The 288358-nt window shown below is 38.0% G+C and overlaps 1 long non-coding RNA gene across 1 annotated transcript; it reads right to left on the bottom strand.

Annotated features, from left to right (window-relative positions):
• Positions 1–101129: 101129 nt before the first annotated feature.
• Positions 101130–210053, bottom strand: LOC136058612 (uncharacterized). The gene is made up of 3 exons (XR_010623140.1): positions 209964–210053; positions 137988–138025; positions 101130–101198 (listed from the first exon to the last, which is right to left on the bottom strand). It is a non-coding gene; the product is annotated as an uncharacterized LOC136058612 (long non-coding RNA).
• Positions 210054–288358: the final 78305 nt, after the last annotated feature.

Raw genomic sequence — 288358 nt, 5'->3', positions numbered from 1 at the left:
AAATGCCCAGAGTGATCTGCTGAGATGGGATCCATCGTGGAGGAGCTGCCTGCCTCAGAGAGGATGGGAAAGCAGCCCCAAGGCGTCAGGTCAAGTTTTGCTGCCAGACATGGTCACTGCAGCCCCAACAGGGAAAACTGGGAAGATAGAAAGAGAAAGACCAGAAATTCATTTAAATATATACACATATATGTTTTAATGTGCTAGCTATTTTGCATGTCCATTTTGTAAAGCTACTTTTTATTCAAAAATAGTTCTGTAATTTTTGTTTTCTTTTTTACTGTTGTTTTTAAATATCTCATTCAAACAGTAGGTAGAGCCACTTTCAGACGCTGTTAGATTGGGTTCTTCTCACAGCTGTATTTTCCTGGAAATAGGTAAATACTTTTTCCTTAAAACTATATAGTCTGTTGACAGGAACAACACAGTATTATTCTATATGAGGGTTACAACTCGCAGAACATGTCACTATGACAGCATACTTTGAAAATACCTGCCATTTGATTAAATCCAGTTCAATGCAGGGGTAAAACAAATACTTATGGATCAGTATTTTGAAAAAGGCAAGGATAGGTCATTGCTGACAGCAGTGTTTTAGCCTCTGTCCAAAGTCAATGCGTGTGGGAGAGATCAGAGACAAAGGAAACATCTAAAATTTCCTTCTACTTCAGTTGCAAAATTTCAGACGGAGGCTGCCTGGATCCACCCTTAGCATGTCAGCAACCCTGGGATGTCCATATCTACATAATGAGTTGTTTTATTCTTTTTTTTTTTTTTCATTTTTTCTTGGGAAATGCTACAGAGCTGGATGAGAGCAATGCATACTGCCCTGCTCCTCCCCACGCCCCACGCAGCCTCTCAGTCTAGACTCAGCTCCAAGTGTCTTTGCCGTGGTCTTCAAGGTAACAGAGCAGAGTTGCTGCAGAGCTGATGCTTTCTGAGCAGAGTGAGGTTAAGTTTTGTAGAAAGAGGGTATTTTCCTGTATGCAACAGGATGGACAGTTCTGGCCAGCAATAACATGCATCCATTGTACATCATAAAAGAGGTTTCTCCACAAAGAGTATCATTTGTTTTCCTTTGAGTCTTAACTGCCAAACACAGGCTTCTTCTGCCTTTCCCCTATCATCACCAGCTCCCACTCAGCATGCCTCCTTAGCACGTTCTGTGATGGTGACACAAACTCCATTGAACCCTGCTGGAGTCTGAAATTCCCCAGCGTGAGACAAATAAACAGCATTTTTTTTCTTTTTTTTTTCCTTTTTTTCTTTTTTCTTTTTATTTTTTGTCTCACTTCCCGGGCTGACATGCTGTAAAATAAAATAAACAAGAATTTTGAAACTTACGTTGATCAACACTGGTGTGGTATGCAGAAACTATGTTGTGAAACAAATGCTTTGAATTAGGACAAATGCAAAGGCTCAGGGCTGATTAATAGCTACTGTAGTCAAAGACTTCTGAGATTCTTTCTGTGGGCCAGGATAGAATTTCAAACATATTAATTAGCAATAGCGTGCATGTTTGTTGCTGAACCATTAAGCAAAGGAAAGTGCTAGAACAAGCCAAGAAATACTTCTGGATACTCCGTCACAGAGAAATCAAAGCAAGAGTACAACTGTCAGTCTCTGAATTAGTTGCTCTGTGTGAATGGGTAACTTTGAAGATAGGAATGAAAGTCTGATAGACTAAGGATAGATTTCATTTGCTAGTCATGCACCAGTATTTGATTGATGGATTGATCCAGCTTGACTGATGAAAATCTCTCTCAGCCCCATACTTCATCAAGATACAAACGTGCAGTCTGGTAAAGAATTTCATCTGCACAAAATAATCTGGAGGTGTCTCAACAACATCTGTGAGAATTTCTTACCATACAAATAATTGTTTTCTCTTCAAGGCCATGAATTTTTGCACATGAATTTGAAAAATACTGATAGTATGTTGCTAACCTATCTATTAAGAATGAGTTGTATAGTTATTCTTTTTTACCTCCTTCTTGGACTAGAATTCCACACAATAAAGACTGAAAGAGAATAGAAAATTATTGAACTTCTAATAATCATCTTTTCACACAAAGTTGCTTGCAGGTAATAAATTGTCTGCCACCCAGAAAAAAATCACCTGCCAGTAACTAAGTAACTGATTGTCTGACAAAGAAATCTGGCAATTACAAAGGAAAAGCTCTTCTGTCATCTCATTTATTGAGAGGGAGAAGTGCTTGGCTACCTCACTGGTTGTGGGAGTAAGAAGGGATGCCAGGTGGTCAAGGCAGACCCATACAAGTCCTTATGCAAAGGAAAGGACAAAATCCTGAATGGCTTGGAAGATTTACGTAAATGCTTAAGAGTGGAGAGAAAAATCAGGGAGTGAGTGGATATTTTGTCTTTCAGTATTTGCATAGGATCTTTTTGTCTTTTAGCCTAAACTACTGGCTAATGACATAAAGGATGTTTGAAAAGTTGTTTTGTGCTTCACAGAGTCTATGAAGAGATGAACTACAAATCAGAGCTATTACGAAAGTGGTGAAAAGTTATGTGCTTAAACAACTGGGTCACAGACAGGGTGCAGCACTGATCCCATTGGATACGCTTCTGAATGACATTTCCCACATCATTTTGTATGTGTCAAAAGACTTGGACAAAGAGCACAAATTAAAAGAGTACTGAAACATGCTGGGTTCAAGAGAAGTAGAAAAGCATGCATGTCCAGTATGGTGAGACCCACCATCACAGACTTCGAGGTGTTTGTCAAAGGGCAGTTGTTGACAGGATTGAGGAGTTTCTACATCTAGTTTATCTCCTGTATGGAGCAGAAGCAGGTATTTTGATGCACTCTTGAGCTCTAATTCAGGACAGGAGATATATGCTGGGGATGAAAAATGTGCATCTGAAACTGTTCTGCAAGACATTAACAATGGGATATATCTGTCCCCATATTGTTATTGGTTTGAGACTTTTTCTAGCAGTTAGCAGCAGTAAGAGACCTATCATTTGCTTCCCCTGGGAGAAAAGAGTCTGGGAAAAAAGCTACTGCCTGTTTCAAGCCAAGAATTGTAAGACAGAGGCAGCAGTTACTAAAGATATGTCCAGAAATTGTATTGTTAAGGCTCCATCTCCTGGAATCATGAGATTATGCAAAACACCTGTATCATGGCTTATTCTTCTAAAACATGGCTGAAGAGACAAGCTGGAGATGAGAATAAATGACTGGAAAGCACAAGATAAGCAAAGAGAACTCCTGCGTTCATTAGCTGAATTTCCTGATTCAGGTTAGGGGCTCTGGGAGCATTCAGAGAGGCTGTTCTTTACAAGTAGTGAATGGTTCCATGAGTGGATTCCTGTAGCAAGACCTAGCAGCCACTCTGGTGATTTCTACCACTGTTCATCAGTTGTTCACAAGTCCATCACTACCAGCATGATGCTGTCACACAGGCTGGCCCTTCTGGTTCTATAGCTGAGCATTTTGCATCACACCTTTCTACCAGAAAAAAAATGGAAGACAACCTGTGATTACTCCAGTGCCTAAAAGATCATGTTGGGTCTCTGTTAGTAAGATCAAAGTGATGATGGGATCCTAAGTGTCACTTGAGGGAGTTCAAGTTTTATTACAACACAGGAGCTTTCTCATATTCTCTGTTTTGATTGGTATGCAACATACAGCTTGCTTATGCAATTTATAATCAAGACGCAAGAAATTGGCATCCTAATCATTTACCCCCTCACAGCTTTTCTCTACTGTTTTTGAAGGGTGATTGGAAATACACTGTTTTGCTTTCTAAGCTATAAAAGCATTTTTAAAAGTTCAAATATACTCAATCCATAAAACTAATTTACAGCTGTGCAAGAAGGAGAAACAAAGGTTACCAATTAATGGCCTGAGTTATTTAAAAATGACTGAGGTAGGCATTTTTCCTCCTTATTTTTGATGACTTTTCACATGCAAATGTTGGCCTACACTGTACATGAGCTTACAAAAAATAGACTCATGCAGATATGGAAATCCTTGCCCAGTTCTGTACAGAGAAATTTAATATGCACTCTGACTAAACTGTAATGCTATGGTAACCTAAAGTACATCTGTTATGCATGAGTATTACCCTAAGCATGTGAATGGCTGCAAAAAGTGTTGAGAAAAATTCTGGAACTAGTAAAATAAATACCAGAACTTCCCATTGACTTTGGACAAGGAACAGGTTTCCACTGCATTATAATGTTTAACAACTGGCACTTCCAATGCTAGATCGACCAAGAGCCATTTTATTTAATGAGTAGTGTTACTACACCCACCTGAAGTGGTATTTTGATTCTTTTTACTTCTTTAAATAGGATCACTTTTGCCTTCTGATATCTATTAAATATGTTATTTGTTAAAAAGACCCAATTCAATATGAGGGCTGCTTTGAAAGTAATGCCTCTTATTTTATTGTGTTGGCTCATTATGATAGAGGTGGATGTTGGTGGTATGGAAGTAGAAGTTGAACCTTCCCACCAATATTTCATTACATTTTGGTGCCTTGGGACAGATGGCAGCAGAGGGGCAGTCAGACAAATAAGCATCTGACATAGAAGAGCAAAGGTATGGAATTTAATCTCTTCATGCAGAAAAAATGACACTCACTGACATTCATTGCTGTTTGCTGAATGTTTATGGAAAGCAAATGCTGGATATGAGAACTATGAAGCAGTGGGTAGTGCATTTCAGCACTGGTGACAGTGACGGTCACCTCTGCCAGTGCATGTCTTTATGAGCATGACATGCAGGCTGTTGTTCATCACAGGCAAAAATGCATAGCTGATGGTGGTGACTATGTTGAAAAATAGTGTTTTGTAGCTAAGAATTTGGTCTATCAAATGGTATTACATTAGTTTCCATGGAAATAAATAGGAGGCATTACTTTTGGAGAGACCTATGTTCAGTATCTTCATGTGTGCTTAATAGCAAAGTTCACTGAAGCCCATCTGCTGAATAGTAGGCAACTGAAAAATGTTTTTATTAATTTAGGCACATACCTTATGATTTGGCTTGATTATAACCTTAGCTAACATAACAGTGACGGGACATAATAATGTCTTTATTTGATTATGTTTTCTTGATGATCACAGAATCACAGAATCATAAGGGTTGGAAGGGATCTCTGGAGGTCATCTAGTCTAGCCTGCTGCTAAAGCATGTTTGTTGCGAGAAGATTGTACAGGAAAACATCCAGGAAGGATTTGAATATCTCCAGAGTTGACTCCACAGCAGTGATAATGATTCTGAATATAATGATAAAGATCACTGAAATTTGCCTTAAATGTCTGGTTCTACAGGGATGTTACAAAAGAATCCTGCTGGGGAACACATATTTGGAAAACACTTGTAAGGGAGGTCGGTGATGGGAACTCAGTGTCACTCTTATCCTTCTGGCATTTGTATTTATAGGAGAAAGCAAGTTACACTGCAGAGCAGTCAACAGTAGGACACATCCTGAAATGAGAAAATAAATGCTTGCTAACAGTTTCCTAGATATACTCAAGAAGAACTTCTGTGACCCCAGAGAGTAAGCCCTGCCCAAGTATGTCATTTTACGTGAACAATATTGAAGCCTTGATCTGCTAATACAAGCTTGATTTTATCTGTGCAAACACTATTGCTTTATTAGGTACACTGAGCTTGAGATCACAGCCCAGGAGAGGGAGGGGGGAAGGGGTTAAGAGCTACTGCTTATTCACATCTTTAAAGGAATCCCTTATGAAATCTTTAAGACATTATGTTCAGGGAGGAGAAATTATCTGTTGCCCAAAAGGTTCGATGCAGAGTAGCTGAGCAGCTTAATTAGTAGAAATGTAGCTTTTTTTCTCTCTCTTTACCTCTCTTTCTTTCTCTTCTTTTTCTCTGTTATCTCTCTCCTTTCTTTTTTCTCTCCTTTTTCTTTTTTCTTCTTTTTCTTTTCTCCCTTCTTCACTGTAATTCTCCATCTTTTTTCCTTCCTTACCTTCTTTTTATTTCTCTTTTCTTCTTCCCTTCTGTCTGTTTGTATGTCTGTCTGTCTCACACAAGTTGTTGTCCTTTTTTTCCTACACCCTACAAAAAAATCACAAAATATTCTGGGTGGACTGCAGCCTCACAAGGAGAGTAATAGGCATAATAACTATCATACAGTTAGAAAGGAAAAGAGGCATTCTGGGTATATCTGTCTCCCTATAGATGCTGTTCCATTTTTATTCAAGTGGAAATTGCAAGAGTTGTGTAGACGGGTCCTCTGAAGATCTCTGAATCAAGCCAATTTTAATTAATCTTATCAATCATTTCAGAATAATCAAATTAATGAAAAAAATGTGGTTGACTCCTTGATTCCAGCAGCAGCTACATTTTATCATATGAAAAAATGGCTTTTTCCTTCGTATTTCAAATGACTGAAATTTGAAAAATAGATTTGTTAACTTCATAAAGGGCAGTAAATGTTATTACAAAAGTGGTTGGTTAACTTGTCACTGTTCTGTTCTGAGGCTTGGAGTAACACCCGCAATGGGAATATTGATATAAATAGCGTCTTTTTAGGAGGAGGAAGGCAACATGTTCCTTTGCAGCGGTTCATTTATTAAAACCTCAAGTAATCTTCACCCTTTCAAAAGACGGGAGCTCCCTGAAAGTAAAGGGTATATTAATGAGAGGAAGATAACTCATTCAGCTTGGAGATATTATATCACTCTTTAGGATATAACTATGGATTTTTGATGGAATCAGGTGTGTGATGGAGAGCCCCGATAGCTGTGTGGTACTCTGCAAAAGCAATGGGAGTACCTAGCCCATCTGCTAACTGCATTTTAATAGCTTGACTTCTGGCATATTACTGGCAGAAAAAGTGACAAGCACTGCTTTATACACCGAGCAATGTGCACTCTACACTAGTTCCATTTTATTTAGATAGTAAACTCCTTGGGGCAAGCTATCTTTGTGTGCTGTGTTTATCAAGCACTTTGCACGGTGGGGCTCTGCTTTGTGACTGGATGTTTTTTACACCATACAGAGATGCCCAAGACAACAGCACCTGGCCTCCTGTTGGGAGCAGAGACAGCAGCATAGTGCTGTGCCACATTGCTAAAAAACCGTCAGCTTCTTGCAGGCCTCTGACAAGCACCAACTGCCATCCCAGTGCCACCACACCACTCTGGGATCCATCTTGGTACAGCTGTATGGCATGGAGCTGTGACACATGGATTCTGTCAGCTTTGATCTCCAGGCCCAGTGTAGAATGGCATGTGACACCAAGCACTGCAGAAATGCTGCTAGTATACAGCCCTGCAAACATCTCTCTCTCTGATTTGGATCCCAAGCACTGGCAGGCCCTTTTGCTGAACTCGTCCAAGCCACTCCTGACTTCCCACCTGTCTGGGCCTTGGTTCTACCACATGCCTGACCTCACTAAACAGTTAGACATGGAAGTTGCAGGAGGGACTATCTCACCTGTCTAATCTTTTCAACTATATTACAGTGCTGTTTTGACTGTGGACCAGAGCATTCCGTGCTTTACAGAGTCTTGCTCAGGTTGGTTTCAGTGAGACTGAGGGGTCTTCCTATAGTAGGCTGTTTCTATAAGAATTTTTCTCAGTTTTTCAGGGTGCTTTAAGATTTTCAGTGCTCATAAGGATTTACTGATGTCCTGCAGATCCAAGGAGTACTGACTCCCCGCTGTGAACCTGTGTTCCAGGGCTGACCTACCAACACGTCTCCAATGCACATTCTGGATTTCCATTCTCTGTTCCTGCAGTAAGCATTTCACCAGAAAGCACCCTATCACAGTACCATTAAATATGACTCTACTCCGAGCCCTTAGGCAGTGGGATTGCAGTGCAGTCCATGAGGAAAAGTTCTTCAGTTTCTCCTTCATTCCCAACCAAAAGATCTTCCACTTCTTTACCCCCATCCAATCTGTTCCTTCTGAAGCCAGGTCCTGATCCTGAGGGACATCACTATGTGCACACACTGCAGTTTGGCAAGGTTCCACAGAGTTTCTGGCATATTTTCTACCTTTTTTGCTTAGCTGTATATTTCCCTTTTTGTTTCTACACAGTAAAATGCTGCATATTGTCAACATGGAGGAAATTTTCAAAGTAAAAGGGAACAGGGTGCCCAGGGAGGTGAGGGAGTCACTGTCCCTGGAGGCGTTCAAGACACATGTGGATGTGGTACTGAGGGACACAGTTAGTAGGCATGGTAGGCATGGGTTAATGGTTGGACTGTGTGATCTTAAAAGTCGTTTCCAATCTTAATGATTCTATGATTCTATGACTACATTAATGCACAGAGTTGTAACAAGCCTACTCATGGTTTTGTTTTTTCTGCTCAGCATTTTTACCTGGACCTTGCTATCGACCCTTGGCTCAGGAACATCCATCAGCTTGGACAAACCAGTAATGACATATGACAGTGATTTGCCTCCCTTGACTAAGTGGTGATGCCAATATTATGATGTGCTAACACTACAATAACACTCATGGCATTAGTTTTGTGTCCTTTTTTTATGACATTTACATTTTTCCAACTCTGATTCTCACCATTCCTATTGTTTTTATATGAGTTGCCCTGGAGAGGAGAGACTGCTACCTGCAGTTCTCTCCAATGAGAAAAAGTGGAAGAGAAGCTGAAGACAAGCATATGCTTCTATTCTCTGAATGGCTCCTCAGCTGTACCAATTTTGAGCTGCTAAGGGCTTGTAGAAAGAGCACGTGAGGGAAGAGCACCATGCTAGGGTGGGATATCCTGTGTCACAAGGGACTTGGGCAGAGACTAGGGTCCAGGTATCTCCAGTAACCATTTGCTAAAATCCTTTCCAGGGAAGGCTGCAAGAACTCAGTATTGAACAGTTTTCTGTTTTTGTTTTTGTATTTTTCTCTAAAGGACTCTAATATGACTTAGAAACACCATACCACACAAATATCAAACAGAAGTAAAATAAATATTTTTGCCATTTCCAGTCATCCTAATTGAATGTGAAGTCTGTGTATAGAACTGTAATTCTGTCCAGAGGCTGCTTGTCAAGTCATGTTTTTATTGTAATTACCTGATTTGTTCAGCTTTAATCATATTTACTTTTGAAGGTCAGCTGTCCTGTTCTGAAATGGTTAGTGAAGGCTGTGAGAATACGCAACACCCATTGGGAGAAAAGCTGAGGGCACATAAGCTCCTTTAACATGGACTTCACAGCAACAGAGGTAGTATTTTCCTTCACTTCTTAGCAGTTCTTGTTTCCTCATCAATACTGTTTGTTCCACAGTAACTCTTAGAAGTGCTGCTTGTGACTGTGTTCCAGTGCACAATGTGATACACATACCCACAATCAACCAACCCATACCTCAAAAACCTTATTGCAATTTAAAGCATGGAAACAAAGCTCGAGGGAAACAGTATCCTCCTCTCCATAACACTGATTATATCATTGAAAGCAATGGAAGTTTCTGCTGTAGCCTTCCAGTTCTGTTCAACAGCAAAATCACAGTTGTCTGTTCTGTTTACATCAGAGGAGCACATATGAAAATGCATCATGTTCACTCCTCCTGTCCTGGCAAGGCATGTACTCAAAAATGCTGAGTCTCTGTGCTCCAAAATCATTGCTATTGACTGGAAGAAGAAAAGAAAGACAGAAAAAGGGCACTTATACACAATCAAATATACAGTGTTTCCAAAGATGCTCCTAGATTTATTTCATTTGTTTACAGCATTACAATGTCATAATGTAGTTACTTGTCTGGAAAACCACATTTGTTTTTTTGATGAAAAAAATAAACTTGTTTCTCTGAGAAGATTAGAGTTATGCCTTCATTTCAGAAATAGCTCCAGTTTTAGAGTTAAGCTTTGAGACTCAAACTAGTGCTGGAACGCCTTGCAGCATAGACCTGTGATTCAACTTTCACATAATATGGAGGAGGGAGAACAGTTTGAATTGTTCTTTGTAAAACAAAACAAAACTCAACTAAACAAAAAACACCTCACAAATCCAACTTTCCTCTTTTTTTTTTTTTTTTTTTTTACTGTTCAGCACTCATAGTTTCTAAGCTCTGGCCATGCAATGGAAGATCACAATCATAAGGAGGTCTCAGTGGCTCAGCAGTTTTTCAGTGCAAAAGCCATTTTGTGCTAATTAACTGTGCTACAGTGTAAATCTATGAGAAGAAAGTCCTCAAATAACAGAAAAACCTAACATATAAAAGGAACAGCGTTAATGCCCTTCACTATTTTTAAAGTCCTTGTGTTCCTTACAATTTGAGAGGAACATCAGTACATTCATAAGGACTAAACTTAAGTCAGTTGCTGCATGCTCAAGCACAGATTCTGTTATCAGTGGATCTACTGCATTTCTCAGAAGAGGGAAAGATGCTGACTGCTAACACTGCTGGCTGCTTCTTGATGAATAAAAGCACTTTCCTAGAGCTCACCTAAAGGGAAAGAGACCTCTGGACTACCTTCTCCTACAACCTAACTGTATTGAGTATCTTTCTTTTTAAATTAAAACTTCTAAAAATTTTTAGATCTGTTTATTAAATTCTTCTTTAAAATAAGATTAAAGTAACAAATAAATAGTCTATATTATTAGGTTTCTCAGTGGGCTTCTTATTTATTCATTCATTTATTTATTTGCCTCCAAAGTGCTCATATGCTGTATTAGGATAAAATGTCTAGCTAGTCATTCAGCTCATGTAGCTGGACACTTTGCTGTTCAGTGCTAATACTGGTAAAAAAAAAAAAAAAGGTAATTGCAAAAATCACATGCTCTTCCAAAGTGGACAATGGGATTAATTGCTCTTGTATCCATCTTAGAAACATCTGAATTAAATTTTTCTGTATTAATCTTTGACTGCAGTACTCAGTACCCAAACCAATCCCAAATTTCATTTCTGAAAATTAAAAATAAAATGCTTATTGTAGTTTCTCCATTTCTCAGTTTCCATCATCCTACTGGCACTTCTGTTCCAGGAGACACATTTCCAGTTTCTTCTCTAATGGAGTTTTTAGAGGACTGGAATAACTATTTTGTATACCGCCAATCTGCAAATCTGAGAAGGGGAAATGACATCACACTTGCCTAAGCAAAGTGTATTTCATATCCATGTAACTGTGGGCACTCATTTGCAGCATCAAAGATTAACCTCAGATCTCTTCAATTAGAGGAACTGTGTGGAAGAGGGAGAATTAGATCCTTTACAGACCTTTACAGGGCTTATCCCAGTTCCCCAGGTATTAACAGCAACTCTAGAGCATCTTGAGTTTTATCAGAACAGTCCCTCTTGTGACAGAAGCCTTCCTAAACCCAAATATGACTAAAACAGCTCTAAAGGAGGCAGTAACAATTGAAATCATGTAAATGAAGATAGAGCAGTTAATCTCAGCTGTGATCTCTCCCTGGACAGGAAAACATACCCTAACCCAGCACTGGACTATTTTACCTTACCTTAAGCGTCAAACACATGAAAGTACAACTTAAATAAAATGGGGACCAAACCTGAGTTATTCTCTTAGCTGAGATATCAAGGAAATGATACACAAAACTCCTTTGCTTAGTTTCATTTTATCATCAGCCCAAGGTATGGAGTAAGATGGTACAGTAAATGACTCAATAGTAGGTAGGATAATCATGAGAAATAAGGGCTTTTCCTTTCGCTGAAATGAGATAGCAATGCTTGACCCACTCTCAAAAGAAGATATTCAAATTTGAGTTTTTTTTCCATAAAATCCCTTTGCTAAATTTGACTTGTATCTGCCTAATCACAAACAGTAACAGTGTACCAGCATTCCAATTTTTGACAAGGCAAAAATTCATCCACAAATCTGTTCCAATTCTGCATTTTTACATGTGAATATACAAGACCTTTCCTCAAACTTGAGCTGCTCCATAGTTCATCTGTTTTCAGCTCTGACCGCTTTTAAGAAAGGATACTCCATAATGTTCAGGTATGGGATTATAGGGTTAAATTAGGCAAGTTATATTAAAAAATCAAAACAAAACAAAACAAAACAAAAAAACTGTTGTAGACTCTTCCACACTTTGTTATCTTCCTTTCCAATTATAACCTGATATTCTGTTTTCAGGCCTGTAATTCTTTCTCTTTGTTATATTTTATGGTTAACAGTTTCAGATTATACCCTGTCTCTTCCCTCATTTACAAAGCTTTTGTTCACTGTTTCATGACTCGCTGCGTGTAGAGACAGGTAATCATAGTCAGTAAGCTACATTAATATCACTCTAGATAATATCATCAAATCAGCTACATGCCACAAACACATTTAAATTTTCCATGCTACAGTACTATTAGGAGGCCAGGTAATATTATGAGTATTAGGAAACTCTTCCTCATTACAATGGGATCAAGGTATGCCAAGAAAAAGTGGAGTATATGATAAATGATTCTGGATGTCTGCTTCTTTTTCTTGCTTTTATCCCTTTTAAATGGCATGTTACTTCATGGCCCCTTACTGCTCTCCAAGTCTGCCTGCTCTGCATGGAAAACTTAAAATATCTGAGAAAGGAGAGGAAGGGATAAAACACAGACGAAAAAGAAAGAAATGGCAACATAAAATTAGTCTCAAAAAAAAGAAAAAAAAAGTGGTCATACTGCTGATCACTTTAGAAGGTAGGATTTTTAACAAATCCTGACTGACTTTGTTAGGAGTGAGATATCCTGACTTAAGACAGAATCATGGAATCTGAATCCTTCGAGCTGGAAGGGACATTTAAATGTCACCTAGTCCAACTCCTCTGCAATTAACAGGGACATCTACAGCAAGATCAGGTTGCTCAGAGCGCCATCCAGCCTGACTTTGAATGTCTACAGGGACAGGGCATCCACCACCTCTCTGGTCCAAATGTTACAGCACAGAGGAGAGGGGCGGGATCATCTTCCTTGACCTGTTGGCCACACTTCTTTTGCAGCAACACAGGATAACAGTTGGCTTTCTGCTCTGGAAGGCATATTGTTCATGTCCAGCTTGCTATCCACCAGTGCTCCCAAGTCTTTTGCAGCAGGGCTGTGCTCTATCCTTTTGTCCCCCAGCTTCTATTGATAGTGGGGGTTGCCTCGATCCAGGTGCAAGACTTTTCACTTGGATAACAGACATAAAATAATTGACTTACGTGGAACATGGGATAGGAAGAGATTCGTTGTCTTTTAAAAGGCTAATGAAGCAGTCATTTCCCTTCTTCTCTTGTGTTTTCAAGAGTCTCCTACTGATCATGGCTGTTTCTTTCAAAGGTGTGAACTAAATAATTTTTATAAAATACGATCGGAGCCAAATGATTACATAACATTCATAGGCAGTTCATATGGGCTGAAACTTTGGAGACCTTAAGTCATGTATTCATTGAGTATAATGTCAGAAAGACTGCTAGAAAACTGAGCCAGATTTCTTCTATATCCTAGACTCTTCTAGTCCCCATGCATTACCAGGTATCAAGATAAATTATTTGCATTCTTCCCTTATATGTGCATAACAGTAGTTCCTTCAGCCTTCCAGCCATTCTGGAAATTTGCTGAGAGTTACTTCCCTCATATGCTTTATTTTAGTTGCATTGTTTTCCAGGCAACAATCTTTCCCTTCTTTCACCCTTGTGTTGTCATGAGATGTATTTTTCTTCTTAGATAAGACTAATTATCTGTATTCAAAACAGTTCATTTGAATAATCTTAGCTACAACTGATCCAGATCTTTCTGTGTGCCTGCCTCAATAATTTCTCAGTCACCTAGAACCTTCCACAGCTGGAATTCATTATTTTCCAATCACAGATGAAAATGCTGAACAATACTGGCCCTGTATTGATCCTTATGATAACCTCCCACGACTAGGACACAAATACTCAACAGTAACTCAGCATTGATCACTGTTGACTGCAATTGCGAGAGCTGTCATTTGAGCAGCTTTTAATCCATTAAACATATTCTTTATTGACGTTGCATAACGTTAGCTCTATAATCAAAATAATTCAAAAATGCTAAAATCTGTTACGTTTACAGAGCATCCTGTCAATCAAAGCTGCAAACTGAGCAGTGAAATCACTATTTCCATTCCCAATTTAGAAGATGATTGTTATCTAGAAGCTGTTGTTTCTATTCCACTAGCAATGATGACGGTTGGTAATACACATCATCATTTTAATTGAACATAAGGATATCATTCCCCTTATTTTGAAATGCAGGGACAAACATTTCTTGAACATTTATGTCCTTCTTTGCATCCTGAACAATATTGCCACTCCCCACCAACTCTGTTTTGTGGCCAGCCTGGGGGAGAAGCCTTTTCAAAAATGCCAGACATGCATTTCTTCCTAATTTTTTGTCTCATCACATTTCACTTTCTGACTTCTACTTATTTATCTAGACTTCAGTAAGGTCTTTGACATGGTCCCTTATAGGATTCTTCCCTCCAAATGAGAAAGATATTAATTTGATGGATGGATTGTTCAATGGATGAGGAACTGGCTGCAAGATCATACCAAGAGAGTGGTGGTCAATGGCTCAGTGTCTTTATAGAGATCAGTGACAAGACATGTCCCACATGGCTCAGTACTGGGACCAATGCTCTTTTAATACCTTTATACATTAATAGTGAAATCAAGTGTACTCTCAGCAAGTTTGTGGATTACACCAATCCATGAGGTGTAGTTGTAACACCTCCAGAAAGACCTAGACAGGCTTAAGTGGGCCCAGGAGAACATCAAGAGTTTCAACAAAGCCAAGTGCAAGGTCTTGCACCTTCTGTGTCATGGAAACCCCTACTATCATTACAAGCTGGAGGACATAAGGATAAAGCACAGCCCTGCTGAAAAGGACCTGGGATCACTGGTGAATGGCAAACTGGACATGAGCCAGCAATGTGCCCTCACAGTGCAGAAAGCCAACAGTATCCTGTGCTGCATTAACAGAAGTGTGGCCAGCAGGTCAAGGAAGGTGAGTCTGCCCCTCTACTGTGTGCTGGTGTGACCTCACCTGTAGTGCTGCATTCAGTTGGGAAGCTCTCAGTAAAGGAAAGACATGGACCTATTGGAATGCATCTGGAGGAAGGCCACAAAAATAATCCAAGGGATGGAACATAGGCTAAAAGTGCTGAGGCTGTTTGACCTGGAGAAGGCTCTGGGGAGACCTGGTAGAAACCTTTCAGTCTCTTAAGGAGGAATGCAAGAAAGAAGGGGACAAATTTTAACACAATCTATTGTGAAAGTATGAGGTAGAAATAATTTATAATAATAATAATAATAATAATAATAATAATAATAATAATAATAATAATAATAATAATAATAATAATAATAATAATAATAATAAAGTGAGATTTACCATAAATTTATATTGTATATAAAGATAAACATTTTTTACAGTAATGGTGGTGAAACACCAGAACAGGTTGCACAGTGATGTGGTGGATGCCCCATCCTTGGAGACATTCAAAGTTGGGCTGCAGAGGGCTCTGAGCAACTTGATCTAGTTGTAGATGTCCCTGTTCATTGTAGGGGAGTAGGACTAGATGACATGTAAAGGCCTCTTTCAATTTAAATGATTCTATGATTCTACTTTGTATTATGTGATATATTTTTGTCTTTTATTCTGATTATTTTTTCCTTATTTCTAACTCCCAGCATCGCTTAGTACAGTTTTATCTCCTCCTGCATAAAACCACAACTTCTGTCCATAGACTTTTTCAGATAATTCCTAATTGCCATTCATATATTTCATTTTAGATTTTGTTTAGGATTCATCAGCTTTGGAATTTTCTCAATTTAATCATGGTGCATTTGTGTGTATATAGACATCATTATTATCAATCATTGTCAATATGAGAGTTACTGGCATGATGAACTAAATCTCTTCCAGTTGTCTGTTATTAATCTTGTTACCTGATTGGAAAAATTGATATGACAAGAGACCTGAAATATATGGAGCATGCAGTTAAAATGATAGTCCTATGGAAGACCATCATTGAGGATGAGAGGAAAAAGAAGGAAGTATATGAACCAGACAAAGGACAGAGAAATTAGTAGAACTGAGGAGCATTGTGACTGCTGTGAAGACAGAACTGTGAAGGTTCTCTACCAAATCCTGCTCTTAGTTCTGTATATGGCAGTTCTCTTTACAGTTTTCTTCTGAAAAGAGTTTTCCTTCCTTATTTGTTTTCGAGCTGAGCCTTCAATTCATGATGAGTCTTGATCTGACTTTGTCATGTCTAATATTTTTTGAAAATCCCATTCATGTGCGCTATCCCAACTAAGGCTATACACATAAATGAGTTCCCCATTTGTTGAAGCTTGTATTCCTGCCAAGAATCCTGTGTTGTTCTTCCTCTATCAGAGATAGTCCCCTGCCAAAAGCTTGTAATTCCTCCGTGAACAAGGCAACCAATGGTTTTCCTTAAATTATTAATAAACTGCCTACCTGTTTTAATAACACTTTTTAGTAGTACTTCCTCATGGCTATCTGTGTCATGATACTAAAGAGATAAAGGAAGAACAAACTATAACCCTTTTTGGAGTACAAATTATTTTTATATTTTTTTTTTCCATAGTAATGTCAAGTAAACACATAATGTGTCAACTAATCATGGTGGACATCCTCTATGAAATAAAAACTTTTTCTACAAAATAAATGCTTTAAAATCAACCAAGAAAACATACAATTGCCAATACTGTAACTTTTTGACTTCTTGTGCCCCTTCTACATCTGACCAATACGTGCTTGACAAATGTTATCTTTTGCTTATCTTCCACACTCAACAACCTTTCTTTCATATGTGGCAAAGGAAGAAACTCCTCCTAGTTGACTTCCTGTGGTACCAGAATTTGTATTTATCCTACATAGTAATCTAATTTCATAACATATAACATAACTGCTTTGGGCTGAAGCCACCCTATGTTCCATGTAATTCAATTAAGTTCACTGATCCTTAGACAACCACTGGTAGTTCCAGTCAGCAAGGAATTAATTGCTTTGTTATAATGAAGTCTAGGATATAGTTCAAATCAAAAGCATTTGGAAATATCTGCAGTGAACATCCCTTGACTACAATAGGACCGAGATTTTTTCTTTGACAAACCTTTTTGTTTCCATTTGGAAATGCTGAAGAATGGATAATCCATCAATACTGTTCACACAGTTCAAGAACTATTGTCAGGACATGTAAAATATGTCTAAAATTGGAAGCCTTGACACAATGCACATTCATGGCAATAACAGAGCATTTTTCTACAGAAGTCATGGACTTTGGATCAGATTTCATCACAGAGGAAATGATAAAATGTTTCAGAACTCAACTCCTGTTCTGTTAAATTAAATTAAACTGCTCTAGATAAAAGGAATACCCGAATAGTTAGTACATAAAAACAAAAGAATCATGCATTCTTAAAGAAAATGGAAAATAGTAATCATATTCAGAAGAAAAATGCAATAAAGAAAACAATTTGACATAATATTCTGTTGGCAAAAAAAGATATCTCAATTTCAATTTAATATTAGAAAATTGCTCACATTAATTATCTTCAGTTTTCCAATATGCATGCATGAGCTGCAGATTGAGTTGCACAATTCACCATAAATGTTATTTGCCAATATAATTTCCAGAATCTGACTCTGACAAGAGAGAACAACTTACTTGCTACTTTACATCCTTCATACTCTGCATTCCTTGCTCCCTGTGTATGTTACAGTTTAGTAACACTATTTAGCAAATTAATAAATAAATAAAGGTATGTGACACTGTTGATAGTGCCTTCTTGAGTATTTTACAAGCAGTAGTGGAAGAAGTATCTGACGTTCAAAATGAGGTAATAATGTAGACTTAGAGTAATGTAAATTAAGCGTTACACGGTGGGTGCATGTCCTATCATGAAATATGCAGTTTGCTTGTTTTTCTTCAGCTAATTTCATTTTTTTTTACTCAAATAGTTCTCAGTATTGTGCAGATAGGATGGCAGATAGAATGACAAAATGGAAATATCGCTGACAAATAGGTCAGGACTAATTCAGGTCAAACTGATTCTCTGCCCAAAAGAACATGGACAAAATGATCTCATCACCTACAGCTGTCCAGGATGTCTTTTATCTTCAGTTTTTCATGCAGAATACATATTCATGTAATCTTAGCTTAAGTCCTGACTGTGCTGTCTGTCCTGACTTTGCTGTCTGTATACTTGTAGATTTTAAGGAAAGCTTTAACTGATCATGGGTATTAAAAGCATAGTGTGCAGAATGCTGGGATCCACCTTGAGAACCCAGCACACTGCCATAATAGAGACACACATTACCATTCATAATAGTTATGGGATACTCAGTACAGATCACACTGGAAATGATGTTTGTTTTCTTTGGGAGTTCTGCTATGCATTTGCTGTTCCACAGCCTTGCTGCTTCTCACCTACTATCCCTGTGTGTTCTTTAAATTAAAGTGATCACACGTATTGATGGAAATTTGACTATGCTACTTCAGAGGAAAAAAAAAAGACAATCATATATATATATATATATATATATATACACACACACACGTGCAATGGGAAAGATACTCGTGTTGCAGTTTTGCTGTGGAATAATGTATATCAAGATTGAGTGCCCACAGAATGCAAAGTAAGTCTAGGGTTGGATTTATTTTTTATATGTTTTTTCTACTTGAGCACTATCTGGTTGGCAGAACCATGGTTTGGACTTAACCCACCCATATCACAAGCATTACTGTAGCAACCAAAATGCTGGACTGTTGCTGCAAATACCACAAAAACAATATTAGGTGGGGTCAAAAAAAAAATCAATTCCTTGACTCAAGCAGGAGGACAGTTTCTAAACACAGACAAAAAGGGCAGTTTCACAAGGTAGCAGGCTACTAAACAGGAAAATGACAGAATCCCCACCAACTGTTTTTGCCTGCACCTCTGCAGAAAGACAGGTTGGCTGCTGCCCACTGAGAATCAGTAGTTTGGGGCGTAGCACGGTCATCTCAGCCATCCACTGCTTCTCATGCCCAGGTCTTTTTCCTTTCTTGCAGACAGACTGTTTGTTCCTAGTACTCAATTCTTGGTCACTACAACTAATTTTCTGCCTACTCTACTAAGAAATCTTGACTGGCTCTGCCACCAGCTTAGCTCTTACCACTTCAAAACCATTATGAATATATTGGCACATAACCCAGGCTAGAGCCTAAATAGCAATTTGTCTGGTTTATTCTCATTTTACTGAAGAAATTGTTTCTCTGTCTCTGCTTGTACCATATGATGGCTTCTCATATGTAAACAGTTCACTGGAAATAGAACTTAATTTAATCTCTTATTTTCTTTACATTAACCAAAAGATAATCAGAATAAGTGGGACCATAGTCTCCCAGAATAGCCCCAGAGAGCATTCAGAACATGGGAACTACACTAGTGCTCTTTGCCGAAATGTTACCACAAGAGAATGTTTCCTTTTGCTAACTCTTTATTTTTTAACCAGATTGTTTCTGAGGTTGTCTTCAGCAGCCAAAACTACGTGTGAATTATGAGAAACTCAAAATCATCATCATACTAAAACAGGCTAATTTTTGCATTATGTAACTTAGCGGGAAAGACACAAAGATAATATTGGAAGAAATAAGTGTAGCTGCATCTCACTGTAGTCAGAATAATTTGTTTGCCCTCATCTTGTGTATGATCAAAACGGGAGAGGATGTTTTATTTTTTCTTAACGGATCCAGCTGCGAGTAATTGTGAAGAAACTAAATGGAATCAGCAATGATGGTCTAGGAAAGAAGTAAATGGTTTTTGTTTGTTTCTTTCTGGGAGGAAATGAAATAACCAAATATTTCTGAATTTAAGACAAGTCAGGCTCCGTAAGCACAGATCTCTTGTATTTATTTGCTAAGATGTCACTATCCTGAGATCCAGCTCTCCACGAGACTACTGAAGAGGGACATACAGAAAGGTTAACTGAAGCCTCAGCATGACTGATCCCCTACAGCGTTGCCAAACTCAACGGGAAAAGACAGCTTCTTTCAGAGGACTGTTCAGAAAAAGAACTTAATCTGGCTACTCTGATTCAAATTCTAGGGTATCCTGTGTCACTCCTCTGGCATTTCCCCCACTAATTTATCTCTAGTGACTAGCACTTATTCCTCTTTTTCAACTGCTGCAGAAATTAATCCTGATGAACCTCATATAAACCTTCCCATTAATGAATAAAAACACTCTCAAATTTTAAAAGAACAGACAATAAAATCAGGTAGGAACTTCAAGCAACAACTTGCAAGACCCAAACCTGAAAAATGGCATCTCCTGGTTGAAACTGCATGTCTGTAATGGGTGTATTTTCTAACAGTATAGGGTCACTGGCTTCCAGTATGTCTTTTTCTTGTACCTAAGTTCTGTAGTGATCCGCAAACCAAGTAATTATCTCCCAGTATGTGCAGTTTTAGAGGACACTTACTAATCCTTCCACAATACATTGACATGGAGGAGAATGGAAATTGATTAATTCTCCCCAGAAGCTGTGGAGTATTGTTCCTTTTACCCCTCCAACTGAAAGCATATCAACTTGCATGGAGTGATTTACTGCATCAACCCATCCTTAAGGACCACAGTAATCATGTTGCTCTTTAGTGAAATGGAACTGTCACCTTTCCTCCACTGTCTTATAATATAGGGCTAGCTAAAACCATAAATACTAGAGAGAGTTTATGGCCGCGAATCTCCTCATGGTATAACATTAAAGTCCCTAACTCTTAGTGAAATAATCAGACGCCTCTTTTGCTCCTTCAGCACACCAGCCACCTCAGAACATGTCTTGTTGATTGTCCACTGCCCTTTTCAGTGCAAGGCAATGACAAGGCTCTCAGCACAAGTAATCCCACTGACAGCAACAGGACTGTTCAACTACTAGTATCCTCTCTGTATAGATGGGCTTCACCGATCCGTACAGTAGAACCATAATTTTCTTTGTAAAGTGCAGAAGCAGGAAGAGAAAGGAAAAGAAAGGGATGATAATGCAGGTTAATTTCCTACTAAAGAAGAAAGATTATAAAGGGTAATGTTGGGTATATTTTTGCAAACGTACCTCTGTAAAGAAGTAAGGAGGAAACACAAACTGTTACAGGAAATATTTTTGTCTTGGTCTCTTTGTTCACAAGGCTCCTACTTCATTCTTTAAGAGAAGAAATTTTGTTCTTCACCGTGGAGATAATTCACTCCACTCTAAAATTTGAAAATTACTGAAATGACACCCTTCGATGACACTGTGATAGCACAGTTTTCATATCTTCTTGCCCATTTTAATCAATAATAGTTCAGAAGCATCACTAAATCAGCCATCACTTGGTATGACCCCACTGAAATTAAATGTGGAGAAAGCCTAAGTTGTTCAGATGGAATATATTATGGGTACACCTAACTCTCATGATCATGATCAATCCAACATGTAAATTAACTTTTCTCCAAATGATAATGCATAGTGAACAGTGCAGACTGTGTTACTTTGTTACTGTGATAAACAGTATGAATTTTGCTGTACCAAATTCAGTATCCAAATATGCCAAATAAATTAAACTGCCAAGCAATTTGTAGACGATTTATTTTATGAATTGCAACCCTGCATGTGAACTATCAGCTACTAGAATTCTGATTTTTTTTTTCAGGTGCTACCTGTTTGAAACTTTATGATGTTTAAAGAGACATTCTTAGCCTGCCATTTGCTAAAGATTATCTCATTGCAAATACTGGCTGCTCTAAATTAGAACTGATATAATTGAAATTTAGGTCATATTTCACATCTCTTTATAGTAACAGATTAATTCTGAGTGTAGCTATGGCTTATAAAACTGGTCCTTATTATCAGAAATGCAGATTTCACTTTTTTGCAAATTACCTGAAGTACTTCCTTAAAATCTGTCACTTGGACAAACATTCCTGCCAATAAATCATTCATTAAAACAATCAGATAAAGTGCACATGAAATATGTATGAACACAGTTGAAATTAGTTTATTTAAAAGTTGGAGCGAATATTTGCAGACAGCTTTCTGAAGCATTCATCCAGCACTACTGACAACAGCACTGTTGTCGAATAAAAAGAAATGACACCTGAAAATAGGAGGGCTGAAAAACTCTTAGGAAACTGTAAAAGATATTGCTGGGATGGCAAAATTTTTCACAGGGAAAAAATACACCAAACAATTACTTCTTCATTGCATATTCCATGCTGTGAATGTTCATACTTGTCTGGGCAGACACAAACCTGTATTTTTAAAAGGGGAGTTAAAATCGGAAGGAAAAACACATGGTGGAGTCATCATAAATGCCAGTAATTCAAAATGAGGAGATGGAAGATCGTTTGATAGAACTGTAAATTACCAGGGTGTGTTCCAAAGCAGATTTATTCAGTCACTAGTTCTTTATACTCTACAGCAACACTGATTTCACATCCAACTTGTTCACTCTTGCTTCTGGATGGGAGAAAAAAAAAGATTCATATATTTATATTTTTTGTTATTTATTTCACCTCTGCTGCATTCATCATATTCCTCCTTTAAAGAAATTACTTGGTGACTTGATGAGGATTCAAAGCATTTTACAAACATGAACTAGTTAAATTTCACAACACTTTTCTAAGGGAGAAAATTAAGTTTTAAAATTCTCATTTGTCAGATAAGGAAGCTTAGAGACAAAGAATAAGCAGCGGAATAAGGAGCTTCTCTAGCCCATTCCTCTGGCCAGTAGCATACTGGGACATAGGATGAACTCCTCTGCATTCATAGTCTGCCGACCTTTCTACTTTCCCTTTCCATACAGATTTCTATTTCTGTCATCATTTTAGTTCAAACAAGCCAATTCTATACACTCTAACTTGTCTTTCTCTCGGGAATACAAAGTGCCAGAGGATACTGAAAACACTGCCAAATACTGTAGTGACCAAGAGCCACACTAACATGGACCACTAGTGATGGCTCCGCAGCTTCTTTGTCAGAGTAGCAATAAAATGGATAATTCCTGAATATATTTCTCTTATTTCACATATCTCCCTCCCGTCTTTCTTCTAGGAGTCCCTTTGTTCCATTTTCAAATCTTCCTCAACTTTGAAAGACAGAAAGGAAAAGTGAAATTGTGTGAATATACTACTACGCTATCCTGGAACATGGAGAAAATCAGGAAAAATTACAAAGATGGAGAAATCACAAAAAGTGATGTTTCATAACTTAAAGGATAACTTTTTGGGTTACAGTGACTTAGAAAAAAAAATATCGCTTCCAAACAAATTTGAAATGAATATTATTTTTTGTATGTATTGAAAATTCTGTATGAAACTTTTCTGAATAGAAGGGGAAGGATACTTTAGGCAGCTTTTTCCACACAGAAACCTGGGATTTTAAGGGAAGAGTATGGGATTATAAATGGAGTGAAACTTCCTAACACCAATTGGGGCTCTTTTATTGTGTTCACCTCTGATCACTTTCATTTTTCTCTATTCAGCTAGCTTAGATTGTTTATATAGAGCACATCAAGAAAAAGCAGTTATCAAGAAATTAATTGTGCTATAGTCCTTACATAAATTTGCTCTAAAAGGCCAAGGCACCATTTTTTCAATTCCCCCCTCTTTCTGCAGTCAGCTTTAAAATACATCCTTGAGGTGAGCAGTGTGGGTGGTTAAGGTTAATATAGGAAGTCTTTTCTGAGAAGGAGATGAAGACAGACTGTAAACTCTTGGCTGGATCCAAGTCACACTAAGACACCTGAACCACTCTATGAGATAGTACCATGTGATAAAGCAAAGCAAACTCAAGATGCTACGGAGAGGAGCACGGGACAGGAACCTTGGCTAACCCCAGAAGTACAGTTAGAGTTGCAAATATTTCAACAGTGGTCAGAGTTGCCCTCACACAGGCAGAGATTTGTTGAGAACATCTCATAGATGTAAATAACCCCTCAGCTTTTTCTCCCAAAGCTTCTGAAAGGTGCTGAACACCACACACATCTGAGGCCTTCAATTTGTATTAGATATATGTAGCTCTATCAACGTTTAAGAAAAAGTAGCTACCAGGAAAAATGCTTTTATTTTCATTGAAAATTCCATTTTATTGCCAGTTCATTTGAAAAGTGTATTTCTTAAATATGCTATCGCTGCAAAAAGCCAAATGGGACATAAAGCAGTCTGTGCTTGATGAAGTTCCTCTGCTATGATTCACAACAATATATTTTAAAAATAGCAAATTTCTGTCAGAAGCAGATCCATTTAGGTTATACCAGCACCACAACACACACACAAAAGAACTACCTGAAGCTCACACAAAACACTTGCTAACGCACGTGTTGGTTTAATCCAAAGATGTAGGTTAGTTTTAACAGGTAATTGGAACAACTTGCAACACACGCCAGAAAAATGCAGCAGGCTTCCATCTGTACTTTGCTTCAATCTGATAATATTCAAATGGATTTTCATGTGACCACCCTGACCTATCAAGAACTCCTGCTGACTTTCAAGATTGACAGTAATGCCAGGGAGAAGCTTATGAATCAGGGCACATCTGCTAAGGCACGTAAACCTCATTTTTAATAATGCCTGAAGCATTTAGGCACAGATCTTGGAAGGGATATTAGCAGTAATACATTTTTTTTTAAAGACCACATTCCCAGTACCTAAATTGCCCAATCTTCGAAATAACCTACCCTGCCAAGGATGTTAAGAGTCCAAATGATAAACAAGCTTTAAAGAGCTTTGAGATCCACAGTGCGTGCCATACAATATAAACCACAAATAGATGTTTCCTTGACATATCCCAAAAGTGTTCTAAAATGCTTTATGTAATAAAGTACAGCAAACTCAGGACTTTTCTGAGAAGCGCTTATATAGAAAATAGACAGTGAACACAGGGAGAAAGTAAACAAAGACTGCGATAGTATGGATGTATTTTTCTGTTTTGGGGGTGTTTTTCTCTTTTATGGGGGGGAGGGGGGTGTTGAAGGGTGGGGGTTACTTGGTTGGTTGATGGTTTTTTGGGGAGTGTGAAGGGGTTATAACTGTAATGTTGCATGTGATGGCCTTCAGCTGAACTTCTCTGTGACCTTATAGACAAAAAGTCTGTCTACATCACTAGTGAGGAATTCTTATTCCTAAGGCATCATGGAGTTAGTGTGGTGAGTTAAGAGCTGCCCAAGCTTTGCTCACGCTTCACTAGACCACTCACAAGTGAGTTTTGTAATTGAGGGTCTCTAAGAAATGTGTTAGGTGTTTTTAATCTGCCCTAAATGCATCCCAGGGGCAGGGCTGCAATGTTTTAACTAAACATTTCACTTAAGAATGCCTCTGCGGTTATCTAAGGTGTTGAGATCATGTTGATGAGGGAATCCAGGAGAATAAAGCGAGAAGAGACTGAGACATGAATGCAGAGATAATGGTGAGAGATAAAAAAGAGAATATTAAAACTAAAGAAAGAAATCTAATGGCAAAAGATAACTGGAGAGGGGCAAGTCTTCCTTGAAGAGGGAGTTTATTTTGGAATGATGCACTGAACCCGCCTCCATTTCAACTTACAAGCTGATTCAGCACTACCTGTCATTCAGATCATGTCTCAACAGCAAAGGCACTGTTGTGAGAAGCAAACTGTAAAACCAACAGGTGCAGAGAACATGCTGCTGCCGCTATGTCTCAAACAATAAAATGAAACACAAGTCTTACATTTAACATCAGCTACAAAATCTTGAGGTGGAAGAAATTGCTGCAAGAATAAAAGCAAAAACCAAGCATCTCCCCTGCTCTGGCAGTGCTTATGTTATTGGGGTTTTTATCTATCTATTTATCTATCTATTTATTTATTCTCAGCATCCTTCTTGTGCAGTATCTGTGTGTGTTTGTGCATGTATTTTTGCACTCTGTATGCTTTTTTTTCCCCTTTATCCTACCCTTTTCTACCCTATTTTTGACCGTTTTACTTATAAAAGATAGAATCTGTTTTCTTCTTCACATTACAAATCATATTTTGTGAGTTGCTTGGAGACTTCCTGGCCAAAAGTATTCTATTCATTTAAATTATTGTTATTAGTAATATTATTTTTTTCACATTAATAAAAGTACTAGTGCTGTGACTGGAAGTGCAGAATGCCTCAATCCACACATTTAGGGTAAATTTGTGTCTGTGTGCAAAAGTGAGCAGCTAACCTTACTAACTAGCACAGCTTTAGCCTTTCATATTGTAAACGGGAAAAGATTTTATGTAAGCACTTCTCCAGCATGAATAACTGCACTCTCCAGGTGCCAAAATACTGCCACCCCAGCCCTCCCCACTTTTTCACTGTGCTCCTCAGCAAACATCCATGCCTGCCTGTATGCATTCCCCTGCAGGCAGAAGACCTTCAGCAGAGCCTGGAAGCCAATTCCAGAGGTAACGCAGCAAGGGAAAACCTCGCAGGAACTGCAGTTAGCCAACTGCCATATGCCCTGACAAAGCTACCAACAGCAGTGGCGAGCCCAGGGAGTGCTTTTATCATTAGCCCCTCACCCAGCAGTAGAGGAAACTCATTTAGCCCCATGCTGGACTTTCATTAGGAGAGACTTGCATCAGATGGTCATAGTGTTCTGGCACCGGTGTCGCCTGGTCCGTTGCTGGAGACGTGGCCATATCTCACCCCAGCAGGGATCTCCAGATTGGAGCACTCCTCGTTGACAGATGCCAAGACAGCAGCAGTAGCAGCAACAAAAGCAGCCTGTCTTGGTGCTATCTATCTTTTATGCTGGCATGCTGCAGCCCTGAAACTTTTCAGAGGTGGCTTTTTAAAAAAGAGCTATTTCTGTTAAATAAGTGATTGACAGGTAAGCAGTCTGTATGGATGAGGAGAAATGAAGAAAAATAAAATAGCCCTGAAATTATAACTTGAAATGAAAGCAAGCAGCAAAGTCACTGACAATTCTTATTTCTAACCTTGGGACTGTAATAAAAAATCAATGAAGCAAAAGATGTCAATACTCCAATAACAAAAATGTGCAACCACTACATTCCCCTCATAATATTTAGTCACTTATGCTAAAAGCATTCAAAATTGGAAGCTGAGGTATCACAAACTACATTCTTCTCTTTCCATAAATATCCCATCATTTTAGGATGACTGTATTGCTTGCAGGAGAGGATTTTTGAGATAAGATGGACTGAAACATTATTTTTTGACACTGAGATGTGAGATTTTCAGAGTCCATACTGATTCTGTCAAATATGACTGAAAAGAAAGAACAAAGCCATTGGAGCACTTTGAGTATTTTCGCTGTCATCCTGCCAGCTTCTCAAAATGGATATTAAGTATTTAAATCCCTTTGCAGTAGACCACACTGTACAAATCTGCACTGTGCAGATACTTTATAAACTGAGTTAACAAAGAAACGCTTTAAATAAATCTTCAGATTTTATCAGTGTGTATCAGTATGATCTTCTGTGCTTAATAAAAACAAACACACCCAAAGTAGAAAACAAACTTTTACAAATCTATTGTCTCTCTCACTTTCTTTTCCCATCACCAAAGTAGAAACTTATTCCACACTATTCAGAGCATGTGCCTTACAACAGCCTTTGGGAAAAGTAAAATATTGGTAATTACCTTTTACAGATAGGGGAGAAAATAGGAAGAGAGAGCTGACATCCTGGCACCTTGAGTGAAAACTGTAGCCCTTCCATTACACACAGGCAAGGATGTAGAATATAAAAAAGTTGGGTGCTGTGGTGTACAGAATGAAGCAGTCAGGAAGATGAGATGCTACCTAGGAGGAAAGGGATCTAGCTTCATGTTTATGTTTGCTAAACTTGATGCCTAACTTCCCACACTTCTGGTGGGAACCCATAACCCACACCCTCCTAACATCACAGCTATGCTCTTTTGCCATCCAGCTTCCCACAGTCTTTCCCAAAGTGAATGCAAGTGAACAGGACTGGATTAGTAGCGATTTGTGTCCAAGGCAGGTGCTCTGACACCAGCATCCACTTTGCCTTTAGGCTTTGGTACCATCAGCGACTGCCACTGGTGCTCTGCACATCTCACCAATGTGTGTTTTCTGTGCTGCAAAGTGTTGTGTGAACAAAGGTATGAGCATAAATTTGATGGAACAACGGAGAACATTATTTTCTTTACTTAATGCACAAGCTGTTATTTTCTCACTTGTTATTTTCAAAAGGGGCAGATTCACCATTCTATTCAACCAGTTTTATGCCAGCTCAGTGCAACTGTGCTTTGGCATGTAAACACAGCTGATGTGAGAACGCAGTGACCTATGGGCCACACATAGCTGGAACTTCAGGTGGGAAAAGGAAAGATATACATGACACAGCTGATGTGAAATATTTTAATTAATATTTTTATAGTATTTCTGTACACTGGCAACCTGTCAGACCAGACTGCAAAGAGGGCAGCCCAGGCACTGCTTTCCGAACGCAGGCCTTGCTGGGGACTGACTGCTGCTTGGCTTTATAGAGATCACTCAGAAGAAGCAACCAGCATCTTCGTTCATCCAATTATTATTAATATTCTTATCATTCGTTTATTTATTTAGAGGCAAGGAATAGCCGTGTGTGATGCTGGCAGTCAGAGGAAGGCAAGCACGCTGCCCCCACCATCACACCACAGGCTTTTGTTCTCTCTTGCAGGCGGCTGGAGCTCCAACAGGAAACAAGTGCGAAATGAACAACAACAGTGAAATATATATATATATATATTTATGCCGAAAACACCGCGGTTAGCACCTAATAGTGCTGTACACGGGTTCTGGCCGCCGCCGGGCCGGGCCGGGCCGGGCCAGGCCAGGCTGCGCTCCCTCCGCCGGTGTTGAGGCGCCACCTACCGGGAGACGGCGGCAGCGGTCCCTCGGGCCGAGGGCTGAAAGCCTGGGGGAGACGGTCGGGCGGGGGCACGGGTATAGGCACGTGTGTAAGCACCTGTATCTGCGCATATATCAGTTAGGTCGTAAAAAGAAGGGTAAAATTTAACACACATGAGGTCAAATGAAAAAAAGAGGGAAGGGAAGGGAAGGGAAGGGAAGGGAAGGGAAGGGAAGGGAAGGGAAGGGAAGGGAAGGGAAGGGAAGGGAAGGGAAGGGAAGGGAAGGGAAGGGAAGGGAAGGGAAGGGAAGGGAAGGGAAGGGAAGGGAAGGGAAGGGAAGGGAAGGGAAGGGAAGGGAAGGGAAGGGAAGGGAAGGGAAGGGAAGGGAAGGGAAGGGAAGGGAAGGGAAGGGAAGGGAAGGGAAGGGAAGGGAAGGGAAGGGAAGGGAAGGGAAGGGAAGGGAAGGGAAAAGGAGAAAAGGCTGACAGTTTATTTTATCAGTAAGGCCTGAGTACTCCTGAACCCCTGCTTTCTGATCAGGCAATACCACACTGCCATGAGCTTCGTGGTCTCCTGTCAGCCTGTCCTCTGGAGTAGGTGAGAGGCCCAGAGTGGACTCAGGGTGTGAAATGGCAAGGGTTGGGTAATTTTACACCAGTGACATTGCAGCATTATGGGCTGGGTGGCAGGGAGGGGGCTAGAGGAGGATTCTTGTTTTTAATTACTTCCATTTGTCCTCCGCCTTGATTGGGAATGAAATAGATTTAAGCGAATGTGTCCTGACCACAGGAAGGAATTATGTTAAACGTTTTAATTATATGGAGAGTAAAACAAAGTAAAAGCAGAACAATAAAGTCAAAATATAAAGAAAGGAAAGCTAATTAATGGAACATTGACATAAGAATTTAATGTAACCAGGCCAGATCTGGTTTGTAGAATGAAAAGAAGGAAAAGAGCTCTATTGTCCTTAAAAGAAGTGATCACAATCCTGAGCTCAGTTCTCTCCATACACCCCAACTGCCTTGAAGTGGGTTGCTTCCGCTGAAAAGATGGTTTACAATTTGGATTCAACATCTTTAAGAAGCTGTGAAACAACCTATTTAGGCTTGAAATCAGTCGGAAAGCCAGGCATACAGTAATTCAACAAAATAATTACAAATCTCTAAGCAATATGTAGCTGTGGATGTCTTCCAAAGTACTCTTTAAGTAAAAACACTTGCCATGGGCCTATATGTGAAATAAGACATGTTTTGTTATGAGACAGCCAACTTCCAGGCATAGTTTTTCACACATGTTGTCTTACACCCTAAATGTAGACACTTTATACAGTGTGAGTGTCCACTCCCCTCAGCTCACACTGTAGTCAATGGAGAACTGAAAAAGAAGATGCTATGCTAATGCTAAAATTTGACTGCTGCTCTGAATCAAGCTAAGGAGAAAACCCATTCTCTGTCAGACAACTGACTTCAGAAGGATCCCAGGAAGCCCACCCACTTGGCTGGTTTAATTAGTCAGTGTTGGATTGTGGAGTTTCCCCAAGAAATTTCTTTCCTTTCAGATACCTCTGCTAAGATGTGTCCATGATGACAGTTGTGTTCAGTATGTCTCCCTCCCTCCATGACTCCAGCTGATAACAAATTGATGTATTAATCCCATTTCCTGGGAGGAGATATTTCAAGTAGATTCTTCTCCATTCAAAGTAAATTTCTTTGGCTTTTTCACACTGCTCATGCACATAATGTATGTGCATGAGCAGAAGAGATGGAGGTCATGTTAAAGATTCTTAATTATTTGGCCCAAATGATGTCTCAGCTTGTATGACAGTTGGTGTTCCTATGAAATTGTAATTATATTCCCTGACTTTTAGCCAAGTTTGCAGACCTGTTGATGACGCTTAGGTAAATGCAAGGAACTCAAAGCATTTGGAAGGTTTCACAAGTTGTCAGATAGAAATTTTAAGCAGAAACTCAAAGATCTTAACAAACTGTGACTGTATTAGTTAAATATTCATAAATACAAGCACAGTGCTAATATCCACGTCAAAAGTTTATCAGATTTTCACAGCTAGGCATGCAAGTGTCTGGCTGATCTGGCCAAAATTTGCAAAGTGGGTCAAAGAGCCTCATTCTGTATTTAAGATTTAATCTAAAGCGTGATCATCCTAAGGGTAGGTTTATGGTCGTCTATCACGTGAGACAAAGCCAGTCTTTCTCAAGGAGGGGAAGGAAACAAGAATCTTAGTGTAAGAGGGAGTATAGGGATTCCTAATTCATACTGTAGTCTCTTGGACAAGTACTTGTTTTGTTTTTTAAAGAGGCTAACTAGCTAAATACATTTAGTATACAAATAAGTCAATAGAGAAAATATAGCATGATTGTTTTTAAAATATATTTGTGCTTTGTATGTACACAGTAAATGCACTGCAGATTTTTAAAAGTACTGCTAGTGAATGAGATGTTACATTATGTGTATCCATTGAAAGTGATATTGTACTTTTCCGAACTTCATTTTAATATTCAGATTTAGATATTTCCCACTGAATAGTAAGAACTATTACCAATATCACTTCAGGATAAATGTAAGGGTGTTCCTTTAATCAATATTCCAAAAGTTGAAGTCATGAATGATATGAATGAGCCTGAGCCATACCTGACATTTATCCCATACCGAGGTTAGGGTCAAAATTAACCTTCCAGATCTACAAAAGTTGCAACCTAGAAGCTATCACTATACTTTATAAAATTTTATGTCCAGAAACATATGTAGTTCAGAATATTTCAACATTATCATCCAAATGTTCTGGATATGGGAGGAATCTAAGCAGTGGAGACAAAATTCATTATCTTCTTGTGTCTTCTATCTTGTAGGTAATTGCATCATAAATACCTCTACTGTGTGACATTAAATATAAAACTCAATAAAAGTTAATTAAAATAAGCTATTGATCAGACAAATCAGAGGGAATATAGATGGCCAAATTTTTGTGTTTCTACTGGAAATCTTATCTACTGATATTAGTGCACCATCACAGAAGGTCTCTATTTGCTCTGAGCTCCACATCTTCCAACTCTATCAAAAGGCAATTTCAGAACTATGCAGTCTATATCTTTTACTTTCCATCATCTGAATAAATGAAGAAGCGTGAAAAAAATTTTGGAATCATGGCCTTGTCAGGAACATTTCCTATGTTCCTGAGGATATACTTGTGAAAACTGCTTTCAAGTGAGCAAAGTTTGGAAAAACATTCTTCAGAAGTTTGCCAACTCCACCTTACACTCTCCTAGTATCCATAAGCTCTCCCCCACAATCTCCCCAGTGGAGGATTGCTTTCAAGCATCCCTCTCTTCCAGGCATTCTTGAGACGGCTGCAGGAAGCCAGACTTATGTCCTGATGACAGGAGAAGAAAAAACCCAGTGCTTAGAGGGTGAGCTAGGTCTGCTGTATATGATATAAGGCAAGCTGCTTTGGGGCACCACAACTAGAGTATGATGGCAGAAGAGGCCAATGTTGCATAACATTTTGATCTTTTTTTTACTTATCTATTTGAGGAAAAATATGCCAAATAATATTCTTCCAGGTAGAGAAGATCAGACCAATAAATTAACCGTGCAAAAATGTCTAAAGGAGAGTACAGATCAACATTCTAGGTACATAAAGATGATGTTCACTAAAATCCAAAATGAATCACATTTGAAATTGAAATGCATTGCATCAGTTGTCTCTTCTGGTGATAGATTTTTTTTTTTCCCAGATGGTTAATTTTCTGTAAATACAGAAATGCTAGGAAAAGTCAGAAGGGAACAAACTTTTTCTGGAGCTAGTAATATAAGTAAATGGTAATTCCTGTCATTCCTGGATACCCTGCTGTATTAAAATGTTCCTTCTGGACTGGATCAAACCTTCACTTTATTGTTGAGGATAGTCAGCATTCAGGTATAAATACACCTGGAAGAGCAGAGGGCTTGGTATCACTTCACTATAGGCCAGCTCTAATGAGAGATCGTTCCAGGCCTCAATGGAAGCAAACTATTTTGCTGTTTTCATATTTGTTTTACATTTTCTTTAGCACATGCACTGTACCATAATGTTATAATTATCTCAGAGTGTGAAAATGCAGCAATAATGTTGTCTTTGCAGTGACTACATACAACATAGCTAATTGCCAGCAGTAAGAAAAAGGAGCTATGCAAGGAATTATTCCTTTCCATTCTATTGTGTTGATAGTACATGAGCACAAAAGATGAGGGACATGCAAAGGCAAGAGTCTAGCCAGTATATCAATAATAGCTGATTTGGGTAGCATCTTCTCTTAGAAGACAGGTGAATCAAAGAAAGGTACTCAGATACAGTCTTCAACATCAGGGGTGCAAGCAACTGTGGTAAACTATAGCAAACTAAATAAAATAATAAAATAAATATAATAATAAAACAGAAGTGGTTAAACTCAGTTCAGAAGTCCAGAGGAGGTTGAAAGGCTACAAGGAGTGTTCTGCTTTGATAAGTATGCCTGTGGTCCTCAAGATTTTCTCTGAAGTAGACCATTGATGCTTGATCATTAGAAAATGACTTTCTTTTCTTCAGCCCACCTGTGCTTCAGTAACTGCTAGCAGGCACTGAAGTTACAGTACTGAGGAGAAATAACAGATTTGCAAATCCATTTAAGTGTCTCACACCTTTTAATGGTGGAGAATAACTACAAGGCATGTGCTGAAGACTACGATACGGATAGTTCTTTTTATTAAAGTGCTACTATCATATGAATGAAACATAGCAGTGAGGCATATGTGTCTGCATATTTGTATGAGATATCTATACATATTCCTACAAAACAGACTTACTGAATAAGCTTTCCAAGATCTTGAAATAATATATTATGGTGTTAAGCCCTCAAACACAAAGTAGTCACCACAGATATAGAGAACTTCCTTGAATGACTCTAATTTAACAGCTTCTGGAATGTATTTATATAACTCCAGAAGGATTTCTGTAATGGACATAATTTCATTTTGTCAGAGCAGATCAAAGTACATCTTATATTTGGCAGCTAGCCTCACCCAAACTTGTAGTGTTCTTGATTTAGAGAAGTTGGTTGGGTGAACCCTAGAATTCTTTCCATGTTCTGGTCTTCTCTCCATCCTCCATCTTTCTTTTTCCCTTCCCAAAGCCAGACCTCATCAGCTTCAAGACAGGGGTACTGTTATGGAAGTACTGACTTTCCATGAATACAGCGTAAGTCAAGCGTGCCATCTCAGTATTGCATAGATTTATTGTGAGATTAAGAGATCTTTAGCTTGCCACACATTAATATCAGCTGGTGTGATACATGGCTGTGAAGAGCTATGAATTTAAATAGGGACTGTGCTTGCTCCTACATATAAGAACTAGCAATCAGCTTAGGGATGGAGAACACTTATTCATTTCAGAGTACAATGAAAGCCAGGGAGAGATAGTCATTACTGTCACAGATGTCAAAGCATTACAGACTTTAAACAGCAAATGATGAGATACATGGGTGATTGTTGAATTTCTTCTTACATAAGAGTCATGACCAACCATAAGTTCCCAAGTGTAATTCCTCCAGGAATTCAAACAATAAAAACAAACAATAATTTTCCAAATGCAAAAGCTTGTCTGTCAGATGCTCAGTATTGAAAGCAAAGTTACATGCAGGAAATAAAATCTATCTGAAAAGACTAAAAAAAAAGAAAAAGAAAGAAAGAAAGAAAGAGAGAAAGAGAGAAAGAGAGAAAGAGAGAAAGAGAGAAAGAGAGAAAGAAAGAAAGAGAAAGAAAGAAAGAGAAAGAAAGAAAGAAAGAAAGAAAGAAAGAAAGAAAGAAAGAAAGAAAGAAAGAAAGAAAGAAAGAAAGAAAGAAAGAAAGAAAGAAAGAAAGAGAGAAAGAGAGAAAGAGAGAAAGAGAGAAAGAGAGAAAGAGAGAAAGAGAGAAAGAGAGAAAGAGAGAAAGAGAGAGAAAGAGAGAAAGAGAGAAAGAGAGAAAGAGAGAGAAAGAGAGAAAGAGAGAAAGAGAGAAAGAGAGAAGAGGAAAGAGAGAAAGAGAGAAAGGGAGAAAGGGAGAAAGGGAGAAAGGGAGAAAGGGAGAAAGGAGAAAGGAAGGAAGGAAGGAAGGAAGGAAGGAAGGAAGGAAGGAAGGAAGGAAGGAAGGAAGGAAGGAAGGAAGGAAGGAAGGAAGGAAGGAAGGAAGGAAGGAAGGAAGGAAGGAAGGAAGGAAGGAAGGAAGGAAGGAAGGAAGGAAGGAAGGAAGGAAGGAAGGAAGGAAGGAAGGAAGGAAGGAAGGAAGGAAGGAAGGAAGGAAGGAAGGAAGGAAGGAAGGAAGGAAGGAAGGAAGGAAGGAAGGAAGGAAGGAAGGAAGGAAGGAAGGAAGGAAGGAAGGAAGGAAGGAAGGAAGGAAGGAAGGAAGGAAGGAAGGAAGAAAGAAAGAAAGGAAGGAAGGAAGAAAGGAAGAAAGGAAGAAAGGAAGAAAGGAGAAAAAAAAAGATGAGAAGGGGAGGGGAAGGGAATGTCTACAAATCTGGGTCATAGCTGAAATTTTTCCTTTAGTCAAAAACTGGTAGGAATTGGAGAAAGAATGTGGAAATGTGCCAAAAGGGCTGTTGTGGTTTAACTTGGCAAGTAGCTCAGCATCACAGAGTCATTTGCTCACTCCCCTCACCTCCCAGTGGAATGGAGGAGAGAATCAGAAAAAAAGGTAAAATTCATGCATTGGGATAAAGACAGTTTAATAGAGCAGGAAAGGACAAGAAAATAGATAATAATAATGATAAAAGGATATAGAGAACAAATGACGCATAATGCAATTGTTCACATCCCACTGACTGATGCCAAAATTGTCCATGAGCAGTGGCAGGACCCCCCAGCCAACTCTTCCTCTTTTATTGTTCAACGTGATGCCACATGGTATGAAATATCCCTTTTGCCAGTTTGGGTCAGCGGTCTGGTTGTGTCTCCTCCCATCTCCTTGTGCACCCTCAGCCTGCTCACTGTCAATACTGTGTGAAAAGCTAAAACGTCCTTGGCTCTGTGTAAGCTCTGCTGAGCAATAACTAAAACATCAGTGTTTTACCAACATTGTTCATATCCTAAATCCAAAACACAGCACCATACCAGCTACTAGAGAGAAGATTGACTCTATCTCAGTTGAAAACAGTACAATATCCATCCCTTATTCCATACTATCTACATCATGCCTGGGTCCTATACTTTCCAAGACATCCCAGTTAATCACCACCACCTTTCCAGTCTTTTGGTATATATATACAGATATGTAATTCCCTTTGTCTGTGGAACATCCCTCGAAAATGTCCATGGAGTACATCTAGTCTATGATTGGGCTCTTATCTGTCATAATAGTCCTCCAGGGCAGGAGAAATGTGTGGGATCACATGTAAATTTAGGAAGTAGTGATGAATAATGCATAATTTGTTTGTTTCTAATGAAAAACAGTAGTTAATGGTTAAGTTTTGTCAGTGACCAATGCCATTCTGCTGAAGCCAGGCATGCTCTGAGGGCAGCTGGAGCCCAGCCAGAATGACATGACCGTGATCAAGGTCATAGGTCCTCACATGCCAAGTAGTACAGTCTGGTTCATAATCTTTACAAACTCTCTTTTTTCCATGGGGAAGCGAACTGGAAATGTACTCAGCTGTACATGTTAGCATTTTAAAATCCTTATCTCCTTTTGATATAAAAATAAAGCTACTAGTTATTTTTTGTTTCATTATTAAGCCCTTGGTTTTTACAGGGATTTCAGAACTTGCCCTAGATTAGAAGCAAAAATAGTAAGGGCTCCTTTTCACTAGAAATAAGATTTAAAGGTATTAAGGGGTCTCCTTTTTAGCAATCACCACAGGGAGTTATTTTTTTCTTCCCCTACCCTGAAAAAAACAACCACTGTAGCTGAAAACATTCTTTTTTTCAGTTTTGTAAATACTGTTTGTAGTAATATTCCACTAACACACATAGAAGAGAGTTATGACATAGAAGAGAATTATGTCCTTTCACAGCTTTTTTTTTTTTTCCTGGCTAAAATTGGAATTGCTATGAATAGTTGGTACACAGCCCAGTGCAGGGGGATTGGATTGAATGTTCAGACAGGTGTATTTTTGGCTCAACCACAGCCCCAATATGTAATTGTAGTCTCTTTGCATCAGTTTTCCTTTGTATCCTAGTTTGCCTGTTCTACTTATGCAAAAGCTTTAAGATGTAGCATCTTACAATGTGTTTATGTTCCAAACATCACTATATGCTTTAATCCTTCTGCTCTGTTAGTACTGAAATAACAGCAGCCTTTCAATGGCTGCCTCTTCAGAGTAGTTGGGCAGCTTTGACATCATGCTTTGTTCTTAAATTGAGCTTTGTTTCAGCGGTTAAAAACAAACTATTATGTGAATGCAGGAACAAATGGAAATGGCTACATCATATATGGGAATCATTATGTTCCCGCCATTACAGGCAGACAAATTTGTAGTTCTTTCCAGAATCAGGGCCTTAGCTTGAAACACCATTATGCTCTTCAGATTCTGCAGAAAGCAGAACTTGGCTGGTTTGGGGTTTTTTTTTTGGAGGTTCTTGGTGATTGTGACTGCATGTCCTGAGCCACTGCTGCTGCTAACTATTCAGTGACCTCATCAATCTCTAACTCTGCTGCCAGCCAGTTCCCCTTCCATTTCTTGGGGTTGGCAAACAAATTCTGATGTAAGACTCAATCAGTTATAAAGAGGCAGTCATATTTTCACTTGATTTCCCCATCCTGATTGTCCTAAGTAAAAATGTTTTTGGAAACAGATGAAGAGTCAGACAACATAAGATTGATGCTTAAATACTCTAGCACCTGTCCTCTGACACTCTAACACAGGTGTAATTCTCATCTTGGTCTCTAAGTTAGAAGAATTAAATGTTCATATGCAGCTTCGCGTGGTTTGATCTATCTTACAGAAAAAAAAAAAAAAAGTGCTATAACTTTGCTTATATTTATTGCTGATCAGAAAAATTCCCTCCTCTGGGTCCCCATGTTTAGGCATCATTTCAATCTGAAGTGTATTTGTTACCTTGCCATTCAACCATTGGTTTCATTCTTGCATTGTAAGACACTTAACCCAAACCTTTATCTAGTGTTATGAATATACACCATTTCCCTTTGTCTAATTAGAAAGAGAAGGGTTTATTTCCTCAGTAGCTGGTCAAGTTACCTGAGACCTTTCATCATGACTCTTCCCTTAAATATCCTTTAATCCTACAGTATTCTGAATATGACTATGCAATATGCAGCATCTTAGATCAGGCATTTTTAGTGATTTATGTAATAATATGACATTTTCTGTATTACTGTTCAGACTCACACTGGCTGCTTTTTTATGCATAGGTAACACAAAATGGCAATACTGATTACTGCTCTTTCTAGCAATTTCCTGCATCTTTTTTGTCTCAAATAGTCATTATTAAAAGCAATATATGAAGGCTAATGACTTTCAGAAAGCTCATTTCAGTACTAGTGTGTAATTTTTTCAACAAACACAAAAAAAAAACCAAAACTCATTTTTTGCTATATTTTTCTATCCCTACCTCTTATCTACCCTTAAAATGTGGGTATTTTATAATGGAAGTCAGACAATCATAGCAAATGAATTCTTTCTCTCTTATTCATCCACCCTCATCCATTACATCTGCTGGTTCACAAGTAAATAAAGTAATTCTATCTACTATTGCTACTATTGCCTTTTCATTCATTCATAGATTTTTACAACTTAAAGAACTATTTGTCATGTAAATTGCCTGCAATTCATAAAATACAGTGAAAAAAGTGAAAGAACAACAGAAAGACTGTTTTATCAGTAGATTGGATGAGAAAAGACAGCTACTTTACTTTTATACTTTAAAAATGTACCTGCTTTCTGAACAGACAAGGTAACCTGGTCTTGAACTTCACCTAAATCTCCATATGCTTCACAGAGACATATGAAAGATTTTGGTTGCTTCATGTTTGAATTACTGATCTTAAACTTTGGTCTTCTGGGACAACAGGGCTCAGGTCCAGAAGCCTAGTGTTATTTCTATTGCTGCACTGACATAAAAAGCAACTGGATCTCCAGTCTTGCACTGGAGACTCTTAACTGTTCTGCATTCATGGAAAAATGAGTCCCAGAAGCCAAGCTGGTAGAAAAAAAATTCTGCCAACTGTGCATATGAGCTTAATGCACAGTCAGTTGTACAACATGAATACATGCATGCCTACAGAACATGAGCCTGTGAGCCATAGAACTCACTAGTAAAAAGGAAAATAGTCACACAAGAAGTGTTTCAAGCGTCACTATTTTTTCATCATCATAATGCAGTTGGTTTCTCTAGAGAAATGGAGCAATTTGCCTTTTTATCCTCAATGGTTAAAATTACATTTCTCGGGAAAGGCTAATAAACTGAACAATAGAACCCTGGAGCCTGCAGAGATTGGGTCCAGTTTGTACAAAGAGAAAATAAAAGCAACTAAATACTAACCCAAAAAAGGCCCTCTTCTTAAATTTGCCAGAACAGCCTCATGCCTAGAATTGCAGGAGAAGGCCCACACATAGCTTGTTCATTAATTATTATTTTTATATCCTTTTGGCTGTGTCTGTTGGTGTCAGAATCAACTGGAGGAAATCAGAAAATCAGAAATCAGTTACGGATCACTCTTCTTTGTCACTTCTTGCTTTCCCTGTCTCCTCTTGGGGATTGGCATCCCCTGGACTTAATTCTGCAATTTTCTGCACATTTTCCATGAAGTGCTAACTTGCAGTTGACAACACTTACAGCAGTATGCAGCATCATGAAAAATCAGATCCCATGCCTGAATCCAGAAGTTAGAACTTGTCAGCAGTAATCCACTGTGAGCAAGGAGACAAAGTACCAAAAATCAGCATGGCTGGATGGTTGGCATATGTCCTTCATCTTTGAGGCACACACATGACCATGTGTTACTGTAATAGTCTTAAGGTAAAGATCATCCTCATTCAGTCTGTTCACTGTGGCTGAATGTTCACCAATGATCTGCAGGAGGGCAGGTACAGCTGTCTGTTAGCTGCTCATGAGAGTCTCATTTAGCAGTCTGTATGGTCAAATACATTATTAGCTAATTTAAAGTAGAGAATGTTTACTGCAGGTATATGTGGGAAGGGAAGGGAAGGGAAGGGAAGGGAAGGGAAGGGAAGGGAAGGGAAGGGAAGGGAAGGGAAGGGAAGGGAAGGGAAGGGAAGGGAAGGGAAGGGAAGGGAAGGGAAGGGAAGGGAAGGGAAGGGAAGGGAAGGGAAGGGAAGGGAAGGGAAGGGAAGGGAAGGGAAGGGAAGGGGTGGGAAGGGGTGGGAAGGGAAGGGAAGGGAAGGGAAGGGAAGGGAAGGGAAGGGAAGGGAAGGGAAGGGAAGGGAAGGGAAGGGAAGGGAAGGGAAGGGAAGGGAAGGGAAGGGAAGGGAAGGGAAGGGAAGGGAAGGGAAGGGAAGGGAAGGGAAGGGAAGGGAAGGGAAGGGAAGGGAAGGGAAAAGTATGTATTAATTAATTTCTAACTTCTTACTGGTAAATACAATATATTTCATGTTCACTAACAAAGACACAATGTCCATTACATCCCATAAAACCACTATTTCGATTTTGTTTCAGAAAATATATTTGCTTTAACACTTTAGAAAAGGCTCAAAATCAGACATAATGTTCCTTGAAATCCCAATGCAGGAATTTCATCTTAGTTTCATATTCAGCATTATTTCTCACTAGTTTCTTTAGTGCAGATACAGTATTAAATCTTTGCCATACTTAATATAGAGAGTGATTGATTTTAAGCCAACCTGTATTGCTGAAAATATCATGGGCACTTCTTCATCAGCCTTTGAAAAACAGTTGTTTAACAATGACAGATAAATAGCAAACGAGCAGTTGAAAAATAGCATTCCTTGGGTATGTGAAATAGTTCATGTCACGGCCCTGCGAGGACAGTGCTTTAAAGACATTTAAAGAGATCACTGAGATTTTCCAGGATTAAAAATATGTATGAAAGTCTATATCATCCCTTTTCCATCTTGGTGCCACAGGACATGGGAACCCACTCAAGCCTTACGGGTATGGAAAGATTCAGATCAGCTGGAGAGAGTCCAGGCAACAAGAACAGCAAGAAACTCAGTGTTCATGCACCATAAGGGAAGACTGAAAGTCTCGTGGTGGTCAGTCAAGTAAGAGAGACTTGGGTTTAGACTTCAGGGAAAATAATTTTTTCATGCTGAGAGTAACGAGCACTGGAATAGCTTGCCAAGAGAATGTGTTGAATTGTACTCGCCAGTGGAGAATTTTAAGAATAAGTTGGTCAGATACCATCAGGAGTAATGTACATGTACCTGTTTGCATCAGAAAGTCAGACAGACAATGTCCTTCTGAAATACAGAATCCTTAGAAGCAACCTATTTTCATTGCTTCTGTTATGGACATTGTTTTTGTCCATCTGGGAGTTAAACAGCCAGCAGTAGATCTGAAGAGTTACAGAGAAAAAAAATCATCTTTTTCCTTTTTCCCATTTGTTTTTTGTTTTTCACTCCTTTGCTCTCTTCTTCCATTTTGGATCACTTAAAATGGAAACACTTTGTCCTATAGCTATCTCAACCTTTAATAAACATTCTCCCAAATCAGTACATAGATGTACTCTTTTGCTCTTGTGTATTTCCAGAGTGTGTCTCTGCAAAGTTGTACAAAACCCATGCTGGATTCTGTATTAGAATTCTCCAGTTAACAACAGTGAAAACAAATCTGCTCCTGCAGAAGATGTCAAGATTTGCTCTGAGCTTCCAATCTCCAAATTAACAAAAGCAGAAGTTTTATTATATGCAACCTCAGACACCACCAGATTGGCTGTTAAAGAGGATTCTCTCTCCTGAACTGCTCTGGATCCTTTTAAAAACCAGATGTATGCCAAAACCTGAAGTTATCTGCTGCTCCTCCAAAAGACACCAGCAGTTTCATTATACATTTCAATAGCAGTGGGACTACTTTATTTTACTGAGAAAAGATTATTTACTCTCTTTTTTTCTTTGCATGACAGTTCTCATAGAATACTAAATAATGTCAGCAGGATTTAAAATCGAATTCAGAAATATTTTAATTACCTTAAATGTTTTATTTTTTTTTCAAGCTAAATGCATAAATAGGATCTGCTCAAACATGCCTAGCAGGATGCATTTAAATGCTTCATGCAGATAGGCTGTTCCCTGCTTTCTTGTTTGGTTTGGTTTTCCCTTTTTGTTTGAAAAAATCTAGTCATGAATGAGTGAAAAATAATTATGCAAATATGCTAAATCCAGTTGACAGGCAGGATGCCTGCAATGCTGAAGGAAAGCTGGTAAGCTGAGGGCAATATCTACATTTCATTATTTATTAGGGGCCAGATTTGAAAAGGCATTTAAGCACCCAGAGAGACAGTCAGCCAGCCAGTAATATTGTAAAGAAACACCCTGGGAAGTAGGTGTGTTATTCTTCTACTACTATACTGATGTCAAAGTGGGTGAATTAGTTGGTAAAATTAGTAAGCAGGGGCACTCCACACTAAACTACAGTATTATTTAGCAACTGTGTACCTTTCACCAAAAGGAAAACTTGAGTTCAAAGCAAGCGTCATATTGATGCATGCACATATACTCCCACTGTGTAAGACTACTGAATTCTATATTAAAGGAAAGAACATTTTGTACTGTATATGGAAACTCTACTGGTAATGGTTTTACCTGTTCTTATTGAAATACTGTGGGAAATTATAGATCATGAACTATAATTTCAGTGGTAAAGCCAAAAATTATTTCCAAGCCTCTCTGCAAAGGTGTGTCATAAATCAGGGCAAAAAGTATATGAGAAAGGGCTTTTGTAGTTTGCATTTTTCTCCTGGAAGTAACTGAAGAAAAAGTAAAAGGAAAAAGCAGTGACATTATTGTTTCTGCTTGCAGTTTAGAAAAGACATATTGGTTTTGACACACCTATTTACGGATGCTGACATTTGTAAAGGGATTTAATCATAAGAGTTACACCATAAGAATATATGAATTCCTATCTTGAGGTAGGTTGGTAATTATGAATGAATGAAATAGTTGAAGGATTCTAATCAAAATAGACTGTTAACTTTGTCACTTTTAGTGGCTTGCTATAAAACACACAACAGATTTGTGCTGGGTCCGTCCCAGCAAATAGTCAGATTTCTGACATGGGCAGTGGATTAAGGAATGTTAACACATAACACTGTCAGACGGCATCTTTCTAGGATGGATTCCAAGCACTTGGTTGGACAAGGTTAGCACTCACTATATTGTGATACTATATTGTTACTGAAATAGTCCAAGACCAACAGCATGAAAATCTAGGAAGTATATTTGGGAGAGTAAAAAGAAAAAAAAGAAAGAAAAAAGGCAGCTAATCAGTAAAACTAAAAAATGTAGCAGAAATAGTGAATTTAAAAATGTGACAGAAAATCAAAATAAATGTTTGCTTAGTTTGAAAATTCAGAAATTCAGTAATCATTCTCTAAAATGTAAAAATTTGTTACAGAGAGAACGATAATCAGTTGCTCTCTATGTTTGACCAGTGCAGGAAGGAAATCACTGTTTTAAATTTTGAAAATGAGGAAAGAGATAAAATTAGGTTATGTAAGATTAGATTATGCGTCTGTAAAGAAAAACCTTACAGCTGTAAGGATAGTTAAGGGCTGGAGAGGTTGCCTACAGAGGTTATTTAACCTCATAGGTTAAATAGTTGAGTTTGAAGGCATCTACGGACAGATTAGAGCCAGATCAAATAGATGGTCAGAATATATTTGACTTCTTAGGCAGGAAGGTTGAATATTTGACTTCTAAAGATACCTTTCAGTCCTAGCTTTCTATCACTTAAAAATTAATATTCGTAAATTATCCTAAATCCATTTATTTAAGTAATCCATTCAGCATTGATATTATTGGTCACTTCAATCTTAAATTTGAGATTTACACTCCAGTTTGGAAGCCCTCATTTAAATAAGCAGCAAAACCAAACCTGTAGATAAACCATTTTCAACTTTCTCAACAAAATGAAAAATTAGTTCAACGCCTTTTGAAATTAAAGGCATGATTTGTAGTGATTGCAGGAGGAGATTCTCTATTGCTCAGGATTCAGATTTTTCATATTCTGCCACAGAGAACTGAACTTGGATTCTCATCAGATTTTTGAAATTTCCAATATAAGCTGTAGTGGAACTGGCTAGTGAAATACCTTTTAAATACATACACCATAATGTATCTTCCAATTAAATGTTAACTTTAAATATTGTGATGGAACATAGCATTGTGATGGAATTCTATCAAATTAATCTGTGTATAGAACTTTCAGAAATATTTCTGGAAGGATTAGATATAAACTTGCCACTGAAGTTTAGTATCCTCTTAAACTCATGCAGTGGAACAGCATTTTCAGCAAATTCTTCAGCATGAACCATTTTTGACTGCTAATGCCAAAAATTCTTCTAAAGAAGTAACCTTACCAGAACCTTCATGTCACAACAGACACTTTTTGCAAAGATTAATGCTTGTAATCTACAGGCATTTGGTTTACAAACAGTAGGACTTAACAGAAGAAAACTTTTTCCTGGTAACAGTGTGCTTTAAACAGACTTCAGTACATAGCATGCTACAGATGTGGCAATTACATGCATTTCAAAAGGAGAAAAACACCTTTTCATTGTCACACTCAGTCAAGTTAATTCTTCCTTAAAATTAAAGGTAAATGTAGTTGTTCTTCAGACATCAAAACTATCTGCAGTGTTGATACCAGTACTCAGCTACAACTGGATAACAACAGCACCATGCAGATTCCTGGCAAGAGATACAGCAGCCTGCAAAAAATTATTTTTATGCCTGTTTTTTTTCCATCAAGAGCTGCCTCTCCTTGCTTTCTTGCAGTCTTCTCCTTCCCATAGCTGCTGCATTCAGATCGCTTCTAGAATAATGATGTTCTCATTGTGTGCACGTGTTCGAGACCTTACTTATACCTTATAAGCTAATGATTGGCTTTTCCCCTCTGAACATGGAGGTGTCAGTAGGTATTAATAATACTGTAAAAGAGATAACAGTATTTCCATAAATTGACCTACTCTGATGATGACTTCACCCCATTTTCTTCAGTTTCATTTAATGGCTTGAAGAGTGCTCAGTGATGAAACCATTCCCAAGCATGAATTATTCACCACAGGAAAAAAAAGAAGTTCCATTTCACTATTTTCCATCAGTAACTAAGCCTCGGTAGGTGAATTGTCTGGAGAGGAAGAGCAATCTTTTTGACCCTTGTAAACTTATTCTCATCCTTTTAAAAAACGAGAACACAATAACAACAAAAAGTAAGTAATGAGTAGAAAAAACTGTGCGGAATTTTAAAACATTAATTTCTGCTCTGAATAAGAAAGTATTCATTTTTAATATGCAGAAGGAAACCCATCTTTTTAATAGTTTTATTGAAGCTCATTAACAAGGAATTTCAAATTTCATCTAAAATATACAAATAGGAAATATCAAATAACTGGATTAGAACCAACACGACCATAAATATTTTAAGTGTTTGACATTACATACCAGACAAATAAACAGTGGAGTAAATTATATTTCTAAAGATAAAAACATAACCCATTCATGTATTCTGTACTACCTGTTCAGTTGCATTTCTGAAAGGATGCTTTCTCTAATATCTACTCATTTCTTTGTTACCAAAATACCAAATTCAACTGAAACTCAGTGTATGGAAGAAATCTCCAGGAAGAGATTTTTAATCTGCAGGAAGAGGATTTCCAAGAGGGACATAAAGGTATCAACTTTTCCCTGGTGCTGTCTCTGACCATTTACTTGCCCTGTCAGATCTGCTGACGGTGAGGGGGTGCAGCCATCGTGGTGCTGGGTGGCACTGTCTGCCACTGTGTTATTTCGTTCAGAGCAGGAGAAATATGCTCTGAGATGAGCCATAAATTCTCAGTCAGCAAATGAGAGTGTTTGCCATACAGGGGAACCTGTTTGCAGTTCCAAAAATCTTATACATAGGGATGTCTGTTTTCTGATTATTATTTTTTTTGACATACATCACAGCCTTACCAGATTGAAAGCGTGAGCCTTTAGGGGTACAGCAAGGTCTGCTTAAGCATATACACTGCCATGAATGCGAACTCGGTTTGAATTTATGCTGTGTATAATGTCAGAAAGCAGAGTTTTGGTTTTGTCGGCACAACTAGGTCTTATGATAATAAAACAATACAGAATGTAAATTTTGCAGAGATTTTTGTAAATTACTCCCCGTGTTGGTACATTAAAAAACCAAAACGTTTCCTTTCCTTTTAAGATAAGTTCCTTCAAATATATCTCTTTCCCTATTGCTATTGGGACACTCATTGTTAAGCCACTAGACAGAAGGAATGGCACGAGGAAATAAAAGGAGAGCTGTTGTATATATGCATCATAATCTTCTGATATTGGAGAGAGCATTGTCATGTATTAGGAAGTACCTGGCTGTTCCAAGAGGTCCCGAATTATGAAGATCTAAATCAAGTCGAGTAGACCATCATATCTTAGCAATTTGATGGATTTCCTTTTGCCTTTTACCCTTATTACTGTGTAACTGCACAGAAGTTGTAATTCCTGAAGAGTCCTGGAATGGTAAATGCAGTTCAGGTCTGGGCACTTGCTGGTTTCTGCACTTTGAAAGGTAATTGAATAGGAACAAGTACAAGTGCAATTGAATATGTAGGCTAGAGGCACTAAGTTGCAGCCTCAAAGAGGTCATGCTGAAATGAATTTTTAAAAAGGACTATAAAATTGCATCTAAGATAGATGGGGTGCAAAAGCAATATTTAAATGAAATTGTTATGGATATAAGTCACTTGCCAGGCATTCTAACTATTTCCAACATAAAATATGTTTTCACTTCATATATAAAACATTGTTATTATTCACATCCTGTGTCATGTTAACATATTAAAACTTAAATGTTTAATGCATATATTAAAATTTTGTGTCATCATTAACACCGCTGATGAATACCCTTTAACAAAAATAATGGAAAAGATATGTCAAGGAAGATAATTTTTACAATTAGAATAAAAATATGTAACTTAAAGTGTGATAAGATAAAACTGTTTAATTCAAAGTTTCACAGTCCCCTCTCCTTGCTCGTGGGAATCCAACTACCATTTGTTTTCCTATTAAATGACATTTCAAATACTTTATTATAAACATAAATCACATCTCCTTTTGAGAAGGCAAATGACAAACTAAATTTAAGGTCTGACTTGCATTTCTATGCCCTACCCCAGACTAAATAGATGAGCAGTTGCTTTATAGATTGTATTTGATGGATAAACAAAGAGAGGCAGTAGGTTATGGAAAACGTGTCACTTGGAACTGACGTCTGCCCTCATAATTCATGAGTGCCTTACCCTGCCATGTCACCTCCACAGACATCAGTTCCCCATCCTGATTCACAGCATCTAAGGTGAAAGATTTGGTCTCTTTTAAAGTAAAGCTACCTCTTGTAAAATGGATAGTCTCCCTTAACAGGGATTTTCTGCTTTGTGTGGTCAGGTAGGCAGTGAGAGATGCCCTTGGTACCAGAATGGGGGTGCAGAATGGCATACAGTTGCATGGAAAACAAAGTTGGAGATGCAGAGATGTGCTCAGAAAGAGTGCTCAGACTGTTCTTTCTAAGGGAATGCTATGGTCTGGGCCAGACTACTCCAGAGAGTGAAATGCTTAGCATGAGGAGGTACTGCAGGTCAGATCTGGAAAGCTAGCATAAGCTGACTTTGCCACCCCTTTGACCAATTTGGCAGTGATGCTGCATGGTTATGTTTGATTGTATTATTTCTAGATATGCTTTTGGATCATTCTCAATTTATTTGAATTCATGGAGCAAGAGCTAACAGTAATTAAAGCTCTACAAGTAAAGAAGCTAAATCAATTATCCTAAAATAGTTGAAACCTATTGATGGAGCTTCTTCACACAGAAGAACCTAGCTTTTCACTGCAGCATTCCCAGCTTTTACATTTTTATTTGCAGTTTTATGAGGATTGGTGTGTTTGGGTATTTTTTGTCTAAAAATAAAGTCTGACAGTCAAGTGTTTAAAAGATAATTTCTACTTATATTTAAACGTGGTGCATTTCCTGACCACACAGCTGCAGAGAAAAATTGAAGTATATGGCTCTTAAAGATCCAATCAAAATCACAAATGAATCAAACTTTAAGGGTCTATTTTTTGTTTGTTTGTTTGTTTTTGTAAAATTCCTGGGTTGTAATCCAGTTTAATATTTTGTGGTCTGACTCAAGATTTTTGAAAGCCTGGCATGGGCACTGTATCAATACTCTCACAATAAGAAGATTGTGTCAGCGCATATTTGGAATGACATTCAGCCCGAACACATACTGAGACAAAATATTCTACCACATCATTCATTTTTATTCGAGTGATGTGTGTTTATAAAGCATAATGAAGAAATACTAGTGTTTCTCCATCTTGCAAAACTGCAACATCCTTTTGAGTATCACTTCTAATTGTGAGGGACAAAATTAGTTTAGGCAGATTATTTCTGAATTAATTGCAGCGGTAAGGAGAATATCCCACTGAAGTGGAAAGCACAAACTTAATCTCACTGTTTTTATGATGCAAATTAACTAATGGTGTTAAATATTTTCTTTCTGCCTAATGCTTTTCTGTCTTTCACAAGCACAAAATGACTTTCAAAGAGCTGTTCAATGATATTTGTTTTGAACCCATGGATCATTTTTGTTTCGGGGAAAAGGACAGCCAGACAGCTTTGTTCGGACTGTAAAAGCCCCTGTGCATAGCTCCTATTTTACAAGTTCACTTTTAAAGCTATCCCTTAATACCTTTTTAAACTTTCCTCTGTTACTTAAAGATCTTCTCCAATTGGATCATCCTTAGAAAAAAAATTGGAATGTTTTTGTTGTTGATGTAGGTAGTACAAATGTCAGGAATGTTAAATTTGTGCTTATGAAGCAGGACTTAAAACTAGGTTTCTTGAGTCATTAATGTGATGTTGATATTCACGGTACCTAAAAAAGAATATCAACTACAACAACCAAACAAGAAGCACATAGGTACTTCCTCATCTTTTCTGAGATAATTTGGCAGAATGGTAGTTAATCTGAGGGGAAATAAAATAAATCATAATGACTAGAGGATGGGAGCCAGTTTGAAAGAAGGTTTCTTCTTAAGGAATTCCCCAATGTAGGAAACTGTGAACAAGTTAAGTAGGAAAAGAGGAATATTCAGTTCCCATAACTAGTGCTGAAAATGCCAGCATATACTTAAAACACCCTGAACTGTAGCAAAAAACATCAGATTCTAGAGAATTCTAATCAAAAGTACAATGTAATATATAAAGTTCTGACCCTTAAATCTTCTTTCTATTAAAAAAAACAACAACCTGATTTTGTAAATACCACTTTTAAAATCAATTATGCATAAATTAATGTTTTTTTTAAAGGAAGCTTTCAGAAAACATATACTCAGTATTTGCTATGCGAGCATTTCTCCTAGAAGCAATTTTTCTGCAAGTGAGTTAAACTGTTGTTTTCTTTTATCCTGCAATATATTTAAAAAGTCATATCTAAAATAAAATTAAATGGAAATGTTTACAATATATAAAAATAATACTTAAGGAAGGTATGCCAGCTGAAATCAAGTTACAGTCATGCAAAAGAAAATTTGGAAAATATATATCTGTAATTTTCACGTAAGTATTGCAATAAATATTCAAGAAACAAAAAGGAATGCATTGAAATACTGAACAAAAACAACAACAAATTAAAAAAAATAAAAGAGAGGAAATTGTTATGAAGCTTATAATCATGATAATGTTGTGAAAACAGGGTGAGTATATCAGGAAGAAAAAGGTTAATTACACAATTTCACATATTAATGTCAACTTGGGAAAAAGACATTTATTTGAAATACACTGAGTACATATCATTGATGACTGAAAAATTATGCATATTATGCACTTCCAACTTTGTAATATTTTGTCATAATATGTTAATAGGGTAGATTTCAAAAGAGATCAGGCAGTCATTCACTGTATATATTTTTCTAGAGCATTTATATACTAAAGCAAAAAATATTTTTAAAGTACATTAACAAAGACCACGAGGGAGAAACCATCACCACATCTTACTGAATTGGGATATGTATTCCCTTAGATTATCTTGGAAAATCCCAGCATAGATGATAAATACAAATTAAAACAACAGCTGTTCTACCCATTGCACTATTCACAGATGCCTGCTCTAGTCAGCACAGGCTCCTCAAGTTGTCAGTTGTGCAAACCATGGCTATGGAGCTCATGCATTTTATTTTATTTTTTTTGTTCCCAGAATGCAGCTTTATAGTGTTTCACAAATCACTGCTCAGCAACTACTCTCTACCACAGAATTTCACAACTGCCTTCTGTGCTCATAAGCACATATCTTTACAGAACCTGGCACACGTAGATGAATGTGACACACACCTCAGCTTCTTAAATACAATTGTGTGTACCTAGCCTGATTAACACAGCCCTAAGCACCTGACAGCCCAAATCATCCATGCAGCTTCTGGGCCAGCTTGGGTACTGGTGTGGACAGCCTCTATGCTGGTAATGGGGGCAGAGTGGGGACTGGCAATGACATCAACCAGTGCAATGCAGCCCTTTCTGACTGAAACAATGCCCAGTAATAATAGAAATGACATAAAACAATAATAATAATGTTTTTACCCTCTGAAACATAATAGCTGTATGCAGACAGCCTGTGGCTAATGGTCTACACCTCTCAAAAAACTCCTGCAATAACCTAGGATATATAAGGTGTATAGTATGACAGCAGACTGAGATGCTCTAAACACTGACAAACTGGGAAGGAAAACGTTCCTTCACATGATCTTCCATGTTTCTGAAGCTCATTATCTAATGTCAGAGCTAGAAAAAAATGTGCCAAAGTACAAACATGCTCTTTGGTGAACATGAGAGTCTCACAAGCTTGGCTATTTAAAAAGGTTGAGCTCAAACATTCAGTTTCAAACTTCAAACTGGTTCCCTCTTTCCAGAGAAGCTGTCTGTGCTCCTAATTTTCTCAGGAGTGAGAGCTAAACCCATCTCAGCCAAGCCAGCTGCATGCTCCTTTGCTCTTTAAGGTAGGCTGGCTACCCCAATGATGGCAGCTGCCACTTCCACTGTGTAGTAAGGAAATTCTGCTTGACTCAACATAGTTTGAGGGGGCCCTCAAACTATGATTGCATCCTCAAAAGACAAGGGTAAAGTACTTAGGGAGTGGATGAAGAAGTCTAAAGAGACCATGAGAAAAGAATGCACGAGTCATGGGGAAAGGGTGCTAGGAAACAGACAGCGTACAGTTAAGAGTAGAGCAAAAGATTTTGAGGTGTTCAGGAAGAATGTGAGATGAAATCTGTAAACTAAAAAACAACTGCACTGCAAACTTTCTGAAGAACATGAGGTGTTAATGTATATTAATTGCTAATGTGTACAAATACATGTAGGTATCCTCGTAAAATGTACTTAAAAATACATTACTAAGTAATACTTATGTACAGCATAATACAAAGCTTCTTGCTAAATATATGTTTATAGATAATGAATTTGGGGATTTTGGCAGGACAAGGTGTTGGGACAGTAAAGTTGGTCTAATTTTCCTCCCTGACCCACTAAACAAACAGAAAGGAAACTGCACTTCATTTAACTGACAGAATGACACACACACACACACACCAAAAATAAAAATAATTAAAAAAGGAGCAACAATGGGGTTAAGAAAGTTCATCTGTCTCTAAGACAAATGGAAGTGAATTGCTCTCCTCTCAAATTTGAGGGCTCTTCAAAGACCTGCTGAGGGCAGGCTGACAATAAAAGGTAGATGTCTGTGGCTTGTACAAGCTACCTAACCTGGGTACAGGGCAGCCGTTTCACCCCAATACAACCTGAGCACTGGCTTTTTCACACACAAGAATGTGAGTTGTCTGGAGCCCCCAGAATGTAAAATGCAGTGCAAGTGGATAAGCATTTTCCTTATGTCCATGTGCTTTTAATCCAATCCAATACCTGTATATAGAGACCTAACTTCATAAGGCATACACATATAGTTAGTCTAAAGCCTGCCAAGATTGAGTTCATGTATATATACAAAGCATTTAATGAGAGAACTATCTCCTTTTTATCTCCTTTCAAATTTTAATAAAGCTTTTTGCACTGAAAGTAACTGATTACGTAGAACATATTAGTAAGTCTCACCCATTTTACCCTAAACTAACAAACCAGAATACAGCTCAGCATTAGATTGTACTGATCAGGAAGACCTTAAAAATGTTCCTCCACCCAACATCATTTCAATTCATTTTATTTTTCTCTGCTAGAAAGTGTGCCTTTGTAACTCACGGTGCTGGGCGATGTGCCCTGCTGTGACATGAGACGTCGGGTTCTGTCAGTCACATCAACTGATGTGATGTGACGGAGCCTAATGTGATGTGACCAGTGCCCTGCCGAATGTGTACTGTGTCACTGTAGTATTCAGAGGTTGGTTTCTCTGTGAAGAAATGCAGTGACGGAAACCAGGCTTCCCATGGCAAGTAAAACTAAATAATCTTGTAAATGAGAATGCATTCAAGTGTTTGCTGTTTGTGCATATATAGATAACACTTGAGGTTTATTTTGCTGTTCTATTTATTTAAGATGGTATTTTGAGGAGATACAGTTAAGAATTTTGCACAAGACATCTGTCTATCCTATTGAACTCTATGCAGGGACTAAATGAGAGTGGTACTCGCACTCTTAGAGTGCTGTTCACCTTCCAACACATGCACTTTCTGGAAGAATCTCTCACTAATCCCTGGTGGGTACCACAGCACAAATTAGAAGATGTCCTTCTATCTCTTCACGTTCAGAGCCACCAGCAGTTGCTTTTGCTTTTCAACACCAAGCCTACCCTATTTCCCCAGACCTTGGCAACTATCTCGAAGTAGCTAATCCCACTGGTAGCTCCTTTCAGAAGGCAAAGCAAAAGCTAGGCAAAAGTTGACTCTGATCATAATATGTTTTCAGAATACTACCAAGGAAATAAACTTAGCAATCCTCCACTAACCCATCTAATTCAGCAGAAAGGCTGGCTGTTAGGAGCATGGCTTTTTCCACTCTCCCAGCAGTGCCAGCTCTCAGATCTCTGCACCTTTTTCCTACTAGTAGTCCTCCCACAAGAGCAATAGCCACATGAGTTGGTGAAGCCTAAACAAGAAAATCCTGTCCTTGTAATCTACCAGTGGCACAGCTCTGAGTGAAAGTGGATGATAAAAGTAAATTATCACTTTCTCAAGCTGACTCCAGGAGATAGCTCAAGCAATTATTACTTATATTTTTGCCTAAGCGATCAATTCTCTGTGTGAAATACTGACCGTACCAGCACTTCATTGTCACTGGTTTCACAGTAGCAACCTTAAAGAATTTCTCTGTTGTTACAGAGATATTTCAGTTTAAAATAAAGCCAATTTCTGACCAACTTTAAAAACAACTGTAATGATTTTGTTTATATAGGTCACCTAAATAGCAATTTATATATGGATTATATATATAATCATAAATTATACAGTTAAACAATCAATTTATTTTTTCACTCTAAGTTTAAAATCTCATAAATACTCTATTTTCCATCACTATGTTTTTATTTCTATTATTATTATTATTTCTTTTCAGAGCTATGATCTTTGCACAAGCTAAATCAGGCTCCCCCAAAAAGTTTGCTTTTCAAGAAAACAGCATTAGTCTTGTTGCCAGCACAAGAGCTGTTATCTTGGTAGAAAACACAAAGAAAGTTGAGAGGAGGAGCAAGTTGGGAGGAGGAGCAAGGAGAGAAACACACAGAGCAAACTTATTGGGAACTTGAAAGGGTTTTGAAACATATCCATTTCCCTGAGCAAAATTTGAAAAGCCAAGTTCCACAGTCAGCAAATAGGAAAAGCAGTGTGACTAGAAAAGCCAGTCCCAATAGTCCCAACATCAAGCTGACTGGCAAAGGAGTTATCAAAAACAAGCTCATAACAAATACTGCATAGAGCATATACATGAGACAATCCTCTGCCCCTGAAGCTGCCAATGGCACTAGCTGGAATTAAGCAGCTATTTCAAGCTCTTACTTGGAGACGAGAAACTGTTTCTTGTCATTAGGACCATAAATTGTTCTTTTGAATATAGATGGCTGACTCATTTCTCCACATGGGAAGATGAGCCAGTGGAAATGGCGTTCCTCCTGGGAAGAGAGTTCAAACAGTTTCCAAGTGGAGGCAAACCTCAGGTTTCCCAAACATGCTCAAGGATTATAACTTTCTTACCAAATCCCATTTTGCGAAAGGCAGGCTTTCCTTCATAACCCTGACTTTGCACCACATTTCTAAATGACAATGACTGCACTGCAGTAGTGCCAAAGCTGCTGGGCGCACACCTACCTTTGGGTCTATCAGGAGGTTCAGATGTTGGCATGGAAAGGCTGTGAAGCCCCAGAGGGCTAAGACTCTGTGATGCTCAGTCCAAATAAGATGATAGCTACTCTATATGCATGTAGTAACTTTCTTTTTAGGCTATAAATAAGCTTTGTGGTGTAAATACAGGTTCTTGAGCAGCCTCTCTCCCTTAATACTTAGGATAATTGTTATTTTTTTTTAAATCATTCTCCTTGATTTAATTGCCTATTTGCTCCCTAGGGTGCATTTTAATTGCCAAATTGCTACTATGGATCCTGCCTGTGTATTTAAATACAAAAATGAGTCTCAGTGTTCAGGAAAAATGGTTTCTTCAGTGCTGGACAAGAGCTGGCATTGGCCCATAATTTACATTTCAGGATTTGGAAGAAGCTATGAGTGAAATTCTCTCTTTCACAAGGTACTGATTTATCTGGGTGTGGGAAGACTTTTAAGAGGGCTTCTGTTATCTTTTGACATCTACCTAGTTCCTCCTCAATAAGTGGATGAATGTGTTGACCGTACTCTGACATGCAATGTCTGGTAGATGTGGTGCATCACATGAGAAAGATAGAGGAAGAAGGGCCATTTTCCAGCTACTTTTTTACATCAATTTCTGAAAAGAGACCAGCTCACAGGCAAAGGTTGGCAGGACAGATCTGTCACTGCTATCAGACAGGCAATGTAGCTGCTTGCTTTCGTGCTCCAACTTTGGAAAGGGAGATAGCAGCTTTATATTCAGGGCATCATTGAGCTGACTCTGGGAAATGAGGGGACATTTCTGCCTTTCCCTGACAGGGTGCAATGTAATCATCTTCTGCAAGCATCTTCTGAGATGGCTGGAATAGCTCTGGAAGGTGTCTAGAAGGTGGGACAGTGAGGGAATGGCCATGCCTTGGTGAGGAGACGAATTGCACAATCTAATAAGCGTCTTGTACTTCCAGCGTTTATGATTTCCTGGTAAAGAATGAGGTAGAGGAAGAGACAGCAACTGATGGATTAGGAGACTACTTAATTTTCATTACATGTCTCTTCAGCTGGAAAATGAGGCCTTTTCATCATTCCCATGCAAACTCCCCATTAGAAGTTCTGTTGTGAATTCAGTGAAAATGATGTTATTTAAGCACGGAAGTGTATTTCCCCACTCTTTGTGTGAGTGGCGGTTAAATGGTGCTATTATGTTTATATCTAGCAGTTAGGCAGTTGCATTCTGCTTATGTCGAGAGATCAGTAGCCTCTGCATGATAGGCTGTACTGCAGGCAGCAGTAAAGACATTTCTCTCTGTGTAGCTTGACTGGTCTTTGTTCATAGCAGGGTGGCAATTATAGACATAACATCTGAGGGGCAAATATAAACGGGACAGTTACATTTTTGCAAGAAAAAAAGAAGATTCTTTCCCTTGATTTATTTCAAGGCCTTCTCAAATAAAAGGTTTTGTGTTTTTTTTGTTTATTTGTTTGTTTGTTATTTATTTATTTCTAAGCTACTTGAATTTCTGTTGCAAGCAATCAAACAACTTCAGGACTTACTATGGCGTCCATTCATTCTGAGTATCTTTTCCATGCTACCAGTATATGCAGTTCCTCCATTAGTTTCAATCCTGGAGCAATATGTTACAACAGAATAAAATTTACTTTCTTTAGTACTTTTGGGTGCATACAGGCCTCAAGCACTTCGAAAAGGAAGGGAAAATACTGTTTCACCCATAACTCTTAAAAGGCAAAAAAAAAGTGAAAACAATTATATTTGAAGTGTGGACATTGTACATAAAATAATTACATTTCATGCCTTTTCCTTTTTGGGGAAAAAAATGCTGTTATAAAAGTAATTTCCATGGGGGTGAAATTTTCAAAAAGAGCCAAGCATCCACAATTGGGACCAGATTTCTAGAAGGCTTAGCTCTGGCATAGAAATAAGTGGCCAGATGTCCAAACAGCTCTAAACATTAGATTCTGAGCATTTATAAAAATCTGGCCTGTATTTAAGACCATAAATGAGAGCTGAGCTCTTAGGAAAATCTAGGCCCCATGCTGGGTGTTGAGCTGGCTTGAAAAAAAGTCTGGGTCTGAAGCTGTTTTGGTGGAGTGATTGTTTTTTGTTTGGGGGCTTTTTTGTTTTGTTTTCATTTGGTGTTTTTGGTTCGTTTTTTTGGTTGTTTTTTTTTTTTTTTTTCTGTTGTTTTTAAAAGAAAACTGATCTTGCACATCATTAAGTTGCTTATTGGTTTTGTTGAGCTTTTCACTACTGAGCACATATTTTGGTTTTAGCATCCAAATAGTCCAGTTGCCTTTAAGCAATATAGATGGGCTTAAAAATAAGCATGTGCTTTTCTGGGCTGAAGACTGAATTTACCATTTGAAATCCCACACAGTTTAGCTGTGAAATGGAAACTGTCCTTACCAACAGACCACAGGCTTGAAGGAGGAGTGATTGAATAGTGGCCAGTTGCTATAAGCAAAGCTTATTTAAATGACTGTGGCTACACCTCTGAAGTTTGGCAACACAACTCTGACAATGCCCTCCCAATAAGTACTCCTGATAATTCAACAATACTGCCATTGAGCCAGAGATAGCTTTTGAAATTTCTTTTAGATGATATATTGACAACAGTTCTTGTGTGACTGGCCTGATCAACGAAAGTAGAGCAGACCAGTGATGAAAATTCAGATTTACTGAGCTCATTATTTTCCATGCTTTTAGGAAGCATTTGAAAGGGGTTCAGTTTTATCTGAGATATAAGTTCAGTGACAAGCTAAGCTGTTTACCACACAGTCTGTATTTTGAGGCTTAGAGAAAGTTTCCAAATTGTTTTATCCCAGAATAAAGTTTCAGCATTTTATTCTGAGTCTCCCTGAAATATCTATATGACTATGACAGTGATCACTTCACTGAAAAGTATGATATTCCTCCCAATCTGAGTAAGAAATTTGTATACCCATCTGTACCACAGCACTGCCAGTGGACATTAGAACAAGAGAGTATGAGAGTACTGCATAATATATAGTAAACCTCATTTAAAGATGTGAAGGTGTATGCAATCCTTTCAGTAACCATGTGATAAACACATATATCCCGATGGTTTGGTCTTCTGGACACAAAAGAAGTTTTACCCGCAGAAGAACTTTAGCACAGTTTCATTACATATAAAGAGAAACTCTAGTCTAGATGGATGGATATTCTACTGCTTTTTCCTAGTGCCATAATATATTATTCTGAAAACAATTATAAAATTGGAACATGCTGCTCAGGAAAGTGGTGGAGTCGCTGTCATTGGAGATAAAGAAATATGTGAATGTAGCATCAGGAGACATGGTTTAGTGGGCATGGTGGTGATGAATTGACATTTGGACTTGATGAGTCCTTTCCAACCTTAATGATTCTATGATTCTATGGAAATACTAGAAATAAAATATATTCTGCTGTAAGTTATAGACTTCTACTCTGTGTAACCTGTGGAAGACAATATCAACAATGGGTCAAGTCAGAGCTTCGCAAAGATTTCTATTTCCACCCAAGCACTGACCTCTATCATGGGGCACACTACCACAGTGAATCCAAATGCCTCCATATTATGAAAGTGGTTAGAGTTGGATCTGTTTGTGGATGTATGCTTTTGAATTCATCCCACTTCCATGACTCCACTGAAGTCATAGGAATGATCAGAATCTTTTTCTGCCCATCATCAAGATAAACTAATGCCCCTATATATGCCCACATGCTTTCCCTTTTCACATTACTACACTGATGTCCTGTGTTCCCCCCAAATGGATCCATACCAAAAGAAACGGGGTACTCCTACCTGGAAAGCTATTATTCAGGATGTGAAATCTTTTCAGAGTTGTTCTAATGAACAGTAAAATGGGCAGCCTTCTTTCTGAAGTTGAAGTGTTGGTTAGAGCTTTGAAGGGTAAGGTAGTATATCTTCTGTTTCTTTTAGAGGAATATATATCTACCTTAGGTATCAATTCTACTCCAGAGAATAATTTAATCATTCTTGTAAATGGCATTCCAACAAAAAAGTCATAAGATCTGACAGCATTGAATTGACTTATGGAAAACTAAGGCTAACTTGCTAGTGTTAAAAATGTTAACCCTTTTCCAGGAGCTGCAGATGCCAGGAATCTGCTGCGAATTCACATGAAGACCAGGAGAGACAGGGACTTACAGCTGCTTACAATGTAAGGAAGTTCTTGCAGAACAGCACAGGAAAAAAATTGCTTTCAGTGTTTAATCCTATGTAGAATCCTGAAACTCTTATTAAATACTGTAAAGCCATGGACAACTCCTAGTATACAAAATTTCATTCCAGGTGATCTCGAGATTAGCCAATGGGTGAGATAAACACCTTTCTTCACTGAGACAGATCAGATCTTAGTTAAGTGCTAGATTTATGACTAAGGCTCCCATCCATTTTCAGATTTTTTCATTGTTTCTGCTTTGGCTCAGGGCCAAATTAAGTTGCTCTTCTGTAAGTCAATATTCAGGTCCTCAACTAGGTATCAGTTTCACAACCTCTGCTCTCATTTGAAAGAAAATACTAAATTTTTTAATTCAGCTTTTGTTATTGTATAACACATGCTGCTTTCATATGTCTAGCCACTCTTCTCATGGCTTTCAATCAGTGCATCACTGTCACATTTTACTCACAACAGAATATTTTCTGGAGCTGACATGATCTGGTTCTTAATTCCAATCTCCCCAATCCCAACTTATAGAAATGTAAGAGAGGGAGTAGTGCCCTTCTGTCACAGATAACTTACTGAGTTCTACAGCTGTGGCTACTGCATCCCACAGCCCCCATAATATTTTGAATGAATTTTAGTATTCTCCTCCCACAGAGAAACTGATATGCCACAGGGTACTGAGAATTGGAGTCAATAGGCAGCTACTGTGTTGAAATGTCAGTCATCCATGGGTGTGACCAACCTGTCACCAAGAGGACAGCATCAAAGCAGCTGCAGGTTTTCAGAGCTCTCTTTTTCTGTGAAACCAAATTATTTTCCAACAGAAAGCTGCTAAGCATTACCACATGGCTTCATTTTCTGTTCATCAGTGGCACACTGCAGGCTGACTGCTATGTCAGGCAGCTACCATGAAAACATTCCTTGGAGCTTCACCAACTCTTTTTCCCATTGAGAGTGTTGAGTTCTCCTTAAGGTACTGAACAACTCAGTAGGTTTTGCCAGAACATTTCGTTGAACAATTATTTAACAACACATAAAGCAGCTATTCCTCCAGCATTGGGCTATACCTATTTAGAAAGTGTCTTTTTATGTTAATTTAAAAATACATTGTCAGCTGTGAATTAAAATGACTAAAAGTGTTATCCAGCCTAACTGCTGACAGAACAGCATCCAACAGAAAGCATTTGAAAAAGAAATCCAGTCCAGAGTTGACAGGTGGTCTTATCACTGTAAAGGTATTAAGCATGCAAGTATTTTAGTAGATGGGTCAGTAGAGTATCTTGGCACACTTCTTTAATACTGCATCTCATAGAAGTTAAATCCATGCTAACCTTCTCTGGCTTGACTTGAAAAAGCTTGGGAGGAAGAGTAGAAGACTCCATGCAAATCTTGTGATCACAAAAATATCCTTCTAGTTGGACAGGTAACTGTTATTGTTAGCTCTCATAGAGAAACAAAATCTTTTCAGGTAATGCTTTGTATCTCCAAAGCATGGCTTCAAGTAGGAGTAGTTTCCTCTGCCTTTTCTTTCAGAAAAAAAATTACTATGGACTAAGTGAACATCAATTGCTAGTTTTGGATTTGATAGAATTTTCAAATCCAGAGGAAAATAGTTGCTTGGTAATATTACTAATATTACTATTAAAAGCTTGGTAATATTCACTTATGAAAACTGATCCTGCAAAGGACTGGGTATAGTATAGATGCTGAAAACTGTCCAAGGTTATTAGTTTCCTATCCAAAACCATAGATGCACTGGTATAAAAATACCTTGAAAGACTACAGTGTATCAACATGATAATGCAAAACGATATTCTTTACTCATTGCAATATAAAGGATTTTGATAAGGCCAAATGAATACCCAAAATCACATTTATTGGAGATTTCAAAATGATATTTTAATTTATGTGAGATTTATCTGAGAAGTAAATCAGTGTGCCAATCTGGGCTGTAGGAAAAATTCAAAAGTCTTGCGTGGAATTTGCAGACTGAGTTCTTGAAGCTAAGAATTGATGGAAATACAGTTATTCCTATGTGAAGTTGTGCAACACTGGGGCCTGCCTTCCACAATATGCTAGAAATGAACAGAAATGAAACACCTCAATGCTGCTACAGATTACAGTCTCTTTATAGGGGGCAACTCACCAGCTTCTCCAGTGCTTTAATCTGACATTATCTTTAAAGGCGTTTTAAGACTGAATATATCCATAATGATCATGTAATGGATTGAATAGGTAGTCACTTCTGGGGCGTAGACTGTACACCCACTTCTAGCTGAGATGCTGGTCCTGAGTATTTGAATTCCCTCTTGCCTTTCATGCCCTTCTTCTTTGCCAAATTGTAATTTCCATACTGGGTTGTGTTAACAGTGGTGGGAATAACACTTCTAACTGTATCTCCACTTCTATTAAAAACAAATGTTTCCACATAAATCTGCTAATGTAAGGCATGATATTCCTTACATTTTTTTTTCCCCTGTTAATGATGAAAACAAATGAGTAAGATTTATCTCTTTGACAAGTCATGTGGGTGTGAATCTTTAATTAGCATATAACAGGTTTAGACTTCAAGTCCCTATAGGCGTGGGAATCACTTAAATAAGAAAATCCCACTTGGTAAATATCTGGCTCAGAAAGCCAAGAATGTTATTTTAAGAGATACCTGTAAAGATGAAGATTGCAATCTACATGCATGTCAAGGTAAAAAAGCAAGCCATTTCATCTCCCAGAAACTCAGTGACCATACTTTGATGACAAGCCAGATGGCAGCTGTTCCCCAAGCCTAGTGCCAAGAAAGATGATTGGAGCTGCAATTTACCTTCCATGGTGAAGCTCAATGCTGGAGCATACCACAGCTGTGAATTTGGCTGCTGCCAGTAGGTGTGTGCACAGTTGGTTTCCTCCCAATTTGGATTCATCAGGTAAGAGGCTGTATCAGTACCCAGCAATTATGGAATTGGCATGCATTGGATTGTTTACTCACAGTAATATTCCTACTGGACTTTATTAAAACACCATCTGTTGTCAGTGCAGACAAAGAATCAAACCAGAAATATTCATGGAGAGAGGGAGAGAATGTGTGTGTGTATGTCTAGTTGTGTTGCAGGATTGGGTCACATTTCATATTCTCTTTTCTTCCTTCCTTTTTCCTTACAGATAGCATTTCACAATGCACCTAAAATCTGAATCGGTATTCTCCCTCTCTTAATTCCACCTAGAAAATAATATTACAACAGAAACGAAGTTGTGTATCTGTGAGTCATGCTGGAATGGAAACAAATGCATCTTTGCATGTGGGTGGAATTCAACATTAGCTTTACTACAAATTAAAGCTGAAATGATTGAAGTAAAAGTCATCTGACTGAATGATGCTCAGTTCGAACAAACTTCTGAGTGAATGCATAGTATATAGGGTGAGTAATAAAGGGTATCTGCCAATAATAATATCTTTGGGGCTTAGAAAAAAACTAGCTTTTACAATCAGCTGTTTTCTCTCGCTTTCCTTTTTTTTTTTTTTTTTTTAATTTCATATGGGGATCAGATATTCCTAATACACAGCTGGTCTCCACAAATGGCCAAGTATAATTTTTCATATACCAGCATATAATTCCAGGTGAAATTAATTAGTTGGAATTCTTCATCAGGTAACACACTAATAAAATATGATGCAAGTAATTAAAAATGCAAATACAGGGAAGAGAGTAGTAAAACTTAGATGTGTCATTTCAGTTCTACAAAAAGGCATCTGTCAATTTAGAACTTTAGTGCCTGTGCTCATACATACACATACACAAAAAAAGCCCTTAAAAATAAAAATGTAAACAAGTCCCAGTTCACATCGTAAGATTAAAGCTGTAATAAAGGGAGAGAACACAAGCCAAGAACACCCCCCGGGAGAAGAAGGAAAGTGTGTTAAAATGCCTGGGTTGTTTATGAACTAAGTGTTTGTAGATCCTCATTGCTGAATGAAGGAGTTGGGGTATTTTAGAGGACCCACAGGGAGGTTGTTTACTACTACAGGGAGTCACTAAAGCCTATTTTGTTCAGTATATCCAGCCATCAGAAAGAAAACGTTAGTCCTGATATAAGTGAGTGCAATCTACCACCTGCAATGGGATTGTGCATGGTCAAAAGGGAGAGGATTTACCCCACATATCAGCTCATTTTGTTGCATTATTTAATTTCATCTACACATGGGAGTAAATTCTTTCCTAAGTTAAAACCACAGAACTTTGCATTGCAGAAGTTTGACTCTGGGCAGTTTCCACAGCTAACATGTAATTTCCTGTTCTCTTTCTTCCTCCATGTAATCTTTCTATCTCTACCAAATGACTTGAGTTGTGAGCCATGTGACACTCCTGTCTATCTAGCTTTCGATGGATCCAATGCCTTAAAGCAGCATTTTCTAGAACAGTATGTGCCCCCCCACCCAAATCTATGCTCTTTTTCTTCATAACTCATAGATGACTAATCTCTTCAAGTTAATATCAATGTTCCTCACATCAAAAGGTTACAGGAGTTTATTTTTTTGCTTTGATTTTTTTTATTTATTTATTCTCTTAATGAGAAGAATGTAACATTTTGCCTTTGTTTTTCACAGAACCACAGAATGTGGACCTCTGGTCCAACGCCAGCTCAAGAAACAACACCCAGAGAAAGGCTGCTCAGGCCCAAGTCCAGGTGGCTTCTGAAAATATCCAGGGAGGATACTCCAAAACCATTCTGGGCAGCCTGTTCCAGGGCTCCATCAGCCACACAATGAAATGATTCCTGATGGTCAGACAGAAGCTCCTGCATTCCCATTTGCATCCAAGGCCTTTTGCCCTGGCACTTGGTACCAATAGAAAGAGCCTGTTTCTGACTTTGTCCTCACTGCATTCTCTCTTCAGATATTTATACATGTTGACAAGATCTGCATTCAACACCTGTCCCCTACCCCAAACCCCCGAGCCTTCTCTTGTCCAGGCTGAACAGTCCAGGCTCTCAGCCTCTCCTCCTAGGAGAGATGTGTGAGTCTCTTGGTGGCCCTACATTGGACTCTTTCTGGTGTGTCCCTGTGTTTCATGTAATGGGAAGCTCAGAACTGGCACAGTACAAGGTCTGGCCTCATCAACATTGAGTAGAGAGAACGGACCACCTCTCAAACTGCTGGAAGCACTTTGCCTAATGCAGAGGCAGAATGATTTTGTAAAATGTTCAAAATGAAGACTAACCAAAGTCCTGATTTAGGTTTCATAGCTCTGACAAATGCTTGAAATGAATACCAAACAGTGACTCATAACAGACTTTCTCTTATAGAACGGGTAAAATGAGGGAAGGAGACAGGATTCATATCAGTCTCCCCAACCCTCTGAAGTCTCAGACATTGAAGGTTTATAGAATGGCAACACTCAGTAAAAGGAGACGCTTGTATCAGGACTGCAACAGTTAGACCAGATGGACTTCCACCATTCACTGCATCATGAAGCATGAAATATCTTTAAGCTACTTCTGTTGAATATCTTAGAGGAAACTCAGCACTCAGAAACTGATTTTCCAATGGCTTATTCTTCCCAAATGCTAACATTTCAAATGCAGTTTTAGTTGACTTGGAGGTCTTCAAATGCTCTGATAACACTTAAAAACAAAAGACCAACTTCCCAGTCTTCCCTGTCTGAAGAAGGAGAAAGATGGTTCCCATTACAAAGTAAATTTTAATTCTGTTGATCCATTCAGCCTCCAAGCCTCCTCTATGTGAGTGGAGGGCCATGGCAGGGAGAGAAAAATAAATAAAAGCATAAAAGAACCTGCCCAAAATGGAAAGGTTTTTACGATCTACGAAGTCATTAGAAATTCAACGGAGGTAACTAATTACAAGAACCAAACAATCCCCTTCCCAAAATGCAGCATGAAGAAATGACTTGTTAGATAGATGGATGCCAAATATGTTTACCAGCAGCAGGGGCCAAGGTTTGCCCTGTGCTGGATCTGGAAGGGCACTGCTGGCACACACAACTGCCTTTCTCTCTACCTGTGCATTGACACTTCCAAAATAGTCTGCCATGCTGTGCAATGCAGACATGCTGAGGCTGTATAACATCTGTGCCAGCACTTCTGCATCCTTATAAATCATTTCCCAGCTCTTTCTGGGGCAAGAAGGAAGCAAATGTTGGCATTTAAATGTAAATCACAGTATGTCCTCTGAAATAGAATAATAATTACGTTGATTTACCAATGTTGCACTATTTCCAGAGATGGATGGAAAGTATTGGCAAAAGAAGGTCTTACTTCCAGTAAAAGAATAAATTTGCTGAACTACACAAAAGAGTTTGGAATAAACAGAGAGGCTTCTATCTATGAAATTTGTTTTCCATTAGACAGCATGAAAGCTTCACCTCATTGCAGGTGGATATGTAATTACTTCACCTCTGGTCATGTCCAGAATAAATGTGTACAGGGACATTTTTGAATCAGCTACACAGTGAGTGTATAAGGGCAAATTTCCCCTCCCATGTGGGGACCTAGACACCTCTGACTTCACTGGCTGCTTGTATTCCCAGGAAGAACTGAGGCATTCTGAGGTACTGAATAAAATAAGTGATTTTTCCAAAATTTTGAAAGCATCGTTCCAGGTAAGGAATTCACCAAAAAGAATAAATTACAATTTACTTCTTTTCCTTGCCTTTAAACCCAAATAGGAAATCTCAGTTGAGATCAAAGATAAAACTCACTTGGATCAAAATTTCACCTATCAAAACTAATGTAACTGTGACTACAATTGTGAAGACAATGACTCAATTCACAGAAGATTGTAAACATTTTTTTTTCTCACAATTTTTTATTTAAAATAAGCACACTTTTATTTAAGTAAGTGCACTAGTACAAGTACTACAGGATTAGTCTGATTACTTTGCAAGCATTTTTACTTATTTTACCTGTACATCTTTGTCAAATATTTTTCTTGAGTTTTCTTAGATCTCAGGGGTCCCAGCCCTTTGTTGTGAAAGCCCCAGACACTTTTTAATTCTTAAGTGACTACACAGTAGAACATAGTAATGTCCCAGATCCAAACTTCAAATGATACAGAAATCAACAAGATTTTTATGAAATCTGTATTAAGCAAAACCTGTGATATTACATTTGGTAGCAACATTTCCATATTATATGCAGATATCATATCAATATATGTTACACACTATTTCAATATTATATACTCTGCATAATTCTACTACATTGCCACATACTTTGTGATTACAGTCATTATTAGGTACTGTTCTATAATGGCAGTAGGTTATTGTGAACATCACTAAAAAACAACAAAATCAAATTTAAAAAATAGAGGAAGTCAAAAATAAGAATATATTTTTACGAGGAAAAACGTGCCAGACTAACTTTAAGGTATAGTGACAGCTTCAGTAACCAAAGGAAGAGCAACTGGAGTAATCTAACTGGACTTCTTCATATCAAGGCCTGTGATATGGTCCCACATCACATTCTTATTTCTAAACTATAAAGATAAGGACTTGAATTCTTTTAACTGTTTGACTGTTCCACTGGATGAGAAACTGCTTGGATGGTTATAGCCAGAGAGGATTGTGGTCAATGGTTTTATGTCTAGGTAGAGACTGGTGATGAGTGGTGTCATCTAGGGGTCCATCTTGGAATCAGTGCTGTTCAACATCTTCACCAATGACCTGGGTAGTGGAATTGAGTGCACCCTCAGCAAGTTTAATGATGACACCAAGCTGAGTGGTGCAGCTGACACAACAGAAGGCAGGGACGCCATCCAAAGGGACCTAGACAAGCTTGGAAACTGGGCTCACATTAATCTAAAGAGATTCAACAAGGCCAACTTCAAGATGTTGCACTTGGGATGACAAAATCCCAGATAAGAGTACAGAAGAACTCATTGAAAGTAGCCCTGTGGAGAAAGACTTGCAGGTCATGGTGGACAAAATATGGACATGAGCCAGTAGTGTGTGCTTGCAGACTGGAAGTCCAAACGTATCCTGGGCTGCATTAAAAGAGTGGTAGCCAGTAGGGAGACAGAGGTGGATGTCTCCTTCTACTCTGCCCTTTTGAGATCCCATTTGCAGTACTGTCAATGGTTTACAGGCTGGTTCAGCCCAGTTCTGTGAAAACTGGAGTGGGGGGATCCACTGACCCAGGTATGGGAGAAGGGGAAAAGGGAGATGGGCCTAAAAACAAAACAGCGGCAATGATCTGAGGAGGAAAGCTTATTTACTAAATGAGATATTGGAATGCAAAATAACATAATATAATACAATACAATTGGAATTGAAGCTAATAAATCAAATAAAATGAGAGAGGAAGTATCCAAAAAATGAAGGCCTTACACTAAACGCTGAAGGCAAAACAGCTAGGGAGCAACTGCTACTGGATTGATCCAAAAGGGAAAGAGCCTGTGTCTTGTGAGACGGGAACAGTTTATATCTTGTCCTCTGAGCGGAAAAAGGAAAAAATGCAAAGCAACGCAAAGTCCTCTGGGGTACATAGTTCTTCTCTTCTGAGACAGGTATACCCAGAACTATTGATAATCCATGGAACTGGAGCATTAACTCTTTAATGCACTATCTGATGTTATTATATGGAATACCAATAACAAAAATCATAAAACCACAACAAGTACCACATTCAGGTCTGGGCCCCCAGCACAAGAAAGATATGGAGCTGTTGGAGTGAGTCCAGAGAGCCCAACAACTAGCCTAAGGAAGTTATAAGAGCTGCCTTCCGGAATGAAAGGAATCATCTTGATACTGTCCCCCATGACAGCCTTATAACAAAGCTAAGGAAATGTGGGATAGACGAGTGGACAGTGAAGTGGGTTGAGAACTGGCTGACTGGAAGAGCACAGAGGGCTGTTGTTGGCGGTGTAGAGTCTAGTTGGAGGCCTGTAACCAGCAGTGTCCCCCAGGGGTCTGTGCTGAGTCCAGTCTTGTTAGACATCTTCATCAATGACCTTGATGAGGGGACAGTGGCCACCCTCAGCAAGTTTGCTGATGATACGAAGTTGGGAAGATTGGCTGACACGCCTGAAGGCTGTGCTGCCATTCAGCAAGACCTGGACAGGCTGGAGAGCTGGGCAGTCAGAAACCGGATGAAATTTAACAAAAGCAAGTGTAGAGTCTTGCAGCTAGGGAGGAATAATTGCATGCACCAGTACAGGCTGGGGGGTGACCTGCTGGAGAGGAGCTCTGTAGAGAGGGACCTGAGTGTCCTGGTAGACGACAGGTTGACCATAAGCCAGCAGTGTGCTCTCGTGGCCAAGAGGGCCAATGGCATTCTGGGGTGCATTAAGAAGAGTGTGGCCAGCAGGTCAAGGGAGGTGATCCTCCCCCTCTACTCTGCCCTGGTGAGGCCTCATCTGGAGTACTGTGTCCAGTTCTGGGCTCCCCAGTATAAAAAAGACAGGGATCTCTTGGATAGAGTCCAGTGCAGGGCCACAGAGATGGTGAAGGGCCTGGAGGATCTCCCTTATGAAGAAAGGCTAAGTGAACTGGGTCTCTTTAGCCTTGAGTAAAGAAGACTGAGAGGGGACCTGATCCAGGTTTATAAATATCTGAGGTGTGGGGGACAAACTGGCGAGGCCATATTCTTTTCAGAAGTGCGTGGAGACAGGACAAGGGGGAATGGACAGAAACTGCAGCACAGGAGGTTCTGCACAAATGTGAGCAAGAACTTTATGGTGAGGGTGACGGAGCACTGGCACAGCTGCACAGGGGGATTGTAGAATCTTCTTCTCTGGAGATATTCAAGACCCTCCTGGACACCTGCCTGTGTGACCTGGTGTAGGGAACCTGCTTTGGCAGGGGGGTTGGACTCGATGATCTCTTGAGGTCCCTTCCAACCCCTATGATTCTATGAGTCTATGATCTTCTAGAAGTATAAGCTTTCTTTTCAGGAGAACCAAACATCTTCCTTAGGTTACAAATTAATATAACCAAAATTACTCCAAACAGCAGACTGCAGGCATAAAATATTCTACAAAAGTAACATTGCTTTTAAGTGGAGACCTCATCAAGCATGACAAAAGTTCTTTTCAGAAGGCCTACTGAACAGTGACAAACACTATACAGCTTGTGGTTTGTGCTTTGCAGATTCATATTCCACAAATAAATATATATATATTTTTTAAATGTGTGTCCATTAATTCAGTGTCCTTAACCAAGAATTAAGTTATCAGAGTCAGAAAAATAGATACTAAATGTATGGGTCTTCAATACTACTACATCAAAGAAACCTGAAAGACTAGCACCAATCTTGGATCATCTTTTCCCAAAGGTAAAACTATTACATGCTTTTTTTGAAGTGCACGTACTGATGGTAATGACTATATCTATCTACTAATATCTACTAATATCTATCCATCACTGGATAAAAAGGTACTCCAAAGAGACAGCTTCCCAGCAATCACCCAGAATTCAAATTCCTTTTCTTAGTAAGAAACAATAATGAAAACATAACACTGATGCTGTATGGCTGATGTCTCAAAGCTCTGACAAGCAGATCTGGGGCCAAGGCTCAAGGATTTGAAGTTCTCACACAACTCTACACATTCTGTGCAACATGCTTAATGTTTCCTATCTTCTACTACACTCTTCTTCTATCTCTAATACATTCTCTGCTTCCAAAGGAAAACAAAGATCAGAAATGAATTTAATATCCTCAGACCTTTTCTACCAGATCAAACTCACCAACATACTGAAGTTAGATAGGTCTCCAACACCAAGTCAATCATCAGTAGATCTCCAGCTGAGCTTTCCCTCAATACCCTATTACTATTTCACATCTGACATGAAATCACTAACTGAGATGGTGAGGTAACATACACAGAAGTTCTAGCAATACACCATCTTTGTTCTGGATGCAAATAACATCCTCTCCCAGCATTCACTTAAAAGCAAAGAAAAACAATGCCTAGATGAAGGCCAGCTGGTTAAAGCATTTCTCATATCCATACAAATAAACCAAATCCTATAAACTCATTAAGATACTTCTCTCAAGCTCCATTAAAAATGAAAGAGAGATTGCTATTTGTTGTTATTCTATCTGTTTAAAAATCTTGGGACACACCCAGACCAAACAGTGCTAGGGGACACATAAAAAGAGACGGGAAGAGAGATAGAAAGAAAATGCCTCCTTTTTTGAGCTGAGAGTCACTTTATTGAAGAAATAAAGGTTTACTATGTAAGGTAAAATGGTAATCACTGCAGTTTACATAAAAGCTCTGCCTCTGGAGTCTAAATAAGAGATACTTCTCTAAGTTCTATGTTTCCCTTCCTCTTTCTCTTCTTTTATTATTTATTTGTTCATTAGTTTCAATGATAAAATAAAGAAAAAACCCACAACAGTGTGGGTAGTCAGGCAGCTAGGAACTGTCAGCTAAGGTTTTGTTTATATTTCAAGATTTGTATTTTAAAGCAATCGCAACACAAGCCCATCCATTACCTTGACCACGTTCTCATACATGCTCACAAATAGATTTGATTCAGTTGAAGAAAATGTGCTGGGATCGCTCAGTAAAATATCTAATCCTAAATTTTGATATTCAGATTTGCTGCATTTGTTCATACATTCCTGGGTATTAACACTTCCTCCTTATAGGCACAGTGAAATATTAATTATCGACAGTGAACCAAAGTGCTATACCACAACCACAGTGCATTTTGGATTTCAGACTTCTGTATTAATTTTAAATAACAGGAAAATAGAAATAAACTGAGATTACTTTGGATTTAAAATTATTTTGCAACAACCCCATTGTTTCTTCTACTAACCCTGATCCTGACTCCTTGTTTTGATCACTTACGTTGTATTGCCTGATGCAGTATGTCTCAGTACTAAAGGTATTTATTTTTTGTCTGGACAGTTCCCAGAAAAACAGAACCACAGGCTCAGCTTTACTTTTTCTAATTTATAAATATTTAGACAACTTGTCAACGGTTTACGGGCAGGTTCGGCCCGGTTCCATGATGATTGGTGTGGGGGACCCACGGACCCACACCCCAGGAAAGGGGAAGGGAGAAAGGGAAAAGGGAGATGGGCCTAGGAACAAAACAGCAGCAACGATTTGAGGAGGAAAGCTAATTTACTAAATAGATATCGGAAAGCAAAATAACACAATATAATACAATATAATTGGAATTAAAGCTAATAAATCAAGTAAAATGAGCAAGAGAGAGTGTCCGATAAACCGAAGGCCTTACGCTAATGCTGAAGGCGAGACAGCAGCGAGCACCCACTGCTGAGTCGATCCCAAAGGAAAAAGAGTGTCCCGTGACTGCAGACAGTTTTTATCTTTCCCTCTGAGCATAAACACGTAAGAACGCAAAGCATCGCCAAGTCCTCTGGGGAATGGAGTTCTTCTTCTCTTCTGAGACAGGTACACCTGGAACTATCGATGACCCATGGAGCTGGAGCATTAACTCCTTAACTCTAAATGCACTACATGATGTTATGATGTGGAATACCAGTACCAAAAATCATTAAACCATGACACAACTGTTGAAAATATTATAGATAAATAGTATATCTTAATGAATGTATCAGCAAATATTGGAAATTTGGTTGGAGTGTGTACTTTTATTCACTATGAACTAAAATCTAGAAACTTTCACATGAAAATACAATAAAGGACAGTTACATGACTCCAAACTCTCTTTAGTATCTTCAATTTTAATTAAAAATCTTCTAATGTGGGGTAAATCCTGGTCAGCAATTGAATAATGCTGCTTTGCAGATGATTTATTCTGCTTCCACTAACCCCAGCCATCGATTTTAATTCTGAAATACAGATAAGTTTAGCAGTGGTATGGGGATTCATTTTCTTTGAGGACAACAAAACATCCTGAAACAGAAACAAATAGCTGTGCTGCTTTGTGTGAAGCAGACACCTAGTTCACCACTTCTGGTGTAACAGCAGCATTTATTCCCACTGTGGATGACTGCAAAGCAGACTTCCACATTGGACACTGGTCAGGGAGATGGCAAGTCTGCTTGGACCCTGATGTTTAATGATAGCTCCTTTGCCTTGAATAATTACAAATCTTGTATGGCTGACACATCTTAATTCATGGATCCTGGTGTATATAATTGGATAGAAGTATGAACTTGATTACACTAGTGAACTTGCTTTCCAGAGGGGGAAAAAAGTGATAACTGGCTTCTTTGTCATCAAAGGGTAAAGAAATGTGACAATCTGGGAACCAGTTTTAGGACCCCATCTGCTAAACCAGAGAGAAATCAAGATTTTACAGTTCTATAAATATTTTAGTGTATGCCATCATTTATGAACTCTGGCAGCTATCATAAAATCTCTCTGACTTTTGTTACAACTGCATATAAGGCCAGAAAATTGCATCTCATGGTAAACCATAAAAACCTAAGTAAAAGCACCATTCCTTTCAGTATATTCTAAAAATATACAACCTCCCTGTCAGTACATGGCAGGGTAGTTACCATCCCAAGATGCCTGTTTCTCTCTCTCTTTTTTTTTTTTTTTTATCTGATCTTACCCTGGTCTTTTCAAACCCTTTTGTATTTCAGTATCCTTTTATGTTCCATAAATAACATCCATCACAGTATAACAGCTGAAATAGCTTTTACTTTGTCACAACGTACTGTAAGCAAAAGACACTTGGGTGGTGATAATGTCGTGGATACTGGAAGAATTTATGCTGACCTTTTGTCTAATTGTTCCAGAAATGATTTTCATTCAGTGGTGAGTTTCTTTAGAGCCCTGAAAGGGAAGTATCCTCACAGCAGAATCTGATGCCTTAATCACCATCAGAAAAACATCTGTAGAAAAAATACACAGTTTTCCCAAGATTAACAATGTCCCTTTTAAACATAAGTCTTGCCCTGTGTTACCGTGTCCCTAAAAGACACAGAGATTACATATCATCGACTTTGTGACTGTAAAACATACTATGATATTCCAGATAGGATCTGCACAGCTTTAATTACTAGCTGAAAGGACCTGTCAGCCTGTCTAGTAATAATTTGTAAATTACCTCTGCAAAGTTTCTATGATACATTTCCTTGAACAATTCCTAGGGTGGCAGGGTGAGGGGAGCAGACAAGCAGAAAGGCAATCATTCTATTAAAAATAAACACAGAAGTTAAAAGGTTATCAAAGACTTTAAGTTCAGCAAAGAAAATTTAACACATTAAAGGCTGTAGCCTTTCAAAATATGTTTAGACAGCACAAGTTGTAAAAATCTTTACACAGGCTGAACTGATAGCTGAACATTAAAGTGATTGCACATTCACCTATTTGCAAAATAAAGGCACAAATTAGATTTCTAATGTACCAGTTACACACCTGAGATAGGCATATGCTCTTGCAAAGGCAATTGGCTAAAACACTAGAAAAGTTTTCATCCACTTTAGAACTTTCTACTAGTATTACTGTGTCTTAGGGCCTGCATTTGTTGTTATTTAAGATATGCTTTGGTCTTTCATCAAAAGTACAGAGTTCTCTTGCAGATGTATATGTCTATACATTATGTATAATGCATCTTGATGCAAATTCATTTGTTGTATCCTTCTTTGAAAAAAAACACAATAGCACAGAAAATGAATATAGGAATTCATCCTTGAGATAACAATTCCATTGACCTCATCAAAGTTACCGGAGAGGTTAATCTGGTGAATGGTATCTATGTAAATGTGAGAGAGATTTCAGTAATTTTTCAAAGGTCAGGCTCTATTCAACAGCAATTGTACTTCTTTTTCAAGGAGAATTATATTTTTCACCATTATTATAATGATTCCTTTATACAGTGTATTCATTTAGTACATATTTAAAGTTTTTTTAGTCTTTTTGAATAAAAATAGTCTTTCAACAATTTCAAGGAAGATTTTTTTTCTATGCATTACTTCTCATTCCAGCTCCATTAGCTCATCTGGGTGATTGTGGCCAAGAAAATGCGATATACTCAAAGAAATCTTCATCAGTGTGTTTTTTTTCATACACATGTTCATTTCAGGTCATCATCTTCAGTCTTTAGGTGTTCTAAGGCAAACTGATTTGGAATAGAAATGATAGATGTGGGTCCTTTTTTGTGCCTGGAATCAAATTCAATCACTGATTGTTTTGATCTCTTCTTCTGCTCATTTCTCGAAATGTTATTCATTTAATTTTTATGCAGTCTTTTTCCTTAGAGTATACATGTATGTAGGTCCAAACCTAGAAAACATATGTGGTTTGCAAAATTTTGAAGATAATGATGTATTCAGGAAAATAATCATTTAGTGCTCTCATCAGTGATTGGACAAAGTATTCAAAAAGTATTAAGTTTGCAGGCAACACTAAATTAAGACGTACTGTTGATTCCATTGAAGGCAGAGGGGACTTGGAGAAGGACTGTGACAAATTAAAGGGCAACCAACAACCACATGGAGTTTAACAAGAGCAAGTCCCAGATTCTGCACCTGGGATATAACATCCCTAGCTATACACATGAAAGGCAGGAGAACTGCCCCATGGAAAGGGACCTGGGGGTTCTGGTTTGTGGCAAGTTGAATGTGAACCAGCAGAGTGTTCTAGTAGTCCAAAAGACCAATCATACTCTGGGGTGCATCAGGCTCCGTGTGGTTGCACCTCCAGCACTGGGGAACAGGTCTGGGTGCAGGCATATGAGGCAGGCATAAATATTAGAGAATGTCTAAAGGAGGGCTATGAAGATAGTGAAGGGAGTAGAGGGCAAGGTGTGTGAGGAGCAACTCAGGCCCCATGGTTGGTTCAGCCTAGAGCAGAGGAGCTGAGGGGATGCCTCACGGTGGCTCATGAGGGGAGCGGAGTGGCAGTGCTGAGCTCTGCTCTCTGGTGACAGGACCCAAGGAAACAGCATGGAGCTGCATCAGGGGAGGCTGGGTGAGGGGGTTAGGGGAAGGTGCTGTACCAGTGGGTGGTCAGGCTCCAGAACAAGCTCCCCAGGGCAGAGGGCACAGCCCAGAGCTGCCAAAGCGCAGGGAGTGTTTGGACAATACTCTCTAGACATAGGGGTTGGATTTTGGGCAATCCACACTAAGTATATTCTTTGATCCTATGAAAACATGTCCATCAGGGTAAACTACCATACTGCCTTCCCTGCCACAATGCCACATCTCTGCAGAAAAAATGCAGAAACATTTTGGAAGAACATAAGCAGCAGGCCCCATATCAGCTCAGAGTAATCACTTCTAACTGACAAGTAGTAGTAGAATTGTGTAGACATGTTAGACTGTGAACTGATGCTTAGGACTGGAAAGAGCCTTGCTGTGCACAAAGAGGTCAGTACCAATTTACAGCCAGTGGAGTGCTGTCTTTCATTTTCATCCCTGTTTCTGACAGTAGTCCTACATGTGTTTAATTGTAGCCTATGATTAAGCTGTACAGAGCTCACTCAGGAAACCCTTTAAAATTAAACAGATATTTCAGGGCTTCCCCCAGTTTCATCGTTTATCTTGCAATGAACTAGTCCAAATTAATAGGTCTGCTGCCAGTCTGGGGATAATCATATCATGAAGGGTATCTTATGTCTTCAGGTTCCCAACAGAGTAACTGTGTGCACATCTATCACACCTTTCCTGTGCAAACAGGCAGAGTTGTTACTGATAAGGGGCATAAGTGTGATAAGAAGTTAATACCCAAGCAGAAAGCACATCTGGACAGAATCACACCAAAGCTAGGTGTGTTATCACAAGTAAAGGCATAACTGTGTTTACTTGAAGGTCTCTGGTGAGTCACCACCCCTCAAAGCACAGCTCAGAGCACCAGGATCCCACATCAAAATATCCCAGGAGTGTTTGACTTCCTGTGGTGTGCTCTTGTGCAGATGGTCAGAAGTGAAAGGAAGATGCAATTACTCGAGTTGCTTTCTGGCCTCACAATTGGACTAAAAGATCTGTAGGTAAGATCTGAACATTCCTGAGAGAAAACATGGTTTGCAGTTGAGCCGATAGATGGAAGCATAGGACATCTAGGTCTTCTGCTCAGCTGCTCTGTGGTTTCTCAAAGAAACACTAGGCAAGCAGATCATCAGTCCTGTCCCACAGATAGCAGCTCCTCCCCAGCAAAACACAATGTGTGGTTAATTAGCCCTCAGTTGGTCAGTGTATTTAGCTGGCCATATACAAAGGTCTAGTCCTTGCCAGGTACAACTAATTACATCAAGCTTTTCTCCCTGCTACTTTCTGTGTCATAGCTTGCCTGTCCAAGTTCGTGCAGATCATCAGTTAAGACAACTTATTTGGCAACTGACACCTTGATGTTTACACCATGCTGACAGCACAGACCTATGAAAGTGGTCAAGCTTAAAAAGTGTAATGTGTAATCTGTAGAGATGGTTAAAAGTATCTCAAATAGAAGTAAGTAAAAAGATAGAAGTTTCACTAGCTGGGAAGAGGCTACATCAAATCTAACTATGTACTTGTAAAACAGATGCCATGCAAAAATATGTCTAGAAATGGCAAGCATCTTCTAAAAAGACAGAAACCAAAATGAGAGGTCCTTCCATATCCATACCAGAGTCAAAATGGGAGAACAAAACAACAGATGCTGAATCCTTTCTGCTTGCACAATGGCATGGAGGAAACCAGCCAAGAGCATTTAGCATCTGGCTGTGAAGTAGGCATTGGTGCCAGCAGTAGGTGAACCAGGGGTCAATAGAGAGCCTTCTAGGTCTTTAATGATAGGGCTAACCATATGTGGCTCATTGTACATATTAATATCATGCTGGCTGTGTACAGAACAGCACTTTCCAGCCTGCACGCTCTGGGTGATGTGTTGAGACTCCTTATTCATGAGGTTTTGTTGGGAGAATCAGATGTGACTACACTGTGCTTTGCTATGGTTTTTGGGTGGCACTCAGTGCTAATTTTCTTGATGATCTTTTGCTGGAATGGGGGCTGTCATTGAAATCTTTAAAGATGAGCATCACTGTAAGCCATATATCAAATTGATAGGTTTTCAAGAGGCTTGGCCTGTTCAGATCTGCCTTATTAAAATGTCTCTTTTCAGCCATCATTTCCAAGATTGTTGACACCAAAATATTTTTTAATGCTCAGTGAAATTTCCCAATTCTCCTTTGAATTAATTTTGATTTTTTGTTCATTTATTTCCACACTTTTAGGGGCAGATCATCTCTGTCTTTATCGGGGTATGTAGAGGAACTATTCAATTAGAGTAAGAGTCCATTCAGTTTTATTTTTTTTAGAATCCATTTGGTTGAAGACAAAATTTCTTCAGGGGATTAACTATATGGACATAAGGAACAATCAGCTGATTGATACAACAAGCCCTGTCACATGATTAGTCTGAGATTACAGTACCAAACCAGAAAAAATTGCACCTTTTTACTGCTAAACCAGTGAAAGAACTTTTTAGAAAAGATTCTGTTTAGCTATTAAACACATTTCTTTCTACATATACTTTTAGTAAGTTTTCATTACACTATTTTTTAGTATAAATTGTTTCAGGAAGTAATCTTTTAAACTAAACATTTATCAAAATATTACAGTAGGAATATAAACATCTCAGCCAATGTAACTAAATAATTCATTGAGGAAAAAAGAGATGTATTCCTAATATTTAAGGTACAGAAAGTTAATATAGTATGTCATCCCATTAATTATGACTGTTCACACTTCTTTATAAAGCTATAAAAAAAAAAAAAAAAAAAAAAAAAACCACATAGCAATCCACGTTTTATCAATTGGAAGTACACATCTAAAGGGCAAAATCTTACCCTGAAGTTCAAGAAGACTTTTCAATAAAACAACAAGAAATGATGAAAATCAAAGACACATTGTCTGTTACAAATTAGTCACACTGAGCTTCCTGAAATTGACAAAATATTTCCCTGGGTGACAATTTTTCAAGTCTCCCATGGGAGACTTCTCCCAGCTACATGTGAGAAGTGGATCAAATCCTTAACTTTCATTACTCCAGCCCCAGAATCCAACCACAGCTAAAAAAAAAAAAAAAAAAAAAGCCACATATAAAATAATATCTAAAATAAAAACAAAAAACACATATCTGTCTGATACTGGGAATATATGATTCCATTAATACATGCTGGCAGTGTCAGAGTGAAAAAGAATCTTAAGGAGAGTGCAAAGGAAATGCCCAAAGTCTAAAAAAAAAAAATTATTTGTATAAAACCCCAAATGTATTTGAAACAACTAAAAATAGATAACTGACATCTCACGTTATAATGCCACACTTGGAAGGTACAAAACCACTGTAGTGAAACTTCATTCAGCAGTAAGTGAGAAGCACAAACACAGATTTACAAGGATTTCCACAGGAATAAATTACTGTATACATGTGATCATGAAGTAGGGTATGGCTGAAATAGGGCAGATGGATTTTATTGGTGGTGTTTAATTGCTTTTTCTCCACTCTTCACCTCTATCTTACCCAATGGACTTGTTTTTTGCTTAGGTTTTTTGTTGTTGTTGCTTGATTGATTGATCGTATTTTCAATATCTGAACAGAGTAGATCTGTAGCCAAGCCCTCACACTGCACATCTATACATCCCCATCATGTACCCTCAGTGTTCAGGTGAACTGTAGCCAAGCAGTGCTCTCAACTCAGCTGTTAGATCCCATCTGAGTTTTGTTTCTTTTTGTTTAGGTTTTACTCCAGAAGAAGTAATGTTGTGTATAATACATGAGCTCACACCTTTCAGAGCTCTAAGTCCTTTTCATTTCAGTACATCAGTAGTGATTATTCTATCAATTTTCTCTTTACACTGTCAATATCTTTAGACTCTCACCATACTCTACAGTTAGAATATTGTTATTTTGGGGTCTTCTCCCCCTTTCTTCTTTTTCAGTTTGTAGCCACATGTTATCTGTTTCTTCCTCTAAACTTGTAGAAAAGATGCTGAAAAAACAGGCTTTTTGCCAATTCCTGTAAATCACAGTTTCAAACTTCCTGCATTAAAAACCTGTTGCCATTCATCCCAACTTTTCCTCTAGAAATATTTAGTCATATTCCTACAATATGTGTTTCTGCCATGATAGTTGGTCTTGTTTTCCAAAGGATATATTTTTAAGCAATCTGTTTACTTGAAGTCCAGAGATAGCACCTCTGTCCTCTTTCCTTGATATACTTTCATTCAGCTGAAAACTTCTGTAGTAAATAAGCTTTTCTCTCAAAATTTGGAATAGATACTTGATATTCATTAGTACTCCTCTTTGCGACAGGCTTTCAGAGTTCTGGTCCAAATTACATCTATTGGATACTAAATTATAGGATTTCTCTTTTCCTATGCTCACCTTTCCTGCACTTTACACTCCATATGTTCCATTATATTACAGGTGCTAGAGGCTTAGCTTTCAAAATACTTCTTAGTGATTTAGAGTGTTCACAAATTTTCTGTAGATGAAAGAACTCACATAACTATGTTTTACTCCTTTTTTGTGTACTTTATTTTCTCAGGTATTTATATACCTATCTGCATTTCCCAATAACCATACCAGCTAAGATCTTTATTGCTTCTAACTTACCCATACTTTTTTATTTCGTTTTAAATGACAAGACTCAAAAAAAGCAGTTTAGTGTTTCAGTCATATTAAAATCATAATTGATTTTGCCTGACTCCTCATTTATTAATGGACTTTCACTACCTTCTTGCTAATAAACCTCCTAGTAATGAGTTTAGTCCACAGAGGATACATTTCCACCTCAAGAAACCACTAAGCAATTTAGGACAGTTGGTAGTCTCCGCTTTAGGGAGTCCAAAAAATGGAATAGAAATATATGCAGGCCATAATTAAAGTACTTTTACAGAGCTGTGTGGGGAGTTTACCGACATTCATTGAACTGTGCCCATCTGTGGTCAGTGTAATTAATCCTTCATTCTCAATGCACTAAGAACTAATTTTCATTGACTTTTTTTTTTTTTTTTTCAAATACATCTGCTGTGATCAAACATGGTCGTTTTTATCCTATGAACAGAAAAAGTCCGTGAAGGTAGTAGGGACACATGTTTGAATTCCTTTGATGTATTGATTATGTGAGCTCTGGTATGGACAATGCATATTTCTCCCTTTGCCATTTTCTTACCGTTAAACACACATACATACAGACATCAAAAGGAGATTGGTTCAAGACTTTATGCTCCTCTATATGTAAGCAACCCACATACAATTGTTTTTTTTATCCTTAGTAATTCATCACTAATAAATAAGTAACACACATGCACAAATGCAGGTGCCAACCAATAAGAACAGCAGCAAATTAAATTCCCTTTGCGTTGAGATAAACAGTTCCATTAAGTGAAGAGGAATGTACAAACTGGGAGAGGAGCTCAGGAAAGTACAGCTTCTCTAATAGCATTTTCAGTTGCCATTAAACATGGTGAGGATTTCCAAAGCTAAAGTACATGCTAACGCATTCCAAAACACTTCTATTAAAATATTTTTTCAGTACTTTAGTACAGAAAATGATGCAAAGCCAAAATTCCCCAGACAATGCACAGAACATTAGAGAATTAGTTTAACATTCTGACAACCCTGCAATTTTATTTAAACAAGTTCTTCCCTACCCAAATCCCTGCAGAGAAGTATTGTACCCTTTTGTTGATTGTAGTGGACATATTGCAGATCTCCGGTTACCTTCCCAAAGGACCACCCACTACAAGAAGTTTTTGTGTTGCAAGCACAGCCTTGCTTGTTCCTCTCCCATCCCATTCACTTTCTTTTTTTTTTTTCTTTGGTTCTTTTTTTCTGTGTTTTTCCCCCAACCCTTTAATTTTTCTAGCATTCTCCTATGCTGTGGATGAGCTGACAGACCAGCCTGCCATCTGTTCTTTCATGACATGGTGCAACCTAATCAATTATCCCCAAACCACTTTGGAGTAAATAAAATGTCTACAATAATAATAATTAGTCAGTTAAAAAGAAAACAGCATCACAAAACTGGTGGGAATTAGGTAGATTTCAGAACACAGCATTTTATTAACTGAGACTATTAGACCAAGAGATGACAACTTTGGGAGAAAAAAAGTCACCTTCAGTAATTTATTCTGAGATTTGAGAATAAGGGAACTCTGCTAGACTTTGGATATCTCTGACCCATTGTAGCCACTGATGTCAGCTTTAAGTAGATTTGCCACTGGTGGGTTTCTAAGATGTTGCACTTAATAGACACATTAATGTAAACATGAGAATTTGCATTAGCATTAAGTCTGTATTAAAATACCAATAAATACTAAAAAAGAAATAATGACCAGCAATTGACATTTATACTGTGTGAAGAGATATACACATTTCCTCAAACATACATATAAGCATGACATTTCTTCAGGGTGAGATTTGTCTACAAATAACAGCATGAGGAGAAATCCCTGACGTAAGAGTGGATTACACATGCACACACTTCAAGAACAGGCAAAAAGCAGAAATACGAGCTGTTACAAATGGAAAACGGGTTTGCAATACAATATTAGGAATTAAGAAAATTGGAAGATTGCTGTTAATACTGCTGAACACTCGAGATCATGCAAAGTCTATATTTACAAAATTATTCAGGCCACTGTTTTCTACAGTGCAAACAACTGCTATGTTAATTTTTTGACACTGACTTTGTCAGATTACAGTAGCAACTATTCAACTTAATCAATTGCTGGGCATTTGAAATTTATCTTTGAACTGAGTGACAATTTCAGCATTTTTTACTATTGCTACATGAAGGAATAAATAGAATTAATAAAGAATAAATCAGAAAGTAGCAGTATTCTAGAGAGATCATCAGCAAATTGCCAACTAAAATTTCAGTCACAGGATCTGTATAATCTCGCTGATAAGAATGATGAAATGAAGGAAGAATTATCTCATTATTCCCTTTATTTGGAATGCAAATGATTACCCTCTATGTTGTGTCCTGAGAGATGTCAACATGTATAGCTGTGCTACCAAATAGCATTTTTGGTTAGTAAACTGTAACAAAAATGTTTCTGCACCATATTTCTAAGTGTTACGGACACTGTAATAAGTAAAATAACTTCAGGTGTACAGGTGATGTATCCAGTCTTCTCTAAACTGTAAGGACTTCACACCCTTTAATTATTTTCCTTGAGAATACCAGCTTCACTAGTAAGTTAAAGACAACATAACAGCATGAGTCTGAACTTTCTACACAAAACCCAGCTGTCTGATGACCATCCTGAGACAGAGGAGACAGTGAATTCTGGAGAAAAAAAAACTTGCATGAACCATCTTAGCAGCCATGACATATAGAAATACCAGACCACCCACTCCAGTATTATGAAGTCTAGCTCTAAAAGACAAATCAAAACGTTAAGAAACTGTGTAACACAGAATCTACGTGCTCATTTTCATAGTTATCCATCATGACTGGTCCATCTTGGTGGGAGACAATTACCCATAAAGCATAATGCACAGCAGCAAGCAGTTATGTATTTTATGATGCTATTTTTTACATGCCAGATTAGGTCTGTCCTTAAACATAAGTGAGGTATGAGGCAGCCTGAAGTTTAAATCTTCATGGTCTTATTGAAAGTTCAGGTAAAAACATAAGCAATCAAGTGGGAACATGAACAGAGGATGGAGAAAAATCACCATGATGCAGGCCAGTTAAGATAAAGCAATGAATCACAGAAGATCTGACATTCCCTCTATTACTGCTCCACTATGATTTCTGTGACATATATACCAGCATATTTGTTTATGTTCTCATACTCCTCCTCCTGCAGTAGCCAAAGGCTTCTGGAATCCTGACAGTATGTTTCACTTCCAATTTTCTAGGCACTTCAAAGGAACAGTCTCTTCTATTGCTGCCACTAGCCTCTTACGTCTGCATGTTTCTCCATTTTACTACCCACTTCAGAAAAGGGCTAGCAATTATTCGCCTGATGTTTCTCTAACTTTGACCACCTTGAAATGTGATTTTGTGATTTTTGTTGAAATGTAGGACATGGATCCCTTGCAGGCTTTTACAAACATGAGAGTTCCCATGTGTCGTTGACACTGATGAATTGCTAGAACACTACAGAAGAACTTGGAAATGGCAACAGAGCTGGCTCCACCGGAGTTAACTTGAGCTCCTGAGAGGGACCAGAGGGGTTTTGATTCTTTTTATTACATGATATCAATTAAGTGTTTAATAAATTACAATATAAAGCAACTTTCCAATGGAATTTTTAACAAAATGGAAACAAATTACCTTTGAGATGGTTATCATTTGGAATCTTGAGTAGAATGAAAATAAGACAAATGCCAACACACTTTCCTGTTGTCTAAAACAACTTGCCAGACATCCCTGTTTCAAATCAAGTAAATCTGTGCAGCTTCTATTTGACAGCAACAGAAAATCTCATGTGAAATACACTGAATAGCACAGCTGATGCAGAAGGCTAGCAGAATTACTGCATCAAGCAGCTTTTGTTTTGAAGTGGGTATCTCTGTTATGCAATTCTCTTAGAATTTGCTTCTTTGAAAGAAAAAAATAAAAACCTCAGCAAGCAAAAACCACAATTCCCATACATTTCTCAACTCAGATGATATTTCCACACTTAGGAACAGTCTATTCACAATGCAATAGTCTATTCTAAAATTCTGGCACTGGCAGAGACTGTATTCGCATTCCTTGTCTGGACTAAAGGTCCAAATGGTGCATTATGGGTGGGAGGAAGGTGTTTACTGAAAGACAGAAGTATTATCCACTCACGAAAGACTGATGACCAAGAACAAAAAAAGCATAACAGCAATGTGCTGATTAAGCACACCAGAGCTTTAACAACTGTCTTCTACTCTGAGGCTTTCTGCAGTCACTAGGAACAAGAGGCAAACTACTTTGGACAACGTTAGAAGTGTAATAGTATGGACCAGACCTAGCTGTGCTGAAGCACTAACACTAAGTTACGAGTTTATGGCCTTGTCCCTCTGCACATTGCTGAGAAAAATCTAAGCTTGATATTAAAAACTTCTGAGCTCTTTAACAAAAGTCATTTGAGTGACAAATAGTGAAAGAAAGTGCAAGTGGTGACCCCACCTCTTTACACTTTGGACACAAAAGATGGAGTTTTGTGCTCTCAGGCTATGGAGATGAGTATATATATTTTTTTATTCCTGTCTCTATGTTCCCGGGAGAAAGGGAGAGGGAGAGACACAGTGGAGAGAAGATGAGGTGTTGCATGTGTTTCCTGTCCACACAGGTATGCAAAGCAAACTGGACTACAAGGAAGGAATGAGTAGCATTACTCTAAAGAGAAGTATAGGCTCTGCAGACCACTTTTCTGGGAGAAACTGTCTTGTACTAAGCCTACATTTGTACACCATCTGACACCATTCCTTCGCAACCTCATTCTACATATGTTTTCTCACCAGTGCACACAGTGTTGCAGACACCATTCCTCCTCCCCCAAGCAAGAAGATCCTTTCATTTCTCCATGCCACTTTGTCATATCCACAGATTCCTGCTGCTTTTTTTCTGGCATTATTTCCATGTGCGCGACACTTCCAGAGACTTATGGCTTTCTCTGCAATACATTCAGAACTAATATCATCATTGGGTCTTCCCCCTCAGCCAACACTTGTTCAGCACTGCACGTTTATGAGTGCTTACTTGTTTTCTCGCTTCCTCCCTCTTTTCTTGTTCTTGCAGTGTATGCAACATGACACAAAGTGTGCTTGGTCCTTCTGCAGACACCAGAGCAGCTTTAAGGTCTTTCATCTCCCCCTAACTTTTCTGCCATTTTCTCAGCCTCTTCTCAGTAAGCAGGAAAGATAACCTCCACGCACAAACGTGGGCTTCCCCTTGCGCTGCACACAAAAGCAGCTAGATGCTCCTCAGCCTTTGATCTCCTTTAATTAGTAGGAAGTCGGCTGAGGAAGAAGGATATGACCTTCCTTTCATGCTTATTCCATTTCTTAGGCCCAATAAAGAGGGCAGCTCAAGGCTGCTCAGGGAATTAAATGCGAGATAATCAAAGAAATGACAGAGGGATCTGCAGCCTGTTCGCTAACCCGAGCCTTCCCTCTTCCTCATGTGCCTGAGCTCTGGGGAAGAAGGGCTTCTCTGCTAATAGGAATTAGTGCCCCTGCCCCCCTCCTACAACCTCACGCTCGTCTTTATTAGCTTTTTCACACTACACAGTGTTCTCATCGATTACAAGGGCTGGCACAAAGCGACCTAATGATGGGTCAGTCTTAATGAGAAAAGCGGCTGCTCTTGAAGTGGTGTGGCTTGGTCCTGCACCCCGCCGAGCCCCGGCATGTAGGGCTTCGCCTCCTTTTAGGGGAAGAGCCATGGAAAATCAACAGTGAGTAGCCTGGTGCCTCTGAACAGAAAGGGCCATGTGCATGGCTATTTAGTGCTGTAAAAGAGAGAGCATTTGCACGAATGGGAGTGAACATAAGGAGGCCTTCAGAGAAGAATGGGGCCTTGGCAAATTTATAGACTCCCCTGAAAGAAAGTGATTACAGATCATTATCCAATTGAGGCAGATTGATGGGTTAGGGTCAAAGTAATACTGCAGAGCTCACTGGAGGGACAATGCCTGCTTGTCAGTTCTGTCCGGGAAAAGAAAGAGAAGGGAAACTACCACACAGGGAGGAAAGACTTAAGCTTTTCCAGCCTCTATTTGAAAAATCGTTACTTATCTTGAACATGTGTTCTTTAAATAAATAAAAAAAAACCCACCAATACACACGCACGCACACACACACACAAAACAACAAACCCTGATACTGCAGTATGACTGAATTAAAACTAGGCATTCAAAATTGTAAATAATTGTGCAAATACTGTGCAAACAGCACACAAAAAGGCTCGTGACTATTACTCTCAGAGTACATAATGAGGATTAATATTATTAATGGAGAAATAGTATATTTATTTCATTAAGAAAAGAAGCGAAATACATCTTCTAAAATAAACACCTTTTTAAAATTATTATTTTTTGTGCATGTAAAAGGAGGACCATTTTGTTAACAGCTATGGTTGAACAGATTCGAAACCCTGCAACATCTGGTCAAGCAAAACTCAGCAATACTGACATTGAATAAAACAAGAATAAATGTGCTTCTATTGTTTCTTCTGTATTGATTTTTAGAGTGTTTAAAAGTGCTTTGCATTCATTCACTTTTCAAACAGCCATAGAAATGGAAACAACATGGCTCAAAAAGCAGCTCACAGCTTTTATTCTGCATTTGCCTCCCATTTTCCAATATGATTTTGGAATGTAAAGAATTTGAGCAAAGAGAGAAGACAATGTATTCATGAGAGACCTGATTTGGTTTTTTATTGTGTTTATTTATTAACTTCTCTGTTGTTCCCAGCATCTCAGAAGCAGAGCACCACATTCACTTTAATGGATCTGCTGTCCCAGCAGAGAGCAGGGTAGCACTGGCCCTGTTTCAAATAAAGGCTCAGTAGGGCAGCTTGCCTCCAGGCCACTGTCTTGAGAGTTTAGCAAGGGTTCCCTCCAATTCCATTTCACAACCACCACAGATACTGAAGTTACAGTCCCAACATTAGCTGTGACTTTCTGGTACCTTGGCACACTTGCAGAAACAAAAGGCTCTATCCTGATTCAGAGCCTGTTGAGAAGCACGCAGTAATTTGCTTTGATGGACTTTTGCCCAAGAGTGAATTTGTCCTGCTGTTCATCCAAGAGGACTGTCGGAATATTAGGTACAGGTACACCAACATCCATTCTCTGATCTGTTGCAGTGATGGAAAGGCCTGTCCAGCAGCCACTAGATAAGCTCTGGCTCAACCTTGCAAGTGACTCTCGATTCATACAGTCTTGCTCATTCTCACTTAAAGCAGTAAGGATAACATTTCTGGCTTCACACCCATCTGTAATTTCTAAAACTGTTAATAGCTTCAGGAGAGACTTTCCAGACTCTCACTTAATGCATTACTTCTGTAAAGCACACATATTTATGTTCATTTGGTAGCATGACCGTGTTCTTCAACAGAGTGCTTCAGAAAAGGCATCTTTTATACTTTTGCTGGAAAGGAAGAGATCACTCACCAAATTCCTGTTTTTGGGACATCCCATGGAGTCTCATCGCCACTCTTCTATTTTCTCTCTTAGGATTCTCAAATCACTAATTGTCAAGACTCAGTGCAACTGACAGCCTTCTCCACTACCCCAAGGCTGTTTGTCATCTCACCTTCTATCTATAAAGCAGAATGACCCTAAATGACACCCATCCAAGAAAACTAGAGGGAGCCCTGGGGTCTGTAAAAGATCATTCCACACAAGGCATCTTCCTTTATCTCAGCACCTAGTGAAACTAGGGTTATGTTGCATGGTAGAAAACAATTCTGTGGTTTGCCTACCTCACTCTGCTTGCTCAGCTAGAGTTCTAAATTACACATCTATTCCTCCAATTAGACTAAACACTTGGAGTCTTTACATATTTTTTTCCCTCATTCATTTCATTATTGTATGTGAGGTAAGCTCCTCTATGACACACATTCTTCAGTCTTTCAGTGTATAGTAGAATTGTAGCTAAGACAAAATTCCAAGTATGAGCCAGCATACACTGCAATAATGGTCATTTTATTTGTTGGGTTTTTTTGGTCTTTCCTTCTAGTGTTTCTCTTTGGGCCTAGCTGCATTATTGCTGGCTGTGCATGGTTTAGAAACAATTTGTAGCTACTCTTTATCTGATTGCGTTTGCTTTCACTTGCCTCCTCTAGTTCTGCAGAAGATGTGCATATGTGCAGGACTCCATATGTTTTCAGAGATAATCTGCTTTTTACTACCAGTAAGAATAACCTTGAGTACATATTGCACTGTCACAACATATTTTCTATATGAATCAGAAAGCAAAACTGGTGCATTGCAAAAGCAGACCATATTTTTAACAAGCAAATTCATAAACCATGCTTTATGAACAGAGCAAGCTGGAGAGTGGGGGCTGGGGCTGGGGAGATCATAGGAAAACAGATGTGTGTTTATGATCTGAACTCTCTGTCCGACCAACATCATGTTACATTGGGGTCGATTCATGGAGAAGTCTCCTTCTAATGGTCCTGAACTGTCTATACTGTTTTATTGAAATCAGTGTGAGCACGCAGACTGGAAATCAGCACAAAGTAAGGTCAAGGTAGGGGGGTGGGAATGGCTGTTCCCTTCCATTCTAGTCAAGAAAACTATCAGCTATCCAGGAAAAACAAAACAAAACCACAAATCCTACAAGCAGTCCGCTGGGAATAAGGGAAGGAAAAGAGTGTTTCTCTTAAGGACACTTTCTGCTCTGTTTATAGCTATAGTTCGTGTAGCATTTAATGCTTGACCCACAGGGTCACAGGTAAGTAAGAAATGCATGGACATATTATAACAGTTATATTTCATCCATATGTGCAAAACAGTTGTAGGCAAACTGCTACATCCCTGGGCTAGCAACCTTCCTAGTTCATGGACAGTCTCTGAATCATCCTAAGCCTGTCCTCTGGCAAATCTTGAGTTTCAATGACAGTTCTGCTTGAGTGAAAACTCAGAGCAAAAGTCCTGAGGCATTCAGTGTTGGTGGAAGTTCTGCCATGGAGTTCATAAGATCGAGGAGTTTAGCCTGAGTAAAAACCCTTGCTCTCTAGCTTTTGCTTTCATTTTATAACGCTGACAATATTATAGTGGCAAAGGATTGAGTAAGTCATTTTCCCTCAAAGAATGCACATATTTAGCTTCCTAGTCAGGCTAGTATGAGAGGGATGAGAAAGAATCCAAACCTTTTCATATGTTCCGGTGTCCTGGAAGATTTGACTTATTCTTACATTCTTGAGGCAAATCTAAAATTAAAAATAAATCTGCTTAATACAGCTTCCTTTTTGTTTGTTTCTTTGTTTGTTCGTAGCTCTTTCTTCTTTTTAAAGAAGGGAAGCATCTTGACTCCACAGTTGAACTGGGCTCACTAAAACATGTTTCTGCCCACTGAGTCTGATTGTAACAGTACATGGTGTAGTTTATGCTGATTCAGCATCCCCTCTACATACAGCTGGCAGAGTACTGACAGTAATTTCAGATATAAAAGTTGTTTATGAAAAAATGCCAAAATTGGTCTGTAACTATTATCTGTTAACAGTTTCTCAATTCTGCCTACAAAAAGCTTGAATTACTAAACAAATTTTATGGTTTAGCGCCTTTTTTTTTCTCAAGGAAGAGCACCTTTCCTGTTCTTTGGAGTGGAGGAACTCTCAATGATGTCTACATAGCATGCATCAACACTTTCTGTGTAGACATGGAATAATATACAGTGCAGACTCCCTGAAGATCTGGTGAAACCACATTAGCAACAGATCCAACTCTTACTTCAGTTGTAGAGGGCTACTGTCTTTTATTTACCAAAATAAATATCCTTGTGTTGCATTACATTATGGATAGCATTACTGTTGTGTCTGTAAAGCCTAAGGACATGAAAAACATCAGATTTATATGGCTTATATATAATTTCTATTTAGAACAGAAGTAAGGCCCACATTTTAGGAAATAATGACCAAAGGAAATCTATTACTTCTCTACAGAAACTTCTTTATGCATAAAATCATGAGTAAATGGGCATTTAACTTTGCTAGTGAAGGGAACATGAAGATTCTGCTCCATGTATAAATGCCATAATATTGTCTATGAGTTTTCCATCCCTAAAGACATATTTGACTATCAAGATCGTGATTTTATGCACAATAAAAAGTTGAAGGACCTTTCTGCCACAGGTCATCCATCCAATCAAACCCAGGTCCATAATACAGCTGAAAGTTGTTACTATATTCCTGCTGTTCACAGGATTGCATATGGGAAAATGTGGAGAAACTGCAGCAGGTAGACAGGCTGTAACACACTAAGGAAAAAAATAAGGAAGAAAATTCATCAGAACTTTATTGAATACAAAGGAATACAAAGGATCCTTTGCTCATCCAAGTGGTTCTTCTCAACTAAGAGTGAGGTACATGAGTGATAAAGATACTAAAGCCTGTGCTTTTGAGCATGCTTAAACTACTCAGTGAATAGAGCAAGACTCCTGTATTTCCAGCTTAGTTCAATACAGTATAAAACTAATCCCGTTTCCTTGGACCTACCCAAATAAACTGCAGAAAAAAATGTTGCCCAACTGTCCCACAGGGGACCTGGTATATTTTAGTCCCCAAATGTACATGGTCTAATCAAAACTGCCATATAACAAGAAGCCAGTCAAGAAACCCAGACAGTTTGGTTTATGAGACAAAGAGCTGCTTCGTATTAATTCCATCCTAAACAAAGATCTGAGGAAGGAATACAGGCTGAGAGGGGGAGGGAATAAAAGAAGCACAGCAGGCCCAAAGAGAACAGCACAAGCAGACAGTCAGGGCAGTGCATCAAATCCTGATCTGAAGACCCATGGAAAACAGAGCAGCCATTCATGTGCTATGGCATGTGGGTCAGTAGAACTGATCACATGCTTGCCTGGTGCTTACAGCTACATTTATGAAACATCACATGGCAATGTATGATGAAATTCAGCTTCTCATCACAAACTACAGTGCAAAATGACAAATATCTTTGAATTCTTTCCTTTTTTTTTTTTAAATCAATTATGTTTTCTACTTCAGAAAATACTTTTTTTTTCCCCATTGAATCCCATCAGGTGCTGAAGTTAATTATAAAGTCATCATATCTCAATTTCCAATTCTAAAGTGTATCTCTTTCTGATTATCGGATGATTTTTATCTTCCAGAAAAATATATCAGTCTTCCGTGAAATGCATAGATGTAACTATTTGTGAACACAAGACAATTTCATTGTTTGTTTCAAATTGCACATTGATCGAAATGAATATCAGAAAATAATTTTCCTTCCTATTTGGTGCTATTTCCCGTTTGGCCAGATGCATTATGTTGTTTGCCTTTGCTGTTCCTAAAGCATCTGCTAGCAGTTATGCCAAAAACATGATAATGACCATGTTCAACCAGTAGCTTGAGCTGGTGGAATCTGTGTTCTGAGTCTCAGACTAAGCAAATTGCAGATATTGTTTTTGCTAACACAAGCAGCGCATGTCAGTGAGCACAGCGGAAATTTGGGCTCTGTTTTGCACAAGGACAGGTCTAGGCCCATAGACAGCACACCAGAAAGCCACAATATGGAAGGAATCCAGGCTAAAGGTTTTCCAGTAAATAATCATGCTACAAGAGCATCTATATCTTTCTTTGAGAGCTGAGTTAACCAGTTCAAATCATTAGCAAGTTTGGGCAGAGAGGCTGGTCATGGGCCAAGCCCTAAGAGCTTACAAGCAATTCCGCAATCTCTGAGCTTGCCTGCAAGGCTCTGTTAAAAAAAAAATGTGAGAGAAGGAAAGAAAAAAATAAAGATAAGTTAGCATTCTGCTGGCAGGGTTTCGGAAGCATTTGTATGATTGTCAGAGCAAGAAGCTGTTGAATGTTTCTGTTCTTTTCAGAAGATGAGTTTAAGAGAGGACCTTCCATGAAGATCAAGATTTCTCCTTTTTCTTTCGTCCTCCCCCTTCCTTCTGATGTGTGGTAAATGTTTGGCACCAAGAGACAAAACAAAGAAAACGAGAAGAAACGGCAGCATGAGTCACCAGTTTTAAGTGGGGAAGATTTCCTCAGTATTTGTTTTTCTTAGTGATACCTTGAAGGAGAGACAACTTGATCTCCACCTGATCCCAGGAACTGTGTATTCTGCCAATGGGTTATGAAGGAAAGAAGAATACATATTGGAAGCATAAATGTGCTGATTGCAAAAGTATGGTTGCAAAACTGTTAGCAGAGAGAGGAAAAAAAGAAGAAGGAAGCAATGAGATCTAATTTGTTAAAACTCTGAAAACCAAACTGAAACAATTCAGTTTACGTGGTGTCTGAAATATAAAAGGGTAATCACAGTGACATTTAATATTGCTGGTACAAAAAGTTGCTCAAATATTGTGTATAACCAAGTATGCCCTTCACTTTGGTCTGGAGTACTCCTCAAAAGCTGTAAAAGATTTCTTGCATGCCTCTTATAATCTTGAAATACGCATGATTAGAAATCTGCTAGAATTAAGCTGCCAGAGGCAGCAGTCCTGTTAAATACTGTTGGCCTGTGTGTCTGATATGTGACATTTTCCTAAATCCTGTCAGGCATAATCTATCATGTAACAATCTTTTGGATTATACTTTGAGACTGTGGTCTTTTAGCACAAATATGAATATGCTTCAAATTATTATGTCCCCTCACTAGAAAGATGATCAGTGATCTTGTGCAAGGGGAAATATTACCAGATACCAAATGCATACTAAAGACCAGTGCAAAGTATCAGGAATTAACAGAAGCACAAACCAGCCCTAATGCTGAGACACTATATCAGCCTCTGCCAAAAAGGGATTTTGTCTCCTCAGCTTGTGCTGCAGAAATGCACATTTGTATACTGCACTTATTTTTACATCCATAGGTCTGAACGAAGGGCAGTATTCTACAGCATCTGTACCACAAGCTGGTCTCCAGGACATATCCAGATGATGTAATCTGTAAAGACATAGGATACTCCAGAATGCTACCATTTCCTTTACTAAAAAATTGGGAAATTCTTCTGCTGAGTTCCTTTCAATCACCTCTCTGTTGCCTTCTCCTCCTCTAAATCAATTGACCTTCATTGAGCTTTGCTTAGTGCTTTATGTTGTTGGAATTTGCCTTGGTTTAGTTCAAAGCCCAAACTTCCTCGTGCAAATAAAATAGCAGACAACGAACATATGCACAACAGAGTGTCTTGGCATGAAAGAAACTAGCCAAGAGGAATTTGGTCTGATATTAATGCATCAGGAAAATATACCAAATAGCACTGTACCATTCAACCCGGATTGAAATTGTGGAGAGTTGCTGTGGAAGAACCGTATGGACAGGAGACATCAAACATACTGCTAGAAAAGCTGTTACCATTGGTCAAAGGGGACTGTGGAAGCAGACAAGGAGCTCAGAGCCAACACAGGAGTAATAAATATTAAAGACTTAGCAGAAGAGTTCAAGGAAAGCAACTTGCAAAGTAGACCATTATGGCAAGGATGAGCAGCTCACATGCTCCACAACAAGTTAATTTAATTTTGTTTAAAACAGAGAAAATGCATTGGACTTCAGTAGTATGATGACATTATGTAGAAAACATCAGGTTCCCATTCTGGGACATCTGTTATTCAGCCTGGTCTTGAATGAGTTGAAAGACAGGGTGAACAATGAGGTGACTAAGTTTGGTGTTGATACAAAATGATCTCTGGTCATCTAACTGACTGTGGACAGCTGCAGAAAGATATCATAGTATTGCACGACTAGGAGAAAATATGGCAGATGGAATGTCTTAGTGATAAATTTGAAATAATGCATATGGAGAAAACAAATGCCACTGTATACAACAGCTGTGTCCAATACTGCATCTACATCTAGATACCCTCACACCTCAGAAGGGATGCAACATTGGAGAGCACACCGGAAAAGATTATCGGAATTGTGAAATAGTTTCCTTACATGGAGATACTAAATAATCTAGGATACTTTTTGCCTGGGAAAGCATCAACTTAACCAGAGAATATGATCCAAGTTCATATGATGATGGATGTCGTGAAGAAAATGCATACAGTTTGCTTTCATTTTATGTAAGCTATATGTATTATATACGTGTACATATTATTTCCCATAAACCAAAATGTAGGGACTGGAACTGAAAGCAACAGGCAAGAAGTTCAGAGCAAATGGAAGAAAGTTCTTTTTCTCAGGAGATGCAACCTTATCAATGATATCCTTGAGATGTCAGAAGTATGAGTGAGTTCAAAACATAATTAGATGTATTCATGAAGGAAAGGTCCACTGGGACATCTTAAACACAAAGACAAATACAATACCCAGCTCAGGAAGTCCCTAAAGGGCAGGTCTGGAAGGCTATGCCACAGGCAATCTCTCTGCTCTTGCCCTACTGTCACCCGCATTCCCCAGGCTCCCGTTTCTGACCACAGTCATTGCACTTACTTACACGTATGCTGCACCCTCAATGAAAGCCTCACCTGTATTTATTTATCTATGAAACTTATTTATAATTCTAAGATGGTGAAAGTAAAAGGTTGGATACTTTTTAGGAGTTCAGCTCAGGATTTCTTGTTGTAACATCAACTATTTTAAATCCTAAGATTTTGTAAATACCCTCCCAAATACTCCAGGTCTGTGAAAGCAAAACAAGTCACACACAAGTAAGCCAGGAGTGGACATGCTTGGTTGCCTTGTTGTTTAATTAGAATCTGAAGCAAAAAGCATCCTGCCGCAGGGAGACAACTGGGCTGCAGACTGTGACGCTGCCATAGCTTAGCTCTGTCTCTCTTTAGCCTTAAGCAAATCTGATCTTGGGCATCCTGACCCTGACTAATTGCTTACTGCTTCCTGTGATGCTGAGAAGCTCCTTCCACCCATTGCTGGACTATTAAGCTTCTCTTCTCTGGCTGATAATTAAGCAGCAGAATGCCAAGCTTTTTTGCCACTGTTGGTTTTTGGTTTTTGCATCCTTCTTCCCTCCTCCTTCCCAATTCCCTGCTATACAAAGGCCAGCTGGATGCTTCGTTTGTCATTTTGTCACACCCTTCAGAGGCAAAAATGTCATATCACCTTTCAGAAGACAAGAAAAGTGATAAATGTGCTAACTTGAGAGACAAAGTGTCAGAACACTAATGAAAATCTCTAGTGACTACCTAACAAGGAGGACTTAATTTTAAGCAACTCACTAGACAACTTTATCAGCCTATGCACGACTGAAGTACCATGCTTTAATGCAGGAGAATATTTTTTTGTCAGTAACGAAAGTATATATATTTTAAAGAATTGTTTGCAATTAACTCTTCCTAAACAACTTAAAATGTATAAAATAAATGAAATACCAGCATCTTCTGTTATCTTGATATCTAGCTTTACAAAATATAATGCGGTCTAGGTTAGAGGACTTGCTCTTCAGATTTTTTTGTTGTTGGTTTTTAATTGAATACAAATTGTGTGGGAGAATGATGTGAATTTTCATTACACTGATGAAAATGGTGACTAAAATCATTCATAAAAATTTTGCCAGTCGCAAAGGCTTCACTAAGCCATTATATGAGTTTATTAGGTAAAATTAAATAAAAAGAGACTTTAAATGAATTATAACCAGCTTACAAAAGAACAAATATATTGTATGAGAAAATTAGCTCCATCTGATGTGCAGCAGTCACCATATGTAAAATGCCCATTATTTGTCCTGTCCCTTTGAAAATCATTTTATTGGAATGTATCAGTTAAACTAAAACACATGACCCTCCTTCTTGTGACATGAAAGAAACCACTGAAGAGAAATCTTTCCCCCCCTCCCCCACCCCTCCTCTACTAATGTGAACTTTCTGGGAAGAAAAGCAGCTTCAAGGATTTTTATCAACGTCTGTGTAATGACAAGTGCATCACATGCATCCTGAACCATTAGCTGCCTACATCTGAAAGAATTTGGTCAACATTTAGGAATTTGCTTAATGAAAGGCTGGCCTATTAAAGCTCTGCTAGCTTTGAAAGTTGATTGAGCCTTTCTTTTCAACTTCCTGCATCGTTGTAAATGATGCTATGCAGTGCCCTCATGTGATATAGTCTAGACAACAAGCTTGCATTGTAACACCAAAAAAATGAAGTACCAGGTGATATATTTATTGGAGATTCAACTATGCAGTATAAGGCTCTTTATGAATTTCCATGTGAAATCCAGAATGAAAAAAGTAACAGCTCCAAAAAGCCATCTATTTGTATTCTGGAGAGATACAGAGACAACACTTCCCCTCACATGACACTTGAGTCCATGATTTCAGAAACAAATAGAAAACAAGTAAAAATTTAAGAGCTAATGGACTACATTTCCTCTATCTGACCACCGAAATGAAACAAGATCCCTTAACCCCTGTCTTTTAATTTTTGGCTGAAACATGAATTTTCTTTTTTTATGTCTTCATTCTCCTCATGTTATGAGACCAGCATGGAGTGGGCTACAAGGGCACTGGTTTCTGCTCGTGTAGGCATTGCTGCTTCACACTATCTAGTGACTGTCATGCAGGGGAACGTGCAACAGGAAGGCTTCAAAGGGAAAAGTAGCTTGTGTGGGGACAATCTGCCAGCAGGGGAGCCCACTGGCTGAGAAGGCGCTTACCTTCATCCCGAACGCAGTAACATTGCCAGGTTTATGTGACAAGACATGATTTCTCAAAATTGCAGATAAACTGGTTTTCTTCTGATATGACCTCATTTTTATTCAGGGCTTTTGTGAGTGTAAGCACTACAAAACAATGTCAGATGGGCGGTGGCACTGGAGACTGGAATTGTTAGCAAAAAAAAAACCAAAACACCTAATCTTGTCAGTTTTGAATTCGCAGGCAGAGTGCCCATAAATGAGGAAGGGATTGGGTTTCATTTTCATAGGATAGGCAAAGCACAAGGGAGAACATGTAAGAGTTATTCCCCTTCTGAGGCTTGGAAAGAGAGCTGTGTCACATGCGTTTGGCACAGGGTCCCTCAATGAGACATCTGATGAATAGCTTATGAAATTACATTTATGAAATTAAATTTAATTTTAGAACAAAAGTACAGACAGCACACATTCCAGCTAATTTTTCTTTAGGCTCCAAGGACTGAGAGTGGTTTTTTTTATTATTTTTTTTTATTTTGTTTCCCAAACTGATTACCTACTTAACTCCTCAAATAATTACCCCTTTTGACTTTGATCTGTAGTTACTAGTGGAATAACACCTCCTTTGAGGAGGGCAGGGTGCCAGCTTCCTTCAAATGAAAGGTCTGGGTTTATGAAGTCATTTCTTGATGATCTCACCAATTATCTTCTTGTCTCTGATCTTCCCTTTTAGGTAAGGTTATTGGGAAAGCTGAGTAAGGGAGTAAGGTAACTGTTGTCTCAGTATAAATTCATTCTCATCTATTGTAACTTGCCTTCAAAACTGGATGCAGCAGAGACTTTATTGCTCCCATGTGGGGAAGAGCTCAACATAATGACACACAGGAAACAGGGCAAACATAGATGTTTAAGCATAGCAAAAAGACAAATTTTGAACAAATGATCACGAGATTTTCTTGTGATTTGTACATAAGTTTTGAGGAGAGAGAAAGTCATAGGGTTCTAAGAATTGTTCTACATCTCTCATTAAAAAAAAAGTCAATAAATAGCCATCGTGATCTGCCTGAATGTCACCAGAAGCAGAGCTTCTCCAGAGTAAATTCCATTCAATGCACACAAGACCAATGGCAGATGAAATAAAAACATGTATCATATTAACAGTATTGTGCCTTTATTACCAGAGTTTGGCTGAGAATGAAATGCAGAAGTTGGTCCTTGTAAAATCTGTTTTTCTCAACTTCCATCCTGCCCAAGGGAAGGAGGAAAGGAGCGGCTAGAAATGGTGCAAGCAGTAATAATGGCTGGAATTGAACACTGGAGGGAGACACAGTCGCACATACTAAGCCAAAAATACTTCCTAGTCTGTTCTTGAAGAGTGCTGAGAGCATGCCCTAAGAAGGAAGCATGGAAGCCCATCTTATCAGCTGCCATACTTTGTTTTCCACACCAGTAAGGAAGCAAAGACAAAAAGAAAGTCTGGACAAGTTAACGAATCATAAAGCTTACACTTGTTGAGGGAGGAGAAGCAAGCAAGTCCTGCACAAAGCCTGCAGAAATTCAGCAGCAATGGTGTGGAACTGTTCTTCAAATCAAGCCCTAAGAACCTATCATGATTTGCTTTCATGTAAACACCTACATTTTTTTGTTAACTGAACTGATTTAACTGCTAATTAAAACTAGTCAGCAAGCACAATGCAAAATTAATTAAACCATTTAGTGGGTAGTTGCAAATGAGGCAAAGTTACAGCTTGGACACAACTGAAATACTATAAGTACTACTCATCATCTGGCAAAATGATTCTTGAGGTAAATACTTCCACAAGAGATGATGAAAAGCAATAAAACATAGTAATAAAAAAAATCATACTGCTGACTACATATGATCTTTTATTGATAAAATATGCTGGAATCCAGCTTCTTCTCTTTGAAACAGTTCTCTTTGGGCTCTGTGGGTTTTAAAAACACTCTTCCATACAGGAAATGCTTCAGAGGAAGGCCTGGATCTCAACAAAGTCAACTCAATCATGCCAAGTTGCCTCTGTCCATTACTGGCAAGAGTTTTGCTTCAGTCTGGATGTTATAATTTTGACAGTTATTTTTATAGCTTTACATTTTCTCAGGGAAAAGTATCTGCTTGGAGGACTATTTTGTCTAACATTAGGTGGAAGTAGCATTTTTTGACAGAAAAGTCCAGGAATGTATGGTTCTGTCTGCGGTACCTCTACACTCTGTCTCCTCTTTCCGTACAACTCACGTGCTTCACAATCCTAATTGTATTTATTCTCCTAAGACTCCTCTGGGACAAGGGCACACACACACTTGCCTATATTGTATAAACTCTGAACTGAAATAGGTAAATAAGCATTGGAACAAAGAAAAGAGTCACAATACCCCATGGTGTGTTTCTGTTGCACCTAACCTGTGGAAGCCTGGACCCATGGGCCACTCAAGTTCTTGTGAATTACCTGAGCTACCTGCATGGTCCTTGGCAGCACTCAAGAGGGTTTTCTTAGATTTAGATATCTAACAGGTATCTCAGTGAGATAAATCGGAGTTAAGTTAGATGCCGGCAGTTAAGCAATATAAACTGTTCTTTGTTCTTTCCCTTATTTTAGATGCCTCAGAATGATACCAAAAACATGAGCATGTGAAAGAAAAGATGTCCACTCTTGAGAAACTTAGCCCAGCAAGAAGCACTGTCAGACAAATGTTGGAGTAAAACCTCATCCATTCCTTCTGTTCTCTATGGCCATGTCCACCCTCCTCTGGCCCCTGTCTCCAGCACACTGCTGAGCACATGCAGATTATGCCTAATTCAGAAACAGATAAGGGCTCAAACTTTTCTTTTCTATGACACAGTTCTCATCTGAGGCTTCACTGCCAAGTTTTAGGCACTGATGCAGTAGTCATCAAAGTAGTCATCAAGGATGCAGGAAGCCTTCCTTTGGTTCCTCTTACCAGCGGAGGGGACATGAGTTTGCATTCTCTGGTCCTTGTGAGGGAGAGCAAAAGGATGCATGCATCCCTTCTGTCAAGCATGTACTGATCCATAATAATGTGCTTGAGTACCCTCAGGTCAAACACATCCACTCCACAGCTCCATAGTCTGGCACAAAAGGAGTGGCTGGGAAAGGATGGTTCTCAGCTGTGGTCCCCACTCCCATGAACTGATCCTCATAACTGTTTCACCATTAGCTGTTGGGCTCACCTTGGATGTGAACCTCTCTTGCAAAGCATACAATCCCTGACTTACCAGCAAGGTTAGGTGCGAGCTGGCTAGGAAGACCAAGCCATTTTTAAAAATGAGCAAAGCCTGTTCTGTCACTGCATCTGGAGACAGTTAAGATGAAGTACAGCATCCATGGAGTTTAGAGATAGCATGAGCAGACAGTTTGCAATTCAGACTTGTCTAGAGCAGTGTATCTGAGGCGGTAACTTTTCCAGAATAGTAGGAAGCAGATGCCAAGCCTCCTGCCTCACCCACAACTCCCAAAGCTCTCTGCTGTCAGTTCAGCCTTCCCTGGTCTCCCCTGAAAGATGCAGCTGAGCACAAGGGGCTGCAACCAGCCACACCTGAACATGTGGTTCTGGGTTCCCCCCAGACAGCCAGATAACTGGCCCAACTGCTGGCACATTCAGTGAAATCCAAAGCATCACTCAGATCAAAATTCTATCCATGATACCAAATTGTTTTAACCCTGTAGGAAAAACTGAAAACAATAGCTTTTTTTTTTTTTTAATTTTTATCTAAGTAAATAAGTTTGCCAGCCCCACACCTGTTTGCTGGTTGGTTTGCATTTAATAACAGTCTTCTGTTTGAGAGGTTATCACATCTGTTCTCTGTTCTGATCCACTAAGATGTCTTTCATTTCCTTCACATTTTTATCAGCCACTCTTAGATGCATTTTGGATTTACCTGCTCCCATTCTAACACAGAAAAGATGTGTCAAGGGGAAAAATAAGTGAATAAATGAGCACACCCTCCTTTCCTCAGACAATCCTGTAGAGAGGACAGCGCGAGGTCAAGTCAACCTTCTAATATTCCCCTTTTCCTTCTGGTTTTCCATAGTGCCTATATAGAATCATTAAGGCTGGAAAGACCACTAAGGCCATATAGTCCAGCCATCAAACCGTGCCTGCAACCACTCTAGAGCATATCACTCTGTGCCACATCTTACTCTTTTCTTGAAAATCTCCACAAATTGTGGCTCCATCACCTCTGGGCAGCCTGCTGCAATGCCTGATTTTTCCTAATGTCCAACCTGAGCCTCTCCTGGTACAGCCTACTCTCAGCCAGTTGTAGAGAGCGATAAGGTCTTCATGGGTGTCCTCTTCTCCAGACTGAACAATCCCAGTCCCTCAGACTGAAGAGCATGTGGGAGCTCCTGCTAGAACAGCATCTTACACAAGACACCTGTTATGCACTAGACTTGCTGACTATTAGCTTTGAGGCAAGCCTAACGTAGTTATACTGCTAAAGGAATGGTACTTATCTGCATACTGCAAAGATGGAACTAATTCAAGCCAATTTTTCTTTTTTTTCTGTACGTACCATTACTAATATATTTCACATGGTTAAAAATGCATTCTATTTAGGGCTACTTATTTAAATGCATACTTACATTTTGTTCAGGTACTGTTCAGTATGCTGTCAGGTGGCAGCAAAAACAAACAAAAACATTTAAGTAGAAATAAATGCATTACAGTTTAAGTGTCATGAACACTGATAAGGCAGCTAGGTAAAGAAAAGACTGTCTGCCTAATTTAGAACAGCAGGAAGCAGCTTTGTCTTGCACTGCCCCCATGGTATGGAATGCTTACCTAAGAACTGTCCCTTTTAAATGGAGAGGGCCACAATGCAGGAGTTACTGAACAGAGCAGTACAGGTTAAGGGAGATGGGATAGAGATGCTAGGTGCAGCTGGTTTCTCAATTGAGCTGATTCAGTACTCTACAGAGTTACCTGGAGATTAAGTGATGAAAAACCCAGCTCAAGCATCAGGAACATACCTCTCTTAATTCTTCCTGTCCCAATCTCTGGAAACCCAAGTGGTTGCTGCTGCTGCTGCTGCTGCCAGCACCACTAGTGAAGGCAGGATCAGCTTGCATAGGGTTTCCAGAACACCAAAACCACCACTCCAGTAGCAACTGTGGTTTTCTTTCCTCTTCACAACCCATCCCACATCCCGTTGGATGATATTGTAACCCAGCCCTGGTTCATTAAGGGTGTTCAGCATTGCTGTTTTCCTTTCTCCATGCCTGCTGCTTCCAGATGGCCCCTTCTTGTTTTTGCCTACACAGCTGAACTGGATCTAGGAAGCTCTAAGACATTAACTCTGGCTAAGTACCATGCTAGTGTGGTTGTTCTGGGGTTCAAGCTAGGTCAATAGGGTTACAAACCACTGCATTGCACTATGTAGACGTATTGTCTGAATTAGTCATCTCATTGTCTGCACAGAATAGGGCTGTGACAGCCATTTGAGCAACTGCTTTTCTACCAGGCTTGAATATGTATTATTTAGCTTACTGATCATTTGGAGCAAAGATTGTCCTCTGTTGTATACCTGCATGGTGCCTTGCTGAATAGAGACTGGTTTTGGCCAGTGCCTCAAGGTAGCTCTGTAACACAAATGATTATTCATAATAAAATAAATATAATGGCTCACGTCAAATGTCTAATGATACTGTTCAAGGGATCCTGGGGGTGTTTCTAGAATGTGTTCTTATCATATTAAAAATGTAGGATCTGAGTATAATTTCATTCCCTTTTACAGTATTTTAGATGACCAAGAGGCTATTTCCACCATGTTCCACGCATATGAAATCCTACAAATATTGCAGAGGGAACAAATAGAGACTATATAGAAGCCATACATATGATGATATGAATGTACATTTTATGACAGACACCCTTATCTCCCTTTCTCTCCCTGTGTCAGAATAGCATTATGTGACTTGCAATATCAAGCACTCAAAAATTAGCAAGTTCTGATCATCTTTGCAGATCAAAATCAGCCACACTGTTTATCTGTGTTACAACAGCATGTGAGTAATTAAAGACTATTATTGTCAAGTGAATTTAATGTTACCCAGAGCAGACTGGATGGCGCAAACTTAATGAGTGACTTTGCAACACTGTTTCTCTTCATTACTCAGTGTGTGGTCCCCAGCTCTATAGTTGGCACCCTATCTAGATCTTCAAATGATTTCTTCACAGTCTTTCCTTCACCTTCATCATTATTTTACACCAGTGCTTTACAGGTATCCATGTATTTATTTTCACAGTATCCTGGAGTGATAGCAATTGATTATCTCCATTTTACAAACGAGGAAGTGGGACACAGCAAGACTGAGATCAAAAGTGCAATCTCATTCCAGACACTCAATCTGAGATGCCACCGGTTTTTACATATCTTTTCAAGTGCAGAGCACTTCCATTTACATGCCTAAGCGTGGCATTTTTCTTCTGACCTTCTCCTGACCTCTCTTCTTGGGAAGACAAAAGAAGGGAGTCAGCACGATCAGAAATCATTCCTGAAAACAACTTGTCTGAAGTCATAGGAGAATCTGATGGTAAGGGTATCTCCATGATCCTGTCAATGTTTAAATGCTTTTATCATGAAAGTAGCATCTTCCATATGCTATCCTTTGCCCTGAGTATCTACATCCTTCAGAATGGATCAGATGAGTTATCAAGAAAGCATCCTCCAGACAACTGTTTCCTTCATTACACAGCCTTGATTTAGGCCTATCCCATGCACCAAGTAACCTGAATAATGAACTCTACAGCCCCACACATAGTTATAAGTGAGCTTTTGCATATAATGTCAAATACAGAGGCATATGGAATGTTAACTGAGGCATATAAAGCAAACTGAAGTTAAAAAACTGACAGATTTATTTGCTTCATCAGAAAGAAAAAAGACAAAAACCAAAAACACCAGAACCTACCAAAACAAGCCATGTTCACTACATGTAATGCAAGACAGTAGCAAATAGAAAGACTGGCTGTGGAACATATAAAAACAAAAAATCACTGTGTGAGAATTTCCCAATGTCCATCTTCTGTAAAAACAAACAAACAAACAAACAGAAGATGTGCATTAGAGAAAACACAGCTTAGAAACATCATCATTCTTCTTATTGTATGTAGCAGTAAAACATTCATGTCAAAATCATTTAACTTGCATTTTGCAGTAAAGCCACATGTGTCTTCACTATAAAATGTGTCTATATTTGCTATTTTGTATGCAGCAGAGCATCTCATCTGAAAGCTGGCAGTAGGTTCCCATGCCATCAGAGATGCTTGGAGCCACAGGGAGGAGGGAACAAGAGATCCCCAAGTGGGTGACAGATTTGCTTGGGTTATGTCATCTGCTGCCAGCTCTGCCACCCAGCCCAGTGTTCACCTGACACCAGTGTCTTACCACAGCTCTACACCTACGGGAGCCCGTAAGTCTGTCTGCACATCAGTGTGACAAACCATACTGGCAACTTTTAAATACCTGCAGATGGGGTGGGGACGCATGGTGAAGCTGCTGTCCTATAGAAAAAAAATGAGTTGATGAGTCTGGCTACAGAAAACAACAGGTTCAGGATTTCTTAAGTGTAATAGCAAGCGGTTCAAGCCTGAAATTGTGTCAATTTTTAGCAATATTTTAGATAGATTTCATCCAGCTGTGAGCCCTTGATTTTGATCAAGTGTTCCATGTACATTGGCTCAGCAGAAGGTGTTAAACTGATGTAGTATCATACCCGTCATCGAGAACAGCAGTGGTTTTATTCTTCTGCACAATCCACAAAATGCTTTTGTTTAGTCTGATACCATCAGGCTTTCTGAAGTAAAACCTAACCGCCTACTCAAATCAATTAAAGGAGAATACAGAAATGCACTGGGAACGAATAGGTTTTTTTTTTTCCTGTAGAAATAGAATTTTTTTTTTCATCTTTCTCAATATTTTCATTTTTAAAACTTTAAAATCCCCCATCAGTTATAACAGTTGATACCAAACACTGAAGTGCAGTAGAAGTGACTACAGAAGCCTCACTGTGGACAGCGTTAATGAACACCTAACAATTTTTAAAACTGAGACTCCTTCCATGGTAAGTCAAGCTGAACAATCATCTGCACTTTTGATTTCTGAAAATTTGAACAGATAACAATTGCACAATAACAGGGAAGTTCAGTTCAATCTTTTAAATGTTATTTAATTACTCTGAATTTGATACTGTACCTCACAATTCTCTTTAGAGAAGAAGTTTATAAGTACTGCTTTTAATGAATCTCTAGTGTACCTCCACTACACATTTGATCAATGACAGCTAAGCTCTGCTCCTTACCTTTTATGACCCTGCTCTATTAAGTAAATAGTTTCATGCCCATTTTCAAGATATTTTTCTCTCTTTTTCCTATCTTCACCCTGCTTTATCAGCTAAGTGGTGGATGCACATGGCCTATTTTCTATGTAAACTGGCCAGCTACTTACTTGCATGCCACCTGGCCAGCCAGCCTCTGCTTCTCAGTTTCTGGGCCAGTCACGTGCATTGGGAAAGGACTAAACTTGCCATGACTTTTTCCAGACAGAGGAGCTAACAGGATTGTTCTCTGCTCCCCAGTCTGTTTTTCTAAGTCATCTGCTGCTCTGCAACTTGGCTGATGTCCTGACTCTCAAGTTCAAGAGTCTCTCTCCACAAGAAGAGTGATTAATGGGCACAGACAACTGGGAACTACTTAAGGAACCAAACTACAAACATAATCAGCCAAACTACATATTGATGAAAAGTTCTAGGATCAAAAACTTGCAAATGCCTGAAACTATAGAAAGTTTGAACTACGTATCCGAAAGCACAGCAGAGTCAGTGTAATGAAACAACATATGCAATTACATATGTAATTACTTAAATATATACCAAGAGGAGAGAATTCTTATACCATTTAGGGCACACTATAGTGATATATTGGAAAAAAAACAAAAACAAAAACCAAAAAACTTTTAATTTCCATTGCACTAAAAATTTGCCATCTGTTTCATGGAAGTTTTCCCTTTCCCTTGTAATTAACTTTTTATTGAATTAATGACTCCAGGTGAGCTGGAAGTGGCTGTTCTGCCTCACCTGGTATGACTGAGTACACCCACGCCCAGCCTTGCTATCCACCATTCAGATGCAAATTGTCCCACTCCCCACACGAAATCATTGGCCATCACCCAAAAAGCCTGCCAGCTACAAAAAAAAAACAATAACACAGCAGGCAGCTGCTGCTGCACAGAAGGGACAGAAGTTTTAGAAAAAAAAGGACATATATTCCCTGCTTGGTCATTTAAAATGTGTATTTTAGCAAATAAAGCAGGTGAGAAATTATCCAAGACAAACACAATGATTTCAAGTAGGTTATACATGGCACCTACAGGTCACCAACCCTTTTCCTGCATGAACAGTTTAGCAAACTTGATTCCTTATGCATAAGTGCATTTTTCTTAACAGTTGTGTACACAAGTGCACCATCAGTGAATCACATCTTTCAAGAAATTAGAATAAAGCAGTGAGCTGAACTGAATTTATCAAGGAATTCTCTTAATTGCAATAACTTTGAAAGCAAGCATAGAAAAATGGTAGAGTCCTTGTTTAAGGGCCCTCTGTCTGGAGATAGCGAATGAATTCCAGGCACATTTTTAAAAGTAGGACACAAAATGTAAGATGAAGACATGAAAGCTTCTTAAAATAAAGTAACATACTGCATACACTCTTTTCTCCCCATGTGAGAACAAAAAATGATTACTCTGTTATTAAGTTTCAGACAATTCAGCTATTCAATAAAAGTTTCATTGGTGAAGATTTGGATAGAAGAGAACTGAATTGAGTCAAATGGAGCTGAGATCATGATCGCAGATGTCAGACCCTTACAGACAGATGATTACTGTGCCATGCTGCACAACCCATATTTATTAAGAGTGTTTTGAGATGCTGTGGCAGCTTTTCACAGCGAAGATGGCCTCCACCTTGCCATGGTTCCCCAGGCACTGCAGCGATGTGGCCTTTATTATCCTTGAGACAGCACACGCTGTTCCTTTTTCTGCAGTATCTACAAAGTCGGTACCTCTTCATGTATTTTTCCTTTTTGTGGCTTTGATGTACTTTTCCCCTTCCTCTTTAAAACCTGTTCAAAGCCTAGGTTAAAACTCACCCTGCTGAGAGACAGATGCAGGGATGAGGTCTCTATTATCTGAAGTACTGAGTTGTTGAGAGCCAGCAACAGAAGCAAGAAAATACAATCGTGCAGAACAGGCATACATGTCATCACTGTTAGTAAAGTAGTTACAGGTTTGGCACTGGTGCAGGCTTTCTGCTTGCCAAAGTGCTGGATGGAAGTTTAAGAAGCAAATGATTATCCCTAATAGGGGCAAAGCTGGTCAATCAGTCCTATATCAATTCCCCCAGTGCAGCAGCACAAGACTGTGGTTGACTTCTGTGAGAACACACAGGATGTCTCCACTTAACAGAAACCCACTTCTGAGCATATCTATCCTGAAACCGCATGACTCTTGGAGGCAATGACTTCCAGTGACTCACTGGAAACAGCAACTCCATAATAAGATTCTTTTCTGGATGGAATGCAACAAGGCAAAAAATGTGAAAACACAGTCAGGAGAAACTCTAATTCAAACAGACTACATACACTGTTAATATTGCCAACCACATTTCTGGCTAACTTGGATGCTTTTACAAGTGCTGTTATTAAGCTAAGGTTTTGCTAGGGATTGTCTCAGTCACAATTTCCTTCATTCTGTACTTTGACATTGACAGTAGAATAACAACTGCCCTGAATTTGCCTGTTGGAAAAGTGTTATATATTGATCCATTATATTTCAGAACGTTAGTAAATCCACATATAGTAATAGGCTATTGTTTTCATTGTTGCTGTTATTTGTTCTACAGTGGGACCTGAGAAGAGTCAGTCACGGACCAGGAGTCAGCAGTGCTCAGCATGAGCAAAAAAACATTTTCTTGTTCCTAAAAACATCCAATCATTCTAATTTTCTGCATATGACATAAGTACCAAAGTATATTTTGAAAACTTATTACTAACTTTGACTTTCTAAGTTTTTGAGGCATTGAATATGTTCTGAAATGATCAGAAGCATATGTGAATATGTGCCAAAATCTGTCACAGAGAATATCTGGCAGAGATGTCAGAGATGATGGAGAAACGTAGACAGATTGATCATGGGATAATACTTATGCAATACAATGCTGCTGGATGCCAAGCCAGTACCTCAGCATGACTCTGCAATGCATAGTGTGCACATAGAGCTCATGCATCATTGCATGGTGCAGATATGTCAAAGGAGTCAACATGCAGCCAGCCAGCACAATTTTTTTCATCTCCTATTTATAAACCACATCAGGGGGTTGCTGTCCTCTTAGGAACATGTCTTGTGAATCTAATCACACAAAAGTTTATCAATACCATCTATAGGGTCAAGAAAGCAGGCAACTCTGGGCTAAATCTTTCATTATTTGGTACAGGAACTAACACGATAATTAAACTATAACTGATCGTAGCTATTAAACGTCATTCAATTTGCAAGAAGGAAAGTGAGAATACAATTAGACCCTTATTGTGTAAACATATGAAAAGAGAGCTAGAGCATTTGTGACATCAAAAATTAGATAATTTTATATATTTCTATGTAAATTTATAAAACTTATCAATGAATGTTTATAAAATATAAAGATATGAATAAATACATATCTATATGTATATACGTTCTTTATGTATATATTCTAATACGTATCTTATATTTTCCTCTACAGATAGTCTTTTTATTTATTTACATAGGCGTTTATGCATCTGAGCTATCTGATTTTTGTACTTTAAAAGTACTTTTAAAGGTACTTTAAAAGAAACTTAAAGTACTATGACCCACCATTGCCTCATAAAATTGAGAAAATACATTCTTCTTTGATTCCATGAAGGCAACAATAAAGCCTTCAGTGGCTTTAAAAGACAGAATTTTTCCAGCTGTTCAAAAACAAAAATAGAGGAGATTTTTAATTGCCACAAACAAGCTTAACTCCATCAACTCCAGAAGGAGTAAGGAGGTCCACAGTCATGGAGCCAATATTCATAACGTTCATTGGATATACTAAGTAATGATACCAGAACATGTTTGGTGTCCACATGCCACTGAAAAGGCACAAGTGCAGGAGTCAGCTGAATAGAAGTCCTTCAGCTAAGCAGTGAAGATTTGCATATACCCTATGTGAGCCACTGGATCAGACCCATCTACTCCTGATTGCATGGAAAATGTTGAGCCTAGTTCTAACTGTAAAAACTCTGCCTCAAGCAAAGAGAACTTAATCCATGCTGCAGGTGGTATCCTCTTCTTGCATGAGTAAAATTACTCACACGAGCTCTCTTTTGCCTCCTGTCTGTTATCATGTACCATTTAGCAAAGGACAAGGTGGTTTGTTAAGGTTCAGATGGACCATGAATGACTGTAATATAAGGCATGCATACAGAAAAGAAGTAACTGTCTCTTTTTAAAGAGGAAAACGTACAAACTATAAAGAAACAGTGTTCTCTTCAAATTTTGCCTTCCAGAAATTAGTGCTAATTTTAACTCCTACCTCTAGCTGAAAAGCTGAGAGGAAAGAGGATCAAGGCACTTTTCAATGACCGTTATGTTTCCAGGTATTAAAAACAAAAAAATAGATGTGTACAGCCCTCTTCATTCACAGAGGGAACTCGAAGAAATGTGTTTACATATTATTTCCCCACTGACCCACTTCAAAAACAAAAACAAAATCAAAAAATAACCCAAACAACACCATTGATCCTGTATGTAAGTAAATGATTTACTATAGCTACACACGAGCAGTATTGCTACTGTGTCAAAATCTACTGATCCCTGGAAAGCCACCGGAGATGGTTTCCGATATGCAGGGTTTATGGAAGTACATGCAGGCATATCCCAGAAGGTTGCTAAGGAACTAGCAGATGCATGCATTTTCTGCAGGTCTGACATGTAAAATAGATTCCTATTTCTTGGATTAGGCAAACTGAGAAAGCTATGTGAAACGAGATACTCACATCAAATCCTCCTTATTTTCCTTAACCAAGAAACCCCTGAGAACAATAACTATGAATAATTCAATCCTTCGCTAACATTTGGCGCAATTAATAACAGTACTTTAAAGCTGCTAGCTTTGTATATCTTTTTATGCATAATTAAAGGGTGTTGATATTTAAGTTTTCAGCCAAGGAGAAAGCTAGGTTTGGTTTCGCTGGCAGCAGCTGCTCCTGGCTTCTGTACAATGTGATAACCTGATGTTGCCCCATCCCCATACACCCAGTGCAGTTAGCTTTCTTCTCTGCCACCACTCCCGTGCTTTCTTCATCATGCTGGAATTCTATGCTAAATCAGCAGCTGCCTGTGTGCTTCCTTCTCTCCTTAACTGTTTGGAGCTGTGCTCAGAACACACCTCATTTTCTTATGGGTGCTTGCCCACTGATTGCATGGTATTTGCAATGATATTTTCTGTTATGTGCTTCTAAACAATCCCAAATTTAAATGTAAAATAAAGAAGTCTAAAAAACCCAAGAGCTACTAGTGCATTAGATTTTCTGCTCCTGTGAGTAAATAAGTTCCTGGCTTTGAAGTCACCAAAGAAGTCCAGAGAAATTCCCCTTAAAATCACGCTCCAAAGTTTTTGTGGTGGCAGTACATGCTTTGTCATCTCAGTTTCCTTTTACCTCACTGGAGAGTTCTCCTAGCACATTACTTTATTACATTTGCCAAAGAGGAACCCTTTGACAAAAGCTCCAATGAGAGATTTCACATCATTTTTCTATTGCTTTTATTATTTTTTTAAAATTGATTTCATTTCCAGCACTTTCTGGCAACTAGAAAAAGCGTGAAGTTAGGAACCAAAAACCATGTATGGGTGATTTGTATTCCTCCTTTAGACCAGAACTCAAACTACCGACCTCCGGGTTTATAATGAATATGAAGACTTGCTTTTTCTGTAGTTTAGCAAGATTTTGAAGTGACATATGTGGATGCGTCACCATTTTAAGTCCCATCTACATATATGAAAACAATTAACATCTTGCAGTTTTTCAGACTTTCAAGTTTAGCTCAAGGAAGACAAAAGCAGAAACATGTCCATCTTTCATCAAAACACTAGACTGCTGCCAGCACTCTACAGCCTCAAAGCAAGCACTGCTCCTAGAGTTACAGCAAGGACAAACCTTATGTGTAGTCTCAACTGCCTTCTCTTTTGGGATCAAACTTCAGACAGGGTAAACTGGCTAACTGCATTCTGTAGCTTCTCATTTTCTTGTGAGAGAATGATTTGTAAAGGAAAAATAATCACAGGTTAACAGGTGCATTGGCTGAGGGGCTACAGCACACTGTTGCATGTATTCATCTTCTCAGTTTCCTCTCTATCACAATTGTGCCTGTTTTTCAGATGATCACACAGCTCATGTTCTTGAACTCCCTTAAAGCACTCCAGAGGTTTGCAGACCACTGAGTCTCTGTGAATTTGACAAAGACTTTCTCTGTAACTGTGGAATAAGTTGCAGAACAGAACCCAGTCTTTCCTACAGACCCAGTCTGGATTTCTCTTTCAAGTTTTCTGAACAGAGAAATAAATCTAGTTTTCATTTATTGTAATAGAATAATAGAAACATGAAGTAGTTTGGGCTGGAAGGGACCTAAAAGCCCATGCAGTTCCAGCCCCCTACCATGGGCAGGGCTGTTCCCCACCAGATTAGCTGCCCAGGGCTCTATCCAACCTGGTCTTGTGCACCTCTAGGCATGGGGCTACCCACAGCTTCTCTGGGCAGCCTGTGCTGCTGCCTCACCACCCTTTGAGAGCAAAGCCTATATTCAAGTACTTAAATCCAATTACTGTGAAAGGTCTTCCTCAGCTGCAAAACCAGATGAGCTTTGGGCACAAAAAAAAAATCAAGGTTAACACTTTTAAACATGACAACATTACGCAGAAGTGAAAGTCTGCATTCAAAAATGACATAGGACCAGAAATCTAACAAATGTATAGGTACCCAGACACTTTTATAACTCTGAGACCTTAAAAGTGCTATGGTGACAGGTTTCCAAGTGTTCCTAAATGCTTGAGCAACTTTTGAATTATATTTAGACTCTAGAGTTCACACAGACACCTCAGAATATTTTTCTCCCAGATACTAAATATGTGATTAAAAAGTCAACTGCCTGTAAGGCTATTGGCTTGTTTCCCCAACCCAGGAAGGACTAATATCATGCCAAAATCTTTTTCAGGCTCTATTTATTAATTCAGAAAAAAAAATAAAAATAAAAAAGAAAACAACAATCACTCTCTCTCACAAAATATGGGCTGCCTGGGCCATTTTCCCATGCCACAGTTCCCCCTGCTGTAATGCCAACATCTCTCCCATAGTTCCACTTCATAATGAGCATTCTCAGCTCTTAGCAAGCACAACTTGACCAAGAAGACAGGGAATGGGAAGAATTTGGGATTACTGAAGTCCTGGACCCTTACAGCGGCTTCCTTCTCCTGCTGGAGTTCTTGACCTCAAACTTCAGGCCTAGAATCAAACTTTTTAGAAAAGCAGCCTAGTTGATGCATTGTTAAGCACCTACTTGGAAATCTGATTGCCAGTTTCCATTTTTGAAAACAAGCCTACTGTTCTGAAAGTCCTTTGCTGGAAGGCACGGTGGGACACAGTCATTGATGCTGTTAAATGTTTGCATCCTAAACTCATTCTGGAAGGGAAAAAGTGCTTAAGGCACTGCTCATAATGGAAACAAGGTGCCTGTATATGGGCCTTAGCTAGCTTATTCTAAGGCACTGGAACTGACACATGCTGTATAATGTTGTCCCTGTCACTGTTAGAGCATTTCTGCTAAGGCCCTCTAAATATAATAATGGCAAGTTTACTCCAACCATGGCCCCAGATTCTGAAAGTCAGATACAAAAATGATCACATTGCTACAAACCACAGTCCAGCACTGTTGTTTAAATGACATGAAGTGTAACAAGGGGTGTTGCATATGGCCAGAACGGGTAGAGCAAAATCCCCATTCTGTAAATGGCCAATAGTGCACCACTTAAAAGATAAATATTCAAAGTCACTATAAAATGTGGAGGGGAAAAGAAGATAAATACAATGTCACCCAGGGCAACCACAGGTAGAAATGAACAGAAGCTATTTGCCTCTTAAAAATTTTCCAGATTACTATCTCCTCAGTCCTACCTGATCTTGGATACCCTTGAAAGAAAAATATTAATGATCGTGAGCTCTCAAAGTCACCCTTAACAGTACTGATAGCCCACATTTTTGGGCCTATCATTGTGTATAACTCAAAGCCAAGTTCAAACATTGAGAAATCCTTTAATGCTTCTCCCTACTCTCATTTAGGGGAAAACTCATTTTTGCAGAGAACATGTGAATTAGATAAGTAGCTTCTCCCCCACAAATATACACAAACACATCAAACAGACAGGAAAGACAGACAGCCAACTTTGAAACAAAGGAAAGCAGAACAAACACAGAAACAAAACAACAGGATTTTGACAAGAAAGCCATTCTGTCATCTCAAACATTGCCAGTATTTCCCAGATGTGCATTAGCAGGTATTAAGCACTCCAGTATCAGTCTTCAAAGCACTACCTTTTTCCCAGTGTAGTTTCAGTTATCTCCAACTTTGGCATTGTGACATCTTCTGCAGTTTTTTCCTCCACAGCCAATATACCAATCTTTAGATATCCAATATTTACCTCCAAATGCATACTGTGTCTATAGCCTATCTTAATAGTGTGGTCAGGCATGGGCTTTTGGCTCTTTTGGGGCAAAAAGGATGTAATCACCTACACCTGTAACCCTCAGATCTGGGGGAAGCACTTAAACTTGTTTTAGTTTATATTAAAAGACCAGTGGGGCAGCAGTAAATGCTTACTGTAATTACAGGAAAAGGATTATGCAAGAAAGAATTTCATTTTAAATAAACCTCTGCTTTTAACTCTCAAGAAGGTTTTTTTTTGCATTTGTTTCTGTCTTAATCTTCTTTTCCTGCCATTTAAGTTAAAGGAAGGGGAAATTTTAACACAATTCAAAGCAGCTCATTTCTAAAGCAAGCAGATAAAATGTAACCTAAGTAGGCATTATCTCTTAGCTAGAACAACCAGAAGGGTTTGATGCAATTGCCAATTTTCTCAAATGGGAAAAATAGAGAAGGGAGATAAAAAGTTGAACAAGGGAAACGTAGACTTACTTTTAAAGGTTTTGTTTTAATTTCTACATACACCTCCACAAACGCATTGAAAGCAAACGGCTACCCTATCATCCTTCCTCCCACCATAACATAAATTTTTTGTGTCATCTGAAAACCGTTACTGTCACTTAATGTTCTGAGGAACATGAATTGGAAATGACACCTCACAAAATAGTTGAAAATGTAGACTTCACCTAACCTAAATGTTCTATAATCCAGGACCAAATCTTTATATATCCCATGGCTCTGCAACTCCCACTGATTCCAAAAGGGCTCAGGAGCTCTCAGGAGTCAGCACTCTTCAGCTGGATCATTCTTGGAATGAAGTCAATGGGAATTCTGCCAATGATTGCATTAATTGAAGGCACAAACTATAATTCAGAGGACTGGGATGTCAGAGCCAACATTAAGCTTAGAAGGGAGAGAGAAACTCACAAGAAGGAAAACTTGGCAGCATGCATAACTCTTCTGTTTGAGGAGGGACTTCAGCTCTTTGGGAGATAATTACCTGGAGCAAGGGGAAGAGTGCAGGAACAAGTCTATTTTGTGCTACTCTCATGAATATCTCTATTGACTTCAGTAGGAGTTAGTTGCCAGACTAAGGTGAGGATTTAGAGGTGAATGTTCCTACAAAGTACAACACATGAACTGTAGACATTTACAAGCATTTTAGGACTAACACCCAGCCTGTTAAAACTAGCAAATTAGCCACTTGGGATTAACCTTGCAGTATGATATTCATTATTCTCCAGCACAGCAGCCCAATGGAGACTAACTATGAAATCTGATATTCATTAAATCTCAGTACAGCATCTCTGTGGTGGCCTGACATGCAGCCCTGTGCACAGTTGTGTGTGTGGTTATGTACAAGTACTACAGAACATGATGGCAAGGGGGAGGGACATCTATTTTATAAAGGACACTAATTCAGCACAAGCAGTGTCTGGCCTCACAGGATTCTCCAGTAATGATGCCAAGTAATGTTTGTCTTCCAGGTCAGACAATTTTTTTAATCCTAAATCTACTCATGCAAAGACACAGCTTATAGCTTGCAGATGGCTCATTCTGCTGATCTGCCAGTATTCACACTCAGAGTGTGGAATTATATCACATGAGCTAGGGGATTGCTGTCTTTTTTCATGGCTTTGTTATTGCAGGCAAAAAAAAAAAAACCACAACAGAGCTAACCAGAAAATAAGAAAAAGAAGGATACTGAATTCATATTTGTGAGGGAGATTCTTAAATTTAATTTAAGAAGACAGGAATAGAGGCAAACATGAGGTTCCCATCAAACACTATCTCTTACTCATATGTTTATCAAGGCAACTAGAAACTGAGAATGCAGTACATGTCATAAACAAAGGATGCACTAAAACAAGCAAGCAGAAGTTTCTTTCCTTTCACTCTGGAATTTACTTGCATTTTCTTTTTTTTTTTTTTTAGTGTGTGTATTTGGTATATTTATTTATTTTTTTAAATCATATGTTTTCCTGTAACAATGTTAATATTTAATAATAATTGTTACTATTATCACAGAATCACAGAACTGTAGCGGTTGGAAGAGACCTCTAGAGATCATCTAGTCCAACCCCCTGCCAAAGCAGCTCCCTAGCCCAGGTTGCACAGGTAGGCATCCAGGCGGGTCTGGAACGTCTCCAGAGAAGGAGACTCCACCACCTCTCTGTGCAGCTGTGCCAGTGCTCCGTCACTGCACTGGGAAGAAGTGCCCATGCATATTTGTGCAGAACTTCCTATGCACCAGTTTGTGGCCATTTCCCCTCATCCTATCACCACACACTGCTGAGAAGAGTTCAGTCTCATCCCTTTGCCTCCCGCTCCTTAGATATTTATAGACATGGATCAGATCCCCTCTGAGCCTCCTTTTCTCAAGGCTGAACAGACCCAGGTCTCTCAGCCTCTCCTCACAAGGGAGGTGTTCCATGTCCTTTATCATCTTTGTAGCCCTCCACTGGACTCTTATATAAAACTCTTTTTATAAACACTAAGAACCTCAAATTCATAAATAAGATGAAGAATGGTGTGTTAGTATGATAGCTTAAGTTTAATTCCATAAAGAACAAGGCTGCATCTTTGTAAAGCAGGAGGATTGTATTAGTTCATTGAAAGTATCCAGACATTGTACCAGTATAGCTCAGAAAGACTGACCTGTCCATTGATGCCAATGGAGCTTTTGAATATTATTTGGGTTGATAAAAGCTATTGACATTTTTAATGTAGTCAGATAGTTTATATACAGATCTACTTTTTTATAAAACTGAAGATCTAAATGTTTCACAACAACTCAAGAACAAGAGAAATATGGACCCATTGGAGGGAATCCAAAAAGGGGCCATGAAGATAATTAAGGGACTAGAAGGGAAGGTTGAGAGAGGACTGTTCAGCCTGGAGAAGAGAATGCTTGGGGGAAATGTCATCAGTATGTGGAGCCACGCTCTTTTCAGCAGTGTGCAGTACTGGAACAACAAGTTATAGGCACAGTCTGAACAACAAGAGGTGCTATCTGAACATCAGGAAGCAATTCTATACTCAGAGGGAGACATCACTGGCACAGTTTGCCAGAGGAATTGTAGAGCCTCCATCTTTGAAGACATTCAGAAACCATCTGGATATGGTCCTGGGCAACCTCTTGTAGGTGGCCCTGCATGGGCAGGAAATTTGGACCAGATGATCTCCAGAGGTCTGCATTACATGATGCATCATGTAAAAGGTGTCATTAACCAAAAATGAATGGTTAGGTGAGGAAAGTGAAATCCACAGCTTTTTTCTCTCTTTCCTCCATTCACTCAACAAACTAAAAATCAAACTACTCTCCTCTCAGCATAGCTGCAATCTGATACCATTCCTGGTTTCAGTTTTTATTCTGTCAAGAACACTAAAATAATTGGCAAGAGAAGTGCACCTGTCCAGGAAAAAATAAAAAAGGCTTTTGAATCATCATATGATAAAAGCCCAGAAAAGAATTAACAGTTTTGGTACTAAATATTGAGCTAAGAGAAGACGAAGGGAACTGTGAGGTCTGTTCCAAAAGTACTGCCTCCTATTTTATAACATTGGCCCACATCAAGAGGTAGATGGTATGGCAGTAGAGGCTGAACCTTCCTGCCACTATTCTATTGCCATGTGACAGCGCAGATGAAGTAAGGGTGTGTCACTGAATTCCTCCATGTGGAAAAAATGGCGCCCATTGACATTCATCAGTGCTTGCTGAATGTTTCTGGAGACCAAACTGTAGGTGCAAGCATAGTGAGGCAGTAGGTGGTGTGTTTCAGCAGCGGTGACAGTGGTGGGGGTCACCTCTGCTGGGTTAGATTTTTCCAAGTGCAGCTTGCAAGCTCTTTTGATGGCAATGCATAGTTAGCAGTGGTGACTATGTTGAAAAAAAGTCATATACGCAATGTATTTTCCTAATACTACTTTCTTAAAAGGCTGTGTCTGCTGTTTCTACAACCTTCCTGAGAGATTTTGAATGAGGAGAAGCTGGTAACACCCAAGCTTGTAAAATCTTGTTATAAGACTGTCTTCTATATGAAAGCTTCTGCTCTATGAAAGCCAAATTAATCTACAAAATATACAAGAACTAACTATCTTTGAGAGCATTTTGATATAGCCCCTGTCTAGGAAAGAAACCAGCAACAACAGTCCAGGTTTTTTCAAAGCTCATAAAAAATTCAGTGCACAGTTTAAGAGAGTATTGGGTCTCTTTTTTTCCCCTTACTTTTATCTATGCCAGGTTACCAATCCCTAAAGAGGATAATAGTTTCTACAGCACTCCTTTGGGAGATTTCAGCTAGGTGTGGCCTAATTGTGAGATGTGCCGCCACATGAAAGCTTCTGCGGGGCAAGGAGCAGAGATTATGTTCACATTTAAATCATTCCGTGGTAGGCAAAACAGCAGGATTTGTAGTCTGTAATGTTTGCAGCACCCTTCCAAATAGGGCTTAAACAACACAGTCAAGTTGGGATATGCAGAATGAGGAAAATGCATCAAACAATCCAGGTGGAAAATCATTTCATAACTGGAGTTAAGAGTGTTTTGACAACTCTTAAAATGTTTCAGAAGCCAACAGAGAGAGTAAGTATCTAGCAGATCTATGAAAATAAAAAAATCAGTGATGAGAATGGAGTTGGCTGTAGCTCTTGTTACCATCACTGACTCATGACCCTCTTTGCCCATCAAGCAAAAAAGAACAGTATTAATTTACAGGGTGGGGGTTGTGAACCCTAATTTGTTAACATTTTAAAAAGAATTGTGAGATCTTGAGATGAAGGGGACAAATTTAATGCTCATCGTTTAGGCTTTAGGCTGCCTGTGCTCAGACAGATCTCCCACTGAGACTTGGAGCTGAACAACAATTCCAGAAGTTGGTCCATTTTTCCTTGAAATATGAGACAGTTGCAAAGTACAGTTTGCTCACCGCATTCATTCAGTACTCTGGAGATACAGCATTATGGCTAGTTACACATCCCAGAAAACTTCAGCAATATTGCAAGGGCTTTGAATTCTTACAAGGCCACGTTGTCCAAGAAAGACAAAGCTGCTGGCAAAGGTATGAAGCTAGCACTCCACACCTGATTAAAACAGCAGTGTTTTTCAGTCCAGTGCCATGCCAAGTTCCCTAGTCAGTGTAGGTAACACAGTACCTGAGAGCTATATAAACTGCAGGTTTTACAACTACAGCAGTGAGCAACTTGCTTTGTGAGGAGGTATGCCCCATACTGTTTTTTAGCTCAGTAATTTTCAGGATTCAAACTCTTTCCCCCCCCCACAAAAAGAAAAAAAAAAACAAAAAAAACCCCGTCCTCAAATCCCAAAGGTGCTGGAATGTAAATAAGGTAAACTGAGCCTTTAAATCATCTGCACATGCATACACTACCTACAGCATTTTTGGTTGTTAACTGTAAGCAGCTGCCAATTTCCCTCTAATGCTCAGACTACTTGCTAACTGATCTGCAAGTCCCAAAAGCATGTTATCTTTAATGTGCCTCTAATTTTGCTAAGAGCCTATTTATAGTGCCTTTTATTTACTTATTTACCTTACAACTAATTAAAGCTATCATTTTTTAGGGAAAAAAAAAACCAAAAAACAGAGAAAGAAAGGCGTGTGTGTGTGTGTGTATACACACGTGTGTCCTTGGTGAGAGGAAGAAAGCCCAATCTGTTTCCTTAACTGGATGAATGTTACAAAAGTTCTGTTCTGCTTGGAAAAGCAATGCATGAGAAAAACCTCCAAAACCTAGCATTATTATCTCTAATTACAATTGGCAATATGTGGCAATCATAATTATTCATTTATGCAAAATAGCTTACAGTGTGTCTCATTTTTTATTCCCTGTTAAAGGATGGCTTGACAAAAGAAGAAAAAAAGATTATAATGCTCAACATAATTGTGCTAAATGCTCAGTCATTTTGTTTAAAAAATACTACAGAACTAAACTGCTATTTCTGCAGAGACAGAAAATAATTTAACAAAGATATATAGTATACTCTGCAGGTGGCAATCCATCCAGAACACATATTTCCCTGAAAAAGAGAGATATTTCACAACAAAATTGAAGAGCATTTTTTTCTTTGCCATTTCTGTCTTCCTCAAAACAAAAAACAAAAAAAACCTCTCCCTGTTTTAATCTAGCCTATGCTTCCCCTGTTATTAAAAAGCTAATTTGCGAATAGTCAGAGGAAAGACCGTGACCATAACAACTTGGTATGGTTCTGTAATATGACGCTCTTCAGTTGTACCACAGCACACTAAGGCAATGGAATACGATCAAGTGCCCTTCATTAAAAAAAAATATATATAAATAAATAAAAGGAAAAGACAGTTCATGTTGCTTACAGAGGTAATCTCTGTTTATACATGTTTCTTGGAATATTCAACCAATTCAGGCCTGCAGAGCTAGGTCTGTAAAAAGGCACAACCCATAAAAGATGTCAGTCCTTCTATCAGGTGTTGAGGTTGGGCACTGCACAAGATCACCTACCCAATAAACAGACTCAAATTCAGACATCAGGACACAAAATCACAGAATGGCTTGAGTTGGAACAGAAATTGAAGATTATCCAGTTCCAAGCCCATGCTGTGGACAGAGTTGCTACCCGCAAGATCAGGCTGCCCAGGGAAACAGTACTGATGAGGCTGTTAGGAAAAAAAATGGGAAGATATGCCAAAACCTGGATGAAATACACAGCATGTCAGAATTGAAGCCTCTTTGCATCAGATAACTGATTTTTACTCTTGGCTCCAGCCTCAAACTGATGGAACAATCCTCCCCCTATCACCCTTATTCCAGTCTAAGAGCAAAACTGAAAGCAATGGAACAACTTCTGTGAAAGGGATCGCTCACAGAACTAACGGTTTCCTAGATGAATAAACATTAAACAACTTTCTCAAAGTGTCTTAGATTTGTAAAAATGTAGATGACTAAAATCAAATAGGAAGCAGATATTTTTTCCCCTGCTGATGGTGTTGATTAGAGCAGAGGAAATGGAGATCACCATTGGAATGCATGGGAAAAGACAAGCTTCCAGAATAGTATAAGTTGCACTATGTATTCAGAAAACAAAATGGTCAGCTTCATGCAGTAATTGAGACAGTGAAATTTGTCTCCTGAATTAGTAAATGATAGCAGAAAATGAGGAAAGTATAGCTGATTGGTGTACACAGAAACTTTACACAAAGAAAACAAAGTATAAATCTGAAGGAAAGAAAATACGGCATTGTCATTACTTTCCACTTTGCTTTTACCATCAGACACAATAAATGATTAACGTACAAGTTTGTCTCTATTTTTCTCTTGAGAGCACGTGTTTGGGTTGCAGGAGAGACTAACTAGGCCCAGCAGTGATTTCTTACTGTAATTAAATCATTATGTCTTGGTCCATTACCACTAAAACACTTCTACCCTTCATAGAGCACCAGGAGAAAGATCCCATTTCCATTAAATTCAGTGGCAAAATTCCTCCGTGAGTCCTGTGTCTACAGTTCAAGCTGTAGCAGATTGTTCAGTCAAACATGCTCAGATATCTGAGTTTTCACTTAACACAGTGTTTGCTTAACTCAGTGCAACACTTAGAGCGTGATGTATTTCAGTTACAAATATTGCTTGTTTTATACTATAGACTGCAATCATGTACCACTAAACACTAAGTTATTACATGTTCCTTTGGAGCTGTGCTATGAAATGGAAAGCACTATTGTCTAATTTAGCAAAGTTAGAAACAAATGAATGCTGGAACTACAAAGTACGTATTGAAGTGAAAAAGGCATTCGCTCATGATGGCTGAGAGCTGCAGTCCAGCCCCTTCTCCAGGGGCAGCCCAATATAAAATGGTGAAGTGTGCAGACAACAAGGGATAAAAAGACACCCCTCACCAGTTACATTCATCTAGCCCTCTAGTCCACTTCCAGAAATTCATGTAGGTGGATAAAAATTGAACGCTATCACTCAGTCATCCAGACACTACAGACAACATACCTGTCAGTATTTGCCACATGGATCAGTATGGACAGTTTATGTTAACTGAGGAGATATGCAGAGGACTACACATATTTTATAAGGATAGCTACGTGAAGTACAGAATTTCCACCATGATGGAACTGTTATTTCTGTATCTTCTCATTTTAAATGGAAGCAGCAACTCATCAGAAACTGAGAATTGCAAACTACAGAATATACATTAAGAAAAATGATCTGGAAATAGCAGCATAATTCATTTCAGTATTTGTTTCAAGATAAAGCAGTCATTTCAGTGTTTTTGATACCAGAATGCTTCATTTTAGTATAACAAATCTAAGTGAAGTGCCTCACTTGTAGTCAGCTGCTTCTAAAAATGCATAGAAACATAGAATTATTAAACCTAGAAACGACCACTAAGATCATATAAGTCCAACTGTCATCACAATGCCCACTAAACCATGTCCCCTAGTGCCACATCCACATGTTTCTTGAATAGCTCCAGCGATGGTGACTCTACCACCTCCCTGGGCAGCCCGTGCCAGTGCCTCACCACTCTTGAGAATAAATTTTTCCTGATATCCAACCTGAATCTTCCCTGGTGCATCCTGAAGCTATTACCTCTCATCCTATTACTGTTATGTGGGAGAAGAGACCAATCCCCACATCACTGCAACCTCCTCTCAGGTCACTCCAGTTGTGTTATCTTATAGCAGCCCAAGTAAAACGTACAACATACTCACTCTCTCCTATACCTCAGGCTTCCTGACCAGGCTGCATGATCCTCATGGTATTCAGAGACTTCTGATGCTTGCAGTGCGTGACTTAATTAAGTCAAGAGAATCTTTGTGAGCATATAGAAATATTAGGGGAATCTCCAAGAACAATTATATAGGAATGAAGAACTAAGTTAAAACTCCTAATGCAATTGCAGCTTAATGCTTCAATTAATCAGGTCAAATATTACAGTTAAAATGAAAATGCTTGGAAAAAAAATAAAAAATAACCTAGCGAGAGAAAATTTTCTTAAAAGTTTACTACTTAAAACTTGAAGTTTGTAAAAGAGTGGATTGTCCATCAGGAAACCATATTGCTGGAAATTTCCAACGAGCCTTGAATATAAAACATGTTCTTCCCTCTCCCTTATTACATGATTGGTTACTACAGATAACAAAACTGATACTTGACAAATTTTAAAACTCAAAAAAGGCAAAACAATTTCATTTTCATATTTCTTGAAACAAACCTATGGATTTCCAGATAATTTTTCTCCATAGATATCTCTACAATTTTGCATGCCACATTCTTTCTGCCAATGTTATTATGGCTAGTATCAGCATCTCCAAACATTCTTCCTTCCCACTTCATTGAAGACACTAATTATTCTGACCTTAGAACTATTGTCTTACATTATTCAGAAAATTACTTTATGTTACACAGAAACTTCAATTCTACATTATTCAAAATACAGTAACTTTAGGTGGGATTTTGTTCCTCTATGTCTTCTTTATACAGCTTCCATCATTTTGCCTCCAGCATGCCTATTTTTAAAGAGGACCAGTAAGGTAACTCTATCATACAGATGATTTTTGGAATCTTAAATAGTATTTCTTCATAGTTTTCCACAGTATTATATTTACTATTTGCAAAATGCAATCTGAATATTAACTAATCCATCCTCTGGCTGGGAATTAAATTGTCTTATCTCAGTTTTTCATATGTGAAAAAAATACAAAAGGGCTACTATAAGATGTGAAGAACATTATATGAAATTCATAGGCTTGGTGTTCTGATTTAGGAAAGGCATAAAGTCTATGCTTAAAGTGACTCCAGAGAGATCAGAGATAATCTTTTGCACTAGTCCTCGAGTTTTATTCATACTGGCAGTACAACAAAAGCCTAAATGAGCCGCTGCACACTCAGTTTTGAAGTGTAGTGAATTCACACTCCTCTTCTAGCTCTTCAGAAACAAGCAGTGCTCATTATAACTCAAGCATAGGAAATCCTTCATTACTTCTTAGAACCACCGAATAACATATCAAGTAATAACAAGGCTTCCTTGAATCTTTCCATCATAAATTTCTTATTCTCATCCTTCAAAAATCAATTTCAAAAGAGAAAAAGGTGTACTTCAGGACTGGGTCACTCAGTGTGTGTAGCCCTGATGTCTTGCTTCCAGCAAACACTGCTATACCTTCACACTGTACAAAAAATGATATAACAGGACAGGTGGGTGCAATTGTTTCCCATTTAGTCAAGGACAAAATTTCCACGGACTTCAGCAGTGCTGCCCTTTCTATCACTGCCTGTCCAATTCAATAAGTACATGTCTTCTAAGAAGAAACAGGTTCCCTTCAGGATCAGTAGTTTTAAGATGATATAAGAATAGGTATGTTTGTAATTATTTAGCTTGAACTGTACACTAAGGACTAATAAACAATTATCAGTATGGGTTAGCAGTTTTCTAGAACACTGAGATAGGTTCTTAAGAATCAGAGGTTACCCAAGGAAACATGACTGTGTAATTCTCTAGGAAATATACAATTTCTTTGGTTTTAAATTTGAAAACAAAGCAAAAGAATGATTTGTCATGTTTCATATTTGCAAACCAATATGCCTGCACTCATGTGGTTTCCATCTTAGGCAGAGTGTAAAGAGGAAGTAAAATGTCAAGTTGTTTATTTCTGTGCAATTTTCTTATCTCAAAATAACACTATTTTCTAAATTAGATCTGTCTTTAATAATAGTCAGAGGAATTCCTTTCCTAGGCAACATCGCTTTTACATAAATCTTATGATCTGGAAATAGAGGAGTAAAATCCCTTTTGACAATTTTGTCAAACCCAAAAATGTCATCTGAAACAGCAGCCTTGTTTTTTAAGGAAATAGAGAAATTGGTTTTCTTTAGTTCAGCTTGTCTATTGCTTTTTCTTATTCTTTCTTCCTTTTTATATTCTCCTATTTCAGATGAAAACAAAGGCAGATATACAAAGAACACCTAGAAATCTACTCTTCACGATCATAAGCTTTACTAATGGCATGCAAAAAATGAGTGTGCTTAGATCAGCAAATTGTTCTCTACCTCCACAGAGCAATCATCACTGTCAGGCATGTGATCAAAGTTCTAGAAAAACTCTCAACTTCTTAGACACCTTAGGCCTGATTTCAAAATATAAGTGACTCAACTATATTACTCTTTTTGAAAAAATATATTTCAGCATCTAAGCAAGTGCTTCTGCCTCATGCTCTTTTTAGCTGCCCACTTCACTGATTAATTAAATGAAGGCTTAAGGAAAAGTTCTCTGTATTCATATTTTATTCCAAAACCAGGCCGCAGATAAAAGTTATATCCTTCTTAAGGAAAAGACCTTTTCCCAACATAACTTACAGTATAACAACATATTTAAATGTTGTTGTCTGTGTGTGCATGCATTTTCAAATGCAAAAGTGCACACATCAGAAAAAGAGGTTCAGCTGCTGTGGTATGGAGGCACAACAAGTCACAAGGAAATAAGAGGAGTGCTCTTCAGAGAAATGGGACACAAGAAGACTCACAAAGAAACACTTTTATTAACCTTTCTTTAGCTACTTTAAAGTTAAGCAACTAGTTTAGACTAGATATCCAGGCACCTGTAGGGTGTGATTCATCTTCTTCAGAGATAGGGCTCTAGAACAAGATGTATTAGGCTGCCTACTGCAAGTGCCTATCTCTCACCATTGACTATAGAGGGAGTCTAGATGACTAGCTTAGATTAGATGCCTAAGTTTTAGGCAGATAAATTGTCTTGCCTGAGGTTACATGATAAATATGTGGCAGAACTATGATTTGAACCCATGCATTCTGTATATAGCTGGTAGGGAAATGTTTAGTGGAATCTAGCACTTTTATTAAAGAGGTTTTGCATGTCCAGAATAAACTGTTAGTCAAGCATGCACATCAAAAAGTGTGATAAATTGTCAATTAGTCACTATAGTCTCCTGCATGCCTGAGTATATGAGCAGTCTAGCTCAGATCGCTAAAACAGGCAGTAAGACTGTGATTTCAGACAAAAATAAAAAAAAATAAAATAACAGCAAAAGAAATAGAAGAAACCCAAACATTACCAATTCAATGGTGCCTTTTAAACAAATCCAAAAATATCCAATTACTTCAGAAGGAATCATTTCTCATATGCTTAAAACTCCCCTCAAAATTCTCATGCTTTTTGCCAACATAGGATGCAAAATATTGCACTAAAAAAAAAAAAAAAAGACCAAATGAAAAGATGGTCAGATTTTTCTGATGTGCTTAGATTGAATTTCTATAGTTTGAAGAATTCAGTAGAATCCTGAGGGATAAGTATAAATGCAGCCATCCAAACTCCAGCCTCAACTGGATATTGGGCAGATAGATATAGAAACATTCATTCACATAAAGCTGAAATCCTCTGTAAAAACAACTGAATAATTGCATTTATGAAATGTTTATGTCACAGAGGAATTACATTTATTTATACCAGCAGTATATATTCTATTTTCTACATTTTGTTTCTCATCCACTTTTCCAATCGATCAAAACATGCTGTTCCCTTGGAGAACTAATTTATGTGATAAAATGGTTCCGCTTATAACTCAAATACTTAATTATGACTCTACAATATTTTTATTTCTTAAATATGATTTTCTTCAAGCTTTTGTAAGTCAGAGCTACCTTCATTGTCACTACAGATTTAAATAAATGACAAAAATACTGAGAATATGAAGATACACATCAATGTAAAAGTTACTCTGGGAGAAAACTTGAAACCTTTGCAAAATGAAAGGGCATTTGAATATGTAACCAGAATTTTAACATTTTTGTCATGAAAGAGACAAGTCTTCCATGATACATTAATAAAGTTGAAGTATCACTTTACTTGGAATAATTCATGTGGAGTCATTTAGTGGAGACTTTGTCTTTTTTATATTTTTCTTCTTCATTTTTGAGATACTCTGTGCCCTGGCACTTGCTCTATCTCCAAGAAAAAAAAAATGTAAACAGGAGAAAATCATTCTCTTGAAGTTCAGCTGCAACCTACTATGATCTGAAAAAATATTTTAGGAACAAATAATGCGAACATCCCCCTTTCAGAGTCCAGTCCACACCAAACAGAAGTAGCACAATAAATGAAGTAAAAATTCATCTGACATTTTTTCCCATAGTTTAAACGTTTTTGAAACGTTGATGTATTTCATGATACATTTCAAATGTTTCCAAAATAACAGGATTTATTTATTACCTATAAATTTATTGTTACCTATAAAACAACAAGAATTCTTAATCTATCAGAAGATTATGGGACAGATGAGAAGGGAAAGAGAAGAGATAGGAAGAGAGGGAGAAAAATAAGTGAAAGAGGGAAAGGAAAGAAAGGGGCAGGAAAGGGAAAAAGGAGAGGGAGACGTTTGAGTTCTTTGTGGAATGCTGCCATCTATGGAGTTTCAGTCGATATTGCTTCCTATAGCGATGTCGAGGGAAACCACAGAGCTGATTACCTCGCAACATGGTTAGCTCAGTAAATGAAGCAGTTCTTGGGCAATAAACAAGAATATAAACTATAGGCTTGGCTATAGCATTCAGTTGGCATTAGCTTCAACCACAATTATTTCTTGGATGTATAAGCAGCATTGGTAGTTAGCCTTCATCAAATGTTGTAGTAGATTTCTTGTGTTTGGTTTTCTTGGGGTACATACAAATATGTTTTTATGGGTTGTGCTGCCCTATTTTCACCTACAAATTTTTCCTAAATTCCAGGGCACACAGCGCAAATTCTCTGTGGACCTACCCCCATGCACACTGCTGCTTGAATTCTCAAAATGACCAAATAAATAACTAATCAAAGTAGTCTAATTTTAACTCTCTTTCCTTCTCCCATCCCCCTCCCCCACACACACACACTTTTTTTTTTTTTTGAAGATTTAAAAATATACTTTCAAAAGTGCTCTAGTCCTTTTTAACATTTCTGCTAATGATAAGGCAGGAGCTGCAATTGTCGGCAATATAAGCAGGTTACAAGATAACTTTAAAGAAACAGAAGTATTAGAATAATTTGTCACTTACAACAAACAGTACCTAATTCAAATACTCCAATTTGACAGTTGTTCAGCTTCTCAGGAAGATTAGTCCATATTTTAAAACACAAAAATTCAAAAACATTGTTATGCTCACAAGAGAACAAGTTGTAAATGAAAAATAGGAGTCATTTATTTAATGATTAAGTATGTTTCTTCCTAATCGTGATTTAAGATAGAATTACTGCCCTCTGCACTCATGCCTAAGACCAATAAAAATCTGGATCCTCAAAGCTATCTGGAATCCAGAAGCTGTAACGTAAGGACAAAAGTAAAGCTGTAAGTATTTCTGAAAGATCCCTCTTCTGGATACTGCTGCTTAAGCCTGTTTTACCACGACTTCCCACCAGCTCATCATAGTGAATTGTCACCTACAGAAGTGCTTGCCATGGCAGGAAAGATACTCTGGAAATAGCTCTCATTCACACCTGCACTCAAACATGGGGCCGGTTCAGCTCCCTTATCTAAGTATAAGCCATATCAAGAAGAGCATCAGCAGAACAAATAATTAAACCAACCTTATACTCACTTGTAAACTGGAGAATGCCTGAAGGAAACTGTTGTTTAAAAAAAAAAATCACCTTTGTTTGAATTTCTATTCTCTAACATGAACCTTGCTCCTTCTCTTTGGTGGGGGGGGGGGGGGGGGGGGAGGATGGGACAGGATGACAACATCAGCAGTAGCCCAGCAAGCATCTAAATTCTTCCTTCATCACACTGCTGGTCAGGCAGCCAGATTTACCTCTACTGCTTGATAAGGAGCAGCAGCTTTACTTGCATGGCTTTTGGTGACAGAAATTTTAAAAGATGGGCCTAACAGGTTTTCCTGTTTGCCAGCTTGCAACATAATTGCGTGCAATAATCCTTCACTGGTTTTAGAATGATCTTGTTTGCATTTTATTCAAACTCATCTAAACAACATTGGTTCAGATATCACTGCCCACATTTCAGCAAATGCATCATTGGGAGGCTTGGAAGAGCCTCCAGTTTGTTGCACATCAAGAAGGAACAGCTTTCTCCTCCCAGCCCAGCATGGAGATAAGCCATGGTATACAGTGATGCTGTGGCAGCTGTTGGGCTGTGGGCCCAGAACTTTGCAACCATCAGACTTCAAATCATGCAAAAAAGAGAGCCTGAATGTCCTCAAGTCACTCAACAGGACAATGAACAGGCTGACAGCAGGATCTACAGACAAAAGAATAGGATGAGGAATAATACATTGGTCTCCTTTGCCGAGATGTAGCAGCATTTCAGATGAACATCCAGTTCCATAAGCAGAATGGACTGAACGCAGCTGATAGAGTGGCAAATGCTCAGCCACAGTCACCTCCTCCTTTATTATCTGCTGAGCTAAAATCAGCCCTTTCACTGAGCAGTGAGAAATATATCCTCATCGTACACCTGCCCTGGAGGCACAGAGGCCATATCCTCACCCACCACCCTGAGGTGGATCAACTGTGATATATATATACACACATTTTTGAAAAAATATTTTTTTTTGCAGAGGGGAACATATCATACTCATGGTCAAATACAGAATCATGGAAATGTAGGGATTGGAAGGGACCTCACTGTCCCTGAAGAACTTCAAGAAACGTGTGGATGTTGTACTAAGGGGCATATTTTAGTGGGGTAATACTGGTGATAGGTGGACAGTTGGACTTCACAGAATCACAGAATTGTAGGGGTTGGAAGAGACCTCTAGAGATCATCTAGTCCAACCCCCTGCCAAAGCAGCTCCCTAGCCCAGGTTGCACAGGTAGGCGTCCAGGTGGGTCTTGAACGTCTCCGGAGAAGGAGACTCCACCACCACTGTGCAGCTGTGCCAGTGCCCTGTCACCCTCACTGTGAAGAAGTTCCCATGTGCATTTGTGCAGAGCTTCCTATGCACCAGTTTGTGGCCATTTCCACTCATCCTATCACCACACACTGCTGAGAAGAGTTCAGTCTCATCCCTTTGCCTCCCACTCCTTAGATATTTATTGACATGGATCAGATCCCCAAGTCTTTTTTTTTTCTCCCCAAGACTGAAGAGACCCAGGTCTCTCAGCCTTTCCTCACAAGGGAGGTGTTCCATGTCCTTTATCATCTTTATGGCCCTCCACTGGACTCTTTTGAGGAGATCCCTGTCTTTTTTATACTGGGGAGCCCAGACATTATTCTACGTAAGGCCTTACCAGGGCAGAGTAGAAGAGGAGGATCACCTCCCTCAACCTTCAGGGCACACTCTTTGTAATGCATCCCAGGATCCCCTTGGCCTTCTTGGCCACCAGGGCACACTGCTGGCTCATGGCCAACCTGTCATCCACCAGGACACCCAGGTCCCTTTCCTCAGAGCTTCTCTCCAGCAGCTCATCCCTCAACCTGTACCAGTGTATGCAGTTATTTCTCACTAGGCTTACTCTTCTATAAGTATATGGATCTACATCCTTAAGTCTATGGGTCCTGATGAGATTTATTCCAGAGTTCTGAGGGAAATGGCTGATAAGAGTTGCCAAGCCACTATATCTCAATATTTGAAAAGATGTGGAGGTCAGGTGAAGTCCCAGGTCACTGGAAAAGCATCACACTCATTTTTAAGAAGGGCAGAGAAGATGACCCAGGAAACTACCAACCTGTCAGCTTCACCTCAGTGCCAGGGAAGAATATGGAGAAGAACCTCCCAAAAGCTACACTAAAGCACATTAAAGAGCAGATATGAGATAACCAGCATGGGCTTACTAAGGACAGGTCCTGCTTGATCAACCTTGTCATTTTTAATGACTTTGTAACTGCAAAGCAGAGCAAGGAAGAGCCACTGATGTCATCTATCCAGATTTCAGTAAGGTCTTTGACATGGCCTCAAAGAACATCCTTCTCTCCGAAGTAGAAAGATACGGATTTGATGGGTGGACTGTCTGATGGATGAGGAACTGGTTGCTTACCATATTCAGAAAGTTGTGGTCAATGGCTCATTGGCCAAATGGCTGTTTGTTGTGTCCCACAGGGATCAGTACTTGGACAAATGCCCTTTAATATCTTTATCAATGTATTCAACAGTGGGATCAAGTGCATCCTCAGTAAGTTTGTGGACAACACCAAACAGTGTGGAGCAATGAACATGCCTGAGGGATGGGATGTCATCCAGGGAGACCTAGACAGGCTCAGGAAGTGAGTCCAAGAGAACCTCGTACTGTTCAACAAAGCCAAGTGCAAGGTCTTGCACCTGTGTCATGGCAATCCCCATAGTACAAGCTGGGGGAAGTAAGGGTAGAGCACAGCCCTGCTAAAAAGAATCTAAGTATCTGTGGAATAACTGTATACAACAAGTCATGGAGCATCATTATTTCACCAAGGAGAAAAGCACTACATATATCAGCTAATGGGGTCAGAATATTATTTGGACATTCTCATCAATGCATAATGCAAGCTCTTAACAAAATGTGTTCTCCCTATTTCTCCTGTAAGCAAAAAGAGTACACTTCTGTGCTTCATTGGAAAGACTCAGGCCTGCATTTCCATATAAGCTGGGTTTCTTATCTGAGAAATCTGTCAGTCACTGGAGATAACTTCCCATTTCCAGACTGAACCAGTGAAGTTCCCATTGCTGAAGGTACTGTAAGCTACAGTATGTCTTACTTGAGAATTCAGATGTCACCCACCTGCCATTAGGCACAATGCACACCTTTTTATAGTCAGCACAGCTGCCTGGAAGGCAGAACAAGAGATGAATAACCATTTCCTAGCCCATTTCATTCGCCTGTGAGTCTTCTACGCTGCTGAACTGCTTCAGATATTAAGACAGAATAACTAAGACCAGATAATATATATGAGACAGTATCAAATGGCAATAATAAGTAGTAACACACATGAATAAAAAGTGATTACAATAAATATGAGTCAAATAAATTAATATTTTGCTTTAGATAGCATTCTTTATGTTTGGTAACTATTGCTTGTGGTGATGATATAACACATGCTGACACCAAATATCAATTCTAGGTAAATCCAATTAAGCCCAGAAGCAAAACAGCTGGATTAGTAGTTCACAGCATAAATTATTTTTCTTCCATTTACTTTGTCTTTTTGCAAATGAGCCTTTTAACATAAAAAAATTTAGCTCTCAAGATCCCCTTTGCTTATTAATCCCAGATGCCTAAAATAAAGGAGAAAAAAAATATTTTCTTCCTTTGTTCATGTGCATTTGCTGTTCAGTTCTCTGGTGTAGTCTCCCTAGACTGTAGATAGCTTTCCTTCTTCTGTGAAGAAGTTATTCTCATTGCATTTATTATTGCATGAAGATTTTATTTTTCTTTCCAGATGATGTATTGAAAATAAAATGTAAGTATTCATTACCTGTTCTCTGATAATAAATAAAATTAATATAAAATTGATATGGCTGAAGTTCAACATGTTCACCACTGCTTTAATTCAGTTATTAAAACAAATCCTGCATGGTCTGTGTTGTTGTCTTATTTCCCTTTTTTCTTAAGATTTTCCTTCATTATACAGCTGCCAGCATAAAGGGGAATGCAGTGACTGGGAATCAATATGAGGTACTCCTGTAAATACACAAATAATCACAAATTGTAACCATTGAGTGATTTTCAGCATTCTGAGAGCGTTGCATTGCGTGGAAGGGACTCTAATCTCTGTTGAGCTAGGGGAAGTCTAGAGCACTGATTCACTGCTGGAATTTCTGAGGCAGTCATCTTGTAATGCATCATTTCAGTCAATGAAACATGTAACATATCTTCGCTGAATATGTCTTTTCCCTTCTGCTCATGGTAAGGGTTGAGAACAGCTAACATGCAAGGGGCAGAGCTGTGCTTGAGCATTCGAGGATGAACGTTGCTGGCTCTGAATATGGTAACAAATACTGCAAGAGACACGAACAGCAGGGCTCAGTTCACAACTTACCAAACATGCAGGTCTTGATATTACTCCTATCAAACACACATCCTTTCTCAGTCCCCTAAAAGCACAGTGGTTTGAGATTCCTTTCCCACTAAACCCTCAAGCATTGTTTTCACAAATCTAAGATCATAGATTCAGAATGCCTTAGGTTGGACGGGACCTTAATGACCACTCATTTACGACTCCTTGCTGTGGGTAATCTGTATAGGTACCTGGGATTACCCCACCCAAGTGCACCACCTTGCACTTGGCCTTGGTGAACCTCATTAGGATCATGTGGGCCCTCTTCAAGCACATACAGGTCTCTCCTGATAGCGACCCTTCCTTCTATTACGTCAACTGCACCACTTAGCTTGGTGTCACCAGTAAACTTGCTGAAGGTACACTCAGTCCCACTGCTTATGTCATTGATAAAGCAACAGCTTCATCAATGGCATCAATCCCAAGGCAGATTCCTTAGGAATACCACTCAATTACTGCTCCTTATGTTACATATTTTTCCAAAGATTTGAAACTTCTTCCATGCACTAGAGCCAAATGTCTAACTTTCATGTTATACAGGCACACACAGGAAGATCCATACAAATATGAGAAAAAAAATTTTTACTGCAAGGATGACAGCACTGGAAAAGGCTGCCCAGAGAGGCTGTGGTGTCTCCTTTTCTAGAGATATTAGAGACTCATCCGGTTCTTTCATGTGTGATCTTACTGTAGGGAATTTGCTTTAGCCGGGTGTTGGACTAGGTGATCTCCAGAGGTCCTTTTCAACCCCCACGGTTCTATGATTTGAAAACCATGCCCAGACCAGAGTGCCACAGTTCATACAAAAGGTACTCACATGCTAGCTATCAGACCAGCAACTGTTTCACAGAACAGACAACTGAATCCATATACATTTGCCCATATGTTTATATACAAAAAATACTGAAAATAGTTGTTTGTCATGACTGTATTCTTAAAGAAAAAAAAGTACTAGTCATTACATTGGCAAAAAGCTTGATGTCTGGAAAAAAAAGAGGGGAAAAAGAGAAAAGCAAACAGCATTATGGAATGAAGGAGTCATTTTTTCTACTAGATTAGTAGCACTGATATTTCTATGTGCAAAAATGGTAATTTTCAGTTATGTGCTCATTCATATCTAGTACATTAATTTACACACAAGAAATGAATTTCACCTTTTGTCCCTGACTATACTGGTAGAAAACTATGAACCCTGTATCAATTACAAATATCTGAAAAATAGCAGCTAGCAGTTTCAACTAAATTAAACTTGCTTTGTAGGGAGAGATTGTCACTATTTGTTTACAAGCAAAATAAAGAGGAGACTGAGATCCACAGAGTTGCCGCCTCAGTGGCTGTTCATTCTGAGTTGGGTAGCAAAAGTGAACAGGTCCAATTTTCCGCATTAGATTAGATGAGAATTTAATCCATCTCCAAGTGTAATTTTACTCATGACAACTTCCCAAGATAAAAAGTACTTTAACGTACATATGAAGAAAGACCTGTTGATTATTGAGTGAATGACACTGGAAAGCTAGGCTAATGGTAGTATATGGAAATACATTAGAGATACAGAGGGGTATCTGAAAGCAGAGGAGTACACTAATAAGTGAATACTGAACCAAGAGTTATATTATTATCCAAATGAGCTTCTACATTTTCACAATGTAGAATGAATAAATAGCTGAATCTGGATAAGGCAACTACAGTAATCATTAAAAGATTTTTCTTGGGAAAAAAAGCTGAACTTTCAGCATTTTTTATATTTTTACCTTTAGATATCAAAAACATACAACTTCCTCCACTGAAATTTCTGATTAATAGATTAAAGCAGCTTCTATGATGGTGGCATATAGACTAAATAGAACCCTGGTAAGGAGCTTGAGGTGGCTCTACACAATTACCTGATGGATCTCCATTCTGAATTTGTCATTGATACAATAAGAGTAGGTGACAGGACAAGGGGAGACAGACTCAAAATGCACCAGGGGAAGTTTATTTTGGATATAAGGAAAAGCTTCTTTACAGAAAGGGTTATTAAGTGCTAGAACAGGCTCCCCAGGGAGGTGGTTGAGTCACCCGCCCTGAACGCATTTTAAAGCCATCTGGATGTAGTGCTCAGGGACATGATTTAGCAGTGGGTTGTTAGAACTAGGGTAGTATGATTAGGTTGAGGTTGGACTTATCTTGAAGGTCTTTTCCAACCTGAGCATTCAATGAATTCAAAATATTATTGTTCTATACCATTAATTACTAGGCTAAGAGATCTAAAATAGCCTCTCATCACATAATATCACTTGCTTTATTACTACCTATTCAACTTCACTGTCTAGGCTCAAAGGAAATGCGGTAAATTTCAACAGTTAACAACCATCAACTTTTATTTAATAACAGCATTATTTTCCATTTAGAAAGCTCAAAAAAGGAGCTGCAAATGTTTCATTTTCAGTGAAAAATCTCTCAACTAGCTCTGTTCATGAGATCTCAAAAAAGCTGTGGGCTAGTTATTTTTCTCTAGTATCTATGTACTTGTGACACTGATACCAGAAGAAAAACATAACACTAGCAAGTACTCTACAGTGTCACTGACAAAAGAGTGAAAATATGAGAATAAAATTAAAATGTTTTCTCTTAAGATACAAATGTGCAAGAATATGTTTGGGGAAATGTACTGCTGAACTTCATCTGGTAACTGAAAACTAGATACAGAGGAATGTTGCATTTACTCTTTCAATGACTGCAAAAAATTGCTCTTTTAGAGTTAATTATCAATACTGAATGTTTTTTTTCTGCTCTTCTCTCCTCAGTTATAATACAACCTACATAAGCTCACAATAAACCAAATGCAAGGGGTGCTCTGAAATTGAGACCACCTATTTAATTATGTTGGTTCTTGATGTCAGGGGTGGAAATTGATGTTATGACAGTAGAGATCAAATCTTCTCACCAATATTCCATTACATTTTCTTGTGGTGTGACCGATGGCAGCAAAGGAGCAATCTAAGAAAATGGCATCTGACATAGGGGTACAGATGAAGCAAAGGTGCGTCACTGAATTCCTCCAACACACGCACTGATATTCAACAATGCTTGAACATTTCTGGAGACTCAACAGTGGATGTGAGCACAGTGAGGCAGCAGATGGTGTGTTTCAGCAGTGGTAACAGCAGTCACCTCTGCTAGTGCAGATTTTTAGGAATGTGGCACACAGACTCTTGGTCATGGCTGGTGAAAATGCAGATCTAACGATGGTGACTGCACTGAAAAATAGTTTTAGTAGCTGAGAATTTGCTCTATCAAATAGTGCTATTGTGTTCTTTGTATATGTTGTAGTTTCCACAGAAATAAACAGGTCACTCAAAAACTAATGCCTCCTAAGTACTTGAGCTGGTATATGAAACCCAAGAATTGTATTTTGTAAGGTAAGCACCAGCATACTGAACAAGGATCTCAAAGATGTAGGTACATTCTTTTTCCCACTGACATCCCTTCTAAACACTGAAGTGCAAGCTAGCTAACACTGTGGGTGTTTTTAATCTACAAGCAATGTGAGCTTTCTTCATCACAGCCTCCAAGATCACACTCCTCTAAGTCTTCAAAAGAGCCCCTTGCCTTAAAGGGTGAGGAATTTCTTTCACAGCTGTGATTTAGTCTGTTATGAAATATATATTCCTATACTTCTTGCCTTAACTTCTTAAGAACACTCCTACTTTTGGCTACACCAACCACCCATTTTCATATTTCAATAAATCCCAAGTGGATAACAGCTAGTGATCTTTGATTTACTTTAAAACATCTTCTTGATTACTTTCTGAAAGCATAAGCACTAGATACTTTTGCAAATGGAGTCAGCAACAGTCATTTCATGTAGAGATCTTTAAGAGACAGATACTTTCTGCTCCTGATTCACCACTGCAAGTAGAATATTCAAAGAGGAGCTCTCTCAGGTCTGTCAACCTTAGATTGGCTGCACAATTCACAAGCTGAACCAACTGAGATGGGTATAACTCATAACAAACGATCCTACCAATATTCAATCCTGTTTTACCTCCTTACCAGCATCTGAAACAGCTCTCAGCTACTTCTCACTGAACCTTACTTGACTGTGTCTGTCACCACTTCTGCACTTTCAAACAGCAAGCCTAGCATGAAAAAAAGTTGATTAAAAGGGCAGCAAGAACACCTGTTTTCTCTATTTTAAACTATTTTGTTGACTCATAGCACTGACTACTGTTCTACTAAAACAGTCTCAATCCATCTCTAGTTGAAAAATGCTTTATTTTTACTTCTTAGTCACAGTGATTATTACTAGAGACAGAAACTGTTCAAATCTTAATAGCTAAGTAAAAACAACTACAATTTACTGGCATTCAGAATACAAAGCTGTTAATCAAGCCTCCTTCTCTGTCACATACACGTATAATACTGCTTTTATATATCACATTTTCAGCACTGCAAGTCTATTAAATTACAGCTAAACTACATAAAAAAGAAAGTTCAGCATGAACTAACTACAGTTCTCTAACTACAGTTGAGAAATTAAATCTTATCACATGATGTAGTTCATTTATATGAATTACATGTAAAAAAAAATTCCAGCTGGTAATGGTTATAATGCAACCTATTAATAAAAGGTGTGAATAGATGATTTATCGTACCCATCAAGAAACAACCAGCAGACATTAATATGTAACACATACACAAAAAAATTACTGCAAGAGACTTTTTACTACCAGTATCTAAATTAACTAGATGTATTTGAACATTGACCACAAAGAAAAGATCATTTTCCTCTATTTAAGTAAAATTGGCAATACATGATTAAACTGAATTTATGCTAATTCTAACTTAGTGAAATTGCAATATTCATGAAGCATTCCTGTAAGTTTCTTTCAGCAAGAAGTTAAAAGGTATGAAACACTAATGAAAATTTCAAGGTTTTCATAACATCTATCCTACAAGCACAGTAGGAGCATAACACAATAACATGATAAAAAGCACAGCAATAATAGCAGGGATGCATAGTCCTTAGCTGCAGCAAGAAGACAAGACCAAACACAGCAGCCATAAAGACGGAAGAGAAAAACCAACCAACCAACCCCAAACAACCAAACAAAAAAACTTACTTTCAGAAGACCTCAGATAAACAGGGAACTTCAACCAGATACCCTCACCTCTGTTGCCAGTCCTTACATGAGGGCTGGGAAGGGGTGGATCCTGGCTCCACCCATTCTAGTCACTCAGGTGCATTGCTTGCAGCTGAGCTCCTGTGGGTTGGCCCTGCCTTCCCACCAGGTGCTCAGTCACTGGTTCAGGCTGTGTCCAAACATTACCACTACAAGTTGAATATTATGAAGTATTTTTAATAGTAATTTAAATAAAATAAAATCACTTAAGGCATTTTTGAAAGTTGGTAACCAGTGTAAACCATATTCTAAATCATTATTGAGGTCTCATCTTTGCGCAACTGAGCAGTAAAATATAACAGTAATGAACAAAATTATTTTTTGGTATCATGTCCCTCATTCTATCAGTTTAATGCTTGCTTTATGCATTAGCAAAACTTTGAGGTCCTACACCAATCTTGTGTGGTTACTGACATACTTTTCAAAGTCAAGTTACACAGCTGACATCAGTAAGGACAGAACTTTACCCATTGAATTGAATAGATACTTGGAGGCAAAGCACAGTCTAAATTACTGAGGTAATCAGAATTTGGCTTCTTGCTAGAATTTGGAAAATGAAAAGGATCTTAATCAATTGCTTACCTCATGCAGTCCTAGGGTTAGCTTCTGAAAAAAACTCACTGCAAAATAAAAACAGAGGATACTATTAACCAAAAGCAGAAAAATCTTAGGACTTTACGGAGAAAGAGGAAAACAAAAGAAAGCTCTCTTTGGAAAGATTCAACATCGTAGAGTTTTCAGAGGGTTCTTTTTTCAGGGGAAAAGAAAGAAAGAATCCAAACAAGACTGGCTAACTTTTCACTGCTCTATTAACAAGTTTTCTTTACATTTTATTTATACTGAATCATACTATTTTTGTGTCCAAATGCCAAGAAATGTGGTTACTAAAATGCCAGATTCTTTTATTTGATTTTATTTGATTTCATTAGGGACCATCAGCCTAGCTGCTTAAGTGCCCAACTACTGTTTGCATTTAAACATTCATTAGGGAATCCCCAGTGGGTTCATACATTTCACTGAGGTCCAATTACAGTGCCACAAAAGCAGTTTTTGCAGCAATTAGCTGATTTTTCCTGTTTATGTTCTGTCTCTTTAGGAAGAGGACTATTTTGTAGAGGTCAGATTTTTAATTAGGCGCAATTTAGGGCCAATAAGAAAACTGATAATTTACTAAATGGCTCTGGTGGACTTAACTGCTCAGAGCAGAGGTAAATAACACAACAGGGACACCAGGAATAGGCTCTCCTGGTGTGCACAGCTCACAGCCCTATAGTGTAAGGAATAGATTACATGTTAAATGGTTGTCAGAGCCTTCATTGCATTGCCTACGTCACCAATTGACCTAACCTCAAGAGCCATCATGTTATTAGCAATAGATATAGGGAAGCCAATCTGGAGCAGGTCCTGCAGAGCTATTGGCTTCAGGTAGTTGCAAAAAGATTCTCAGAATGAGAGAAAACAAATAAACTAGACTTCACTCACCAATAAGATTTTCCAGCAGCTTCCTCAGCTACTGCATTCTGCAAAACCAGAGATATTAAAGCATGTATGAGAAGTCCTTGTAGTAACTCTGTAGTAATTCTGTTTTTACCTCAATGGATTACCACGTTAACTTGTACCTCTGTGAAGGTCTGTACTTCCACCTTATTTTTTCTACCTGTGCTTGCACGTTGTCTTACACCTTGAGAAACTGAGAATCATGACAGCTGATGAACAGTACACAATTATTGTAAGAAGTAGGATTATAATCTTGTGATATCTGTTTATAACTTCAGATGCTTAGCAGATTTACCACATAAGAATTTTCCTATCTAAAGATGATGATAGTTGAGTTTCAGACATAGTATCACAGCAAAATTTTGGAGAGCCTTACAGCTGGTTGAAAGGTTGCCCTCTTACAGGAAGTGGGTAAGGAAAGGCCAGAAGATCGCTGCATTTTATTTGGAAACCTTTGACCCAGCACTCAGCTGGAAAGTCATAGCAAAGCACATAAAAAAGCAGTACCAGCAGGAAGCATTAGTTATGAAGATATAAATTTTGTTGCCCATTATAATTTCTGGCAGTATTTATAAAAACGTACCAAATATTTGGGCAGAAATTCATGTACCTTCCAGCCAGAAGAAAATGTACAACTTAGCTGTAATGCACACAGAAAATGTATTAAACAGTTGTGTAATTTCAGAAAACCTGATACCTTGCTTGAAACACAGTAGACACGAGAGCTACAAGGCAGAGTTTAATGAGGGCAGTACCTTCTGAGTTACTACTCCACATCACCATTTCAGTCCTTTCCATTGAAATTCTTTACCATTGCACTGAGTCAAATGTTCTACAAACAAAATCACACACAAAAAGAAAAGAGAAAAAAAACAAAAACCACACAGAACTCTTAAGAAAACATAAGATTTCATAATTCTTTAAGACATGAAAATCTGTTATTAGTTACTCTCTTTCAAATCATATAGAAAGCCAACAAGCATCACCTTTTCAACAATTCATCTTGTTTCCTTGTGCAAATAAATAGGATTGAAAGTTGCTGGCTAAAAAAGAAATTAAGCAGACAATTTTGACAACCTGAAATCAAATTTCTGACCACTGATAATCCAGAAGGCATCTCTTCAAGACTTTCTGGAAGGAATCTATGATATGGGTGTGTAGATCCTGAGTATGTGGTCTAAATTACCTAATACAGTATAAGTTCTGTTCAATATTGCATTCTACATTCACTGAGGATTCTTAATAAATTAGTAGAATTAAGGCAATGCCATTTCGATTGTTTGATATTATTCTTTTTGTCTAGTCAAGCACATACAGGATTGAGGAAGGCCTTTCTGTTTTTAAATACTTTCTCAACTTTAGAGGTAGATTTTGAGGCTTTCAAGCAAATGAACAAGCTTTTTTCAGTATTATTACAAGTAAAAATACAATGAGCAACAGGCATCTCAACATTACTTTGGAAACCAAATTTCATTCGGAGTCCTACTTGACTTGCAAGGAATTCAGGACAGTAATTAATAATAATCAGCCACTGAAGTAACTTTGTATAAATAATGTGTGGAACTGTGTCCCAACAGGGTTAATACAAACACATGTACTTCAGAATGAACTCAGACAAATAGAAAAAAAAAAAAAATTCTTGCAAGTGACTGAATTTCAACTTTTTTTTTTTTTTTTTTTTTTGCGTAGCTGTTCCCTCAGATACATTACCCGTCATATCTCATAGTCCAGGTTTGTTGTCATTAACATAATCAGAAATGCAATTTTCTTAACCCAAGTCATATGTACAGTGAGCTGATGGCAGCTACGTGATAGGTGTCATCCACAGCAGGTAGTTTTGGTGGAAAGACAGATAAAATTAAGTGACAAGGAAGTATTGCTATTACTGTGAAAATAACTTCCAAATCCATGAGATAAAGAGACATTTTCACATCTCAGGGAGGCACGTCAGCTCACATTGTCAAATATTCTGTTGTTTCACCATTCACATCCCTTGGCATGGGAAGAATATTACAGCAGTAGGAACTAGAGATAGAAATGAACAGTCAAACCATGGGATCATGTGTCAGTTCAGGTTGGAAGGGACAAAATTTAACCTCTTGGCAAAGCAGGGTCAGATTCATTTACATCATTCTCCTGTGACAGTATATAAATAAACTAATTCAGCTAAAATAATATACATCAGCATACTAATTATAGCTATTAAAAATTTACACAAGTTAAACCTGGCTTCTTATAGAAATGAATGTAATGGGATCATATACTGTTTATTCTCAGGTATTGGCCCATTTCATGCATATTTTGCTGAAGGCTTAACTTGATCCACACAGGGGAAAGACATGAACAGCCAGCCCAACTATAGTAAAAATTTCAAACAAAACTTGTACCTCAGTAGAGCCAGGATAAGCCAAATATCACAAACTTAGCCACTGAAAACAAGCCCTCATGTGCAGCTTATACTGTTCTCTGGCTTCCTTTTAAGTGTTCCATCTCTTCTTTAGATGGAGATGGAAAACAACAGGTCAGGTGCTCTCAATGTTTTCCATTTAGCTAGAAGAACAAAACACTGGAAATCCCATGAGAAAGGGGATTTTCTGGTATTTACCGCTTAGTTTGGCAACTTGAGGTGGTCTCAATGAATCTATTTGAAAATCTGGACCTCCAGATTTTCCTTCTGAATATCAACTTCCAAGTGAGTCAGGTGCATAGTCAAGAGGCCAAAGAAGGCAGCTTAACTAAGAGCTCTACTTCATTATCCACCTCTGCTCCTGGTGAAAACAGTGCAGCATTCCCGAAGACCTGAACTTGAGGAAGTCTTCAACTTGATTAAGACTTGGAAAGCAGCGCAGAAAGAACCACTTGGCTTGAGCAGGTGGTTAACCACTTTTTGCAGATATCTCTTTTCTTTTGCAGTACTGCTATTGAGGACCCCAACACATCAGGGTTGTTATCTGCTGTGTTCAACTTTCCAGATTTTTCCATCTTACAGAATTATAGTTTGGGTACCAATACTGCATACAGACCTTATAAAAATTTATTCATAAAAGGTTTTATCTAAGTCTAAAATGACATTTGGCAGATTGTTAGACAGCAATCCTGGTTGACATCGTCTGATATTTAAAAACTAAATGAAAATAGTCAACCATTTTATTATTGTAACTGTACACTTCAAAATTGACTGGTAAGCATCCATGCACAACTAGAGATATATAAGCTCTACATCGTCATAAGTAATGTATCAGTAACTTTGTAGATAAATACATAAGAATAAATATAGAATATTTGTTAGCATCAAACAATAATAATCAAATAAAATAACTTGTTATGTATATTGCAAATATGTACAATGGTACATGTGTATGAACAGAAGTGGTGATGTTTTTGGGTAAAACATTCTCACATGTAATGATTTAATGCTAGATGTGAATTGTTAAACACATTAAGAATCTGCTGAGAACTAACTGTTCCTAGTTATAGGATACCTATATCTAGTATATGTGTTTTGGCAGTCAGAATATTCACCTTTATTTGAAGTATTTTTGCCACTGCATTCTGTGTAGAGAAATAAAAAAAATAAAGGAATTTCCTTTTCCTTGCCTTCTTGCTGTCATTACATGAATAGTAGTTATCACATCACATAGCACATAAACTGTCACTGATCTGCACATTAAAAAAAAAAGGTCAAATATGCATGTACGCTCAAGTAGTCAATTTGCAAATATGATTCATTTATCTGATTTAATTTTCTAAAATTGCTCACTGACCTTAGTCCTTATTCTGGGCTAACAATCAGTATTTCCTTTAATGAACCTGTTTTCAATAAAGAAAGAATTAAGGGAAAGAAGCAATGGGGAATTGAAAAAATTAACAGTTTAGCTGATCTGCTAAATTTTGAAACAAAGAAAATAAGTACAGTCCGAGGCATAATAACCTTCAGATACATGCAAGCCAGAGTGCTATTCTGCACCTGAACCATAAAACCATGTACTGAAAACAAAATTCGCTGCCAAGTTACATGCCAAGGAACCATTCTAAATTTAATGAAATTGCATGGGATGTAAATCAGTCCAAAAAACTTTGGTTTTAATTTGAAACTGACAAAAATTTAGCTGTAAAAAAGCACAGCTGCTATTTAATACTATGCAGAATTCTGCATTTATTTAATTATTTTAATTATTATAATCATCACATGGGTTGTGTTTCATCGCAATCTTTTTTTGCTGAAATTGTTTCATCTGTTGTTTTCAAACCCAAATGGGACCATGATTTCAGATTCAACAACACAAAGCAACTCAACATTCTTTCTCTGCAAATTTCCATCAGAAAAGAAAGAGAGACCAAAAAAATTATCAAACATCATCTAGATACCAGCAAACTTTGAGAGGTTACGCTGTGCTCCACTGAAAATCCCAAGTGCAATATCAGTACAATATTACTAGCTAGAAAATGGACCATTCTGGAGAGCTGCCCATGAGGCTGTAGCAGAATAAAGTAGACACAGCTGTGAGAACAGTGACATTTGACATCAGTTTTGCCACTGAACCAGACAGGAATGACTGTGCTTCCTTGATTTTGAGGAGAGAATTGTGTTTCCTGGAAAGAGAGAGCAGCTCCAGTCATATGAATTAAACTGTCTTTACAACAAGGCCATATATTTGTTTCATTTTTATAGCGACAAAAAATAATGTATCCATTATAAAACCATCTTTCCTCTTCAGTCCTGTCTCTTTCCTCTGTTCAGGTGCCCAGTATGAATCTTCAGTATGTTTTTGGAACAGAAACATATCAAACTGCATCTACCCTGAAAAACATCCTAAGCAGCCTGCCTCGCAATTATCTTCTTTTTACCCAATTTCTGCTTTTTACAGCAATTAAGGGGTTTTTTGTCACTGGAAAATACATGTGCGTGTGTTCATGTTTGTACATGCATGTTTGTGTGTGCAGTTTTGTGTTTGAATAGTTTCTGGCTGAAGCCCAGAAAAACAGTCTGGGGAAACAGTCTGCAGGTATTTTCTTCAGAAATGTTTGTTTTTCTTTCTCACTGGTTTCAAACATGCTCAGCATATCAGTGAAACAAGAGGTAAACATAGAGCCCTCTCAGATTACATCTGTTCCCCAGGCCATCTCCAAAGCAAACATTGGTCTCCCAATGAAAAATACAACTATTACCCATTATTGGACATATCCAGTCATTGCCTGACCACCGAGTTGCACAGTTAATGAATCTGCTCATTTCTAATAAAAATAAACCAGACAGAGGAAGTGGTCAGCTGAAGCTGAACTTGTGGAGAAGAAGAAAAGAGATTTAATAAAAAAATCTCAAGGTTGACATTTCCTTTTTTTATTTGAAACATGCCTTTCTCAGGAATGACATGATCACACAGATACTATTAGTAAAGCCACACACTGGCGCCGGATTTTAAGATCTTTACCCATATGACTTAATTTGGGAAACAATAAAAACCAGGAGGGAAATTCCTCTGGTCCTGTTATTTCACAGTTCAAGCATCAAATTAAAGTATTTCAAAAGAGAGCGTTAAGAGTATATCAGTCAAAATGAACCAAGCTACTTCTTACAGCACTAGCAGAAACAATATTTTAAGATTGTATCTCTATTCCCCAGTTCCCTTCCCATCTCTTCAAGTTATTTAGGAATCAAGTCAGTTTGTATAAAGCAGTGATCAAGAAAATCTCCAGCAGAAATGATCTGCAAATCACTTTTTTTTTTTTTTTTAATAGAGAAATTTTACAGGAAACATAACTTTTACAGGAAACTTATATTTTTTCCAGAGAAAAAGTTACTTCACACAGACCAGATTCCCTCCAAATTGAAATATTCATTCTTAATATTGAATTGATATTTGTGCTGAGCTTAATTCCAAACATTCTAAACTTTAAAAGATATAATTATAAAGCTCTCTAAATCTAATATATATATATATATAACTTAAAATATTTTTAAAATATTTAAATATCAAAATTATTTTTAAGTAAAATCATGGATCAACTTCCTTGCTTCAGATTCTTTTGAATAAATTTCCTAAAAGTATCAGACATTGACCTTCCTTTTCTTGTGAATTTTGGTTATGCGGACTTACTTTACAGCAAGAAAACTTTCAACAAGAAAAGATTATTTGCTGGAAGAAATTTCTGCCATTCAAAAAGCACTGAGAAATTACAGCATTATGCTTCCATTACATTTTTTTACAAGAAAATCCCTGCATACTTTTAGTTCAAATTTTATTTTTGACTGATATAAGTAAAATAGGGTGGGACAAGTACAAAAGAGAAACAAAGAATGTAATTCACTATCGCTTTCTGACAGTTCTGGTTTGTATTCTTCAGCAATGACATCAATGTCCTTTGAATTAATTTATCATAAAAAATGAAAATAAAATAAATCAATCCTGTTTAACCAGTGCAGCCTTGATTTACTTGAATTTCTCGATGTGTGAATGAATGAATGCTCCCCTTACAACAGCCCTCTTTGGGCAGCACGAAATCCTAGGTCATTCTTTTCTGTTTCAGTACCTCTGAGCGAAGTGCAACTGACCTAATAGTCTTTTCCCAGAGGAAATCAAGATAGACTTTCTTCTCCATTTCCCTCTTCTGATTATGCAGATCCAAAGAGGTATATAGACAAAGAGCAGCACCAATGTCTAGTAAATGCATTTTATTTCTTTTTCTGCCTGCAAAATATAGTCTGTGATATCATATTTATAAAGGTAATACATGTTCTTTCTATTTTCCCTCTCTGTATGCAGATTTTCAATGAATTCTGAGGTTTTCTAGCTGTTTTCATCATATCATTACTACTAACTCTTAAAATATGATTTAGTAGTTTAGTGGGTAGGGATGGTGACAGGAGGATGGTTGGACTAGGTGGTCTTGTAGGTCCTTTCCAACCTAATGTACCTATGAACCTAGGCTGTAAGCTGACTTAGACCATCCTATCTTCTTTTATTTCAATAGAACTACTGCAGAGAAGTTGAACCCAAGACTTGGCTTTACAGACAGTCATCAGCAGCAAAGTATATTGTTGTTCTATATCATTCAAATCTAACTCACTCTTTATCTTGTTATCTTCTTCAACAAATCAAAGTATATAACATAAATGACTGGCAAAAGTTAACAGTACATTTCTACTTTAGCTGAACAATTTACATGACATTATGGGCGAAAAAAGATTAGTTTTTCAAGTTATAAACAAGCATTATTTTGCAATCTTTGGCCTGTAACTGAAAGATAATAGTTTTAATTTGCATTCAAATAAAGTAAATCTCTCAATGTAAAAGACTTTTTATAGTTCCCATAAACCAGAAACAGATTAAAGTGTAGACAGTATAAGGAGGACAGAAGAATAAATCAACAAGACAAACAAGATGTTAAAAAAAAAAGGAAAAATAATCCTTTCTAAATGCTTCTCACTCAGCTTCACAAATTCTGTGCACTATTCAAAAGTGTCCACTCTCCAGATTTCTTCCATTAAAGTCTTAGCTTTAGCTCAGATGACAAAGACCTTTATTTAGGGACTTCAAGCCTGGGAGCCTGGGGTGTACTCCAGCTTTCTTCTGGTAATTTTGAATCATTTTACTGGGAGACATTGCCCATCTACCAGGAAGGGCTAAAATACCATCCACTTTTTTGACCAAGTTCTTAAAAATAGTTTTATACCTTTCCTATGGCACATGAAACATGAAATAGATGATTTTCTGTTTTGGAAAGCGCAGTGTTCCCATGGTTTCCTCTGAAGTCAGCAACGATTTACTGTCTTGAAGCTTTGAAAAGACCTGCCTGTTTTTTCCCCTGGGGGAGGAAAAATTGGAACAAAGTATGCATCACACTTAAAACTATTTTTGCTTTTTAGTTTGTTATAGTTTAAGTTGATGCATGTGAACAGCTCCAAGAACAGGGATCAGGAACACAGGATACCCATCTACAATTCAGTAACCAAAGCAAAAAAGACAAATAAGGATAGGCTCATAACTTGCTTAGTATGAGCCAGACTTCTGAGTTTTCCCCAGTTACTGTTCACTGCCCAATGCCACTTGAAAGGTCAAGCTGTTATTCCCTCACAACCCAGGATTTAAGGCATTCACATGGGAGATATGCTTACACATCTTCTCTGGGAGGAGGGGAATGCAAAGCTTTGCCTTTGGATGAGTACATTAATCACACAGCTAATTTACAAAAGGTTTGCTTTACCTGCTGGCTATCTTTTATGAAAGTTATCTCAGCTCAGACCTTTGAAAGAAACACTCTTAGGCCCTTTCCCTCAGGAAAGGGTGCCAGTCTCTGGATCTTGTACAGGTGATAGAGACATTCCAGCTCTGCATAACAACAGAAGTTAAAACCAATACTCCACTGAGATTTTGACCTAGTTAGCTGCATGCACTTTCCTTCTTCTTTCCTTCTACCCTTTGAAGAAAACCACTTTTTACCAGAAGCTATACAAGAACCAGAGGTTGTTATCTAGGCATTTGGATACCACTTAGAGCAGCTGCTATCTGCACCTAGAACTAATTGGGCTTAGCATTGGGTTAGGTTGCAGATTATCAGTGTCTGTCAAGTTTCAAAATAAGAGGGATGAAAGTCTTAAAATGACAACTAATTTGAGAATTCTACTTAGTGTTAAATTATGTTCCAGTGAGAAGTTTCTTGAAACCAGGGACCTGTTCCATGAAGCCCCATTCTATTTAGCAGCATAAGCATAATTAGGGAATCATTTTTAATGATGCAGTTATTGGTTAAATATCATGCCTGTGTTCAAAGGTATATATTTTCTAGCCAAGACTGTAATTCCATTACTCTGCAAAAAGAAATGTGGAACTGATCTGCTCCAACTGAGCTAGAAGCAGCATTTGTGTGATTGGGATCTTCCACCAACATAAATCTACTCCTGTATAAGTTTTGAGTGAAATCATTAATGGATATGGCTCGGTGCATTTTGTCTGGCTTCCTCTCTTAGTTAAAAAGCCTTTTTTTAAATACATACATTCAGTGAAAGAGAAGCCTAATCAAAAAATTTTTTGAGAGATCCAAAACTTTTTTGCCCCCAAGGGCATGTACTCCCATCTCTCACTGTTATCAAGGACTGAATTTGGCTTCAAACTTCTGTGTCATCACCTGTGACAACAAAGACTGAGGAAAGGTTGTGCCTTCTGTACTGTATGTTTCAACACAAAGAACAAAAAAGCAGCAGTTGGGAAATATTTTTTTTGCAACAGAACATCTTAAACCACTTTAGAAACAATGTGGGAAACTGTTTTCTGAAGTCAAAACGTACAAGTTTGATCTGTAGTTCTTTAAAAAATATTCCATAGAAGTTGTGTGCCTTTTAACTAGAAGGAAGAGGTTTTGTGGTATTTGATCAACTGCAAGCTAATAAAAGCAGAGGTTTCATGAAAACATAGCAAGTCAAAAATAGTTCCTTACTACCTGACAGATTATGTGCATTAGAATAACATATTTAAGAACTTCTGTCATGAAAAACTCAAAAACAGTATTTGGTATTGTATTGTTTGCATATAAAAATGCTGCATTTTCATTCTAAAAGTATGCCTCTCTTTCATTCTCTCTCTCTCTCCCCTTCCATCGTCTGTCATTTAAGACTGCTTCAAGAATCTCTTCTACAGAACCTTCTAAAAGAAAGAAAGATAACAGTCAAATTCTTCCTGTCTCTGGAAGAGTCTGGATTTGAGAACTATGTACTCAATGAGCAAAACAACATTTTTTGTCTCCTCAGCTTTATAAGCATCAGATTCATTGACTTAAACCAGAAAATTGCAATTTTTAAAATGGAAAGGAAAAGGCAACCAAAGTGACAAAACTTTTGCAGTACTTAGTCTCCCCTTGTATGCTTGCTGCTATTACTTATGTCTTTCAAGTTAACGGCTTTGATGACTGAAACTACAAAGCAAATCTTGTCTCCCTGTAAGAAACTATCCATAAATTTCATACAGAAAATAAGCCCTTTTCTTTGTACTCCTACAGCATAAGAACCGTGCAAACTGAGGAGAAGATTAGTACTGAAAAGGAAGGAACAGATGATGAGGGTAGGAGGAGAGAAAGAGAAGCAGACTTGGAAAACAGAACAGGTACTTCTGGATGACCCTAAGGAAGATTCTTCTACTTCAGGTAAAATAAAATCCTTCTAAACAACTTCTCTAGTCATGCTTACATGCATATAGATGCAAATGAACAAAACAAAAAAGGAAACAAATCAAACAAGTGTTCAGTCTCTTATTTAGCTAACTAAAACCATACTGATACTGTGAACCAGGTCAGCTTTGGGTTTCTCTCTCAGTAGATAAGGTGTTCCTCTATAGCGCAGAGCACAAAAGAAGAAAAAGAAAGCGAAGGTGACAGGATACAGCTCACTGCAACTGCAAGGATTAATGCATCTTGTTTGGAAAACTGAATGCTCATTATAAAAGTGGAAAATCTAACCCCATAAATGTGCCTTTAAGGCTGGTGTCACGTTTTATTAAAACTGTAAGAATTAAATAAAATACGAAAAACGGATTTACTTTAAAAAACATTAGAGGAAAGCAAAATTGACTATTGCTTAGATTTCTAGATATGGATATAGGACAATAAAATGCAGAAGCCCCATCTCTCATTGCACCTGAATGGCCTTTGCAGTGTGTGCTCTCAATGGCAGAGGTCTAAATTCAGCAATGGTATAAGTGGGTGCAACTGCAGTGAAACAGTTTATCCAGCATCAGTGGTAAACTCAGCACACAGCGCTCACAAGGAAAGGTTTTATAAAGCAAAATAGAATCTGCTGATATGGGTCCCTTGAAAATTATTTAATGACTAGAAACCTTTGAGGGAACAGACAGATGAAGTTCCTCAGTGGTCTTTTACAATAGCCACTCCACTAATGAACATCCAGAGTTTGTGTTGCTGCTTTACTTGTACACTCTAATCCATATTGCATTAGGCCTTTATGTGTTCGTGATAAACTGGCAGTGAAGACTGCCTTAAATAGAAAGAGAGGATGAAGACAATTTTTCCATTAAGAATACATTTCCCTTTGGAGTCTGAGGTACATTATTGGTTTGTTCCAAGAGTAGAAACCCCAAGTAAACTGCCTTCTATTTGTGAAACATTATTATTATAGCTCCTACCTGGAGGTTTTTCTTGAAACAAAACACTCAGAACTATTTCTGTATATACGTTGAACTAAGATACCACATACAAGCACAGAACCACCATAAGAAGTACTGAAAAAAATCATTCACATAAATTACTTGGTTTGAAGTGTGTGCTTCCCACTGACCTGTCTATCAATCAGTTGCAGGTTGAGGGAGGTGATCCTCCCCCTCTACTCTGCCCTGGTGAGGCCTAACCTGGAGTACTGTGTCCAGTTCTGGGCTCCCTGGTACAAAAAAGACCCGGATCTCCTCAAAAGAGTCCAGCTGATGGGCTACAAAGATGATAAAGGATGTGGAACACCTCCCTTTATGAGGAAAGACCGAGAGACCTGCGTCTGTTCAGCCTTGAAAAATGAAGACTCAGAGGGGATCTGAACCATGTCTGTAAATATCTAAGGATATTACATAGGAGGCAAAGGGACAAGGCCAAACTCTTCTCAGCAGTGCGTGGTGACAGGATGAGGGGAAATGGCCACAAACTGAAGCATAGGAAGTTCTGCACAAATGTGCATGGGAACTTCTTCCCAGTGCAGTGATAGAGCACTGGCACAGCTGCACAGAGAGGTGGTGGAGTCTCCTTCTCTGGAGATGTTCCAGACCCGCCTGGACGCCTACCTGTGCAACCTGGGCTAGGGAGCTGCTTTGGCAGGGGGTTGGACTAGATGATCTCTAGAGGTCCCTTCCAACCCCTACAATGCTGTGATTCTGTGATTCTGTGAAAAGTAGTGTAGGTTCAGTTGAGCCCTGGGTGTGAAATAGCAACCGTGTGGCTCTATACATTACACCCCCTTGGGAGAAGGCACTGACCACAAGCCACAGTCCAACCTGCTCACAGCAGTTGAACCACACAGTTTTGATTGCTACAGTCTTACAGCAGTCAAACAGACTGCTTCTTCTTTCAGTGCTTTAACATGGCCTGATTGTGAAGCCATTTACCTGAAATACCAAAGCAACACCTACAAAAATTATTCTAAAAATGTGCTCTGCTTCTCCACTGCTGTCTCTGAAGATCCTCAGCAAGGAAGCAGCAGCTGTTGTCTTTCCCTCACTGCATCAGGGTCTTTCCTGAGACCCGCTGTGCATCTCCCTGAGGCTCTCAGTTTCTTCATCAACAACTCACCCATAGCAATCTGGTGACACTCACCTCTCTGAATCACTGTTTATGTTTTCTTCTTTTCAACAATTAGTCTCTAAATAAAAATCCAATCCAATGCTCATTAATCAGAAAAATACAGGTCTTGTAAACCGGGTGACGCCAAGCTGAAGATTTTGTTTGTTGGGATATTACTGAAACCTTTTATTTGCTGCATTCAGCCAAGCCTGTTAAAACTCTCTGCTCACTACTTTCTGTTTCTAGTTTAAAAACTAACCACTCTTAAATTCCAACCTATTCAGTTGTTTAAGTATTTCACTTTTCCCTTCAGACTGTACTTCATGAGTTTCTCCACAGATTTTAACATCTGCCCTTTAGAAGCTCATCATGATATCAGTTCATTACAGTTAGATTCTCCATGCTTCTCTGGAAATCCCAGGTATATTCCTATATACCAATGCCCTTCACTTCAGCCAAGTGCTATAAAGCTTTGATATTTCATCATAGATTCTCCACAGTTTTCAGTAATCAGGCCTTTTGAGTTTCAGTAAAGGCCTAAGAAAAGTCTTCTTCCTAACTTTCCAAAAGTATTTTTCTTTTTTTCTTTTCTTTTTGGCAAGCAAGAGTTGTTAAGAGTTCTCAACTCTTGAAGCACAGAGAAATAAAAACTTGCTCTGTATGGGGTAATGCTGTGTGGGGCTTCAGCTCAGAGCCTTAGCTCTGATGGTAGAGAAGAGAGCACATTAGTAGTGTATCTCTGTGCTCCTGCTTTTCTTTTTGGCAAGAACTACTACTCTGACCCAGCAGGTGTTTAATGCTATTAAATTTATGGGTAATGAAAGCTGTTGAATTTCAAAACATCTGGGTAACATAAATTATCAGAACTTTTTGCAATATAAGGCTGAAAAGAGGTTTTGAAATCTGCAGAAAAGCATTACCAGCATTGACAAAAATTCATTTATTTTTCAACATTTGACCACATGACTTCAGGATCCCACAAGTATCCTCATGTTCGCAACTACAGTGCCCATAGCATGTGATTTAGGAAAAATGAGGAAGACAGACAGCTGCCAAATCTCACCAACATTCACTTTTCAATGGGTTCCAGACATACCACCTAGTCAGCCAGAAATTGTCCAAACCCATAACAGTATCTCACATTGTGTGCAGTCTCCTGGATCTCATTCTGCAAGGTTTCGTCCATGCTGTTCTCCCTTCCATAGTTTGGGATGCTCATGGCTAACACAGTGTGGGGAGAGAGAACAGGGAAAAAAATCTCAAGTTGCAGAAGTTCATTGACTCCCATGCTGTGGGAGCTAATGAACAGAGTGAGAATGTAACACGAAGAGTGTAAAGCACTCTGAAGCATTTCATTTATTTTGCAGCCAATAGTTTTCCCCTGAGGAGAAGTAGCATGACCTTCTGAGACACTGAGGACTTGTGGCTCAGGAGAAGTGAGGAGGGAAAGTAGCCATTGGAATATGACCTGCAAGTGATCTTTATCTTGGAGTCCTGTAGGCTGTTCGGTACCACCACAGAACTACTGACGCATTTCCATCATCCCAAGGTTCATTTCACTTAGGGTGCACTATTCAGGCTAAAATCATATGGTCATGACTTGATAACTTCTGTTGGAGTTCAGTCAAGTGCTGCAATTAGAGCTGCCCCAACAGGCTAAGCATGTGGTCTGTACAGACCTTCCAAGAAGAGATAAAACATGAGATCCACATCCAAGCTAGAAACATAACTGCTGTGGCCTGCTTCTTGATGCTGTGCTTTCCTCTAGGTTGCTCTCTCCTGTCACCTATTTCCTTTTGACCCTTATTTTCATCAACAATTTTTCTCCTTTCCTCAAGATTCTCTGAGATTAGAATTGATGATCACTGTGAGAAATTTTAAGCCCTTAAATGTAATACTCAGAAGAAATACTGCAGTGGTTTGTTAACAGCTAAACTCATCAGCATATGAAACAAAAGAGCCAAGGAAATTAACATGTGCTTCCCCTAAATGCTTATTTAAACAGTGCGTTGTCACATTAAAGTGGCCTGTGTATACTAAAAATATATATTTCTATCATGGGTATTCCGAGTTGTCTGTTCTATATTATCAATAACGTGAGATAAGAGAAGGAAGATGGAAGACATAACTATCCTATAGCAAAATGTAATAGGCAAAATGTAGTAGATTAACTCTTTCATTAAAAGTACGTACCATATACACAACTAAAGATTTTCTTTGCCACGTCCAAGGCTGGAAAAGCAAACTATTTTCAAATGGTTCTGATTCAGGGGAAAGTCAGATGCAAATAAGAATAAGACATCTAGCCTGTAGCTTTACGGTAAGCTGTATTTGTTCAGGATAAAAGCAGTGTGAGATAATATTACGAGCTATGGACAAGAAGCAGGTTGAAAAACTGGCTTCATGTTCCCTTCTGACCACCCTCAGTCACATTACTGCTCTGATTTCCCCATGTAAGATCAAAAAAATATCAGATAAGCCTGGGACTTTCCAGGTCACCTTGGTTTGAACACTTGCTAATGGACCTGAGCGTTTTCCTTCTGCGGCTTTGCAAGTCTCAGCTGAACACTTTCCCCACATGACCACATTTTCCTCAATGAAGCAGCACAATCTGCTTTCTCTGCTGCAGCTGCGGAACATCTGGGTGGGAAGATCCTTTGGCCCCGGGACTCCCCAGAGCACAGTGTGGTTACTCGAGTGGTGAGCAGGGAGTATGATTTGCCTCTCTACATTTCCTGTTGTGAAATTTTAACTTACTCTGATTATTGTTTGTTTTGATATGACTGCCAAGCTATTGGAAGTTCTCCTCCCCTCGCTTGCCCTGGATGTCAAGCATGCACACACATACACACACACATTAGACTTGTTATAACTTCAAATAATTAAGATGCATGCTTTGCAATAATAAATTTTAACTTCTCTGTGGAAATTCTGCAGGTTTAGCTCCATACACAAAAGTTTAACTTTATGAGCTACCAAAATTCCCAATTCAATCAGTTTTTACTTTTCAAATTTAAAACAGCTTTTAGCTGAAACTGAGACTTTTGACTAAAACATAGGGAGTTTCCATTGGCACATACCCTTCACTTTTTCCAGCAGTTCTGTTAGCATCCATTCCCTTAAGCTACATGTCAAATCGGCAGCTTATTTTTCTTCCCATACAAGAGAAAAGATTCTATATGTCATTTTCACAACTACATAAGGGTATCTATCATCATTCTTTCTAAGCAACTACTTCCTTTCATTTATCCCCAAATCCATCTCTACTGCTAAATATAGTGTAATACAGAACAAACCCCTACACAGTAGAGCGGTTACCTCATCTAAAAGTCAGCTTTCTTTGTTAACTAGCAATTTTCCAGTACTTTCAGTGCCTGAATAATATCTTCAGAGCTTAAGGCAAAAGATAATACTTGAAGGCAGAATTCCATTTATTAAATAACAAACACTCCCAAATCATTCAGTGAAAGAACTAGAAAAATATTAGGCTGCAAGTCACAAGCTTACATTCTTTTACAAGTCATTCCCCTCCAAATTCACAAGTTATTTAGCAATACTAAAATTCCAGTGAGCATATAGAGTCTGTATGAAATTTAAACTTTCTCAACCAGCAACCAGTCCTCTTTTCCCTTTCCTTTCCAGACTGTCAAACTGTGCAGGGCAAAATCCCACACAGCTGCTGCAAATTTTACAGCAAACCTCTAAAACCCAATAGTACTGCTTCAATCCGACAAAGACCATAAGCGAGAACAGTTCAGTCAGTACAGGATTGTGCTTTTCCTCACTGTACATAACACGTATGCCCTTTGTGCAATGTTTTTACACTTTGATGTAGGCCTGCTTATAGAGGAATGGGCTGCTAAGCAGCACCATTTATGACAGCAGGCTGCTTCAGTGTGCTTCACTCTTCAAGCATCTGGGCTCTGCTTTCCAAGGCTATTCCTGTTTAGGGTTCAGGATAAACAGAAAAGGTGAGAGAAATATGCATTTCAGCCCTCCAAATACAGCAGCAGAGTACCAGCAACCCAGAAAAGGGGCTGAAAAGGCTCATTTGTTGTCAAGGACCGTTTTGGTACAGCAAGGTTTAGTAGTTTGGCTCAAGGGTTAATCTTAAATCAGCTCTTTAATCAGAGGACGGTACAGCTGGGAAACTGAGGCACATATGCACAGGACACTAGAATAGATGCAATTCAGCCCTATCACAGAGACAATTAAAGAGTAGGGAATTTAGGAATCTAATAACTCGCATTGGAATGTAGCCAAGATGCTGAAGCAGATGCACAAAGCTGTTGCAAGGATGCTTTGTGTATTCTTTATCATTTTAATATCTTATGTTATACCATATGCTCTCACATTTCAATCATTGTAATATAAGTCACAAAAGAGGTAAAGGAAAATGTTGACAAAACATTTATAGAGATTAAACTCCCTAAGGATCTTTTGGGGATGGGATTTTACCAGGCATTCCATTTTCAAAATGCTGCTAGACTTAAATAATCCTGGGGAAATATTCCTTTCTCCGGGGAACAGTTGGAAACACAAGACATAGACTTTTCCTGGTGATCGAGAAAAGTCCACAAACCAAAGAAAAACAGAGGAGAAAGAAAGAAAAAAAAGACAGACAATCTCATGAGGAGGCCCGTGGTAAGAAAAAGCAATATTCAGAGCAGGGGACACCAGGCCAGGAAAGAGCATGGCTGGGGGATGCAGCCAGGAGAGAACCACACAGCTGTTTCCTATCCCACTCCCTCTCGTAGTGCTTTGTCCTTTCTCTGACTCTGACTCTGTCTGCTGCAGCAGGCTTCCTGCTCTTGGTAGATTTAAACAATCCCTCCTTATTTGTTTATATGCTTTTGGCTGTTTGCTTTGCAAAATGCCTTGTAGTATCCCCACATTTCTGTCTCGTCTCTACCTGCCATCAATTATAATCCTCTTCACAAACCAAGTTCTTCCCTTCCTGTAAAGAGACGTGTTCAGCTTTTCCAGAATGTTGCCTTTACCTACACCTATTAATTTGCAACGCTGCTCTTTGAGTTGCTTTTTTTTTTTTTTTTTTTCCTAGGGGTAGTCATTTATTACTCATTTTATGGGATGTTTAAGTAGCCCCCATGCTGAGCTGCAACACTTTAATTTCCTCACTTTTCACCTTAACAACTTTTTTACTAGCTTCCTCATTTTTAAGCCTTCAATTTAGTGCTCAATTTAGCATCAGTATACTGGCGCTCAGTACAATTCATCCTCTGAGGACACTACTTGGAATTATATTATTACTTAAGTACATCTACATTAATGTCACTTTGGTGTTGCTGCATCACAGTGCAGAAATACATGAGCTTGCTGCACTCCGGCCAGCTCAGGCCAAACTACCACTGATCATGCTACAGCAGCAGGCACTGAGTGCAACATCTGCTCTGAGTTTGGAACAGGCACTAGGAGCTTTTCCCTCAGAACTTTTTTCCAGATATTCAGTTTTACATGCCATGTATAGGGCATATCCAGTACAGAAACCTCAGACAGTCTGTGGAAGCAGTGGTGGTGCTGAAGGTTGTGAGCAATGCTTGAGGTTTTTTTCTCAGTTTCATGGCTGCATGTGTGCACTGTTCAGTTTGCATTTGCTTGGATATAAATCTGCAAGAACTCTTAAGAAAGCAATATCAGATCCATTTTTTTAAACTACAGTGAAAAGTAAGCGGAAAGGGGAAGATAAGGTGTGTTCTCATGGAGGATACAGTCATATCAAAAAACAAGTGTGGACAGAGAGCACTCAGCAAAAACTTGGGGATTCCAACAGCTCTGACCAATGGCTTGTGCCATACTGCACGTGAACAAGTCTCATGGCAGACAATCCTGATTAAACTTGCCCCAAATTTTAGAAAATATTGATTTCCTTACTACCCTAATTTCTGATGGTTACTTTACATCTTTTTTTTTTAATCAGAATTTTATCTGTGCTGTCATTAGGAGCATGGCCTTCCACTCTGGGGATTTATTACATGCCTCTTATAAGATGGCACTAGTCTCTGTTTATCCTAATTCTAGTTAAAGCAATCCCTATTTCAGTTTTATGCCTGCATCTCTTACTTTTGCTTTCAGATGAGAATTAACCTGAGCACTGAAAAATAAACAAAGAAAATATGGTATCACAGCATTCATCATGAAGTGATTTGTTCCTCAGACCACAGTAAAGCTGGCTACTGTATTTTTTGAAGCCAAGCTGAAAGTTCAGAAATGTATTTATCACAACAATAGAAAACACAAATTTGACTTCTTTTTTTTTTCTTTGTATGAAGTCATTACCAAACATATTGACTTGGAGCCCCAGAGATTTGGAAGCAGCCAGATTTAGAACAGGAATAAAAATACTGGGATTTTACAGTAATAAAAAGTGAACTTGAAGCTATGAAAGAAAAAAAAGAGAGAGCACCAAAAGCAGTTACAGAACTGAGATTGATGACTGTGCAAGTAGAAATAATGCAGTTATAAAGTTATTAACAGACTTGGAAAATATTTTAGGCTCAGCATTAAAAAATCTCCTTTTAAGTATAGATAGGGAAGGACCAAACCTGCAAGAAATATAAATCCCCATTTTCTTTGTTAGGAAAACAGCTAAAGTATAAAAGGAAGAGCAGGAGAAGGAAAACAGGCAAAACATACAGCTTCATTTGAATTAGACTTTTCTTAACCCCTACACTAAGCAAAGGAATGAAATTCCCCTTATGGATGAAGTATATTTTGACTCCTGTTGGCACAGTCACAGTTGCCACTGTGACTGTGCCAGTGTTGCTAAAGGTTGAGGTGAAGGCAATGGCCATCTCTGCTCCAGTCCTTTCTGGAGCAGCAAGCAGCCAGAGGCAGAATGACAACAACCAGTGCAGCTGTGACCTTAGACCGTACAAGAGCCTTGAGAAGCTAAGCTGTCCCTGCTGGGAAAGACATGGGGTGAGGCCATGTGGGGCAGTGGGGAGAGCAGCCTCTCCCACTTCCCTTACCACCAGCTCCAGCTGGCTCAGCCAAAGCAGAAGGTGATCCTCAAACCAGTCTCTGAGTCTGACCCAAGCTGCACCTTGCTTGTTGGGCAGCTGCTGCTATTCCAATTACATGCGGAGGTTTTTAGCTCCTTTAAGCGAAAGAAGGGCGTACTCCTGTTATGTAGTCTTCTAGCACTATACCCTTCCCTGTTGAAAATATTCAACATGAAGCTAGAATTGCTAAACCTTTCCTTACCCAATAATCTCCTTAAAAAACATTCTGGATCCAGTTGCTTTATAATGCTTCTGGTAACACACAGCCTTAGACAGCTATGGACTTATGTTCCAAACCCTATCCAAAATGTGCTGTAATCAATTTTTTTAGCTCATAGGAGATTCAAAATTCAATTGACTGGAAGCCTAAGCAGGAAAAAGCTATGTTTAAACATCATCCCCTGCATGCCTGCAGAGTATAATACTTTTAAAAAGCTCATTTGACATATAGAAAAACATTCCACTGTCCATAAACACAGTAGCTGTGTGTATAAAAGAGCAGGTAAATGAAACTATCTGAGTGAAAGAATAGCTGAACAACAGGAGCAAAAATCAGCTGAATTGAAATGAGCAAAAGTTGAAGCTCTTTGTATTAAATATAAAGAGCGAGGCAAGAAAAAATTCCCTCTGAAATATTCATGTTCTGAAAACACACTTTAAGTATATAATATAAATCCCAGTTTTTCACTTTTATCAGGGCATGACTTAATCCCTGGATAGGCACATTCTGACCCAATAGTTCTCCTTGTAGGATCAGGGCTTAAATGACCTATTTGGATCTTAGATAGAGCAGCTGCTCTGGGGAAACTCGAGCTCTCCGAAGCATCTGTCTTCCTTAATGGAAAGCCACTTCCTATTTGTTTACCTGCAATAGGCTGCAAGTGCCATTACAAGTGTGCTCAGGCCAATTTCAGTGTCATGTCCTGAGATATAAATTTTTCTTTGATTTTCTCCTTTGGCTTCAGTCAGGAATTTTCAACCTACTTTCATTTTCCTCTATTCTATTCAACAAACATTAACAGTAGGAAACCTAAAACATCCCCAGTGCTACTAGAGTTGTGAAAAAAGGAGATACCCGGCTTACTGAATTATTTCCAAATACTACAGCAGTTCTCCATGCCTCGCTAGTATAAAAGGGAAAAAAGTGAAACCTAATCATTAAAGGAAAACCTGTTTGGATTGCTTGAAGTGTGAAGGTCTTGTGTTTTGTAGTCAGAAATTACACTTCCTTATACGTCTGTTAATCTGATGCAGGTTTTTCATTTTATTTTATTTATTTTTTTCCTCTTGCTTTTAATTTGACATGCCAGTCAAAGTTAACATTAGGGAAAACAGCAAATATAAACCTTGTAATTTATATACCTTCATGTTGTTCACCATAATAGCTCTCATCTTGGCAAAAGTCAGCAGATTGTTCTCTGCTCTCAGGAGGAAATAGCATTCATTTTAGGTTTTAATAGAGATTTAGGGTTATAGTAACTCAAATTAAACTAAATCATCATGAATTATTGTTGAATCCCATGTTAAGCATTCTCTTTTTTTTCCCTTTGTTGGCTTATGACCATGTGAGTTTCACACACTGGCAAGTTGTGTGCTTAATAATGCACACCCATAGGTTGCAGGAGAACCGTAACAGTTTTGAACGTGCCAGCAATGACAGGAAGCCTGTCCTAAAACCAACAATACAAATGCATGTCTGTTACGGTTCAGGATGATGGTGTGGGTTCAGGGAACTCTTTCATTAGTGGTTGAACTACAAGAATAAATTCTCACACAGAGGTACTTCCACCAGAACACAACCGTAGCAGTGTTATGCCTCATAAATAAATGAGCAAAGAAACTAGTCACAAACTTCAGAAGAATATTCCAGAATTGTTCTAGAATACCTTTTCTGCTGTTTAAGGAGTCAAGAATTTAGATTTACCAACAGAAATGTTCAGGCCATGTTTTTCCATTTATTTAAAATCTCCAGGTTTGATCAGGAATGGGAATAAACTGACCATCAGCACCACTGCCATGGTAGTGCAGAAGAGTGTGCACTCATGTGAAAGATTAGTTTTAAAACACAAATTATTGTTACTTTAGTCATAGCCACCCCAAAATAACCTTATTTTAATATTTTTTTCATGAGACTGTCCTTTCTAAAGTATTGTCCTGAAAGATTTCTGTGCACTTGCCAACATGCTCCCATATCTGAGAGGTATCTAACGGGGAGCTACAGGATAGAAGGGGACAGACTCATTAGCAGAGTCTGAGGCAATAGTACAAGGGGAAATAGTTTCAAGCTCAAGGAGGATAGATCTACAGTAGATATAAGGAAAAAGTATTTTACAGTGAGGGCAGTGAGGCACTGGAACAGGTTGCCCAGTGATGTGGTTGATGACCCATCAACCCGTGGAGACTTTCAAGGTGAGGCTGGATAAGGCCCTGAGGAAGCTGATATAGCTGTGGTGTCCCTGATCACTACAGGGGAGTTGGACTACATGTCCTTTAGAGGTCTCTCCCAACTCTAAGGATTCTATGATTCTATGATTGTATGGCTGTGAGAAGTTATTGTCGTTCCTTCCCCGGTATTTGGTAAACATTTATACTATGCTAGATCACAGGTTCTGATTTTAACATCAGTTTAACTTGTGGTTTGCAGGTATATTTTGTGAATGGATGTTCTTGGTTAAAAGCCATCCACAATGAATAAGAAACAGGATAAATAAATTTTAAGTTATCTACATTTGACATGTTGTATTTGTTATATGTAATTAGCTATGGAAAAACAATCGGAGAACAAAATACATGTAACTAGCAAGTTATTTATTGCTGTGGATATTCTGCTACTTGGCATTAACTACATATGTGGCAAACCATTTATAGATAAGGAAGAACTATTGGCTTCCTACCAGAAACACAGCTTTTGTGCACTCTGCGTAGCTCCTCATACAGAATAGACTCTTGCCAGAACAGCAGCATAGCTTTGGATAAAGAAAATCCAGACACTTTGGAAAGCCAGCAGGGAGGCTTATGTATTCATCCCACATCCAGCATGGGAGCAACTGTAACTCCACAAAATAAAAAAATAAAAAAAACACAGTTAGTACAATATTTGCTTAAATCTATTGATGTAACTTGGCAAAAAGGGATAGTATACAATAGCACTGATGTACCTAACTTCATGGTTACTCCCACTGCCCTTCTACATAGCCGTATCTTCAGCCGGCTAATGACAGCATGTTTTACCTCATGGGATGCTGTGACTGAGGCCACTTGCCTCATACTTACTAGCAACTTTCTTGCTGTGAGAAAGAATATTACTGGGAGGAAAGGCAGGTGTACTGCGTAAATTAACAACCACTAGCATCTAACAAAGCCAAAGATACTACAAAAAAAGTTTACTTCCCTTTATGAACTCATTTTCTTAAGGAAAAAAGGCTTATGCAATTCTAGACATAAGAAGGAAAATCACACTGATTTCTGAAAAAAACAACTCACCAAATACTGTATTTCTTCAGTGGTTACTGACAAACTCCAGAGGTTATTAGCTCTGCATGAAATACACTGGACAGAATGAATATGGGAATATGAGGAAGGCCCTGAAATGAAGGGGCATATAAACTCAAAATTGCTGTACCATCTGTTTTTGGATATGCCAACACCCACACAAAAGTAGGAGGCCAAATACACAGCCACTTCCTTCTTGCCACTTTCTTTACTTCTTTCCCATTACTTCATTTGTTCTTTAAGAACAAACTGTTTTTCTTTCCAGTCATTCATCACCATAACCATGGCTCCTTTTTCTATTCTGTTCTTCCTCCATTTTTCTCATGCACGGATGAGGACCTCTGCTGCCCAGGATTACTACTGGTCCTTTCTTTCTGACACAATATTTTCCAAGTCCATTTGTTTCTTTTCCCTCAAAGTTGAATCCTTCCACAAAACATTTAATTATCTCAACCAAGCATGTCAAATGATCCTCCCAAAAGTCAGAACACTAAAATGCAAAGGTTGGCCCCATTATGTTTATTTTACACACAGAAGGCAGAAGAGAAGCCTGTGCCATTGGAAAAATATCAGAAGGAGAAAAATTAAAACTAGCACTTGCAGTGATTTCAGTCTCAGTGGAAAACATACATTTATTGGGAAGAATTCTCAGCAGCAATGCAGGAAATCTAACATTTCCTGGTTCAATTACAACATCGTATCCGAGATATTGGTAAGAGGCTTGTTCCTCAGAACTTTGATACTGAATCAATACTGTGCTAACTTGTGATGCATTAAAGCAGTGCAGATGATGTCCAAATGTTATTAATAGTTTCACTGCCGTGCCATATATTCTTGCAGATATACTTAGTTATTGTTTAAATTACCGTTTTATTGAAATAAAAACAAGCATGTTATAGGCTTACATGAAGTTGCACTTTGAAAGAGCCTAGTGAGTGCTGCAGACTCTGGCTGCACACTCTATGTTCTTCCTTCATCAGGCATGATGACTGTGGGAGCCCTAAGGCTTCACTTTCAGTGTGGTCTGCTTTTGAATAATAGGAACAATGGTGACCCCAAAAAGCAGTCATATTCAGGTCTTGGCGCAGGTTCAGTGACCTTTAAGTATGGAGTACTTGAAGGTGCCTTGGCCATCTGCGACAGGGAAGTTTTTCAGTGATGGGATTTATATTCTCTACCTTCATAGGTCTGCAGTGGAGGTGGCTGTGTCCAACCTACACATGCAGGCTCCCTTTGTACATGCAGAGAAAAATAAGCACTTACAGAAAACAATATGCCGTGTCTTAAATGAGGAGAAACAATGCAAAGATATACTTGCTTTCCTTCACCCATTTGCCAAGAAAGAAGAGGTAGCTAAAGCAGATGGAGACATGGGCACTGTTGACTCCTGCTTTCTGCCAAACAGTTCTAAGTCATAGGGTATATACTGAGTAATACAGCCATTTCCTTTAGCACTCTGTCCAGGAGCAATTCTACCGTCCCAGAAATTTTCTACCAATTTTCTTATCTTCATCAGTGTCTTAACTGCTATTTCATTGGATTGAATTTGCTTCTATCACATTTAGCAGCTGATATAGCCAATTCATTTCCCTTTGCATGATTCCTGCTTCATAAAAGAAATTCTAATTATCAGTCTCTCAATGGCTAGCTGATTTAGAAAATCCCATCTCACAGCCCTTTAAAATCTAGTTCTCTATCTGGACATCCATTCAGAGCCTGAAATGCCATAAATTAGAGCTAACTGTTGTGATAGACAACTTTATTTTGGTAACGTGGATCATTCTCCAATGGGACCTAGATGTTGACCTCGTGGATTTTTTACCTACACAAGCCACTGATGCATCACTGGAATGTATCAAATTTGACTGGACAAAATCAAAGCTTGTGAACTTTCCTATATCCATTTTTGTGTGTAGTAGCTATTAGTCTGAGATTATTCAATGCGCATGGCAAAGTTTCTTTAGATGGTGATGGAACATCAGGAAAGTACCAGAATTTTTGGCCAATTATATGACTAGATGAAGGAATTTCATAGTGAAAATACTCATCTGGATTGTTTTAAAAGAAAGAAAGATCTGTGTAATCTTCATATTGTTGAAAGAAAGCACAACAAATTAGCCATTCTGCTCCTCTCCTAAGAATCCATAACTACTGTTCCCTTCTTTAGGACCATTGCTAATGAGGTTTGCACGTTTGAAATCTATCCTAATAGTGGTTGCAAGAGCTACATTCCACTATGAAATAAATTAATAATTCATCTATGACGGTGAAGTTTCTCCTCTTCTCCTTTTTTCCTTTCTTAATCCTTGGGTTTTACCTATAGCCTGCTTGCAAGTAATGCACATTAGTCAATTAATAGGCTGTTAAATGACAACAGTTCTGGGCAATTTAATTACTGTTGGTAAAATAAGAAATGAATTATTGCATGTCAGTAACTAATTTCAGCTCCTTTCTGTGGAACAAATCAACTTTGAACATGAGGGCTTATTTAGAACAAAATGATCGCTTCCTTGAAAATGTAAATTGCTGAGTCATTTCTTGAAAAAAAAGTAAATACCTCTTCAAAATCTCCCTTTTCCTAGCACCAGACAAAGTGTATTTCAAAAACATGTCACTGTTCCTGCAACTAAATGTGTTAAAAAATAGAATTTGAACATAAAGAATGTGCAATCCAGAATGCTCTTCAGAATACATTTCAGCCATCAGTGTTTATATAGTAAATATTTAAAAAAGAATTTATTTTAGCCATCAGTTAAAATATGTAATTCTATGGTAAAACAGATGTTTTTGCTCTAACTGATGATATTACAACATAGTTTGTGCAAGACATATCAATAGCATTTTCTTAATTGCACATTAGTTTTCTCCTTTGAAGTATCAAGAAATCATTCAGTGTGTATAATAATGGCTAGCAGAACTATTTATAATCCTAGATCTTATCAGCCCCTTATAATATAAGGACATGACCGGAACACTGATCTCAAAAAACTCTAGCATCACATATAATCTGTTCTGGCAGCACCTATCTAGGAAAATCTCTCGTTATTTTCAGTATTTAATATCAGAAGAAAGTCACTTAAGCACCCCAGTTTTTAAGTGGGAGGAAATATGCCCAGCTGGTCAGTGAAAAGGCCCATGTTTCTTCTCTGTCTCCTTTACTGACTCGTAAGTGAAGCCTTTGCACATAGATCATTTTGTGCTACTAGTCTTTGGACTGACAGAAGTCCTGGTATTACCTGACAACTTCAGAAATGCCAGTTACACTAGGATGGGGGAAAATCTCTAAGTCATACTGAGCTAAAAACACTGGAGTCTATTCCATGAAGGTCAGACCTTTAATATTCCTTTGCATTGCCTATCCCCAAGATTCTTTGTCTCTCTTTTCCCTGTCGTATGCATCTCCCTATTTTATTAATGTAACAGACTACTTATGAAGCCCCTTTTGATCCTGCAATTCTGATACACTATTAAATGGAAGGACTGTTGTGTTGCACTGCAAATCATGCCACATACAAACCGAGCAAACCTGAGAGTTACTTCTGCTTTTGTACTTATTTTACTGTATTCTTTCCTACCATACTGTCCTTTAAAATTTTTGACAATTTAAAGTGAAAATGAATACACTTTAATAGCACAAAAGGAATTAAATGCATGGTTACCAGGAAGTACTGCTTATATGGGACATATATCAATAGTAGTTGTACCACAGATAAAGTTTAAGCAAGCTCTCTGAAAATACATATAAAAATTGTGAAGATATTCACTTTACTGCCAAAAATAGTGATTTCCTAGAAAAACTCAACAATCCTCAGCTGTACTATAGTACTAACGATTTAATAATCAGGAACTTTTCAGCATAGGGAATGACTTCACTATTAAGCAGTCTATACTTCCATTCACTAGTTTCCTGACAGTTCACTCTTTGAAGTAACAACCCACTGATTATGCTCTAGATGTAGGCAAAAGATTAACAAGAAATACTTTCTCACTGTAGAGAAGAGTTACAACATTTCCATTCATGACTCTGGATATAAATAGTTTTGCCTTAGTTGCTCTGTGCAGTAAAAATAAATCTGGTATGTTGGGACTGACTAGTCTTAACAAAAAGTGCGTAAGCAATGAGTCAGGTTTATAAACATCAAATGCATTGTGAAAGAAGTTAGATCAGTGCTTTCTAAGACTTTCTGTACTAGGCTGGTCTGTAGAGAGTTCATGCACATTTCCTAAAACTAACCTGCTACAGAAATTCACATAGCAATAGCACAGACAGATTCATCCTGCCAGTTAGAGCAGCCTAGTTGAAAATCCATCAGAACTCTGTAATTCTGAAAATCTGCTGAGACTATCAGCTTCAGTCAGACCAATTCAGCTTCTCTAGCCTAAACTTGGGTCAATCCCAGGTCCAGACAATAGGAGTATGTCATCTATTGCTTAAAGCCCACGCCAGTCATCAACTACACAAATGCATTTGTGGGTAGCAGAACCTTCCGTCCTCCAACCAATCCACATTTATGTAATCTTGAATGCAATTACTGGGGACTGTAAACATTCACTGGTACTCTCCAACAACTTGAAGGTGTAGAACCCCACTTGCGAGAGTATACTTTGCTAGAGATAACCATGCTGCATTTATTTCTTCTCACAATGCACAGGCATCAGGAGTGAAAATGATACCTTCCTGTATACTCTGAACACTACTTCCCCCTTTACTGCTTCCATAAAAAAGCAAGAGCTTATTTAACACAAGGTTTTGCTAATGAGCTATCTGACACCCTTCAGCACTGAAAGGAGAGTTCAGTCACTCTGGAATACAGTCATATCCCAGTTTCTTCAGGAACATGCTCTAAATTGCCTAGCACCTCCTCTTCGGTTAGTAAGCCTCCATATGTTTGCATGGCAAATGTCAGCAGGAGAAAAAGTAAACAAAGGAGAACAGGGGTAGTAATAGGAATACTACAGTCAGACACAGTTTGTGCCACAATGCATTATCTACTACTTATAACTTATTTAGTAATAGATAAGAACAGCCAAAGACATCCAGGTAAGCTTGGGCTGTGTGGGACAGATGAGCAGTGAGGCAGATTGAGAACTAGCTGACTGGCAGAGCTCAGAGGGTTGTTGCAACGCAGAGTCCAATCAGAAGCCTGTAGCTAGTGGTATCCCCTAGGGATCGGTACTGGGTTTTGTCTTGTATAACATCTTAATCGGTGACATGTATAGCATGCACCCTCAGCAAGTTTGCTGATGATATGAAGCTGGGAGGAGTGGCTGATGCACCAGAAGTCTATCCTGACTTTCCAAAAGACCTGGACAGGATGGAGAGTTGGACAAGGAGGAACCTGGAGAGGTTCAACAAGAGCAAGTGCAGACTCTTGTGCCTGAGGAGGAATAACTGTGCAAATCAGTACAGGCTGGGGGCTGACCTGCTGGAGAGAAGTTCTGCAGAGAAGGACATGGGTGTCCCAGTGGGCAGCAGGCAGTCATAAGTCAGAAGTGTGCCCCTGTGGGCAAGAAGGCCAATGGTCTCCTGGGATGCATTAAAAAGAGCGTGGCCATCTGGTCAAAGGAGGCGATCCTCCCCCTCTACTGTGCCCTGGTGAGGACATATCTGGAGCACTGTGTCCAGTTCTGGGTTTCCCAGATCAAGAGAGAAAAGGGAACTTCTAGGGAGTACAGTGCAGGGTCACCAAGACAATGAGGGACTTGAAACATCTTCCTTATGAGGAAAGGCTCAGAAACCTGGGGCTGTTCATCCTGGAGGAGAGAAGACTGAGTGGGGATCTTATCAACACTTGTAAATTTCCAAAGGTCAGGAATCAAGTGGATGGAGTTAAGCTCTTTTCAGTGGCCTCAAGTGACAAGACAAGGGGAAACTGGCAGAAATTGAAACGGAATCTGTATGCGGGAAAGAACTTCCTTACTTTGTGAGTGACAGAGCACTGGAATATGCTGCCCAGAGAGATTGTGGACACTCCCTCTCTGGAAATATTCAAAACCCTCCTGGATACCTTCCTGGGTGACCTTCTATAGAGAACCTGCTTTAGCTGGGGCTTAGATTGGACGATCTCCTGAGATCCCTTCCAACCCCTACAATTCTGTGATTCTGTGCAAGTATGTGATAAGGGTGAATAGCAATCTATCTACAGAAGAAAGAAATGGGGCAAGAACTATCAAAAAAGGATTATTTCAGAGTCTTTTCTTGCAGGCATTATCTTCTATATTTTATCTTCTGTCACTAAATGCCTCATAATGAAGATGACAGGGCCAACTATGTCCTTAGGGCATAGACCCTATGGACATACCCATATGACCCAACATCTTTGACTACTTCAAGGAATTGGAAGGATTTCACATTGACATAAACAAGCACACTTACCATTGCAGAAGGAACTCTGCAGTCAAATTTCAACCCATGGAATTTTAGAAAGTACCCAATTCTAAGCACCCTCAAGCATGTCTAGTTGTCCCCAGTATCTGTCTTTTTACCCTTTCTCCACTTTACAGAAGCCATAAGAAATTATTGTATCAGAATGCTTTCAATATCAAATTATTTAATAAAAAAGGTCCATCAGACATTTTATATTGTGAATACATATTTCCAGGACTTTCAGTGCAAATGAATCCAGGAGTTATTGTCCCTTCACCTTTTGACCTCCTATCTTCCATAGCCTCTGGCACATCTACCATTTTCCTTATGCACTAGAAAGTAGTGGACTTCAGAAATGCTTTCCAAGGAAACTCACATTCAATCCTCCACTTGTAATAGAGATTTACAATTTAGTTATCTATTGTGAATAATTAGTCTCTTAGAAATTGCTTTGGTAACATTTAATGTGACATGGGTTCTCTGCTCTGCTCTCATTCCATATTTCAATTTTTTATATTGTGACTCGCTTTTGACAAACCCTATTAACCAAACCTTCCAGGCCCTACTGAAAATGTCAGGCTATAGAAAATGGATAAGAATTGTCATTCTGCAGTGCCAGCAGAGGCCTGCTGACTCGAATAAGGCAATGCTTTACAAAAGCTATAATTCACAGGGCAAGAGAAGCAACAGTATCAATTGCCCAAGCAATGAAAAAGTGATTATGGCAAGATGTTTTACAGCTTCCCATGTTCTGCAGTAAGCAGCTATTTTCCTTTTCTCTGAAAATCTACTGCAATTACACTCTTCAAACAAGACAGTGATGAAGTAAAGATGATTAAAAAAGTATCTAGACTGCAGTTGAATGACCAGTACAGAACTTGGTATCTCAGAAGACGTTTGATTGCAGAATCAATTACTAAAACAGAAATTTTAAGAAATGAACCTAGATTTCTGCAGCTTTATATGTGAAAGTGTTTCTAATATCATCAATAACGGATATGAAGTAGGGAAAATCAGTGCATTTAGTATATCATCTAATTTCAATACATTAAGGATTCCACATGTGAGGATTACAAGATTTTTTTGTGTGGTTTGAAAATCTGTGACCTTTGCAGGAAAGAAACAAAACAAAACAAAACAAAACAAAGCAACCCACACTTTCTACCTGAAGATCATAGAATCACAGAATCATAGAATGGTTTGGGTTGAGTGACCTGTGCACACATTGCTGGCTCATGTTGAGACTTTCATCTGACTACACCCTCAAATCATTCTCTTCAGGGTTGCTCTCAAGTCATTCTCTGCCCAGACTGTATCTGTGCTTGGGATTGCCCCGACCCAGTGAAGGACACTGCACTTGGCTTCGTTGACCTTGATGAGGTTGACATGGGCCCACCTCTCAAGCCTGTCCAGGTTCTTACGGATAGCACCCCTTCACCCTAGTATGTCACTGCACCACTCAGCAAGCCCAGAGTGGCAGATCTTTTGTTTTGACCTTGATACCCAGCTGACACCTGTGGAAGGTGCTGAAACAGCCTTGCAGGCCTCATCTTCCACCATCCCTTCATTTCTTCCAGAGGGAGTCCCACAAACAAGCTACAATTGAATAGGACTTGCAGTTTTTGGCCATAAAGTTTTAAGCAGTTAAAGAGCCTACAGTTTAGGTCTCAGTCACTGTTATTTGCCCTGCAGAGCAACCACAGTGTGTCTTGGAAAGCAGACTGAAAAAAATGTGACAAGGCTTCTCCTCCTACCAAAAGGTCTAGCTAACAGCTGGGTACATTAAGCCAGTCTAACAAAACCAGGTCTCCCACTTTTAAGTGTTGCTATGAATGAGTTTTCTATTCCAAAAACAAGGAAACAGCAATTGATGAAAAAATTATTACTTGCACCACCAAAGACTTAACATCTTGTGACCCTGATAAGCTAGACCAGCTGATCAAACCCAGAAGTCCTTATCTTTCCTAAAAGGTAGTGTCAGCAGCTGCACTTCCCACCAAGGCTTGCCACCTATTCTTTGTGTGATGGTAAATGATTATAGGCAGACAAATCTGCTGCTTCATTTTAATCAGTTACTTAATCAACTTGCTTGGAATGAACTGGTTTTGCTCAACAGACTGAGTGACAAAATGTGTCAAATTGGAGGGCATAATAAAAATGTACTGATAAATCATGTAAAAGTGATAGCATCATTCTTTTTATTTATCCCTTTGTTTCCATCAGAACAAGTTAACCTCAGCTCCTTTCATTCATCTTCTGTTGTTATCACAGGGAAATTCAGAATTTAGCTCAAGATGTTTCGCATGATGAATTATTAAAAATCTTTAACTGTCGGACAACCTTCTAGAGGTATAAGATTATTTTGGAAAAAAATTATCCTTCTTTTTGCTGTGAGGGGAGGCAGCTAATGAAAAATGGCCCAGAATTATTGTGAAACAATTGTCTGTAGTGTAATCAAGTCTGCTTCTGCCCTCCAACTACTCCAAGATATGATGATACATGTATCATTAAGCAGCTGCTATGGATGCCTGAGGAAACTGGTAGAAATTTGTACCTGTTGCTTTTCTTTCTCCACTTCAGTCTCCTCTGTTAAACTCCTCCTGCTCTCTTTCCATTGCACTTTTAAAATGCTTACAGACAGAGGTTTATATAAACTTCGGCTTTGATCTGCCATGGGCTACTGTAGTGTAACCCTTCAGCTGAAGTCATGTCTGATGGGAAAGAAAGATGTTGATATTTCTGGACTAACGAGGTGCTTAATTGTGGAATCTTTAAAGTAAGCTCTTTTAGGGTTGTGATTTTTAACATAGCAAATAGAGGGCAAGGGAGAATGTGTGACTAATGTATAATTAGATAAGCTTTGAAATGAAACAACTATTTGTTTAATGGTTGCTAAATGCTGTGTAATACAAAAGGTTTTGATTATGCTACTTGGGATTCTCTTCCTCTATCCTCAGCCCCATGTGCATGGTCTTTGGTTAGAAGGCTGCCCTAAATAAGGCTTAAGGCATGCTCTTTGCAATAGGCTCATACTAGGAGAACACACTTAGGGGTGACATCTTCCCAAGTGGTCTACTTAGAAATCTTGCATCTTCAAAAACAATATTTAACAGCAAGGTAATTTTTTTCTAATGAAAAAAGTCACAATGGCCCAAGTTCATTTTGATTCTTCTTCAAGCCAGTGGTCTCTTCCAGCAAGAGGGCCACAGCATATGAAGTAGGAAGAAACAAAACACTAGGAATATTTACTGAGTGGGGGAAGATAGAAATGAAGCATTTTCCAGAGCTCTCAACAAAATCATTCAAATCTGGTTTATAATTTTTTTTTTTCCAAAATGTATAATCTCATTCTCCAGGGTGCCTGCCAATCAAAATTTATTTCTGGCATGTGTTTTAGATTGATATCCTTCATTTTGGTCATCTGCAAACAGACACTAATAGGATCACACCAGCATGCAGGTATTGAAGAAGGTGGACATTGATGAGTGGGTGTTATGGAAATTGCTACTGAGAGACTTCTTAAATTTGTGGAGGATGTTTGTTTGCACATGGCAGAAATCCACAACAGATTGATTTTTCTAAGTGAAAAACAAACAGCTAAGCAGATCTCAACTAAAGTTTTGTGGGGTGGCAAAAAGTAAATAAATACAAGAGGTACTCAGGGTAAAGTTACATTGTTTATGCTGAAACAATGCTAGATCAAATCCAAACCATACTCCAGGAGTCAGTGAAGCAATGAAATTACCTCAAGACAGGAGACTTCTCCAAGATTTTGATTCTGTTCAAGGGTATATAGGTCCATATGCTACCTGTCCCAAACCCAGTGTCCAGAAACATGATCAAGAAACTGCAGTTTCCCAAATGATCAACTTTACTCATTATCTGCTCCATTAACTGAGTGATGGAAAGCTTTTCAAAAATTCTTGCTCAGAGGATCCCTTATACTTAAATATGACAAAGAAAATCATCGATCTTTCCAAGTCATATGAACTAGGATTCAGTAAATAAGAGTCAGACCAGGGATCTAGACAATACATTGCAGGACTCCGGCAGCAAAAACAATTTCTGATGGACATCTTCTCATAAAACTTCTGGTAGTTACTGTTTAAAGGGTTAGTACCCCCATGAGCCTACTTAGTTGAGTAGACTCCTTTTCTAGGACTTACCATCCCAGGGGTAGTACATTTGCCCAGTTTGCCTGTCTGATATTACTTCATGCAGTGATGAAAACAGGGCTGCATTATTTCACCAGAGTTTGAATGAGTCAGCTAAGGCACAGATACTCGTTACCTTCTGCTTTCTCTTTCAGAAGGCATAGGGAAAGAAGAGGAACAATCACCCAGTAAGGCTCACTCAGAATGTCAGATGTTCCTCTACCCTGGCCACAAGCAATTGTGGCTGAAAAAAGAAGGAAGGATACATTTTTATGTGTTCAAGACATCAAAAAACATTGGTCTACCCCAGCTGCAACAGAATCCAGATAGATTCTGACAGATACACTTGTCTTCAACTTTGAAAACACTTTTTTTTTTCTTCCCAAGAGAATTTTGTCAACAGGGTGTTGGCAAAAAATATTTTCCAAAACATAATAAATTAAAAAAAACCTACAGTTGCAATCTATAAAACATCAATAGTTTTCAAGTCTTGTGATGATCTTTTATTTTTTGTCATGAATTAGTAAAAGAAAAGGAAAAAAAAAAGTCTATTTAAAAAATTATTATTGATTTTGCCTGGCCATATCACCTCAACTTTGACCCTTGAGATTTGTCTCTTCTGTAAGATCAATACAAAGCATTGGACCTTACAGGATATAATTTTTCACATCCTTCAGATGACGTGCTATAGATTCATATTTTGGTCAGAATTTTCCCTTTGCATTCAGGCAGTAAGAGTTTTTGAAAGCACTAATAACAATAAAAGAGAAATCATAATTAAGACTAAATGAATGCTAACTGTATCTCCCATTGGTTGGGGAAAGAGGGAATGTATTTTGATTTTCTCTTCTGAGTAAATTAGAGCATTTACATCCTATGTATTTATTTACAGATTTCTCATGGATGAGATGAACCCCAAGTGCATATCTTCAAAAAGGTCACTTCCAAAGCAGCTGAGGAGGTGATGCAGAATTAGACAGTTACTTTTATTGTGTAGGTTTTGACAACAGAGAGGAAGCAGAGGAACAGATCAAGCCTAACCTTTCACAGAGTTGATCTGCAAACAGCCAAGTATCCTACAATGCAACACATGCAGCCAGGCTATTTCTATGCTCCAGACTACCCTCTGTGCAGCCCCTGAACTCTGAATCATTTATTGATGCCAATTCCTCTCCAAAACAAAGAATTTTCAGGGCAGAGGTGCATACTGTCCCACCTTTGCAATAAGTCATCTTTTAAAGGTACAAGTCAGACTCAAAGCCGAAAGTGGCAAAAAAAAGTTGTTTGCATGTCCTTCCCTTTTGCACAGACTGGGCTTCCAGTGGAGATAAACTTTAAGCAGCACATCTCTTCTGCTTATGAGCTTTGTGCTTACTTTGAGAATTTTTCAGTATACAACACCAAACTGATGACAGGAAGCTTTTTAATCTCTTGCCCCTCAACTAGAGACCAAACAGCTCTCCTCTCAGACAAATTAGCTCTTCTTAAGATTGGTTACACAAGAATTTCAGTCTGACTTCTGTAAGGAGCCATGTTTTGTTTTGCTTTTTACTTTCTGAATAATCAATAAAAGTTGTGGGAAGCATAACTTTGGACTGCATATTAATCTTACACACACAGCCTTTCTTGCCAGTTTTCAACAGGATTTATCCATCTTGCTGAGTTTATAGCAGTGATTTGTTTCATCTGTACACTCCACACACCACTAAATATAAAACCAACTTCTGTTTAACAAAGCAGATAGCAGCATGAGGCTCTTTTTTTGACAGTCTGGAACCTGGTTTACGTGTTGCAAATGTTGAGAAGCAGTCAGTCTGGGAAAAGGTCTGGTTTATGGTACTAGCCGCATTCAAGAGCACATCAGTTTTGAAAAAGAAAACCACTATGGTTTTTATTTCTGAGCAACTCCACTGATAACCCATAGACACTCTGTGACTTAAGGTACTTATACAAAACCATGATGACTCTGAAGATTAAGAACAGCCAGACTGGGTCAAACCACAGATCTGTTTAGCTCAGCACTGTGTACCTGACAGTGCCTAAAAATGAATGCTGAGAGAAGAGCTGCTTATAAAGGCTTCCTAAAAATTAGCTCTCAAATTTAATCAGTCCACAGTTCAATAGGTTTCTGTGTCTGTCATAATCATAATGGTTTTCGCAGTCATGGTATCACTGGGCTTGGAAGGGACTTCTGGAGATCACTGAGTCCAACCCCCTGCTAAAGCAGGTTCCCTACAGCACGTAACACAGGAAGGTGTCCAGGCAGATTTTGAATAACTCCAGAGAAGGACACTCCACAGCCTCTGTGGGCAGCCTGTGTCAGTGCTCTGCTTCATGTTTGTGTGGAACTTCCTGTGTTACAGTCTGTGCTTGGTGCTACTTTTCTGATGCTGCACACCTCTGAAAAGAGCCTGGCCCCATCCATTTGGCTCCCACCCTTTAGATTCTCATAAATACAGTGATAAGATTCCCCTCTCTGCCTTCTCCAGAATAAACAGTCCCAGGTCTATTAGCCTTTCCTTAATAGGGAAGTGATGTGAATTAGTGAAGAATTGAATTGATCGTATTTGGGTGTTTTCTGAGCACAGTTCAACAAACAGAATGTACACTTCTTTGTTCTCAAATGCTTACCAGTGAAAACACCGTTTAATGTGGTGAAAGTAGAAATGGGGAAGACATCCAGGTCATTCTTCATAAAAATTTATCAATATAGTTTTACTAAGCTGTGATGTTTTCTAACAAGTTAAATCAATCTTAATACTGGGGGGCTGGGGGTAAAATTAGAGGCTGAGGAAAGAGAATAAGAATATATTTACATTTAATGAGTCAAAAAAAAAAAAACAACCCAAAACCAACCACCATGGACATGGACAAAGAAAACCTGAGAAAGTAAAATCCACCTTTTAATGAAGTTCTAAGATAAATAATCTTAATTTTTAGGGAATCAGAAAACAGAGTATTTATTTTCTTACTTTTTCCTAACTGCTTCAAAGCAAAGACTTGATTTCTTATGCACAACATTAAAGGAGAATTTTATCAAAGAATAGCTATATCCTGCAGAACAGAGAAATTTAAATTTCTTTTTTTTATATATATGATACTCTCCACAAGCTCTTTTAAACACTTGACAGAACTACAATGGACCATCCAAAATTTTCTGGCTTCTACAGTTTTCTAATGGATGCTTTTTAACAAAGAATAAGGAATTTGTCTGTGCAGTCACATAATTTGCACTTTCTTTCTCAGGGTGCTTCCAGACATCCTTGGGAAGTTAGAAAAAAACCCAGTAATATTCATTTCATTTATCATCAGGAATCACCAATGAATATGTAATGATACTAAAATTTCAATGCAGACCACAGAAATGTTGACTATCAGTGCTACACTGGTTTAACTATTGCAAAAGTAATTATTATGTCACCTTTTTTTCCTGACAGCCAACTGATCAACTAATAGAAACCACAAGTTTTTCCAAAGGCTAAACAGACCCAGGTTACTCAACCTTTCCTCATATGGGAGATGCTCCATGCTCCTCATCATCTTGGGGGCCCTCCTTTGGACTCCTTCTAGGAGATCCCTGTATTTTTTTAACTGGGGAGCCCAGAACTGGACACAGTAGTCAAAATGTGGCCTCACCAGGGCAGAGTAGAGTGGGAAGATAACCTCCATCTTTTTAATGCATCCCAGGATGCCACTGGCCTTCTTGGCCACAAGCACACAGCGCTGGTTTATGGCCAACCTGTTGTCCACCAGGACCCCCAGGTCCCTCTCCACAGAGCTTCTCTGCAGCATGTCAGCCTGTAACCTGTACTGATGCAGGCAGTTATTCCCCTACAAGTGCAAGACTCTACATTTGGTCTCATTAAACCTCATTAGGTTCCTCTCTGCTCAACTCCGCAGTATGCCCAGGTCTTGTTGAATGGCAGCACAGCCTTCAGGTGTGTCAGCCAATCCTCCCAGCTTTGTATCATCAGCAGACTTGATTAGAGTGGACTCTGTCCCTTCATCCAGGTCGTTGATGATGGTGTCAAACAAGATCAGACCCAGACCCAATCCCTGGGGTATACTGCTAGTTACAGGCCTCTGCTTTGGCTGTAGGGAGTGAGCTGCTCCCATCAGACCCAGGAGTTCTGGTTCTCATGACAGCCCAGGCAGATTCCTCCTAGACAAAAGAGGAGTTGGACTAAATAAGCAGTGATTTAGTGCAGGCTACTCCTAACTGCAAGGGGACTCTGACAGTTCCTTCCTGGAGATGGAAGGATGGATACAGAGCTACCACGGTCATCTAAGCAGCTGACTCTGCTTTGCTGCAACTACCACAGGACTTTTTGGGGGGACTTCCAGATGTGCAGTCCCCATGCGGTCTCAGTAACATAATTAGAACTGGGATTTATTTAGCGCTATTCAACATGCTTTCAGCAGGGCTGATTATGTGCCATTCCCTTAGGAGCCCTGTTATAATTTGGAGCTTCCTCAGAGCTGCAGGGATTTGAAGGGGGGGACTTAAATAGCATTACATTTGCACTGCTGAGGTATTCCCTTTTGGGCCAGAGGTAGCTTAACCGCCTACCATACCCACATGATTTTCTTCCTGTCAGCACATTTACAGTTGATAATTTGAAGCATTTTTCAGGGAGCTGGATGGAGTTATGCCTCCCAACAATTGTTATTCAAACACGTTACGGATATTTGGGCATTTTGGCAGAGAGTGGTTTGATGTAATTAGGATCAGTTTCTGGTTATGGCCATGCCAGGCCAGAGGCAGAGGGCACTTCTCAGAGTGGGAAGAGGAAAAGCCAAAGGCAACGATTAAAACAGATTATTATACACTTTTGAGCTAACATGTGGAATCAATAGCAAAACATTAGCAGCTGTGCTCAGCTGTAGAAAACCCTGCAGTCTTACTGTAACCAATAAAAATAAATTATGGACTGAAAGGGAGGATGGAAAAAATGGTGGGGAAACCAGAGTGGCATTCATGAAAAAATGTAACGTAAACATTGAAAATAATTTCTAACCTGAAACAGTGTGTCTGTTTGGTTTATCTTCTGTTTGTTTGTACATAATATTCACAAGTTGAAAGCGTGCCCTAATTAGCACGCTCCATGATAACAAGCACAATAACAGTAACAACCCACAAGCTCAGAAAACAGAGAAGGTGATAATCAAGTTGGCAAATGCTAGATGTTGTACTATGTTTCCTAACAAAGTGGAATGAGAACTTACCCTGCCTTTTACTTTGGCAGAAATAAGACCAAAGAAAATCTCATACTTGAGAAGTCTGCTTGGTATAGAGGCACTGCACTTTGAGTTGGCTGATAAACAGAAGGCATCAGGTCACCCAAAAGGAAGGTAAGGGTCTAACTTGTTGGTTACAATCAAAACATCAAGGATATATTTATTTTGTTAAGGTATGGAATCCAGGACTCCATGTTAATAACCAAGTGCAAGATTGTTCCAAAATTTGATAACCACAGAAATACAGTGGTAAATGTTAATATATGTGACTTGTACATACAGTAAAGTTTTATCTTAACCCTTAAACTTTATTGGAAAACAAATCCATTAAGAAGTTATTATAAGGTTGGAAAAAAAAAAAGGATGAATTTTCTGTGATAATTATTTCATTTCTTTCTCCTATTTAGACGTGTTACGCTCCCAAGGTGAAAACGGATTAACAGATTCAAGCTCTGAAAAAAAGCGTTGTGACTTCAGCAAAAATGAGGGTGAGTTTTGGTGATTATTTCAGCGTGACTGGTCAGAAGTGAAACTAACAAAAGTAACAAGTGTTAATTGACTCATATTTAATTTTAATCTAATCCGATGGTCACAACTGAATAATTAACTTTAAGGAACAAATGAAGCCTTTGTTAAATATCTTAAGTTCTACATCCTTTCAGTTCTTATGTTAGAGCCCTCAATAAATCATTTCAGACATTGCCAAGACATCTCCAAACAAAATACAGAAGACCAGAATGCATATTCATGGGCTTCATAAGGCAAGAAAGAAAAGGGAAAAATTGGAATGAAGTGCTTTATCAAACAAAAGAACTAGGTTATTTTTAACATTTAACGTTGGTCTGGATTTAATGTGCAGTCACTAATTTTTACAGGAAGAATGACTATGCAGATAAGATGAGGTACAAGAAAAATACTAGAACTTCATTAGAAAAAGAATAGTAAGAGAAGACTTGCTGACTACAAGGAATCTGAGGCAAAACCAGAGATTATACTCTTACTAGAGAAAGGTCCTAAATGTTTTTCCCATTCCGCCAAAGTTTTTCATGTCTTGAGAGTGATTCCATACTTTTTTGGGAACATAACTTAGGGTCTAAAAAAAATTCATGCAAGACAACTGAGAAATAACCATCACTGTCATATAGTAGCTCCTAACCTGGAAGACAGAAGACCCAAATTCCAGGTCCTTTTCTTGATTCAGAAAACAGATACAAATCTCACTACATCCTAGACTGCTGTTAATAGACAATTTATGCATTTTAGAGTGAATGTCTCTCTTTGCTAACAGACTTTGTTAAAAAAAAAACTTCCACACAAAACAGTGTGTAATTTTTCCCAAAATTTAAGGTGTTTGTTAACCAAATTTTTTCTTTTAAAAGACATTTTTATTTTAAATTTCTGATCTGCTTTAGGAACCAGAGTTCAACTTTGGGACCAAAACAATATTATCATTCCTTTTCTATACTTTCCTTAATTAGTTCCGTTTCTGATGTTTCATTAGAAACCTGACAAGATAAATCATGTCTGAGACAATTAGGATATTATGTAGTGTCTTAAATGCACACAATACCTCTTATCTTTTAAAGCATCATTTAACAAATGCTGCCATCATAGAGTCCTTCTATGTTCTATACCAACAGAGTTATCTCATTAACGTATACAGATGGACATAATGGTGCAGAATTGTGAGTTGAACCTAACTGTATAACAAATTCCAAGAAGGTTCATCTCACAGCTACCCATATGGAGGATAGTTTCAGTTGCATAGGCCTGGACTAGCAGCTCCAACAAGAAATCTGAAGGAAGCTGAGTTCATCTCAGGGAGGGAGAAGAGAGGAATAAAGTAACTTTGTCTACCTTTGAAATAGTGGCTTCACGGACAGCAAATATTCCAGGTGGAATGTTGAGACCACTATGCAACCTCCCCCAGTAGAAGCGGAGAGCTTCATTAGATACTGTTTTTTTTCCATTGTCTGCACTTCGCACCCCAGATTTCTCTCCTTCCTCCTCCTTCGCATTTTCTGAGAATTTCTTGCTCTCCTCCACCTCTGTGGAAGCAAGCAAAGCAGAAGTTCCCCTTGTTCTCTATCATCAGGTATGCATATATGCATACTTTTGTGCTTCCATATTGCAGAAGGGATATTGTAATTCTGACTCTTCCAGGAAACTGTACAAACTTCAGCAATTCTCACAGGAAGCGTGTACATAAATACCAACCTTTCCATTCTAGCATGACTCCTTAGTGATTTGTTCAAAGTAAATGAAAGTCTAGCTCTGGATCATTTCTGACCTGCCTCAGAATATAATTCACTCTATTTCATTGTTTCAGTTTCTTCCCTGGAAAAGGGGCTTGATACCATGCTGTACGTTTTCAGCTGTAGATCTCAGTTCACTTCACAGTGCCCAAATGTAGGAGTAATCCCTCTGAGATAATATAATTAACACACCTATGATACCTGAAAACCTGCTTTCCCCCTGCAAAATCCCCAAACGGGTTTTTTTTTGCTTATTAGTTTTTAATTAATTATCCATGGCTGTACCCCCTTCATGGTGGTTAAACTGAAAAGCCCAACTTCCTCTGCCTGCTGTTATAGAGTGAGAGAGATCATTCACATCTTTAGCTAAATGCAAAATTATATAAAATTTTATTTTTATACTGTCATATTTTTATTAATTTAGCAGGATGAAAAATTCCTTGTATGAATTAAATATCATGTGAATTTCATTATTCTTAGTCCTTTATACTATCTTCATTCAATTCCCTATCAATTCTTAAGGAATACATTATTCTACCTCTTGCTAATTAATATCCAATATCACTAATTTAGGCCCACTCACAAATAAAATTCTTCAAGTATCTTATTTGGATTCTCTGACCAAAAACCCTCCAACTCTGGGAACAATGCAATTGATGACACAAAGGCTACAGAAATGCTGGAAAATGGAAACTGACATCATAATAAAAGTCAGTTTACTTAACATGTCATACTCAAACAGTTGAATCATCCCTACAGCTAGAGTAAAAAGCTTCTGGAAAGGAGTAGGGCATATATGGGAAAAGTAAAATCTGCAGCCATTCAGAAGTAATGTGAGTTAGTATCCTGGGCACATGTACTGGGGAAAGGAGACAGGGAAGTACTTCATCTTCTATATATTAAGCTATTTCTTGAAAAGCTTGAAAAGATTATCTAAGATAGAGCACCTTTCACAAAGTCTTCAATTTCAGTAGGTAGTAAAAGTACAGATTTAGTTTTGTCACAACCCTAAAATCCATAGCAATCCACTGAAAAGTTAATTATTATGCTTATGATACACTGGGGAGATTTTCTTGATAAAGATACCAAGAGTACATCCGGATTATAGGATTTTGAACTCCTCCCTTTTTCAGCCTATCTGTCCCTCAGGCTTAGACAATGGAACAGCTTCAAATGACTTTATAAAAACAAATGAGTAATCCTCTGTATTTGTATGCCCAACTCAATTTACTTGGGATAATATGCGACTTGAAAAACATCAAAGTCCAGCACAAAGATGGTATCAGTATTTTACTAGTCCTGGTAGTTCTCAAAATTGTAAGAAAAACTTAGTGCTGTTATCTTTGCCATGTTATCTACGTTAGCAATTCCATTAAAGACTAGGCTAGCCTCTCAGAAACTTCTTTTACTCAATCAATGACCTCGTTTCCATGGCAGGCTAACACAAGGTGCCATTGATGATGACTTGATTTCCTTTCGCATCTGAAGTGGAAAAGGAGAAGACAGACTAAATGAAATCCCATCCATCTTAATGAAATACAATTATATTCTCCTTATTAATCATTTAAAAATCAATATGTCTCTTCTTGGCAAACCCCGACAGAATTTGTCATTCTATGCCAGGCCTCAATACATCTTGTCCTGTAGTGATTTTTATAAGTTCAGTCACCTGTTTCCCAGGGTAAATATCAGTGTTTCTTTGTGCTGCGATGAGAGCAAAGAACAGCACCATTAGGGGGGCTAAAAATACAGTCAACAAATTAACAGTAACAAAAATTTCCTTTCTGCATACCTTTTTAAGTGACATGATTGTTAGAAAAAAAAAAAACCACAACAACAAAAACATTATAAACAAAGACTTCAGGGCAGATGATATGTGCAGTTTCTTACAGAATCATAGAATGGCTTAGGTTAGAAGGGGCTTAAGGATCATCTAGTTCCAACCTCCCAGCCATGGACAAGGTTTGTTGAGGGGCATTATCTCTTGCCAGCAATAGTACCTTAAAGAACAATCCGACATATTTGTAAAAACTCACTTGTAAGTCTCAAGGCAGGAAAGAAAAGCATCACTTAGAATTCTTCCTACACCAGTTTCTGCTGACTTGTATACATTTAGAAAAAACATTCCTTATCCTGCCAAAAACCCATATTCAATTAATCTAATTCAGATACAATAAAAATGTTAAATCATCAATTTCACCATGTATTACCACAAATAAAAATGAAAGCATTCATCATGAAGAGGTTTGTGAGAGGCTATTCTAATCCTCCAGTGGTTACAAACAAGTATGTGCATTCTGAGAAAGAGAACTACATGGCAGATGACACTGAGATACTTGCTAATACTTGGGGAAGGGGAGTTGAGGTTCCATCCTTTTTTTCTTTTTTTTTTTTTTTGTCTCCTCAAAAAAAAAGCTCCAAAATTCCTGGAAAAGATTTCAACAAAAGCAATTACCAAGGGATCATCTCACTCTGAAACTAGTTTTCTTACAGATGCTGCCTAAGCCAATGATTCACATGTTCATATTCCCATGAGTATGTTATTCATGTGTCTCCAGTGGGTGAAAAAACCTCACTGCAATGCTAAGATAAAACCTTGGTCCCACTGGCTCCAGCCATGATGTGTGAGAGTTGTACTCTGTGACAACCCTTAAAGTCCTTTTCCTCCTGTTACCTATACTGGAGAAGCTTGTGGGAAGCAGTGCAGACTATCATCTTCCCAATGACATTTCACAGTGGCAATGAAAATTTCAACTGTTCAGATTTCATCTGTAGCGTGTAACTGTGAAAAAGGAAAAGCCAGACTTCTTCCAAAAGGAAATGAAAAAGAACTGAAATAACTGTCAGGGAAGATAACTCACAGATGGGTTTGACAAGATTATAAAAACACCCTTCTAACCCCTCTTCATCTCCGTGAGGCTTGTGACACTGCAAAGTTTGCTTTGTATAAGGATGCAAAAGATGTATCACTTGCAGAGTCATGAGGGTTATACAGTAACGTGTGTTACCATTTACCATTGCTGCTGATTTCCTCCCTTTGTTCTATTAACCTCTTCTATTTTATGTTCCAAAATGGAGTCAAACACCTTTCATGATAATTCAATATTTGCCTGCCCAAAGTAAATAAGAGATCTCTAAAGACCTACATTCAATATGTATCGAGTTTCTAATAAATCCTGTTTGCACATGGAGATACAGAACTTGCCAGGATGGATGATATTTCATAAACTATTTAGTCCAATATTCTACCTTTGTAAACAGCGTGAATGTGCTTTAGAGGAAGGTAAAAGAAAAACAGCAATAAGTCATTATATAGAATTCAGGTTGGAAGGGACTCCTGAAGGTCATCTGGCCCAAACCCCACTGAAAACAACATCCTTTTTCAGTTCAGATGTGCTGTGAAGGGAATGTGCAAGCAGAGCCCAAAATACAGTGTGCTTATGAGCCCTCACATGCTCTGTCTGGTTTAGCACACTGTCAGGTATTTGGTATACCTGTGATGAATGGTGATGAGTAGTATGTGGAGGTCTGCAAACATCCACACTCCTCATGCACACTAGGATACATGAAGGACACAGGTGAGCATTCATACAACATCTGAAACCAGTTCTAGAACTATTCTTAAGGACTACCAAGTGCTTTTCTATGTATATTCCTTACATTAAATAAAAATAAATGTTCAATCAAAGCATAATGACCTGGAAACCAGTTTTAGTGGGCAAAATGCAAGGTCTGCACCTTACAGTGCTCTAGTACTCACTGCCACAAATATCCATTGTAAATATATACTATCCAGCAATGACTTTTCCCTTAGGAACAGCATTTTAACCATTTGTAATAAGTGCAGAAATTAATCAAAAGACAGGAAGAAGAATTTGTGAGGGAGGACTCATGGACCACTAGGTCTCACTATTGTCAAATGCATGTAAAGAGGGAGAATAGTTTAAAAAGTAGGTGCCAAATTGAAATAACGGAAGGAAAGAAGCACTTACTTTACTAGAGGAGAGTAACAGAGCACTGCATGTTTAACAGAGCAGAACGAAGTCTAGAAGGTGCCATGATTACTGTCTGTAAATGTACTGGGGATAAACAGCAGGGAGAACAAACACTCTTCACATTGTAGGATGGTGATGACACAAAACAAATAGGTGTAAACCAGCCATAGTTTTGCTGGATGTTACAAGAGGATTTCTAACCATTGGAGAAGGGAACCAATCCCTCAAAGGAATAGAAGGGACAACATCATGAAGATTCTGACTTTACAGCTTGATGCGTGCCTGAACAGGATTAGAGATGGTGTGATTATTCTCCACATTCAAGGTCTAGCTTAATGATTAAGGAAGTCTCCTCCCTTCTTTCATCCCCGTATTTAGCAGGTTAGTGCTTAAGTACAATAGACTCACAGTCATTTGCATTTTGCCTACTGTAACATTCTGTTACCTGCAAAAGTTTTATCCCAAAATTTAATATTTACTGAACAATTCACCGCAGTTCCATGTTTAAATAAGAAAAAAAATCACACAGAGCCTATTCTTTTCTTTGTTCGCAGTCTGCTCTCACAATTTTCTCATGTTTTTCTTAGAGTGTTTCTATTTAAGTTGCTACAGAAGCATTGAAGTTATTTGTGCAAGTACATACTTATGCGTGTAGATCTCACCACTGCTGTCCCTATAAGGCCTTTCTGTGCAATTGGTGCTCTGAATAGATAAAATCTTTCATTTATTCAAACAGGTTTAACTATATTTTTGTCTCTTAATCTGATGCTTCAATTTACATGCAGTACCCTAATTTCTTCCCACTCTCCCCCATGTTGTCCAAACTCAAAATTGGTGGATAGAAAGTTACACTGTTTAAGGACAAAATAAAGATATTTTTAAAATACAAAGGAAAGAGAGCAGGATTATTGCACTTTGATGTTAATACCATGCCTGTTGTAGTTTTCCTGTTTGTTTGTTTTCATCTTCCCCTATTGTCAACAGTGCACCAGATTTTATAGGCAGACTAACACAGAGCAGATGCTGATTAAAGGGAATGTGGTTTTGAGTGTGGCATTTAAAAAAATATATCACTCACTCTGGTGTAAATGCTATATTCCTAGTGAGTTTTATTTTATTAACTGTTGTGTGAAAATACTGTGAGCTTATATTTAATTGAACCGGAAGTTTTAACAGCTAACTTGATGGACTGTGACTAGGCAGCTACCATTGACCAGAATGCTCCCACTGTCTGCCCTGAGGGCTGGAATTTAAGGTGTGGGCACACACTGCCATTCAGTCCCATGTATCCACCATAGCAACTGTTTCCCTTCCTGACCTGTGTTGGCACTCGCTACCCTTGCTCTCCAGATCTTCTCCCCTTCCTTCCCTCCTGGTTTCATCAAAATCCTTTAACACAGGTCCCAGAGGGCAGAGGCTGGCTACTTTTAGCTTAATATAAATGAACTATAATTCCAACCAGAGACACTATCTCATCAGGCATTTACAGATCCCATTGTATGTACTGTGTACCTGTAGATCACTTTACGCCTTTTATGTATGAAGAAGATATCCATTACCTCAAATGCTGGTAGCCTAAACAGGCACTGCAAATGGAAGTCAAGGAGCACTGAGAGAACTTACATGTGAGGTAAAACTTAACAGTAGTAAAAAAAAAAAAAAAGAAAGATGCTTATGTATGATTTTATGATACTGTGAAACATGTCTATTTACTTTGGCTTAAAGTCCAATTCAGTAGTTTGGACAAAAAGATAGTTAATTTTACCTGAGGTGTGGGTGGAGGACATGAGGATATGCTTCATTATGTTCTGATTTTTGGATTAAGCTCTCCTATAAGCACAATGTTGGGCAAAGTGTTCAGAGTTAGACTTCAAAGGAACTACGTGAACAGGTCACTTCAGGCCCAGTCCTGGTATGACATAACTCAGTAAAACAACTACTGAATTTGAGATGACCATGATCTGATCCTCCCACCTGAAAAGGAGTGGCACTGTTCACACCTTTCCATAACGAAACCTGATATACTTTTCCTGTTATGTTACTTGAAATACGATTTGTACAGCAAGTAGTGACAAAGGATTTTCTTAGTGCTATATCTTTAACAACATCTGCATTCATAAAGCAAAGTGTAAACATAGATGAAGTAATTGAGAGGTTAAATTACTGCATTTCTAGGTGTACCCATTGCTTTTGTTGGAAAAGCAGGAAGCCCAACCCCAGTATTACAAGTTATTTGCATCTCTGGTCAAGAACATTTGCAATACTCCGCGCTGAATAATAATTAAAAAAACATTCAAAATCCTTTTGGCCTGTAAAATGTAAACTTCACTTGACTTACAACTTTTTATTATTATTTATCTATTGAAACCATCTTTTGTAGTAGCTCATAACAGTTTTTTCACCACTGCAAGAACTGGAAGGCTAAGCTGGCCAGATGACTGAAGTTCTCAAAAAGATCTAACCACTCTGTTGTGGAGCAGAGGTATAAAAGGTACATGATTCAGGCTTGTAAACCTCCCTTGCGTGTTTATTGATGACATTTTTAATTTCCCAGCATAATATTTCCTTTTCTTTAAGGCAAAACCCAAGCAAATAGTGCAAATACACCAATCTTTTGAAAGACCGCTATAGTGGTCCCTTGTCCAGAAAGAAATTACCTTTAAGAATCAGGTAGGCTTTTCTCTTTGCTGTCCCTTGCAATCCTCCCTCCCTACCCTATTCCCATAGAGTGCCTGCCTTCAAACCTCTCCAGCACTGTCACTGTAGCTTCTCCTGACTTTCCTCAGTGACCTTCCCTAGTGGGACAGCAGCCATAGCTCTGCAGGGCAAACAGGGGTTTGAAAGATATTGCATTTAAACTTAGCATCCGAACATTAGAATCTGTGAAAACAATGACAGTGTTCTGCTAATGATTCACACTTTACTACGTACTACTCAACTCAACTTTTAATGTGAAGGTGCTCACAGTGTAAAGTCTTAACAGCCCATTGAGACTTTCTGCAGTACAAGGCATCATTTACCTGGTGACTTCAAGTGCTATACAAGAATCAATATCCATGGGTGAAGCATCTCAGAAAAAATTTCAGGAGATTTGAAGTGTTAAGCATGTCTCTAAGTTGTCTGCTTTACAATTACTTCACTGTCACACAAAAAAAACCCCTATTTATTGTGACTGATGAGGGAGAAGGGGTGGGCATGGCACAGACATCCAAAGAATGAATCTTTCAGTCACATTTTCCTGGCATTGAAAGAAAAGATGTATCTCACTTGACACACTGCTCATTTTGAAGCACAGGGTTCACTGCTCTATAGTGATCTGTGGAACATGGCTAGATATTAGCTTGTCCTACGCAGTCAAGCCTAGCTTATGTTTGCAGCTGTATATCAAGAAGAAAATTCAAGTCTGGCTCTCATTAAATTATAATCCATGTGTCAACATACAATCAGCCTTAGCAAGTCATCATTCATATGTTTTCTGTCACAGCTGGCAGTTTATTGTTATCACAGGGCTTGGTCCTGCCTTATTCCATCTTCCTACAGAAAGCAGTACAGCTTCTGAACAGCATATTGGTTTGCCTGACACCTTCTCTTTCTCCAGGTCCGAAATATAATTACTACTAGCTTCTTTATCCTTTGGGCTTCTTGGGATTTCACCTCCTCAACACTATTGTCAGAATTCTCCTTCTAATTGAAACCCCCAATAGGCATTTTAGCAGCTAATGTATGTGATTACAACCACTCACTGCTGTCAACTATACAATTACAGGAAATCTAATTTTTCCTTGTCTGAGGTTTCAGTTATCTGAAGTTCCCTGACAAGAATGGATGAGAACAAACCAAAAACAAAAACGCAAAGCACAGTACTAAAATACTTTGATGTAATAGAGTTACAAATATTAAAATAAAAATACCCACAAATATCTAAGTGAAAATTTAAATCAAGGAGATAATAGCAGTTTTGGGACCAGTCCTCCAGCTGAGTCGATGAAGAGGCTCATCTCATTTTGTTTAGATGCCTGCATTCAGAAAACAAAAGCTGCTACCCATACAAATTTATCAGAAAACTGAAGAAGCAGTTATCCCAAGAGTCTTTCTAGATGCAGCATTCTCATAGCCCCTACCTGAAATATCAGGGGCACCAAGGTTTCTCAGTCTGTGATTACTTTTTGCCCAACACCTTCCATCTTGCTGGAGAAAAAGACATTGCATATAGACACCAGAGATATCCAAGAAGCTAGTTTTGAATAAGGAAAGGTTAAGCAGTGTTCAGGTGGATTAAAGATGAAAAATCATGTTTCCTACAATTCAAGGGAATAAGTCTCCTATATTCAGGCTATTATTGCCAAGTATGTATGGAACAATTTATAAACGCATACCCTACATGGTGGCTATTTAAATGTCAGACCCATTTAAGATCCAGGTTGCAAACACAGTCTACCCAAACTATGCCAAAATCTCAGATGTGTGACGACCCCTGAATTTCTCTTGCATATATCTCACTTTCCTCTAGACTTCTAGGGACCAAATACAGAACAAGGCCCAGACACTGCAGTAGTATTCAGAGCAACAAATCATGTTATCAGTCACAGAGATGATTAACTTCAAGACAATATCCAGCCTGGATGTATTTTTTTACAAGCAGCCTGTCACTTCCTAGATGCATCCTGATCCGTATACCTGGTCCACTCTGCCCTTTGCTTTTCTAAACAGCTGTATTCTGTTGATGTCTGCAAAGCTGTGTCTACTTAGACCAGCTGAGGATAAAATATGAGCTCCGTGTGATGTAAGCAGAGGCAGATAGGAGGAGGAAAAACAAAAGAAATGCCATTAACCACAAGACAATAAAAATACTGCAATGTGGATACTACATTTCACATCTAAGATTGTGTTTAACTGAAGAAACATGATGTGAATTTGCATGGAAAGAAAACAGCATAATTCTGTGCCAGATTTATGCTCACTGTTTATAACATAGATGTACTGAGGGAAAGATGGAGTAAGACACCTAAAAAAATAAAGGTTTATGTAATTAATATTTCTTACCAAGTTATTCCTTAGTTACTACACCACAACCCTTAGCGGCCCCTGGTTCTAGTTGTACACAGTGCGCTCTTTTAGATTATTTTCTGGGGAAATTGTACATATACAGTTTTTAACATGTGTGAGTGAGTCTCTGAAACTTTGTCTATAGCAAGTTAATTCCAATCAAATTTGCCAGAAAGAATAGACTCAAATTTAAGAGAGAACCACAAGAAAATAACTCAAATCTCATGGGAAGGGGTAAACACAGGAAAGATCTGAAAGATAGCATTAGCAACTGCATTGCTAGCTACCAAAGGATCCATGTGAGAGCTAAACACAGATTTCACAGGTTAATTGCTCATAGAACAGTTTCCCATTTTCTGTCCTGTTATCTAGCACGAATATCTTTCCATCACTTGCTTGACAGAAGTTCATAACATTTCAAGATTTTGTTAGCAAAGGAAAGAGGACTTCAAAGCCCAGCTCATGTTCAGACTCATATGTTTCAGACAGACCTTATCTTCCCAACACACCAGACTAAGAAGGTGTGAGCAACTTCAAACTTAATTGTTCCAAATCTAGATACAGCAGTCCACACTGAGGACTTCTGCAGCAACAAAGCCAAGTAGTTAGATAGTTTGTTGGCTTTTAGTTAAACAAAAAAAAATTAATAATAATAAAAGAATGATTGTGATGTCTTGTAGTACCATAGGCTTGAATTTCAGCTCCATTTGGGACAAGATGAATTACTTTCACACAAAGTTTTAGGGGAAAAGAAACTGAAATTTCCTGGTTCACTTACGCTGTTTCATGCATTTCATATAGGATCCTGATACATGGGTTAGGATTCTCTCATGTTACAGTATTTTGATTCTTATTTTCTAGTAGAAGATTAATAAATACAGTGAAACGTCGTGTAAAAAATCAGTGGCAGGACACACAGTAAAGACTTCAGATAATTTTTCTTAAAATACACAACAAAAGAAAAGGCAAAGCTATACCATGTTAACAAAATAATCTCTGAAACGTTTCATTGAATCCCCAAAGAACAGGACACATTTCTTAGTGTGACGTAACAGATAGCAATATACCAAAATGACGCAGACTTAAACTGAAACAAGAAGGCTGAGAAGTAGCATTTATATTTCTTTGCCATAGTTGAAGCACTGAAGGATTTGTAACAGAAAGCACTGAAATTACACATTGCTTTACTCAGAATTGATCTCCTATTGTTTTGCTCAGTCCAGATTCTGTGTATCACCTTGTGTTAATTTCTTCCTCAGTCATGGATTATCACTATCAAGGTGATACAAAAGCTCAACACAAGCGAGTTTATTGTTTTCAATATTTTCATTTAAGCACTTTAATCAATATCTGCCAAGACAATTAAAGGGCTCAAATCATTTCCCAGAGGAATTTTTCCTCCAGAGTTCATCTCTTCTTTTATTTTGTATTTATTCCCCTATTTATTTTAACACTAACAAAAAAAAGTTAACATCATTTCCCCAAATTTATCCACTTTTCTGATTCTTGTTTTATAAGGGAAATGAAATTTGTCATGCTGCTATACATCATTTGCACTGCAGTACAATGTCCCATCTGTGTGTCAAGTACAAAACAAAAGCATTTTGTGAAAAATTGCTAAAGTAGTAATGATTTTTGTCCTCAACTCTTTGTTTTGCCTTTCAATAAAGAAGGCGACATGTGCCACAAATGATATATTATTGTTTAAGTACAACCCTAGTAACACAGTGCATAACCAAAAACATGTTTCACAGCAGAGAAACTATAGTTTACTGCCCCTATGGCTCTGATGAGAATATAATGTTCTACAGTTTATAAATGCTTTGAGGTCAACAAATGATTTACTTCAGCTTGTTCATCCAATGAGCAGGAGGTCCAAAAATATATCAAGCTATTAGACAGCCTACTGGAAGCTTGGCGGAGGCTCCCTGTGATGGAAAGCATGCCATGGAAGCCCCTCTGTCAACTAGAGATGAGATAATTAGATCCAGGTAATACATTGGAGCCCCATCAGGGAACAGGACAGCAAACATGTCATCTTTACGACTTTTTCTTATCCTCCCCAGCAACACTAGCCTGAGATAGTAAAAAGTGTGAAGGATTCATCAGTTCCCAGCAAAAGCACAGCAGCGGGATAATCAAGCTATCATCTCTCCATCATCCTCATTATCCAGAGACCTAGTGTTCTGTGTAAACAGCAAAACAATGCCAACAATGGAGCGAGCAGTTGTGCTAGTCAGTCCCAGCTTTTGTTTAATGTTCCAGGGTAACATCACACAACTCTGAGGGGCTGGAACCTTGTAACATCCAAAAAAGCCTGAGAGCACATATTTAAATTACAAAACATCTCATGCCAAAGTGTCTTTCTTCTAATTACAGACCTGTGCTTTCGCTCTACAACCAAATACACCTAAGGTACTGGTGGATCAGAACATACTTGAATACTTGGGTAACATATTGATTTTATACATTTTATTGATCTTAACGGTTGATGCACTGAACATGAGTCCAACTAAAACCATAACACCATGGTCCTCAGCATTTGCCCACATGCATCGCTACATGTACATTTTTGGAGGTCCAAAAATATATAGGTGGAACTTGAAAATGGAGAGTTGCCCCTTTGCAAGAGGAAGGTAACTGAAAAATACCTATCCACCAAAACACTACTGTTTCAGATAAAGTTCTAGAAGAAGCTAATGCTTGCCTTTGACATATGTGTACTCTTGAAAACCAGAAAAAAGAATTTAGGAAAGATATGGAGAAAAATAAAAATAGCTTTTGATACCAGGTTTGTATTCTACAAATTTTCTATATTCCATATTTTTATGTCTGTTCACCTGTGTTTGTTGTGTTTCCTTCAGATTTTGTGTTAAAATATATTATGTTGTACGTTACTTATTTCTAGCACTTCTTAGAAATTTTACTACTTTTCACATGATCACGTAAACTGTTCTCGTGAGACCTCACCTGCAGTACTGTGTTCAGCTCTGGGCACCCAAAACAAGAAGGACATGGAGCTGTAGGATACAGTCTAGAGGAGGGTCACGAAGGTGATCAGGGGGCTGGAATACTTCTCCTGTGAAGACAGGCTGAGGGATTTGAGGCTCCAGGAAGACCTCACTGCAGTCTGTCAGTATTTGAAAGGGGCCTACAGAAAAGCTGGGAAAGAGGCTCCTTATCAGGGAGTACAGTGATAGAATAAGGAGGAATGACTTTAAACCAAAAGGCAGCAGGTGTAGATTAGACATCAGGAAAAAATTCCTTTCTATGAAGGTGGTGTGAAACTGCAGTAGGTTGCCCAGGGTAATTGTGGATGCCTCATCCCTGAAGGTGTTGAATGTCAGGTTGGATGGGGTTTAGGGCAACCTTGTCCAGCGGGAAGTGTCCCTGTCATTAGAACCAGATATCTTTAAGGTCCCTTCCACCCCAAGCTGTTCTTTGACTCTCTGTTTATGTACAGCAACGGTACAGACATTACCATATTTGGCAATGCATTTGTATCTGTATTTGTAGCATCTTGATGCATTAGAGGCTGACTTATGTTCTGTTTCCTGTCCTGACAGTAGACATCTATAAACATTTTTCTTTTCCCTTCTTCTTTCTTTCGTTCACACAGCACACATCGGTAAAGGCTAGAGATTATAGAAAAAGAAAGAATCCCAGGTACAGAAGCCTTGTGAAGCCCTATTAGCATCAGTGGCACAGCCCCTCACTAGGAGAACTGATGAACTAATTTTATCTGCCTTATCAGCACATGCATTAGCTTTCTCTACCTTCATGAATATGTTCTGTCAGCACAGCAGGAAAGGCAGCAAGAGGTGGCTCTCGTATGTTTGGAAACTATTAACTCCAGTTGACATTTTAGTCATAAAAGAAATCTTAAAGTTAAAACATAAAAATCCAAGATCTCTCACAATCAAGTGTATAGCTTAGACTCATCAAAGTTGGGAAAGCTTAGAATCATCAAAGTTGGAAAAAACCTTCAAGATCATCTAGTTCAACAGTCCAACTATCACCAACATAACCCCACTAAATCATGTACCTTAGTAAACATCTACATGTTTCCTGAACACTTCCTGGGATGGTGACCCAACCACTTCCCTGGACATCCCATTACAGCATCTAACCACTCCTTCTAAGAATAAATTGTTCCTAATATCTAGCTTGAGTCATGTAGAAGTTGAAATGAAAATCCTAATGAAGCTGTTGAAATAAATGACTGAGCTCCATGCTTCAGTGAATGTTTACCTGCGAAGGCACACGCACACTGCTTATAATTCTCTTCTGTGAAATTATAAAAAAATCCTTAAAAAATAAAGACCTTGACAGCACCACCAATGTGAATTTAACAAAACTCAGAAGCCAGACATCTCTGCTTCTGTTATATAATATACTTCTGAATAAAACATAATGAAAGTAGAGTACAGGAGAAAAAAATATTTTTTTCCACTTGCTATCAAAATAAAATTGATTTTTCTGTTCTTCACTTTATAGGAATGACAGTGAGTATCTTCATGGAGGTCAAAGAACCAAAAAGAGAAGTTGTTTTATGTCACCAATTTAAGCCACTGAAAACACTAAAGGAAAAAAATATATATGCCCAGTATAAAAAGTGCTAAAATTAAATACAAAAAAATAGTGGCAGGCTAGATAAAAGTCAATATGACTTTTCCCTAGCTATTCTTTTATAAACATTACTTTGGTTCTTCTTGGCCACCAAACAGACAGAAAGCAGAGTGACATTTTGATAATCCCACAGTCTTTATGAAGTTATTCATGAAGATTCAGAAACTGAATGGATTTAGTACTAGAACCTTTTCAAAGTCAAGTCACATGTCTTCTGATTACAGTTAGGGAAGTACATGGCATTTGGGATTCATTGCCTATAATATCATTAATAGCAAAGTCAGGAATTACACCTTCAGCTATGGAATCTAAATTCAAATTCTGCAGCTGTACCCATGAAGAAAGCTTTGCAGGTATAGTTCTTTGTAATCAGCATGGATTTGGCTGTTGGACACTGGTCAAATTACAGGAATGACACACTTTAGAGTTTCCTAGGCATAGAAAAAAAATGTAGAATAGTATGTGTATAAAAACAATACACACAAAAGTACAGGCTGAACAGAACAAGTCTTAAGATTTAAAATTGGGCTCCATTTACATCTAGCACTAGGAAAAAAATAGAAAGACTATCTTGTCTTCCTTTTATTTTTCTTTGTTTGTTACTGGTACAACATTTATCTCAAGTAGTCTAAACTCGGGTAAATAAATACATTTGCAGGCAGGACATATGAAAAGGCTCTCATGAGTTTCTCATGTATAGCAGCCATGCAGGAAAACAAGTCTTAAACAGTAGAAATTGACTGATTTTATGCCTTAAATCAAAGAAGAGAAAGATATCTGAGAATTTGCTAGAAATGAAATCTGTAATGTATTTCAATAACTTTTACTCATGTAAAACAATGTCATAGTGGAGGAAAAACTGAAAGCTAAACCAAAGATGAGGGACTGCAACAAAGTGGAATCAAGACTTGAGGCAATTCCATGGTAGAAACGGACTTATTTAGGATAGGGGGAGAGAAATACTTTTAGAAGGCACAGGAACAAATAGACAAATTAAAAGAAGACAAAAAGAAAGAACTTTAGAAACGCAGAGATATTTAAATGCTAGAAACAAAAGTTAAAGCATATTTGGAGGAAATATGAATATCCAGATATAGTACTACAGAGAAGAAGCAGAGCCCAGATGACAAGTGCCCTTCTACTGAGCATCATCACAACACCATAAAACAAACTTCTTTTTTTTTTTCATTTTTCTTTCTGTACTTCCAAGTTGAACACAAAACACCAAATAAATTATTTGTATCAGCTCCCAGAATGTTTTTATGGTTTCCTAATAATAAATTACTTAGAATGCAGACAAAAACTGATGTAATCAAAGAGTTAGAATCTTAAGAAGGCCAGGGTGGCTCTGCAAAAATCTTCCTATTATTGTGAACAGGCTGGGCTAGCGCATGCCCACCATCTTACCTATTAGACAGAAAAGGGTCAGTAAATTTTTTTCTTACCTGTACACCATCCTCTGCAAAACACTCTCAGCTAAATTTGAAAAAGCCTCAGTCACAATTAACAAGTAAGGGGAAAAAATTCAAAACTATCATATCCTACAGGTGGCAGGGATTATGCTGTTGCCATCCTTTTGCAAAGTACAGTATTAAAAAAAAATCCCACTTTAAACAGAAAATGCACACTTAGAAAAAAGAATGCTCTTAGATAAGATGAATTAGACTCAAAAAAATTAAGCGGATAAGCTGTACTGCCAGTCACTAACAACGTGCAGCATCACTACAGGAATCCGTGTGACTGTTATCTGTTGTGTGCAGAAGTGATAGTGACACAAATCATAAAGATCATTAATCTGCTAAACAGTAAAAAAGACTCTCATAATAACAGATTTTTTTAAAAAGAATAATGATGCTAGAAGAAATCAAAGAAACTAGTGGATCACGTTTACTCTAAGCAATAATAATCTCTTAATGATGACATCTGAATCTTTCTATACCATACACTATATGATATCAATTTCACAAATCTACCTTCCAGCATTCAGTAGATCATCTTAATTAAACTATAGTTTCTCAAAAGCATAGAATAAATTTTATTCTGTACCATTACCACAGATGAATATATATGTGCTTTTTTGAGGTGGAGTATACAGAGTAGAGCTTTCCATGAAAGTAGAGAAAATTCACTTTAAAATATTAATTTATTACCTTTGTCTTTGTTGGTGTAATAATGTTCAATAATAAGTGTACTTTTACACTGACATCTAGCAACGAGAGGGTCAAGTCAGCTCAATAAAGCTGACAGACTAACTCAACTGTCTGTGGTTGTTATAAATATTACATAGCAAATATTTCATAAGTGAGAGTGTGAAGGAATATTTCAGAAGAGGAATGCAAATTTAGCATGAAGGAAAACACCAGAAAATTGAAACAGCCAAACGAGTTCAAATACCTGTGAGTGTAAAAAGTTGAACCTAAAGTGTCAACACTTTATGTATTGATATGGTTCAGAAGAATACTGCCACTTGTATATATGAAGTGCCATAAACAGATGTTTTTATCAAAAACTGTATGGATTATTACAAGACAGTTATTATATTTGTGAAGCATTTGTTAAGTGCTCTCATAAAATGCAGATTAGGCATTTGATTAGTTTGCCACAGTTCTTTGAACTCCCTCCAAAACCCTATCAACATCTTGTAGATGGTATACACTTTATGACACAGCTGAAAAGAGATAATAAATAATATGGCAAGAAAGTATTAAAAGTTAAAGCTGAGGCTTCAGATTGTATCACATATTTTCTCCTGTCTCTTAAAGCACAAGCTGTTGGATCAGAATTCTAACACTCCTGAAATTATTTGGTACTAGCCAACTAGACTACCAAGTCATTGGTCTAGGGTCTGACCTACTAATAAGCTTGTTGTGTTCGTACACATGCCACACCATCTCCAAAGCCAGATCTATTCCCCTAAATCTAAATCTCTTCAGCCTAAAAAGAGGCTGCCACGCACTTTCCATAGCAGAAAGTCTGTTTCTCAACTGAACTACCAGAGATTTAAGTGGCTCTTATCTCTTTGTCATAGAATGTCACTGAAAATGCATATTGCCAAAAGACAAGATACCATTTATCAGTACTCACTAATAACTGTAATGTTTAAACTCCACATTCTAAGTACTTTACATGTTACACAGCCTTACCCACATTTCCTAGTGCAAACATAACTTTGCAAGAGGCAAAAGCTGGTGAGAGAGATAACACCACTTGCCAGTGGTCAGAGATCTAATGCCTGGATCACAGACAGTGCACAAATTCCCACTTTCGAGTGATGTGGAGCATTCCCTCATTTACTTGGACAGGACAAGTGTTACAGCACATCCCAGATGTGGCCTGCTGTTGGCTACAAGTAGCAGTGGTCACAGCAAACTCTGCAGGCATCTACAGCAAAACGGGTCAGTCACATGAGAGCTTTCACAGATTAACACACTCAGTAGCTTGAAAGCAGGGGGTTGACCTGGCCACCCACTGCATTGGCACAACAGGGTCAGTTTCACTTTGTAGACAATCATCTGTGAAAAAGAAGGAGGACATTACCTCTTCACAAGCTCTCACACCATGGTCATCTCTCAAACCATCAAACAAATGTCAACAGAATGGTGTCAAAACCAGTAGTGTGGTAATGCATGGTAATACTTTTAAGTCTGCTAATTCCCTCTGCTCTGTTTAATTATATGAACCGTCCAGGATACTAATCAACACCTTACATCATGATGATGCAGTTAGAAATTTAATTATGAATGCAACATGAATAATTTCATTAACTACCATATGCCAGGCTGTCTAGTTCTCTCCACTCCCATTGTTGGCAACACTCTACGGGTCTGCTCAGCACTTCTGGGAATTAGGCCATGTACATATGACACGTTTATACTTAAAAGCAAAATCCTGCAGACTTGAATCAAATAAAAAGTAACTTTGATGTCTGTTGGAGCTTTACCAGAATTAGGACTGCAGTATTTATGCCACTGAATCTTGAGGATACTGAAAAGAAATGCTTCCTTACAAAATAAATAAATAAAAATCTGATTTTAAAATTGTGACTCCTTCACACAAATGGCAGGACTGTCAGTGGCCCTTTATGCACAGTATTGATAACTGCCCATTCTTCTTTCTGCTACTCATAATCCAGCAGTACTTGGCAGGCTACAATAAGGAGAGCAGCCATGTCAGCTATGTACTTCAAAAATGAAGCAAAGAGAGAGGCCCAGTCCAGAATACACATAATATAGGATTATGGAAGGAAAAGACAGAAGGTGAAAGGTTGTTCCTCTACTGAAAAATAAATAATCTAACAAACAAAAAAATCCTGTGCCAGAGATGGTTTCAACAGTGCCAGCAGAATTAGCTTTTAAAATCTGCCTCCCATCCTGATGTCCAAACCAGTTCTGCCCCGTTTCTCCCCATTTGTCTGCCTTCTCTCTCCTGTTCTCAGGCAAAACCTTTGTTGCTGTCAGTTTCAGTTTTGGGGCACATGGCACTAGTGAAGGCAAGCAGGAGCCCACCAGAGCAAGTGATTTTAAATGCACGCTATGACTCAGTGTTAACCACAGATTGGCCGCTGAAGTTGTGTCAGGTGATGTAAGCAGTCCTCAGGCACTCAGCTGTGCACCTTCAGCATGCTGAAACCCTCAGGCTAATCCATGCTGTCGAAGCAAAGAGTGGGTTTAAAAGTGGTTCTGAGCACAACAGGCTCTGTGGTCCGTGCACTTCCTATCCTCGCTGCTCTAAAACTCAGCTTTCATCCAACCCCAATGCACACTCCTGCACATCAAGAATGTGGACTGTAGATGTGCCCAGAGTGTGATTAACCATGTAAATGCAGCCATCATCATACACAACAGTAATAAAGGACATTTGGTCCCCGATTCGGGTCCTGAAGAACCCCCCTGCGCGGCTTACTGTCTGGTTTTAAATCCTACAGACAGAGCAGTTAAATAATACAACATCAAAACATTCCCACCCAACTACTGTTTCTATTTACAATCGATGGAGTTTTGCTGAGTTAAAACAGAGTGCAGTTCTTTACTACATTTATATCTTGCATTTTCACGTGCCCGGGCCATAGTGTGATTATAAGATAAGAAGTTAAAATAAATATAGTATAAATTATAATTATATTATAAAATAATTACATTATGCAAATGAACAAAGAAATTCAATGAGAAAAAAAAAGAAGAAAAAGGAGTGGCTGGTGGGCTGTGCTTGACTCAGGCCACTGCTATGTGTTGTATAAAGATATTAACACAAATTTTTATTCAGGGATCCCGCAAGGGAAAAACACAGAAGCTGGCTTTTCAAATAAGAACTACATTAAGCTCATGAACATCTTTAAATCCCTCTTTATATTTATATCCAATATAATAACAATTTTCTGAGTTAGGAATGATCTTAAAACAGGAAGCCTGAATTACATAGATAGCTGGGGGGATAAGGTTGAGATGAATCCTGAAGAAGCATGAACTTACAACTAAATTAAAATAAACAGATCATTAAATGTATGAAAACAGTCTATTTCATTGAAGTATTACTTTTCTTGAAGGCAGCTTCAGTTGGGAGGACAGTGATATTAGCTAAGCAGAAGCGAGAAAAAAAGGAGAAAAAAAACTGTAATTGTATTTTAAATGAAATATAAGATTTCAGAATCGTGTTAGGGAGTTTGTAATATATGAATGTGACTCGCATTTCTTAAAGCTACACCTATGTGCTGGTTGGCTAGTCTTCCCATTGCAAACCTTATTCCTATTTATATTTCTTCTTAGGCATAACATTTCACAGCATGACAGAAACTGTCAATATACAATCTCACCGTGGAAGTACATTGCTGCTTTTTTGCTCTGTTTTTCAATTTTAAAATGCTTTTAAATAAAGTTAAGCTATGATTCTGTGGTAGAGAGGCAACAATTAAAAGTCCATCCTTCCCATGTGCTTTCTGCTCTTGTGTAACGAATAAAGAATTTATGGCTCTGATTCTCAGTTTTACGTTAGTGAAACTGCAGTGATTTCAGTGGAGTTATTTTGAGTTACAGCCACAGTGAACGGAGAGTTTGGACCTATTGCACCAAATAAACAATACACAATATACAATCCCACTGGATTTAGCTTTAAAGAAAAACAACACACACACACACAAAAGAAGCAAAGTAAACATCCACAAGAGTTCTGCAATATCACTTAGAGGAAAAAAAAAAATTAGTTTGAATTTCTGTATTTCCTTGGCATTCAAGAAAAACTCTACTGAAGTGTGCATGGAAAAAAGATGTGTGGTATCCTAGCCTCATAATGGCAGCAGAGAAGTCAAACTTTGCCAAATATGGATGACTGTAAGCAGGAACAGCTCTAGGTTTTCATCATACCTGCTGATGCTGAACATGGCCATGGAAGGCATTCTAATTCTCCACATTCATCACCAATTGTGGGGTGCCCAAAACACTACTAAAAACGTGCCATGCTACACATGACACGTGATCCCTCTCTCACCACATACCCTCCAGGCCCAAACGACAGTAGCCTGTCAGTGAAAATGAAGGAATGCTGTACCTTGAATGTTCAGATAATAAAGCTACTGTTTGCTACCCTCAGCCATGTCTGAAGTTTTGCTTGTGTGTGTCAGAAGAAAGCAGGCAGATACAGAGCAAAGCAAGGCTTGACAGTCCTTGTATGCATTTATGAGGGAAGGGCTGGTCATTCACACGTACCTGAACACAGAGGAAATCCTCAAACAAATGAGACTTGCATACAGTACCAGCCACAGCATTCATGAAGGAACCATAATGCTGCAATATATCAAGCAGTAGTCCTGTAAAGTCAGCTTCTTTGCTGAGGAGAGATTAACAATAAGCAAGCAGAATGACTTGACTTTTCTAGTAAGCTCTACCACAATGTGAAGGGAAAAGTGAAACTGCAGAAAAGTTTTTGTGTGCCAATTCTGTTTTCTATAAGTTTGGGTTTTCTTTTTTTTTTTTGGATATGAAAAGCATGAAAACACAAACTTATTTACTCACTTTTGATCTGATCAATCTCATATTGGAGGTTAAACTAGAAAATACTTTGAACAAAACTCTACAAACAAGTAGGGATTGTGCTAGGTTGTGAAACACATAGCCATTTTCTTGTGACAGCTGAGGGAAAAGCTCATGTAATTTCAACAGGACATCATTTTCTATGGGAGAAATAGAGAACCAGTGATGTGTACAGAGCAGCTTCATTTTTTATCTGACTGGAAAGACCAGGGTATAGGGATTCTCAAAGAGCATTATTCTACACTTGAAAAAATCACTGCCAGTGCAGATCATTTCAGTCATAACTAAAAATTACAGATGAGCAGAGCACAAATAAATCAGTGATATTTAAAAAAAATAAAACAAAACAAAAATTATTTAACACTGATCTGAAGTTAAGGACCTCTATTAAGAAATCCTCATACAAATTGGAACGTCAAAAATTTGGCCAGTTGAACATAATGACCCAGTTACATGAGCTCTTTCCTTCTCTAATGTGTGATCTCATTCTTTCTTATATTAAGAGAGAAGATGAACAGCATAAACTAGTATGCAGGTTACTCCAAAAGTAATGCCTCCTATTTATTTCCATGGAAACTACAACAGATACAAAGAATACAATATCATTATTTGATAGAGCAAAATCTCAGCTAAAAACACTATTTTTTCAACATAGTCACTGCCACTAGCTCTGCATGTTTTGCCAGCCATGAACAGGAGCCTGCATGCCATACTCGTGGCTTGTGTTTCATACTGCTGTCATCACTGCTGAAATGCACCACCCACCCACCTCACTGCGCTCATTTCCACTGTTGGGTTTTCATAAACTTCAGCAAGTGTTCATGGATGTGAATGGGTGCCATTTTTCTGCATGGAAGAACTCAACGACACACCTCTGCTTCATCTGCCCTTCCATATCAGATGCCATTTTGTCAGACCACCCCAACAAAATGTAATGGAATTCTGGTGGGAACATTCAGGCTCTACTGCCATGCCACCAATATTTGCCTTTGGTACTGTCATTGGCAACATATTAAAACAAACTGGAGGTGTTATTATCAGAGCAGCCCTAATAGAATATTTTGTGATTGAACGCAGAAAATATTGAGCACTAAAAATATTACATACAATGGCAAGATTCTCCCAAGTAGCTCTCCAGGTTTTGAACATATAGGCTACAGTGTGTAAATGCTGGAGTTTAATATGCTTTTATAGAAGCTCCTTGTCACCTTCTGCTGAACAAATGCTGTAAAACAACATTCTTGAATATTTCCCCAGTATCCAAACAAATAAATAAATAAATAAATGTAAATGTGCTTCACCGGCAAGCATGACCCTTTAAATAACTTTTACATGATACATCCCTCTCAAGAATACTTACCAAAGTGAAAGACCTTGACATCTATATGCAAATATGTTCACAGAAAAATTTGCCCAAGGGATGACTGGCCTAAAACCTGTTTGCAAAAGTATCTTAGACAATCTAGGGGAAAGTAACAATGCCCTGTCAGCAAGGTGATCTATCACAAACTGCAAACAAATAAGTAGATGAAGATACACTCAAAAGAGTTTGCAAAACAATCACAGGCTTTAATATATGTTTCTATGCAGGTTTTCTGACCAATTTCAAACCAAAATTCATTCCATACCACTCCTCTCCCTTCAAAAAAAAAACTACCAGGGGTGAATTCACCAGATGCATTATTTACCACATCTGTCACCTTGCTGTCATCTCCTAACACTCTTTTTCCCCACTGCTATCAAAAAGTTCAAAAGGGGAAGATCATCTGATTTTTCTTGACAATCCTTTTTTCATTTCCCAATCTGCAAGCATATACATTTGACACACTAGCTGTGGCTGGTTTGTTTCAGGTTTGATACTTTTCAGAGGTTTACTGTATGTGTGTTACCATATATGTCTCAATATGTATTTAAAAAAAAAAAAAGAAAAAAAAGAAAAAAAAAAGGGGAAAAAATCATTCTGTTTCAAATAATGAGCATGTGCACCTTTTTGCCTCAGGCCTTCATACACAATTTAGCCAGAAAGCCAGGGCAGATCATGATTTAGCATTTGACATCTCTTGCCTTCAGGCCAGGGGAGACTAATACAGATTTCTGACTCTGAGCACACCATGGAAAAAAAAAGTGAGAGAGAGAGGCCTTTTATTGACTAAATGATAAAGAGGTTTGTAATGATAAATAACAGTCATTTTATTGTGGAATTCCCCAGAAAAGATGCATTCTGCAGTGTCTGAAGAAGCCTAAAAGCCGAAGCTGGTTCCCTGTGGATCCAAACCTGTTAAGCTCCAATCTTTCTGGGCAGAAATAGAGGTCGCAAATTGCATAGGACCTGCACTATTAAAACTGTATAAGCACGATACATAATCACTGCTGCATCCAGGACAGTTAGCACTAAGAGGATTAGCTGAAGGCTGCTTCTGGTTCTCTCTCCCTCAGCCTGCATCTCAAACAAGACTGGTGTAAACCCAGCTTGCTTGAGAATTTTCTGCCAGCTTTGATCGATAGTTTAATTGTAAACTTTGGGAGCAATAATGGATAATTCAGCCTGAACCGTCCATTAGAAGCACTGCTGCTGAGGATGCAGCCTTCAAAATTAAACAAGAGTTGTGTAATATTATTACATTTGTACCACTCACCTACAGTTAAACTCCATTTACAAATACTGTCTTGACAATGTATGGAGTTCAATAAACATAGGCCCAGGTGGGTTGAGTGAGGAAAGGAAAGAGGGAAGAAGTTGAAGACAATTACTTACCATCTATTCTGGAAAGATTTTTATTTTGACCTCATATTATAACACACAGAGATGGAAATAGGGAAATAAGGTACAGACAGATTCAAGGATAGATCTTAATTGTGGTTACTGTTTTGACTGCTACAAGGCAATGGCAAGGTACCTAAATCACTTCAAATGTGGTAGTTGTAGAGATAGTTGTAGAGGTTTGATATTGGAACAGGCTGCCCAGAGAAGTCCCTGGATGTGTTTATGGAAAGAGCAGAGGTACTACTTAGATAGTACTTAGAGACGTAGTTTAGTGGGCAATATTGGTGGTAAGTGGTCAGTTGAACTAGATGATCTTAGAGGTCCTTTCCAATCTTAATGATTCAATGATTCTATGGCAGTACTGGTGAGGAAATAGTTTGGAGAAGTGGTAAGTATGCAGTGCTCCAACCACGTGGCCTGCACTCACATAACCAAATTGGTATTAGTACCTAAACAAGCTTGTTGATCTAGCCTGGATAAAGTTGTGCTTGCATGTGGGTCATTTTCTATAGCAGAAGAAGGCACAGAGGCATTCAATGGTGAAAAAAATCACCCTGTCTTGGAAGATGAATAGACAAAATGGCCAGGGATTTAGCTATCAAGTTTTCTGGCAATAACACTCTATGGTATTACATATTCAGACAGATCCATTCAATTTGAAACAGCAGTGAGGAAGCAAAAACTGTAAGAACACAGATCTTGAAATAAAAGTGGCAGCTTTGCCAACTGTCAAATGCAGGCACAAACTGAGTTCTGTTCACAGGACCACAATCCATGTTTACATCCTAGTTTTATTATGTATTTCTAAATTAGTTATATGCACAGAATTTATTTAAAAATGAGAGATGTAAACTAGATAAGTAAACCTTGTTGCCAGTTTTACACTGAATTTATGATCTCAAAATCAAGTATACTCCATATCCAAGAGCATCAGTAACTATACCATAACTAACTCAAACCATAAATCAAATGCTTTCCCCAATCCTAACCAAACATCTGAGTTCAGAAAGCACAAGAAGCTCACAAAGAGCTTTCCCACTCCTTTACACAGATGACTGCCTTTCATCAATAGTCTCCATGCACACTGTATTAGTTTTCTGAGCAGATTATCAGGTTTTGTGTTAATCATTAGAATGATTTCAGCGGTAGGATGTTAGAGTTAGGGTAGTATGGTTAGGTTGAGGTTAGACTTGATGATCTTGAAAGTCTTTTCCAGCCTGAGCAATTCTGTGATTAAACAATTAGATGAAAGGCCATAGATATTTTGGATTGCTTGTTCTGTTTCTCTTCTCTCTCTCTCTCCTTATTTAACTATGCACTATATAGGAAAGTCAGCTAAAGCTCTTCCTACAGACATGTTCATGCTCTTGCTGTCTTTCTTACCACGCAGCTAGGTCCCTGGACAGAAAAGTAACATGCTAAAACAAGCTAAAAAGCAAAGAGCTGGTGTTTGCTTATCTGGAAGCTAAAAGCTCCACTTGAAAAATTAAATACAGAGAAAATAAAATGTAGCAGTTTGGTAGGTGGGATTTGTAGGTCAGGAAGTTGCTGAGCTTGGTATATTAAGTCAAATAGCATCTCTGCAACAGCACAACACTTTGTGATCAAGTCATTCCTGAACAATGGCTCTAACTTTCACGGCTCAGAAGTCTTCAAGGAAATCTTCATCACATTGCACTCCTTTTACAGCTAAGATATATTTGTTCCGGCTGTAACAACCTCTTTATACAATGATGCAGATGTTGGCATCATAAAGGAACTGGAGGTTTTTAGCCTTTTACTGTGGTTTCCTCTTTTGAGGGAATGAGGCAAATTAAGGTTTTCTTTGCTGATCATTGCTTTATAATGCTACCATTTTGCTGCCAGCTCCAGCAGGGCACACTGCAAACACTGTGATACATCAGCAGAGTAGAAAACAGAACAGAGTCTGCAAATGCAGACTGTTGCAAGGAATCCGGGAATTACCTATGGATCCAATGGTGTGAGCTCAAAAACTGATACCATACCAGTAAGACAAGTTCAGGACTAAAAGGTCAGCTACTCTTTGATGGATAAAAAGCAGAATCTATAAGCGATTTGTAACTTTCTTTCTGCATTCACATACAAATCTCAAGTACACACATGCACTTCTCAAAAGGGGGATTACAGGCTAGGAAATGGTATAGACCAGAATCTGATAGTTTTACCTCATGTTGTGCAGGCTATCCCTTTATGTTCAGCATGACAGTACTTGAGATTATGTGCTAACCAACATAAGTAAGACTATTATTAGTGTTACACTCTGATTGTAAGATATTCACTCATCTTAGAAATGAGACAGCTCTGCACTGAGGAATATGGTTTTGATTCTTATGGTCTCTCTCTTTATGGGAAAAAAAGAAGGAGCAGTACTCTATCCCTCCAAACTTCTTGCTTTCCCTCCAAACTTCTTGCTTTAAGACCTCCTTAAGAAAGACTGCAGGCAACTTTCCAACTATGCCTCGGTTTACTGTCAGCACAATATGACCAATAATTTTTTGTATCTAGCAGAGCAGTTATGCAAATAAAAGACACTATGGATTGCAATTTGATGTTCAGTTTGATTGGAAATAATGAAAATGACCCACCTAAAATCTTGTCTGCATGATAAATTCCCACTTCAACTATCTTCTTTCAACTTTAAAAGTTTTATCTGAACTTATTTTACACTAAGCTCCCAAGTATGTAGACATGTAAATACTGTGATTTGCACCAAATTAATGATGCCTGTGGTTTTATAGCAAAGCACAGAATAAATTAAGAGTGTGATTTGTTTTTTCCCTTCAGACAAAAGTTGTTTGCTGAATCTTTACCTGATCAGCCAAATGTGACATGCTGTTACGTATCAACAAGTGCAAGCCAGCTTACAAGCAATTCCACTTAGTTAAAAATGTGAATGTATTGAGGTTGATGACGTACAGCTGTTTTGCAGGATATTATGATTACACAAGAAATACAAATAAAACCAACAGAATCCAAACTGTTTTCCAGACTTCACAGGTTCTTCATATAAAAAGAAATTAAAGCAGAGATCTCTGTGAGAAAATAAGTTGGAAGCTCTACTTGGCATAGTTACCGTGGTGACTGACACAGTTCAATCCATTAAGTTGTGTCCTGTGGTCATAAGCCATCAACTTGTGCTCAGCAAACAAGGATAAGTAGTTAGTAGCCCTCAGAAAGAAGACAATGTTACCCTATTTAGTAATTTAATAAATACTGGAGATTTCCTCCTCCCCTTCCTGAGAAACAGATTAAGGATAATGTGTAATGTTTGAAAAAAGTAAGCTCAGTACATAAGCTAGGTCCTTTCGGTCATGTAAGCATCACTGTAGTTCAGACATTAGGATTCATTGGCTTTGTTTAAAACAGACTATAACAAACACAAACCAATTGAAAGATCACCACTCACTTTAATGACTCTCCCTTCTTTCTCTGCTTCTTAGGGCAGTCATCATTCCAGGGCTGAGAGGCTTAGTGAGCTAACTTCCTGCAATTCACCTTTATGAGCAAGCTGAATAGCAATAAAAAGACATACAGAACCAACCCAACAAAGATAAGCACGTCTAAATATTCAGGGCATATATGCTCGTTCCATTTAGAATCTGAGCTATTGACACCCGAAGCTCTGGGTTAGCTGCTGTGATCGGATGAGCCCTGATCCTTCAGAGCCTTCATCTCACTCTCCCACTTGGCATGCAGTGAATGTCTGCAGCCCTCCCTCAATCAATGCCGGGTACTGATGGGGTTACAAAAACATTTCAGAGGGACAAGTGTTCTGCTCTTTCTCAGAAATCTTGCATTCATGTGAAATGAACTAAACCAGCATTTGCAACTGTGGGGTTTCTTATTCACAATTCTCTTCGGCTCTCAATAGCATTTTTACTCAAGACTAATTTCATCTTGGTAAATCTGATAAAAGATTTAAAGAAATATGCATTTTTGGTAGAGATATAGTATTCCAGTGGGCATCCAGCCATCCCTTTCAGAAAAGAAAAAATACATTTCTGCAAGCTCTTTAGTTTTCTGTTTGTAGAATAACTTCTTGGCAGATGCTGGTTAATTGATATGCACATTTCCAAGGTCACTTTTTACAGTGAAATAAGTATTTCTCTGTTTCCTTTCTAAATGCCTGTATTTCTTCCATGCTGATATCTGTGAAAACAGGATTGTATGTTTGAAGCACGGGGTCAGACTCAAAATTTTCTCAAGCATACACCTTTCCTTGGAAAAGCCTTTTTCCTAGCTAGCCAGAAGTGCTAAATGATGGCACATGTGGCAGATTGAACAGCTTGGGAAGAAAAGAGTTGCAGAAATCTGCCTCGAAGAACACAGTCTTTTGGAAAGAGCCTCACTTGCTGGTGACAAGGTTTATAACCACAAGAAAATAATCGCTAAAAAAATACTAGTCTTGTGATTCACTGTTTAGTAGGATCCTGTTCCATAGCTCCCAGCTCTGGCTGAGCTCCATGTCTTGATAAATCCATAATAAAACTCTTGATTTTAACAGGATGAGCTATGCCAGTTATACTGCCTACTTTTAAACTTTCTCCTTGATTGTCCGTACATCCAGATCAGATACACTCAGTCAACCAGGCTTATTTGGTTACTTACTGTCTTTCAAAGATTCAGTTTACTGTGGCCTGTGATTGCTAGAAGAGACTCATGTTTGGCTCCGGCTTCTCCAGCACTCCTGCTTCCACTCACGTGGTGGTGCTACAAGAGAGATAGAAGGAGCCAATCCTGGTCTGGGGAGCTCATTGTTCTGTCAGTTTTGGAAATGATTAATGAAAAGGATAGTCTAGAAGTATGTTTTGGCCAGTCACAGAGAACTGCAGAGAGTCAACTGAACAAACTCATAGTGCTCCATACAAGCTCCACCATTTGTAGCATCTGTTCAAGAAGAAGAAAGCAACTCTTTAAGGGCCACAAAGAGGTGGGACTCATGTCCAGCAAAAACACACCAGTGACTTGCCTTGGAACATGAAATGGGCCCTAACCTTGAGATTTAAAATTGTCATTTACTGACATCTATACCCCAGCTGAAGGCAGGCACATGAATTCAGCCTTGTTCAGGAATTCAGAAGAGACTCCTTAGCATAGACAGCAATGAAAAGAACTTAGAAGTTCTGAATCAGGGTTTCACATCTTCACCAGCTCCTGCTGGCCACTTAAGGAAATGTCCTGTGCAAATTTACAGACAGAGAGCATTTACATATATTTTGTGAAATTCTGGAGCAATAAAGAGGTAGTAGAATCATATAGTGGACCTCAAAAACATATGGATAGGTTATTTTTTGATTTATTACATGTATTGGTAGATTGACTTCACTGAAATGTGGTGACTTGATCTCTCAGACATTTGCAGTACAGGTGACGTTCAAGTCTTGGCTAAATCACAGTGGGAGAAAACTCTTCATAGCAGTTTCTTCCTCTTGACATCTATCTCTCTGATTAAACCCAAAACTGAAATGACTCTTAGGAAAGCTGAGCAGGCTGTTCTGCCAACAGTCTCTGCATATGTGGGAATCGCTATTCCAGTCTGAATGCGGAAACCTGCAATATGCACATATCCACATTAAGGCCAATTTTCTTTGCATGATGTTTTTGTGAAGATCAGCAACTGAAAGAAATAAGCGTTGCTCTAAGCTTTTGGCAAAGTGCAGAACAAAATCCTCTAGCAAAAAAACTGACAATAATTCCCTCGTGCTGACATCCGCTTCCAGTCCCTGTTGTAGTGGCAATTCACCTTCCCAACGTTAAACATATTTCCATCTGTGTGCTGCCAAAAAACAGCATTTACTTTTGAGCAGAAATGAACTGACTTTAGAGTACAATAGAACCATTTTTTTTTTCCTTTCTGTGTGGGTGTTTCTTCACTTGAAAGAAAACTCCTCTATAAAACACAAGGAAAGCATCTTTGATGTGCATGTGCCATTTTTAACTGAAGGCTCTCTCTCACATACTCAGAGTTTTACCAAGAAGTAGCAATTACAGGATTATCTGTTACTTCAAACATGAATTCCTTGGATGCTGCTCTTGCCTTGCTTTGTCACATTAATAATTATGGTTTCAGCAGTCTGGGATTTGTGTGTACAAACTGTAGTTTAGAATTAACTGTGCAATCACAGAATTGCTCACCAAGAGGGCACTTTGCTTTTTGTCCTGTTAAAACAAGTTTCAGCAGGTAGCTGACTAATATGAAAATATTTCTTCAGTCCCTTTTCAGGATGAAAGAGAGTAGACATAGGTGATGAATATCCAAACAAGGATTTGGTTTTGGCTTTCTCAAAGACCCAATGAAGTAAGCATGCTTATTTCCCCATAAAAAATTTCATTTTGAATTTGGAAAAGCTATTCCAAGGCATTCAGAAAATCATGAAAGCATTAGGTAACTCATATCAGGAAAACCACCAGCCTTTATTAGCATTCCCACCTTGATTAAGAAGATAGGTATTTTTGTTCAAATAGCTGACTGCAACCTAACTGTAGCTCATAATGAAGCCTTCTGCAGGCTTCTGGGAAAACTGGTGGTGCTGTGGATGTGGCAGGCACTGATTCACACAATAGGACAGAATACGCAGTCTGCAAGACCAGAGCCAAATGGTGCAGCAAAGGGCTCAAGAGCTACACTTGAGGTGCCATATATACACACCAGGATAATGACATGCACTTAGCACTGACTTCTAGAAAGAAGTTTCAGCCCTGGCATGCAACACAGATATCTGGTCACTCCTGTGATTTCTTGGGAAGCCCCAGGAGAGAATACAAGACAACACAAATATCTATAAATCAGACTGGAGTCCAAAGGCTGCAAGTACTTTTATGCACTTTAATAAGTTGGACACTATATCTTTCAAAGAATTTTGCTGTTATGAACACACACACTGGTTCTGATGAAAAAATCCTGGAGGGTGGAGAGGGGTAATTGAACCATTTCCCTTGTTGTGGTAGGATCAGATAAAATGGATTCAAACTAAAAGACTGAAGGTCTAAGCTGGATATAAGGAGCCAGTTTTTTACAGTAAGAGTGGTGAGGCACTGGCACAGGTTGTCCAGGGAGGTAGTGTATGTCCAGTCCCTGGAAACATCCGAGGTCAGGCTGGACAGGGCTATGAGCAACCTGATGTAGCTGTAAGTGTTCTTGTTCATTGCAGGGGAGTTGGAGTAGTGACATTTAAAGGTCCCTTCCTTTAGCTCTTACAGTTCTGCGATTCTATGATATGAAACAGCACTTCCCCTTCGCCCTTCCACACCCCTATAAAGGTATTTCAGAAATGCCAAGAGTTTCACTATCTGAAAAGCAAAAGACATTTGCTTCAACATTTTCTAAAAAAACAGTTCTTCCCAGATGGGCAGCCTTCATTTTAAAACTGGCCTGAAATGAATACATAAACAAATCAGATAACCTACAATGTGAAATGGGACAACTCAGTATGTGCTGGGAATAACAAGCAACACATAGTTATTCATCCAATGAACAAACAGTTCATTGGAAATATTCTTTTTCTTTCCTTTTTTTTCCTTTTTTTTTTTTTTTTCAAGAGAACTAAAAGCATTCTGTGCTGTTTCAACTCATGACAAACAAAATATCCTTTATTCACACCAACTGTCCTAACACCTGTGCAAGGCACAAAAATAGTATTGTTCTCTTCTTGAGGAAGTTAAGTATACAATAGCCGAGCGACTTACCCAACATTACAGAAGAAGTCAATATTATTGCAAAGAATTATTCCCTTCCCCTTTCCTTGTTGGTAAAAACTATTAACAGGGCCATGAGAAAAGCTGTCATCTCATCCTGTCATTCTCTGCAAACAAAAATAAAAAGCCCAAGTGAAACAAGAAATGAAGACTGATTCCATCAGAGCCATCTTACATGCACCACACGTCTAATTTTGTGTTCTTAAAATAGTCCCTTTGTTGCTCTGGATTTCTTAAATCTATGAAAGCTTTGAGCATTGTCCTAATATCAAAACATCCAGCAATATTTCACATCAGATGGAAAACTACTTTTTATCTAGACTTTAAGTTTTCCTTCAGAGATTTCCAGAGCCATAGTCTCTCTAAAATAAACACTTCTACCTACAGAGATTTCATACTTGTTTACATGATGTGAAAACCAACAATAATAAAGCAAACAACACTACTGTTCAATAGTAGCTCTGAACACACTCAGAAAAAAGCTTTCTTGACAAAGCAAGATCAGGGTATAGATGAAGTCCTTCTTGTGATGATCAAATGTGCAGTTTCAGTGGTCTAGTAACACACAGCTCTGTCTCTGCTCTAGCTCACCCTGAATACTAAGTCTGCGCTCTGTAAAAACACTGTAAGTATATTTACAGAAGAAGGCCTCTGAATTATTTTGTTCTCTATCTATGAAAAATGGAAGTCATAGCATTGGGTAAAACGATGCTTCATTCGCCATGATTACTGCTTTTGCTGCTACACAACACAGTTTCATCATTACCCTTTGCTCTCTGTTGACACTTAAGCTCACGTACTAGGGTTGCAGACAACTGGGAGGAACAAATCCTGTCTTAATTTCACATTTGTGCAGCATGTTCTACCATAAGATCTTAGTCTCTCCCTGGACTCCAGCATCCCACTAAAATTTCAGTGAGAAAGAGGTATGAATAGTATCTTAATAAAAAAGAAAGGTGTTGTCCTTTTTTTTCTCCGGCTAGAAGCATGTCCACAATGCCTCACAAGTAGTTTGAGTAAGTTTTTCAGTTTGACCATGAGAAAAATTAGTCATTTCAGCTTTCATAATTTCGTACATACCTCTCAGAAACATTCCTGTTCTACCCTGACCACAGAAATCCTTTTGCATTCCAACTACAGGCCTGTGTTAGCAAAGTCTGGACAGAAATAGACTAATATGAGACCACAACATTCATTTTTTGATTTTTGACTCTTGGCACTGCAACTCAGGTTTGTAGAGATGCCACAAAGCCATTCTGAAAATACTTTCCAGAGGACAAAGCTAAAATTTGTGCTTCACTGATCTTTGTCCTGCAGACAGAGATTGATAGAGATGGCTTCTGTTCTACAGTGTTGACAGACTATGCAGAGGAAGCAGAGGCAATTTGCCTATAAAAAAATGTGAAAAGTCAACAGCAAAGTGAGGAACTGATGCTGTTTTGCCAGAGCTCCATACAGACTAGCACAGATTGTACAGCACATTTTTATTTGAATGAATATTTTGCCCATGACAAATAGCTCTGTAGAGGTAACTCAAAACGAGAAAGACTATGAAATGCTTACTTTTGAGAGGGAGAGGATCCCTTTCTGAAAATATCAACAGCTGAACAGACAGCTTTTGTTGTATCTTCATCTTAATTCTTGCTTCCTGATGTCTGATTCGAACCAGCAAGAATAAGTAATTCAAAACACATTTGATGCATGTGTTGAGAATGTTGAAAAATTATATTCACATGCAGTTTTTAAAGTTGGAATCCTGCAATCTTTTTTGAGAAGTATTATGGTCTTTCAGTTGTCTATCAGTGTGTCCTGTCACACTCAAATGAAATGACAAAAAATTCCTATTATGAGATGTGGAAAAGTAGTTTCCTCATGCAGTCATATTCTTTTAAGTATTAGATCCAGACAAGACAAAGAAATTTGTCAGCATTAAATTCAATGAAGATATATAACAGTTGTAATAGATTATACTTGTGGTAAAATGTAATTAAATAATATATTCTAATTAATTCATAATTTTATACCACAGGTTTCCATTTTCATTGTTTATCTTAGGAAGAAACTCTATATGCTACAGTAACTTCACACTCGTACATCAATGAAGGAATTCTAATAACACCATACTGTGATTCTGTGACAATTAATTCTAGTGGTGGGCATACATCATGGCACAGCCATGGTCTTGGTCAGTCATCCAGAACACAGGTTGGCAGGACTGTTCAATGTGAATTCCTTTTGGGGTTACATCCCTCAGATTCCTTATCATGAAAATCAGCATGTCTACCAGGGATGCAAGAAGAAAGGTATGTGCCAAACCTGGGAAAGATGGGGTTTGAATGTTGCATGAGACATACATCTTGCCTTCAGGACTACTGTTTAAATGTAGCCATAAAGAGTAAGTATAAGAGCATATATGAAAACAGGAGGTCATCAACACCAATACTTGATTAGAAGTATTTCTAACTCTCGAGAATGCAAGATCCTTCTTTTACTGTAAATAGGCCTTTTCCAGTAATCACCCTAATGGAAAGAAAAAGGTCTCACATTTTCTTGTGGAAGTTGAAAAACATTGCAAATTTTACAACCATAGTCTGGGAAAAATTCCAAACAGAGTTCTGCCCACACAAGGCCTGCTGCCTCAGGCAAGATCACTGACTGTTGTAGACCACAAAAATCGGGGACTGGAGAGATCTGCTAGGCTTCCAGAGCTTTGTCTCTTGCAGATATATCACACGACAGCAACAGTGGGTGACCCACAATTTAGCAATATGGAAAAATTTTTACAAATTTCAATGTCACAACAGGAAATGTTGGAAAAATTTCATCATTTAAAACAGAAGACAGAGACACCCGACATCATGTGACCAAAAGTTCAGCGAGTTCAGCTGCAGGGATAGAAGCCCTCAAGGTGTTTTTTCACATTCAGCTCTAATTCAAAGGCTCCTAAGTGACTTATAAGTCATTGAAAAACTAACCACAAATGCTCAAGACATTAAGAAAAATATGGTTAGAGGATACTAATAGTTGACAAAATTCAAATATATATACATATATATATATATTAGCTTGGTTAAAAAAGAGAATATTGGTTATATGGACTCACACTGTAACATCTATGTTTACAAACAGCAAATTGAAGAGTACCTGTCTATTAATAGTGTATTAGTTCTTTCTGGGCAATGGTTAGCTTACACTAATAATTTTATCAGTATGTATTTTTATATAAAATCTGAATTAAAAGTTGCTAACAGTAACCCTGAGTTGGAGAATAATTCAGTTAACAGACTGACACAAAAATCCAAGAGCTAGAACTCAAGTGGCTGAAATTCTAAGATGTAAACTTACGAAGTATCAATACATTAGAATTACTCAATATGGTCAAATGTTAACAAATAAATGAATAAATAGAAAAGACATTTTCTGAAACAGTACATCTAAAGAAAAAATTCTAATAAATCTCAAGAGGTAATCAAAGTGAAAGATTAAATGAAAGTCTTCTATAATTCAGAAATTAGCACTTTTTGGTTGGGAAAATGCAGAATGTGTGCCCAACAAACTAGTAACAATACATATGATGGTTGAAAAGTAAGGTAAGAGTGTGGTTGACTATGTTTCTTTACTTCTAACACTGTCTTCTTTTTGATACACCCTCTCTCAAGAAAAAAAAAAAAAGTAATAGACAGAGAAAGGGCATTGAGATTGTGCATGGTGTTGGAAAACTTTCACAAAAGTAGAAATGTAGAAGTCTAGCATTATTCCATTTAGTGAAAATTGAAGAGTTCATGCAACAGGGGAAAGAACTGAGAACAGCCAGCCAACTGACAGCGTAGCCAATAGCTAAGCGTAGCTATGGCTCCCTTTTTATTGGACTCAGGGGAAACACAAGTGTTTCTATCCTACAACAGGTCATAATGTGTGAAGCTCTGTCCTTCCTTCTTAACCACACACACTTCTGATTATTCCTGGTTCACAGTTGTGCTGTGAGACTGCTGACAATCTTAAGTGTACAGCTTTACCTCTTTTATATTGTAATTTTTGAATAGCAGTAAAATATCTGAGCACGGTAGATTGTCAAAAAGTATGCAAATAGTATGTTTTTAATATTCATTTCATAAACAGTACAGTTGGTCAGAATATATTCATTATCTTTTCATCTTCTATTATTATCTAAAAATATCTGATTTCACTATAGTATCCTTATTCAACTAAAGCTACAGGAATTTCTGAATGAATATGATGTAGGGACCAAAAGAATTGGGTTGCGAATAATGACTTTCACTTTCAAAGCAAGCTTCTATTACTGTGGGCACTGATTCAAGGCTTGTGTTAATACAGGCAAGAAATGATGAGTGAGTTAACAGCACAGAACTGCCATGCTGAAAGACAAGAGGAACTGTATAGTGCAGGTGCAAAATTCTGGGGGCTTGAGGCACATAAAGCCAACTCTTGTAAGTAATCATCTTCTAACACTGCTATTATTTCAGGTGTTCATCACTATTTACATGGAAAACAGTCGTCATCATTTCCTCATCTGGCCACTTCAGAGAACTCAGTAGGATTTAGATAATGCTTTTTTTAAAAAAAAAGCAAGTATTACTGAATTAAGTCTAATAGACTGGTTGGTTTGGGGAGGGGTACTGGAGAAAAAAGAATCTTCTTAACATTACTTATTTATTAGAGGTTGTCTACCCACTCCCCACCCTCCCTCCTCCCCCCCCCCACCAAAAAAAAAAAGAAGAAAAAAAAAAAGAAAAGCACATGCTTTATTTGTATGTTGTGTGGCAAACTTGAAACCACGAGTGTTTACATGTGTTGCACGCATACACTTTGGGGTTTTAATAGCTGGTTGACAAGAGATTAAAGGCAGAAATATGGCATTTTATTAAAGCAAACATATCAGTATGCCTACTATGATAAAATGATCTAGTTTTCTTCAGACACAAAAGTTTCTGTTGAGTGATACCTTTGAAATTCCTTGAGGGCACCCTATTATTCACTTTCCTCAGCAGAGAGCAGCTGCAAATGGTCTCCAATTTTCAAAGAGTATTGCCTGGTCATTCTTTACTGTCAAAATGAAGAAGAGCATAAAAGTTAAGTCAATAAAGTAATATGAAATGCTTAATATAAAAATTCAAGAATGAATGATTAACCATTAAAAACTTGCAGTAGCTATTTCAGCCAGGAAAAAAAATTAACATTTCCCTTGAAACCTATTAACACTCCTTGTAAACAATATTCTTTCTTGAAATATATGACCTTTCCTAATGCTCTCCATACACATGGCATTTTTCTTATATCCACTTTACCTTCACTGATATGCAGCTGAATTCCTCAGGAGAGGGTACTTAGAGCCCCTTCCTCTGATGCACTGAAAAAAAATGTATTCCTTTATTGCATTCACCTTCACAAATACACCTAATCTTCAGCTTTAGATCTTAAAAATCCTTTCTTGATCTGAAAGTCACGTGGCCTGCTGTAGCTGTATCATGTTTCCAGATGCAGTCAAGTGCCAAATGTAGAATTGATCTCATCCATTTGGGCCAGCCATAGCTACATCTGTGTACAGCAGATGAAATAACACTTTCCTGATGCATTCATCAGAATGGTACATTCAAAAATTACACAATAATCTCAATTTTTGGCCTTAATCAAAGACAAGGTGAGTGCTTACACTGAAAGCCACCTGTATATCCTGCTGCCTAGAAAACGGGAAATATGAACCAATTTTAAAATTGAATGAGACTAATATTTTTGGGTTGCTTATCCACTCAATTTTCCTTAAGTGCTGAATGGGTAAGGGAGGTCTTGCAAAGGGACCATGGGAAAAATATGTGGAAAGTCATAGTATGAGCCCTCAATTGAAACAGGTGGTACAGAATGGGAAGGGTGACAAACAGGACTTAGGCAAATGTTGTGGTGACTGTGATTTCTCCTTTAGTTTCTCCTTCTAAATTGCATTTATGGGAAAAGAGCTATAGTAAGGGATTTTGTGCAAGGCAGTACATCACTGTGCCTATGACTGTAGCTGGCTTCTGCATTTTATGTCTCCTGGATTTTGCAAGAATTGTCCAGCAGAGGAAGGCACACGTGGTTTAAAATTTGCTATCTGACAATAACAGCTTGCAGGTCCCTGCAGCTAGATTACCACCAGAGTTTTGAGGAAGGCACCATGGTAGAGAAACACTGCCTAGGAAAGTCTAGTTAAACATAGTTTCAAAAATAAATAAAAATAATAATAATACCACCAGCAACTCAAAATCTTTCAGTTAGGAAAATACTCTCGAGAAACACAGCAGATTTCAACTCAGATAATCCAAATGATTTATACATTCACTTGTAATTGCAGTGACAGCTGCTCTAAAAGTTTGAAGAATATAGATTATGAAGTGAGATTCTATTATATGTACCATTCAAAAGGATAACTTTCCTCTGACTTCAGACACAGGCATCTAACAACAGATATAAAGACAGATATAGGCACATCCTTATAAGATTTCTGGTTATCTGGGAAACTAGAATTCCCAGTTCACTTTAATCATGTTAACAGGTTATAACAAGTCAGGAAAGTAGACCTCGTTTCTGTGCAGTTTACAAACCCATATGCAAATAATTACTAAGTAGGATTTTAAAATCAGAGAACCAAAATTTTTATTAATCAATATTGCATTTAAACTCACTTTTAAAGTGAGAACTATAAAATTGAAATTATAATTTGGGAATCTTTTGATTTAGTGTTATGGCATTTACTCTAATCGTCTTGAAAATATGTATGCTTTACATATACTCTTAATTCAGTTAGAAATAATAGGAACATCTGACATTAAAAGCCACAAGAGAATTTTCTACAAAGCTAAAAAATATATCAGTGGGATGCTGAATTTATTACGAATTTTTTAATCAAAGTAGTCTTAATGAAAAGCAGCCGAAGTGAGGATTAGTTGGACAGGCTTACACAAGCCCATGGAATGGCTTGCATCTCTGCTTAAACTAATGTTCTCTGACAAGTCCCATTGAAAATGGGAGGGCTTAGATTAAAATCTAAGTTTTAGACTTCACATTTTCTACATTCTCTGACAAGAATCTCACGGTGGCCTGACATCATTCAAGATTACCAGTCCCTCCAAACATTGACTAGGAACAAATCTATGTTTATTTTCAGCTATCCTTTGGAAGTTCATCAGCTGATCCTAGTGAGAACATCAGTAACTACCTAGGGTAGCAAATAACTTCAGATATCTTATTAAAGTCAGAGATGAATCCCACTTGTGAAGTGGACACATAATTACAGCAACTGGGATTGGATCATACATGTGGAAAAAGAGTGAGCAGCTCAGACATTTATTACTTAAACTTCACAAAATTTATTGAAGCTTTAAAGTGGAAGGTCATCAAAACCACCATAGACAGATGGACGCCTGCAACAGAAGAATCCCCAAAAGTAAAAGACACAGGAAGCTGTGTGGAGGCAAATAGACAAAACACTGTAATAAAAAGCAAGGCAGATTTAGCAGTGATGTGTGGTTATAATAAATTTTGCATGGTCTCAACATGGAACAGAATTAGAGTGTAAGAGACTTGCTAATAAAGTCACATGAAAACTTAAAAGCAAACCAAAGACTAAGGGTCAGATTCATCTGAATAAAGTAGATGTGGATGAGTGGATGATGTAGACTTGCACATCTGAGATCGTCATCCAAGGATCTTCTTAAAGACAACAGGCACGTAGCCACGAGAAGTAGCACAAGCTGAGAAAAGCATTTCTTGTGATCATGCTTACTGTGATTAATTTTCTTTCCACCATGTAATAGGAAAGAAGTGTCTAGCACAAAGTTATGACCAAAAAAAAAAAAAAAGGTATTGAAAAGTTGCTTTCATGTGTTTATATTTGTCAGGACACTTCAAACACCATCTACATGGAACAAAATGTAAAGAATAGAAACTGACATTAATCACTAATCACATCTTAAAAAATTTCTTAGATTTCTCTTTCATATGAAATCTGTTGCTTTACAAGCACATGCTTGTTTTCTAGATGGAGCTTCAGTAAGTTCTAGCTAAAAGCTTAATTGCATCCCTTAACTATATTGTTGGCATCTAATTTGTGGTTGTGTGTTTAATTTCTACACATAATTTTCCTTATACTGGAATAAAGAAAATGTATTCTATATTGCTTGATGAAAAATGGCAAAGATCTGCTGTGGCATACTCGAGAAGATTTTTTAAACAGCAGCAATTTTCCATATTTTAGTTGTTTCGTGACCAATAAGACCACAACTATCTGTGAAACCAATAGCACTAGTTTTGCTGTTGTCTAAATCACAATTACCTCTGATCATTTGTTATTACTAGGTATTTATTGCAATCAAAATTCACTCTCTAGCTGCTTTCCTATATATGTTCATGGTCATTTGGCAGATAACCACTAACAAGGATGGTGAGTGTATGGGTGGTTAGGGCATATATTATCTTTATTACATAACTTTGCTTTCTTTTCCCACATACTATACCATATACTATTTGGTATAATTCTGAAAACTCCAAGTCCTCAAATACAGTCTGAACTTTTCTCATTTTTGTAAGTTGATCTCATGGTTTTGGAGGATATGGGTTGACATGTGCACTCAGAATGCATAGGACTGGTTGGGACACTGCAGTGCAGTAGTCACTACAAATTGATATTGAGAGAAATCTATGAAAGCAATGTTTAGGGCACTAAGAAAATTCTCATATAACTTCTATGTAAATGAGATAATACAGTTTAATATTTATCAGTGCTATTTTAATTTGGGTTCTTCTACTTATCAATTAAGAATTTTTATTCTTTGCCTCTTCAGTGAATCATGGTGTCCGATTCAGGAAGCATTTGATTGCTTTCAGTGGAATACCACTTTTCTAACATTTGTTTGAGGTAAGTAATAAATTTCTAAGAAAGAGGATGTACCAGATACTGAATCACACTAACTTTAAGCACAGCCTATTGTATTCCACTTTTATGATATCTCCCATCACATCAGAAGCACTCATAATAAAAAACAATGTCTACAAAATGAAAGTGTTTAAGGAGGAAGCACAATTCCAAATGGAATTTTAGTCTAAGCTTTCTTCCATCAGCCTCGTAATGCATAGGAGAAACTGATTCTTTTCCATGAATAGTCAGTTCACAATGGTTTGTGGAAAAAAATAAAATCATCTAGAGTAGTCTTGATAGAAGGTGATGTCTTGATCACACATTGACACGTTACATTGGACCTCATTTTCTAAAATCATAAAGGAAAAGTGTGGCTGCATTCCACAGTCTCTGAATTCTTTCAAGACAGCTCAGCAATCTACAAGTGAAAGGTAGGATAAATTATTACAGGAGACTTCTCAGCATGGCTGTTCTAAATCAAATGCTGTCAAATAATTTTTAACTTTCTTTGATCTGCACTCAATCTCTGTGTGCTTTGCTGACCTATAGTACGGACTCTCCTTGACTTTCACTCCTATCTTTTTCAGTCTCCCTGCTCATAAACTTTTATTTTCCTTTTTTTTATCATGTATATGTAGGAATATAAAAAAATATAGATCTGATGGCTTGGTGAGCTTTATTTTATAGTTGCACCAAAAAAAATAGTAAGCGTGTTAGGAATCTAAAAAGAAATGAGAAAAAGGCACAGCGTAAAATAATCTTGCAAGAAGCAAAAATATGATGTTTTGGTCTGAGAAAGTATTCTCCCTAAGGTGTTTTATGGTTGTAAGAGACACATCACACAAACTCTATATCTGATGGCTCTTACAATATATTTTATAGAAGTAATGACTGTAACTTAAAAACCTAGGCAGAGAAGAGACTCAAGCAGCCAAAAAAAAAAAAAAAAGAATAGAAATATTAATGAAGATAAATAAATGAGAGAAATCAGAGCAGATGCAGAGTGAGGAAAAAAAAAACAAAAACAAATGACACAGATAAAAAAATCATAGAACCACAGAATGGTGTGGAAGGGGCCTTAAAATCACTGAGCTCCAACCCTCTGCCATGGGTAGGGCTGGCAACCAACAGTTCATACTTCCCAGGGCCCCATCCTACCTGGCCTTGTACACCTGCCAGGATGGGGCATCCACGGCATCTCTGGGCAGCCTGTGCCAGTGCCTCTCCACACTGAGTGAATTTTTTCCCAATATCTAATCCAAATCTCCTCTTTTAGTTTAAAACTATTGCCCCTTGTCCAATCACTGTGTTAAAATTTGGTCTCCCTTCTGTTTATAAGTTCCCTTGAAGTACCTGAAGTGAGAAAAGCCTTCTCATCTCCAGGCTGACAAGCCCAGCTCCCTCAGCCTGTCTTCACAGGAAAAGTGCTCCAGTCCTCTGATCATCTCTCCTCTGTACCCACTCCAACAACTCCATATCTTTCTTGTGTAGGGGCCCAGACCTAACACAATACTCTATCTGGGGCCTCACTAGGGTAGAACTGAGGGTAACAATCCTCTCCCACTCCCTGCTGGCCACCCCATTTTTGGTGCAGCCCAGGATACTGTTGGCCTTTCAGGCTGCAAGCACACTACTGGTTCACGTTCAGCTCTTCATCCACTGGGACCCTAAAGTCTTTCTCCTCAGAACTGCCCTCCATGAGTTCTCCCAGTCTGTACATGTATCAGCAGGCTGTGAAACCACCAGCTGGAAATGTCACACACTTCTGTTTACTTTCAGGAAAAATACAGTCTTTCTCCACACACTCTGAGCAGACTCTGTTCTGCTTTACACTCTTTATAACTGGGTAGCTTAACATGCAGAGTGAGAGATCGAAAAGGCAAATACGTTTCCCATATTGGTTTCCAAATGCACTTCTATAATACTTGCGTTTTCAACTGGCACATCTGTGGTAGCAGAACACAGTCACTGCTATGCAGTGTACACCGTGATACAGTTTTCCCTTGATTAACTGAAGCTGTGACAATGTATAGGTTTGGGATCTTTCCTCTTACCTCTCCAGGCCTCAAACAGCAAAATGTAAACATCAGAACAGGAAGGAGTCTCTGTTCTTCATTACAGTAGGTAGAAAACACAAGCAGGAATTTACCTAACTGTCCTAGAAGTGCCCGCTCACGAACTCCATAATTAGTTTATTTAAAGCTAGAGAGTTCCTGACAACATCAGTCACTTTTTTGTCAATTAACCCAACTGCTTCCTAACATGACTTTACTGGATCTGGAGATGAGCGTTTCAAAAACCAGAAAACTGTTCTGTGCCTTTAAACTTTGTCCTGAAAGACTTGGGAAACATTTTTTTTCCAGGTTTTCCTTTTCTTTTTGCATTATTTGTTAACCTACTCATCAACTCTCCCTGTCCACGTTTGTTCCTAAAACACGATTCCAAGAATAGTGTAAAATTTAATCAAATTGAATGGCATAGACCATGCAGGTGTTTAGTTTTATATTCAGTAACAGTAATGTAGAAAGTATCATGTAAATGTACACTTGCTACTGAACACAGGTATGAACTACACCTATTAAATTCTATTATGAATGGTAAATGCCCTACAGACCTTCCTCAGCAATGGCTCACACTGCTATCAAAATGGTGTCCTGTATACTAATTTCTCACTGTCCTGGATATCGCTAACTCTAATGTGAAATTACAGATGATTTGCACAAAGGCCAGCAATTGTAACTCTAATTCTTTAAAAAAATAAAAAAATAAACCAAAGCATACATGAGAGGCCTGAAGAAGAGGAAGTTGCTCTTCTCTTTTTTGTCAAATAATTTAGTCATATTCAGGTACACCCACACAGCTCCACCAAAATCCTACTGAAAAGAAAACAGACAGAATTTGGCACTTGGATTGTTTCCTCCTGCCAGCATATAACAGTCTCAGGAAACACAGACTGTATCAGCTAGGAGGTGCCATGAACTGCACCTCTAAGAATTGCCTCTCCTTTTTCATTGCATGTCCAAACACCTTGAGATGCCAGTCAGCAAGAAGGACAGAAATCAGTAGCAACTGTTTTCATAGACCAGTCTCATTTCCTTTCACAGTTTTCATGCTTTCCAACTTGCCCTAGGAGACAGAAAGTTGCAGCTACTGCTAAAGAAATGAAGAGACTATTGTTCAGCTTTGCACTGCTTAAACCTGAGCAGTTTAGTGTGCAGCTACTGGAGTTCATATTTTGTTTTCCATATTTCTCCTCTTATGCATTCAAATTCAAATTGACAAATGCCTTTGTATATAATTTTAAACCCTCCCCATCTCTAATGCATCAGTATCTTGTTACATTGCCTTTGATTTCATTGTTTGCAGTGCTAGTATCAGCAGCATGGAATTGCCAAGGCACTAAGCAGCCCAATTTTTCTTTAATTTCTCAGAAAATTGACAGCTTTATGAACTGTCTCTTTACCTATGCCCCATAAACATGTCAGGCTGTGGAAAACCATTCTAATTAAATCCCGGGGGATTGCAATGGAAGATTATAGCTTCTTGGCAGGTTATTAAAAAACAGTTGTTCATATATACACAAATATCTGTACTAGAACCTAGCATTTGACAGAACAGCCAAAGAATTAACCCCACTGGCAACTCCAAATAACATTCACCAAAAAAAAAAAAAATTGCCAAGGAAAAGCCAAGCTAATTAAATTGGGGCATCTGGAGGGGTGGGGGGGGGGTTTGTCTTGCATTTGATTTTTTTCCAAAAGTTGGTAATTCAAACTGTCATCTGGAATCATCACCTTTCATCCTTGATTACCAATACCTGATATATAAGAAGGCAGAAAAATGCTTTTAAGGCCCATATACACAGCTCTGCTAACTACATAGCCTTGAAGTAAATTAGAGTTGATGGATAATGTGAATCATTCAATTCAGCATGTCCTCCTGTCTGCATCTGGTCATTCAAGAGAAGATACAAGAATCTCTAAGAGTATCTATAGAGATAAATGTGCATAATTTCCAACAGATTTCTTAAACTCTGACTGTGAGCAACACTTTTTGTTCTGGTTATTCTACCTGAAATAAGCCGTCCAATTATTTTTTAGCAGTAGACATTCAGCATTTAGATGGTGGGGAATTTCTGACAGGTGATGTAGCAGTTTGATTTACAACTTGCATCTGTATGGTTTGGTTCCTGAAAGCAAATTCTAAATACAGGATATTGTGCAGACTGTATCCTCACCTGATTTGGAATGCCATAATAGGAAACTCTTGCCTCTGTCCTAGGATCTCCTATTTTCAGGGCAGGATGGGGCCTTGCTCTATGAGAGGGGGAGCTGAAAAGGAAGAAACTGGCTGATCGCACCTCAAGGCCAGTGTGAGCTAGGAGCAAATTTCTAGAAACAACTCTACGTATATTTCTCTTCATTAGTGTGGTACAACTGGGATAAATGTGTAATGAGTTTTACAACTACCCAAACAACTGGGAAGTGTCAAAAGATTTCATTATTTATTACTTGAAAAAATCTTCTGGTATCTCCAAGTATAAGCTGTAGTGCATCACTACATTGATTTGTTGATATTTCACATTTATGTGAACAGGATTTCCATAAACATGAAGTGTGAGAGACATTCTAGGTTTAAAATCATTGACGCTAAAAGGAATGCAATCTCACATTCTCTGAAAAGACAAAGAATCACACTTTACAGAACTCCATGAAGTTTTTCTTGAAGAAAGGAAGCATTGGTCATACATCCTTTATATAAAATGAGATTTAAAAGATATACCATCTCCCCTGAAAATATATATGTGAAATATTAAGAAGCTTTTTATCAATTTGAAAGCAGAATGAGAAAGAATGAATTAATCTAGAACATCCATAGAAAACACTGGATTGACTATAGAGACAAAGTTCTGATAAAGTTAAATATTTAATAACATATTTTTGTGTTCACTGATTTACTGAAAATGATTCTTCTATGTCTGTTATCTAAAAATCACATCAGTAACAAAAAGAGTTGGAAGAATCCAATAAAGGTAGGAATTAAATTAAATGCTACAACTGAGAAATACATTGGACCTGACAGTCAATTTTTCAGTCCTTGCCGATTACTTAGTTTATTAGCTGGTGTAATATGTAGTATACTTATTACTTGTCTAGAAAATGACTAAGTAATTTCAAAAAGAAATATACACAAACTCCTCCGATGCTCATACAAATCATTAAAGCTACACATAGGCTACTGCTACAACTTGAACTCTAAAAAGGGTTCTGCTGAACTTATTTTTTAAATCACTGAATAGTTCAACAAAGTATGACTTTTTCTCTTCAAATTTGATCTATTGCTGTCTTTGCAAGATATGAAAGAGTATCTGTTTCATTGTATGTAAAGACAGCTTCAAAGCGTTACGGACATTCTTCCCACACTAATACTTTCAATTTTACAGTTTTCTTTAGCAGTTTATCATCTCCCAGACTATTTAGGAACCCTGGATAGAAGTCTTAGAGGCAGTTGAAGAGGAGTCATTTAAACAGTTTTGGATATCTACATTACTAACTGCATTGCTGGTATGGGAACAGACTGAGGAAGGGAGTGGAAAATTCAGTGATCAGTGGCGATTAGATAGAATTTGTTTTACATGCTAACGCTACTTTATCAATCTACAGTTTTTATTCATGGCTTTGCTTGTGTCACACTCAGCACCCTCCATGTTATAATTGCACTAGTCAAACTATCTCAAGAGAGTAAAATGAAGAGGGAAATCATGCTTTCTGTTGGTTTAAAAATAAAATCAAAATGAGCTAGCCAGGCTTTCTACATAACCAAGTGCATTATATATTCAAGATCAAATGGAGTTCACGGGAATTCACATCAAGTGCTTCATTTTCAGGCTGCTTACAGCTATATGGTACAACTGCAGCTACAGTTAAATGGTAAACACCTATAGCTAAAAGAAAATCCACAAGTGGGCAAGTGCTAGAAGTGGATCATAATTATATTAAACCACACAGTGGGGAAAACACGATAAAAACTAATGGGAGAAAGTACTGTTTACAAAGCTAAGTCCTCACCCTCGCCTGTCTGAGACAATGCTGGACCAAATACCTGAACACCCTCTACGCCAGTACAACTCAGGTCCTCCTCTGTTCACATCAGTTAACAATTCACTGTTGAGAATAGGATGTTACTTTGCAGGCAGGTAATTTATGTCTTCACATGCTGTCACAAAGAGAGACCTACTTCAGTCTCCTGAGAAAAAAAGCTGGGAAACAGTGAAAGAAAATCCAATATTACATACATGGTTTGATATATTATATTTGAAAGTCAGAAAGGGGTAGAATATGTGACCTTGGAGTTATTGAATATAATGGACACTTGAATGAGCCACCAACTTTATTTACCTCAGGATCCTGTCTTTGCCAGAGCTGAAAAATAATTTTCTTGAGAAATGCCATTTAGATACAAGTCCTCTGAAAATTCCCATCTTTCTCCTAAACTTACTTGCAGATGAGATAAATTTGACTTCCCTGCTTTCTAACAGCAAGGCTTTGTTACCTCTTTAATAAATGCATAAATAAATATAGCTTTTGACTGATGCTCTGGCAGTCAGAGGATGGGAGAAAAATGTCTTCAACAATAATTCCCAATTTTCACAACTAATTATTTGCAGATCATACTTGAGCAGGTGTAGAGACCTACCACAGTCTAAAAGAAAATTAATTTTCAGAAAAGTTTTAACCAAAAATGCATGTCAAAATCTCTTCTAGCTCTCCATTCTACTGAAAGAAGGAAAACAAAACATCTCTGTGAGGAAGAAGAAACCTTAAGGAAAAATAAATTCAGCACTCCACTTTATCTGGACACTGCCCATCTCAGTGACAGCTCCACACTTCAGACTCAAGTTGGTACATTTTTCAGAGACACCAGGCTCATACTTGGCTCATAACTCGTGTCAGAAAATACAGACTTCTCACATACGAACATGTACGTGTACCACTCTGATGGTGTGCTTCTCAAAACAATTATCGATAGGAAAAGAAACTAGAATTTAAGAAGCAGAAAATGAGTTTGAAAAATAGGTGTGGTCTTCAGTTTTATCAAAGTTGATTAGACCCATAAAGGAACAGAGATATAACAAGAATGACCTCAGGCTTCCTTTGGCAATAAGGCATCCAGCATTCATAATTAATACTACTGTTAATTAATAATTATGATAGGCTTCTCTGAAAGCTCTAAAGCCAGGTTAAGTCCTTTCCTCAACAATCAGTGGTGAGCAAAACTTCCAATGCTCAAAAAAGTCTGGGGAAGTTAAATTAGCCTTTGCCAGGGGGTAGGAGTGTGAACATGAAAGGTACTCTTCTCTCTTTAGTATTCATTTATACAAGTCAAATTCTGATCCCATTCATAATAACATAAATCCAGAATTATTCCCTGGCAGTCACTGGAGTCAGTTCAGATTTACTGCACTCTGTAAATGAGATCAGAATCTAGCCCATATGCATTTAATTATCTTGTCTAACAGAGTATCTCCCTTGATGAAAGAAAAAAATCAACCCCCAAACAACTTGGGAATGGGCAATAAAAAAAGTAGAACAGAGTCGCTTCTGCACCAGCTGTAAGGTCCCCAGGAAAGGAAGGTAAGTACGACCTGAGGAACAAACCTATTTTTTTATGTTTTTCTGGAGATCTTAAATTCTGTCAAAAGTATATTCACCTCTGATAAATCGTAAATATACTGTAGACTTGCTCCATTTCCTAGGTGTGTTGCTGATTGTTAGTAATTTACACTCAAGATATAGCAACGATTTGCCATTGGCTTGGGGGAAATTGTTTTGCTGCCTATGATTTATAGCTATGATTTGCCTAAGAGTTTTATGAGGCAGTTTTTCCTGAATATGCCCTCGGTGAAAGGGCCCCAAACAGAGGCGGCTCACAGAGACCCTCAGATGTTGTCTTATTTCTCTCTTACCCAAATAACAAGAGACTGTTCACATTTTGTATTACTTTCACTCTTTTTCCTCACACTGAAAAATAAAAAAATAAAAGCATACAACAGAGTACAGTGTTATCAACACCATATTGACTGATTGCTGGCTTTACGTGTATATCATTATATGTGCAAGTGACCCTATTGCCATTGTTACTCTTGCTATTAGCATGTCTTGATGTGCATATATCAGCTGAACTGGATAAGTTACAATCTACAACTATATGAGTGGGAATGTCTACATGGTAACATCTTCTTCCCATGAGAAGGCACCTAGTCCTTGTCAGTTAAGAAGGTCTGAAGATGAGAAAGAAGTGACAGAACCTCATTTCTGGATATCTGGAGTTTTGATAAGAGGCAATTCCTTAGGGTCAATTTTCACTTTTAAAACTACACTTGGCCTTGGTGACTGCCTGGTCAGTAAACATCCTGGCTCTCTGGCCCTGTTTTGAACCTAACTCAGAAAAACATATGCCCATTGCTGTAAACATTTTTTTTTTTTTTTTTTTTTTTTACTTTGGGGGATGAAGTGGAGATGAGGAAGCGAGGGGGCATAGAGTTGAGGAAATATTTTTCTCAAAAATAATTTGTAACTGTTAAAGAAATGTAGCCAAATTCTTCATGTGACAGAGTTACATGGATATTCACAGATTTTCTGTTTTATTCAGCTAGGAGATATTATTTTGCAATCAATTATTTTCTATTGCCACTACATTAGAACTTCTGAAGTAATAGGGTCTCATTTTTATGCTGTGACTTGGAAAACAGGGAGTAGACAAATTTATATCCCAATAATTCAGATGTAGTTCAGATGTAGTTGCATGCTGAATTTCCTAACGTCAGTGCCAGAAATGCAAAAACCAATATAGCAGTTGCTAATTCAAAATTAAAACTTATGTGGATTCTTAAAATGTTAACAAATAATTCCTTCCAAAATTATTTTTCCAGATCCTGTTTTGTACACACTTTCATAGAAACTTATATATTGACTAGTAACACTCATGGCTCCTTAAAACCTCTTCCAGTGACCCTGATAATCAACTTACAAAAACCAGGTGATTTGTAAGTATGTCACACTGGAGTGCCAATGTCCAAAGCACTTTATGTCAGATCTCCAAGCAAGAGGACCACTATATTAAATGCTTCATTTGTTTTCTTAGTGGATTAGCTAGATATATAAATCAACCAGGTTATGAGATAAAGTATCTTATGCATGCCTTGTGACAGCAACAGGGGAATAGTGATGAGTCACAAAGGTGTTTTCAGATAAGCAGTATTGGAGTAGGTATCAGGCATCCCAGTGTTTTCAGCCTTGCCATTTTCCTTTGCAAATCGAGGTGTGTAATTTCACCTCTTGGTATTTCAGCTTCATCATTATATCTGTTTGCCTTCCTTGTGGAAGCAGCAAGCTGGTTGGGCAGGATCTGTCACTTTCCAGGTGTGTTTCAGAAGGCAGCCATATGCAGAGCTGATGCCTGTCACTCTGGCAATGTGAACAAGTAATAATATAAGGCACGGCTGATGTTCTACTGCAATAACTTGTAAACCTCTCATTTGCTCCAGAGGGCTTTGGATGAGGTCCATCCTCAGCTGTTCTTCCTGAGAATCTGACAGGAAACCTACTCAGAGAGAAAGCCACTATATGAGCCCAAAACAGAAAGATAAAGTCCTTAAAACATACAAGAAATTTAAAAGAAGGGGAACGTTCAAGGCAAAGGAATTAGCAAATGCAAATATTCCATCCTCTGCCAGACATGCAAAATCCTCTTACAACTCCAGCCTAGGAAACTTTGGCTCTACCAGTCTGTGCTGTACCAAACCCTCTAGATCCAACCTGTTCTCTCTTAAGACTTATGGGTGTCAGTATAAGCTTTCAACACCAGTTAGGGAAGTAGGCAGTTGCCAGTTCCGATATCATCTGCTGTCTAAACATTTTCCATACCCTCAGAAGTTCATGAGCTGGACTATGTATCACAATGCCAAACTGTTCATCACTTTATCTGAATTTTGCTTTAGTTTCTGCTTGAAGTTCACATTTTACATTTAGACAGAAGGAATGTTAATTTATACGTTAAATATTTCTATATCCTTAACACTACTGCAGTCTTTGATAGCATGTCGCTGTCCTTAGCTTTTAAATACAAAAGTTTCTCAGGCTGTAAATATCAACACTTCTTATCTAATCTGTCAGGCAGCAGAGGCCTGCTGAACTGTGGCTAAACCATATGTTCCCTCTTTGATCCCAATATATTTTTTGCCTATAAGTTCAACTGTTTGAAATAAAAAAAAAAAAGTCACTGAGTGCTTTACGTGCAAGTCTATGGTTTAAAAACTATCTGAGCTTGGTAACCGAATATCACAGGACTGATGGCTGGCAGAGGTTCAAAAACACACTCATTTTTTTGCTCTGCAGTACAATTACTTGACTTTATTTTATTCACTTGTTGCTATAATGTCTAAGGGTGAAACATCTACTTGGGATATTCTATGATTTCTCACAAATTTAATGTATAGAGGCTAAAAAAACAACGATCCCATTATAACTGCAGATTACAGGAGGCAAACACAAAGATGGCACCACCTCCTTGAATGTGAAAAATGGCCACAGCTCAAGTCCACATCATAAAAAACCTGTATTTTCTTTACACAACATAGGAAAGGTACATGACCACATGTTACTGCAGGTGCTCATCTGAGGAAACAGAAAGACGGTGGTTGTGGTTGAGGTTGACTAGCAAAAAAACCAAAAAAAAACCAAAAAAAAAACCTAGCTAAGTTTATTATCAGTCAAGAGATCCAAGGGTAAATCTTCAAAAGGATCAAAGAAGGTTAGAATTCAGAATACATGGGAATAGCCATCATCTTCCTGCATTAGAAAGGTGCAAGAAAGGGTGGAACTTATGCTGAGTCTTCAGAAGACAGCATCAGAGATTTGTCTTCTTCTGAACCTGTGTCATTCACTTGAATAAGTCCTACCTACATGAACTGATTCAGAACTAACCTTTTTTCTGTATATGAATTGCTACATAATCAGACAGCAACAAGTAGTTTTTCATCATGGTATCTTCACAATAGTGTGTTTCCAACTACAAATACATATTTAAATAAAGAATACTTCCAGAAATAACCATTTGACAGATCAAGTGTAGATGAAGAGCTGTTGGGTCCAGTGAGATAATAAGTTCCATCTGCCTAGGTCCATTTGTGCTTAAACCACAAATAAAACAGAGATGCAAGAAATATTCCAATAAAAACTATCAGCTCTGAATATCAATTTTATATTTTTTCAATAATTTATAATAAGTGGTAAACTACAAGACACCTCCAGCTACCATCCATAAAGTACAGTTTTCTACACAAGGTATGCAATGAATTCATTTTGAAGCATGCCTCAACTTTTTTGTCAGGAGCATCAAACTGAATGCCTGTAATAAAAATGACAGCTAAATAAGAATAAATGGTTTAATGTTAGCAAGAAATAGGGCTTTGCTGTTTCACCTTTGATGACAGAATCACAAGTTTAGCTCTCCCCTGAAGTTAAATACAATGTTCTCCTGCATCAAACCTTTAGCGTCTCTTTTTTCCAGGATTGCAGCAGCCCAAATGTAATTTGAGTGAATTCACGAAACGCGCTTTGTAAACAGATGTTTATTGCCTACAAGATAAATAGTCAGAATATATCAGATTTATTGATGTCCTGGGAATATGGTATTATCGTTAGTTTAGAATGGAACTGCGAGCAAAATCACTGCAGAAACTGACAGTGGATCAGTCTATACATAGACTGAAAAAAACAACAACAAAATATATGAAGAGGAGATAGCCATACTATCAGCATTTGGGATAAAATAACCGAACGAAATGCAATAGAGTTATTATAGTGAGCTTTTATCTAACAGAAAGTTTCACAACAAATGCCTAGAATTTACTAGAGAAAAAAAAATACCCTGCATTTTTTACCTTTAAGGTAGAAAGAAATAAAGAATTTTGCAAAGAGGAAGGGAAGAATTTGTTCAGCTCATGCACTTCGGCAGGGTACATAGCAAAAGTCTTAAATTCCAGCAAGTAAAACTGAGAAAACAGTGAATATTTTCTAGCAGTAGGAACAGTTAAGCCTTAAAACAAACTGCCTAGCTGGACCAATGAATCTACAGTAGGAGGTTCTCATTGGGATACTGGAAAATATTTGTCAAGAACATTAAAAAAAAAAGTTTATTCTACTTTTTGATACTTCTTCTCAGTATTATTTTCCATTATTCTATAAAATGTCTATGAACAGTATTTTCAAATCATTATAATTGTATTCGACATCTAAAAATAGAAAAAAAAAGTTAATGCTGAAAACAATTTGAATTTCACTATTATCCTTATATGATTTTTTTATTGCATCTAAAAAGATGCAATTCATAAGGTTGGAAGTTTTCTTCTTACTGTTCATGCTACATAACTCTCATCTGTAGAAGACTGTAATCTGAGTAGTGCAACATATATCTTATGGTATAACAACACTACACAGATGGTTCAAAGGCCAAATACATTAAACTCTAGGATGGTCAGACAATGATTACTTCTCAGTAAGCATCTTTTATGGTGCATTCAGATATAGTATTATCTCACTCTAGAAACGTTGATAATAGATCTGACTATATAGATCGTTAGTTACAGTTGTAACTGTAATCATTGCCAGTTTCAATTGGAGCATTGGTTAGTAGAAAGGTCACAACCACATGTTCCTCTTCCTAAACAGAAAGCAGAGAGGAATTACTGGACAGAGACCTAGAAACCTGCATGAGGACGCACGAGAGAGCATCATACACATCAAATCACTCCTTCAGTGCTAGCAGCACCACAGATGTTACATGGGTTGTGGACTGAGGCATATATTGATACACATGCTAAAAAGATGCTTCTGCAACTTTTTTTAAGCCTGTCAATCAGGCTAAATTGCAACAGGTTTCTTAACGGCATTACAAGCACTGTCAGTAGAAACATTAAAAAATGGAGTAGTTTTGTTCTTTCTGCCCTAACAAATGATTGGTTTTGAAATTTTAGCATAGAAATTATTGCAGCACTGTTCAATACTTAGGTTTGCCTTCCTGTGGAGTGCCTTGAATCCCTTAGTTATCTGTGCCTAGAGCAGCAGTAATTACTGTATCCCTTTTTTCCACTCTTACATCCTCAAATTTAACAGGATAATTTAAGCCTGATTCACAGGGAAATAGGAATAATAATACTGGATTATGCATTTTCAAAACAGTCAAGCAAAAGCCTGCATCTCCTCTCTTACAATCTAAAGACCTTGTGCTTTGTAGTTTAAAATTTACCTGGAGTTTGATGCTTTCACAGATGAAAGTTTTGGGAAGCAAATATGAGCTACACAATGCACATAAAGGTACATCTCTGCATCATACGTGCAGAAAGCACTTTGTAACAACACTCTTCCTAGAAACTCCTCTCCACTGTCCCCTAGAGCTCTCTGCTATCTGCTATGCTAACATGTATTTTTCTACCAATTACAGAGGAGCCTAAGGGTAAGTAACTAATAGCATACTACCTAAGTATATCGCACAACTACTCTAATTTTTAGTCAGACCTTTGCAACAGGCTGGAGATGAAAAGTTATCAACAGCCATCGCTCACTAGAAAATATTTTCCTCCCTTTCTTCTGCTTGTCGCTGAAAATCGCATCTACTCTTGCAACACCTGATGTGTGCAGTCTCCTCAGGACAACTAAAGCTCAGACAACCAGTGTGTGAGCAGACTATTTGTTTTGAATTAGACAAAAACTTCCTTGAGTCATTTCTCATAAACCAAACAGTTCACATTAAAGAAAACAATGAATAAGCTGCTTTGGCTTAACAAGGGCAATGAGCAAGTGCCAAATAGATTTTAACTGATAATCCAAAATGATCTGAAACAGGCTGGCTATGCTCTGACCTGCAGGGGTAGACTAGTCCTCACTGCTCTAAATTTAAATTATGGACCATCCTGTAATATCTACAAGCTGCTTTTCATGGTAAATATATACATATATGTCAGTGCAGACTGCTTTAGCAAAGAATAATTCAGAGAGGCTTGTATGCACAGGGTTGATTTACGGAACTGTGTTAACTCCAAAACTTCCAATCATTAGAAACTTCTGACCATATAACATGCTCACTGTGCTTAAGCAAATGCAACAATTCTTCAATAGCACCTTATCCCACAACACTTCCACTATGCCTGGAAGGCGTTTTCCATCTGTGAATGAAAGGATTTGCATCACCCAGCTTTTCACATCTGGCCAAAAGAGTTCTTATCAAGCACCTCTCTACTGAGAGTTGAAGGTCTGGGATTCAGGGAAGAGGCACAACCTTTAAGTATTCCAACTAAAAGTCAGGTGGCGAGCAAATCTTACATCATATTTTCCAGGTTAGATGATCTAATCCATGAAAGAGAAGGTAGATTTTTCACCAGATTTTGCTTTACCTTAAAACAAGAACAGAAGCAGAAGCCAATAAATCATCTGAGATTAAACAAGAATCTTCCCAAACGTCACCCTTCCAGCAATTAAATGAATGAGTTTTAAAGACTCAAGAAATCTTTATATATATAAATATTATAGATATTTATAAAATGCTTTTATCACCAGTGAAGCTGGGACTGAGTAGAAGATGAAACACTTAATAGAAACAACAACAACAACAACAACAAAAAAGAGATTAAAATCATGGAAACATCTATGAAGTTCTGACCGTTAGTTTAACTCCCATGCCAGCGAGAAAAAATCTGTTTGCACATAGACCCTTTGTAGACATGATTTTGAAGACAGATCTTGTGATTTTAGGAAAGTATAAAAATAACTTTTATGTATGTCTATAGCTTTTCTCTTTATAGCGTCCCTTTAAGACTGTTTCTTGTGTCTCGGTATCCCACACCTTGATGTGGGACCAGAACAGGAAGCTAAAATGCCAAGTGACTGGAAAGAAAGACGGTGCTTGTGGGTACTCCTGACCACACCAAATGCAAAGAGTACAAAGAGCTCATTCTCTCAAGCCTCCCAAAGCCATTTCCACCCCAAAGGGCTGTACAAAAGCCTCAGATAAACATCCAGATCTTTGATTGTTTATTCAAACTGAACACTTCACAGGTTTTTGGAGACTAGCCCATCACTAGAAGGAATAAGAAACTTTCCATACCCTGAATCGGAGAGCTTTTGTCTCCTTCACGGCCATGATCAAATAGCTTTTTTTTTTTCTCTCCTTTTCAGATTTCATTCAACAGACAGAAAAGCACACAAGTACAATGATTCAGGTGACTTTTCCTTTTAGAATTTACACAGATGAACACAAACAAATTCAAACAATTTATAAGAGCAGCCCAAACAAATCATACAAAAAGCCCAGCACTATAGGTCAAATTCCATTCCTGCAACAATTTTACCCAAAACAGATGTACAACTAACCTTACAAAAACAAGTGAGCCCATATTTTGGCTGCTGGTTAAGAACTTCCTGTGCAGTCTATCCCTAGCAAGGGTAGAAGCAAGAGTAGAAGTAAGATATTCCAGCCAAAACAGACAAACAAACAAACAACAACAACAAAAACAGTACTTATTCATAGTAAGGAGTATTGATTAAGGAAATTCATCATTTAAAAACTAATTACTATTCCTCCACTATGCTCTCCATCCACACCCACAACATTTTCTTTTTTTAAATTGAGAATGACGCTGATCCTCAAACTCAGGATTATTTTTCCATAATCCACTAGACTTTCTGGTCTACTTTTAATGACTTCAAGATCCTGCATGTGACTCTGTACTACAGAAAGACATTATTTAATTCTCCTTATTCCTTCAATAGCTGTTCAATGAAATCTTGGCATTTCAAAACCTATGAGCTGGGAAGATTCATTGAGAGAGAATTTATTAGGGACCTGTCTGCCAAGCACCACAGGATAAATCTTGGCCTTCCCTATGCTCATAACAAACCCACTAACAGATGTTAAGGTCTTAACAAAAAAAAAAGAAAAATCCACAACATGGACAAAGCACGGAGAATTCTCCCTCAAAGGAGAAATTTCCCTCTGAGCAGGGGCTCACAAAAGTGTCAAGAGGCCCAATGAAGACAGTTTTGAGGTGTGCACAGTTTGAGTATGTGATTCTGGGTTGGGCCAGAGGAAAAATCTAAGTGATCTCTGAAAGTCCGGTCATACTGCTCAGTGGGAAGAGAAGGCAGCAATTGTTTGGAGCTAGGAGTGCAAAGTGTCATAGAGGTGCCTGTTAGCAAAGGAGAAATATAAAGGAAAAAAATATGTATCACAACTAATTAAATAATACCTACATTTTTTTCCTAAGATTAGATAATTTGAAGATAAGGGCTAGAGAGGCTTTTAGGCAAACCAAGTTGAAAGGCAGCTGTCCCAGCTCAATATATTGAGCTGGAGAATAAAGATCACTGAAGCATGAAAGGCATAGCATAAGAGTAGCTATGAATCTAATTACTTGAGTAATTGGATGAAAATATACCCCACCCTAGATATAAGCAATGGCACTTTTAAAGTAAACTAACATACAGGACGTCAATATATGATAATCAAAAATATGTAGCATAGCTCTTGGACTCTGCAGAATCAATGGATCTCCTAGTGGTGTTGTAAATAGCTTCATCTGCATGGGTCTCTATGTCATCCTTTAACCACCCTCACCCAGCCCCCTGTTAAAAATAAATCCAAATTGAATGATGTTCACGATTCACTATGCTGAGCTGGCACTCAGTACACTGTCTTGCTCTCCCAAGGTGTGGATCATACCACAAATCCACGTGCCCACTGTCACCCAGCGCATGGGGCTTTGGGTTTTTTCCAGGCGGGTGGGAAAGGAGAAAGATTATACATCTCTGGGCATTTTCACTGCTGACCACGTAATTTCTGTTACAGCTTTTGTTAAATGCCACTGCTAGATAAAAAATCAAGTATATTGTTTTTATTTGCCTCTCTTGCTCGGATTCTGTTCAAGGCATGTTATGCATACAGCATCTCTGCAGCCGAACAGCATCAGGCAAATGACTCTTCTCCAGTTCCCAGGCCATCATTTCAGATTTCTTCCCTTTCCCTCTTGATTTTATTTTAATTTATTTATGAGGGGGAAGAATGAGGAAGTAAAGGGAGGGCTTAGCTGGGGTTGGTCTGAATCTGCAAGGGTCAGAGGTTTCAAATCTTCTCCTAAATGATTTATGCATGCTGAGTTTCATAAGGGAAAAAAATGTTTCACGCTTTCTCCAAGTGGCACAAAAGCACAAGCCCAGCTCTCTTGAGTAACAAAGATTGCTTCTGAGCAGCTTTTCCCGCGGCACTGAGTGATGTAAAGGATGATTGGCAGATTGCATGGCTCTGAATAAATGAATAGCATACATATGCTCTTTTTTTTGTTTTGTTTTGTTTTTTTTTCCTCCTCCAAGAGGGTTTCAGTCTTGTTTCAGAGAATGCACTTGCAGAGCAGCACCTGTGGTTTGCTGGATCTTTCAAGAGCTGGGACCTGGCTGCCTGACAATCCCATGGCTAAGGGCTCTCTTAATAAATGCTTCCAAGTCAAAAAGCCATTTTTTTTCGGCTCGTTTCTGGCGCTGCGGGTCCGAGGACTCGATCCGCACTCTCACACTGCCATCTACTGGCGCTCCGGCCGCCTACAGCCCCGCAGAGTGAAGAGCACGAAGCCACCCTGCCCGGACAGAAAGGACGGCTTTGGGTCTCCTATTAGCAAGGACTGATGGCTGTTATGTTTGATCAAAGACAAGCTGGATACACTTGTCGTGCAACCTCATATTCGCGGTTCATAAAGAAGTAACTCATGTTGTTTTACTTGATGTTAAAAAAAAAAAAAAGGAAAACAAAGTTAATGATTGTTTCTTGGAAAAGAACAGAATCTCATAATAGTATCCAGAGAAGAGACAATTATCTCTGAACAGCTGGTCAGAAGTTTTTGCTTGATGGTGTTAATCATGGAACTAAAACTTGCTGATGGTGTCTAACTGGGACAGCATAGCACCCTGCCTTATATCCAGCCCTAATCAGCTCTGACGGTTCACAAGGGGTTTAGTAAATAGATGGTTGCCAAAGAATCATTTCCACTTATTGTCAAACACGACTGTAGACTGTATTTACTTTTTAAAGACTATTATTGATCTGCGGTTGCACAGCGACCATCCATTTCATTTACTCCCTGCGTCCCTAACAACAGTGTCACAAGTTCCCAGTGTAATGGAATCAGATCATTTGGAAAACTGCCAGTTCCATGTGAGTTACCTTAACTTTAAACAGGCTAGAACTGCTGCCACGTTGTCCTTCCCTCAACATGACTTACTTAATAGCACTCAAAACCAGCTTGATCCTATCACCCTCTGAAGTTAGAGGTGTGTTCTGAGGTTCAAAGGTAAAGGTATGCAAACTCCTGATCTTGGAACAACAATGCATGAATCAAGCCATTAGTAACACATGAACTAAGGCACAAAAAGAATAAAAATCAGAACATCTTTCACTGTGGCATTGCCAAGGTCACTCTCTTGACTTTTGCAGAGTTCAAGAATCATAACATACAGATTGCATTTGAATTAACAGTGAAGAAATAGCCATAACTTCTGAATAGAATTTGTTTTTCAATATGCTAACAGACCTTACCTTTGTGTGAAGAAAGTTTTCTTTATGTAGCTGTCTACAGGGAAAAAAACTTAGAGCCCACTCATCCAGCTGATGACAAAACAAAAACAGATTCCCCAGTGAATTAAATAATCTTTGTATGAAAAGAGAAGCTTTAACATTATACCTTTCCTTTGCGTGAATACTGCTATGCCTCTGGTAAAGAGACATCAAATTATTCTGACAGGTCCAGCAAAACTGTAAGGCTCATAGACTGTAAAATTTACAAAATATAGGCTACCAGGTCAGAAAATAACGATGCCATGCAATTTTGGTGAACAGTAATGAAGCCTAAGACTACCATTTCATAGAATGACAGCAAGAAATATTCTGGCAGTGATTCACAGGCTAAAACTTGTCTGTTAGTAAATCTACTTAATCTTCGGGTAGCACAAAAACAAACAAACAAACGAACAAATAAATAAAAGGCAAAATTAAGAGAAAACTTTATTCACACAAGGTTGAAAAAAACCTCAGGTGGTAAAAGTCTTGCCGACACCAGACTGTCTTCTTAGTCACGTGGACAACAGAACTGCCCATGCATGAAGACATTTTGCCCCATCCTTATCAACTCCAAATTTCTTCATATTGATTCCTGAACTCATCATCTTAAAATCTGGATTCCAAGAACATCAAGCTAGATAAATTTCAGTTCTAACTAAGTCTGGAAATCCCTAGATTATTGTATTAGACCCAGTGCAGTGGTTCACCTGTCCTTGTTTCTTTCCGAGTGCAGTCAGAACAGCTAATCAATGAGTTACAAAAGGGTCAGCAAATCTATGTACTTACTTGTCTTTCTAAGTAGTGATGCATCTATCCAGAGTGGTTATTGCTACATCCTCACAAGTTTTGGAACCCTATGGTCACATCAAAGTAGCATTCTTGGCCACAGCAGCTCCTGTGCCAGGTCAGCTATTACTGACCTGTACTTACAGCCATAATACATCCTCCAGAGCAAAGCAAGAAGACCAGATATATCACGTGAATTTATCCCCCTTTGAAGTCAACAAAACAGGTTAAAATGCAAGTCTGAAGATTATAACCACCACTTTAAAAGTCCAGTCCTAAATCCTCACTTCAGAAATTAGTGCCACTGGTTCTATCTCTAGGATCTAATCGGTATTTCTTCTTAGTTTTTACCATACTACTACAATTTTAGAGGCTATCACCTGGTGTTTTTGAATTACTGATAGGAACAGAAATGAGAGCACAGAAGTCATTTCATTTATAATAGCAATGTTTTGGGAGATTCACCATTTTGAAACTGAGTATGCAAATGGAACATAATGAATGCCAAAGGGCTTATGAAGAGCACTATGTAAGAAAGGTAGGTAAGTACTTTTCTCTCAGTCAAATGCACTAAACGATGAATCAATCTGAGTTACAGAACATTACAACTTTCATACCCCTTTTTGGAGCCAACTCACCAGCAGCAATAAAACTACCTAGAATTTTTTTTCCGTATGAGATTTTACCAAAATCTTTTTAGTACTGCATTTTTTATTATATTCTTCAAAAGCAGTTAGAGAATTTTAAAATGAAAATTTAATTTCCATACTGCATGCTTCAGGGGATGAAAAGTTTAAAAATATTTTAAGTTCAGCAAAGCTATATTGTCTTTTCAAAGAGAGGAATTTTTTGGGAAACTGAATATTTAGTAAGCGATTTATATCCACTTTTAATTAAATTTAAGTGAAAATGATCAGTGAACATTGTAATGTTTAGATGATGGATCATTTTTGAAATCTGAAGAAGGAAAATAACTTTATCAGAAAAAAAAATCAACTGCACATCAACTACATTTACCAGTTTGTTTTATTCTTCTGTCAGCTTTAGGAGGGGAAGATACATACACAAGAAAATGTGAGCACTGTTTTGTAAGGGTTTTAGGTGGGCAACTCAATAACCTGTTAGTTTCACTGAACATCTGAAGTAACCCCATATCACTCATCAAACAAAACCTTTGCAGTTAACCTTCCAGAAGGAGTTTGGGCAATACGCATTCCTATGCTGTTCACTGACAGCTTCACCAAATTTTTTGCACTGCAGAAACCAGCAGTTACGAACATTTTCATGTTGCATTACAAGGGTATCCACTGACTGCTGGAACAGCAGAATTGAAGGAAACAAGAACATGGGGGCCCTGAGTGTTATGACAGTGCTCTGTAAAAAGGCTCCTGACTTCTAAAAGAATGACATCCCTGTCATGTGCACCATTACTTGTGGCAGACCCAAATTTGGCTCAGGTGATTCCTTTGACTACTGTTAGGTCAGCTTGGACCTCACTTCAGAAATCATTGTTTCCAATTTGCCAAGTATCCTATAAAATGGGCTTTGTAAGATTTATCAGCAATTATTTTAACCTCATCACTACGAATGATTCTGATTGTTTAATTAATCTGTAACAAAGCTCAATATAGAAAGTAATTCAATCCACAACTCATAATAAAAGGGACCAGTAGAGAAGGGGATGACATTTTATACTGCCTCACCAAATATGACATTTTTTTGCCAAGATACAATGCTACAAACCTCCCTATAGTGCACTCCTTCTGAGAGCCTGCTAACAGAAATTTCACAGTGAGGTTTTCCTCCAGTGCTGAAGTTTGAAGTAGTATCTTTTTACCTACACCAATCTTTTTAGCAGTAGGTCACAAAATCAAGACCTCAGCTTGCAGAAGTACAGTTAATAGAAAAGTGAGTTTCATGTTCTGTCTGTACTCTGACTGGAACTCAAGTTTGAGACGTCCTTGCACGGATTTGCTTTAGAATGTAACCCAATCAGTGGCTGAAGATTGGTCATTGCAATCTGTGGTAACTCTGCCAGTCTGGATAATGGACATATCAAAATTATCAAGCCATATCACCAACCATCCCTGCTTTAGACATTTATTTTCTATAAATGGCAGTAAAGCATGTGGAGCTTGGACCCCTGTGAATTAGTACTCATGGTTGGATTATCTAATCAAATATCAAAGTACACAAGCATGCATTTAAGACTTCTCTCACTTGGGCAAATTCTTCAGTCTAACAAGGAGCAAGCTCAGCTTGTATCCACTTTGTCAGCATGGCTACTGGAAATTATAATCTCTCTTCTGAAGCTTGTAGCCATTTCATACTTTCAGATCTGCTTAACTCTGTGACATTTTGCTAAAGCTGTCCAAGGATTTGGACTTCATTTGTATTGTCAGAAAGACTAACAAACACGTCAGTGGCTGCATTAGCCTCTCTTCCATAGGGAATCAGGATGATCTTGTTTTAGTCAAGAGCATGGCTCTCGGTTTTTGCACCAACAAAATCAAATCTAGCTTGACAAAACATAACTTATTTTAAAATATGCATCTCAGCACTCTAGTGCACCTGAGCTCATTGTTTTTATGGCACTGACAAGAATTTACTGTATTTTTTTCCAATCTATTTCAATTACACTTTTACAATGGCAGAGTAATGGCAAGATTAGTTCATTTTGTCGTGATTGAAACTTGATTAGCATATTAAATAACCTCTGTACAGTAATTAACTCTTTTAAATGCAATGCCCAATACATTCTTCAGCTTTTTTCTTCACACTTCTAATGAAATAGTTACAATCAACAGTACAGATGCATTTCTACAGTGTTTTTAGGAACTAACCCAAAGTTTCACCATGGGCAGAATACCAAAAAGTACGATTTTGATAGGCCATTGGAGAAGACTTTTTATTTTGAAAGAATCTTGCATATAACTTTCAATATAAACACAAATAAATAGATGATTTAGGGGAGAAATTCCAAATATTCCCTATGCAGCCAGAGCACTGTGAGGATACGAAATTTATATCTATGTACTTCAGTGGGAACAGTGTGCAGCTGAATTTTAAAAATCTTTCAGTTCCCTTATGTAAAATGGCATTGTAGTATTTTACAGGATGTATACACAAAAACCTAATAATAGTAATTTGCCACTATTTCATAACTACGGACAACTTTAGGCAAGGCTTCTAAAACAAATCCTTCAGTGTGTACATCAAAAGCAGAGACTTTTTATTCCTTTGGAAATATTTTAAACATTAACTTCCTCTGTCATGAGCACCCACAGAAACTGCAACATCTGTAGCCTGATATTCCTGTGTTCCAAGCACCCTCTTGAAATCCAAAATGAGAGCAGCAGTCACGTCAAGCCAACCCATTTATGCCTCAGCCAGCTTTAAAATACAACTGGGTTGTTTTTTTTTTTCCTTTTGTGTGCACAAAGACATGTGGAAAGAATTGAAATGATTAAAAAATGGATTTTCAGAATCTGACTATCCAATTCATAGGATGCTTCAAGCTAGCAATGGTTGATGAAACAAAGTGCTCAAACCTGAATTAAGTAATAGCTGTATATGTTGCATCCAAAGACAGAATCGTAGTTCAAGAAGAGGTATGAATGCACAATAAGGATTTGACTTTCTTTTCCAACATGGAAGCATGGCTCTTCCTAATTCTCTTGGTTCAAACTCTATTCTGTAGGGAGGAAAGTAAATTTCTGCTTGGTTTTATGTAGCACCTTTCCTGCTGGTCTCATCCACACAAGGGAGACTGATGAAGAACAGTTGCAATCAGAATATCAGAGAGCAGTGATAGCTGACTCCTCACTAAGGCACACAGGTCCAGGAGCCAAGGACAATAACACCACCAGCAGGTCAGGGTCTCATCAGGAAGAACATGTCCTACTGTCCTCAGACAAGGCAAGCAGTGTAGGTCCAGAATTCAGAGCAAGGTTCAACCAAGATATCATCAAGTTTGAAATGATGACATATGTCAGATGTCAAGCCAGTAAGTTAATTCACAGGCCAAGATCAGGTCCCAAGAAGTTATTCAGTGTTGGACACAGCCTGGTGGTCACACAGAAGTTCCATAGTTACATGACCAGTCCAAAATTGAGCTAGGAAGTCAGTTTGTGGGTAGAGTCCAGATCAATGTGGCCCTTGGGCAGACACAGCAATAATTGTAGATCTGGGGATAAGCACATCTACAGTATAGCTCAGGCAGAAACTGAAGGACCAAAGCTGAGTTTAAATAGACCATCAAAGCTCATGCTCAGATGAGGTTGGTTAGGGCACAGTATAAATGGGTCCTAGGCTATTTTTTGGAAAGGAACAGAATGCCAAGCCTTTTAACAAAAAGCTTAGGAATGAAGATCAAATGAATGAAGGTTGCTCCCAGGCTTGAAAAATATGCACATAGTACATCATATCAAGTACACTTACACATCTAGCCTCTCCATAACAACAGTATTTTGCTTATCAGCAGAACAGCATCTCAGCTTCTCCCCATGCACCAGACATCAATGACTGGGCATCCTTCAGTCACCTTCATTGGCTGCCCAGAGTCCCAAGTGCAAGAGATTAAGGTGTGCTGCACAGCAGCTAGGCCACCCATGCCTTAAAGCAGAAACTTGCACTCAAGACGCCCCTTCTCTCCAATATTCCCAACCAGTACAGCTTCTGCTCTGCTATATCACCAGGCTATGTCCATTGAGAAGGTCCTCCTCCTGACCCACCACTGTGCTTTCCTGTGCTCCCTGTATAATCTGATGTCTTTACTCCCATCACATGATCCAAGAATGGCCATTGCACACACTGGGACTTCAGGATGCTGAGAGATCTGCCTGTGTGGGATGTAATCATGCTGAATATTTTCATACAGAAATGTAAACGTCAGCAACAAGTATCTTTGTCAGCTTTCCAAACAATGAACAATATGCTCATTCATGGAGAAAAGGAATTGTTTCTGAACACGATCTCTGCCTTCAGGCTTTAGGACAATGCCTTTTTAGTGGTTTCCATGCAAACTTTGGTTGAAATTATGTTACTAATTGGCAGGATTTTTTAATTAAAGCTCCAAATGGCAACCTTAATGCACAGGATATACAGTCATTGGTTTTTACTTTGAATTTCTTTTGTTATAAAAAGTAAAAGAAAATAGTCAGCAAGAAGAGGAACTGATTGCTACAAAAGCATTATAACTACTTCAGTCCCTAAGTAGAAACACACAGTAATTAATCAATTAACGTAGTTCAAGTACATCAATAATAAAGTATAGTATATAGTATGAAGTCAGCATAACCTTTTTTTAATTATTCTGTAAATGATCTAATGTTGTAACACACTCAAGTCACTCCATATTTAGAGCACTATAAGCATAGAGCAGAATTAGAACCTAAATTAAAAAACTAGTCCACGTTAATAAAATAAAATATTAAAAAAAATGCTTCTGGTGAACTTCAGAGTTTGATATTCATTGTGGAATAAAAATGTATTGTAAGTTTCCACAGTCAGATCTTGAATCAGAAAAACAAACGCTTTAAAGCAATAATCGTAAGAATTAATGATGTACTCACGCCCACATAACTTCATCACATATTTACAACTAACCATTAGCTTGAATGTATTTTGAATAAAAACTAAATTCTACTGAACTTAAGAATAAGTTAAAATGGTCACAAAGACTCTTTAATATATTTTTTTAATAAGAAGCTTTGTTATTTTTAGGAACCAATAAGTACTACTAAGGAAGTACTTTCAGATCCTTTGATGAACTGTTTCACGTCTAACTATTCCTTGCTATCCTTTGCATTTAAAGTATACAATTACTGGTCATTTCTTCATTATTATAATTGTACATACACATACATGCACACTTATTAATGAACTTATTTTTGCCTGCAGCTGTAAAAGGTGCATTTAAAGCAAATTCTGCTCATCTCAAAAGTCTGAATGCATACCCTCAGTCTCTGAGCTCCAAAATTAGAATGGACAACTAAAAATATCAATATCTTTTCAGGGTTTCAGAGTTTCTCTGTATAAAGAAGGGCTGAATTTTACTTAATTCTTTTTCAACTTACAGTCTGGTGAACATGATTACAGAACAAGATGTATTGTGCTGAACAACAACAACAGAAGTGTTGTAAGCACTCCATGTGTGGTAACAGATTATGCTTCAAGTGAAACTGTGAGTCCACTAGCTAGATCCCTATCCATAGACTTAAATTGCAAGCCCTTGGAAATAACTTATTTGATTCCCTGGAAAAAAACTAAATGGAGTCAATGTTTTGTTATCTTTGATCATGCTACTTAAATTAATTTTTTTTCTTATTCCATAATTGGGTTTGCAGTTTAAAAAGGATCACGCGTTTATAATTCTGAACGCTGCTTAGTCTTTATAATCTCATCTGAAGACCTCCCCTGATGTTGTGTGTGTTGTTGTGTGGCATTGATTTCAAAATATGCTTCTAAGTCAAGGTGTGATCTGTTATATAGACAGGCTCACTGCATGTTCTTATATCTGAAACATCCCTGGAGGCTTTTAGCATTTCTCAATGTCATAGATGCTAATCTTTAAGGAGCTGAAATCCAAAATTACTGAACATATAGTATCTCACTTACCTCAAGTACCACACACAATAATTACAGTGAAGAATCCTATAATTCAAAATAAAAGATGCATACAGGGACTACTACACAATGTACTGAGGTTATATCTCGATTTATAAAGTTATATTCTGAGATCACAAATTAATTAATTTGCTACAACTTTCCCCTCAACATTCCTTCTTCGGAAGAAAAATAGTACTAATTTATTCCATAATGACTGCAAAAATCATTTTAAATCCTGAACAAGTTCCCATCTTACTGTGTTGTATTGATATTTCTTTAAATGATTTTAGAGGTTATAATAGAACAAGATTGTTAAACTAAAAGCATATATAATGAAGCCAAATGAAAGTCTTTATATCCTGAATACAAACGAAAGAGTGAAATCTTAATGCTTCAAATATATACCAACAGGAGGAATAAGAACCCACTTAGGCTTGAAGAACAAATGTTGACTAAATTATTTATTGGTATTGACTTGTAAAATCATACTCTCCAAACAAATATGAAAACATCTCTGTATTCCAAACTGACACAAAAATTCTGTGGCTCAAAGCATTCCTACAGTGATGAGGAGGTTAAACTACTAACCTGCAGAATGTAGCCACCTGTGCAGTGACCCTATTTAATCACACCACTTTTGTACCGAAACTAGATTACATCTTGCTCATTCCATTACAGAAAACAATGAAAAATGAAGAGGTTTTGAAAGCTGATGTTAATCATACAAATGTTAAAACTCGCTGAGCTTAATTTGAAGGAAAAAAAAAAGAAAAAAAAGGAAGTTGTGGAGCTTTATAGTCTTCAGTAAATGGCAGGAGATTCAGGGGTTTCACTGACACTTGTGTTACGGACAGGAAAAGCAATTTTAATAAGCCACTGAAACTTAGGTTCAATTAGATACTAATATACACTCTCACAAGAGTTGAATTAGGTACTTATGACTGGCAGGTGCTTAAAGCACCTTGCTCAGTCAACACAAATGAAGGCACCCTGTACGTGTCTTTTTCTGTTTGGGTCATCCACATTTCAAAGGAAGGTGTCTTTCTTGTTCCCTTTTCACCATTTTCTTTGTATATCACCTAGTACAAAAGTTTAAATTATTTGAAAGTCCCCAGTAAAATAAAAATAGCCACTTAGCTCACACTGCATATTCTCTACACCAAAACCACTTCTGACTGTTAACAGCAAACTGGTAAAAAACAATGTCAGAGTACACTCAGGGAATTTGGTCAGTTTTCTAATTATTTTCTGAACATCTGTAGCACAAATCAAACATCAGCAAATAATGTTCAGAGTATTTGGAACTCTTCCAACCCCGTTTTCTTCTCTAACTTCTTATTCTTCTTTCTTTTTAATTTAACTAGAAGAGACAGATACAGTTAAAAATAATTAAAGAAAAATATTTCTTTAAAATAAACTTGCAGTAATTGCCATTTTTACAAGCCTCATCCATGTACGTTTAGTGTTTGTCCTTAGTTGATCGTGATAACATTCAACAAGTGAGTGATAAATTTAAGGAAAAGATTCTCTAAACTTCCTAAAGATAGCTGAATGCAAGACATTTGAATGTTGAATTCTCTCAAGAACACCACTGAGGTTGGGAGAAGGGAACAAAGTATTCATATCATAGAATTTTTTCAGTCAGAAGGGACCTTTAAAGGTCACCTAGTCCATATACCTGTTTATTATTTATTATTTACACTTAGAATTCTGAACATTTCACCACATTAAAAAAATTCCCTAAATTCTACATTGAGAACAAAACCAATAAACAATGCAGGAGTAATTCAGAATATTTCCTCACACCAAATCACAATCCCATTTAGGTCTGTCAACCTTAATGCATACGTGGATCAAAGGTTTGGAGAGGGGTCTCATTCAAAATCCCCACTGTGCTGCTCACAGCATGGAGGCAAGTTATCTCCATGCTCAGCATGGCGGGGAGTAAGTATGGCCAATTCAGCCCTGGTGTGGTCCCAAATAGCTTTCTCAAACAACTATTTTCAAATTTGAGACCTCAAGGAGCAGTGCCAACTTCCTTTTGAAAAATAACGTATTCTTCAGATATCATTTAGAAGAATATTACCAAGACAAACCCTTCTCCTGCCAGGGCAGAGGTAGTCTGCCTTGCCATCTAAGAACCAGGTCCAGTTCCACCTACCATAAAAGCATTTATTTGAATTTGACCCCTGTGTTGAACATAACCTGTACTACGGTCTGATATCTCCTTCATAATATACTTCCTACACAACAAGCAAACTCTTTCACCAGCTCAGCTACCAGTCTCAGCATATAGATCGTGAAAAAGTCATTACGGTAATATAATTTCTAGTACTTGAATTTTCACTATAGCAAAATCTCACAGGGATCAGACCCACTTATGGTCTTAACTAAAACTAGCCATCTGACTTAATTAACATTTAGAATTCATCAAACCTTGCAGGGCTCATACTGGGCTCTGGGGCAGCTTGGCAGTACTCACAATGGGCTCCTGCTGAGTCTGTATATCCGGTAGCAGCGTTATATACCACCAGCAAACACGCTTGGTGTGAAGGGAGGGGAAGAATGAATCTGAAGAATCAGTTCCACAATATCTCCACATCATGCACGATATACCTTGCAGTATGGAAAGCACACAGATATAGAAATCCTAGGAGTAGCAGTAGTCAAAAGAAATATACAAGTCTCATGTAAATCTACTAAGCGGATTCTAACCCAACAAGAGTTTTGTCTTTCTTAATACGTTTTTTGTGTTAAGTAAGTTCTGAATCTTTACTTCTCTCTGTGTATATACCTCCATACACATACATACATTATAATAACATAAAATGTTGCTTATCTGAAGAAACCACACATATTCTTTGGTCTGCCCAGAGTATCTAGATATTCAAGGACTTAGGTTCTATGATTGAGAAAAAAGAAGTCAGAAGGATGGCTTATGTTTACAGTGTTTACTGCTTCAGTGAGCCCTACATTTCTTCATGACCTTTTCAAAGCATATTCTTTTCACACAAGCATTTCTTTTTTTCTCTGTCCCTGAGTACCACCCAAGAACAATAACAACCTCAAGAGGTATAGTGAGGCTTTGAAAAACTTAAAATATAGTGGATTGATTAATTAGACTTTCTGACTTGAAGGGTTTTCTGTTTCCATATTATGCAAAAAATGCACTTGAATTAATAAATCCTCTTCATTAAGCACTAACAAGAGAGTAAAGACAGATAAGGTATTTAAAAACAGCTATGTTGAAAAAATTTCATCCATATAAACATACTTTCCCAACACACAAAAGAAAAAGAAAACTTAAGGTTTTGGGTTTTTTAGGTTTTAAAAGAAAACTTCAACAGTTTATCACAATTTTTGCCCACAATTTGAATCCTTACCTTCCAGAAACTTCAACAATTACCTTGAAGTTCAAGACCCTCTGCTACTCAGAGAGCTCATATACTCCCTTTTTTGTTCTGTTTTATATAGAAAAGGACTGAGTCCTATATTTTGTCATATCTGAATACTCCAGTTTTGTCAAGATACAAAGCCCGTACATTTTTTCCACTGTATACCAGTTGCTGCAGGCACTAAGAAGAGAAGATGCAAGTGCATGTGGAAAGGCAAAAGTACTGAATTCTGGCAGAGGTCTTTCCTCAGAGAATATTAATTTCCTATGGGACAAACAACAGATTTGGTGGCAGTAGAAATTTGACAACTCTATCTATCAATCCAACCAAGTTTATCATGAGGTTTAAGTGTTTCTTAACTGTCAAACTAAAACATGAACCTAGAGATAATAAACTGCATTCTGAAATATCTGCCAGAAAGCACATAGGGGAAAAAGGGATAGAAAAGATGACTTCCAAACCATAAATAATATTTTTGCAGTCATGCTTGCATCCTTATTCCTGAAACCAATTTAGAAAACAATTGGACAGGGCACCCTGGGAATAAAGAATCATTTGCCATTAGACTTTAATGTGTGATTACTTAGTAATGTAATTGAAAGCATGACTGTAGTGTATTGCCAGCTTTCTATTGCCAGAAGATTACATCATAAGTGATACTGAGTATTTCAAATCATTTTTTTTATTCTATATTTGTTGTGACAAGAAGTTTTACTAAATATTTAAATTCATTTTTCTTTCTCAAATACTGCAGGATTAAGGATTTGTGGGAAAAGGAAGGATGGGAGAGAGAGCTCACAGTATGTCATATTTCCTTCAAGTTGTTCCTAAAATAACTAATTGCCATGATTACACTGAGAGATTTGTGGTGGAGGATGGTGATGCCTGAATATGGACTTCGATACTATGAATCAGAGTGAAAAGAGAGAGCTTCCTGTGTAGCCTATGTCTGCTGGAGTGGCTCCTTAGAGATTGGCTCAGCTGCACTGATTTTAATCTCTTGATGTTCTGACCCCAGCCACAGGTACACCTTGTCAAGCCTCACGGCACCTCCAGGCTACATCCACAGGCAATGTAGCCAGAGACCAGACAGTGTGGACTTTCAGAGGAGACAAGCCTGTTCACACCTGCTGAGGATCTGGACCACCAAAGTAGGCTGCATTGAGAACAGATTTATAGAAACCAAGGACTCTCCTTTGCATGGATAGGACTGACTCAAAAAAGTATTTTCCCCCACTTTTGTTTAACACCTTTCCTTTGAGCATTCTGCAATTTTGCCAGCTGGCATGTAAAAAGTCCAGAAAGCTTTACTGGCACGCAGAGCTTGTCCTCTTCTCATCAACTGATGTGGCTAAGACACCTGGCTATGCAATTCATTTCTTCTACCAGTCCATCTGGGTTTGCAGAAAGGACTATCAAGATAAAACAATGAAAGATTCAAGGGTCTTGGCACACTGGGATTTTTGCCTGTGTAAACAGGGAGACAGTGTACACATCTACAATTTAAAGGATCATGCCCTACTCATCCTTTAAAGAACCTACATACCCCTATCCACTGGAGCTGCACTCCCAAGAAACCTTCCCAGCACAGCAGTCCCCCTGTGTGCACACAACACACAATCAGCTTCAGAAGGACTGTGTTGCCACAAGGCTATCCTCAAATGCTGTCACGTGCATTTGATGAATATCTTCAGGTCCCCTCAAATACACACTAGAAAGTTTGAGGCCTGAAGTTCCTGGGATTAAAAAACATTCTGACCAGAGAATTCTGAGGAAACTGAGAAACTGAAATGCACAGTGTTTTCCTCTCCCTTTTTGCCCATTCTCGCACATTTTTCATCAACAAGCATGGAAGAGAGCGTGAGTAAGGATTCTGGCATTTGGCTCAGAGATTTTGTTTTGTCTTTACCCCTTTTTTTCCTGAATGTCAAATGACCACAGAGGCAATACAAACTCCGAGAACAACGGATGTTTCAAAATGGGATTTATTGTTCACAGGCAACTGTGTCTTTCTTCTCTCACACAACCAGTATTGAAGCCAGGAAGGAAAGAATAAAACAATAACTGCAAGGTGGCAAAGAGTCTTCCCTTCAGAGGCAGATTCTGGGTTAACTTTCCCTCTGGTAGAAAACATGACTGCATCTTGAGAGTTCCCCTTCAACTAAAACGTGCAATTCATTTTTCAGGAGAAACTTTTTATTACAAGACTTCTTATAAAACTTATTTGCTTCCTAGCTGCTTTTACATAGTTTCTTAAACTGTTTTCACAGCATTGAATGATCGGAACAAACCAGATTACTTTCTTCTAATTTGTCTTGGTGACCTACTGTATACGTTAATAAAGGGATATTTTCTGCCTGTAGCTCTGTTTTCATTGTAGAAAGCTACGCCAGTTGCATTAAAATACTTTTAACCTATTTGGTTCATGACAGTGGAAGTACCAGAGCCTTCTGGGCTTTGTAATATAATAGCACCCCTTTATCACGTTGAATGGTTTATTGGAACCAGCTTGTACAGATGATTTAGTTTACCATAGTGAGGCCACTACTGCAGGGCTCCAATCTCTGCTTGGGGACTCTTCGGCAATTTTCAGTGTTTTCAGTTTGGCCTGCAAGTGGGTTTTGCTTTTTGGATTGTTTGTTGGGATACTTTTGCTTCTTTGTTTATTGGAGGGCTTCCTTTCAACTATAGTATTTTTCATGCAACTTCATTTATTATTCATATTATTTTCCCTCGATATTCTTAAGACATGAGCTTTTGTGAATAGGTGATGTCCACTCATTTTCACCAAAAGACAGAATTCTGTTTTGTCCAACAAGAGACAGAAACATTTTCAAACTCTATGGCATTTAGAAATAAAAGGAGACAAAATAAAATCAATCACCTGCCTCAAACCACCGAACAGGTTAGATGCACTCAAGGAAACATATAGCCAAACTACAGAAATAGTTCATTGATTGTCAAGAAGTGAAAAGCATATTCAAAAGTGTGTGGAACAAGAAGCCTGCAAGTGCCATCAATGGCGACAGTAACTCAGAAATAAAAGCACAGTTTATGCAAACTTATCAACAGTGAAATATCTTCTACCTAATGTTCTCACTGAGGACACAGAGGAGTACTTCTATGTCCTGTCCCAAGTTCCCTGGTGCTCTCCAGAATGTCCCCACGGAAGGAACCTTACAGCATTGCACCAAGACCATCTCCCCAGCACAAGGACAATACGTAGCACTGTTGAAACAACATGTACTCACCTGACATTGTCCACAGTCTCTCTCCCTCATGACAGGGAGGCTGTGCAAGGAGCCACTATGCTGAGCTGCCTTGCTTCTCTTCTGGACTGTACTATCTACACCCCAGTGTAAATTGTAAAATTTACTCCCTTTCAGCCCTTAGACAGCAACTGCCTCTTTTACCTAAATCTCTCCACCAGATGAGATTTGGCTCTATTTTACATTTCCTTGGAAACACTTGTCTAGTCCACTTCTCTACTTCTTGAGGTAATTTTGATGCAGGGCTGGCACAAGATTTGAAATTCGCTTCCTTTGTCTAAAGAAAAGATTAAAAAAAATCCAAATTTAAGTTTTCAATTTTTTTCCTTTCGTAAAGAGCATATCCACCCATAAGAAAATTTGACAAATAGAAAGTCTTAGGTCAAATCTAGAAGACTTGGTAAGCACTGGTTCAGAAGGATTGAGAGTATAACGGAGGTCATGAAAACAAACAGAGAGAAAATTTGCACTAAGGAACAGAAGGAACTGTCATATAATGAAAAGACTGAAAGTAAAAGTCATGAAGGAAAATTCCAATAAGAATAAAAATTTATTCACAATAAGCATGGTTAACACTGGAACAGTTGCCCAGATGCTGAGGAATTTCCATTCTTGGGGATTTTCACAACCATAGTAAGTGTTTGAATATCTGAATCCTACTTTGAACAGAAGAAGCTCAAGCAGGAAACAAGACTAGATGACCTCCAGAGGTTGCCTTCAATCTAAATTACTTATAGGATTATCTTTTAAGTTATGCTTATATACTCTCAAAGAAGGGTGATAGTAGGGGTTGAAAGGTACAAGCTCTGCTATCACAGGTACAGGATATAGAGTCTATTGCCACTCTGAAAATTGAAGAAAATCATTCAATAAGTCTAAATGACAGACCTTCAAGAAAGTCAGTTATTTCTATCTGGTGTATAGCAATTATGTCTTGGTGCAGTACTACGAAAAACCTACTTGGCCCATGGGCAGGATGTTGCTCTGGAAATATCTTAGAAAATACAATAAAAGAAGCTACAGATGTGGACATTCAATAAATTTAGAAGATGGAAAAAGGAACCATGCAATATGCATACTAAGCCATTTCAACAACTGTCCATTCTTATGAAAACGTTACCCTCAAAATATATTCAAGGTCAATGAAGCAACAGAATCTGCTATACAAGTACCAGTTGTGAACATTAGACACACAAAGCAGAGCTAATCTAGTTTGAACTCATGCCATTTTCTTCCAGTACTTGACTTCTCTGCATCAGATGACTTGAATTGGCCTGGACTCCATCAAATCTGGGCAGTTTGTCTAATATGGACAAATTTATTCTGGTGACATGCTGGTAATTGAGACCACCAAATACATTATTCTATTGAACTCTCGTCACATGTGAGTCCAAGTTCACAGAATTGCAAGGCAAAGACAGAATTCCAGTTGACCACAGAGCCCCCAGTATGTAAATTAGATTTGGCTAGTTCTGTGCAACAGAGCTATCAAGTGAACTGGTGAAATATACCATGAGAAACCAGATACAACAGCCTGAAGTAAACTACAGTTAGTTTGTCAAACATTATAAATACAGTTATGTTGACTTAAAAAAAATTATCCCTGCCAGTTAGTCCAATTTGGGGAATTACTTAGGAATGCTAGCTCATGGCTCAAAACGTATTGCCATAGTCACAACATATGGAATGTATTAAATGAATATTCCAAAATTCTTGTGGGATTCATTTTTTATAAAAGGTCGCAACAGGTTTTTTATTTTCTCTTACAGCATTTTGTCTTTTACTCGTTATATTACTGTACATCAAATGCAGACTGCTTCCCACAGAACTCTATCCTCTTACTCTAACCCCAAACCCATCAAACACTGTATCTTTACCCAGTGCAACATCCATAACCTTGCCAAAAACACAACCACATACTTGGTGCTTATTTCTTTAGGTCACAATTGAATTGAAGGAGCCTGCAGAAATAAGTACTTACTGCAAGGAAAGTATGGCAACTTAAGCACTTACCTATTTAAGTTATTATTCTCCTGGACAGTTATAGGGATACAAAGTAATCTCCTGTAGTATTGACACAGATGTCACAGGTCAGACCCTCAGTTTATCGATATCCACCTAGCTCCATTGAATTCTACAGAAATTACTCCCCCTGAAAAGAGACTCCTACAATTTTAAGATACAGTCAAGATCGCAAGCATATTTTGGAGTATCAAAGAGCCTTCTGGCACATTTCAAATAGGAACAGCAACATTAGCTCCATCACCATCACTGAACTTGATAGTGGGAAATTACGTCTAGAAGCTGGAACTGTATCAAAAAGAAATTCCCGTACAGCATCGCTGTGTGCTCTTAAACCACTGTGAGTTTTTGCCCCAGAGACAGGATATACTTCAATGATGTGTGAAGTAATCTCTCTGTGTACTTTGTGGTTAGGTTTACAATTCTCTCATCATTCCTCAAGATAAAACAGTACTAGCCAAAGGAAAAGGTTTATATTAGAGTAGGGTTCCTGTGTGTGGCTTTTTGTTTTGGTTTCTTTCACTTCATTTGGTTTGGGGGTGAGGTGTTTGGTTGAGGGCTTTTTTATTTGTTTGTTATTTTTTTGTCTCCATCAGAACAAAGTTTTCCTACCTAAAAAGCATTCTGTAAAAAGTCTAAAAAGACTTGGCTGATTTGAACAATATATTCCTTTACTCTACTACCCTTCAGCAGACTTGGGTTTTATACCAGTGCCACAGAAATTTCTCCAAGTAAGGTTAAACTAGATAATAGTAGTATCCTCTATGCACATTCACTTCCCAAATTACAGCAGGCATCCTGGTAATAAAATTTCCTAGTAGAAAAATGCAGAAACAACACAACTGATGGACCATGTAGAAATAAGGCAGCATCAATAAATGACCAGTTTTTTATTTGGTTACATGTATTGCAATAAGGTATCCTGATAAGCACTCTAGGGGTACATACTTGGCCAAAGCCCTGTCAACTAAATCTTTTTCCACTGGAGCACTACCCATGCAAGGAACTGGGTACATTCAAGTACCATCACATGTGCAACTGATAAAAAAAACTTTCATATGGTCACCAAAGCCAGAAGTGCTTAATTCCATTAAATCTTAGTCTGAACAATCAAATAATATGGATCTGCAACAAAAAGTAAGTGTGTTGCTGGGGGTTTGGGTGGGTGCTAAGCTGTTCACAGGACAGGTTCAAATTTGTACTTCTTTAATACTAAAAAAAAAATAATCACATAATCCTGTTTTCATAAGCTGACAAGCTACAGCAAATATACAGCACAATCAGACAGACAATCAACCTAAGTCTGTTCAGGTGGACAGGCGAAGGAAGGTAGATGAAGGAATGATTTTAGAAGCTCAGATTTTCAGTAGCTGATAAAGAAGTATCCAGAACAAATTTCTATTTTATTTTTTAATTGGAAAATGACAAAACAGCCTTTATTTTTTTTTTTTTTTTTTTTTTTTTTTTGAGGGGAAGGGAAGGTTTTCCAGAGATTTGCCTTACAGTCTGCTATTTATTCATTTATAATGAGGGCCTGGAAGGGGTGGAGCACTGGAATGGAATGGAAGAGGACACTACCCCACAGGTGGTAATAAAGAAGAGCTTTTCCTGTCCATTCTGGCCCAGGAACATTGAGTATCATCTTCTTCACTTCTCTTTCTTCACTTCTGGTTTCAGAACTGCAACAAGAGCTACAAAACACTCCACATCTACTTTCTCTTCTGCCATCTCCTTGGTAGAAGAGAAAAATAATGAAGCAGGAAAAGAAATGCATTTAAAAAAAAGTTCCAATTGCTTCAAGAGGGAAAGAAAGATAACTTCAGCTATTTGCTTTTGTTGTTGTTGTTATGTTTCTAAAACCACTTCAGAAACAGTGCTTAGGGATGTGGCATAAAACCTTATTAGACAAGAAAATGAATGTCAAAATCCTCTGAACACCCATTCTTGGAGACAAAAGCAAATTGCATTTCCTCTGTATGTACTTACCTGGCCTAACAAGCCAAAGATCTCAGGGTTAGTCCCACTATGTTACCTATAATCACTCATATCCTACATAAATATCAGTATCCCTGAAGTGAATGAGATGTCAGCCTACAGCTTATTTGAACAGCCTATTCAACCTACCAAAGACACTGGAAATCTCCATTGATAACAACAGACTTTGGATAAAACCTAATTCCTTAAACTATTTTAAAGTGGATTTTGGATCTTGGCCAAAGAGAAAAAGACTTAAAAGTACACGGGTTCCTGGAGGTTGTCAGGATATGCTTAAAATTTCTCTGCTTTCTGTATCAAGAGACACTTTCTGTAGACATACCATTGTACCAAGCCAGGTATTCAATTAAAAAAAAAAAAAAAAGGACAGAAAATGTAGTTTATCATAGGAATTTACTACAATAGTGTCTATTTAAGCATTTGAGTAGTTATCTTAAGGGGAGACAAAAGCTTTACAACTAGCTAAATACACTCTTAATGCAGGTTAAAGTACATTCTCTCATGTTTTTAAGGTTTAACTTAATGTGCAGCATTACTTCTATTTGGAGGAGAAATTAAATGTAATGCAGTGCAATGTAATGAAACACAACGTATCTAATCAAAGCTTAAGAGAGAGAATAATGTTTCATGGATAAGAGCTGCCACTCAAATTACAGTGTTTTGTATTCCTTTAGATGAATAGATGTTAAGAAGATAATCACTATTTCACGTCTGATATATTAGTACTGTACTAACACACAGATGCAGGTCAGATATATTAGTACTGTACTAACACACAGATGCAGGTCACAGCTTTAGGGTTCTGTGGTTTTCTGGTGTTTTTTGTGCATGTGGTTGCGGGCTATTTTGTTTGTTTTCCTGTTAGGTTTTTTTTTTGCAACACTTTGAACTGATGAAGAGAAAAAGTGAAAAAATTCCCCGTGATTTGTACCTAAACAGAAATTTTCTAATTTAATTATTCAGTGTACATAACCATTTCCAGCACAGCAGCTTCTAGATGCTGTACACTACTCCCAGTAACAACATAAACATCACTGAATGTCAATATTTTTAGTGATTTCACTGGAGTGAGTCACAGGAGCGCTGGATTGGATAGGATCAGGCCACCAGTCCCAATCCCATCCAAGGATTCATCAAGGATACAAGGATTAAGCCAAGGAAACTGAAACTCAGGCTTGAGCATTACATTAGTGTTACCAATACATTTATCACATTCAACCATTTGAGCTTTATTTCAGTTACTTCCACCCTTCCCATCAGAATGATGTTCCAGAGCCTTAATTCACAAAACAGAATAGAAATGTCTTTCTAATTTCATCTCTAATGAATTTATGGCTGGTTTATACTTATGTATTCCTATATCAATATTCTTTTTTTTCTTCCTCACTAGTTCATATTTCCTTACACAGACAGGCAGTAATGATATCCACTGCCAAAACTGTAGGCATAACAGATTGACTCTACAGTAAGGTCTAGAGCTGAGCAGCTGAAGATTCATCCAGTACTGAGGCATCCTACTTTGCTTGAAATGGTGGGGTGATTGCTTCAATTGATAAACTTGGTTATAAACAAAGTACAAATCAGTCCTTGGCTAAAGGTGTCAGACTTCATATAAACTAAATTCCTTTACAATTTATTACATTCTCTTCCTCAGCTTATTTTATATTTTGAGTCTTTGTTGGTTATTTTTGTTTCTTTTGTGTGTGTGTCAGATTTTTGGCTTTTTTGTTTGTTTGTTTTTGTTTTTTTAAAGAGGCAACAGAAGGCAGACTTCTCCAGAAGATTACTAGTCTTCAGATAACTTTAATAGTTTTTAGCTACAACTGAACTTTCTGTCTTTAATTTCTTACAGGTTTTCTACATGACTATAAAGATGCGACTATGGTTTGGGCTAAGAATGTTTATGAAAGAAGGTAACAGAAAATTATTGGGAAAAAATAAAAGCAGTTTGCTTTTTGTTTGTTTGTTGTTTAAACTGTTGTTTGATTCAGTTTGTTTTTGTTGGTGGTGGGATGTTTTTTATTTTTTTTCCTCTTTCCATAGACAAATAGTTCCACTCCTTGGTCTGTGGGACACTTCTGCAGTGATTGTGATACTCAACTTGTAGTAAGTAAACAACTATTTCTGTTCTTTTGACTAACAGAGAAAATTTGTACCTAACATTAAGTTAAACAATAAAAAATAAAAATGAACAAGGTGAAAAAGATCTTTTAAATACACCAAAAAGCTAACAGGACAAAAATCCCCAACTGCCTCCCCCTTTTGGTTGAGGTAGGGTTTAAGAATTCAGAGTAGTTCTCATCAGATATAAATAGATTAATCATAGAAAGATCTAAGGCCTGCATGTTCAGAAAAGTAGGAGACAAAATATTCTAAATCAAAGACTGATTCCTCAGAGCACGCACTTTTAAGTATTAGATTTAAGCAGACTAAAAAGTAAGTTTTTTATAGTATCCCATTAAGGGATCCTCCTACTGGGCTGCCATCCAATTGCAATTGATACCCTTTAAACTTAAATGCCTTGACCTTCCTGACACAAAAACTCTCTTTCTAGTAATTCTGTCATGCTTAAGGAGCAGACAGACGAAAGAGGGAGGGGATAAAAAGGTGGTAGGGAGGGAACTGTGCATAAAGCATCAAATGTCACTTCATGGAACCTGGGGAAAGAGTGTAAAGTTTCCACCTCTTTCTCAAGTCTGCATTACAGATGAAATTAACAAAAATGAAGACTCGCCACTTTTAGTATAACTTGATGGCTGATCGCTGATACTTTCTGGAAGGCAGTACTTAATCTAGTTATGTGTACTTGCCTAAAAATCAGAAGAAATAATATGGTGAGTTCACTCTGAAATTCAGAGCTGTGCATTTGTGGATTTAAAAAGATTGTATGTTATATCTCCAAGAACCCTTCCAGATCATTCAACTCATTCAGAAGCTTCCAACAGTACTTAAAAAGAATATAGAACTACATATTTGCAGAAAACAGAGGACCAAAACAAAGGAAAAATAAAATTAGGATCCACCAATTGGGTCACCAGTATGTTGTTTTCTCCACTGTTCTATATAATTTTAAGAAATATACAGAATTCAAGGACTTTCATGCCACCCATCTCAAAACTCCACACAAAAGAGGATGTCTGCATGTAGAAATCTAATTTATCCCTTACATAAGTACAGTCTCAATTATACTTAGTATCAGGTTACTACTAATTACCATGCAATCCAAGTAACAAATGATCAGCCAAGAGATAAAGTTAAATAATCAGAACAAACCTTTTAATCTCTACAGATATAACTGGTCACAAAAGCTTTTCTCTCTTATCTTTGTTCCTTGGTTTTACCTCTCATGTAAATAGGACTTTCTAATCAACAAGCCACCAGAAATTACACTTGTGTATTAGCATTTCTCACAGACGTATTTCAAAATACTTAAACTCCAAAAAATTCACCTATAAAGCAGAGAAATATTATCAGTTTTATTAACAGGCAATGTGACATAAAACCAATTTATTCTTTATCAAGTCAAGCTCTTGATGAAGGCAATGAGAGTTAAGAGCAACTAGTCACAACACAATTTATCACAGAATATGAAGTGTATCCAACACTGCATACAAAGTCAGTGAAAGGTATGATTCTACTCTACTAATCTACCATCCAAAGGTGTTCCAAAAAGGTATGTCAGCACACATGCAGAACTAGGGGCTATACCTTACTGCTCAGATTTGAACTATACAGTTAAAAGTCCAAAAATCAGCTGGCAGGCCTTCTGTATTGCAAAAAGCATGAATTATAATTTTTTGAGTCCTTAAGGTATCTTACTGTAGAGGTGCACTGATCAGCTATATTCAGGACAACACTAATAATAACTACTAATGCTAATATAAACCAGAGCTACTTGTAAGCTACAAATGTACTACTAACTACTAATGCTAATATTAACAAGAGCTTCAATGTATTTAACAAGTAATCAAGATTTTCTCTGTATATATTTGTCAATCTTGTAAATATTCACCTAATAATTTGCACAACATTTTCAAATAATGTATTCCTTGATATACCTGTGGTAGTATTTGCCATTTGAGTTGTATGTTTTTTCACTTAATTCACATTCTACTTTCTTCTCTGCCCTAATCATGTAAAATATAAAGCACCACAGAAAAAAAAAGTCATTAAGGCATTAAACAATAATGAAGTCATTTCTAACAAAACCCACAGCTTTTTACAGATCCTCACAGTGCTTAAATTTTCAAATACAGCAATTAACAGATTTTCATTTGGACATATTTCCTGAAAATGTTTCTACATCATTTATTTACTGTTCTGCAGTCACAAAAAGCAGTAACAGATTGGTAACTTCTTGGCTCCTCCCTTCATGTTGTTTCTATACCTTGTGATTCAAAGAGGCTGGCCAGTCAATAAAAAGTTATCACACCAGAGATGAGAGGAAAAAAAATGACAAGTAGATGTATCAACAAATAAATATTTACATTCTCACCATGTATCTGCATAAAATGTAAATTTTTTTTAAAATACCATCCAAATTAGATACCACAAAAATGTTTACTGGTAATCTAGCAAATCAAGCTAATACCCTTTTTTGCTCTGTAACAAAAATTCAACATTCTCATTCTGTACATTCATCTATTCTACACAGGCAGTGAGCTGGAGATAGAGTGGAATGCATTTTCACTGTGGAAAGCAACAGTAAGTTCAGGGGGAAAAGGTACAGTCTCATAGAATATCCCAAATTGGAAAAGACCTATAAGGTTCATCAAGTCCAACTCCTGGTTCCACACAAGACCACCACAAAAATTAGACCATATATCTGAGACTGTTGTTCAGACACTTTCTGAACTCTGGGAAGCCCAGGGCATGACTACTGCCCTGAGGAATTTGTTCCCTGCCCAACCACCCTTTTGATGAAGAACCTTTTCCTAACATCTAAACTGAACCTCTCCTTTAAGACTGATGAGTTACAGAGCACGTACCTAACAACTGCTGGAGAGATCTGTGGCTTCCAGGAACTAGTAAGCACTGGGAACCAGAACAGTTTCCTTCAAACATCATAAATTGGATGCAAGAAAACACTCAGAAACACAACAGGGGATTTGGGCTCCCAGCAAAGGGAAAGCCAGTCGAGAAGCACCTCTGGTTTAGGCTCAGTAAGGGTTGCTGATACTTGCAATAAGAACCCAAACCATTTCACAGCAACAATCCTAAGCATAAAATGAATTACAAGTGAAATCAAGGTATTTCTTTTCCTAGAAACGTCTAGTCTCTGCCAGTCCAAAGGCATCAGCAACAAGCATGAAATGCGAATGATTTCCCTTGAGACTATGTGCTTTTACAAATGACAGAGGCTAGATTCTCGACAGCTAACTTCAGACCTGCTTAGACTGCTTCAGATCTCCTTAGATGATGTATTGCAGATGTAGAAAAGCATCTCCAATTCATTTTGTCACCTAATTCAGAACAGAGCATGATCCCAACTCATATTTGCAAGACTATCAAATGAAATCATGGAGGAAAAAAAATATCAAAATCTTGTTAACCATAAAATAAAAACAGGGTAGTCCGTGGGAACTAAACAATCACACATTGCCAACTACCTTACAAGAAGTGACAGTATGACTGCACTGAAATCAACAGTGTTTCTGCTACAGATCTTAAACAACCAGGGCTTCTCCTTGCCTCTTCTGATTTCCTACAAACTGATGCCTGGCATCACAGTACCACTCTGTTTTTAAGACAACATTTCAGCATACAGGAGAAACCCATAGTTCATGCCCATTCACAGTAGACATAATTTGGCTGCTGTAACAGAAGCCGGGGTATAGTTAGGTTATCATCTGAAACAGGTTTAACACAGAGCCTATAATCAGCAGGATTCTTGGGAAAACAAATAGCCTTGAAGGGATAATCGTTATTTGGAAGTCAAGTTATGTAAAACAAATTTCTCCCTGTGTTATTGCTTCAAGTTGTTTGATTGCACCTAGTATGTGTAAAGAGTGGAAATTACGGAATCTTCACCCTGAGTGGTTTAGGCTCTGTTGTTGTAATAGCTACTTAAGTTTTAAAGGCTTTTCTTGCCTTTTTCTTTTGGTCTTCCTTCATGCAGGTAAAAGCTGATAGGAGTAAAGTAATGAGACAGGATAAAGAAATTTGCAGCCAAGGAAACTCTGCCAATTTTCTAAAACAGATGCCAATGCTTTTGGCACCTTCTTGTAGTTGACTAAAAACTGAGTCCAAATTTATCATCAAAGAGCTAGCCAAGCATGCAGATTGCACACATATCTCCCTCAAAGGAAAAGCTTACAAACTTAGACAACTTCACAGTATCACTTTCCCTTAAAACACAGATCAAATAACCCTCCTTCCTTCCTCCCAGCACAGAGAGCACTGTATCTGCTACAGTATGTAAACAATTGTGTTGTTTCTTCTCTTCTATTATCCATGTATATTGTACATATAAAACAAGATGCATCAGAAATAAGTATAATAAATCCACACCTACCAGCACCAGGTAGCATTTATCCCAAATATTTCAAATACACAAGCTGAATTAGAAGAGGGGAGCATTAACAGAACAGCAAAATATTCCTTCTTTTGTTCTGTCTGCATGAATGCCAAAGTCTGGCACCATGTCCTTCAAGTACATAATATGTATTTCTTTAAGCAATTAATAAAATAGTACAATGAAACCATAATAGCACTAGCCCACTACTCCTAGCTAGACAGCCTTCAAGCATTGCTGGACCAAACCCAATTTCCTGTACACCTAAGTTTTATTTATAAATAATATTCCTGCCAGTGCTTAAAAAGGAATAGAGAATAGGAAGCATGTTTTTATTGGCAAAAAGTCACTAGTCAATATATTTAGTACTTCTAGCTCATTCTCTTTTTTTGTGTGTGTGCGCGTGTTTTGTTTTGTTTTTGGAAAAAGCAAAAAGGCCTTCATCTTCCCTCCTGGACATGGAAACCTGCTACATACCTAAAACAAACTGGCAAGGTTTTCTTAGAGCAGTTGAAGTATGTTGGTTATTTCTTAAAGACAGTATTTTCTTGTGAGTATATATTTTCCTGTATATGTAGGATATAGGAAATTAATAGTCAGAGATCTAATTTTTTAATTTCCTGACTTGAGAAAGCAAATTTATCCATGTCATGCTAGGATTTCTTTCAGAATCTTTGTACTGCATAATCATAATAGGTATCAGACATAATAATATAATACGTATAGGCATAGTATGATGAAATGCATTAAAACGTCAAAAAGAACTTATAATAATAACAGTGCAATTAGCATGCTCTTTGAACAGGCAAAAAAGTACATACAATGAAGCAGATTCTCAGCTAAGGCAGACTATTTTAACCCATAATTCAAACCTAAGAAGTCAGCTATACTTAACAATGTTGAGAGAAAAAAGGATAGACACTGGTTTGGTTTTTTTTTTTTGGGGGGGGGGGTCTTTAGTTTTACTTTAATATACACATTCTTGAGATTAAGCCAAAATTCTCCAAATTAATCACATAGATATGTGATGCAGAGCATGTACATGCTTGTGTACAGATCATACACAAACTTTCCAAAGATCTGCTTGTGCTCTTATATAATATATTTTTTTAAGCATATAAACTATTATTCATTTTTCATTATACTCCTCATTCTAGGAAAACAGATTGTTGCCCAAGTCAATTAACTTTCACATCCATTTTACAAGATGGAGATTATATTATAATTTAAATAGATAAAAGAATGGGAATCTAAACAAGAAGAGGTAAAAAAAATACATGTTGTCAGGTTTGCTCGAATGTTATTAACTCAGGAATTGAAGGTCATGCTTCTTGTCTTCTCTTTAAAAAGAAATAGTTATTTGCTAAATTTGTATTTCTACATTTCCTTTGTCTGGTCTAAAATCACTTTTTAATTTTTCCTAATTTTCAGATAGATATATGCACATACACCCCAATAGAGTCTTAAGATAGCTACTTTAATAAGTTACACATTCTCCATATAATTCTTAATGCATCACACATGCAATAGTCTCTTAGGACTATGCTCTGCCCTCCACTATGCAGACAGCTTATTATTCAAAATATGCAATGAATCATTAATGATGTACACCCAGAGAGGGAAGATCAGAATTAAGCCCTTAGTCAGCGTGTAATATTTGCTCTCAAACTTAATCTATCTGAAGCAATGGTACTTTGCTTACCATTGCCAAAAATCAAATTGAAAAAGAATTTATATGGTCTACACCATTTCTTTCTGTGCCTCTACACCATGTACATGGGACAGATATACTGAGTGACAATCTGTTTTTGCTTTTAAAACTAGAATTATATTTGTTGCCTACTGCACATATTTATGAAATGGGTGCAGGTTAAGAGTCATTTAGAAAATCAGCCTTTCTCAAACAATTTGCTACCTGCTTGCATAACTTTTTTTTTTTAGATTAAGCAATGTCTTTCTAAAAGTTATATTTTAATAGACAATATTAAAATACAGGATGGTCTGAGTCAGTAGTGATCCATTTAGTTTCTTCTGCTGTCCTCCTATCTGTCTGTTCTCCTAACTGCTAAGGTATTACCATTTTTATTTTTGTTGATTGTATTACAAGGAAAGCACAATCCTGCAATTGCAATTTTGCATGCTTACATCTAACCTATATAGTTCAACTCTTTTGCCTATTTCTATTTCCTTGCCACACTTGAAGAGACTAGAATTAAGGAGTCCACTAGAAATAAAATAGCAAAACACATCCAGTTTCCAATTCCGTATGGACTTAGGAAAAGCCACAGTTCTCATTTTATGGACTTAGGAAAAGCCACAGTTCTCATTTTATGGCTCCAGAAATTACCTTCCTGTCATATAAATTTCTTCTAATGGAATACTAGATAAAAGTGTTCAGAAACTATGACCAAAAACTGTTTCTAGGATGCTGTTTTTTTGTTTTTTTTTTTTTTTTTACACTGTTCCTACAATGGTTTGCCACAGTTGTACTGTGAACTGAAATACTGATTTAGTGTGAAGTGGAATAGTGATAAATGAATAAGTGACTGAAAAAAAAATCAGAAAATTTAACATTAAAAAAATGAAAAATGCTCTCAAAATGGTCTAAAAAATGCTCGTTAGTCTTGTTCCCCACAGAGATATTTTTGTTAATTACTAATCACATATTAAGGTACTCCAAGTCCCTTTTCAATGTGCTCATGTTTTCTTCAGCACAGTAGTGTTAGATGCATCCGACTCCCTACCTGTTGTATTGGGACTGGAGATAGTTCTTTGACTCTCCCTCCAATAGCCGCTTATGAAAGGAAACAGAAATGATGAGAGAGTGCATCATCACTATACCAAGTCCTGAAATCCAAGTAATGGGATCCCCACCACCTGTATCCAGATGGCTAATATTTACTGCACCACAAGATTTACTGTGGGATCCAAAATCCGAGAAGAAAACTCTTAACTCCAGTATAGTGTTAGAACTGCACATCTGATCTGTACAACTGAGCATGCATCTAGAGTGCTCAATGGCTGCTGCAGGTACTTTGCCTGCAAGTCTTTCAGTGACTTAAGACAGCAAAAGGAGAGAACATAAACTTCATATTCAAACATCCTGCACCTGAATCTCAGCCTAAACTTTGATATGTTTCAAATCTAGACCCCAGCTAAGAAATACATTCATGTATGACTAATATAAATACAAACACAAATATAAATAAATATATATTTATTTATTTATGTATATATATACATTGAGACAGGATGAGGGATTCCAACATTTGCAAAGCTCTTTGAAGGCAACTGCAAACAGTTCCCACTACATATACCTCTCCCAGTGCACATATTTGTTTGTTCCATGACAAATGACAGAACTGAACTGAGAAGGAGAAGCCTGTGGGATCCACCACCTTCCAGAGACAGCTTTCTGGTAATACACAGCTTGATATCTGCTGGACAGATCCTGACCCATGCTGTCTTCATGCACAGACACTAATGACAGAACAACAGATTTTATGTAGGGAGATACTCCAGATCCAAACTCCTGACTGAGTCCTCCAAGTGAGCCTGTCCTGAGCTTACTCATCTGCTACCAAGCATGAGACAGCTGACAGGTTTTTAAATGTTGAACTCCTATGGGTCACATTACTTAATTATACAGTACATCCAGGGATATGCACATGGGTCTTTTATGGTAAATGATATGACTGTCTTAAAAACTCATTAATATGTCATTAACCAAGCAGACATTTACTAATTAAACAATTAGCCCCTCTCTTCTATTCCTTTGTTCCACTCAAAGATGCTCATTTACCACAATCCCCACTCAGTGGGTTTTTTTTCTTTCATTTTAATTTCTTTTTCAGGAAAAACATCTATCTATAAAATATTTCCTTGTCTTTTGGCTCAGTTTAGTCAAATGGAAAACCAAAACAAAGTCTAGATTCCCAGCTGGTGAAAATCAACTTTATCTCATGGAAGTCAAAGGAGTTATGATGATTTACCCCACCTGACGATTTTGCTCCAGGCTTCCCAAATACAAGTAATTTATTGAGTTCAAATGCTTGTCTACTGTCAATATGCAGTCTTTGCCTGTCCAAACCAATAGTGATTTCTACAAACTTACAAAAATGCACTCAACATCCATTCTGAGCTGCATAATTATTAAATGCAAACAAAACCTTCAACACCAATAAAGCAAGTATAAATATGCAAGGATCAAGGCCTGGAAGCAGATCATTCTGAATCACCATATGAAGTTAAACACCAAAGGAGCACGCTGTATTCCTGCCTTTGAAATTCAAAGGATTTTTAATAATTTCACTTGAGCTGTTTTCTGCTGATAAATGTAGCTTGATCATGTTTGATGTGTTTTAACTGTGTTAAACTCTGATACAAAGAAGGATTATCAAGTATCTCAAACTGAAATACAGTGTATTTCTTTTTGGAGAGAAAATCCCCACTTCTCCTTTATGATCAAAAGGCAAACAAAACTATATTTCTACTCAAATGGACATCATTGTTACTGTACATACAGTAGTTCTACTAACAGAAATATCTCATATGTAGATTGAAAGAGAAGAAGCAAAAAGCAGTGATTCCTTCACTTTTTATGTTACAAACACTCCAATTCCTATAGTTTTATTTATTCTTATCAGGAAAATCTCATTAAGAAGTTTTAGCTGATTTGCAGAAGATTATAGAAAAATTCAAGCAGGCACTGGCAAAGGGAGGATGACAAGTATTTTAAATTACTCTTCGAGATACAGATACATTATGGAGTCAGCCCCTGTTGCACTAATTTGCTCTGTTACATCAAATTCTATTAGACCATGTAAAAGCACAACATTAAGAATATGGTTATGCCTCAAAATGCCCTCACTTCAGCCTCCAGCAGAGAGTGGGAATGTGGAAATAGCATAAAGCTGGTGGAGCCAGTCATGTACTAAGAATACTCCCTTGTAGAATTATACCTCACCTCTGATTCTCTTACAAACCTTCATTCACAGAATGACACAGAACAATAAAAAGTAAGTGAACCCCAAGACCACTTGGGATTCAACAGCCTACATGCAACAGAACTTTACATACCAAAAGCGGATAAAAATCTTTCCCTTGGCTTTTCACATTCCGTTTCACATGAAAGAATCTGTGGCAGCTAGAGGCTGGTGTGGTCCCACAGCACAAGTTACTAGGGATGATTAAGTATCTTCAGTATAGTTAAGAATAGTCTACATCTCAGCATTCACCAGCACCTAAGAGCTTACAAAAAAGAATAGCAAACAGCTTCACTGCAGTGGAAGATCTGGCACAGAAGGCATTAGTATCTGAAAAGCGGAAGCGAAGCCAGAATTTGAGAAAAAAACATTTGCAAAAATTTTTGCTCTGTGTAGAACCACGAGACAGAAGTCTTCCATGTTCTCTAAGGACAAGCATAGCATGAGTAAAAACAACAAAAGTTTACTGCATGATGCATCCCTGGAATGACTCTCCTTGAATTTAATGGGTATTGGATCCAGAAAAGTCAGGACCTGTCCACCTTGACTGGAGTCCTAACTCCTACAAGGTCACACATCTGGGACCAACAGCCCATTATAGAGCAAGGATGACTCCGTTCTCACTGGTTTAATTCTGTGTTCTATCAGCTGTTCTCAATTCAGTTACAAGCAACAGAAACCTCTGTGGTACATTCACTGTCACTGACTAGAGGTTCACTCAGTATCAGGAGCACTGAACAAGCAGTAAAAATTCAGCAGGTTTTCCTTCCCAACTAGACACTACATACATGTATACCAAAATCCATTTTATTTTTTTCTTAACCTACAAAGTAGTAAGCATAGTCATATTACACAAAGTCTATGGTAGGCTAGTCTCTCCCAAACAGTACCTATGTAGCAATAACTACGTGGCAAAAGCTCTTCTGCAGCAACTTGAGTCTACGAAAAGAAATAAAGACCTACAGCCCAGGTGAAAACTGACTTTATATAGGGACAAAGCTCCTGTCTTTCAGAGTACAGCTTCTTCCCCACAAGAATTTCTTCCTTAGGCATCACACGTTTAGAGAACATTTAGAGCCAGTGTGATAATGGAGGCACACTTCCACCCTGCAAGATATGCAAAACACAAATAATGTTCAATAGATTTTCAAGAGGCCTTTAGACTGAAGTGACTACTCTAGTGTCTAATAGAAAAAAGCCAAAGATATTCATACAATGACTAACCATTTACTATTACACAAGGCAGACTAATTCCACAATCAGATAGTACTGAAGTGCTGTGACAAAAATCCACACTTTGGATCTTCATTTTCATCACTGCCATACAGAAAAGAACACACAGGCAAGGAAGCTACAACTCCACTTTTTAATACCTGTTATATTGAAGGACAAATTTCCAGAACTGGAAACATAGAAGAGTGAAGTGATATTTGCGTGAGAAAGATTTTCATAAAGGAAAGATCAATCCCCCCTCCACTGACTGAAGAGAAAATTAATTACTGCAGTTGGCAGAGGATAAATGATTCCAATTTACAGAGTTGTGTAATTATAGCAGCTGCAGAGCCGAAGACTGGATGCTAACTTTGAACCTCCACCCCAACATGACATTTCTGCTTTGCATTTAGTTCTGCCACTTGTGAGCATGTTGAAAGTTCTCTCGCTGTGTCTTCATAATTATATGTTGGTTCAAAAATAATCATTGGCTCCATTGCATAGATGAAACCTTATCATCTGGTTAGCAAAAGGTATGTTGTATCATCTTTGAAGTGCTGAAATCCCCACAGTGCAAAATTTATTAGGGGAAAGGGATGTTATGGCAACACAATTAATTCTGCCATAACATGTAGAATTAACTACACTGTTAAGAATTAAAGATTCCAAGAAGAGTTCAAAAGAAGAAAAATACTATATGTCAAATCATAAAGTATAACCTTTTATAATAAGGTATTGTTAGACCTTATACAAGAGCCATGTGAATGAGAAAACAAGGTGAAAAAAGGGAAATAAATGGTTAAGGAAAAGGGGAAACAGCCTTTTTTTTTTTTTTTTTTTTCTCTCATGGGGGGTTGTCAGTTATGCTTTTATAGAGAATTCTGTTCTCCTTTTGAAGCCAAGAGGAAAGTTTTTAATCTCATCTTTAACTTTAATCCTTGAAAATATGTAAGAGATTTAGACGCAAACAGGGTAAATTTGGCAGAAGATCCTAGCTATGGAACTAAGGTAATTTCTTTCAACTACTGATTGCCAAGAGAGTTCAAAGCCTGCCACCTAAACTATCTATCAATTCCAGCTACAAGCTGCAATCTACTGATTTTTTATATTTCTTTCTATTGATCAAAAAATATTTAGAAAAGTCACCAGCTACAAACAAGTGAGACAGTGTGATTATTACATACAGGGATAAGGGCTCTTGAGTTGCTGTTAGTTTTCCCAGAACAAATGGAGAATGAAAGGGTTTTTCTCAAGCAATACAAACAATGTCTGTGGTGACTCTGTAGTTACTTTACGCAAGAAGAAAGGAAGTAGGACACATGAACAGCTTCAGAAAGTCTTAGGAAACTGGTAACTAAGTCAAACTCTCAGCTTTTAGTACAAGGAGACTGCTTTGACTTTAGCAAGCTATTTTATACCATCATATAGGTCATATAAGCCTCATATACAGAGGCAATGTATTTACATTTCATTAGTGAAAGGAAAGCCACAGTATGATTTTTTCCCTGATGCCTTCTGTCTGTTTGAAGTATCAATGAACGTATGGACAGAAAATGTTGATTTACCATACACCTGAATTAAGCCGTTGTGATTGAATGGAGATCAAACCTCATGGTATCCCCAAGACTTACAGTTTTGTTCCGTTGGGCACTTGATATTGGGATTAAAAAGCTGGTATTTTTTCTCCAGAAGTTTACTATGTAAATCGTAAGCTCGTGAAAAGGTCTATGTGCAGAAGTGGTTAAAAAATGACCCTGAGTAAAGCTACACAGAAATCCTTAGAAAAACTTAGCACTGAGCTAAATAGTTGAGATCTGCCTCTTTTAGTAGCAGTCAGCCTCTGATTAGAATCACTCCCATAGAAATCAGCAAAACTAAATGAGTAGTTTTACCCTCTCTCTATTTACATCATCCTTATTTATTCTGCAAGTTAAACCTATTTTCAATGCAACTGCATTAAGACAGATGAAAACTCTTCTTTATCCTTAAAAAAAAAAAAAAATAAAATAAATAACACCACGGAGTCAAAATGACTAAAGACCTTAAATTTTGGCCCTATGCAACTACAGACCAAAAGATGAAGCACTTATATAATCAGATAGGCTTAGCCTTTTTACCCTTTGATCAGTTCAACATGTGCCAAACCCATGCACAAGAATGAAAAATCTAATCCAGAATGAAATGACCATGTCATAAGAACGAAAAACTCATGCAAGAAGGCCCACATCTGTTCTGAGTCACATCAGACCCAGGACAAACTGAACCACCATTGAACTCGATACACTTTACATCAGTGCTAATAAGATTAGAATTTAACTTCCTCTCTGAATCAATGTACAGCATTAGCATAATTAAAAATCAATATGGAAGAAAATAAAAAAAAAATGCTGGATTACTCAATGCAGTTAGAATCACCTGTAAAATACCATGAAGTTGTTTCGTTGGAGCTACTTTACACAAGGTTCCATTGTATAGATGAAACCATTATTATAGTCAAACTTTTTAAAAACATCTAGGCAAGAACGCACTGATCCTGCATATGCTTGATGAAAGCTTCTAAAAATCTGAAGCCAGTATTTGATATATTTATTCAAAGAAGCAACATGCTTAGATTATTGATTAAACTCATGTAATTATATCCAAGTTGGAATATAGCAATCTGAATTCATCAGAAACTCAGAGGATTCAGGAAGAATTTTGCCACAGTAAGGTGTGCAGAATCTCTCAGGGAGGAGCTAGTTTTATCAACGTTCTGCCAGGAGTGCGTCTGAATCCCTGAAAAGTCTCTTCACTCAGCTCTGGAACACTCCTCCTGAAAGCAGTTTTTCCCTTAGAGCCAATGTGAAAATAAAGAACCTTTAAACAAAGCTCTTTTTTCTTTGCCTATAGTTTTCTATTAGCCTTGTTATTATTTAAGGCTTTTTTCCAAACATTCATCCCCACACTGGCAGCCTTCTGTAGCTGGATTTTGCTCACCTTCATAAAACTATGACGTGTTGCCATGGAAATTACTGCTGTGTCACAAATGAAAATTTATGCCTCTGTGGAAGAGAACAATATTCTAACCTAGGAAAGCGCAAATATCTAAAACTGGAAATTGACACAAAATAAAGCAGCTTTCTGTGACAACTCAGCTAATGCTGGAATGAGAAAGAGGCTTGAATACACTTGTGATTTTAGCTTTTGAAGAGTCCTTGTATGCAAGAAGAACATGTTAGGTGCACAGAATTTTTGCAGTTATAACCTTACCACCTCCTGCTGAAAGGAAAATAGAACTTTATTAACTTACCTTAATTAAGAATTTAAATAGATATAAAGAACACAGGACATTACTGGAAGCTATTTCAAAATACTTCTATAGACTTCAGACAATTCTTACATTACCTTAATTAGAGTTTTGTTACGACCTTCTGCAAGGAGAATGGGGCTTTTTAATTATTTGCCTTCCTCTGTCCTCTGTTTTTGCAAACGCTGTCTATGAATGCTGCTAGAATCTGTTGTGACCATTTCTACAGCGAGAACCAAAGTAATTTTGTCTTTTGATCTAGTCTGTTTTCTAATCCTCCAGACTAACATGAAATGTATCTGTGTGATCTCTTATATCTCGCTTGATGTGACTATTTCGCTTGTATCATTCTGTATACACTGCTCTCTGATTTTCCATTTCCACCTAGGACAGACTTGTAAGTATAGTGATATGTTTTATTATTTTTCTTCACATCCCCTTCTGGATCTTTACACTATAGTACTCATGAAATCTAGACACAAAATTAGAAATGTATCATTTCAGATGGACAAAAAAAAACTATAAATATGTTTTTCAATAACATGTTACTCATATTGTTTTCCTACAGGGATGCTTTTCAGCTGAAAGAAGCTAAGTCTCATAAACAAGCATGTGCACCAGATTATAAAGGCTGCTGAGGGAATCTGAACCTGCCAACAAGTGCTAGAGTTCAGGAGTTCCTGCAGCCATCACTATGCCAAAGGAATATGCATGTGTCAGTTTCCCTAGTTTTCCTAGAAATCCAGATGGTCAGGCTACTTTTTTTTTAATCCTTCATCCAGAATGAGAAATGGATACAGTTAACATATAATAAAGATGCTCCACTTTTGTGAAACTGGAAAACATTCCTCCTCTTGCCTCCTTCTTCCCAACCCCATCCCATTATCAAGAAATATGACCTCAAGATATTATTGGTAACACACTTCACTGAGGGAAATTCACTTTTCCCTCCCTTGTTTTCTTAACCTTCCTGGTTTTTCAACATAAAACACAAAAGGGTGGAAAACAGCCAGAAAGAAAAGGTGATGAGAAAGTCATAAAGATGTAGAATATGAAGGAAAAGAAAAACCCATCCTATTAGAAACCTCAAAATAGCTGTCATTTTTTTTTCGATTTTGTTTCACTCTTTTTGTTTTTTCTATTGTCATCTTCTGAGTTAGAATCATTCAGCTAACCAAGATTTGATTCACACAAACATTTCCTGAAAGCTTAAGATTAGCAGAAGTTTGCCTAACTAAATATTCATGAAAGTATTCTCATCATATATGGTCTTCCAGCCTAAGAGATTTTCAAAAACATACTACTAACACACTGTAGGAGATGAACAACTATATTCCTGAAAGTTTGCTTGGATTTAATTTAAAAGCCCTTTTTTTTTTTTAATTGACTATCCTCTACCCAATAAATAATAATAGTAATAAAATAGACTGTAATTTGGGGGCCCAGCTGCTAAGATAAATAATGAAAACCAAGTAACAAAGACTATTTGTCAAGCAATCAATGAAGTTAAGGTTTGATGACACAAAGTCTAAAATAAATTAGAGTTCAAGTAATCATCAATCTTAAACTAACACTGGCTTCAAGAATCAGCATGGAATTGAAGGATAAGATGTTGAAAGATGGTCAGGAATGCCAGCTGTAGAGGAAAAAGTGCCTTTTTGGCTGAAGTAGAAATGATGGTTAATACTCTTGGCAAAGAAAGGATGGAAAAGATGGAGAAGGGGGAAACGCAGTAAAAAATGACATTATACACATAATTTATACAGAGCTGAAAAGGTATTCACAAACTGGAGTCAAAGAATAAGAAAATAAGGCAGCAATCTGAAAAATAATGAGATACAGAGTATATACATGTTTATACTTCAGTGAAAACAATTCTACCATGATAACAAAGTCTTCTCTACATACTGGCATACCAGGTTTCACCTATCCGTCACAATCATTACTGCAGTGTCTATAATGTGCAGCATTTTCATTACTCCTACCTAAAAACAGAGTCCCATCTTAGATTAGTTAATTTAAAGCGATACACAAGAACCTAAAATATGGAGTTTAATATTAAAGCTCAAAATTATGTACATTCATGTACATTATGTACATAATATAGCTGATTAATTCATTTTACTTTGAAAAAAATGGTAATTTCATTGATCTCATTTGGTTCATAGCACTCTCTCATGTTTGCTAACCTTTCTTTGGTCAGTGTGAGCGGCTCTTGATATGAATGTGTAAAAGCACAGAACAGTTAATGTGTTTCTTATGTTCCACTACAATTTTTCCTGAAGAGTCCAAATATTTATTCTTATTATTAATGTAAGTGTATCTGTTCAAATGAATGTTTTTTAGCCTCTGTCCACAGACAAATTCTAAGGAGACTAACAAAACAGCATCAGTAATAATAAACTAATTACACAAGGGTTTGGACATTCTCTTGAAAATGTTTAGAGATCTTCAAATAAAAAAAAAAATTCAAAACCAGCTGTGAAAATATATTAGTATCCCTTAAAACAGACGAAAGTCTCCTCTTAGATGAGGTGCCTTATAAAGCCATTGTAAAGCCTCAGCTTTTCAACTCTACAGAGTCAAAGCTTCCATGACCTGTCATCTGTTCAATTTCCTGGATCTTGAATAAAGTTTGATTCAGACTGGGATTTGACCTACATTTGTTGATCACCGAGAGTTTTTTTTGTGTTTAGTTAGGTAGAATGCATGATACCGTCCACAGATTGACTCCAGACAATCTTCCTTTAACAACAGCAAAAGGCTCAATTGATATTCAATTTTGTTTTCTGACTTTTACCCATCAAAGGATTCCCAGGCATTTTGTAGGAGGTATGAAGGACATCAGTGAGCTTGTGAAGGTGAACTGCCGTTTGTAGGCTATTATATATTTTATGAAGACAATTAAAGAGATACAAATCTCAGATTCAATGTAATTTTATATCTTAGCTTGATTACAAATGTAATGATGTGCACATCCTCAAGATATTATTGAACTCTAACATAATAGAGCGCTATTTTTTAGCCTGTTTGATTCGCTTGATCACAGAAAGGTAAGTGCATCCAGTCCTCTATCTCACAAGGTTTCAAGGGCCAGAATAGCAATAAATCAACGTTTAAGTACTTCAGGATGAAAGTGAAAAGAATCTCTACACTTAGTAAGGAAAGTACCTAGGAAATATTGAGGGTGCATTTGAACTCCACTTCCACTACTTTCCAAAGCATACACATCTTAGATCCCATGACTTTCCTAGTGTGGGTACCCTGATGAAGATAGGGTCCTACCACTGTCCTTTTGGTGCTGCAAATGAAGTGCAGTAGTGTTGTTGTTTACTTTCTGATTAGCAATCCTGTGATCAGCAGCATCCCCTGAGTCTTTTTCAAAAACAATCTCTTCAGCTTGAAGCAGTTCAAAGCCACTTCTTCAGGGAGCACTCTCAACACTGTAGCACAGATTGTTCTGGAATAAATGTCTGCATTTCCTTTTGAAGCTATGAAACTAGACTGGTTGAAGTCCATATCTATTGACTCAAAAGATACAATAACTAGCCAGAGCTTCTGAGTGAGAGGACATCAGTTCTAGTCATTCTCTCAAGCACTGTTTAATGCAAAGGCAGACAGCACATCCAGCCTGCTCAAAATACACCTAATGAATTTTCTTTCTCCCGGTATCTAGATGATGGAAAAACTAATATCTGCATCCCAAAAGGACTTAATTTATGAGACAGGCACACCTGATCAAAATGTCCCTAGATCCAGGCAAGTACAGAAGATGACTACTAGCACACTTGGGACACCAGAACAACTGTGGTGAGGCTGAGTTTTTACATCTGCAGTCCTAGCCAACAGCTGAACAGGGATATTCTGGAAAAATGGTTTGTGATAATAGATAGCTATGTCTTATTTATACTACTAAAATTCATTACTGAATGCAGCCCAAAGTGTGTTTACATTCACTTCTAAGGTATAAGGATGGGCACTAGTATATTCCAACCCTGACTCATTCACAGTAAAAATGCTATGTTCCAAAGGGATTTCAGATCACACTGCTCCCACCAATTTTGGAGCAAAGTTCTCCTTTACTTAAAAATATGAACTGGAGCAGATATTCATTGTTCAGTATTCATTCTAAGGTCTGCTCTTCCTTTTTAATTTGCAGAAAGAGGACAGTGTTCCAGAAATATAAACCTATGAGAAATCTGTCTAAACATCTCCAGCCTTGATGTTATCACTTTCTATCACCAAACCTACCCTTGAAATAATCTGTTCTCATTCCCTTCTACATCCGTTCTCTACCCATTCCACATCCATTGCTGCACAACAAACAGCCTTAAAACTTTAGTGGGCTGCATGTCTTTTATTTCCTCCCTATTCACTGAATTTCAACTCCCAAGTTCTCATGTTTTATACTTTTAACACAAAGATGACCATGCCTGGAAGATTGGAAAATATCCACCCTGAGGCAATATTATATGCATATGAAGACCTCAATACTATTTAAATAACAGTTAAAACCACAACCTTCAAATACAAAGCCAGCTATTAAAATATTGCTGGAGGCAATGTGGCAAGGTTTATGCTAGTTTTATGCAAAATACAGGAACAGGAGAGAAGGTTGTGTCATTTGAATGACTACACTGTATTCCTCCTTTTCTAATTATCGCCAATTTAATCAACTTCTTCTGTTTATGTATTTTGCAATAACCTTTTGTCTTCCTTTTTATTCAGGGAGGAGGAGAGAAATTGAAATAGCATAGCAAGTTTAAAAAATATGAGCTACATGGAAGACAGAACAGCAACTAAGATACTGTGATTAATTTCATAGACTTCCAGTAGGAAGTATTTAGTTTATCGGCACATAGTAAATGAATATTAAAATACGCATACCCCAAGGCTACAAGTGAAACTAGATAACAGCTGTTGGTCTAAAATGTGGTTCCATAATGCAGAGATTGGAATAAGCTTGTAATTATGAATTAAAGCTAGAACAGTAAAAAAAAATATTACAAACACATTATGGAGAAGCTCTTTAGCCCATGCCATTTAAAACCAGATCTATTCATTTAAAAATTGAAGGGGAAAGGAAGGATTTGCTACTATCAGGTTTAGAAAAAATAGTCAAGCAAAATCAGCACAAAACAGTTCCTTATTTTAGCTTTTTTTTTTTTTTAATAAGAATCTCAGCTTTAACAACAAAACTTCATAGCAAACAGTAAAATATTTTACCACTGTCTACTTTAATGACAGATTTAGCTTTGTATAGCCAGTAAGTGTATCTACCTTAGACATGACATCACAGATCTGGAAAAGCAGTAAAAATCCAAGACAAACAATCTGCTTTATTGCAGAAGTATATTGTTGGCCAGACTGTTACTCCTTTTACTCAGTGTGCTGTCAATACATATGAAAGATGCAAGTCAACCTGAAGGACAGAACCACGTCCAGCATAAAAAATTCTGTTTATCAAATCCATATTTTCCTTTGCCCAATGACTGTTTTAGGTTACGTCTCAAAATTTTAGCAGTGCATTGAAAGCAGTGTTTCATGGAATTTTACAACCAAAGTATAACATTGATCAGTCTTTAAGTTATTTTCTTTTTTAACTAGTCAAAAGTTTTTCAGAAAAAGTAATTTCTGACCTCTTATCTGGATTTTACTAGTAGCTACAGGTCCTCAACTGTCACAACCAGAAGATGTGGAGACATGGAATACAATATAAAAGTCTATATGCAATACAGAGGGGAAAGAGGGGCAAACATACTACCCATCTCCAATGTAAAAAGTATAAGGTCTACCTGCACTCTGAATGAAGAAAGATAAATACACCCAGAAGACAATACAGACCAGCCTGACCGCTCTGAATCATGAGGACTTTTCTTTCTCTTGTTGCCTAAATCTGTATGAATATGAATATTCTCCTATGACATGAAACAGTGACACAAACCATAGCAATGTATACTTACATCATAAATAGGAATCATTGTCACAGACCCATCCACAACACTGGAATAAGATGGTCTTCAATTACATCTGCAGTCACTGAAGTATGAAGTAACTGTGTCCAGCAGCTGTGATGGCCTGTATCTAATCTGGTCTGCCCCTCAGCCCACCTGCTTGACTGGCACACTCACACCTACGCACCTGTGACTTTAGCATAACTATTCCTTGAATATAAGATTGACACAAACTTATTATCCATTATAAGGAACAAAGATGATTCCAGGATTTCTGGATATTTTCTAAAATACTTTGCTGTTTTTAATTGTTTCTTTAAGAAGCCATCTTAAGAAGTCAGACAGAATTTCTCATCAACAAATGCATCCTACTTCAGCATGGCTAGGATTTCCAGACGGCTAGAGAGATGCCCCCTTTATTCATTTATCTATCTATTTATTTATTTATTTGTCTATTTATTTATCTATTTATTTATTTATCTATTTTAAGTTAACACATATGGCTTTTGATGGCTTCTCTCTTTTTTTTTTTTTTTTTCTCCACTAGATGTGTATATTTCTGGCTTAAAACAGAGTGAATTCATACAAGCACAGCATTCCCTAAAATGTGACTTTCAAGAGATTCAGACATCCAGTGGATAGCACACTTGCAAAAATAAAAGAATATGGGACAGTCTTTAGAAGATCCTTTAAACAGCTGTCATGAAAATGTTTTAAGATATTCTGTCTTACATGATTATATTTCAGAAGTCACTACAGAGCCCAGATGAGTCACCACATCATAACTTCATTTCATGTCATCACAAAGCCAAGGCTTCCTTACGATATTAGGAAATATTGCTTGGAAAAACAACAGGAATTTTCAATATTTATCCTGCTGCATTATGCTCTTTATGATTTCCAATAAGTACTTAATTTGTTGAGGATGGTTAAATCCAGTATCTCCTTCAGAGAAGGAATTTTAGTGAGAGCAAATACATTTTTAAACCGCTATTGATTATCACACAGCTAGTGTAAATGAACAAATTTCATATGAAGCAGACACTGTGCACCCACATGATATATATCAATAAGCAAAATCAATTAGCCACTTGTTCTTCAGAACAAGAAGGCTTACCATTGGATTGTTTGTTGCAAATGATTGTTTGATTAAGTTTTCTACAAAGAAAAGAAAATACGGTGACAGGAATTAAATTACAGAAATTTGGTAAATCTTTGCAAGTATTTTACAAAATACCATTCTTTACTTAATAAAAGGCAAGCATCATATTTTATGATTTCCCATTCATTCGACAAAGCTATGGTGTTTGTAATTGTGTATATAAAGTCATCAGTCTTGTAGAGCCGTCTTTAGCTGAGCAAGCCCCAAAGCATCCCGTCCATTCTGCTCAGATCTGATCAGCATCTTTATAGTTTACCAGCCTTGGGGTTCAATTTTGTTTTGGATGCTTTTATAAATGAGCACAATCACTGGTGAATCTGTTCTTCCAGATTGCAAAGAGAAAAATCGAGAGAAGAACTTTAGTAGATTACTGTGTCATTGAGGATAAAGTACAAGCACAAATGCACCTAAAGTAGTCTCAGAGATTATTTCATTGGGTGTACATTTTCAGTTTTATTTCAGTAAAATTAGATGATTGTCTTAGTTATTATTGTTTTTGAAGCTATATTCTGTCCCCAGGCAAGGTGCATGATCAATGCACTATCTAGCAAAATCAATTTGTTGCAAAGTACTATTTATTTAAAAAAAAAAAAAAAAGAAAGAGGAAAGTAGGGGGAGAGAAGGAGAGTAATGCATAGCAAATGTAAAAATGATTATAAGACTTTCTTCTAGTCAGGCTGAATTTTATCACTGAACCATGGAAGTTAAAGAGTAATATAACGGATTTCACAAATCCTGCACAGAACTAGTTTTATATGCATATTTAAACTCTAAGGTAGCCAGTCAAAAACCTACAATGAGCATTTCTGCTTCTTTTATTTTTACTACAAAAGATAAGTTTCTGAAGAAAAAAAAAATTAGTGGGTGATACGATTCTCTCCTGCTATGCTGACCAACCACACAAGTGGTTTAATTTTTACATAAAGAGCACACAGGGAAGAATACATATTTTAATATAAAATGGTATGGTTTGGTTTCTTTTCTATACCTATAAAAAAATCTGGTCTTCCTATACTTTGTTATTCAAGAGACCATCAGTATCACCAAATATCTGATAGGTTAAGGGGAATGTGATTTTCTCAAACAGCAGGAAGGCTGCACTCTCATGACAGATAGGGTCAATTTTGTTTTCAGAAGCTATTGATGCTCGTGTTATCTCTGTCATGCCACCATATTAGAAACATAGTGGAAATCCATTATGTGCAATCTAAGTCAAAACATTTGCTGCTCTGAATAGTTGCAGAAACATATTTTCAGTCAGCTGGAAATTCACCATTCATATGTTTAATGAGAAAAATTATTCAGCAAAAGCTGTTAATTAAAACTGATTAGAGTTAGCCACCTCCTCTCCATTCAGAATCATCATCAAGGAGATTATAAAGGAATCTAGAAATATATGAAACTATGATAATGGATGCTGAAACAAAACATAGTTTTTTAATTATGAATCTGAACTCCTAGACTAGTTTCAACCATCTATCAAGTGTAAAGTAACTAGAAGATATGACATACAGAGACATCTACTACTGACATGCATAGGTTTGAATGCAACTGTTTTATCTTAAGACTTGAGTAGAGAGAGAGCCGCAATCAGGAGAAAGAAAACAGCTATCTTTGAATGATGCTAAATCCACATGTTCTTCTACTTCATAAGAAACTGTGCCCTCAGTACTGGATTTTGAGATGGATACTTTATCTCCTAACAGATCAGAAAAAAAAAAGGGGGGGGGGGGATTCGAAATGCAGCAACAGTCTTCAATGGCACCACTCAAGTTATTATTGCTGTACAGTTAATTAACTTGCCCTTTATCTGGAAAAAGGAGGAGGAGGACCTATGTTCTTATATAACAGAATGACCAGTTAATCTATTTGGCATTTGCTATTAATGTATGTTTTCAGGCAGTAGGGCTACATAATAACATTTTGTGTTTTTAAGTTATCAAATAATAGGTAGAACTGCTGAACTGGATTATCTAGAGGCAATGACGATGTGAGATTCGAATAAGCCATTCTCAAAAGTTAAGACAGTACATATTATTCAGAGTTCCTTCATGAAGAAACTGTGATCAGAGCAGAAGTGGGAGAGAGAGACTTGGCAGCTGAGTTTAGGCAGCCTCATAGGTATTAAGACATTACTGACTTTAGACCCATGTGTGATGATGTTCAAAGCACTGAACAGTAAGGCAATGCTAGCTGGCAATACCTACATCATACCTACCTGTTCCCTCCGATTTTCCCTTCAGACCTCTCTAACTCTGTTGCGTTATCTACCCATTCACCCAGTCAAGGATGTATCTGTTCTGCTCAAAGAAAACTCAGGGAAGATATTCATACCCCATACAAAGAAATCTTTCTGGCCTGCCTGCTCTTTTACACTGCCTTCTATTTCTGCTACTGTAGCAAGATTTAATCTTCTCCTTTAAAAATATTATAATTGCGATTGGAGAGGGAAGAATTCCAGCACCATCACTGTATTCACAAACAAGAACTTGATTCCCACTGTAATTCCAAATTCAACCTCTTTGTGCTAGTCCAGCCCCATGTTTGAGTTTCATTCATACATACACATAGGCACAAAGGATGTACGCAAATACTTATACACAGGTAGACATGTACACAAACGTACACTTGTAGACATAGATGGAGAAGTCTGAAAATTTCTCTTTCATTTAATTAAGACTCTCCACATCCTAGTTATTCAGGATAAAACCTGAAAGATGATACTGAGGTGCAAACCATCAGATCACTGCAACCTAGTCTTTCAGTTCTCACATGAAGTTTCTTGCATTTTTCTCTGGATTGTGGCATGGTAACTGTCACTGTTGAAATGGAAATAGTGGGCCAGATGTATCATGAGTGTGACGCAGCATGCAGATGCCTTATGTTCCTGACACTGAGGTCACACTGCAGACATGCCACTCCATTCACCTGAGATCCCATTTTAGAAGAGAACAGCTGTGACAGAGTTGAGGACTCTCAAAGACTGGAGAGCACAAGCTGCCAGGGAGGAGCCCCATCTGCATATGGCACAATACAGTACATAGAGGAGGAAAGAATTAATAGATCACAATCTGCCATAGATGATAATATTATCCTGGCCTGACAGTTTTGGGTCAAGGACAGAAAATAAAAAAAATCAAACGCACAGCAAATTATAAAGAAAAAAAATACTGAGCAGAACTATTAGACAAATTAATTACATAGAAAGGTCCTATTGGAACACCTGCAATAAAATACTGAAACGTGCAACACACATTTTCATCAGGCCAAGCACTGTGGAGAAGCTTAAGAGATTCCAGCACGAATATTTTCTCTCATTTCAATTCATGCACATCACCTATCCAGTCAGGTTCCAATGAGAGTTTTATGTTTAAGTAGTCTCCTAATATTGCAGCCAGAGATACAATCGAAACAGACAGCATTTTTATGAGTTTTATGTGCATTTGATGACAAGTTGTAATATTCATGTATTTCTTATGCTGTGGAATCCAACTTTAGCATATTTCCACTATAAAATCTGAAAGGCCCAGTTTTGCCAATTCTCAGTTGTATCTCGTGTTACAATACTCAATATTTTTCTTAGGACTTCAGCAGCTGTAATTTGTATCATCAGAAACAGATTCCACTTAAACTGCAAAACACAACCTCAAATACACATAATTTCTGGTGATAAAACTGTGGAGAACAAGCTTAGAAACAAGGAAAAAGGCTATGCTATCAATCCCCAAAATCAGAACGCAAATAAAATATCTAATACCTAATAGATTACTAAAAATATTGAAGGTAATATGGCATAAGAGACAGTACAATTAAGAAGCAGATGCAGCAATAAAGCAATCATAATGGTGTTGTTTGGCTGTATTTAAACACACAAATGATCCAGAGAACTGAAATGCTCACCTTTTCAAATCAGCATACAAAATCTTCTGATGTGGCTCAGATCATCCATAGTTGGTTGTGATCTGGCAACCAACATTAGTTTTAAGTTTCACATTCAGCCTTCAGTTCCATGCACTATGGGCTATACAAACTGTTAAGATTTTTGTGTGTATATGCAAGTACATATGGAGCTCACGTAAGACGATTTGGGATAAAATGAGGAGAACACATCAAAGAGTTCATTTTAGCATGTTTTTGGAGCTGCATCTCAGATAACATATAAAACCTAAGTGAAAAGTGAACGTGTATATATATATACGCACACATATATACACACACATACATATATGTATACATCCTTCTCACATATAATTCCTCTCTTAGGAAAAAAATTTACATCAGCTTGAAAAAAGCCCAACCAACCAAAACAACAAAAGGTTTAGATCACCTCATGCCCTACTTCTAGTTCCCAGTTCTGAAATAAATGATCATTAGATTATCTCTGCCCACACTGACTGATTTAGCCCAAATACCACTGCCATGCTTCCTCTTTCCCATGCGGAAAGTAAAAATCTGATTCAACAGCATACACCATCTCACAAGCTAGAAGACAAGAAGCAATACTTCTGCAAGTATCCTCTCTGTATGGATATGATCAAGCCAGTCAAATAGGAAGAAACCTGCTACAGATTACCAGTTTACCTTCAGAGTCATTCACACCACAGTTTTTGTCTTTTACAGCTTGGAACGCTGTCTCAAAGAATTTCAATCTATCAACAGCATGCCAAGTGAATCCTAACAATCATTGGGAGATAGAGGGAACAGACCTTCTTCCCCATACTAATGTGCTTCATGCTCAGACTAGTACAAAAAACTACACATCCTTCAGAGAAAGCACAACACAGCACATGGAGAAGGAACTATTTCACACTCAGTCTAGTTGTAATGTAAATTATAAATCCCCTGAGCCAGAAGTTAAACACCTTCCATGCTAGAAAGCAGGTCCTATTAATGTTACAAGTGCACCAGGTGCAGGAGCCTCCTTAGACTCCTGATGGTCTGCAGCAAGTTCTGACAGACCCTAAATGTGCTGGCATCTCCTACTCAACAATACAGACACATGGCTCACATCAGTACGATTACCTCAGCAGAATATTGCGCAGGCACATCAACTTGCTTGGATACCAAATCAGGACCACTATCTCCTTTTTTATTTGTATCTTAATTTTTACTCCCACTATTAACAGAACAGGTGATGGATGCAGCTTTTAAATGCATCATAATTTGGCTGAGAGATACCTCAGCTGTGAATAGATCGCCTACTTTAGTTACACAAAGGACTTACATACTGTATTTAACAAAGGGTATGAAGTACCCCAACAAATCCTTCAATCTGTCCCCAAAACTCAGAGGTCAGCCCCCATGTATACGCATACAGTAGCTACAGTAACTTCTGCTTACAGACAGCAAGGGAACAGAACAGTCAGTAGCCATGTAGTTGGCCATTATAAGAGTAAAATGTAACCTCTTTATTCTAAATCAAAAAGAATGCATCCAGACACCATTATCCGACTTGGCAGACAATTTTGGAAATATATGAGAACACATTCGTACTACAGATATTTGCCTTAGCACTGCTCCTGTATAACTAAGGAACAATTTTGGTTCATAAAGAATGATTAAAGCACCAATTATTTTGACTAAACACGCGTTTGAAACCCTCAGGCTGGCACGGACATTAAGCCATTAATTCATTATTTAGGTGTCAGTGTGGAAAAATGTCACAAGCTTAAAGGTTTAACAAACACTTCCAAATATTAAAGCAAATGATAACATTTGAAATTTCAGACTGACACAATTTTATTTATTAGATAGCACAGATTACCTTTTGTACACACATAGCTTGCAATGTATTCTAGAACAATTTTGTGTTGAATAGAATCTAATCATATTTTAAGCTTAAATTTAAATTAAAAAAAATAGAGAAAAGACCCCCCTCAAGAGCTTCTGGGAAATCATTTACCAAAATCTTTGAGGCTCAGGTGAAACAAGTTGTGCTGTGGGATTTGAAAGATCTGTTGAAGTGTAAGCTATAAAATCACTTCATCTTGGATGCTTAGAAAGGTGGTTTGGGAAAGAAACTCTACTTTTTCAATGCCTCAGTGATATATGACACTGACACTAATGGCTATAAAATCTTATTAGGGAGTGCTGTGAAACTCAAATATATGAGTTTCTTATGTGGAAAGATTTGAGTATTCACATTAGAGTGGAAAAGAGGACATGTCCACGTTCATCTCCGGAAAGTGGATTGATTCTGGCAATCTATTCGGGTACATACAAATATCTTAGCTCTCCAGGACTGTGACAGAGACAAGCAAATAGCACAGCACTCACTCCTACAGCTCTGGCAGGACTTTCTGATGACTTGATACAAAACTCAACTTTCACTCAAACTCAGCAGCGTAGCCTTAAAAATAAGTAATCTCACTAGCTAGGTCTGGGTACTACAAGCTCAGCAATTAAGTCAGTGAATCCTTCACATGTCAGGGTTAACTTTAGAATACCAGCTTCATGTTGACTATATACTACTAGGTACTAGATGCCAGTTAGCAGACTGAACACTGGAGGAGAATTAAGCTTAGCACAGGAATGAATGAGAAGGGCATGGGGCAAATCTCATTTGTACCTCTGGCTGTCATGGTCTGGTGTGCACTGGCAGGCACCACAATTCTCCCGCAGCAGGACTTTGGCTACCTTTGCTCAAGGCTGCTCTAACATGCTGTAGCCTTGCAATCTTTGTTCAGCCCGTGGAGAGCAGAAATGTGAGAAGCCTTCTAAGAGCTGCTTCCAAGCTCAGGGATTTGCCTCTCCTCACGTTAGCTGGGTGTCTGGTCTACCCCTAGCTTTGCACCTCACTGACCCAATCTGATGACTTAATTTCCCAGTCAGCAGTATTTGCTCGATTATTGACCCTTCAAATGGTCCTGGTGATCAGCACTGTCCCTCATTGACACTACTTGGTCAAGTCCTGCAGTGCTGCACCACTGAACAGTGAGAGCACTCCTGTGCTAGGCTTGTCATTTCCCCCAGCTCCCAGGGGAACTACAGCCTGCCCTACCTGAACTTGCCCCAGCTCAAGGGAGGAACCAAATCAGTAGTGAATAAGAATTAGATAACTCTTTCCTGTGGAAAGGCATGCAACTAGTGCCAAATGACAAAGATGTTCAGTCCTCGCTGCAGAGGACTATCCAGAAAGGTCAGAGATAAACATAAGACTTCTCCCAAGCTTGGATAAAACTGAGCACATCTCGAGTGTCAGAAAAGAAACACAGAATGTAAAGAAAGCTTACAAGATCTCTCAGAGAAGGGTTAATGTGAAAGGTGAAAGAGGAAATGTTTGAAAGAATATCAATGTAGATTCCAAACAGAAAAATGTAATTTTAAAATGTCCTGATTTTTCCCAGGACTGAGTCTAATCAGCATGGCAAAACAGAATTGCACCATAAGCCATGAATAACCACCATTTTGGCTTACCCAAGGCCTCACTGAAAGAAACTGTCTTGGGCATAGGTAAAATATATAATATAGTTGTTAGATAACAAACAACTTCATATATTTTAAATTTAAAAATAAAAGATATGAACAAAAACAAAGTAATGGGATACTTAACCTCAGGTTTTTTTTTGAAACTAATGCTTCAGTCTGGTGCAACAGAAGTGGGTACAACTCTCAGTGAACTCTCAAAGTGTTTGCCAGATTTTGATGAAATTTTACTCTGTGCTTTATCCTTGGCAATAGTTATTCATAATTCATGTGCTGCTAAGAAGTGATTATATTATATAAGTGATAATTGCTTTCCATCTCCCTAACAACAAGGCTGCCTATTCAGTTTTCCACCACTACATTCACTATTGACATTTGCATCATCTCTGCAATATCTACCATTCTACATTCTAAGTTCACCATTAATATCAACATATACTTCTCTGAATGGCAGAGATCATTCATTTTCAGTAACACTGAAATGCACAAATAATATATTAGCAAAGGACACTCAGATTTAAAACTGCTCTTACTGGAGATGAAGAGACAGCACTAATACTTCACCCCATGCACAAGTGCAAAAGTTTCAGTGAGCTTGAAAGAAACTCTAAACTTTTTTTCACTATTTCACAAAATACATGTATATTAACTTTAATTACCTACAGTTGATAACAGTGTACCATGGAAAGCATATACACAAAAAAAAAAAAAAAGACAAATGTTCAAGGGAATTCTCCACACATCATTGGTGATGAGTCTCCAGTGCAAGAGATACTACTGGAGTGCATCTAAAAACAGTCTTGAAGGTGATTAAGCAGCGCACATGAGAAAAGGCTGAGAAAATCTGGCTCTGAGGGAAATTTCATCAATGTATACAGACCCTGGAAGGGAGAATGCAGAGAAGATGGAGCCAGGATCTTTTCAGTACTGTTGTGCTCTAGGACAAAAGGTCATGGCACAAACAAACATAGGAGACTCCACCTGAATATCAAGAAGCTTTTTATTTTTTCCTTCCCACCATAAGGGCAACTGAGTACCGGCACAGGTCACCTAGGAATGTTGCAGATTCTTTCTCCTTAATGACATTCAAAAGTCACCCAGGCATGGTCCTGAGCAACTGGCTCACAGTGTCCCTCTTCTTGAGAAGCAACATGGAATCAGATGATCTTCACAGACCCCATACAACCTCAAACATATGGCTACATCTAATTCATTCAAAGTATCAAAGAAACAACCTGCTTATCTATTTACATAGAAGGTGGATGCACCTTTCTATTTTTGTCAACAAGGGAGTATCCTTCCTTCAAATGAGCAGTATGTGTTCATTTGTAAGATGTGGAAGTATCTTCCACAAGATTATTTAGAGTCTGTTTTATTCATGCCATCTTATTGCAACTACTGGTACTAATAAATGCTATATGCTTCAGTATGTAATCTCAGAGGTATGTACAATCACTTTCTTGATTAAGATTAAAACCAGTATTTTTTAATAAAAACTAATATGTTTCTTACAAAAACAGACAAGAAAACGGTAACATTTTTAATGCCATCTCCAAGCTTGAGAAGACACTGTCCAAAATTGTGTTAAAAGCAGAAGAAAACAAAAGCCATAAAAATTGCAAGATTTTAATATCTATTGGAGAAATAATTTAAATGTATTTAACAGATGCATGCTTTTCCATTTAGATATAGAAAATGAGAAATCATACTACATACCACAGCCTCATGGTTATAGAAAAGAGGTACATAGTCAAGGGTTTATGAATTTGCAGGCTTTTGTTTTTTTTTAATTTTCACAGAAACATGTTTGGAAGGAACCTCCAGAGATCACCTAGTCCCACCTCCAGCAATAGCAGGTTCCCTACAGTAGTTTACATAGGAAAATGCCCAGACTGGTCTTGAATATCTCCAGTCTAGAAGCCTCCACAACCTCTCTGGACAACCCCAGTGTTCTGTTACCCTAACAGTGAAGAAATTTTTTCCTCATGTTCTTATGGAACTTCTTGTTTTCCAGTCTGTGCCCATTGCCCCTTTTCCTATCGCTAGGCAGCACTGAAAAGAGCCTGGCCCCATCCACTTGACTCCACCCATAAGATAGTTATTTATAAGCACTGATAAGTTTCCCCCAACTTAGTCACTAGGATTCCCTCACTGATACCACTTGACCCTGAATCAAATCAGATAAGAATGCATTCATGCTTGGG

The sequence above is a fragment of the Cyrtonyx montezumae genome, unplaced genomic scaffold, assembly GCF_038088225.1.
Source record: "Cyrtonyx montezumae isolate F1298 unplaced genomic scaffold, pur_monq_1.0 scaffold_8, whole genome shotgun sequence".
Classification (NCBI taxonomy): domain Eukaryota; kingdom Metazoa; phylum Chordata; class Aves; order Galliformes; family Odontophoridae; genus Cyrtonyx; species Cyrtonyx montezumae.
The sequence above is the reverse complement of the archived record's forward strand: the minus strand, read 5'-3'. Positions and strand labels throughout refer to the sequence as shown.